Source organism: Strix uralensis, chromosome 2 (genome assembly GCF_047716275.1).
Source record: "Strix uralensis isolate ZFMK-TIS-50842 chromosome 2, bStrUra1, whole genome shotgun sequence".
Classification (NCBI taxonomy): Eukaryota; Metazoa; Chordata; class Aves; order Strigiformes; family Strigidae; genus Strix; species Strix uralensis.
The window spans coordinates 103321524-103546391 of record NC_133973.1 but is presented as its reverse complement, the minus strand read 5'-3'; the positions used below and the strand labels follow the sequence as shown (position 1 = coordinate 103546391).

At 42.8% G+C, this 224868-nt stretch overlaps 5 protein-coding genes across 14 annotated transcripts; 2 read left to right on the top strand and 3 right to left on the bottom strand.

Moving 5' to 3' along the window:
* Positions 1 to 2109: 2109 nt before the first annotated feature.
* Positions 2110 to 26522, bottom strand: WBP4 (WW domain binding protein 4). 3 transcript variants are annotated; one of them, XM_074859564.1, is made up of 10 exons: positions 26319 to 26522; positions 19984 to 20056; positions 18438 to 18500; positions 18216 to 18339; positions 17176 to 17397; positions 16226 to 16281; positions 13183 to 13249; positions 11058 to 11218; positions 9806 to 10035; positions 2110 to 7342 (listed from the first exon to the last, which is right to left on the bottom strand). In XM_074859564.1, coding segments are annotated over exons 1-10 (1206 nt in total). In that variant the 5' UTR covers positions 26321 to 26522; the 3' UTR covers positions 2110 to 7134. The 3 variants fall into 3 exon arrangements, with proteins under 3 accessions (XP_074715665.1, XP_074715666.1, XP_074715667.1); XM_074859565.1 differs by lacking the exon at positions 19984 to 20056 and having other exon boundaries at positions 26319 to 26453; XM_074859566.1 differs by lacking the exons at positions 18438 to 18500; positions 19984 to 20056 and having other exon boundaries at positions 26319 to 26451.
* ELF1 (E74 like ETS transcription factor 1) lies at positions 26450 to 123389 on the top strand. Of its 7 annotated transcripts, none has more exons than XM_074859556.1 (9): positions 26450 to 26562; positions 81786 to 82092; positions 91063 to 91237; positions 99478 to 99585; positions 100193 to 100357; positions 105231 to 105314; positions 108334 to 108526; positions 109606 to 110073; positions 121704 to 123389. In XM_074859556.1, exons 2-9 carry the CDS (start codon positions 82021 to 82023, stop codon positions 122317 to 122319), a joined length of 1881 nt encoding a protein of 626 aa, XP_074715657.1. In that variant the 5' UTR covers positions 26450 to 26562; positions 81786 to 82020; the 3' UTR covers positions 122320 to 123389. The 7 variants fall into 7 exon arrangements, with proteins under 7 accessions (XP_074715657.1, XP_074715662.1, XP_074715658.1 ...); XM_074859561.1 differs by lacking the exon at positions 26450 to 26562 and adding an exon at positions 40021 to 40062; XM_074859557.1 differs by lacking the exon at positions 26450 to 26562 and adding an exon at positions 49931 to 50136.
* Positions 123390 to 126302: 2913 nt separating this feature from the next.
* On the top strand, positions 126303 to 153217 carry SUGT1 (SGT1 homolog, MIS12 kinetochore complex assembly cochaperone). The gene is made up of 13 exons (XM_074859555.1): positions 126303 to 126457; positions 126569 to 126614; positions 130284 to 130374; positions 131077 to 131146; positions 131499 to 131569; positions 136418 to 136471; positions 138181 to 138197; positions 139249 to 139274; positions 139851 to 139947; positions 140959 to 141066; positions 150941 to 151031; positions 151859 to 152040; positions 152684 to 153217. Exons 1-13 carry the CDS (start codon positions 126432 to 126434, stop codon positions 152783 to 152785), a joined length of 981 nt encoding a protein of 326 aa, XP_074715656.1. The 5' UTR covers positions 126303 to 126431; the 3' UTR covers positions 152786 to 153217.
* Positions 153218 to 158922: 5705 nt separating this feature from the next.
* Positions 158923 to 174038, bottom strand: CNMD (chondromodulin). The gene is made up of 7 exons (XM_074859554.1): positions 173934 to 174038; positions 173474 to 173611; positions 170906 to 171046; positions 168160 to 168273; positions 165326 to 165479; positions 163196 to 163398; positions 158923 to 160809 (listed from the first exon to the last, which is right to left on the bottom strand). The coding sequence occupies exons 1-7, from the start codon at positions 174003 to 174005 to the stop codon at positions 160594 to 160596; spliced, it is 1038 nt and encodes a 345-aa protein (XP_074715655.1). The 5' UTR covers positions 174006 to 174038; the 3' UTR covers positions 158923 to 160593.
* A 24864-nt stretch (positions 174039 to 198902) lies between these two features.
* Positions 198903 to 203542, bottom strand: PCDH8 (protocadherin 8). Of its 2 annotated transcripts, none has more exons than XM_074860990.1 (3): positions 200749 to 203542; positions 200392 to 200602; positions 198903 to 199922 (listed from the first exon to the last, which is right to left on the bottom strand). In XM_074860990.1, the coding sequence occupies exons 1-3, from the start codon at positions 203158 to 203160 to the stop codon at positions 199549 to 199551; spliced, it is 2997 nt and encodes a 998-aa protein (XP_074717091.1). In that variant the 5' UTR covers positions 203161 to 203542; the 3' UTR covers positions 198903 to 199548. The 2 variants fall into 2 exon arrangements, with proteins under 2 accessions (XP_074717091.1, XP_074717092.1); XM_074860991.1 differs by having other exon boundaries at positions 200392 to 200599.
* Between the last annotated feature and the right edge of the window lie 21326 nt (positions 203543 to 224868).

Below are 224868 nucleotides of genomic sequence, written 5' to 3'. Positions count from 1 at the left end.
TCAATTACCATGCTCGCTTTCATGATGCAAACCAATTTATTTTATTAATTATATATATCTTGAACAACTGTAGAGACTTCTTAAAGTATGCATTTTAAATAATCAGATTCTACTTCTAGGATTAGTTAATGGCTATGAAGTTCTTTACTATGAAAAACTACTGAAACACTTTTAAAAAAAGAGCCCAATTTATTTTACTGGAAGAAAGATGGTCATGTTTTGATGGCAGGACCTTAGAGATATTTGCAATTAAGTTAATTAATTTTCTGTAGCCTTTCTTTGTTGTTGGTTTTGTGCAGAGTGAAAGGGGAAAGCAGAAAGCAGCTCCCCTCTACTACTAAATGTTGAATGTCCCCAATGTAGGCATTGAAATTTGGGAGCTAAATCCCTTCTCCCAGCCTGGTCCGGTGCATTCTGATGAATGACCTTTGTCTTATTAAGCTTGTCCTGCAGTCGCTCCTACCTGTATATGACAGTAAAGTATGGCTACGCTCAGGTATGACAGAGGATTTGATACAGAGCAGACCCACTTCTACAGGAGGTCATTGCCTGCAATGCTCTGCTTTACTAAAACCAGATATACTGGCTTCTCCTCTTTGAGAAAGCATTATTTGAAGCTGTTTTTGCCTAACTTACAAAATATTATTTGAAGCCATATTTTATTCTAAGTTCTTCCACCCCAGTCTTTCTCTGGGATGGAAGAGCTAAGAGACTGTGATGGGGTTTGGCTGTGGGCTGGCACGTGTCCTCAAGGAAGGGATGTGAGGTGTAACGATGCCACCTCTGAGGCATTTTCAGGATGGAATACTCTGAACTTGGGCTTTTCAGTTCCTACAAGCAGCCATGACTTTCTGCAGTGAAATCACTAGCAGGGAAAATTAAGATAAGCACAGGGAGGAGAAGGAAAGGGGAAGCGGCTCCTTGGAAGTCAGCAACTGGTTGTGGGAGAGCAGAGCAAGGGCAGGTTCATCTGATAGAAACAGCCTTCTCCTGCAGCTTTGCATTTTGTTGTCAAATAGTGTTACAACAACCAGAACAAAATTCCGCCGGCCCGCCTGGCTTCCCCTCGAGATCATCAACGTGCATAGCGGAGACCTCACGCGCGGGCGTGGTGTTGCAGCTGGTGCAAGGCACCGACTTTATCTCTCTCCAGCGCCTGCTGACTGCCACGAGATGCAGTTCCCAGCTCTCCCTTCATTTCCCTGCTGAGGTCTCAAGCCGCAGCGCCTCGCCCAGCAAAGAAGGAAGCCAGAGAAAAGCTGTGCCTGGAAGTAGCTTTTTTTCTGCCAGGGAAAAGATGGAGACTTGCCCTCTGCAGAACAGCCCTGGTACCTTACCTTGATTACCTTCATTTAATCATCAACAGAATGTCCAAGGGAATGCCTCAGAAATCCTGGAACTACAAATGGATTTATTCACTTGAAGTAGCAAGTTGCTTGTTCTAGTTTAGCTAAAAGGAAGAAATACCCAAACGCTGTTAGCAACAAAAGATATTTCATAGTCTCGCAGAACTGTTTGCCTGCATCATACCTTATTTTTTTCTAGCTGCTTAGTACAGCTGAATAATTTTTTCACTTTCTGTAAAAGAATTGCCAAAAGATCATGTTGACAGATTTTTTTCAGTAAAAGAAATGTTACAAAATAATTTATATGCATTCCCCACCTTTTAAAAGTGTGTATCTTTAAGGGCATTGCTCATCGTTCTTAGCACCAGCAAATATGAAGACTGCTGAATCACAATCTGTTAGCATCAGAAAGTTTATATATTCAGCTATATTTTGCAGGTTATTAAATAGTAACTACAGCAAACCTTACCTGAACTCTGTTAAGAGTTTTTAAATTAACAACTTTAACCCAGGTCATTTGTTACTCATAATTGATGCACAGAATAAACCAATTTCCAGTAACTGCTTAATGCGCTACTGGAAGGCACCCAGACGCTATGTCGGTGACCACAAAATAAAAGTACTTATTTTAAGAAGCACTTCCATATTTACATAGCTATTCTGGTTTATATTTATCCCAGGTCCCATTTTTAACAGGATATGCACCCACAAATCTCTCAGGTTATCCTAAAACCCTTGAATAGATGAACAACAGCACTACAGATTGTTCAAATGAAAGCTTTATTCAGTATTTTCATATAAACTCCACTTCAAGAGCTTGCAATATTTTGTGATTGCAACTGAGAAGCTGTTAAAGAGAAACCAGCTGTTTAACTCTGCAGACAATACTTATAAACTAAAACAAAGCTTTTCAATCAGCCCACTGTTCCTCGCTGTATCTGCAGTTAAGCAAGCCATTGAAATCCACTGTCTTCAGCCCATGGTGTGTATAATGCTGTCATCTGTTTTTTAATATAGGCTATTTCTACTTTTACAGGTAAAAATCAAACCCGTGTTTGCTGACACTCTCTGGGAATCCTCTTGGGCAAATTTAGCATTTTTCAGATTATTATTTGCAACACTTTTGGTTTGTACAGAAACTTTTATTCAAGCTATATCCCAAAACATTTCACAAAGCTAAATCTGTTAATCACACAAATGGTTTACATGATTTCTAAGTTAAATAATTTAGCAGGTAGAAGGTAAGAGGACTTAAGAGGTAGATACAAGAGACTGAAGAGATATGGCTGACAAAACAGAACCAAAGGATTGCCGCAGCAGACAGCAGAAGGTATACAGACAGCTTTTGTGCCAACAAGCGAAAGGATTTAAGGGCTTCAAACCCTGTAGGAGGAATGGAATGAAATCTGTCTCAGGAAAACGAATTATCAAGGAAATCAAAAGAGCCCATGTAGTCAGTCTTGAAATAGCTTGCCTGTTGTCTGAAAATAGATAAGGTTGTACTTCTTCAGGGCACGATGCAAACAGGCAGCAGAAGCGCTCAGCATAAGCTGGGATCTGGAGACACGGTGGCCTATATAAGACAACGTGAAGCTTTCTGAAGATCTCAGTAGAGCAGGGGATAAGGTGAAGGTGGATGCTAGAAACACGGCACAGCGGTGATAGGTAGATTTGCATATATAGGAATACTGGAATAAGACATTTTGACGAAGACAGCAATAATAATAAAAGTACTGTACTAGAAAGGGGAGGCACAACTCAAAAAGCAAATCAAGGAAACCAAGCAGCATGAAATAAGTTTTTTACTCCCTTTCTGAGATGCCAAAGTTTGCACTGAAATAACATCCTTTTCAGGGGGAAAAAAGAGAAATGTTTTTATACACGCACAGATTAGTGAATTTAACTCAGATCCATGCCATGACCAGCTGTCCCAGCTTCTAAATCTGAATATTGGTATCAGATGATGCTGCAGCACAGATCTTGTCTATGAGGGTCAAACAAAAAAAGCAAACTTTACCCTCGCTGGGAAGGCCTGGATTTCAATCTACAAATTCCTGGGTGAAGGGTTAAACTTTGGCTTAGCCTAAATAGGAGCAGGACTTATTCTATAACCTGGGTCAAATTGAGCACATCTCTGCACAGCTCCTGGCATAACAAATGCCCAACAAAATAATTTTCTTTTTTAGTATATGCAGTATGTTTGCTTCTAAAAGCATCACCAACTTCAGGCAGGCCCTACTGTAAAAACACACACACCAAAGATAAGCGTCCTGTACTGCAAAGCTGTCTTTCTAAACAGACAAGACAGGTGAAAGATGAGGCAAGGAAAGAAAAGTACAGAGCAGGGAACCGACTTGCTCAAAACCACACAAAAGAAATCATCATCAGAAATTGCAATGACTCCCCCTTTGTCTCCGACTCTCCTTCTCATATTGCTAATAATGTCTACAACGGCCTATAAAGCCAGGGGTATAGTCCTCCCTCAAGGAGCTTACAATAAAAGCAGGCAAGCAGATAAAAAACACACTGCATGATAGAAAATGGATTAGTCAGAAAACAACACTCTTCTGAAAACGCTGTTCTTCTGAAACAGAAAAGGAACATTCCTTTGTCAAAAGCCAGGGCAGCCCAAGGAAGGATTAGCAGATGAGGAGCGTAACTGTGGTAATACCTAGAGGATTCCTACGGCAAATTCCAAAGGCAGAAGATTTTGCAGGAAGATAGCACAGAAGGGAGAGAGATCTGTGCAGAACAGATGTCCTGGAAAAGCAGCGTCTGCCTTAAATCTCACACAAGACAGTGTTTTTGTATAGAAGAGGAAATATTTAGTTTAGATACACAATAAGGAAATTGAATGACAGCATGGTGCAAAATTAAACAGTGGCTTTGGATATATCAAATCTGATTCAACTGGCCCTTACTATAATTTACACTTAAGGACAAAGACTGGTCTCTCCTCAAACTCACTTTCAGAGTGGGGAGCGAAGAGCTGTATTTCTTTGTGAAATGCAGGCTTTAGAAGTCACATCAACAAAAGCAAGTGTATGGTATTTATACCAACTTTACTAGCAGTGAACAAAGAAAACATTTCATCTTTTGTCATAATGTTTTGGTTTGTCTATTTAACACAGTACTTGATGAAAAGCTTTGGTTCATATTACAACTAACAGCAGCTCCTCAGGGAAACAAGTTTTGAACACTTATTTTCAGAAGTTTTTAAACATCTGCTTGAGCAATTTAGTTACAGGTATCTTAAATCACTGCCTATGTCCACTTCAATGTGACAAAACATTTTTAAGGAAAGATGCTAATATTTTGGGAACCTCACTAAAAGAGGAAAGATATCATCCTCAGAGGATATGAAAAGTGGAGCCTACAAAAAACTATACTACTGTATAAAACTGTACTAATAAACAATAAAATCATTTTACAGAGATCATAAAGAAATTTTTATACTTTAGGCTTGGAGTAACAGAAGCAGGATGAGTACAGCAGTACAAAACAAATTTGTAAGAAGAAAAAATTGTGCTTGAAAAGCAAAGCATGATCAGCTGTTAACTCAGCAGTGGGCAATGGCACAGGAGTAGAAGGAGCTAGTTGTACCGGTCAATCACAGGGCACCCATGGCAGACAGCGTGATGCAGTCATGTGAAAGGCAAATGTGGTTTAGGGATGTATCAAGAGTTACTTCCAGTGCACTAAGGAACTACTAGTGGCACGTGCGTGGCCTTAATCTTCCTTCAACATAGTGTCTAGGCAAACTCAGGCTGGAATGGATGAAGAGAAGTGCTGTGGAGCACTGAAGGTCCTGTCACACGAGGACGCTCTATGCGATTCCCAAGAGAAAAGATACAATGGATTCAGGAGGAAGAAAAGCCACTGAGCTGAAGGGCAATACTTGCGTAAATTGGGAGGAAAATGTAAACTGATCACAAACACACAGAGGCTTCAAGTTAGAGCAGGCTCCTAGCTGCTGGAGTAGTGTTCCAATAAGAACAAAACTTGAAAAATCTGTTTTCTAAGAAACCTGACAACCTCTCCTTGGCAGAAAGGACATTCCTGTTCTAGCCTTGCCTGTGAGGTCTTTCATGTGGCGTGCGTTGTACATTCCTGCATCTATGACTGTGAGAGCATCCAGCATGTATCCTGCATCTCTAAATTACAATCCAGGGCTAGCTATGATGGGAAACTTTCAAATTTCTCAAAACAAACATCAGAAGAAATACAACAACCCTGATGAAGCCAAAGAAACACATGGGATTAAATGCAATACTTAATTCTCTTCTACACACAGAAAATATCATAGAATGGAAAAAAGGACTTCAGCTTCCTTTCTAATACATGATAAACCAAATTCCCTGTCTTGCACTCCTTTCTCCGCTGATCTGACAGATTAACAGTTGTTTTCTCAATGAAGTTCAAGCTCAGCGGTTACCAGCTCTATTTTGCTGTAGTTGGACTCTGACAACTGTCTTAACTGCACCCTCTGTTTCTGACTGAGACTCTCCTGAACAAAACACTGTGAGCTTTAGGAACAGAGACATATTTTTTAATGGATTCATGATTTGAACCTTTATGGTCCACTGTTTGATACCTAGAGAAGTAATGACCGTAGCTGTATTCTTACACAGCCAATGGATCTTGATGATGCTAAATGCAGACCAATCTCACCAAGTGAAGAAATTAAATCTACAATCCTTAAGAAAATGTCCAAGCCATCTTGGACAGTAGAGCCATCAGCTCTACTTATCCATCTCTTGTTTTTCTCTCCTATGGTTCTGAGAAGATGAAGCCTCAATACACTTAGCCCCACTCAGCTTAGCAAACACTACAACTATTCAATACACTCCTCTTATCAACAGCCAAAACCCATCAACCTCAAAAAGGGTGCTGTATGCTGTAGCAGGGTCAGATCTCTGGAGTAATTTTTCATGAAAATATCAGGCAATTGCTTTTTTTACAGGGAAAGAGACAAAAAGAAAACAAGACCAAAAAAAGGAAACTTGATGTGTAAAAAGAAGGAAAAATTCAAGTAGAGACAACAGTAAAGCAAAATACAACAGAAAGACACCATGGAAATATCTACTCCAACAGGGGTGGCTCTGGTCCTGTTATTAAAAGTTAAGATTCATCAGGTCTCAATCTTCTGCAGAGGTTTAATACATTTATCATGCATGTACACAAATAATTTTTCAGAATGTCATTCGGAATGAGTGGCACTGATGTGACTAACTCCTCTAAAAACAGCTTTCAAATGATCTGTTTGAAATGTTGGCAGTCTCACCACCTACTCTTTTGCAAGCGATTAGCCAAAGGTTAGTAAGCACAATATTTTTACTCATTAGTTGGGAAACTACTCCACATAAACAATCTTGGGGGATGATTTTACTCTCTAGTACATGCCATTGATCCAGTTCCTCTGTAAAAATAAAAGGTCTGCATCATTTTTGCCAGATTAAGGATTACTACATTCTCCCAAACTTAGAAAAGGAGTAAAAAACATTACGCAATGTATTTAAAACAGCATACACAGAGCAAACTGAACTTAGATGGCATGGTTAAAATAAAAAATAAATGTATTTACAATATTGCATAAGTAATATAACACAGACTTCCATTCCAAAATCAATCACATCAAAATAAAATAAAAAAATATTATAACTCACATATGTTTTAATACCTATAAATCCTTAATTTCTATCCAACATTTTCTTTATAAAAGCCTGTTTAAAATATTAAACTTTTGATTCACTCTAGCTTAAACAGAATCTAAAATGATTTTTAAGTATTACTGATCACTTAGTCTTTGTCTTAGGTTTCTAGATTTTCCATTTTCAAATTTCCTCTTTTTAAATGTTGGCACCCCTTCTGTCAGGTCTCCAAGGGAGGTGACTGTCTTCTCCTTAAATATCACTGTTGCATCTTCTGGAACCTCTAGCACTGGAGGTGGTAGATTGTCACTCTCTGTACTAGGAAGCTCGAGGTCCACTTTTTCACTGGGAGAAGGAGGAAAACATAAAAGGGTTAATCTACATGGAGAAAATCAACATGATGTACTGCAGACAGTAACATCCATATTTAATTGTCAAAGCAGCTTTGAGCTAAATGCAGTCTTCTAGCCAAGATCATCATCGTGACAGGGATCAAGAAAAAAAAAATCTTAGTTTCTTCTGTGTGTGCTGCCATGAAAAGTAAAAAACTAAGACCTCATTCTATACAGCGCTTATAGCATGGCCCAAGCACTCATCAGGTAAATAGTCCTGCAACAGACAACAGGGCTGCATGTGTGTAAATTTACGAATGTTGAAAGACAGTAGTCAGTGAGTAATTAGCAATGGTTCACTCCCAAAATGCTGTTGAGTTAGTTTTCCACAAGTGTCCATCCTTGAGGGTCTGCATGACAGAACAGAGAACAGGCTTACCAATTCAGCCAGTGACCCCAAACTGGGGGAAGCAGCTTTGGAGAACAGGACCACAGCTAATACTGATCTGAACAAATCAAAGACCACCTGAAAATGACCCAGCGGTTTTTAAGGGTTCAACAGCAAAACACTGTGTTCTACAAGAATAACCCGTGGCACAAACATACAGTGGAGAACAGCCGAACAGTGAGCAGAAAATTATGTAAATCACAAGTCCATCAGGAAGCACACCAGCCTAACACTGCTGCAAAGAGATACCCACTGTATTCCTGGCCAATCATACAAGAAATCTTTCAGTACTACTGAGTATCAGTCTGATGTCAGCTCATGTTTCAGGTCCTATGCTTCAAGGAAGATGTGGATCAGCTCAAGCACACAAAGAAGAGCCAGGAGAATGACTGCAAGTCAAGCAAGTCAAGAAAACGCGACTGTTGCAGTATCCCAAAAATGTAAACCTCCTGAAAGTAGCTGGCACTGTGCCCAGTCTCAATTTAAAGTAAATAATGAACAACTGCATTTGTCTCATTTACATCTGTGTATATCTCAAGCCTGTGTGTTAATGTACAGACTGATATATAAGGTTCAGTTGCTGGAAGCACTTTTTATTGGACAGTGCTTTCCAAAAACCTGAATTAATTTATCAGCTCTGGAGTCAAGGAGCGGTTAGCTGGTCCAATACAGGAGGTGTTACGTGAACATTATCATCTCCAAGGAAGTATATCAGTGCTTAATATGGTTCGAACAGTGTCAAAACTCTATCAGCTGAATAATTTATAACTAAAATGCTGGAGAATGGGGTGAGTATGAGGGAAAACACTGTTTTCATTCTCTGAAACTTAATTCATCTAGACTCATAGACAGCTGCGCAACAAGAAGCTGGCCAAAAAAGACAGCGTGCTCCACAAAAAAAAAAAAAAGAGCCATCTCAGGCATTATGCAGTAACACAAACCAAAACAAACCTCCTGATCAGATGCACGTCATGAAAACATCTGCAGTACATTGGTTGGACATGGGAGAGAGAGAGAGTTTCCAGATTTAAAACTGGCATAACTAGATTACACATGTTTTGTCTTTCATCTCCTTAGTTAAATCATTACAGAAAGTGTCTCCCACCACATTATAAGAGCCTCCAGGACTTACCCATAGTGACAGCAGAAAACGTTGTAGTGAATTTTGTTTTGGTTTTGCTTAACTTTGTTTCAACATGAGGGAAATTATGGAACAAGAAAAACAGTTGAACTAGAAATCTTTTACTGCAATACTGGGTGGAAGTACGACAAAAATTTTGAAGTGTCTTTTAGGTTGTGTCCTTCAAGTGAACAGTTAAAAGAGTTAGTACAACACCGCAAAGTGAGAAATAATTCACGGCTTGTGGAAGTAACTCAGACAAACATACCAGGCTTAGGTAGAAATTGCTCAGAGTCTAAAAAAGCATACTCATTATGTCAGCAACTATTGATCCCACAGGGAAGGAATTAAAAGCAATGCTAACCCAGTATGACCAAGTTAAGGTTGCTGATGGTCCTAGAAGATCAAGATAGATCTTGAACTCCAGGCAGAGTTAGACCAACTAATTACTCATCAGAAAGAAACAGAATTTAGCCTGGAAGCTGGAGGCACTGAGAAAGCTGCCTATGCCGTTACAAGGCTGGAAGCAGTTGAAAAAAACAGTCACAAGAGCTCCTGAGGCAGCTGAACCAGACTGTTGAAGGAGACAATGTTAAGGAACATAAGCTACCTTTAAATAGTTGATACTCAGCCTCTGACAGAAATTATGAATGACAATGATCCTCCAAATCACTTTACTTTGTACTCATGGTGAACGTCTACACTAAAACCAAAACACCACCACTATCAGCCATGGAGAGCTATTACTTAAAATAATCATGCAGAAAGAATTGTATTTGGGCTACATTTCCAATCACTGACATGCTAATTCTGCCAGAATTCAGAAGAAAAAGCTTCAGCTCTTGGAAACAAGTATTCTGGAAACAAGTATTCTGGAAATAACTATGGTAAAAAAAAAAGATCCTCACCATGGTTCTTCTTCTTCTTCTTCTTCTTCTTCTTTAATTGCTTTCCATTTTCCATAAGGGTTGGTCTTGTTAGGTGCGTCACTAGAGCTTTCCTGGGAAGCTGAGGTACTCTTCTCTTTATCAACAGTTTCTTCTGACTTAACTTCTCGCCATTTCCCATAAGGACTTAACTTTTTAGTTTTGGGAGATTTTTTCCCTTCCTCTGATTCTTCACCATTATCTCCTTTCCTCTAAAGAGGAAAAAACCCACCTTAAGCAAAAATGCCTAAATAAAAACACAATGTAGCTTTATTTTACATATTTTATTTACTATTATCTACTATTCATACTTTTCAACCAAGATTAACTTGAAACAATAAACCCATATTGTAATAAAATCTTTACATTTTTCTCCTTGAGCTTTCATCAGAGTTGAAAAAAAATCTTAAATGTTACAAAAAGTTAAAGGTGGAAAATCACATCTATCAAGGCTGAAGTTAGCAAGGAGTGAACAATATAAACGTACTTAAAAACAAAGCTTAGCATATCTTAAAAAAAAAAAGAGGCAAAAATTCACATACAGCTTTCTGTGTATGCAGATACACACGCTTCACAGCTAATACCTAGTAGTAGTTTATAATGATGTACGGTGATACAAAAATATGTATTTTAGAATACCTGTCTATGAATACATTTTATATTTAAACTGTCTCTGCCTCTTCTGAACTATCAGTTTCAGAAAAACCATCTGACCCAACCAGAGCCATAATCATACTCTTTATCTTAAGTTTTAAATCTGAAGATAGAAATATGTAATTGATACAGATTTTGTACTATGTGCTGCCAATGTTTTTTTCAAATTAATAAGGAAACTACAACCATGTAATTTTCAGTCAAAAGCATTCCCTGAAGGTATCTTGGCAATCGTGTTTACCAATGAAGGTCTGAAGTCATCCTCACGCTGAAATCCAAAGCATTTCAGAGAGATGACAGTGACCCTTCTCAGAGAACATCACATTTCCTGCAAAATTCAAGCTACTTCTGGTGGGCTGAAGGAAAGATGCTTCTTTCTCTTTTGGAACAGTGCCACTAATGGGCCAAATAATTGAATAAAGATTCATTTTACTATTCAAACAAGTGCAAACTTCTACTTTCAGTCACACGGTTTAACCTCATTACAATAAGTACAGCCTATCACAAGAGATAAAAGATAAATCATCTTATACTAGAAAATTAGTTCTGTATGCAAAATGAATCCGAAGAGAAAATTTACCTTGAAATTTGTTTCTGAACTCTGTGCTTCATTTTCACTGTCTTCCGAGTCTGATTCAGACGCTTTGGAATCTGTTTCAGCAAGCTCTTCAGAATGCTTGTCACGTTGACTCTTCTCATTTGAAGATGAAACAAAACCATCCGGTTTCTCCCATGTGGATACTGTCCAAGATATTTGAACAACCACATTATTTATGTTTCTAATTCTGATCTGTTATTGCTTTGACAACACCTTTCAGAAGCAGTGCTGCCTTATGCAAAAATACAGCAAATAATTTAACACAAGGCTTTTGCCTTTGTTCAGTATGTTTGTTTTCATAAACATAATCAGAAAGATAACATTTCACTTCCCAGCAGAGATACAGTCATGACAGCTGAGTTCACTGTTGATAAAGCTTGTTTTAATTAGTATTTAAGGAAAATATTATGCCTGGTGAACTGTGGTCCACAAGACTGTGGTGTCTCTCATCCTTACACACGACAGAGAAATTGCCCTCTAGAGGTACCTATTTGATTTGAATTGTCTACCGATTACAAAAACAGGGTAAAGTAAAGAACGATAACTGCGAGCCTCAGCTCTCTGGGCAGATAAACCCCTTCCCTGTGCTACTTGGCTCAGTAACATTAAGTCTGTAATTAAAGACCTGTCAAGCAAACAAGGAAATGCAAACATCAATCTGAAAAGACATGAAAGTACGTGCAGGAGATGAACTCATTTTCAATGAAAAGGTAGTATTCCAGCAAATATACTAAGAGGAAATATTTAAATAAAAGTTGATTCAATGGTCTTAAAACTGGGTTTAGTTACAATAAGGCAAAAGTACACCAACTTTCAATCTATAATTTTATAGAAGCTTTCAAATGTAATAAAACTACTCTTTCTCCAATTATTTTATCTATTTCCGAAGAAATTCCTAACTGAAAACAACACTTAACAGGTAAGCACCTAGATGTATCTTGAAGAAGTAAAGGTGTAAGAAACCGGCAATGAGTGACTTTGCATGAACAGAACAGTCTCTTAAGGTACTGCTGTCATCTAGCTTTACATGAGTAACTGGGAAAGTTCACTTTCCTAGGTGTCACATACAGCCAGTGGACTAAGGTGCAGCCTTCCAAAGCACGACTCCTCTAAGCCTAGAGATATCAGTCTCCTAAATTATGTGCCTGAGATGAGACACTACTACTGTTTCCATTGGTTAAAAATTTGTCTTGTCTTCACAGGATGGGATTAGCGTTAACAGAACTGACAAGCAATTTTCAAGCATTTCCAAGACACTTACAGCTATATAAAAGTAAGGGATCACTTTAAAATTTCACAAGCCAAAATTTTACCAAATACAATGATTACAAAGTGTCATGTGTCCATGAAGAACATTAAAAAACAACACAACCAAAGGCATAAAATGTATCTCAACTTAGAAGGCGGTATTTAAAAATAACAAGCACCTCCTTTCCCTTTCAAAAGAAATCACAAATCATTTGGGCAGGGGAGTGGCATGTTGAAAAACTGAAAGGTTTGGGTTTTTTTTCTATTCTTGGCATTGTTAGGAATGCCACTTCATACCCAAAAGCAGAAGGAAAATTCATAGCCAGCATAAAATCACTTGCTCTCCAGAGAGGCATCATTGACCTTAAAATGTTTCAAACAGATTTAGAAAACAGATGCCTGTTCTGAGGGAGTTACCACAAAGTTCCCCATGTAGGAAAAAAAACAGGGAAAAGAAGTAGGAGGTAAGATTCTGGACTCTCTTACCAATGCTATGTCAGTAAGAGGAAAAGTTTAGGAGATTCTTATTCAGTCCTACGTACCTGTCAAAACAAAATCCTGCCCCTTTCTGGTTTCCAAACTATAATTTCAATATACATGTAGAAAAGAAGAACCCATAGTTTAGAGTTGTAAGTTGAATGTCTAAAAAAAACCTATGAAGCACAAAGGTATACACACTGACAATACAGCTACAAAGCCAGCACTGACTTAAGCAACGTGTATTTCAACTAAGGTAGCAGCTTAAAAAATACAAACATTAGGAATGGCCTTAAAAATGCAGTTATTTGCAAAACAAAATGCTTCTTTGAAAACACACTCTTCTGAAACGGAGCTTAACTGGAAAACAACCTCTCCTTACCTCCTGTTTGTGTGTTATAGTAATAGGTATGACCATCTTCAGTGACACCTTCTACCCACTCTGCTGCCTAAGAAAAAGATACAGGAGCTAATTAAAAAAGTTTTAAGGATCAGGCAAAGCATCACTTAGAAGATTATTTAACCCTTGAGTATTTTTTGTTCATGATAATTTTACTGTTTTAAAGCTTGAACCCCTAAAGTTGTTAGAAAGTATTCCCTTTGACTCAAATGAGATTGAATTGCTTAACTCAAAATACTGCAAATGCACATACACAATTTTTTTCAAACAGTGGCTAATTAGTATGAGGCAGTACAGTAAATGTTGCCATACAGTTCAAATGGACCATTATTTTACATGTTATTTATTTTCCAAAGTATTCACCCCTGAGGTTCTGATCTCCTGTTTGTGTCATCATCTTTAGTAGAGATTGATAAAAAATTTCTCTGGAAGACTCAGGGCTACAGAAAACCAATACCAATAAATACTATCACAAATTAAACATAAACAAAAAAACCTTCTAAAATTTATCCCAAAATAGATCTTCACCAAAATCGAGAATCAAACTTTGCAGGAATGCATGCCAATGAATTTACTTCTTTAGTAAAGCACCAGTTTCAGCAAAGCACTGTTTTTCCCTACTGATTAATAAATTACATATGAAATGTGGCAAAAGGTGATGGTATGTCTTTGTGGATGTGTAATTAAAATAAAGATGTTCTGCAGAATCAGCCACAGCTAGATAATCACATGACTTTACATCTTCCTTAAGGACCTGATTTTCATCAACACACATACAACTACTTCACTGCTCCTTAAGTACTGCTCGCTCCCCTTTATTAGGCAGAACATCTATGCAGCTTCACCATACATTATTTTTGCATTAATAAATGTCTGTGTATACAGACACATACACAGAGATAGGCTGTTGCACACAGATACCTATACATTTGCTTAATACTCTATTAAAACTTTGCTGTTTTTTTAAAAAACACAACAAAATAATAAGTTAAAATTCTCACACCTGCTCCATAAACAGGAAAAATTGTACCAGTACATTCAGAGCAGGCAAAGGCAAGAAAGCCTTCAGTGAGCACGTTTCCTCAAGGTTTTGCTCTCAAAAGTTTCAGTGTATCAGTTTCAACAAAAGAAGCAAAAGAAAAATCTATTTTATATAAGTAGAAAGAGGACAAAAAACTAGACTTAACTACAGCCTATCCTTTTTGTTAGTTAGATCCTGAGCATTTTAGACCTGGTTCTCAAAGGTTTTGAGCAGGTATTTGACACTGGGCATACTGAGTATCCAACTACATAAATGCTAACAAGCATGATGTCAATCTAACTGAAGCTACAGGTAGTCTTCAACATGCCTTTTCATTACTCTGTCCTTTCCACCTCTTACAAAGTCTGAGCACCAAGCTGATGTGCTGTACAACAAGGAGGGCCTGTGAATCTCACTCGCACTACATATTGCAAGCATGCCCTTTAAATTCTGGGCAGTGAGTCCTTGTTAGAGATCTGAAATGTTCCCAATATCTTTAGCTCAGACTAAATAAGGGAGCAATCAAATGCCTGTTTTTAGCAATAGCAAAAATAACTCAAGACACGACAAAGTCACTGAGCAGGGTGAGGGAGGAATGGCAAAATACAGCCATGTGGCATTAGAGAGATATCCAAGGCTGAAGGTGTGTGTTTATGATATAGCTGAGATGAGCTAACTTCAAATTGTTGCCAAGAAGGGAGCTCCTTCTCTCCACCATCTGCTCTCCCCACACCAGCATCTCTCCAATTACCCAGAGAGCTGATGGCAAGGAAATAAGCCTACAAAGCACTATGAACTAGCTCACTGTCAGGGCAACTGTGCACCAAGGACCGTACAAGATTAGTCACAGGACCACCTCTTTCAGTGGAAGGCTGTAAGCCAGTAAGACTGGCTTATAAATATTGCAAAGCTATGCCTTGACTGAAAAGATAAAGTTGAAGTGCTAGTTAACAAGTTGTGCAAAACCACAGGATAAAGGAATAAGAAAGCCAGAGTAGCATGTGATGGGCACCTCTGACATGAAGTGTGCAGTCTCTTGGGAATGAACACTGGATGGAAAAAGCCTGTATTTTTGTGATAAAACACTGCCTTAACAAGAGATGGAATACAGGCAATACTTCATGTACACTTTGTGAATTGATTCAATTGCCTAAAAATACACACAATTATAACCATTTTTTCCTCTGACTGTAAGTAAACCAGTATCAAGCACAGACTACCTTCTGAGATGCGACAATACAGAGCTACAGAATGTCAAGCACTCTGAAAAGGCCAGGCTTTTTTGATCTCTAACATAAAATCCAACATTAGCAAACAAAAGAAAACTGACTTTCAATCATACTGTACATACGACACCTATCTTGAAAATGGGGAAATGTAACATCACATACGACACCTATCTTGAAAATGGGGAAATGTAACATCACAGTGTTGTAAAAATCCTATTTTTAATGTTGTGAAGCACAAAAACCTGGAGTGATAAGTAGCAGGGGAAAGCCCATTAATAAGAAATCTTTCTGTCTTTCGACTATTCTTCAAGTTTTCCTGTGCCTTAAATAAGGAAAACAAAGTAATATGCATCTGAAAATGCAATCTCAATGTTTCCTAAGATAATGGAGTCTTAACTATTTCAAATGTGTAAGATCTAATTTTTTAAATTATATTTCATTCACAAAAGGCTGAACAGAATTTATTCAGAATTTCCCAAAAGCTTTCAATTTTGGACTGAAGCAACAAAAAAGCATATTCTGTAAAAACACAACCACCACTATCACTTCTCTTCCCTTCATAAACAAATTAGCCAAAAAAGATTTGCATAGTAAAGTTTCAATTTTCATCAAATACATCGTAAAATATTCTATATATTCAAATTATGTTTTCCTAAGTTTACTAAGAGCAAATAATTTATCTTCTGCAATCAGAAGACTTGTAAATTGCTTAGCTTATTTCTGATAATAGTGTTTGCAAGGACAAAGAAAAGTATGAATAACAGTATTTGATTACCGTTTGTGAGTTTTGAGAGTTGCCTTTGAATCCTTTAGGTTTCTCCCACTGTGATTCTTAAAACACAAAAACATATTTCATTCATCATTCAGTCCTATTTATGTTTAATAATCTTTAGGAAAAAAACAGATCTAAAGGGTATGACACCGATGTGTGCACACAAACAAACAAGTAACATAGATACACCTCACTGGAATATAAATCACTCTTGATCAAACTATGGTATGAACAATAAACCAAAGCATCATAATTACAGTTGGCTTTACTGGGACTAATCACCTTCCGACTCCATTACTGTGGCTGATAGACAGATACTGGAATTTTGGTACAAAAAAGGTGGGTTTTTTTAAAAAAAATGGTAGTACAGGCCAGAAGAAACTAAACACACAAGGTTTTTACCTTTTGGAAGTTATCTTGTATGAGGAAACACTATGGTAAATACTAATGACAATCCTTAAATTTATAAGAAAGTCTGTAATACTCTCACTAATCATAAAAGAGGGTTGTTTTTATGCTCTAAAGTAGATTATAACACATAGCTCCTCAACAGAAGTCAGTCACTTAGCTAAATCCTGTAAATGTGGAAAGAAACAATCAGACAGCAATCCATAACTGCTCTCATTATCTTGGGCACAATCAATTTATTTCAAATTCCTGATAAGAAAGCTTCTTCAGGAAGAACACAGCTATCTTTTGTATACTTAACCTCTGAAAGGCTAAACATTTCCAGAAACTGTAGAATTACAGCACTCTGCCATTATTACCAAACAGCAAAACCAGAAGTTCTAGATGCCTAAGTCTTGAACGTTAAATATCAAAACTCCACCTAATTGTTCACATTTTAATAATCAGCTTACTACTGAGAGAGCAGAAGAGTAAAGAAATGCAGGTAGTATTTTCTCATTTACATCCAATAACTATATCTGCATTTGCTCCTCACTAGTTTTTACCTCCTGTTCTTGTGTTGTAGTAATATGTATAGCCTTCAGGAGAAAATCCTTGCACCCACTCCTTCGTTTCAATTTTTGGTGGCATTGAGGTGTCCTGAGGTGTCTTTTTTTTCTTTTCTTTCTTTTCCTTCTTTTCTTTCTTCTCTTTCTTTTCTTTCTTTGCTTTAGTTTCCACTGGGTTACTCTGTGTTTTACTTTGTGTCGAGCTGGGACCTACATCATCTTAAAGAAAATAATACTGCCTTTAAAAAAACAAAGAGTACCCATCTGAGCTTAAATATTAGTCACTCTTGAGCAACAGCAAACAGGAAATTTTGTTCTCATAAGTATTTTCACTCCTCACTCTTAGACTCATGGCAGGTAAACTAAAAAGATGATATTTAAAGAATCTTGCATCGTTGCAATACTATAGCATTATAAGAAAGTCCAAATATCAAAAGATGGGTAATAAAGACAAAAACCCATAAGGACCCACGAGCTCTCACTAAACAATGAAAAAGAAACTAAAAGTTATGAAAAACCTTCTACAGGAGTTTGAAACTACAAGCTCATTTTAAAGGACAGTATGTCTTCACACGGACAGAACAAAAGTACTTGCTGAACTGCAAGCTGAGTAGGAGATTCTCATTCTCCACTGTCGGACACCAGTGGGACTCCAACCTCTCCTACTCAACAGAAATTTTTGTCTCCAATCAGCAAAAGTGAAACATAAAATCAACTAAGGGAAGCTGCACTGCTGATTCAAAGCACCAACTACAGCCCATTTTTTGTTATCACACTGTTTAATCTTTCTACTCCAAATCAGATTGCTCCATGGACCAGAGAACACTGTAGCAAAAAACATTCTGTATCACAACTTCTACTCCTGGCAATTTGCAAACTCCTTACTTTTTTTTAAAAAAAGAAAAAAAGAATAAATGAGCAAACACAGTCCTAGAAGCCTCCTCTCATGTTCCTAAAACCTAATTTAAGAAAAAAACCATTCCTATTCAATATTCTTTCAATTCTGTCTTTAATCCTTTGGCAGCTATATGAACTACCTGGCTTAATTCCAAGCCTTTTCAAATCCTCTTGATATGCTTTCATTGCAGCCTCCTCCATTGCTGCAAATTCTTTTGACATGTTTTCTTCTTCTTTTGCTTTTTCCAAGCTTTTCTTCTTAATCTAAAACAAAACAAAAACCCCAAGAGAATAAATTAGACAAGTTTGATAATGAAAGAGATTAAAAATAAGCATTTGTGCAAATAAGATAGTTGAGTTACCTCACTAATTCTTTTTGCCACATTTTCTTTATGATTCTTTCCTCTTTCATGAAACTCAATGCTCTTAAAAGTGAGAAAAAAACAGTAAAAATAACATGTATCATACAATTTTAATTTAGTTAATTAAAATTTAGTTAAGACTAAACTTAGTTGAATAAGCCTAAATGTAACCTGTTCTGAAATTACTTAGAGCAAACACTGCAGCTATAAAATGGCTACAGGAATTCAGGAACACTGAGAAACACTCAACAGAGAAATTATGAAAAATCAGTAACACTCCAAAATGGTACCATAAAATTTCATAGTCTGTATTTGTAAGATTTATAATGTTTCAAATAATACTGTTCAGCACACATATTTGTGACAAGTAACAAGGAATCTGGGCTCTCTCTCCCTGCTATCCTTCCAAGTATCATCCCTTGATTTTTTTCCGCTATTTTCATGCAAACTTTTAAAAACCATATGGCTTATTTAAGAGTGCCAAGTATTAGCTACAGTCCTTAATTAGATTATGCTATGCTCCACAAATATCCCATGAACTTAAAACTAGTCTACAGGTCCACAAATCTGTTGAGAGAGAGAGGAAAAGGCAAGGTGGGAGAGTTGGGTAACTAATGACAACAGAACAGTCTGCAAGCCAAAAAGCTGCCAGAAAGACTGAAGCCAGCAGGAACTGGAAGGAGTTCAGAAACTCTACAGGTACAACGGTCGAAGTCCTCATGTGGTTCTCACAAAAACCATCTGAACTCATTTAGGTGTTCAGATGTTAGGTGCCTAAGACTGACCTAGTAACCCTAGAATTTCTTTGCACGAACCAATGTGCAGAGGATGCACTCTGGGGGATGATTAATCTCATTTAAAGACAGACTTTGTAAGTTACCCAAATCCCCCCCATTAACATGTATTTCTGTTCACTGACTACAAGAAACCTAAACCAATTAGCTCACACTTGTCATTCTGAACAGCAGGTATCTAACTGTAAACCAGATGAAGCTCAACTCCAGGAGTACCCCTGGCATTGAGTCAGGAATGCAAAACTTATTTCCAAGTAAGAAACCAGTGGGTCAAGTAGTCTGCAAAAGGCATCTGCAAGTCAGAAACACCTTTCTGTAACCCAGTAACGGTTCTGTGGGCTGTGTGAAATGAAAGAAACCTGCTTTAAATGCTAAGTGCTGGCTGTACCAGACCTACTGTATATAAACAGTACATATGCCAGGTTTTGCTTTCTACTTGCATATGAAGGCTAGGAACAGGCACGGACAAAGTTTCAAGACAGATCAAATGTTATGTTACAGAACTTGAAGAAAAAGCAGGGTCAGATATTTCAGTTCTTATCTGTACTGCCAAACAGAATGGCACAAACCACTCTGTATGTAGGTATCTGGCTCCCACATAATATATTTTAAATATCACAAGTATTACAAAGGCATTTTCAAAAAACAAATTTCATGCATCAATAGATTAGTATCAAAAGTAATGTTAAAAGCCTGTAATTCAAATTCCTAGTACTTCAAAATCATTGATATAGTATGGTAGACCATCGTACAGGTCTGTTGTCTGCTATCCAGCACTTGCAGTAATCGCAGAATTTTTTTGGCTGAGATTTCCAGTAATCGGCCCTGGGGAGAGAAAAAAAAAGATGTATAATCTGAAACAATAATCAAAGCCACAGGTTTTTATATATGTATAGTTTCAGAAACTAAATTTAGTCTTCTTTGGGTGATTGAGTGCTGAGTTTGCTTTTTTTTTTTTTTTTTTTTTTTAAACACAGTATGGGGAGCAAGAGTAGCTATATTGACTACTGTGTCCCATAAAGCACAGTTCAGTATTGGGATTATGCCCATCTGACCCCTGAAGACTGCACAATTTTTAAAATAGAAGTGATGCTGTAAGAACCAGAAATACAAGACAAAGCAAGCCAGAGAGAAACAAGCAGCTCTAGATACCCTAATTAAACACAGAACTGTCAGAAAAGTGCAACTTGCACTGTTTTTCATAAAAATGCATACAATAAATGTTTTAAGTGTAAAACTTTAGATTTGATGTTGAAGTCTGTTCTGGATACTGTACACAGTAAGCTTAGCAACACAAAGGTACAGTTCTGGACAACGTGAGCTACTGTGGGGAATCCTAGAACAGATTCTGACCCGTGGGGTCACAGACACAGCAGTAAATTGTTTGGATGTTTCAGTGTAAAAATGTCAGTATTTCTGAACCATGGAATTTAGGTAAGTTGCACATGTGGGAGGAAACTTGTGCAAAACTCTTCAGAGCTCAGTTGTTAGTACATAAAATTATTTAACAATAAAACAATCCCTCCAATGGCTGTTTCTTCATCAAAAACTGCTTTCTAATGACAGATGAGGCTTGTACAGAAATAATTCCATTTCTCATTGGCTTGCAGCAACAGATGCAATGCTTTGGTTCAACAGAACACATTCCAGAAACAGATTTCTAAGTTTTTAAGTTAAAATGAAAAAGAATGAGGGGCAAAACCGAAAACAATTCAAGATTACACTGAGAACATTAAAAAAGATCAGTCCAAAAAATGAATCTTTGCCTTCTGTCTGAAGATCAATGTACAGAGATCAAAGAAAATACTTCCTGACATTTTTATTCAATAAAAACAAAACTTCTTCCATGAACGATAGCACCCTCAAACCTTACGATACGTGTGAACAGGTCTTTAATAACAAACAGACCTGATCAACTCAACTCTTAAAATTTAAGCAGATATCAAAATATGCTCTCCTACAGTGCTTATTGTAAAAATACAATTTCTAAGAAGCTACGATTATTTAAAAGTGTAAGTATGAAGGATATGCTCTGCAAAAATGTATCAACCTCTAAGTAATACTGTATTAGCAACACACAGCTTTTCAAGCAATTTTCTGGAAAGCTAGGAAGAAGCAGCTGGGCTTCCCCTGATTTAAACAGAAATCCGCTCATCCCTAAATGGTGTACTTTAAAACTGGGTGATTACTTAGTCACACATTTAATTAAAAGGCTTTTGAGATTTATACATCAAAACATACTAGGGCCAAAGCATGGGAAATTGAACACTCCAGCTGGAAAACCAGTTGAGTGGGAGGGAGAAATTCAGAGCTTAGAATTACCTCAAGGCCCTTTTTCCTATTTGAGCTATAGCTCCTAAAGTGTCTCTAAATCCTTCATCATCATCTAAGATACATTTCCAGCTAAAAGCTGGGTTAACCTTCCTAAGGCAATGGGCCAATTCTGACAGAAAACACATAAATTGTAAAAGAGCCTCACTGCATGTTTCAGAAGTGCAAGAACATCTGCCTATTTCCAAGTTTCACCTAACAGGGATGGCTCTTTCTCTTCAACAAAATCAAGTGTAAGTGCTAAAATTAAGACTCTACAGCTGCACTCACCAAAAGTCAAGACTTGAGAGTGTGACAAGCTGTATTTTCACAGCTGTATTTTCCACCAATTTCCTTCCTAAATGCTACTGGACAACACATCTGTCACACACCACTGTAGCTACACATAAAGTAATCGTGCTGGAGAACCTGAGAGCACACCTGGGGCTGAAGTACAAATCTAGGTCTTGATGACAGAAGCCTTTTGTCTTCATCTCCCACTGGTTTTGATAAAGATTGGAGCTGGTGCTTTGTTGTTACATATAAAATAAATGTAAATGATACTCTGTGAAGAAGACCTGATATCCTGGGAACCTTAAATTCTGCATATGATGATTCATGAAGTTAATTGTGTAAATTGTGGTCCCAATTCTGTGACTTATGAGCACGAGGAGTGTTATATGCCGAGTAATTCTCTTAAAGATTTTCCACTTGAATTCATACCACTCAAAAAAAAAAGCAAGCTCAGCTGAAATATCCACTGAATAACTCTGCCACTGTAACAACGGTGGAGCCTGCAAAGCACCAACGGGGCTGCAATGAAATTAAACCAAAGACGAGTGTTTGGAAAGGAGCAGCAACTGAAGCAAGACCCCACTTCAGCGAGATGCTCCAAGCGATTCACAGGCTCCTGAAAGTTAATCCAGATTGATGACAATGTTTAAGCATGTGATTATTTTATTAATCTGCCAAATACAGGCTTGGAAGTAGATGCTGTTAAAAGTGGTACAGAGGTCTTTTTTACTTGAGTAATTGTGTACATATCAAGGGAAACATAGTTATTTTAAAAAGTCATTGCAATCAAAATGGCACAGCTTTTAAGACTCCTTATCGTCTGCCTGCACTTACATCCATAAAGTTAAGGTTGATTCTTGTTTTCAGCTTTACAGCTGAGCCAACCTGCTAAGGACCAGAAAGCTGATCAGCTACCCATCACCACCACAACTATCTTTCTTCCTTTCACTAAAACAAAAAGTCAGTCCAGAGTGCACCAAGTCTGGCTTGTCCGGGTTTGCAGGGTTGAGGTTCAGCACTGTACACATTTACACAGGTGTGGCTCCCAAATGGGAGCTTAGTGACACCGACCTGGAGAGGTGTGCAAGTTTTACCCTGAAGCTCTACCTCCTGGGAAGGGTTCTGACAAAGTCCGCTCGGAGCCTGATCTAGAGCTGGCTGAGCAAGTCAGCTTGGCAACCTGCTACAGGGAACAGAGCAGCGCCGATACAGATGGGTACCCGGCAACTTCTGGACAAACTGCTGTAAACTTTCAGCCAGAGTTGGAAATCCTGTACTAACTTGCAAGAAATTTGTGTCTCCTAAAGAACAGTGATCTTCTTTCAACTTTTACTGGTCAAACCACTCAGGGGCAGAATGTGCAACAGTTCAGAGGGCTAAAGGGGAAGGATGGAAAAAAGAGGGAGTGAACATCAAACTGCTTTCTTGAAATTTTAATGAAATGACAAGCTCTTTGCTGCAAATAGTTGTAGAGTGCAAATAGCATCAACGTTAAAGCCATTTTCAGATTTCTGAAATTCATTTAAAACTTCAGAGCGAGTGAGAAGATGGGGAAGAACAAGCAGCAACTCTGCATTAACAGCGCCTGCCACATTTGCCATTTCAAAAGATATGAAAACACTGAAATTCACAGAGAAAACAGCAAAACTCAGGTATTTTTACTGTGCACAATTCATTTCTTGAGGCATGAGAATCATGCAACCACATATTTGGGAGCACACAAAGGGGACAGGTTCTGTTGACAACGTTCAGAAAGCAACCCGCTAAGTAACTCCAGCAGTAGTGGGGTCCAGGTCCCAAACTGTCAACCTGCAAGCTGCTTCTTCTCACAACTTACAGTATTATTAACCTTTTAACAGGTGGTGCAATCAGCTTTCCTTATATAGGGAAGCTTAAGAAACCCTCATAAAGACGCTATCTTCAACTGAGACAGCTTTGCCAAACCTTACTCTGAGACTGGGCTTGAGGTTTTTGCTCCTACCACATACTGGCTGAAATTAAAAGGGGCAGGGGGGAAGAAACAACTGTTCCAGGTGGTTCTGAACACAATAAAAAATTTGGCTGTGCAAACAAAATTTGAAAGCATTTGCTTTGAATAGCTCTGTTCTAAAACATCAGACTTAAAATTTGGCAGGGATGCAGGGGGGTTTGTGTCATGGATATATCTGTCCAGATTATAAGCCTTTCAGGGCTAAAAAACGTCATACATATGCTCAGCGGTCTTCTTTGGTTTTAGTATCTACAACCTCTAAAGACTTGATCCAAAGTATCTTACAGCTTTCTGCAGGTTTGAGCACTGAACAGCCTGTGCATGCATCATCTTCTTGAATATGAGTCTGTGAAGCAGGCAATATACAGACTATACAGATTCAGGTTCTTGACTACACAAGGAAATTAGCTATCGTGGCTGCTCTATAACAGCCACTCAACAGGACATAGTATTCAGAAATAGTAATAAATTCTATTTGTGAATACTGTGTTCTTCTAAAGAAAAGTAATAGTTGTGTAATGAAAAGAAGTAGAGAGAATGAAAGAAAAAAATCATGTATATTTCACAATAGACCCTCCTCCACATGGGAAGCCATTCCAAAACCGCTAATTCTAATTCACATATCCCAGTATTGGTAAGACCTAAGCATGCAACACTAAAATTGGCAGGGAAGGAGGACAAAAATGAAAAGGTTTTCTTGTTCCATGAAGTAGGATCCAGTGCCATGGCCCTAACAACCCACACTCCCAAATAATTTACAGCAACTCCATTCATTCATAGTGCACTACCCTAAAACCTCTTCTTAGATACGTACCCTTATTTTTTTTTTTTAAATGGTATTTAAAAATAAGGACTCAAGAAAAGAGCGTCCCTGACACACCAAGTTCGTGGGCTCGTCCTACCTAACCTTAGCTTGTTGGCCTTCTAATATATCACAGAATATATATCTGTATCTGGGCTCCTACAGAGCAGTACTGGATGAGAGATTCATCCACATGAAACAGGGCAGATCCCTGATGGGTTTCATTCTTCTGGCCTTCAAGACTATTTTTGCCAATCTTTCTGTAAATTCTAATTTACAGCCAAGTGGCTGCTTCTTTTTGTTACTATATTAGCCCCCTCTGAACAACATACAAATCATAATATCCCGCAGGACCATCTGAGCAGAGAGTAGAGTCTGCAGAAGCTGCCCAGTCTGACCTGTATTGCTGCTGAAAATCATCTGCATGGATCTGCTTTGCCAGATCTCTCTTCTAAATTGTAGGTTACATAACTTGAAAGGTAAAGCTAAAAATACTTTTAACAATATACAAGAATGCACAAGAATATCAGGGCAGGCAGTCTTCTGCATGTATGGAGCTCCAACGGATCTCATGTCCCCTAACTCCAGTTGTCCAAAAAGTGAGATATCGAGTTGTCAAAGTTCTCCATGTCAACAGATGGAGACAGTCATCTCCAAAATGCCACTCTTTACATCCTAAATCTGAGAAGCAAATTGAACTCCATAGGTGCATGGTTTTTCCTTATATAGGGAAACTAAAGAGAACTGCCGAATCAGGCTTCAAAAGTTAAATATCTGAAGTCAGGGATATCTACTGAGAGCAGAGGTCTGCTGCTGTAGATGTAGAATAAGGATATGGGCTAAGTCAGGAAGAATATGATAAGAATTAGAAGAGAGGAAAAAAAACAGCAACATAAATTGGGTCAGAAAACTGTTCAGGTGTAATTTTAGCAATAACTAAAATTAAGAACACTGCTCTATGTAGTATCAGTGTGCAAAACAGGCTCATATAGCCTAACCATCAAATACTTCCCCAGAGAGAGACCGCTAAAGAAATTTTTGACCAGGTTAAAATGTTGTTTTCAGCAGGGAAGTTAGTATATCTTGAAAAGTAACAGAAACGAACAAATGCCATTCGTATGACATTCTCACTTAACAAAGACCGCAGCCTGCCCCCAAACGTGGTGAGATAATAACACAAATTTTCTAATCAAACACATAAAAGAGGCAGCGATGGCCAGCAAAACCAAGGCGCAGAGGCTTTCTTCCCCACGCTTCGCCCTGCGCCAGAGGCGGCCGCGGTTTGGGGGCGGGGGGGGCGGAGGAACAGGGCGTGAAATCCCCCGGCGGGCGGCGACGGTGCCCGGCGTGTCCGGGAGAGATAAGGGACCGAAAGCGCAGCACAAACAAACAACCGGGGGGGGGGGGGACGGGACACGGGACGGGGGGCACAGGAGCAGAGGGACCGCAGCGAGAGGAAAATAATTCGGTCAGCGAGGTGGGGGTCGCCGGCCGCAGCTGGGTCACACCCGCAGCCCGGCCGCCCCAAGGCCGCCCCAAGGCCTCCCCGCGGCCTGCGGGGCCGGGGCTGGGCCCGGCGCGGCCGCCGGCGCCCTCACCCCGCGCGACCGGCGCTGCCCGACCCCCGCCCTCAGGGCGGGCGGCTGAGCGCGGCCGGCGCTGCCCGCTCCCTCCCAGCCCTCGGCACTCACATTGCCGCTTCCCCGGCAGCGCCGCCGCTCCGCTCCGCTCGCCGCCAGCCGCGCCGCGCCGGTGGGGCGGGCCGGGGCAGAGGGAGGGAGCGCGGCGACGGGAGCCGGGAGGGCTCAATCCGCGCTCTCCTCCCCCGCCCTTCCCCACCTCCTGCCTTCGCCCGCTCCTCCTCCCCCGCCCCCGGGAGAGGCGAGCGCTCTGCGGGGAGCCGCTCCGAGAGGAAGCCGCCGCCGCCGCCGCTCGGTGAGTGTCTGCCGCCCGCCCGCCCGCCGCAGGTTGCGGCGAGCGCCGCGCTCGGGGGGATGGGGAGGCTCTGCCCCCTCCCCTGCGGGGGGGGGGGGGAGCCTCTGCGGGCCGCAGGTTCGAGCCCCGCCGCTGGCAGCACCCTGCGCGGGGTTGTTCCTGCCCCGCCGCGGCTGTGGGAGACGGGAGGTGCGGGGAGGGGGGGGGGGGCGGGGGCGCGACGGGGCCGGGGAGGCGGCGGCGGGCCCTGTGCGGGCGGCGGTGAGCGCCCTCGAGCCGCGGCCGGCGGCGCCCCGTCCCGCCGGACGCCCCTGCCAACTTTCTGAGCAGTTCGGGCAGCGCGTGTGTCGGGGGGGTTTGTGTGTGCTGCGTGCCGACTTCGCCGCCGCCGCCGCCTCCTCCTCCCGCCGCCGCCCTCCGTCTCTCCCTCCCCGCTAGCTGCCTCTCCCCGCCGTCGCGGGGCAGCGGCGGCTCCGCGCTGCCGGGGCGGGGGCGCGCGCGCGCACGCGGGACGGTTGGCAGCCGCGCGCCCCTGCGCGGGGAGGCCGCGGCGCGTGCGTGCGCGCCTGAGGCAGCGGGGGAGGGGGCCGCGACCAAGGGCCGGCGCGGGGCGGGGTGGGGGCGACCACACAGACACACACACACAGACACACACACACACAGACACACACAGAGACACGCGCGACACGTCGGCCCCGGACGGGCCGTGTTGTGCCCCCCCGGGGGTGTTCGTCCCTCCCGAGCCGTGAAACCGGGGCTACTCAGCTGCTTCCTGCACATACACACCCCCCGCCCCCATGCACCCCCACTCCACCGCTCTGCGACTTATTTCCCGACGGTGCCGCGAAAAAAAAATAATGTTAATTCACGGACCACAGCTGGTAACCTTTTTTGCTATAGTCACGCACAGGGGTGGAGGAGAAGCCTGCGGGGTGAGTCATGGATTTAAGAGGCCCTCTGGTTGTTTACGGCAAAAACGGGGTGGCTCATTCAACATGTGGGAAATAAGAGGAGTAAGAGTTGCTTAAATTCGTAATAAAAGGATAAGACAGAGGTACCCGTACCTACCATACATCCCCTGCCCCAGCCTTAAAAAAAGAGGAGGGGAAGCAATGTTGCTTTTTCCTGAAAGAGGACTTGTGGTCAGACTGTCATAGCTAACTGCAGTAGTTATGCATTTGTCAGCATTTCCATTATAAGTGTAGTTTTTCTGTAGTTTACAACTTGGTTATAAAAATATGCACTGGGTTGAAATTTGGTCGATGGCCTCCAGAACATCTTCTAAGCAAATTTTGAAATGATTCTGCTTAGATGCTAAGTGGAAATCCATGGAAAATACTGGCTTTTTATGTTTCTCTGAACTTTAAAACTTAGCTGCTTACGCACATGGACACTGTTCCAGCTGTTAGTCCATAAAAAGTTCCCCCCCCCCCCCCCTTAGTTTGTTAAGTTGGGGAAGAGTTTAAAGGCTTGGCCTCTGCAAGCATTTCTCTTTAAGCATTAATTAGTGCATCAGAGACTCTCAGAAGATTCTTGCAAGGTCCCTGCCACCTCGTGGTAGGGCACCCACCTACAGAAGTGACGTGGGGCACTGTGTGTCCCTACAGCCCAGACCCTTGAGTGCCAGGACAGTTTGAACGCCTCAGCGCTGCAGACAAGAAGCTGGTGTTAAAATGAAGGTGGAATATGTTAACTTTGCTCTGTGGGACTTTTTTTTTTTTTACCGTGGCTGTTCAATTGCTGCTTCTGAGACAGGGAACAAGCACAGTATTTAAAAGGTTTCGTTTGTATACCTCTGTATATACACGTATCTGGATCCTGTGAAACATGCCTGCCACCCAGTGGATGTAGCTGATCTCTATATACTCTATATTCTATACATTTACTACCTCTCCGCCCGCCCAGCCCTACCCCATCAGTAAGTTTGCAAAGCGATAGTGCTCAGGACTTGTAAAAATGCCAGGCTGATGCGGCCGCCCTGGGCCTGTGCGCAGTGATGGTGCCTGTCGTGACGTGATCCACCACCGTCCTTTCCCGCCAGCTCGGGTGACGAACCAGAGGTGCATCTGCCAAGGTATAGCACCTTCCTGGCTGGGCAGCAGTGAGGAGAGGAAACATGAATGAGTCAGACGATTATATGCAGAGGGAGAGGCAGTTTCGTGCCTGAGATGGCTGGAGAATTGGATTTTGCATAAAGGTTTTTGCACATGGGCTGTTGGGTTTCCTGGGTGCTGGGCCTGAGAGCCTGGGATCTGCTTTGTAGCTATGCTGAACTTGTCCATCTGGAAGAAAAGTCAGTGGCTGTTCACTCTCGGTATACAGATGTTTTGTAGGTCTAAGCATGTTCGACATAACAAGTCTTGAGTATTGGAATTGCTTGCTCAGGGTCCATAGCTTTTTGCTTTAATCTTTTCATATCTTAGTTTCTCATCTTTAAAAAAAGTGGGTAACAGTATCCTTTATCTTATGGATTACTTTAGTGATGAGAACCATAGAAGAACCTGGGAGAAAAGAAAGAATTCCCTCTGTGGTTTGAAAATGTACAGCAATGCTCTAAAGAACAAGGGCAGAAAGAGGAATTTGTGTGTTAATTATAGCAAAACTTCTATGGGGAAAAAAACTTGATCAGGTCAGTTGCAATTAGAGATTGACCTCCACTCATATAAGCACTAGAAGATGTTCTTAATTACCATAGGCCACTTAGTTCTAATAATTCCTAATTTTTGCCATGTTAATCACATTTTTAATATGTTTTTTTGTGTGTAATTTCCAAGGTTTTCTTTCCCTTTGGAAAAGAGCTGAAAAGCAGATAGGCAGCCTAGGGCAGCATACTCATGTCACCATCCTTCCTTTATCAGCTGGATTCCTAACGTAATGGCTGGGACTCTGCTGTTTGAGCTCACTGCTGAGGATAACCAGTGGTGGTAGGTTGTGGCTGTGGTCTGTGTTGCTGCGAAGACCTGTAGGATGGGGCAGGGAAAAGGCAAGGAGAAGCAGGGCTCCTGCTCATGTCCCAAGTACCTGGTGCCATTGTGGCCTCTGCCAGCCCTTACATGGAAAGCCTGGAGCCTCCTGCTGTTCCCTGGCTTGGAGCATGGTTATTTGAGCTGCAGTCCTGGTGCACCGGCACTGGGGGATAAGTTGCTCACTGCTGTGGGGATGGCCTATGTTGTCTGATCAGCGTGAGGAGTTGAGAAGAACGGCCTAGCAAATACCTACTGAAAATGCACAAAGTGCAGTTTGTCTTTGGATGTTTGACCAAATGCAGGTGGATTTTTCATGGGGGCAGCAAAAGGGACACCTCCAACATAGTGGGTCCAGCCCTCATGTCAGATTTCAAATCTGTCACCAAGAGCTGGAAGGGCACTATAGCCTTCAAAGTTTTCCAGAGATTTCTACTGATACTGAAAGACAGCATTTTCCCTGGTCTTGTTCTGAAAACAGCTGAAGTATTTTGGCTGAGTTCTTCTAATTGCAGTCTGCCTCTTTCTGCACCCCTTGCTCGGAGGCAACCTCTACAACACATGGAACAAAATTTAGTCTGAGGCAGACATTCAGTTTGGAAAATTTCAACCCAAACAGTCAAAGTCTGGCCAAGTTACAAGCAGCTGGAAGCAGCATCTTGCACTGAAAGTGTTCAGCAACTGCCTAATAGGCGGTGCTACAAGCTTCATCAATACTGTATATATGTACGTGGATATACAATGCTAAATTGTAGTATTAATTAATAGATTACCCAGTCAACTAACTGGCAGCCAGTTGATTCTGGTGGGGTTTTTTAATAGAAAATTGAACCTAAAACTCTTTGGTTAATTGTATGAACACTTTTCCTTACTCACATTATTCACTGTTGTTTTCCTGGCTGAAAGGTTGAAAACTTTTAAAATGGAGCCTCTGAAATAAATGACAAGCCAGGGCTTACTTGTTCTGAATCTTTCAGAATGACTTAACAATTGTTAAAGACCAATTTACAGTAGAACTAGAGCAAATTGCTTCCCAGCGTTTTGAATTGTAAAAAACCACATCTCCCAGATTCCTAAGATATTCATCAACTGTTCTATTGTAGTAGACTCACCCTATATTGTGTCCCTGATATATCTACTAACTCTGCAGTGAAGTGTGAGTTTAAAACAATTGTGCCATGGAGTCACTGTGGAATAAATACCACAAACATTGGCAAAGTTGCTTCATAAATCTTTCTTAGTTTAGAGAGGAACTTAGGCGTGCCTTTCTTCTATGGGAGTGCAGCTGTTTCTTGTGGGGTCCCCCAGGGGCTGGATCTTGGTGTAAGGCTGTTTAATATCATTATATTCATAGTTTTTGTGATGCTGTATCATCGTTACCAACAGATTACATGCAGGTTTGTGCGTGTGTGGAACAAGTTACTAGTATGGTGTACTCCAAATAATTTTTTTAAATGGTCAGCATCCAGCAGAAGGCATTTTTCATGCAGCCACATACAAAGGAACCAGGAATGCAGTTACACCAGCAGGATAGGAGATTGTCTTCGAACTGGTAATTTGAAAGAAGGCTTAAGAATTTGTGTGGAGAATCATCTCAAGAAGAGTTTTCATTGTAATGCTGTGACTGAAGTGTGGTCTTTGGCTGTATAGCAATATAAATATTGCACAGAAATAGGAAAGTACGTGGCATTAGTAAGATCACGGGAATTCCATGTCTGGTTTTGCTGCTCACACGTGAGGAAGGATGTGAAATATTAGTAAGAGCACAGTGACAGGGTTTGGAAACCAAGCTTTACAATGCATGGTGTACAGGCTGAGAGGGGAAATGATGCTTGTATATATCCTGCCTGTGTGTAAGGAAAATATATGATATTTACTTGACCCTGCTGAGACATCCAGTGTCTGGGAGATGAAGTTAGGCATATTGTACCTTGAAATAATAAGTAGCAACAAGGGCAATATGGCACTGTAATGGATTTGGTGTTGCTGGGAGTATTTTTAAAGTGAGATGAGGTTTCCTTCTCAAAGATGTGCTTTAGCTTGGTTCAGTGGAGGACATTTCCAGTGTGTGGAGGAGGGGGAAGGACTGTGCTCTGTTCACCTGCATTCTTCCCTAGATTGAGAAAACAAGATTATTTGCAGTGCTTTCCGTGTATTGTAGCACATGTTGCTACCTTGGACAAGATTATAATAAAATGTCACACTTCAGAACTTGGCTGGTTTTCTCTTGGGTCAGAAGGACCATTTTTTCTTGGTGCCTAATTTGGCTCCTGGGATTATTATTAATTATTGTGTACTTCCCTCCAGAGTATCAATGTCTGGTGGCAGCTGGAGACAGGATATTGGGTACTCAGCTTCCTCACTGCTCTCTGTCAGTACAGAGTCCCCTCATATTCCCAGGTTGGTGTACTGTCTTTCTTTGCTCAGGATACTGACAGCTGTATTCAGGGATGAAGAAATTTCCCCGGCCATTAGATAGGTAAGGACGTCACTCACTGTTCAGAAGTCGGCTGCTGAAGGCTCATGGTACCTGCAAGGCCACTCTCCCCTTAACCACCTCTCTGTCCTTTGGGCATGCCTCTCCTGCCACCAGATCTCCTGCTGCAAGCAGACACCAGAGACAGGGACATGGGCATGCGTGTGTATGGCTTGGCAGTGTAGCACCCCCGGCAGTCACTAAAACAACAGAAGTTATGGTGGTGAGACTGTTTTGTAACCTGAAACACATGACTGACTGCTTGAATCAAGTTGAAGAATTACCTGGAGAGCCCCTTTTCAGGCAGCTTCACAACAAAGCTGAAGGTTTAGTTTGGCCTAGGAATTGCACTTGAGCCTAGATGATGTTTTGTAATTACGTAGTTCATTCTTATTAATATAACAAACAGACACATTTTTTCCTCTGGCATCTGAACTAGGATACATACAGTTTAAATGTTAAAGTATGTCTTTCTGTAGAAAATTTTATTTTATTACACCTACTCTAGGGTACACGGTATGCAAAAGAATGCCAGGGTACTGATGTTCAGTATTTCACACAGTGGTTTTGATTTGGGCTTTTTCATTCATGCTTTAAAACATCCTATTGATGTTTTAAGGTAACTGTCATGGTTTAGGCCCAGCTGGCAACAAAGCACCAGGTGGCTGCTCAGTCACTCCTCCCCACAGTGGGATGGGGAGGAGAATCAGGTGAAAAATAAAAGTAAAACCTCATGGGTTGAGGTAAGGACGGTCTAATAGAACAACACAAGAAAAGAAGAAAAAAAACTGATAACAACAACCGGTTGGACTCGATGATCTTAAGGGTCTTTTCCAACCTAAATGATTCTATGATTCTATGAACAATACTAATAAAGTGAATATATAAAGTGAGCGATGCACAATGCCATTGCTCACCACCTGGCCCCTCTCTGAATCACCATCACCCCCCCTACCCCTGGCCAGCTCCCCCAGTTATATACTGATCATGACGTCACCATGGGGTCCAATATCCCCTTGGCTAGTTTGGGTCACCTGTCCTGGCTGTGCCCCCTTCCAGCTTTTTGTGAAAATTAACCCTATCCTAGTGGAACCCAGGACACCTATCAAAGTTTTAAGGTAATAAATCGTGTTTTCTATACAGGATGACATTACTGGAAGTTTTCCTGTTGAGAAACTTGAGGAGCCTAAGTTCTTGTAAATCAGTATCTCTAGACTTCTTGAAAACATGCATATAAGTATTTCTGCTTACTTGGAAATACTTAAGCACTAAATTACTCCTCTCAGACATGATTTCTAAAAACACCTTCCTTCAGCTACCTTATTGAGATGTGCATGTTCGAGAAAATAATGACAGTACAGCCTTCTAGGGTTTGGCTCATACGCCTATCACTGCGTTCATTGGAGTTGATGATAATGCACTATTGACTTCTAGGAGATACAGGATCCAACTCACTAATAAAGTACAAATCAGATTGGATGTTTTCAGTTTTTAAGAGCTCTAGTTAGATTATTTAATAAATTTCTTCTCAGAAAATGGTAAAATCAAAGAATCAACAATAAATTTTGAATCCTTTTTTAATGTTCTGGTAGTTGGATAAAACTTGAGCTGATATGGAGATGATAATGAATATCACCACATGATGTCTGTTTTGAAAGTGCAGTCATGGGCTGTAGCTTGCCACCTTGTGACATCTTACTGTGTTCATAATATTTAGTGAGTTTTACTCTCTTGCTGGCTGTGAAGTGAAACAGTGTTTTAGACTGAGATTAAAATGTACAGAATTGTTAAGTGACCTGTGTCCATCTCAGGGGCATACCAAATTTGAACATAATACTATAAAATAGCTGAGCTATATAATTGACTGTACGTCTAACAGCACAAGTTGTGTGTATGTGTGTGGGATAATTATGCACCCAGACAACCAAATTAACAAAGGCTAGAAATAGTAGTAGGACTGTGTTCTTTGCAAGGTTGGGTTTCCCCCTTCACCAGCGTCAGATGTAACTATAATCAGGGTAGTCAAGAATTAGGTGTTTTAATTGAATGTATTATTCTGTACCTGCCATGTGCGTGCAGACTTCCCATGTAGTGCCTAATCCAGCACATCTGTGGCCATTGAAGATGTAATTTTGCCAGCTCCCCAGAATTAGTTTAATTTCCTTCTTTTATTTATGTGTGTATACAGAAATATCTTTTTTCTTCTTAAAACCTATTATTTCAGGCAGTGTAATATTCTGGTCTTTTTTCCTCCATTAATACAATAGTGACATTAAGCAGTTACAGTGTCTGAAGTACTTGGTCATACAGGCATCAATGAAATTTAATGAGGTGTTTCAGCTTGCTTGACCTTGTTCTGCGACTCGTTTATGTGTCGTATATTCAGGTAGGAGACTGAGTACGCTCCCAAGTCCTGGCAGAAAGTCGTTCACACAGTATCTGCTGCTGCAGCTTCTGTTTCAACATCTGCTGCTACTTTGGAGAGGCACTGCCACTGTGTCATTTCCAGCAGCTCGCACATTAAGCATGTATCAGACGCTCTTTGGGGGGGCTACGCGAACTGGTGGTTGAGAAGTGGAACTGCTGGTGGGAAAGTTGTATGATTCTGCAACTTGCTGCAGACCTTCAGAGACCTTTTTCGGGGAAGAAGGAATTGAACAGCATCCTGGCATCTGTTCTCTGCTCTTTAATTGTGTTAAGAGGGGAAATTCAATGAGAAATTGCAAGGTCTGACATTGAACAAGGTCTGACATTGATCAAGAGAATTACAGCAGATACATTTTTCAGTTTTGAGGGACACTGAAAGAGCGTGCTTTCTCACAAATTTAAACTATTAAAGAGGTGAGGAGGTTATGCTACCCTGTGGCACAGGATTTGCTATTTTTTTAAGATAGATAACAGGGGAAGTGGTATTGTGGGTAAAAGGACAGCAAGACTAGTCAGAAAAAGGATGGTGCCAGTACTTCGCTTTCATATACAGCTGTAAGAACATTGATCCAACAAGTCGTGATAATAACATATTACCTAAGGAACAGTAAATCTCTAGGAAAAGAGTATAGTCCAATGCAGTTTCATAAACTTCAGTATCTTGGGGGAGATAACTGATTTAAACATCAAAAATGTGCAAACTGAGTGACTAAGTACAGATGACTGAATTAATTCATGCATTAAAATATGTTTCCCTTTGAGCATAAGGAAGACCATTCCTGTCTTCATGCAGCCATTTGTGCTGAGTGAAATGACCGTGAGAGACAGAGAGCTCCAACATCTTCTCAGCCTGGACCCTGGGCCTCTTCCCTCCCATTCTGCTTCCTGGGTTGCAGATGAACACAAGAGAAAAGAAGCTGCTACCAAGCTCCAGAAGAAAGTCCAGTGCTTGAATATTCCTAGCAGTAATTTCTCCAGACAGATACGCCTTCAGGCAGCTCTTGCAAAGTGCTTTTTCTTGCTCTCCCTGCACAGCCACACCTCGCACGTGCCAGACAGCACCATCTAATGAAATGGCTGACATTTAATTGATATGGATCCCAACTGCAGGCAGTGATCTTCTAAGTAAAATGTTGGCCTGTGGGACAGCTGTGCAGGAAAAGGCATTGGCTTTTTCACACCGTCACAAGTGATGGTTTGCATGGGCATCCTGAGGAGGAACAGGGCTGCAGCATGTGTAAGAAGTACAGGCTTCTTGGTCTGCATGCCTTGGCTGCCATGGCTACCTCTCTTCTCCATCAGTTACCCTCTGCCCAGCAGCTTCTCACTCATCTTCTGCCAGTATTTACTGCCCCCCCCCTCCCCCCCCCCCCACCTGCCAACTGAACACAGGAACCCTTCTGTTTCTGCCAAAATTATTTTGCTTAACTCAAGCAGGTTAAACAGCAGATTTATTTCAGTCAAAATGGACTGGGGAGCCTGGGTGGGAAAGCTGAGGCAGGTTCAGGTAACTGTACTGAGAAGCTGCTGGGAGGTGGGTTGAGCAAATTAGTGGTGTGTTAGTGGAGATAACGGAAATGAAGTGTGTCCATAGTAAAGTGTAAACCTTTCTCCAGCCTTGCGTTGGCAGACTTGTGTCAGCATTTTACTTTTACGTTTCCTTCTGGGAGAGGGGAATTATACACACGTGTAATTGTGTGCAGAGAATAGGTCCCCCAGCACCTGCTTACCTCCACTGAAGTAGTGATGAGCTTTTTCTTATGTATTGGGTATCTTTGTGCTCTATGCAGCTGTCTTTTTCACTGGATGCCTTTTCAAGAAAAACCTTCATCTTGAGCCATCCAAAACAAACGAGGGTTTTTTTTATGTTTTCCTAGTTGAACAAATTTTATGGGTTAACAGATCTAGTCTTTAGTGTTTGTAAAAATTTTACTAAGGCCTTTTCAAGTTCAGTTTCCAAATGTTAACACTGTGTAGTAAAACTTTCCAACCATTACAGGTGTAATATTTTAATGAATGAATGAATGAACTGGCTTCTGACCATAAATATACTGCAGCCAAGATGCTGAGAGCCAGTAATATACTTTTATTTTCTTGGCAAATGATCATTTGTGAAAATTTTCCAGGACACATCTATTGATGTTAAATAGTTTTCGTGTCTTTGTGATACTGGTATACTTTTATCATTGTTGTATCCTTTCGGGAGGGAGTGATTGCATCATTATGTAGCTCATCTGAGGTGAATTACTGCAAATGCATTACCTAAAGTCTGATCTAGCTACTTGCTTTGCCTCTGGATGTAATTTCTGGGGCAGTCTAAAGCAGAGGTCAGACAGCTGAATGGTCATAGCATGTTTTTAGGATATTGTTTGCCTAAGAGGTCTCCCTATGTTTTCTGTGAGAAAACCAATATATTAACTTCTGCAGATGTTGTGTCTTGTCTGTCTGAAATAAAAGCTGCATCAGAAATGGGGGTTTGTAGTCTCTGTTTTATCATTGCTGTGTGAGTAGCAGCTAGAAGGTCAAGTCATACATGAGGCTGTTATTGTACGAGCCCTCTCATTTTCTCTACTAGTTAAATGGAGTTGTTTTCCCAAATCCATGCACATTAGTGAAAGAAAACTACTAATTTCATATATTCCTGAAGAAAAAAGGTAGTTATAGAGAAAATCGCCTTTATTGTGGAGAATTAGTGCTAAATATTGTGTACTTCATACAATTTAAGACTCAGACTAGGTTCCAGGCCTTACATCTTTGCCTCAATACCTGTTGAGAATATTACTTATTTTTCTGAATTCTCTAATCCTCTAGGGCTCATGCATTCTCCCTTTTCTTGTTTCAGATTGATGTCAAGACATGTAGTGACATTAACTGTAGTTAGAGACTGCATGGTCCATTGGATCTTCTGGTTTATGACAGGGTAAACAACCATATCAACACCCCTTTTGTTTTTCTTTTTTTTTTTTTGGAGGTGGAGAAGGATCTGTTACATACATGTTCTGATTTAAGTTTCTATTCCTCATATTTTATTATCAGACTGAGCAGTAGTCTTATAGGTGTTTCAATAGGCACAGGTATTTGTGCAGGTGTGGTTTAAGGGAGAAAATGCGTAATTGTGGTTCTTTTGTAGAGCACTGTGTTCATGTTTGCAGAATGACTGCCTTTCATCAGAGGAAGCTATTCTAAATGGGAAGTATTAGGAAAACCACTGAATTTGGATACTGTATTAAAGAAATTGGAGGACTGATGTGAGAAGGTGGCTTTATGAACACTGTCACTGGTACTTTTTTTTTGTGTGCTCCCTCTTTTTTATCAGTCAGGTTTCTAAATCATGTCCTTCAATTTGTTAGTGAACTGAAGACAAGTAGAAATAAAAATCCTAAAGGTGTTTCTGGGGAAAATCCTTTCTTGGGATTACTTGTTTTATCTGCCAGAAAAATAAATTACTTACTAGTTCCAGATAAGTAGGGGAGGAGATGAGAATTGTATGTGGATTCTGACTGAAACATGGTTACAGCTTGGGTGGCTTAAAACCAGATATCTCCATGCTTTTGCTCTGTGGAGCCACGGCAGTCAAATTCTTCCATCTTTATTCCAAATTGTATCTTGAATGTTGATTCATATGCCTGATGAATAGGGAATAGAGCTGGGAATGGAAGAAAATAAGGTAAAACAAGTTAGAAAGGGAAGGAAATAGAAGAAGGTAGATCCAAAGTAGTTTTCTCCTTCTAACTGTGAGGATATGAGCCAGGAAAATGAGATGCAGAAGAAACTGTTAATAGTCCTGCTGATAAAATTGCAATTTAAACTACTATAGAATGACTAGGAGCTAGATCTGTACTTAGAGAAGAATGTTGAGTTCAATTCATTACATATAGTGAGAAATTTAAATTCCTCTCTCCCAACTTAGTGTGTGGACATTTTTTTACTGAAGGATTGTTTTGTGTCCTTTTTAAGAACAGTGTTAGCTTTACTAAATGTGAGGAAAATGGACTCAAATCTAAATGCTGCTAGCAATAATGTTGAAGAGCAATCATCTGTAATTACAGCTCAGATTTCTTTCCCCTCCTCTCCACAGTTTTGAGGAGATTAAGAGCATGAAGCGTGGACAGGCAGTTTTTTCACCTAATTAATGATCAGATTTTCTAAGTGAGCAGTAGCCATTAGTGAAGCACCAGAGCTTTCCCAGTTGGGTATGACCAAGAGCTCAAGTTCAAGATCTCCCAATTCCTTTTAGATGGTCTGGGCTTACTTTGCTGTGCTTTACAAACAGGAAGGAAGGTACAGAAAGCCCTGAGCAACTCTGTGGGGAGTCAGGTGCTGTTGTTAGCTTGGGATTGGTGCCAGTGATCAGGTCCAAGGGGACGTGATGGGGAAACTGAGGCAACAAGGCCCCATGAGGGATGTGGGGGAAAAGAGTATATGAATTAGTAGCTTGCCACCAGCTCCATTTTATCTTGCTAGTGGTGTTTGGGGTTTGTTTCAGATGTTTTCAAATCTTTACACCTTTGGTGTTTAATAAAAATGAAAAGAAATGGATGATGAGGAGACATCTTTTTGAGGCTTGTACAAGCACAGCTAGCAGAAGCGTATTTCTGCTCTGCTTAGAGAGATGGTGTGGATGAACAAGTGTTCAAAGTCAGGCTGGACAGGGCTCTGAGCAACCTGATCTAGTGCAAGATGTCCCTGCCCATGGTGGGGGTGGTACTTGATGATCTCTGAAGGTCCCTTCCAACCCCAACCCATTCTGTGATTCTATGATGTTGGAGGCTGTGTCAGAGAGGAGCTTTGTAACAAAACCGAATCTGAGTGTGCCAAAACGTACAGGGGGTGGAATATAGAAGCAAAAAATGTCCAACTGTGGTGTTTCAGATTAACTGAGAGATGTCAGTCTGATCTCATAATTCCTTTGCAATGTTTTTCTGAATAACCGGAAGCTGTATAGTGTATGTATAGCCATATACTATATTGTATATACAGCCATATAGCATATGTGTGTATATATCTCCTATATATATATGTATACTCTATATAAATAGTGCTTAGGGATATGGTGTAGTTGAGAACGGTCAGCGTTAGGTTAATGGTTGGACTAGATGATCTTCAAGGTCTTTTCCAACCTAGATGATTCTGTGATAATGATTTTAGGAAAAGTCTTGATACTTGGGAGTCAAAATGTTAACCAATTTATAATGGTGTATTTGCATCTACCTTAACTATGTTCTGTTTATTTCTCTGATTGCTTTGTAATAACATATTTAAATTATCTTGTTGTTCTTCAGTTACAGTCTTGTTTTGGCTTTATTCTTTCAAGTGTCTCTTGAACTGACATTTGACAGTATTTGCATAAAATTGAACCTTTACAGGTCCAAGTCAGGAGAGATAGGGAAGGATTTCATTGTCTATTTTGACCTTTTCCATAGGAATTTAGTCTAGGAATTTAGTAACTTGACTTCGGGGATGTTGTGACTTCATTTGATGTTGTATCCAAAAGTGGGACCCTCTTATTCTCTCCCTTCCTAGTCATGGATTAAACCTCACCTAACACAACTCTTCTCATCCAGAAATACTGGCATCCAAAGCCCATTAGGAGAGCTGACTCTGCAGCATTTTTTGACCATTTTGGATATAGGGGTAAGTGGAATGATCTCATGCTCCTAAATGTCATTCCCTTTTTTTAAGACTTGTGTGGTTATGCCAGTAATGATATTCTGCAAGGTGGAAGGCTGATGGGCAAAGGGATGAGAGCCTGGTTACAATTTTCTTCAGTTAAGTAGAACTAGGAAGGAGAAGGCCATATATCACCTTATATTACACCACCCCCCATTTTGAGGAATACAGAAGTGTGGAAGAAAACAATCCTTAAGTCAACACAACTACTCAATGATTATATGCTGTTTTCCTCATCTGTTTTATTTTGTCTGCGTAGATTAAAAGGTCTTTGATGTATTAACTTTGGCCTGCAGATCTTTAGCCTGCTCTTTTCTGCCTATAAACGTGAATTGTTCCCTGGGCATTATATGTAAAGAGTCAAGTTTCCTGTGGATTTGTATCCAAAGTGTGGTGCTCCCTCCTCCCTGTTTCCCTCCCTATATGGTATCCAGCTGCCATTTCACCTCAAAAATGCAAATGTGCATCGCCTGATGATCCTGGTAGTATCTTTCCTGTTTGCTGTCTGATGTTGCTAGTTGGTGTTTAATGGTACAAGTGAATTTTCCAATGTGCTGTATAATTTTGTTGCATAATTCCTGCACCTCCAGATCTGACTTTCTGACAGAATGGTGCACAGATGATATACTTGTGTAGCTTTGAAAATGTTCACTGGATAATGGCGTTTTCTTGAAAAGAATGAATAGAATTAGTATGTTTTCAGAAAGGAAGTAGAAGTAATGTACCTAACCCTGTTAGAATCACTTGGAACCACAACCTTCGGATAGGTTATTTGGGATCTTCTGGGGAAGCAGCAGCCTTCTGCATGCAGTTAAGAATTAGCAATAAAAGAATTAAAGGGAGCTTGTCTAGGATAGGGGAGTTAGTGTTCTTATAGAGCAGAGAGTAAGCTGCTTCTAGCTTGTGCAAAGCAGCAAGGGCTTATATCCTAAAACCAACAGGCCTGACGATGTGGGCAATTAATGAAAAAAAAAAAAGTAATTTTCTTTAGTCTTTCTCCTTCCTGAGTGACATCATTGACCACTGTCTTAAGAAAAGCTGTTTTAATTATTCTTATTCTGAATATTAAAATGAAATTAGTTTGATGTTACTTTTCAGTAGTGGTTGAAATAAAGTAAGACTTCTGTGACAGCAGTCACAAGTAATGTATTTTTGTCTGATATGCAAAGCTGGAAAACATTTCTAATGTGTCTTGCTAAAAGGGGGGAGCATTAAATGTAAAAGTTCAAGAAATAAAATTGGTTACAGAGAAACACTCTGAATTTAGGCTACCATCCTAGAATGTGCGCACTCTACCCTCAAATTATGTCTCGGTCCCTTGATGGTGGAGAGAGTTGAATTCGTTCCACTCTGGTGCGTGGGATGTTTTCCAGAGCACAGATATCTTTAAAGCCTCGGTACATGAAGAACCCTCAGTAAATGAAGGACTAAATGGGTTATAAGGTTAAACATATATACTAAAATGTTAAATTGGCAATATTAGACTAATATAATAAACATAAATGCCTATATATAGTACTTTGAAAGGAGCATTGTCTTAATGAGAAGTTACTTGAGGAGAATATTGAGCTCCCTCCATTAAATGAATGACCTCTGTTAGTGGAAAGCAGGAGAAAAATCTCATCTGTAAAACTGTGCCTGCCATAATGTCCTCATTCTCTTAGCCTCTGGTTACCAGTTTTGTTTTCAGGGCCCCCTAAACCCCAGAGTCAGGAAAGATGATTCCTGGGAGGCTTTTGGAAAACACATCATGGTAGCAGCAATTCTGTCTGGAACCGAGCCTCTATGCTTGCATGCAGTGGTATCTTCTAGGATATGTCTGACTGCTGTAGCTCATTTTTATGAGCAAGTGACAATAGTAGAAGTGACGGTTTGGTTTCTTGGAGTGATCCACAGGATTGTAATCTTACAGGATTTGCTAGTAGGACTGCTCACCTGGCTGAAGATCAGTATAAAGATGCAAGGCTGCTATTTGTGTAACTTGAAATGTAGCTGAGAGATCAAAATGTTGGCCTTACAGTGGCCAGTTCACCTTCCCTGCAGTCCAAGCTCCCTGACACCCCTCCTTTTTTTGTGTTCTGCAGTCTTTATTTTTTTTCTCTCTTCTCCGTGATTTATGTATTCACCAATTGGCTAATGTAGCATTATTTGGATAGGTAAGCCTGCTACTAAAACTATTGTTTCCTGAACAAGTGAGTAATGAGGTTGTGTTTCTAGCTAACTGTTCTTTAATAGCCAGTTCTCTATCTCAATGATTTGCAGTGGAAAATGCATTCATTCACATAAACTTACTTTTTTGCACAACTTATTTTTTTTCTCCCTCCTCTTCAAGTTGGCACTTTTATCTTTTTCCATTAATTAGAGCAGCTGGAAGAGCAGTAATAAACACACTTTCCTTTCCTTTGTGTTCACATCCTGAGCAGTGCAGAAATACCCTGTTGCATTCTCACAAGCATCTAAAGTATTTGTGGAACTCTAGCTCAACATTTTTCTAAAAATGATGGTTATCCGTATTTCCTTTAATTCCATAAATTTGGCCTGCATCCATACAGGGAGTCGGCACAAGTGTGCAAGGTAGCCAGTATGGCCTGCCTAGGGTGGCGGGATTGAAAGGACAGCAAAAGTTGTAATAGAAGTTCTTCATCTGACTGGAGCAGTGGAAACCCTTGCAGCAACCACCCTGACATGTGCATATGCTAGATGCTCTTTGTTATTGTCTGAAACAGAAATGTGAATAAATAATTCCATGGTACTTCTTCAAGATATCAACAATAATTTCCTGTAGCACAGCTGACTTTCTGGGACTGCGCAGTCTCCGCAACCTAACTCTCTAGCCTTTAAAAGAAAATTAATAGTTCAAAAAAAGCAGCTGCCGAAGTACAGCTTTGGGTCCAGAACTGTCTAACTAAGGGCGGTGCCTGGCTGTTCTCCCTCAGGAGAGGGTTTGATGGGGAACATTATGATCCCTCCCCCATCCTCTCACTCTGTACAAAGGCCAAACAATAATAGTAATACTAACATTGCCATGTTGTAACTTCTGTGCATATCTGTGTGCTTGTCTCTGGCTGTACCAAATACTTTGTCTGTGATTAATAGCATTCCTTGCATAGAAACTTCTACAAATCTCAGCTTCATTGTTGGTTTGATTTTTATACTGGTAAATATAGACATAAAAAAATCCAGTGTGAACACTGGGTATTTTTTTTTTCTTCTTCCCAGTATGTGTTTATTATTCATGAATGTGTTGCAACATCCAAAAATGTAATGAGTGACTCAGAATGAGAAGAGGAAAAATACAGTTATAGCTTTTTAATGAGGATTCCTCAGCCAACTACAGAGTGTCCTAGTTAAGAAACCGCTGTTTGGCTATATAAAACCCACCCAATCCTTGCTTTTATGTTCCTTCTGTGTGTATTTGCAACGTAGTTTCACTTGGTATATATTTCTATGCATTCATTTGCCCGATTTTTTTTTTTCTGTCTTATATCAGGGATTACAACATTTCGACATCAAAAACAAAGCAAAAACCACAGAACAACATGTTTACAAATGGTTCTGTTTTTTATGGGTTTTTTTGTGTGTGTGTAAGAAAGGAAAAGAGCAAAGGCTAAGTTTACCGCTACTGGTGTAGTAATATCTTTAATAGTTTCAGACTGAGTTTGTATTCTTAAAAATTATCCTTGCAAGGACTTCAGAGCAAGTATAACCATCCTGTTAAAGCAACACAGCTCTGAAGGAGTATAATAGTGGCATGATATCCAGTGCTGATCTACTTCAAGAATCAACACTTTTTTCTGGAAAGATTGCTTCTTATTCTTGGAAAATCTAACTTTTTCATAGGTATGTTTTTGAATTTTAGCAGTATTTATCAATTTCACTTCATGCCTAGTATCCCCTCACCTCTGTGTCTTTCTTGTACAATAGCAAGAAACCCATATTTGCTTAAAAGCTTATTTTGAGGGCAAATCCATAGAAATATATAGGTGACCTAATACTTGTCTTTCAAACCAGCTGTACACCCAGGTGATCATTTCCTTTAGAAAGCTAAGGATCTAGCATAACCTTACTGCAGTCAGGATTGTATAGCCTTGTATGATATTAAAATATATTTTTAAATAATTTTCAGGGCTGGTACACATACTGTATGAGAATTTGGGATAAAAACATTGTATTGCTATGCCCTTGCTGGTTCTCTTGGTAATTATTACCATACAAAAATGAGGTCATTTTGGCTTTGTTTGTTGCAGATATGCTGTAGTGAGGTGTTCTATACATAAAATAGCATTACCTTTACAGTGCATAACTATACTTGGGCATTAGTTAGAACTACACGACCTTCTGCCTTGTTTCAGAAACTATTTCTGTCTTTTCAACAGTAAGATTTTCTAGATTAAAAAAAAAAATCCATTTGTTGGTATAAAATACATGTGTCTGCCCATTTATTTCTCATTAGTTGCCTTATTTGTTGTAGGGCCCATGCTGGAACAGGGGTCTAGAGACACTATCTAAAGATATAAGGGATGTTGGCCTTTTTGGATCACTTTAGTGACTGAATGAAGAACTGGGAAGTAGCAATTATAAATGAGTTGCATTTCAGGATGGAGGAGCCATAACTGTCTGAATGTGGTTAGTGATAACGTTAGGTGAGGCACAGTGATTTCTCCTGTCTGTAACCTGAGAAAACCAGGTAACATTGCATGTTTTTTACAAATATTTGCAGATTATGGTTTGATTCTTTCTGTTTTGTGATTTTTGGGGTGTCTAAAGCTCACCAAGAGAAGTATGGGGCATAAATTTGCCCTTACTTTGGTTTCTTTGTGTGACTACCTCAGAGCTGTGGGTTTACAAGTGTGACTTCTGTCACACCTATTGGCAGGTGTATTTTTAGGATGTTAAATGACTTTCAGTGCACTTTCCGAAACAAATGGGCAAGTAGCGTGCAGAGGGAGGGTGGAACAGAGCTAGCTCAGGTCTGAGAGCTGTGGGTTAAGTAGCCCCTCTGTCCCTTCTCTCTGCCTGTAGCATCCCCCAAGTAACCCGAGCTTTTTTTTTTTTCACAGCTGTTGTGCAGTCATGTGAGTCTTAGAGTGAAAATTTACCTTACTGCTGGCCCAGTCTAGTAGTTCATTACCACCCACAGAGGGAGGTCCTATGTCCTTTTTTGGCAGATCACAGTCTTTCCAAGCTGATTCAAGAGCAGCCATTGCTCCCCACTCACCCCAGCCAGCTTTCTGCTACAGTAATGTGTTTAATGGGATCAGTGGAAGGTTTAACAGGTACCACATGGACCAGAACTGGTGCAAGAAGAGGATGGGGTTTGGTAGAGAAGCGTTAGAGAGAAGCTGGAGCCTGCAGCTGGAGCCCAAGAGTGGATCAGAGATTATCCTGTGTCGGAGCTGTATTTACTACCTGGATTTTTGCAATTCCTACCCTCCCCTTGCTTGTCAGTAGAAGGGAGGATATAACCACATTTTAAACCATTCTCAGAAATACTGAGCAGCATTACTTCTCATCAGAGGCAACCCCATAACAAAAGGAGGAAGGAAGGCACTTAAAAGAGCGAGGAAAAGTGACTATATAAGTAGATTTTCCTAGAGGCTTGTCATCTCTGGGATATGACCTAGGAATACCTTTAGAGGTGATCCAAGAAGAGCTTGTGCAAGGCTGTACAAGGTCAGGGGTTTGTAGCTGTGTGGGATGTTGCTGTGCTGCTGGCAAAGGCAGCCACCTTGCCAAATCGGCCTTCACTAGGAAATACTGGAGGAAAACTTGGAAGTGTAAAATGGATGAGGTTAAAGCTGCTCTGTTGTGAATCCATTTCATTTCAAACACCTCTCTCGCCCTTTCTACTACCAGGGCATAATTTCTGGAGGCTTGGGAGTTTCCTGACCGCAGACTTGCAAAAGACTCTTGTGTATTTTGAAAGAAGATGACATTCACTATCTGAAGGATTCCAATTAAACACAGGACTGTCAGGATACCTTCCCTACCAGCTTTTGAAAAGAATAGTGGCCTGTTCATATGCACTCTTATGTACTACCACCTTTCCTTTCCTTTCCTGCAATTCAGCTAAAGTTCAGAAGACCAGCACAGTGAAAAAGTAGACTGTTTTCTCTCAAATTCATTGTGCTCTATTTTCAGCCTATACTTAGCGTGCACTAAAACATCCCTGAATCATACCTTTAAATTGCAAATAAAGACCTGATTGCTGCGTGGGCTGCACTCCAGGTATCCAAAACCCTGGGTTCCACATCTCTCATTTGGGATGCTTTTTTACTGAAATCACTGGAAATGCAAGAGGTTTGTAGACAGCAAACAATCGCCTTAAAAATATCGGCAGTATATGGTCAGAATTTGTGATTAAGTTGTTAAATAGCACAGTGATGAGAATTTTTCTACACCTAATGTCCTATAGCAGAGACTTTCTTTGGAGACAGGAGCAAGTTACCTTATAATCTCCTGATGCAGTTTCTCCATGTGTAAATATTTAGGTCATTATACATCTGGCAGTGTTAGAAACCCACAATAGTTTCAGTCTGTGTTTTATGTGGCACCACAGCCAGAGGTGCCAGTCCACAAATCCAAAGTACTGGGACAGTAACACCATGATAGATATATATTATATTAAAACATTGTAGCAGTGCTACTGTTTCTTGGTGTTATATTCAAGGAGAAAGGAAGGTGCAGGAGCTTGGGTGCTAAGTCAAGACTTGGGTGAAGGCTGCTTCAAGTGTGGTCCTTCCATACCCATATGGTGCGATCTTGGATATCCATTGCTCAGGTGTTCTTCTTGGCCATGCTTGTGAATGGGATTATTAGGATTTCCTTCCTACAAGGATGCCTGAGATCAAATATGTTGCAAAGCTTGAGATATTGGGATCCTACAAAAACAAACACAAAATGGAATTTCCTTAAATCAGATTTTTATCCAGTCTCGAGCCAGAGTTTGATGAGGCCCCGAGCCTGTGCAGGTTGACAGTATGAGCCTGAGCTGAGATCAGGGTGGTGGGATCTCCTGTTGCAATAGTGGAGAAGAGTTACAGCATCTCAGACTGCTTTAGGAATGGCACCATGGGGTCCCATGTAAATGGGGGCTTCCTAGGCTTCTCATTTGGTGACTTTGTGTATAGTATAGCAAGAAAATAAAAAACAAAGAGTTTTTAAATCTAAAGTTTCTGTTCCCTTTCCTCATGAAAATAGTATTTTCTTTTCCCCACCCCCCATCCAAAACCGAAAGCTGAACAGAGTCACAAACCTGCCTTTTGGCCCATTTTCATGAGTCTAAAATGTATCTGTCTTTCAGTTGGGCCAGCATACCTCCAGAGCACATCTCTCTGGTCTGTCGTCGCATGGCTTCAGAGCCTCACACCACCCCTTGTGCAGGCAGGCTGCCATGGTCCCCTCCTGGGGAAGCATCCCGTCCCATCCAGTCCCGTCCCATCCCACTCTTGTGGACCTGTAGCTTTCAAAGCGAGTTGAGAAGGAGGGACAGCGATTTTCATGCCCCAAACTGGGGCATGAAAAGAGAAGCAGCTTCCTCGGGGTCATGCGTGAGGCAGCAGAAGCGGGAGCCGCATCCAGGTCTCTGTCACCCCAGCAAGTGTGTGGCCCGCTCCCACTTGGTGGCACTGCTCCCCTCGGGGTGTAATTCGGCACTCACGTCTCTGGGAGTTGGAACCAACGGCAATATGAAAATTGTATTATGCATTATTTATTTATTTATGCAGCCTTAACTTTTCCGCCGGTGGGTTCCACCATCAGCCGCGCTGTGTGGCTGCACAAATATTTGCACTGGGAAGCAGTGAGGGGAGTAGTTTGGTGTGAGGAATATGCAGCCAGGATGGAGTGGAGGGCTAAAGCTGTTTAAATTGGCTTAAGCCGTGATGTTGGTCAGTGTCTAGCTATGTCTTTTGGGCAAACGATGATCTAAGTTTCATAGAGGTAATCATCCCAGCAATGGGCAAGGTCACCTCTTTAAGCAGAAATTATAATTAGCAAGAAACCCGATACAGTTCCAGGGATGAACATCCACCTCCATTCTCTCTCGCTAAACATGTTTACATTTTACATACGCTTTTAAAAAAATACTGCTTTCAGATTTAGCTTAGAAACGGCAAAGTGTTTGCATAGCTTGTGCTCATACATCACTACAAAATGATTTTTCAATTTAGTTGATTGCCTGGATAAGACTGTGTTGGTTTTTCCCCTATAAAACATAACTGTTAGACTTTCTTTAATAATTAAAATGGCACTCTCCCTGTGCCAATGTTAAGTTTCCTTGTAACTGCTGTGCACCTGGGTCAGATTTCTCCCCTCAATGCCCCATGATTTCCAAAGGGTTTTGCAGCACAAGAAACAAATACTTCTAGATGTAATATTGGATTAGAATTAAGTTGTTGGAGGGAGGGAAAATACATCTGTTGCGAGAGGTGGAAACTATATAGTGACTAAAATAACATTGCGGTGTTTCCTCCACGTGGTCTTTTTTCAACCGAGAAATACAAATGAAGACATATTTTGATAAAGAGCTCTAGTGAAGCTACTTCAGTAGTGCCTTAATTGATACCTTTACTCAGTCATAAAAAACGTGTTGCTGCTGCTTTTTTTAGTTCTTCGCTAAAACAGGCTCCAAAATAACATAAGACAAATCTCATAAAATCTTACCTGGATAACTGCTCTTTAAACAATGAACTGAGAGCCAATTTTACCTTTGAGTGCCATGCAGGTATCACAGGGACTGAATTATTTGGAAGTAAACCCAAAATTTTCTTCTCAGTTATTAAACGGAACCAGTAGTTAGAGATATTAATGTCCATAAAACAATGAGTTTTGCTCAGTGAATCACATGTGAGACTTACTGTTTAATTATTACTGGGAGGGTTAATGGCAGCTGCACTTAATCATATTTGGAATTATTTCAATGTGTTTGCTAGAAATAGCTTCAGGTTTTTACTCACGTCTTCCCTGCTCACATCAAGGTCACCTCTGCTGCTTTCTTTCCTCCCCTGCCTCCCAGCTCCTTGTCCTGCAGTTACACCCGTTTGTTGTCTGCATGGGCTTGGCTCTCGGTGCCATGCCTTCCCTTAGGGCCAGCGTGCTGCTCTGGACTCTGTCCTTCTGGAACTTGGTGGAAAACAAATGCACGTGCCAGCCCGCACGCAGAGCGTGCGCTTACCCTTCCCACTAAACCAAGGTGAAAGTAGTTCTGTCCTCACTCTCTGCGCCATGTGTTTGAGATTAAATTTCTGTCAGGCCTTTTGGTGCGCCCGAGGAGTTCGTAGAGGCCGCCTGAAGCAGTTACGTTGCCTTCATCTGTGCGCTGGGTGGCTTTCAGCACGCTGTTTATTGGGCACAACAGTTCATTTAAAGAACATCAGGAGCATATTGGAAATTTACTGAGGATCCTTGAGAGCCCTGGCTCTGGAGTTAGATTTGTGTCGGTGCTTCATCGGATGCTGCACATTAACGTAATCTCCCTGAGCGATTTGGGCCCTTCTAAATTTCACTTTTTTCTGGGGTCAACCAGCGTAGCGCGAGCAAGATGGCGTTGGTAGAAAACACCAAATGTTCCACAGAAAGGTGTTTATTAGTCACGAAGAGGAGTGGGGTGGGAGGCTTCTAGGGGTGGGCTGCCTCAGCGGCGGGGCGAGGGGAGCGGGCGGGAGCTGCCGGTGTGAGCTGGGAGAGGCAGCCACGCTGGGGCACGCTCCGCACACGAGGGGAGGCCAAGCGGGGCGTGAAGGCGGGCGGGGCCCCTCTCCGGCCGCCCGTTGCCCCCCGCACCCCCGCCAGCACAGCCCGGGGACCGGAGCGGAGCGAGGCCGCCGCCACCTGCGGGCCGGGCCCGGCGGAGCGCTGGCCGCCGCCCGGGGCGTGTCGTGTCGTGTCGAGCCCAGCCGCGCCGCGTCGAGCCGCCCGGCCCCGCGGTGACTCACCGGCCGGGGCCCGGGCACCACTTCCCCCCCTCGACAGGAGCCATTTTAGCTGCACGAAGCTGCGGGGCGGCCGGGGCGGCGCCGCAGGCCCCGCGGCGAGGCGGTACGTGCTCCCCCGGGAGGGAAGGGCGGGAGGGCGGCCGGCGGGACGGGGGGGACGCGGCTTCCCAGGGCTGCTGGCCTCCGCGGCCTCGACGTGCTGCCCGCGCCTGGAGCAGCTCTCCTCAGCCGTCTGGGGAGGACTGAGGGGGAAAAAGGGAACTTCTGGTGAAGTGCAGCACCAGGGCGCGCTTGGGAAAGACGAAAAATAAATTGAGTCGCCAGTAAAAGTAATGTTTCGGGGCAGCAGCGCCATGAGCTGCTGGTAGCTGAGCATGTCGTGCTGGCCGAAGGGCACTGTGGCCACCGCTGTGCTTCTCTGAACTGCACACTTCATAAGTGTTACAGCTGACTCGTAATTTTGCTGCGTTTTATAATTTTGTCGCCTCTGAAGCGTGTGGAGTTGTCGGGCAGGCTGCTGATCTGACCCCTTCTGCCGCCGCTCCGCTGACTGTACGATAAACAAATTCTGTCTGTTCCGAAGCTACGTTTATCTGGACCTGGTTAGCATGTAGCAGAGCACGGTCCAAAGCAATTCGGGCAAAGTGTTAGTAATCAGTACTGAGGCTGTGAACACCTTTGCTCCGCCACCGCCGTTCAGCCGGTGTGGTCCCGAGCGACTGTAAAATGGCAGGTTTGTCGTTTCAAAGATGGATCGCTTTCTATGCCCGCAACCTTCAATTGCGGTTCTGTTTCTGCCGAAACAAACTCATTCAGCGGCAGCTGCCGTGGTGTCGTTTTAAAATAAGAGGGAGTTAAATTGTTTTGTGCAGAAAAAATGGGCAGGTACTCTCCTTTTCCTGGAAATGATTAAGAAACTATAGTAATGGGGATGATATACATGGCAGAGGGACAGACCAATTATAAAATGGGCTTAGTGGTAGTTGTAATGGGAGAAGAAAATCCTGGAGGTAATTGCGGTGTGTCAAATTGCTTTTTAAACTTTCAGTGGATGAAAACCACCTTGATTCTGCTAATTATGTACTTCTGAACTCTAGCACAGTATTTTGAAAAAGAATGAGTGTTTTCACCTTGTTCATAGTTGAACAGAAATGGAGGCTAATATCTTTAGAAGTTTTGTCTGAGTATATAACTTTGGACCCTATATTTCAGTCTTTCAGTTGAGAAATTTGAGTGTCTTCTTACTAACAATGAAATGACAGGGAGCTCATACTGTTGCGCATGGGGAAATACTTTCCGTTTACTGTATGGAGCCTATATCTGAGAAGTACAATGAAGTCTTGCTTAATACTGTGATCGGTTGCAGGGGAGGGAGAGAGGGAGGCAACCATTAAGTAAATGGTCATGTTTTGGGTGAGGCTGTCTCTTGTCTTCCGCCTTGCCAGTGTTCATCTGTATCTTCCTTCTGCATCTTAAGGTACAGTGTGTTTTTATCATCTTTTGGTTTTATCTTTTGCCTCTTTTCTTTCTAGAAGCAACAGTTTTGCAAGGGTTTGGGAGGTTCATTTGGTGCATTGTTTAATGTTGAAAAATCCACAGAGGGAATGATAAAACTACAGAGGAACCACTTGGAAAAAAATTGTTTTGAGTCAGTGATGGAAGTTTTATTACTGACAAATTCTTTAAGGTATTTGCATCTTCCTTTTTTTCATAATGAATTTTGTTTCTAGATCTTAGGGCTGAGGCAACAACTGTCTGCCATGCTTGAAACTGGCAGAGCATGAGTCTCCCTTTCCTTACCACTTTCCTCCCCTTCTTTCTGCTGTACTGGACCCTGTCGAGACATCCAGCCTTAAAAACTAGAGTTATCCTAAGTCGGCTCCCAAGCTGCAGCCGCTTATCTTGGGCAGAACACTTTTTGTGTGCTAAAGGGTAAGTAACTGCTGCTGCTTTCTCTCGAACCGGCCTTCGCAGAGGAGCAGTTCCTCTTTGAAGGCAGAGCTGCCATATTCAGGCTCCCTTGCTGCTGCGCAAGGACTACGCCAGGGTTACAGAAGCATCTGGGGTGCAGTGGTGGAGCGAGAAAAAGTGATTTGAAAGTCCTCCAAGCCTTACAGATGACAGCTTGGACAGATCTTCTAGAAGGCAGAGAAGTGGATTAGAAGGGACAGAGAAATGGTGTTAGTTTTTATTGATTTTTATAGCTGAAGCCTGTGTTTGTCTCCAAAAAGAAAAAAACTTTTCTTCCCCCCCCCACCCACCCAAGGCACAGATCTTTTGGTTTGGATTGAGTTTGTGGTTGTTGAGAGATGAGCCATGGGAGTGGTATCATTAAGATGCCAGTTAGCTTCAACTTTATTTCCAGATCCATGCTTTTACAGAAGTGCCTGTTTTCTAATGTGCTCTTTATTTCATCCATTGAATATTATAATTGCCAAGTTCCTGATCTTTGCACTCAAATGAGGAAAAAAAAAGTAGTAAACGTCCAGATTTGAAGAATGTTGTTGGCCTGGTATAGCCTGATGTTTCAGTATTGCTGCAAACTAATACTTCGGTGGTGTGCATTACTCTTTGGACACTTCTGTGTATTAAAAAAACCCAACAACACAAGGTGCATGAGTGTACCCTTTTCTCTCTTTTCAGCACAGCTGTATTCAAGGGAGGGGACTACAGTGGGACAGCGTTTGGTGAGCGGATATAAAAGACTGTAAGAAAAACGCAGGATTTCCCTCTGTATCAGTGGAGAAGCTTTGATCTCCAAAACAGCTTTCACTTCTTGCAAGCATTAGCAAAAGTTTCTCAGCTTTCACTGGCAGATTTTGTTGTTTTCAGTGACAGTTTTGGTAACTCCTTGCAGTTTTGCTGGGTGTGTGAGGAGCAGCAAGGACTTTCCCCCACTGGAGTGATTCAGCACAGGAGTGGCAGGAGGTGGAGTTCACATTTCCAGCCTTGGGTACAATCTGCTCCATAAGCGCTGAAACTTTGCTACCATACGCCAGTGATTTACTGTGCTTATCCTTTTAATGCCACTGATGTGCCTTAGAGATTATTTGCTTCCTTAAATCTTACTTAAATGTTGCTTTCTTAAATCTTACTTAAATGTTCCTTCACAGATAAACTAGTTGACAGAGACTATACATGCTGAAATTTGAAGTCTTTTGCTTATCAAAAGTCCGCAGCAGCCATGTGAAAGGCTGTAGACATTCTCACTCTTCTGACCTGACAGGGCTAATCTGTGTAGAGGTGAAAACGATTTATTCTTCTATATGGGCCTGTCCTGCAGAAAAGCTTCCAACTGTGTCAGCCTTTGTGCTAAAAGGATCCCGTTAGATAGGGACTAAAGTTTATGCATTCTTACCTTGATGCACTTTAGGCCTTAACTACCTACCAGCTATCTTTAGTGATGAATCTGATGGCTAGAGCTCATGTCCTTTATTTGTCCTTAAAGAGATCATTTATCTTGAGTCACATGTGACTTTTTACTAGGTTCAGGTTTGAATGTGAAAATGATAGCCATTCTGTTAGCCTGAAAAGAGCCTCCAGTTCTTAAACTTGCATGTAAAAGTTATTTCTTTCTGTATTGGAGGGAAAAATATTACCATTAAGATAATCTGCTAGGAATAGGAATACTAAATACATAGGTTGGAAACTGTGGGAAAGGGTTGTTTTTAGATGGATTGAATGTCACTGTCTGCTTCTATAATTAGACACTTTAGTCTATTTCTAGAACAGCCTATATTTAACTCATCGTCAACATTTCTGTGTGAATACACCAAATATATTTTTTATTTTGAGGGGAATGTTTTTCGCTTCTTGAATAGTTACTGCTAGTGTACTAACGGTCTCATCGCTTCATTTGCGAGCTCCTTCTGCGTTTGCCTCACCTTCTTGCGTGGTAGCGGTTTGACTTTTTCAGTGAGCCCAGTATGAATGTCATACCACATGAGGCTGGGTTTCAGAATTGGAAGAAAGGGGTGAGCTTGATTGGTTCAAATTGTTGTCTGCTGTTGAGATCAAAAAAAATGTAAATATATAGTGTTGCTGCATATACTGTTTTGTCATGCTGTATGTTCCTCTAGAGTTACTTGTGTTTTTCATGGGATCTTTTCACAGAGTTAATAAAGCTGACGGGTTAGGAGAAAGCTACCTTGCTTTTATGAGCTTTGTATTAAGTCACTTCTGCTGTTCTCCAGTTCCCAGCTATCTTGGTGTTTATTCAGTTTTATATTGCAGCTAGGGAAAGAAGCAGCAAAACGTGATTGTGAAACTACGGTTACAATTTGTGATACCCAAGGCTGACCGCTGACAGAAAATTAATGTTTAACTTGCTCTTCCAACCAGACTCAATTTCAAGTTAAAAGCGAGTTGAGAAGGATACTGTTCGTTTTCTCCTCTTTGTGCATGCTACATGTGCTGCCATAGATAATTTTGGAGCTAACAAGAATAGTTTCCCAAGGATGTGATGGCATGGTTTGTTTTTAGTGGAGGCTGTCTTTCCAACCAAAAGATGACCCTCTTAGGAAGAGCTTTCATGAAAACTGTATCTTGAAGGCACCAGGACTAGCATGTTGTCTGCCGAAGGCAGAATTTTGCCTGACATTGTCCTCGGAGGTGATGGTTATGTTAATTCCCATTCTCTTGGTATGTTTGCTGGTTTGCACTGTTATTTTTCCCCCCTTCTGGAGAGCCTCTGTAAACTCTTTACTCTCTGTAGCTATTTAAGCTTTGTCATGGTGCCTTAAGTTAAGCATTCAAACAAGGATATTAGCTATCAAGAAAATAATTATGAAGCTTAACATGCTGTGGAGTGCAAAGAGCATCAGACCCGCACAAATTGCAAGAATTTACCTCCCTGTCTCCCAGTCCCCCAACAAACCAGCTTGTTGAGAGCTCTGTGGGCCCAGCATGGGGTTCCAGGTGCCCTTGGTGGTGTGCTACCCAGAGGCTGCCGCCATCCTGTTTTTTTCAAAAAAACACCCAACTTTTGTTTATTTCAAAAAGAGAAAAGAAGGAACTGTAGAGAGGAAGTGTCTGCTTCGGGGCTTTTTTTCTTTACAAAGGTGGTTTAGGCATATGAATTAAAATGAAACTTTCTGTGTTGAGAAACAGTCTCAAGTTTGCTAGGGATGGCTTGCGGCATTTTTAAAATAGTAGCCCTCTTCTATTTAAAAAAAAAAAAGTATATTTCTTTTAGTATCAGCTAAAAGCAACAATGAAATAAGTTGCTTTTGAAGCAACTAAGTGAAATACAATTTTAGTTTGTCTGACGGGGCCATAATATAGAAAGCCATTAATTTAGACCATTTAAAAATCAGCTGTGGAGGGGTTTCCTGAGAAGAAAACCAAGAAGAAAGTCACTGTTGGTAGAATATTTTCCTAAATGTGCACTTCTGAAAGATGTCTGTCTAATTCTGAATGCTTGATGCAATACAACATTCCACTGTTTGTTTTTATAAAAAGTTAATTGTCTTTTAGTATGGTCCTTCAAATGAGCTGTATTAAATGTTGTTTCAGTGCTAATGGACTAGAAATAATTCTCAACAGTAAGAAATGTCAGAAAACCTTTGCCAAACTACAAGGTAAGAGCTCGGTCTTGCAAATGTTTTATTTAAAAGTAATAGGGATATTTGCAGAAAAGGTTTAATGCTTTTGAAGCCACATAGTTAGAAAGGGTACATTTTATGTCTAGATTATGATGTTTGCAATGTTTAAAGCTTCTCTTGTGGGTGCCCTGTGGTTCAGGTGGACTTAGGAAGCATTTTGTTAATTGGTACTGCCAGGTTTCATAAAAGAGCTGTGACAACATTTTATTGATATACTGTGATTTAAAATGTGTGCGTTTGAGGGGAGAGACCATAGCAGTTACTAGTTGCAAATATCTAGATGTGTAAAATAGCCACTGCCCTGAGAGAAGACCCAGAACCACTGATCCATACATGCTGCATGGATGGAGCATCTCTGGAAAAAAAATTTTAAAAAATCAATGGGGAGTTTTGTGGGTTCATTTTTACTGCCTTACATGAGGATCTCTAGATGGGGTGAAATCAAGAAAAAACTGTGTGGAGAAAGCAGCTTACTTTCTGACAGAGGCTGCCTTGGAAGAACCTGTTACGGTCTCTGTCGTGAACAAGCCTGGTATCTACTCACTAGATGGGAGAATGATGGTAGTGCCTCAGTGCTGTCTCTGTTGTCTCCACAGACTGTGTGCTTGCTGGGCTTAACGTGCACACTGAAAGTGCTTCAACCTCATCCCAGCTGCTCATTTTAACTCATAAGTGAAGGTTGAATGCATAACCACCCCGGTCGCTTGGCAGAACGTCCCATTAAACCCACACAGCAATGGTTTACGTGGATATGCCCTGAAGCACAGAAGGGAGGTTTGGACCAAGTAAGTTTTACTCGGATGATGAACTGTCCCGGAGGTGACGGGTTGTAAATCCTTAAATGGCTCCTTTAGCATCTGCCCAGGCCTTTAGCTTGCCCTTAGGTTTTTGACTCAACGGTAAGCTGCGTTAGTTGAGCTAAAGTTGCAGTTTAAACTCTAGACATACATTTTTGTGAGCATATGAGCTTGCATCAGTCTAATTTAACTTAAAAAGTACTCTTAGTGAAACAGTTAGAGGTGGGCATGATCGTTCCTAGATGTTTCCATGGCAGGAACACTCATCCAGCTACCTCAGTGCTGCTTGAGCTGCGCCACCCTCATTTTTCCTCACTTGACAGCATAGGTTTTTTTCTAGTGTTTTATTGCACTCCCTTCCCATCTGTGTCCAAACTGTTTGTGTGAGCAACCTCTTATCTGGTTCAGCCAAGATGAGCCAAGTTGGCAAGTCAGGTGTCCACGTCATGGGAAGTTGCTGGTTGCTGGGCTGGTTGACTGAACCAGGTTAGGGGTTGATTTTGAAGTGGCGGAGCTGTGGAGTTTCTAAGAGCTGGGGTTGAGAAATATGGGGAAGGATGAAGTAGCATGGTTGTCCTTGGAAGAGGACTGTTTTCCATGGCCAAAGCTTTAATGAAGTGATAATTAGGACAGTTAATTCTCTTCTAAACGTTATATCTAAACTCTTTTAAAAACTTGTTTTCCAAATGAGTTGTGACAACTCATTTGGAGTTGTCAGATGCTTCTGATCACGAGGAAGAGTGTGTTAACTAATATATTACGTTTTGCCCAAAATTAATTTGGAGGCGTAAGTCTAGGTAATATAAAATGGGAGGAAAAGGTGTTTGCTTGTTAGTTGGGGAACATGTGCAACTAAAAGCTTTTGGTGGAGGGAGAAACTTGGGCTTTTTTGTTCCTTTTCCTTCTGGGAGAAGGGGAAGGAAATGCAGGGATGAGAACCACACTGCTGCGTCTTTTTGAAAGAATGTTAACTTCTTGCTTTGTTTAAAAATACTCTAGTTATTCCTGTCTGTTAAATCAGGTTATTGAAATTAAATGATGACCTTTGCTCTGAGCCTGAAACAATACAGGAGGAAAGCAGGTGTTTGGGAAGATTAAACCTCTCAGCTAGAAAATGTTCAGATAGAGCTGAAGCTATAAGGATGCCATATTCTTGCTGAGAGTAAAAATGTAAGAACGAGGAAGAATTTAAAAAGTTGATTATGGTCAGTTGCCAAGAGCAATGCCGTGATAAATTATTAACTCATTGCACTGTACTGCCTTGTAGTGCAAACAGAATAGCTGGTTATTGTGCTCTGCTTGGTAAGTCAACACTGTAAAAAATTCCTTGGTTATCTGGAAAATGTCTTCTTTGGGGTGTTTATTAAAGGGACACTGTATGATTAAAAAATCATGTTCCCCTCTGTTGAAGCTGGTTAAAACAAATAGAAATTCGTGCAGGCAGTTTCTTTCTCGCTGTCTGGGGAGCCTGGTCAGTGGGTGTCGATCAGCTCGGTTTCACTTTTGCTCCTCTCTCTATGTGGTGCTTTGGTGAGGTGTGATTCCCTCCTACCTCCCCACAAAACTCACCGGTAAGCAAGGCAGTTAGGCTACTAGTTGCAGAGACATGAGACAAGTTGACTCATAGCTGTTCTGCAGGAAAAGCAGTTCTGTGGAGACCACTCCTCCCCTGTTAGCTGGAGGAAGAAATAAATGCTGGGGGCAGGCTGTTCAGAGCACGCGGGTGGCTGCCTTGCTGATGCCACGCAGCAGCAGCTTCAAGGAATAAATTTTCAGTTTTGTAAGAACTGAGACATCCTGATTTTTGTTTTGCTTTTATAAATATAAATACCACAAATTTACCTTTCCATTTTTGCTTAAAATATACAGAGCTTGAAAACTTAGATGATCTTAAGCTGCCTCAAAATCATTTATAAAAGAACATCCTCATCCTATGTTTGTGTTAGATTACATTTTTGGCTAATTTATTAGTGTATAATCAGTATAATAGAGATGATTATGCTTGTAAATATAACTTTTTTGGTGTTATGCTTAGAGCTCGTATAATAGTAAATCACCATGAAAATAAATACATATGAGAATTTTGAAATGTGTGCTGTAATAAAATCTGTAGTTCATTAGCAGGACACAGATGAACTTTCAGGGTTAAAAATAATATTCAGCTTGAGGGTAAACCATTTCTGGATCAGTGTCAGCATCTGCCACCCCGGTTTTCTTAGGAAAACATTGAATCCTGCCAGTACATGTTGCAAGATATGACCAACGTGACTTAAAAACTAAGAGGCAAATCTACAAAATGCTGTTGGCTACATAGTATTGTTGGAATCTGAGATGGAAAATACTTTTTTTTCAGTTCTCTTCTAAGTCCTTTTGCCAATCCAGCAAAATTTAGTAAGGTTCAGATCGTGCTGCAAGGCTTTTTTGTTCAGAAAGGCCTTTGAGCAACCATTACTTCGTATCTTTTTTTAATTTGTTGGCTGCTTGGGATTACTTGAGTATTTGTCAGGGGTGGGACTTGTGTTTTAAATGGATGGCAGAAATGCTGCAAAAGCGAGCTTCTGCTACAGGTTCTGTCACTGGCTTTCTGTTAGTGTCTGATGGGTCCTGGTTTAGGGCTTTCATTCCAAATTTCAATGTACGAAAGGGTCAAGTGCCCAGTGACGTGAAAGGACATAACCTTGTCTTTTGAAGCACTGGACAGCTGCGGTTCTGTGGGATAACCCAGATGGTCACAGAGTTCGGATGGGAGCAGGTGAAAGCTCAGGACAAAGCATGCTCTGTCGGAAGAACCTAGTTACTGAATAGGTTTCTAGTTAGAAATGAGATTTTGGAGCCTGGTCATTTTCAGAAAATTGCAGACCACTGACTTCAAGATGGGTATTCTACTAACAGTGCCAGTCACCAGGTGAAGGCATTTCTATTCTGAACTGTTCTGGGATGGGGATAGAGAGCATGGTAGGATGGAGAGCCTCTGTTCCGTAAAGGGTAGAATGTGCCAGAAACTCCATGAAATCCAATGAAGACTTTTTTACTGCTTTTAAGTTTATACAGAAAATGCTTCTAGACTATAGCATTAGATGATAGTGTTAAATCTGCTAGATATGTACTGGTTGATGTATTTCCCAACTTAATTTTATGAGTGATGTGTCTTCTGTTGCTTTAGTCGGCAGCCTTGCAGATACAGCTCAAAATTGGTTTTCCTCAGTTTTATACGACCAGTTGGCCATTGGTAGAGGGAGGTTATGAGGCCATCTTAATAATTTCTCATCCTACCTAGAAGTATAGTTTTTAGGCAGGCTGAGAAGAAGATGTTTTCTGACAGGTGACATTATGGGTTAATCTAAGATTGAGCAGAAGACTACTTAGAGAGGGGCTGAGTGTAGCGTATTTCTTCACATTAGATACCGTAGAAATTACAGCTGTGCTGGAGTTTCTGCTTTTCACTGAATTTTTGCTTTGACTAGCAGTTCGCTCTTTGCTTGCTTAAGCTATATTAATTCTTGTGCTTATCCTGTTGGTACTAAATGCTTCTCAGCATTTCAGTTTTGTGGTAGACTAACAGGTGTCACTCTAGGTATTAGTGTTAGAAAAGCCCCGTAGATATCTAACCTGTCCCCTTTTCTAGCACAGGGTGGTCCCATTAAGTAGACATGCTGGTGCCATATTTGGCAATGTGGTTTCTGCCACTGATTGTGGTTCATTTCTGAAGATTTCTGCTTGTTTGCTTCTTCATCTGTTAAGTCAAGTAACTTGGTTTCTTGGTGGTGTATAAGCCCATTTGAGGAAGACCTGACTCTAAAACCTCCAGAGCTGGCCTGTGTGTTGTCCTGGGCCATGCTGGATGAGAACATGCCATCAGCATTTTATACCCTGCTTTGGCGGCCTTCTGGGGCCACATTTCAATACGCTTGACCTGATTACTTTTTATCCATCTGTCTGGGTGGCTTTCTATGCGTGGGCTTAATTTACTGAATTTTTTTTCTTTTTTTCAGAAGGTGTCACGGAGTTTCTCCCCCTCGTGGGAGGCCATGGCCTGTGCAGGAGGACAGGCATGCTTGGTGACAAGTGCGTGGGGGGTAGACATGGCTGTGCAGGCAGGAAACCCTTGTCGCTGGGTCCTGGTATCTTCGGCTGTGCTTCCTGTCAGTTAAACCACGAGCAGGGGAGCAGATGCACCCGGAGATGACGACTCCGCTGTCTGCCCCGGACAGCCATTGTGTAACTGTCTTCTCAAGAGCATACTCGTGCCTGTATGCTTTTGACTTTGTTATCTGTCCAAGACCCTTGTTTAGATACCTGAGAGTAAAGAACAGAATTGAATTAGTTCAACAGAAAGCAGTACTTGAACTCTTGAAGCATGAACTGTAAAAGAGTAACCATGGGAGTTATCCTAATGCAGTGAGAACTCAGGTCCAGTGTTTCTTTTTCCAGTGCTACCAGTGTAGGAGTTTTTAAATACATATGAGGAATGAGCAGATGGGGCACAAAATCTTGTTACAAGTGCACAGAAAAAGCACATAAACCCTTCTATTCTAAAAAATGTAATATTTTTTAGGTAGGTCTCATGATTTCTGGAGATATGCATGTTACTATAACATAGTTAATTTATTGAAGCTAGAACTCTAATAATACCTTCCCTAGCATCAGATTTTAGAGAACTGAGTACTCTGCACATCAAAATTATGTTAGAACTGAAACTGTGTGGATTCATTTCAGCCTTTCTGCATGATTTGATGCTCTTTTCTTCCTCATGTGACAGTATAACTCCCAGAGTATTGTTTTTTTCCCTTAAACTATTTATTTGTTGACTACCCAGCATTGCTGTATGATAAAATGTTTCTGTACTACATGCTCTTTAAAATTGAGGCTCTGAGCCTGAGGGGGAGCACATCTTCTGGGTGGGAAAGAGCAGAAGGGTTGTAGGGGCAGTGAGATTGGATGGGTAAGGGGTTTGGGGGGGAGGGTGGTGTTTGTTGTTTTTTTTTCTCCTGACTTCTCTTGGGTTATGAAGCATGGGACATTACACTCTGTGTGGGAGGTGGGGAGGAGATGGTTCTGCACTCACCAGAAGAGCTGCTCTCATAGAGGTAGGTACTGCTCGTAGGAATGAGTGGTGCCTTGACCCCGACGGAGCAGCTCCTGGTCCCCCCAGGTTTCTGCAGGGCCAGGAACTGGCACCACAAGGGCAAAACTCTGGATTTTATCTCTGTGAAAGGCATCAGCTCTCGCATTTCTAATTTAGCTGCACTGGAAGCCTTTCACAGCACAGGATGCTTCTGCTGACCTTTTTTCCTTTCACTTTTGAGCACCGTTTTTATCAGCACTATCTTGTTTGAGAGAGGAAAGGTACAAATGGGGCACAACCTTCTGCAGGGAGCACAGTAAAATCTCCACAAACTCTGCTTGAAGTCTGTGGCATCTTGAAAAAAGGCATAGTATGGGTTTGTTTTTCCCACTCACCCACAATTCTGATATTTATTGTGTCTGTGATCACAACAAACCACTGGGACTTCATAGAAGTAGGTGAAATGTTCGACAACAGAAAAGAAGGAAAATAAAGTAGGCTGGAGGATAAATGAAGGGATGGATTAGAAAATATGTAAACCAACCTCTCCCTGCATTACCTTGTTTATGGTGCTAGTTGATCTTAGACTTTAACCTCAGCTTTCCCTGTTTTTTTGGTTTTGTGGTGGTTTTTTGTTTTTTGGGGTTTTTTTTTCTTTTTTCTCATGACTGTACAGGTTGAATGTCACGGTGGGAGAAGGAAAGAGTAGGGTTGAAGTGATAGAATACTTTTCATCTCTGGTTTCTATGATAATTTGCAAGTTTTCATAACAAAGGTGGTACCTGCTGAGGAGCTTCTTGCATGATGAGGCTGTTGTGCTACGAGAAAGGCTGGAGTGCTTGCTTCAGCCACACTGTATACTTGTTTTCCCAGAGACCTAAATGAAAATGGTCAGAGGGCTGGAACACCTCTCCTGTGAAGAAAGGCTCAGTGAGTTGGGGTTGTTCAGCCTGAAGAAGAGAAGGCTCTGGGGAGACCTTATTGCAGCTTTTCGATATATAGATGGAGCTTATAAGAAAGTAGAGAAAAATGTTTTACCAATGCCTGTAGTAACAGGAAAAGGGGCCATGGTTTTAAACTGAAAGAGGGTAGATTTAGATTGGACATTAGGAAGACATTTTTTATGATAGAGGTGGTGGGACACTAGTACAGGTTGCCCAGAGTTGTGGATGCCCCATCATTGGAAGTGTTCAAGGTCAGGTTGGACGGGACTTTGAGCAGCTTGATCTAGTGCGAGATGTCCCTGCTCGTAGTAGGGGGAGTTGGACTGGATGATCTTCAAAGGTCCCTTCCAACCCAAAGCATTGAGTGATTCTATGAATTGAGGCCTGGATCAACTCCTGATAATTTAGGTGAGTCAGATAAGTGACTCAAGGAAGAGCGTTTTGTCTCCAGGAGATGTAGCTCACCTTTCCTCCCATTAATTATAGGGAAAACTTAGAGCAACCAAAGTCCTTTCTTATGAAGGTGTTTGAGGTTCTTAGAATTAATCTGAATTTAGAGGATTTGGTTTTCAGGAAAAATCCTACTTCTGTGGGTGAAAGGGGGAAAAGCTGTCATAGGAGAAAATTGTTTCCTGACAGTAGAAGCTGTATGGGTCTAGGTGGAAGCTGTGTGCCTGCTCGACCCTTCTCCTGTCTATGACACTGTCAGGGTTTCTCTTTTGGGAGGCAGGGGTGGACTTGTACAATGGCCCCATTCAGACAGTGCCTGAGAGGGAGGGCAAGCGCGTGTGTGTGCGTGGGCGCATGTTTGCATGTGCGTGTTTGCCTGCGTGAATAAGGACGTGGGATATGGTGGTGCCTTTGCCTCTGAAGCCTGCGTAGCAAGAGTGGTCATCTCCTGAGCCAGTAAATTGCATATCAAAATCTTTATGAGACTGGGTGATGTAATACCTGTATTATTTGTTCTGCGGAGCTGAGGAGAGGTAGAAAGGAGTCTTGAGGTTTGTGAACAAGTCTCTGAGGCAAGGTTGCGCTGCTTTCTGTTGCAGGATGAGACTAAGTTGGGCACACAACTCAGCCCAAGGTAACTGGGCAATTTTGTGTTTTCCTCAGGCAATTTGGTTCCTGCCCAGCCCTGTTGCTTTGCTTCCCCCTGCAGCTGGGGAGTCAGGCTGGCTCACGGAGCCCTGTGGTAGGGGCTGCGGCTGGATGGCCCAGGGACATGCGCAGCAGCCACCTCTGATGCCTGATTTAGTTCTGCAAAAGACACAGGAACTTGAATGATGAAATGAGGAAGAGGTGAGGCTTGAATTTCTCTACACCTGCTTGGTAGGGGCTCTGAAACTTTCCAGAATACCCTGATTCTGTAGGTCTTCTCATGTAACACTCATAAATCCTGTGTGTAGTTCATTAGCAGTGAATTCCCATGTCTCCCAGGAGCAGGTGTGTGCTCATATGTGAGTGAGTTGAGTGAGTTAGTGTGAACATTTCCCCAGACATTACGAAATGAGAAGTACTGGCCTGTCCAGACGCTGCCTTCCCTGGAGGGACATTTGCAGACCCCACTCCTTTTCCTCATCACTCTTAAGAGAAATCTTTTTCCTTTTTTATATTAATCTTGTTGGTCTTTAACTCGTGTTTCATTACAGTTTGAAACCCGATGGTGGGAATTGTTAGTCTAGCAACAAGTCAGGAGATAATTTATATTCTCTTAATAGCTAATTTCACTAGTTTGAAATTCCCCAGACAAACAGTCTCCCTTCTTAATCCCACCCCATGTAAATACTTTAGAACATAAAATTTAAGCTACACTGATCTGTAAGAAGAAAAATGTACAAATGGCATGGGAATATTAGTTTGTGTCTTATCCTATATAGCTGCAAGTTAATGTATTTATTATTGTAATTGCGCTAAGCATCATGAAGCACACACATTTTCAGAATAATCTGTGTGAATACATTGCATTTTAGAGAGCATTAAAATTAGCAGTTTAAAAAGTATTGCCTAACTTTTAATTATGGCTTGAGTGAATATTCTTCTCCGCTATAACTAAGCAGTCTCTCTTGCCTTGCAGAGGTTTTAAAGGCATGATTTTAGATGCAGTATTCTCTGTTTAGTTCCTTACCTAAGGTTTTCTTCTGCAGGCATTTAAGTGATTCAGGTCTGTCACATGTTAAGTCCTGGATATATGTTCAGTACAGCAGAAATGCCTGTACTCTTCATGCTGTTAATGCTCTTTCTCCAATTAGTCAGCCTTCAGCACCTCATTGATTCAACCCAGCAGCAGCTTTTGGGGAAGGGTGATACTGAACAAGTAGGTGAAGGGCATTGTTTTAAAAAAGGCAGCTTGTCAGCTGAGGAGATGACCACTATTGCTATGCGGGCTTAAAAGGCAAAGGCACCACCATATTCCATGTCCTTGGACTTGGGGGTACTGCTGGATGAAAAACTGGACATGAGCCGACAGTGTGTGCTTGCAGCCCAGAAGGCCAACTGTATCTTGGGCTGTGTCAAGAGAATGGTTGAGGGAGGTGATTCTGCCCCTCTGCTCTCGTGAGACCCCATCTGGAGTGCTGTGTCCAGCTCTGGGGCCCTCGGCACGGGAAGGATGGACTTGTTGGAGGGGGTCCAGAGGAGGGCCACAAAATAATCAGAGAGATGGAACGCCTCGCTTGTGAAGAAAGGCTGAGAGAGTTGGGGTTGTTCAACCTGGAGAAGAGAAGGCTCCAGGGAGACCTTATTGCAGCCTTTCAGTACTTAAAAGGGTCTTATAAGAAAGATGGGGACAAACTTCTTAGCAGGGCCTGTTGCAGTAGGACAAGGGGTAATGGTTTTAAACTAAAAGAGGGTAGATTTAGACTAGATATAAGGAAGAAGCTTTTTATGATGAGGGTGGTGACACTGGAACAGGTTGCCCAGAGAGGTGGTAGATGCCCCATCCCTGGAAACATTCAAGGTCAGGTTGGATGGGGCTCTGAGCAACCTGATGTAGTTGAAGATGTCCCTGCTCACTGCAGGGGAGTTGGACTAGACCACCTTTAAAGGTCCCTTGCAACTCAAACTCTTCTATGATTCTATGGTTGTCTTGGAAAACTCACAAAGACTTTTTTAAGAAAGATGGGGACAAACTTCTTAGCAGGACCTGTTGCAGTAGGACAAGGGGCAACAGTTTTAAACTGAAAGAGGGTAGATTTAGATTGGACATAAGGAAGAAATTTTTTACGACACTGGAATAGGTTGCCCAGAGAGGCTGTAGATGCTCCATCATTGGAAGTGTTCAAGGCCAGTTTGGACAGGGCTTTGAGCCACCTGATCTAGTGAAAGATGTCCATGCCCATGGAGGGGGGTTGAACTAGATGACCTTTAAAGGTCTCTTCAACCCCAACCATTCTGTGATTCTCTGAAAACAGCACAACTGTTCAGTGAATGTCTGACTTGGCAAACACCTGCAAACTGGATGTAAATTATTACGTTTTGAAGAGCTGGCTGAAATGAGGCAAATGTATCCAAGAGGGAAATAAGAGAAACATAGAATTGTTTGCCTCTCAAAACAATTTTCTTAGAGTATATCAAGTGAGTTAATGCTGAAGATGCTTATAGGGAGAAGAAGGAAAGATGATGACAAAGACTGGGGGTGAAAAAACCCAAACCTGTGGTCTCTCTGCAGGGATAAAGGAGTTGTCTCAGGTTTAGAGGTTTAGAGACGAGACAATTCTGTTCTTTTTACCGGGTACAGTGGAGTTATATTCAGTGTGTCTACATTAGATGAGATTATTGGGATAACCTGCACATAGAGCTCTTTGTACTGTGAGCTCCACGCCCATAAGTAGTTGGCTGTCTAGTAACAAGGTGGTTTGTGTACCAAGCAAGTTACAGCAAGAGCCTAGGGTTCAGTGTTTTGTTTTGTTTTTTTTTCCCTTTGTTTTGTTTTTTGAAGTCCCTCTGGCTATGTAATACCTTTTCTAACCAAGGCCACGTCCCTCCCTCCTTGTCAGTGCATGTGTGCATTGGTGCTTTCTTAAAGTTGTTTCCAATCTCAAGTTCAGTTTTAAACTAATGTTTTGAGAGTATTCCTTGCGTTCAGAGCAAACTGGGTGGCGGGTGACTTTGCTACCTTTACTGCATGCTGCAGGAGAGCTTAGTAATTGTGTTGACTTGAGCATATCTGGAGTATTTTGTTGCTTCTTGCCTTCACTGTGATGAGCTGTGACCAGGAACTCGGGTATGAATTACCCATGCAGAAAGCACCTACCAGCTCAGAGCTGTGACTTGTTGTGCTGAGGGAAAATGTACAGTTACAGGCTTCTACCCCAAATGAGCCTTAGCCCTTCTGCCTGTGAGTTTAAAAGCTTAGCTCCCTCATTCTGTAATTTTCAATAAATTTAAATATTTTTTTTGTTAGGCCTATAGATGACACATGAGTTGCAGCTGCAGTGATCTGTAAAATACAATACACTAGAAATCAGGTGAAAGAGTTCACCTCAGAAAAGAGTAACAAATTCCATGCCTTGATTTGGGAAACTGTCTTGAAGGTGTGGAGTTTATTCTAGTGTCCCATTTAAGAGAACAAGTGTATATTGTGGCCTACATAAATTCTCCTTACATGAGCTTCTCCTTTACTGAGCTACAGTAAAGAGCCTGATTAAGCCAAAAATAAAGTTGCATGCATTCATGCTAAAAAAAATCAGAGAGTTACTTTAGCAAAGAGACACTGAAAAAAAAAAAAAAATCAGACTTGTCAGTCCTGGAGGTTACTGGGAGGGTGTTCATGAAGTCTGACTGACATCTGTGACTTCCCTGTCTGCAACTGTTCCTTACCAATCTGCCTGGCTGTAGGTATGGTTTGGTACTTTGCACCTCTTCTGTTATTACCTGGTTCTACAGACTTTTTTGAATTGAGTATTTCTGCTTGTGAAATATTAGGTGTTGTCACTCGCTCTTGGGTTGGACTTTTTTGTTGCTTTTTGGGCTTTTTTGGAATTTGTATGAAAGCTTAGTGCAAACATCAGCTTTGTAATTGTGATGAAGTAGGACAATTTTTCTGAGAGATTTGCTGACGGAGATGTGTCTCTTCTGTTACAACCTCATAAATAACTCCCGGGCTGTGTTAGTAATAGTATTGGACTCTCCAAGCCCTTAAAAACAAAAAATTCACAGTACTACTTGTCTTAGTTCGCTCCTCAAACTATTTCAGAAAGTATTTATAAGAAGTAATCTTGATGGTTGTGGCTGAACAAGTGACAAAATGGACCCTTGGCGATATATAAGGAAGGTGTGTGTTGGGGCACTGTATGGGCACTGTGCTGTGTCCGATTACAGACTGGAGAAAACAGGTCACCTCTTGCCTGGTGCGAAAAACCTCACTGATGAATTCCTGTGGTATAGCCATTGGAAATGTGTGACTGAGTACTTAATTTCTTACATTTGTAGGTAAAGTTAAATGAGGATCTTTGTGACAAATAGATTAAAAGTCTTCAGACACGGTTTGCAAAAATGTCTTTTAACTGATAAGCTTTATGAATAAGAAAGACTGAAAATGTGATGTTTCTATCTATATTTTACCCATGTGTCATTGTTAATCGCAGTGCTAACTTAAATATAAGCGCTCTTCCAAATCTGGAGCTAGAATCTCTCAAAGACCAAAACGCTTGTTTAACGCTGTGTTAACAAAGCAATTTATAGGCAAGTGTTAGTTGCAGTGCTTTGTGATATGGGCTGTACTGCTTCTCAACAAAAGCCCTCTTAGGCATTTATTTTTTGGTTTGCTTTTTTTTAATTTGGTCTGTGATTCTTGTCTGAAGGGGTAAAAAGTTCCTTGGGTAAAGATTTAGGTTAAAGCAGCATGCAAATAAAACTCTTCTTGTGTGTTTCATCTGTGCTGTCTGAGTTAGCTTGCTTGTATGAGTGTAATGGTGTGAGTATTACCTTATATTCTCAGCTTTAGCAAAAATGGACCATTTGTCCCAAGGAGGGAGCTGCCTCAACAATCCTGGGTGAGTTCTAACAATATACGTATTTTATTTGTTAAAACTCTGTTTAATTCCAAGGTGTATGATATGTGCATATAGGAAAGCTAAGGTACCTGCCATACAAGAACACACAAAATACCTTGTTTAGGCTTCTGAAGCGTCTCCATCACAGCTGATGTTCACAGGGACGGCCACGCATCTTGCATAAAGAGAGAAATTGCCGCTACTTTTTTTATCATCATTGTACAGTTTAACTCACTGCTGACTAGACTGGAGACCCTCAACTGTGGAAACAGGATTAGCAGCACACCCTTCAGAAAGGGAAGGTGAGCTAAAAGCCATCAGGGAGAAGGTGGAAGAGCCAAGCCCAGGGCAGTACTATGTCCTGACTGGGCAGAGGGCAGCCGGCTGCACTAGGAGAGCCACGGTCTGGAAACGCCATCTGCTCGCCCCGCGCCAGTCACATGCTGAAAACGCTCCTGCCCACCTCCCACTCTAGCATCAGGGTCTGAAGGGAGGCCAGGAATTAGTGTAATTAGATGATCTTGAACTCAGGATGAGCTTTTCGGGGTTTCTGAAACCTACTAAAACAAGCAGCAAGTGCTTCCAGGCTATGGTTCTCGTTGGAGGTGGAAGTCTCTCTGCTGCTGGGTCTTGAGTTTGTTCTTGCGGGTATCTCTGAGCCGCTGTTCTTGGCATAGCCTGTCTGTGTCCTCTGTAAAATGAAATCTCATGCCATCCTGTAGCTGTCAGGTAAGAAGGAGTAACGACTCCTCTGCTGCAGATGTTTTTTATGTGATGCATTCTGGAATAAAAGTTTTTCCTGCTGGTAGCAAGGGTTAAACTTTGAGGGCAACAGGTATAGGCAGACTTAGGTATGTGATATGTTCGACTGTTTTGCAAGGTGCTATAAATGTTGGCTCCGTGTAATCTGATACCAGGGTAGGACAGGCTAACTTAATGAAGGAAAATAGACAGCAATGTAAAAGAACTGGAAATTCAAGTCTAGCTGACTAATACCAGCCTGCTTCAGAGGCTTTTGACTGTTCATATTGCTGACAGCTGACAGCAAATGAGAGGCAAACAACAGAAACGTTGCCTAATCTGCTCTATATTCATACAGATTCTTTAAAGACACTGCAAAGGTAAGACCCTTCGTATTTCTCAACCTGGCAGAGTTGCTGAATGCAGCCTCGAACATACGCATCGTTGACAAGAGTAAAGCACCAAACTGAGGCTTAAAGCTTGTGTCTGTGTGTGTTTGGGAAAGGGGAGGCTTCAGCAAGTTCTGTGTGGATTAGTTTGTGCCTCTTTCTAGTTGGTGCACATCAATTAAATTCAGATTTCTGAAACTGCTCAAATACTCCAACATAGAAATTAAAATCACAGTATTTCTAGGGCTACAACAGAGTAATTTTGAACTTATTTTAATGTTTTCTTCTTTGACAGTCCAGTTGGAAAAGTTTAAAAATAAATTAATTGCAAAAGGAAGGCCACAGAATGCTAAAAATCTTTGTTGCAGAAGATGTAACAGGGATTTTTACTGTGCTGGATCCTGTAGCATCTTCTGCAGAACACCAAAAAAGTCCTGTGGGAGTTTAACTACCTGATCTAGAATTACCGACGCTTGGCTGGAAAAGGTTGCCTGGAATAAGAAACTTTTGACTTGAACCTGATCCCCGTTGGCCTTTTTTTTTCAGTTTCCCCCTTTAATGTATATATTTTGTGTGCATTTATATTCCAGTTCGAAACTAAGTCTTTGGCCAGCAGGTTTTTCTTTGGTAAATTTAATTTTTACCTGCAGGTGATTAAAAAATAGTGACTGTGTTAAAAATTTGTGGGCAAAGTAATTTTTAGGGAACAGTTGACAGTTTTATATCAATATTTGGTACAGACTGGCAACTGGTAATTTGTGAAGTTTGGCACCTAGCCAAAACAATTATATTTAGTTTCCCTTGATCTTTCTTCCTCCCACTGCCACCACTTCATTCTCTTGTGTGTATGTGTTAATCAAAAGAGCAAAACATCTCGGGTCAAGCAGTTCTTCCCCCCTTCCACCTTCTTTATAAGTTTCCTCATATCCTGTTTTAGCTGTCTTGGAGTTCAGCCCTTCATCTGTCTCCATACTGACACCCTTTCCCTTTGAAATCAGTGAGATTTGATTTATCTGCAGCTCTCTTGTTATAGTTGCTTATAGGATCGTGGTCTTAATGCTTCTTAAAAGGTGCTATTAAATACCAGAAACCGCTTGAGGGTGCCTTTTAAAACATTTATTCTCTGTCACTGGAATAATTCATTTGGTTTACAGAAATTTCTGAACCAGATTTGGGATTTTATTGATTTACGGTTTTCTCAGTGTCTTTTTTAGCTAGCTTTTCGAGATTTTGTGCGATACAAAGAAATAGGAAGACATCTTTGATACTAATGTTACTTATTAATGCTGGTAATTTGGTTGTCTTATGACAACACATAAAACCAGTCCCGCTCTGCAAATTTACTACTGGATAAAATAGCATATACTTTGTGTTGCAGGGGAGGAAGTAATGAGAGATCTTTTGTTTTCCTTTCTCACCATAATTAGAATCACTTACCACTTGATGAGCTAGACTATGCAGACACTTGTAGTGTCATATCAAATCTGTAGTCCATCTGTTCTGTTTTTGGAGTGTTTAATATAATACTATTTTTCTGATGGAGAAAATTCTGATGGAGCAAAATCCTGCCTGTAGAGATGTGTGGTTGTGATCTGCATTACTGGAGGTTTGTCTTGTGTTATGACAGGTCTTTGTTTAAAAAGAAATCTTTATGTAATGAGGCTGATTTGGTCTAATTACATGGAGCTGTTTTTAAAACATTTTATAATTTTCCTAAGCTTTTGACTTCTGTCATGTCTGCAGCAAGGAGTTTGAGCAAGTACATCTAGGCTGATGCATTTTTTAATTGTTTCCCTTTCGTCCTTTCAAAGCTGGTTGCTTCTTAATTGAATGTCTCCTTGTTCTCATTTTATCAACTGAGAAATACGAGCACCTGATTTTTTTCCTTCTCTTTATCAATAGTGATGAATTAACTACAAAGGCACAATCAAAGGACAGACCAAGCTAGTGCTTCCCAAGAGTTTCAGACCAGCAAAACACACTCCCCAGCCTCTGCATTTACTGGAGATTAGCATGCACGTGCATGCAGTAGCATTATGCAGTAGCAAGAAGAGAAACAGGTCTTTGCTATGAACGTTACTGTTTTAAGCTGGTCCTTGAATCCATATTATATTGCTAAACAAAGCCACGCTTTTGGAAAACTTGATGGTTATTAGGATAAGAGACCTTTAGATAGCCCATCACAGAGAAGTTCTTAGAAAGACTGGCAGTCATGCTGTCAGTCGCTTCCAAGCTTGGTGTGATGGTGTGCTTGTGGCCAGTGTTTTTCAGGTGGTGAAGGCCTGACTTGCACACATGCTTCTCCCCTTTTTGACAGTAACTACTCACAGATGTTATCTTTGTAAGACCAAGATGTTAGTGCTGCTCAGTTCCCCAGGCTGGCAGAGCGACTGCTGAGTTCTCACAGGCTTGACAGACTGTGCGAGCCCCCTATGCGTTGCCTTGAGGACACTCCTGTTTAGGGGGGGGGGTCCAGTTAATCTTGTTTGTTTGGTCTTCAGTGGGTAAGGGAAAGATCAAGCAAAATATTCTCCCATCGGTACTGAGGTGGTGATGAGCAGCAGTGGGTGGAGGTGACTGAACTGGAAGCAGAGAAAAAGCACTTCTGCATATCCCCCTGTTGTATAGGGATGTGGGATGTTGTGGTATTTTTGCTTTTTCGGTAGCCGAAACAGGTACACCAAAAGTAAAAAAATCAAGTCAGTGGAAGCACACACATTTCATATATTTATTTTGGTGTATATTTATGTGTGTGTGTGCACACATACACGCACAAAAATGGGGATAAAGTGTGTTTACGTAACTGCAACTGATATGTGTATGCATGCATCCGTGCAGGCACATAGAGTACGTGCTATGCAGTGAAGCAACGTTTGTGTGGCTTTTATCTAACTGTAGTTGAAGTAATGCTGCTTATCTGTGAGCTGAGGCCTTAGTAACCCAAATTCAGTCTGTAAAGTTCCAAAGCCCTACAGATAGCCAAAGCTGCTAGGTCACATAACCACTTCTGAAAATTTACCCTCACCTTCTCTTTTATGTGTATAATGTCCCAAAAACTGCAATTTGGGCAGCTGCAAAATGGTGTTTCAATCAGCTAAGCAGTTTTGATGGGGGGTGTGGGGTGTGTGTGACGCAGGCAGGGAGGGAAGGGGGGAGGAGGGGTCCAACCTCTGACACGATTTTGGGGAGAAAGGGAGGGCTGGCATTGTGATGTCCCACCTCCCTAACCTCTTCTCACATCCAACCTATGGAAATACAAGATTTGATTATTTTCTTCTCAGGGGAATGGGGGAGCTGGGGAGAGGATTTGGACCCTTGCTTCCCTCTGGAGTGCCCTTGCTCCCTTGCTTTAGGGCAAGTTACAGCTAACTCTTCCTGTTGAGTTGGCTCTACTTTGCAAGAGCAAACACTTTGCTGAGAGGTGACTAAAACCCAGTGTGGCCTTTCTTTTGCCTGGTCAGATTAGGGAGGCTTGCTCTTTATCTTAGCAGATGTTCAAATACCTTATTCAGAGCTCAAGAACTTCAGTAATAGAGTTGGGGAGAGCCTTCCTCGCCTCAGTATCTTTTAGCCTGCTGTTTAGGACTGGCCTTTTGGTGGTCTGATCTTTTGTTGCTGCAGCATAGATCAATTATTTACAGTGTTATGTGTCTACACACCTACACTGATTTGGAGCTACCTTTACACATCGAGCATGCTGGCAGGAGAGGATACAGAGGGAAAAAAGCCTCAACCACACCGTAATTTTCTTCAGATTTCCCAGCAGTGATCTGCTGGGTTTGTGTACAACAGCTGTGTTATATAAATGTGCTAAATAAACGAGACTTAAAAAGTATGAGGGAACATGGGAGAGAGGAAGAGGAAGATTTTCAGGGATGGGGGAGTCTGTAAATGGTGCTGGAGCCACTACTGTTAATAGTCTGGAAAGGAACCTTGCCTCATATTAAATATTCAGGCTAAAAGAGGTAGTTGCCAAAAAAAGGATGAAAATACGATTTTTTTTTTTGGTGACGGTAAAGAAGAGCTTGTTGTTTGCATTTGTACTTTCTGCTCTCTTTGGAGTAAAGGTGCTTTTATGTGAGATTTAGGGAAGGGGGAGTTCATTTCACTTCTTCTGACTGAATTGTGTGCCAACGCCTTTTTCTTTTTTGCTTGTTTATATTTTGCAGATAAACCATCTTGCTCTCAGTCCTCCTTGCTGTATATGTACTGAGAGCCTGAGGTGACATAGGCTGGTTTCCAGCCTAGCTGCAAAACAGGGATTTATTGATACTGATGATTTCTTTGTCCTTAACGAAAGCTCAGCAAAGGTCACTCTGTTGACTTTTATTACATCAGCTGCTTTTTGCACAGTTTCCCCTAGGCAGCGTGGATGCTTTCAGAAGATTTCAGACTGTTCCTTACATTGTTTCTTTCCTTCCTTGGTGATACCCTCTTACCATGTTGTTTTCCTATCTCCTTCAATTTGTGTGAGCAGTTGAAATACTGAGTCTTCAGATACTTCTTGTGCCAAGTAACAATACATGAACTTGTTGTTCTTGCTTGTCGTTTTGCTGTCTGCAGATGCCCCAGGTCTAAGGACATGTTTCAAAGCCCGTTCTGTGCGCTTTCTTAATATTACTGAATAGGAGTAATGAATCCATGAATAATGCCACAGTAGACTATATTGTTAGCATTTATTATGCTTAGTGGGGACCATACATAAAGATCATCATGGGTTTGATATTTTTGCATTACGAGGACTGTGGTATCATTCAGCTTTTCCCCCCTTTTTAAGAAAACCAGATTCTACGATGTATTACTTATAGAGTATTTTTAAAAGATGCAACTCTTCAGAGGGTGGACTGGCTCTGCCTTGATCTATCCTTAACCTCCACTGGTAGAAAGGAGTTAGCAACTTAAGTGAAATGGTGCAGTTACCATCCATGTGATTGTCTGATCTCACCCGGGATGGATTTCAGTCCTTCAGTCCAAAAGATGATGTCTTTATTCTTCCCTTTCCTCTCACTCCCCTCCTCCTCCCGCATCCAAGATGGCGTTGAGAAGGGGGTTCAGCTTTGCATTTCCATTAAGTCACAACTTTGACACTTCTAGGCTAGAGCTAATGCTGAAGACTGTCTTAGAAAATCAGTGGGAAATTTCAATCACAGAGTATCTTAGAAAATGTCTTGGTTTGAGCCCAGAGTGCAACTGAGCACCACCCAGCCATTCACTCACCCCTTCTCCCTCAGGAATGTGAAGGAGAAAATAAAACAGGCTTGGGAATTGAGATAAGGACAGTGAGAGATGATCATTATGGTCACAGGCAAAAGACAGACTCGTTAGGGGAAGAAAAAGAACATCAATTCAATTCAAACACTAACACCACCACCACTTAACAGACAGAGTAGGACAGTGAGAAGCATTACCACATCTTAAAAACATCTTCCCTCCACCCCTCCCTTCTTCTGGGCTCAGTTTTACTCCTGATTACTCAACTTCCTCCCCTCAAGTGGCACAGAGGGGCAAGGGAATGGGGTTACAGTCAGTCTGCCACTCCTTCCTCCTCAGGGGCAAGACTCCTCACACTCTTCTGCTCCAGCATGGGGTCCCTCTCACAGGAGACAGTCCTCCATGAACTTTCTCCGACATAAGTCCTTCCCACAGGCTGCAGCTCTTCCCAAGATGCTCCAACGTGGGTCCCTCCTGCGTGTTGCAGTTCTCCCAGCAGCAAACTACAACACTCTTCCCACAGAGTGGACTTCTTCCCACAGAGTCCCGGCCTTCTTTGGGCACAGCTGCCTGCTCCAGTGTGGGGTCCTCCACAGGCTGCAGGTGGGCATCTTCTCCTCCGTGGACCTCCATGGGGGGCAGGGGCACAGCCTGCCCTCTCACCATGGGCTGCAGGGGAGTCTCTGCTCCAGCACACCTTCCCCTGCTTCCTCCTCCTTTCTTCCACTGGCCTCCGTGTTTGCATAGGTGTCCTACTTATAACTCCTCTTCACAACTCCCACTCTTTCTTCCAGATTCCCCTTCTTAAGTGTGTTATCACAGAGGTGTGGCCACCATCACTAATTGGCTCAGACTTGGCCAGAGGCAGGTCCGACTTGGAGCTGGGGGAACTTCGAGAAGCTTCTCACAGGGCCACCGCTGTAGCCCAGTCCCCTGCTACCAAAAACCCTGTCACAGAAACCCAGCACAGAAAATCAACGGGAAATTTCAATCACAAGTCATTTGTCCCCATGCTAAATGAGTTGAGCTGTTTCAGCAGTAACTTGGGATTCAGATCTGCATTTGAATCTTAAAGCAGCTAAACTGGTCCTTAATTTTAAATGTACAGATGATCTTACTAATTTTAGAAAAAAGGCAGTGCAGGATGATTACAGTCATCTTTAGTAATCCTAAATGGGACTGGATCCAGTAGCTTGCTGCAGGCATCTTTCAGCTCAGCTGGGGTGTGCTCAGTACCAAGACTTGAGCCTTCCAAGTTTATAGTTGAGCTTCTTCAGCAAATTTTTGGTTTTCTACCTGGCACTTGGATGCCTGCTACACCTGCTCCAGTGTGGTGCAGCTGTGTTATTTCAGTGTTCTGCATTATCATGTGTCGTGGTTTAGGCCCAGAGGGCAACTGAGCACCACGCAGCCGTTCGCTCACTCCTTCCCACCCAGTGCTGGGAAGAAGAAAAATTAAACAAGAATGCTCAGGAATCCAGATGAAGACAGGGAAGGGTCTCTTGCCCATTTAAACGGTCACAGGAAAAAAAAAAGAGACTCCTTAGGGAAAGAAAAACGAAGAACATCACTTTAATTCAAATACTAACAAAACCAACACTTAACAGACAGAATGGGACAATGAGAAGCGTTACCATATCTTAGAACACCTCCCCCTACCCGGGCCCAGCTGATGTCTCTACCTCCTTTCCCAGTGTCACAGAGGCAGGGGATGCAGGGTGCAGTCAGTCCTGCTGCTTCTTCCTCCAAGGTAGTGGGGAGCACTCTTCTTCATTCTTCCCCCTGCTCCGTGTGGCATCCCTCTCACAGGAGACGGTCCTCCACAAACTCTCTCCACTGTGAGTCGTCCCCATGGGCTGCAGCTCTTCCCAAGCTGCGCCAGCGTGGGTAGCCCCCACGTGTTGCAGTCTTCCCAGTGCTGAACTACAACAGTGGGGGCTTCTTCCCTCAGAGTCCTGGTCTAGCACAGCTGCCTGCTCCAGCGTGGGGTCCTCCGTGGCTGCAGATGGGCAACTGCTCCACCGGTGACCTCCATGGGTGGCGGGGGGAGTGGCCCTGCCGTCTCACCACAGGATAGACAGTGTTCTCTGCTTAGGCACACCTTCCCCTTTTCCTCCTCCTCCCTTCCACTGACCTCCGTGTTTGTGTAAGTGTCCTTCTTGTAACTCCTCCTCACAAGTCCCCCCAGCTCTCAGGTTCCCCTTCTTAAATATTATCACAGACATGAAGCCATCATCGCTAATTAGCTGGGCCTTGGCCACAGGTGGGTCCGACTTGGATCTGGGGGAGCTTCGAGAAGCTTCTCACAGGGTCCACCGCTGTAGCGGTGTCCCCTGCTACCAAAAACCCCTGCTGCACACACAAACCCAGCACGCCACGCTTGAATGATAAGGCAGTATGGGCTATACCGGCTCATATTGTCAGGAGTTGAAGGAGAAATTGTGAATTATGGATTTGATACTTCCAAGTTGGAGCCTAGTTGCAGTATTGCAGCTTCACTGTTGGGACCAAAAATGTTGATTCTGGAGGTATTTTTTATGAGCTTTGTTGAACTGTCTAAACAGGACTAGGATTAAGTGCAGGGTATATATGGTGAAGAGTGGTGGGGAAAAAAGCTGTGATGTCTTAACTGGAAGGAGTCCTACAATGTATCTTCTGGGATACCAGAGTAGCAGTGTACTAGGGGTTAATTTGGTTGTATGTGCTTTTTGACAGAGTGAGGAGTTTGTTTCTGGATGTTGAAATTGGTAGAGGGGAATTTCCAGAAGGATTGAAATAATTTATTTTTACGTTCAGTTTCAAGGATCAAGCAAAATGAAGATGTTTATTTATGTTGCTGTGTCTTAATATTGCTTTTTATAGTATGTTTCTACAACAATTAGTAAAAATGAAAGCAAAACCTTACTTGTTCTGTAGTTCTGAAAATTTGATGTCAATTTTATGGTAATATGCACTGGGTTCCCTTTATCCTAGGACTATCTGTATGTAGTCAAGCTTATTGTGCCTGTGAATACAATTTATGCATTTATGCTGTTTGCAAATAACTTATTTTCTACTCACAGATGTACGTAGAATCAGGCAGGGAGATAAGTGGCATTATATAGCAAAAACAATAGTCATGTTTGTGTTAGCCTATAGACAGCAGGATCCTGTGATACTTGAAATAATGAAAGCACAGTTTATAAAAATAGATGTGGAGGAAGATATAACTGGTTTAGAATTGTGCTGGCTTCTGTAAAAAGCTGCTCTTGTTTTCTATATGCAGAGAAAGTGATACGGGTTAAACGAAAGTACTCTTGCATTATTTTGCCATGCTGTTACTGCCCAATAGATCATTTGCTATTACTGCGTACCACTAAAGAAGTAATGAAAAATTTGCTGTAAATAGTTTGAGTGCCTAACCTTTATAAGGTTAGATATAAAAGCTCACTAAAGCCTGTTCACCCACTTGTCTTTGACTTCGGTCGTAATGTTGTGGTTAGATGTTTCTTTTCTTGTAAGAAGAAGGTATCATTTTTTATATATAGAATCCTTGGTGGTTTTGGGGAAGGGGTATAGGGGGGAAGGAACAGTCTGCCATATAGTCTTACATCACTGCATCACTGTGGTGCAAAATTCATAAAACAGCTTTTGAATGTCTTCCTGCAACTCTATCAGATGGTTAGGAACTTCATGTTACCTTAAAGTGTGGCTATTCTGAGTAGTGTTTGTGTGGATCCCTTTGGCATCAAATGTGTTACGCTGCTGCAGTCTCTTAAATGAAATTAAATCATGATGATTAGTTTTTCATTGAGGGTTTTGTTGTTTTTTAAAAAAAAAAGTAGAAAGTAAAAGATTTCTTTATGTCTTTTAGTAGGTTTGGTGCCACAGTTTTTGGATCTTACACAGTGTGGTGGTTTGACCTTGGCTAAATGCCAGGTACCCACCAAGTCACTCTATCACTTCCCCCCCCCTTCCCCTTTTTTTCTCAACAGGGCAAAGAGGGGAAAGAAAATAAGACAGGAAAAAAAAAAACCAACACCCTTGTGGGTAAAACAAAAGCAGTTTTAATATAAGCAAAGTGAAGCAAAGGTCCGCACGCAGAAGCAAAAAAAAAAAAAGAAAACAGATTTATTCTCTACTTCCCATGAACAGGCGATGTCGGGCCTTCTCAGGAAGCAGAGCTCTGATACACGTAGTGGTTGCCTCGGAGGACCAAGGGTGACCCCACCCCCTTCCTCCTTTCTCCCAGCTTTATACTGGAGCAGATGTCATATGGTATGGAATATCCCTTTGGTCAGTTCGGGTCAGCTGTCCTGGTGGTGTCCCCTCCCAAGATCTTGCCCACCCCATCCCACTGGAGGGGGAAATGTCAGAAAGAGCCTTGGTGCTGTGTAAGCACTACTCAGCAGTAGCCACAACACCAGTGTGCTATCAACACCCTGCCAGCTCCCAACATAAAACACAGCACCATGAGGGCTGCTACAGGGGAAAACCAATTCCGGCTCAGCCAGACCCAGTACACACATTTAGTGTGCATCTTGGTATTGTAGTATAATTAATGACCTGGCACTAATGGAAGAATATGCGAGCTCCCAATGCATGCAGGGATTTACAGTGCCTGTACCTCCAGTTTTCTGTATAGTTCATGAGTTTACTAGGTAGCCTGCGTCTCCAACACTTCAGTTATCCTGATTTTACATTGACACTGTTAATTGTTACTGACCTTAGGAAGTTACTGGACCGTAAGAACTTGTACTCATTGTTCATACATGTGGCTTCAATTAGTGTAACGGAGATTATTATAAGCTCTAGCTTATTCTGGCTCTGTTCTTCCTGGACAATTAGCTCAACCCCAGTTTAAAATAAGTCTCCATTTGGAAGCTGAGGAGGTTCTCATATTTGCCTGGTGATTCTTTGGAATAAAGTTACTCTTCACTGATTAGAGGGAGTGACTTAAAATATTATTTCTTCTTACTGGAGAGTTAAAATTTATTTCTAGGCAGTAACCAAAATAGAAGTTGTATTTAAATAAATTTCCATATCTGACCTCTCTTCTGAAAGAGCTGGTATGTCCCTATTGACATAGATTGACCCACTTCAATCGCTGTCTGTAGGAAATACTAAACTATATGTTATATGGCTATGTACTTTATTTTCAGGCTGGCGTACAGGATGGTAGGAGTCTGGGATGGGACAAGTTGGTCTTAGTCCCACTGTGCTGTTGCGTGTGTATAACTTCTTAATGGCATTCTTGCCTTCTAAAAGGCAAGGCCAGGTAATTACATTTAGGAAAGTTACCCAGGATTATATGGTTGCATGTCATGCTTTCAGTGCCATAGCCTTGCTGAAGTACGGAGAAAGCCTTGTTGACTATTCAAATCATCCTGCAGAATGACAAGGGCTGAGGTTGACTAGTCACAGTTCCCAAAGCACATCCTTCTCTGTTCATGCACATAGCTCTCATTAATGCACATATTCTCTAGTTAGGGTTGTGGCTACTGTTAATGAGCCCTTTAACAGCTAATTAAAGCATGCTTTGGAAGTTGGGGAGGTTCTCTTGTTTGCATAATCTTGGGTTTCCTGATTTCTTAGAAGGGTAGGATCTAGTAACTTAAATGCTTGAATGCTCTGCCATCACTTCTTAGGAATTTGGGAATACCACAATCTATATCGGAAAACAGCTGTCACATTTCCTAGAGTGAGGGAGTATAAGCCTGTGACATGAACCTCCCTAATTAAATTGCTTGGCGCTAGGGAGAGGAAGATGCCCTTCATTTTTTTGAGTTTCAGCCTACTGTAAAAACAAGGCAAAGTTAATCCTCCTGTACAAAGGCAGACAGACTTTAATCCTCGCCTGTGATATTGAAGACGCCCAGGGGCTTTCCTGGGGGGTCTCAGTCTGGACAGGTACGTGTTAGACCTCTGCCCCTTATATTTCTGTCACAGCAGCCCTTAATCAAAGGCAGTTTAAAGAATTTTGATCAAAATGCTAGGCACCACACATTTTGCTTCCTTAAGAACATATGGATTTAAATTCCTAGGCACCAACATACTGCCTTAGGTTCCTAATTTTAGACACCTGTTTCTGTTATCCTTTTGAAATGGTATATTTTTTAATTAATGTATTGGTCATCTCGGTTGTATAAAAAGATAATGTTTTGCGCTCACTTTTTTCCCCAGAAGTAATACCACACACCTCTTCCTAAGCTCATGTTAAGTATGTTTACCTTTGCCACTGCTGAGTAAATGAAAACATGGGAGCTGTAGGCATGCATCCCTCCAGTGAAGCTGTTTACATTCCGTAGTTTGGGATTTTTTCTTTTCTTTGCTATTGTACTGTGCAGTTTTTTTGCCTGTTCTAATTTGCCATGACGTGGTCAGTGCTGTTTCCTTCCGGCTGCTTGCGGGCCTGTGGTAGAGATAAGGATACGTTTACAGTGCATTTTTAACAAGCTGAAGATCTGCTTCATGAAGGAACTCAGGGACTCTCAGGATTGTACAAAGAATTTATTTACTGTTTTCATCTGTCTGACACTGTGGGAATCAAGATCTAGAGCATTTTACTTGCAAAATAGCAACTTTTCTAAATCTGAATTGTGTGTGAAGAAGAAAGGTGATATACTTGAGGTATCCTGCAGCTGAGTAGGTCAGTCTGGGGTTTGTATTTTTACTTGACTATACCTTAAAAATGAGTTACTAGTGAATGTGAAAACTGCATCTATCAATCTAACGAAAAGATGGATTTCTTTTTGTTAACTTTTGTGACTTTTTCTTAGTCTCATGCTTTTAATATGAAACATGTTGAAACTGACTGTCTTACTTCCTGAAACAGTTTTATTTTTAAGGGAATGAAAATCTGCATGTATTAATCTGTAGAAGTAATGCCTCTGAAGGTACAAAAGGTATCTGACTTCCTTGGAGTTAGAGCAGTTCTAGTTCAGAGCAAGCCTTACTGTGACTGCTACTAATTCACATAGCTAAAGCAATCATTTCTTAATGATAACTTTTTTATTTTTTCCCTTCACAGTGATAAAGGCTATCGAGGTGGGAAGAACAACTCAGGAAAGGATCTCCCTTGGTTTATTTCTCTTTGAGGAGAGAACCTGGGAACACTGATGATCTAAGAAATACGAACATCGATACTTGAATCATTTTGTGATCCTGCCTTTGTGCCTAGCTGGACCTCGGTGACACTCTCCATTCTTTCACATTTGAGAACATTTTTCTTCATATGTGGAGCTGAGACCTGGGAATGCGTTATTATGGCAGCAGTTGTACAGCAGAATGAGCTTGTGTTTGAATTTGCCAGCAACGTCATGGAGGATGAGCAGCAGGTATGGGATGGTGTAAGAAACCATATTCATACAAGTTCATGCTAGGAATATTATGAAAACATGAGGAAAAAATGTGTAAAACACAAAAAAGCAAACATTGAGGTCAGTATTGTTGCAGCAGATCTTTGTGCTGTTTCAAAAACTTCCTGTTGCTTCCTGTAACTTGCATGGGCAGAACAGAAAATGGTTGAAATGTTATAACTTCTTCAGTATTGCAGAGACATCATCCTTCAAAAATTTTTGTCCTGTGTTGCTGACTTGTGCCAGTAGAATCCATCCACTTGTGATACAGAATTCCCCAAATTTGGGTGTTTGGCAGTGTGCTAGGATAAAATTCTGAATAAAAGTAATGGTCACACTACAGATGACTAGAAGGAGCAGTAGGTACCTGCTCGCTGCTTTTTACAGATTGATTTCTAAATTGTGTTACTGTATGCAGGCTATTCAGAAATAAGCTTTGAAGTAATTTAAGTTTCTTTCACACTGCAGGAAAAATATGTCTATTTTTGAGGAGGCTCTCAGGTGTTGATTATCTAAACCACATCCTGTGAGTCCTGAGGCTTCAGTGAAGAATTCCTTTTGTAAAAATCAGGCAGCTCCTCTATAGGTGGTGGTTAATAGTAGGGGTTTGCATTTATTAACAAGAAATTAGGTGTCTGGGGAATGTGGAGGGACAATCGTTAAAAGTCTGAGAAGTGCCACAACAAACTGTTCCTCTTTCTGTGAATGGGAAAAGCATTTATCCTTCTCTCTTTCAAAAATACTTTTGGCTTTATAGTCTTGTATCTGGGTTTTCTGCGTGGCCTAGTATCTGGCTGGGTCAGTGGCCTGTTTCTGCTGTCGAAGTCATGGGATCATTTCAATGAACTGAGGGTTGTCTGTCTAAAATGCTAACTCAGTTTTGGGTGGAACTAGTAATGTAACTTCCTTCCCTGTATTTTTCTAGAGCTGTGGCAGCCTGGGGATTTAGATACGGGAATTGCACAAACGTAGCTGAAAACAAGCCTTATTTATTACCTCTGTTTGTTGTTCGTTGCTAGCTTTACTTTACAAGCTGGAGAGGGGAGAATTGAGATGGGGAGGGCTATTTCAGTGTGGTTTCTGGAAGGGATAGTGCAAGCAAACGTAGTTTTGTTCAGTTTAGCTGTGCATTCTGCATCTTGGCAATTTCTTCAGCTGCTCACCTGAAAAACTTGAAAAATGCTAAAGAGCACCCAACAGGGCACTAAAACCTCCGTAAACAGAGCTTTCTCCATCTCCAGAACAAACTCAACCTTGGCATTTATCTCAAACCCCAATAGATCCTACTCCAGATGAAGTCTAAGGAAGTCTGAGGAAAGAAGGTGTCCTGTAGCATACTCTAAAAGTGATGACATCAAAGATACGAAAGGCCAAAGAGAGAGAGTGCATAGCAGAAGGTCCATCGCTGCAAACAGTCAGATGCAAGCTACTCTTAAATCACTGGGCTGACTTAGTTCAGATATCAAAGATGTAGGTAGGCAGCTAGCTGGCTGTAGAAAGGTAGATCTTAAATACTCTGCTGTAGAAAAGGAGTCCTGCATAGGGAAAGATCTGGGAAGCTGGAGCAAGATTTAGCTCAGACAAGGATTCTTACAACATAGGAGCTATTGCTGTTGCTAATCCTGAAGTTTTAAAATTCTAGACAGATCAATTGTGTTTGGGGATGGATAACACAAATTGTGTACTTTGCAAAAATTTTAGCTCTGGAAGTGCTCTCTGTTGGTCAAAAGCATTTTTTGAGCTTCATCAGTATATAAAATGACATATTTATACACAGGTGTCATTTAACTGATCTTTGGATAATTATTTTTGCAATGCCCCCAAAAGTTGGCATTGCAAGAACTTTGGTGTTTTTCTTCTTGTCAAAGCTTTGCCTGGAGCCCTGTTGTGCCAAGAGCTCTCAGGACATGGAACAGCTGTGGGGAGAGGTTCGGGGTCTATACTCAGTATTTCAGGGAAGTCATAATTCATGGCTATTTTCTTAATTTTTTTTTTAAACTCTTGAGTTAAACAACTGTAAATTATGAACAGTCCATTTGTGAATTTAAGCATCCAGCCAGTGGCAGATGCCAGTGGGAGGGACTTGGTCATGTGGACCCGCGTGAATGGGAAAAGCTCTCTCTTATCAGCTTTATCCTTTTCAGTTTAGAAAATAGGAAATTTTTTTTGTTTCTTGGAGGGTTCGTTTATTGCATCATGCATGTATGGTGAGGAAGAAATGGGGTGAAAATATGCTCGTAATTTTGAGAAGGGAACAAGTGGCTTACCCTAAGGCTACTGATAACCTGACTGGCTGCTGGCGTGTCAAAGGTCCTGGTTAAATAGATGGTTTGCCATTTTTTCCTTCTTCTTTTTTTTTGAGAGAGAGAGTGCACGCATAAAACTGGGCAGGAGCTCCTACAGTCTTTGGCTGAGACAGTGCTGCTGCCTAAAACTGCTTTTCTTCATGTCTTCAGCTTCTCCTCTCAATGTCTTTTCATTTAGCCTTTCGTTAACTTAATGTGTTATTTGATCAGGAAATTCTTGATTTAAAAAGCTCAATAAAAGCTGTCACAGAGGCTGGATCATACTAGGAAGTTTTAAACGGTGACAGGGACGTGCTGAATCATCGCAACCACTAAATTGCTAGCATCGTACCCAGCATGACTGCTCTGTGCCAACAGGCGCTCTCTCAGGTGGCTCTGACGTGTGTAGTAACCTGCGCCGGAAGACACCTTCTGCATCTCTGAGGGATGTTTCTCTCTTCCCATCTTCTGAGGAAGAGGGGTTGAAGCCCTTAGGTTGGGCCGTGACTTCTGCACCATCTTGTCATGCCTTGGGTTGCTCTTCCGTGTTCTCTGGTGTTGCCATGGGCTTTCTGAAACATGAAGTCACCTGGTCAAGGCCAAGGACTCCATTTTTCGTCTATTTCCAGCTCCAGCAGAAAGTTCCCCCCCTTATCCACTTGCAGTTTTATGAAGACTTAAATAATTGTGAGATCTGTAATGAGGTTGTCTCCCCAGGAAAACAAGCGGCATTTATCTGCTTCCAGCATCCCTCTGTGAAACTTGGTAATTTCTCAGATGCTGGCCGTGGGAATGCCTTTAAAGTCAAGAGGCTGCCTCTACTGTTGGCACAGGAACCTTCAGCAAGGGAAAATGAAAGCCCATTTTCTAGTCACCAAGGTCATTTTGACTAGTTTAATTTATGTTTTTTTTAAAAAATAAATGACCAACTGTACTGCAAGTCTGAATTCTGTTGTTCTGTTAAAAAACCAGGGTTTTTTCACTGAGGTTTCCTTCTCTTTATTTTTTTTTTTCCCTGTGTACCTTTTCCCTGCTCCTGTCTATTGCATGCCTTTCTTCCCACCGATCACTTGAACAAAATTTATTCCACACCAGTTAGAAGCTAGTCACCATATTCCTGGGACAAGTTTTCTTCCTTAGAGGACTTGTAGTATGAGAAGACAGTACGTCCAGAGCAGAAGATATCCACTTCCTTACCTTCCATTTCCAAAATCAGGATGGTGTTTTGATATTCTGTCAGCTGGTGACAGCTGATGAGAAAATTCTCAGAGACAACACCAAGCTGTGTGGTACGGTTGACACGTTGGAGGGAAGGGATGTGCCATCCAGAGAGACCTTGACAGACTGGAGAGCTGGGCCTGTGCAAACCTCATGAAGTTCAACAAGGCCAAGTGCAAGGTCCTGCACATGGATTAGGGCAATCCCAAGCACAAATACAGGCTGGGTGGAAAATGGATTGAGAGCAGCCCTGCGGAGAAGGGCTTGGAGGTGGTGGTGGATGGAGAACTGACTGTGAGCCAGCAATGCACGCTCGCAGCCCAGAAAGCCAAACGTATCCTGGGCTGCATCAAGAGAAGCATGACCAGCAGGTCGAGGGAGGTGATTCTCCTCCTCTGCTCTGCTCTCGTGAGACACCACCTGGAGTACTGTGTCCAGCTCTGGGGCCCCCAATATAAGAAGCTCATAGACCTGCTCGAACAGGTCCAGAGGAGGCCATGAAGACGATCAGAGAGCTGGAACACCTCCCCGATAAGGACAGGCTGAGGGAGTTGGGGTTGTTCATGCTGGAGAAGAGAAGGCTCCAGGGAGACCTCATAGAGGCCTTCCATTACTTACAGGGGGCCTACAGGAAAGATGGGGAGGGACTCTTATCAGGGAGTGTAGTGATGGGATGAGGGATAATGGTTTTAAACTGAAAGAGGGTAGATTTAGATTAGATATAAGGAAGAAATTTTTTACTGTGAGGTTGGTGAGACACTGGAACGGATTGTCCCGAGAAGCTGTGGCTGCCCCCTCCCTGGCAGTGTTCAAGGCCAGGTTGGACGGGGCTTTGAGCAACCTGGTCTAGTGGAAGGTGTCCCTGCCCATGGCAGGGGGGTTGGAACTAGATCATCTTTAAGGTCGCTTCCAACCCAAACCATTCTATGTTTCTATGTAAAAAAGAAACACCTTGCCAGCATGTCAAACGCTCAAGAAGAATTTGAGAGCAGGAAGGAAGATTGCTGCCTTTGTCCCCTGGCAGAGGGCAGGGTTCAGTTTTCAGGGGCTCATGGAGCATGACCAATGCTTTCAGGGACCTGCTCATGGGACCCTCCATGGACTTCAGCATTTGTCTGAAGCTTTGCACTCCTCTGAATTGTTAAAAGTTGGTCTACGGGACTGGCTTGTAGATAAACTACAGTGAGAAATTTGGTGTCTAAGACTTGGGAAGATTTCAACAGTAGCTCAGCTCCTTTATGTGTCCAGCAGACATGGGAGATGCATTGAAGCCAAGCCAAAGCTTTGGCAGAGCTGTGGTGTCATATTTTAACTATATTTTGCATGAGAAAGATGAAGCAGCAGAAGTAGGCAAAAGGAAAGACTACACAAATTGTTTTTCTGTGGATTTATGTATTGATTTCTTGAAAATCTTTGCTGACACTTTGGGACTGTTTTCTTAATTTTGGGATACTTTCTTCCTTTTTGTTAGTGCATGTAGAACTGCTTTTGTATAAGAAATAAATTATTTTGTAATCTTGCTTTTAGAGAGGTAATTTAATTTGTCTTAATTGAACCACTGCCTCCTAGTCCTTAATTTAATGTTTTCCCTGTGTATAATGCTCATTACATGCTAGCATCAAAGGGAGCAGTAGTAAACACGGGCTCTTCTGCCGTTCTAAATGTGTACAAGGTTATTCCTGTGTTTTACAGGAGAGCTGCAGGAAGCTTTAGCTTGGTTCTCAGTTGGGATTCAGGCACTTTCAATGAAATCAGGAACATTATAGAAGTACTGAGGTGAGATTTTACCTCTCAACAATCACATATACATCGGCATACATTAGTAGTAGCTTTTAAAACTGAATGAAATGCTTCTTAATGAAATCATAACCAATTGCAAATATTGTACAAAAAAGTGATACCAGTTTCCACAAAAATGCATTTCAAATCAGATTTGTTTCCCGTTGCATGAATGCTTTTCTCTCTGAAAGCATATATAATATTTATTCCAGCCTTTCCTTTTCACAGCCATGTCAGAAAAGAAAATCCATACGTTGTACCTTCGTAAGGTATGAGTTGGAAGCAGATGTAACAATGGTTTTAAAATAAAAGGACAGAAGAAGTTACGTTTACTCTGATTCTTCCACTTCAAAACAGTTATTAATCTAAAGAAAACCACATTTAAAGTGTCTTACCATGAGTGAATGCTTTTCTGTTTGTCTCTTGTCTTTCGGAAGTGTAGTCTGTCAGCAAGCTCCTCGGACGCTCCGGTGCCAAGTTCAAGGAACGATGTATTTCCCTGCCATGGGGGTTTTCTCTGTCTGTAGACAGACACAGTGACTGTGTTGGAGTATGTGTATGATGGTTGTTTCTAGACATGGTCAAAATACAGTTTAACCTTGCAGAGCAGATCACATCTGATCATACGGATCAGAGCAACTGCTGCTGATATGCATGACAGCAGTGCTGTTTAGTACCATGGGAAACGTTTCAGTCAGCGTCGAAGCGTGTTTCAGTAACACATGAATGCTTGGGCTTTTGTAATTAGGTTTCACAGCAGAGTGACAAATAGGGCCTAATATAAATACAGCTTTGAGAAACGGAGCTGAAAAGTGTGACAATTGGTTGGTTTTATTTGTGTTGCATTTATTATTCTGAAACAGTTTTTTATGACTTGTCCCCACTAAAGAATAATAGCAGTGCTGGAGGTGGTTTTGCCTCTCAGAGGCCAAGTCAGTGACATCAGCGTCAGTCATTAGAGAAGGACGGTGCTGAGCCAGAGTAATTTTTTTTATCCAGAAGAAGATAATGTCAGGCTTATCTTAAGCACAGGCAACTCAATATGTTGCTGCAGACACTGCAGCTATTGAGCTGGTGCAATGGTGGAAGCAGAGAGGAAAGAGTACCTTGCTTTGAAGACGTGGCGGAGAGGCAGCTGGCCATTCCGATGAGCGTGTAGGAGATGGACGCCTACATCAGAAATAGACACCCCGACGCCTCCACCTTTTTAAAGTCAGCAGAGAGGAATAGGCATTTTTAGGGCATGACTCATCCTATCATAGCACAGGAGCCTAAAACTAGGCAGGGAAATTGTGGGCTAGAAATACCAATTTCTCTGCTGGCTCTGAAGGAGACCTGGGGTTCCTAGCTCAAGTCCAAGTGCCTGCACCACAGCTGTTTGAAGTTAGGTGAGATGAACTTCATTCTTAGTGTCTGTGAACTAGAGCAGGATGTGAAGACTGAAGTCTTCTTACTTGCATCTTCCCTACCTAAAATCCATAGTTTTTACCGGCTCAGTAGAGTACTGAACAGGCGCTTACAAAGTATGTACTCTTCTTGCTTGCAGGTGACAGGAGCCTGAGTAGAGTGTTGTATGTATTCCTTTTTTAAATTTTTTTTAATGTAGTTACATGTATGGGTGTATAATATATGTAACTTACATCCCAGAAGTTATATAGTGTGGCAGATTACTTAAGGTACTTAAGAGGTACTTAAACTGTTTTTTGAGCATGGATTGTATCTCAGTAATGAGGCTGTAATAGACCATCCTCCTCCTAGTTTATGGAACATATTGTTGAAAATAAAACCTTTTTTTAATGCATACAGTATTTCATTTTTCTTCTCTCTTTACAGTGCTTTATCTTTTTTATTGATGTGGCTTCTATTTGATCAAAACTATTTGTTTATTCTTGCCTGGAAACGAATGGGATCAGGGATGTTGGGTTCAGTAAACAAACAGGATGCACAATGTGAACACGATTCTTTCTGAGGAACAGTGGGGATCTCTTGGCCATCAATGATTCCTGGTTTCTCAGCCCTGGCAGGATGCAACTTTGGATAGAGGTGGACACAAAGGTGTGGGGTAGAAGCTGTCCCATTTCTTGACTCGATATATGCCCATCATCTGGCAATGTGATTGAACAAGAGGGCTTTAACTGGTCTGCCCTTTGTTCATTTTAATTGATCTCCTACTATGTTATTCTGTTTTGAAGCTTATGTTTGGTAGAGTAGGTAGGTTATTTGTTAGGCTTCTGCTATTGTTTTTGCTGTTTTTTTTTTTTTGTTGTTGTTGAGCAGACTGTCCATGATAGAAGCCCATAGTTTTGTTTCTTAATACTTCCTTTTTTCCTGATTGCCCTTTATCACAGTTGTTGAGACATGTTTTACAAAACACAGAGCAATTTAAAGTGATAATTCCTGCCTTCTAAAACTTCTAATTGCACTTTCTACTTTCAGTACTTATGTTCCAGTCTCTTCCCTAGGAGAGGCTTACTCCCATAGCCGCTGTCTGTGTTGAGCCAATAGCTCTGATACTATTTTCCATTGGTGGCTGTGTGCATAGTGGCAAGACTGAGAGACATGAGCAGTCCCGAAGCAAGCTCATAATCGTGTGGTTGCTTTTTTTTCTTCTGTGGTTAAATAAAAAAACTGCTTGATCTGTGCATATCTGTGCTCTTCTGTGGAGGGTGAGACCAAATGTACATGTAAAATGGTTTTCTCAGAAACATGTTTTAGCAACTGTTTGGTTTGTTTTCTTGTTTTTAAGCTTGCCACATTCATAATGTGATTTATTTTTATGGTGAGAGAACCTTAGAGTTACACTAGACTTTCTTTGAGCCTGCTCTGCTATCATCAGCTATGACTTTCTTCCTGCAAATGACATTTTAAAAGACTTGCTTTGGAAAACACTGTGTCTGTAGTAAATGCTATTTTCTGAAAACCTCTTCCTGTTGAATGATTGCCTTTTCAGAGAGTGTACATCTTATTATTATTACCGGTCAGCTTGATTTTGGTTTTCCCAGCTGCCTCTTTTCTCTGTATCTGATGCAAAATAACTATCGAGACAGAAGGATGATGTCTGAAAGCAGACTTAGGAACGAAAGTGGGGGGAGGAGTATTGTCAAGTGACTAAAGCCTTAAGAATTAGGGACAGCACATATATCGAGCAGTCCCTGTTACACCCCTTGCTCCTGTAGCAAGTGTCCCCTAAAATAGTGGTCTTCAACTAGTGTCTTATAGGAAACTTGGTGCTCTGTGAGAGCTTTGTCCAGTCCTGAGAGCCACAGGACTCCTCCACCTCCAGCTTGATGGGAAGAGCAAAATACTAAGGTGCTTGCAGCAAATTGCTTGTCCAGTATTGTTGCCAGCAAAGTTTAGCATTTACTGTGCTGTGCCACTCCTTGTGCTGTCAGCTTTTATGCTGCAGAATAATGTCATGGGAGTTTGGTATGACCTACTGGAGTAAAGTCAATATATTAGATACTACAGTGATACTCAGCCTCTGGCCCATAGTGGGATACTGCTGCTATTTGGGTTTATGTGCTAAAAATCAGCTTGTTCTTTGGTACTCCCTTCTGGTGGTCTAATATTCAAGTGATGTATATAGGTCTCTTGAAGTATTAATCAGTGGTTAGATTGGATGTAGTTCAACTACTGTTATTTTAATTTTCTTTTTTCCACCCCTCAGCTTGGTGATCCATCTATTTTCCCTGCTGTCATCGTGGAGCATGTTCCTAGCGCAGACCTCCTACATAACTACTCTGGCTTATCCTGCGTTGATGAACCTAGTGACATGATCACTGAGAGCTCTCTGGATGTTGCAGAAGAGCAAATCATAGAAGATGATGATATCACCCTCACAGGTTGGCAATAAAACCATTTCTGTGCCATGTTTTTGCACCAAGATGGCAGTGGCTAATAGTGGAAAAAAGCTTAATGACAAAAACCAACAGAAACAAAATTATAGTAGTATTGAATGCTGTTAATTCTGTACAAGACAGAGAAAATGGCATTAATACTGTTAGCAGTTGTCTTGCAATCCCAGCTGCACAGCTGATAATGGTGAAGAGTTTCATCCATCAACAGAGATTAAGGCAGTCCTGCTCACCAACAAGATTTTTCTGTGCTCTTCATAGGATTTGTTTGCTCTTATTTAATGGTTGGTACGTACCTAAGTAAATGTACATACCAAAAAAGCAGGAATATGCAGCTTGAGTAGATGTACTGCTTTTAGCTTCCTGAGGATATACAATTAGTCATAAAATGTGCATGTTAGCGTGACTTACTGGTGTAAGTGTGCTCAGCATAGTATTCATTTTAAATCTCTAATAATGATTAATGCCTAAAATACAGATGTTCTGTGTAAATTCTGTTAGAAAAGGAAGGCCCAAAGAGAGGACAATTCTGAAGAGGGAAGCTCAAAGATATGTCACATTTTTTTAAGAACAACCCCTGACTGAATACAGGTATTTGAAGCATGTTTGCAGAACAAGTCTGAAAGGTGGGGTAGATACCTCACAGAGAGAGGATCTGTTTCTGTGTCTTCTTTCAGCCATAGGGCTCCACACTTGGACTGTCTCCAGGGCTGGAGACAGCTTGCTGGTTTCAATCATGCTTTTGACATTATTTCTGAAGGCATACTCTGATACAATCTTTTACCACCAAAAGCAAAACAAAAACTCAACAAAACTTGACATGAGGAACAGTTCACAGAGTAAACTGACATGAGCTGTTCTCAGTAAATGGTTTTATCTGATAAAAATGACTCCTTTTTTTTCTTAATAGTGAATTATCTGTGAACAGACTGTGACCGTACAAATAAGTTAGCTGATTATTCAAGAAGGTTTTACATACTTAAACATTATTTCAAGTTGAGACCCCTTGCCAGCTATTCACTTGCTGTTCATATTAATTATTCACACTGCAACTGGCATTTCCTCGGTGTGTTACTTAAGCACCACTTAATGCGGCTGTGTGGATTTTTCATAGCAGATCATTTTTATGAATCCATATTCACTAATACATTTTGTGTGAATTTTTCCTTGCATGAGTAATTGTGAAACTCCAGTTTTGTGAACGCTCTTGTTAACATTTTCTTGTTGCTGGTCACATGAGAAGGGTTTGCAAATTGCTGCCAGAGTCTGAAAATATGTAATCCTTGTAACCAATGGTGTCCAAGGGTTTCTGGGATACTTTGGAAGCAGACAAGTACAGTATTGTTCACATCATCCATTGTAGTTCAAGCAATCTGTTTTTCTTTAAAGGCAGAGTCCTTAGAAAACCAGAGCTGCCACTTTGCAGAGATTATTGTTGTGAAGGAGATGTTAACTAATTATCTGTTTCACACCCTCCATCCCACTGCTACTGTTCGTTCTGGGGGTTTCCTTGGAAAGGAAAATGGGTGAGCCCAGGCCAGGCAGGGACCAGCACCGCTGTGGGAAGCTCCTGCTGAGGATACAAGGCAGGCAGCACTGGCAGCCTGCACCTGCCTGCCTGAACTGCAAGGCTGCCGTGGAAGAGACCCGGTTCAGGCACAGCTTGCTGCAGGCGGGCTTGTGAAATGGGGCTAATCATAACTGAAATTTCCCACCTACTCTATTTTTCAGCTGCCTTTTTTTTCCTCCCTTCTTTGAAGTTCCCTTCTTGATTTTTTTCACGGGGCGTGTTTGGTCTCAACAGTGAAATGTGTTGTTTTGCTCTTTGAAGTTTGTACCAGTCTTTTCAGTCATTTCCATGTTATGCCTTTGAGAGAGGATCAGACATTATAAAGACCGAACTAATTCCACATTAAAAAATTGGTAAGACTGAAGTTCACAGTAAAACGAAACTGAAACCACCATCATTTGTGACTAAACATTACTGAGAAATGACTGCTTAATATGCAGCATTTGTTTTCTTTTAAGTGACCAGTTTTTCAGTACTGTTTTATGACTCTGTCATATGTTAACCTTCTCTTTTCTCCTAACCTAACAGAAATTAGCAGTAGGTCCCCTGAAACTGAAGCAATTAGTTTTTAGGGATCTATCTGCAAAATGATGGACACTGGTAGGTTTTTCCATCTAGAGAATGTTGCTTCAGCCCTTCAAAACTACAGCTATAGCACGTTGATGATTACTACATGCAGTATAAATTATAACCTGCAGAAAACTGTAAGAACACCGTCTGTTTCACATGAAACCCTGCTGAAAGATGGCTAACAGCTTTTTAGTTATGTTAATGCTCACACTGTAATTTTTTTGTAATGAATAGGCAGATCTGCCTTATCACCCACTTCTTTAAAAGCACTTTTCCCTGGGAAAACTGTGATGGCAATATATATGGTCAGTTTGTTGCCAATATTAGACTTTACATGATTAACTGTCATGTAGTAAAGGGTGATTAGCAAAATAAATTGGAGAAGTTTTATCTCTAAAGGGAATATTAAACTGTGGGGGTTTTTTCTCTGAGAAATACAGGGGATAATGTTTTGTGCAGAATAAATTCTAGGCAAACTTTTCACATGGTACAATTTGCTACACTTTCTGTAATGTGACTAATTATGGTTGTATGGTTATATAGGAGGGAGGAACAAATTGGATTATGTAACTTCCTGAAAAAAAAAATCATTATTGTTATTAATTTATTTTTTTTAATTTTGCTATGTCTGGCCAGTTTAATTTAGAAAAATAACAGTTAATCAAACTCTGCCATTTTGTGGTTCACCTGTTCTGGTGGTGTTTTCATGGGATCAGGGAAGTGGCTGCACTGAGACAGTCTGGGGGAATGAGAGTGGAGGGAGAGAAAATTTGTGCTTAGATGCCCTGTGCCCTGATCTGAATAGGGAGTGTGGAAGTGTACATTGTCACAGATCGGTAACAGTACTTAACCAGCAGCATTTCGAAGTTCGGTAGCATTTGGCTTGTGATTGATGAAGCTCTAGAGTTGTGGCACAAGCCAAGCTGGTCATGTAGGGGAGTGAAGGCAAAGAGTTTTTAGGTACTGTAGTCCTGCACAAACCCAGCTTTTTTGGTGATAATTTACGATGCCACGAAGAAAACCAAAGGAGTAGTTAGAATGGAAACTGAACTTCATAGTGTTAATCTGTGAAGATTTTGAGCTGAGGAGATGCCAGCTGTAAAAAAAACGGGTACAGTTTCAGTTACTTTGTAAAGAAATTATTCACTGCTGCACATAAGCATCTGGTTAAAAACAGCAGGGTTTTTTTCATGTAGCTCCCCAATGAGATAATTTTCTTTACAAATTTTAAAGCCTTATTTAAAAAAGAAAATGAAAGGTGATGTGTAGGTCTCCTGAAATATCTGTGTTCTTAAACTCAATTTTCCATGTCAGTTAACAGCTCAGAGTTGATACTAAAAAGCAATTGCTTAAATTTAACAGCCAGCTATTCTGCAAAAGGGGACTCTGCCCATGTTTAATGCATCTCTTCCTACTTTTAGCAAGCTTAGATTTCTTCTGACGTTACTTTGATGCTCTGCAGTCCCTGCTTTTGTCTATAGTAAAAGCAGAAGTGAATTTAAACAGCTGTGACTAGCACAGCCCTTACCTTGGCCTGGACAAGGACTCACGTTGTCTGCTCTCCAGAGCTGCCGGCCACCGGGGAAGCAACAGGAGTGGGACAGGATCATCGTAAGTGGTGTAAAGCTTTCAAAAAAGACACTAGGCAGGAGTAGGGAAAGCAAGACTTTGGACTGGGGCGGGGAGCTTCCAGCATGAGGCATAGTTTCTTTCTCTGCCAGGTGAGACGAGCAGAAAGCTGTGTTTGGGCAAGCCTTGTGCTAACGGTGAGCACTGATTCATCGTGAACCTGGATTCACAGTAACTAGGCTGTAATTAGTGTGCAGATACAGAGGTTTACATTTGTGGCTTGCTCAGATAAACACGAATTTGTAGGGAGAAAAATTAAGTTACTTTTGGATGTGGTTTTCCCTTCCCCCCCCCCCCCCCCTCTTTTTTCTTCCCCTTCCCCCCTTTTTTTCCTTTTTTCTCCCACCCTTTTTTTTCCTTTTGTCTCCCCCCTTTTTTCCTTTTTTCTCCTCCCTTTTTTCCCTTCTTTCTTCCCCTTCCTTCTTTTCCTTATTCCTGTTTTCCTTCTCTCTTTTTTCCTTTTTCCTTTTTTCCTTCCCTCTTTTTTTCCTCTATTCTTCTAAAACAAATTTCTACCTATTTAACATAACATTTGAAATCTGATGCTTCTGAGAAATCACCTCCACCACCACCATTCTTTCAGCTCTGACTTTGCCAAAGTGTAACATATAAGCTGTTTAATCCCCATTATTCTTAATTTTGTGACTGTATCATAACTACCAGTGATTGGAATATCTTTCTGCAACATTAAGAGAAAAACTAAAATAACAGACACCAGCTTGCCTTTGGTAGTTGAGTTTGTTATTGCCAAGCACTGTCTCAAGTTGGGTGATGTGAATTAGCATCTTGCTGCTAGTAGGACAGAGAGGTGTTGCTCCATCTCCTCTGTGCAGTGCCCCACACCTTGTTTGTGTTAGCTCTCAAGTTCTTGCGATTCAACTTGCTAACCCAGCAATACTCCAAAAACTTCTTTTCAGCCATTTTATAAAATTAAATTGTCTCACTGCATGATCAGAAAAGCATGAAGGCCTGACTTGTGGTAAGTGACAGAAATTTGGATCATGAACCAAGGGCAGAGATGGGAGGAAGAACCACAGCCCTTGTTTTTTCAGCAACAGGGAAATACTAATTTGGCTCAAACCACCTTATGAAGTCATCTTCTGTGAAGAGGCTTGAAGGGTGTTAGCAAGGGCATTAATGTGGATGGGTGTTAGCAAGGGTGTTAATGTGGTTAAGAAACTTATTTTTGCCATTCTGTGTCTGTGGATAGACAGATAGTTGGCGCTCCACGTGTTTTTTGTGAGCATCAAATTATATTAATTTCTGTGTTTATGTTATTTATATGACTACTACAAGTTCCTTTCATTAGTCTTGGATATGGATGGTTGACTTCTAGCCAGATGGTGTAACAGCGATGCAAAGCTGGAGACCTCTGCCTCGCCTGCCATTATTCAGAGTGAAGAATTAACTCTGCTCTGTCATCACAGTTCTTACCTGGGAAAGAGCTAACAGTGGCTGCTCCCTCCTCCCCACCCGCAGCACTGAGGAACAGGGGATACCTCTGCTGACTTTTAAATTGTATGTGGCAGCATAAACCAGCCCCACTCAGTGCCTTTGTCTGAGCTGGATTGTGGTGGGTGTCCTGGTTTAGCCAGGATAGGGTTAGGTTTCCCCAGTAGCAGGGGGGAGCTCTAGCCGGGTTATTCAGATACCATGCAGAGGTCACATCCTGGCGCCAAAGCGAGACAGTCGGTTAACAGTGGGTTATGCCATCGCTCTGTTCTCACTGCTGTATTGGTAGATATTTTGCTCTGTTCATTGTTATTACTGTTATTGTTATTGTTGTTGTTTGTTGTGTTGCTGTTGCACTGTTGTATTAAACCTGTCCTTATCTCAGCCCCGGGGCTTTGTATTTCACTCCCTTTGTGGGGAAGGGGCAGCGGCCACGTGGTCTCAGACCCCGGCAGGGACTAAACCACCACAGTGTGTTACCTTCCTGTCCATTCAGACAACATCAGAACTGGCGACAGCTGCTTTGGCAGTGCTCTGTGCCCATATTTAGCGTGACAGCCTTATTGTGGTCTTCATTATGCTGGTAGATGTTATGGAAAGTTCCCATCCAGATAAAGCTTAGAACCAGAAGCGATGAAGTCAGCACTGCCGGGCCAAGTGTGAGCGTGCCTGCAGACTGCATGGGCTGTGCTTGGTTCAGTCTCCTCTTCAGCTAGCCAGGCGTTCCCTAGGGATGCTGTTTGGCTCTTGGGGCTGAGACGCTCTGTGGCTGAGCTCCTGAGCCTGCAAGCTGCACGACTAAAGCACCTGTGGTTTGCTGCCTTGTCTTGTTCTATGGCTTTCCGAGCCAGGACCTCAGCCTCTTCCTCCTCACGCTGTCCTACTTTCTTAAGCCTGTTTGGAGATGTCAGCCAGAAGGTGCAGATCCTTAGCTTTCTGAGTGCCTCTGCAAGACAGGGGGTAGAGGGGGTCTTGTAGACAACAGGGTGAGTTGCTCTGTGGGTCAGGGGTTCCCAGTGCCTGTCTACTTTATTCTGTCTTAGCCTGAGCCTCTGATGCTTGGGGCATGGTAGGACTGAGATCAAGAAAAAATTCAGAAGGTAAGGAGGCTTCTCCTGAACTCCCATGTGCTGCCTGTAAATGACAGTGGAGGAGGTGGGGCTGATGCGTGAATGTCTGCATTCTTCTTTGCCCTCTCCTAATGATGCTGAAGCTGTAAATATTTGAGGTGAAACTGGGGTTTTTTTATTTGGTTGTTTTTTTAATTGTGTGATTGTTTGGCGCTAGTGCACTGGGTGCTTTGTTGTTACTGTGATATACTGATTTTTTTTTTCTTTTAAAAGTATAGAAATTCTGGCATAAGCCTCTTGCTTTTATGCGAAGAAAAAATGTTCCAGGGTCATTGCATTGTGTTTTACGATGCATTTTTGCTTTCTCTGTCAGTCAGTCTCCTATTTTTTTTTTTTTTTTTTGGTGACTGCCCCACCCAAATTCCTCAAAGCTAAACAGAGAGATAGGGCATGAAGCAGACTCATTACCAGACTGAGAAAGTAATGGAGGTTCATTGGTGTCCTAGGGAGAAGAATACTAATGCTGCCCTTTGTACCGCTTTGCTAGATGCAGGTGAATTCCCCAGTGTAGCTTCAAATTCATGTCAAAGGATAAGGAAGCCTGGCCTGTGCATTTCCATCCAAGAAAGAGTAATTTCTAAAAGAATGTGTTAAACAGTTCTAAAGGTTTACAGTACCAGGTGCTGGAGCTAACATCTAACTTACTCATCATGCTACAATTATTTTGAAAAAAATCTCTGGTAAGTTACTCCTCCAGTCAAACCAGTATTATCTTATTGGACAGCTGTTACTTTTGCAAAATGATATTTTACTGGATTTTTTTGGTGTGAAGCTTCAGATTACCTTAATTATAAATTAATGTCCAAGAGCTTTGGATTTGTCTAATGACCACCCTCATGAGATGGATGAGGGATTGTCTAGTAGTCAAAATTTTTGAAAAGTTTGTCAGCCCTCTGTATTGCTTTTTGTGTTTTATGTTTGCTTTCCAGTGGTTCCTAGAGCCTAATCCCCATGGATTTGAATGGTTTAGGATTCAGTTATACCTTTAGATCATATGCTCTCTAATAGAAGTTGTAGAATATTTTCTTGTCTGTCTTCCAGGCTAAATGACAGGATATTTTTGGTGAGCATCTCTTAATTATGGCTTTCACTTCCTTTGGACCACCATAAGAAGAAATCAGCAATATTGTTTTTTTAAATGATACTGTCTGGAATATTGTTTGTGGTAGTGATATTTCTTAGGGTTCATGGGTGTTATGTTTTACCGCATGTGCTTGATCAGCAAAGAGAGGGGTTAGAAAGATGAGGCAGAAACAAAGCGTTTGTGTTGGGTTTGGGTTTTTTTAATACATACAATCTGAAAAATGTAGTATATTAAGTAAATGAAATGATTGCAGTGTGCATTTTCTCCCCAGCTAACCTGTTACTACTCATTGTCCTGGGTTCAGCTAGGATAGGGTTAATTTTCACAAGAAGCTGGGAGGGGAGCACAGCCAGGTCTGACCCAAACTAGCCAAGGGGATATTCGACCCCATGGTGATGTTGTGCTCAGTATATAACTAGGGGAGCTGACCGGGGGAGGGGGGCGTGATCACAGTTCTGGGATAGGCTGTGTGGTACCAGGTAGTGAGCAATGGCATGGTGCATCACTGGCTTTACATATTCATTTAATTAGCATTGTTGTTATTGGTTTCTTCTCTTCTTGTGTTGTTGTATTAGACTGTCCTTATCTCAACCCACAAGGTTTTACCATCCTACTGCGGGGATGAGTGAGCGAGCGGCTGCCTGGCGCTTTGTGCCAGCTGGGCCTAAACCATGACGCTCATCTAATAGAGGACTCTGTTGACATTTGTTTTTCTAGAAATGAAATAAATATGTTAAGCTTTAAGTCCAGTTTTTAGCTTCTTAAGAGTTAATTTTTCTCTCTTTGCTTTTAGTTGAAGCATCTTGTCATAATGGAGATGAAACAATGGAAACAATCGAGGCTGCTGAAGCACTTCTCAATATGGACTCCCCTGGTCCCATGTTGGATGAAAAAAGGATAAGTAAGTTTTTTATGAAAGCAAATCCAATCTGTATTTGCCTTGTTTATTTGTGAACGAAGGAGGGATTCAGTGCAAGCATGGTTGCATGGAATTGGTAAGACTCTTTTGCTTCCAGGTAGCCTTTACATACATAGTTTGGATATTAGAAATCCAGTGTTGTATGCAATGAAGGATTTCATTGCCATGGCAGAGTAGAACAGGTAAGGAAAGAATTGAAAATTACAGAGGGAAGATGTGAATGACGTAGGGTGGTTTAGATTGCAGTGTTTTGTTTGGCTGATAGAGTATTAGTCTGTTTATGTTGCCAAGATAAAAGAATATACACTTAGATCTGCAGATTGCCTTAAATATGAATAAAAATGTGTGATCACCAAATAATTGTGCTTTTTGGGGGAGTGGGTTATAGCATTAAATTGTTCTATTTTAATAGTGCTTCTGCATGTGTAAAATGTTGGCGCATATATTCCATTATGAACTAGTCTTCTCTCCCATGAAGGCCTTAAGTGTCACAGTTTTATTTTCTTCTATGTTTAAATTTTTGCTGTAAAAAGATTTTAAAAGTCCTTGTGGCTGTGTGAAAATATTCCTGTTGTCCCTTTCCCTTAAGCAACTATGTTTGGTGCAACTGAAGATGATGATATAGTGGCTCCTATTACACACGTGTCGGTCACGCTTGATGGGATCCCTGAGGTGGTGGAAGTTCACCAAGCCCCAGACCCTTATGCTGAATCACCAGAGACTCCAGAATTTGAACAACCGAAGAAGAGAAAAGGTAAGATGCTACTGGGGAACAGCAGTGTGGAGTAGGAGAGCAGTGGGTGGCACGTTCGCCTTCCCTGTCAGTGTCTGGAACCATGCTGGGTGTCAGGTCAAAATAACTGCGTGGGCTCAGCTAGAAATACAGAGAAAGTGTTTTCTTACTGGATTGTGTGAGCACCGATACTGGTGCTTAGATGCTAATGGTGTTGGAGAGGTAGCAATGATGGCCTGTCCCACCGGAAACAGGAATCTCTGTGTTCCTATTTATAGTTTCTTCTTCAGAGCAGAATTGCAATACAAGCCATCAAGCTTTTGTTATTGTGAATCCTGAAGTAATTTTGTTAGCTCTTATTTAGCTTCACCTAAAGATGCTTGATCTGTTCAGAATATGGGATGAGAACGAGGAGGGTTTTTTAGCTTTTCTTAAATATGATGGTTTAATTTATTTTTTTTTTTTTTTAGACAGCTGCATGCTATAGTAAGCATTAGTCTCATTTGCAGTAGATAACATTTAAACAGTGTCCACTGAGTGATGTTCCGTTGGAGTTGGTGCTGTGCCAAAGAGTAGTGAAGTGGTGTTAATCAGGCCTTCTGCTCCTGTTTTCCCACCCTGCTTCAGCATGGACCCCATCAGAGGTCCTGAAACTGATGTCTACAGGGGAAGAGTCATGCAGTGCAGGCAGATGTAAGGTGCTGTTGCAACAAATTTAAAACAAACAAACAAACAAACAAGAGAGCTTGGTTTCTGGAACTAATCCTAGGGCTGAATCAGAACATTAGGACTTTGACAGGCTCCCCTATGAAATAAAAGCCTTACAGAACAGGACTCCTGCTACCCAGCATTACTCCTGCTGAATGAGAGTGTGTTTTTGCTGGTACTTTTGCTGCTACTTCCAAATGTTTGGAGTCATTATCTGTGAGAGAGAGCATGTTGGCCTGTGGGGATCTTGGGGAAGCCGCCTGAGCCCCGTGTGTGTCACAAGGTCTGGTTGGGACGGGTGTGGGTCAGGAAGTCTCTGATTCCTGAAAGAAAGCTGAACTGAAACCGCTGTGGAGGAGAGCTTTACCAGCAGCTGCCCTGAGAGTCCTGCTGGGGAAACTACCGTGCTGTGCACACTACTATGAGATAACCAACTGTAAGAGGATTTTAAGCTGGTTTTTTGGTTTTGTTCTTCTCTTCTTCTTTTTAATGTTGGCTCCTATGTGGGTCAAAACAAGGAGCTTCTGTCTGCCAGATATTTAACCTCTTTGGCGTGATGCTTTCATACCCTCTGTCATGTTGTGCTTCTGCTTACTCCCACTCCTTCCTCCTCCCTAGCTGTAGGTTAGAAAACCAGTTGCTTCACAGCAAATGTGTGTGTTTGGTTTTGACAGTTATATCAGATAGAAAAAAATACTAGAAAGGATGCATCAGCTTAGTGTTTCATTAGCTACTAGTTTTCAATGAAGTTGAGACTTCATGAGGTAGATGGTATGAATGAGTGATGTTGAAGTGTTACTTCAAAATGTCCAGGGATTTGTAAGGCATTGGTGTACAACAGTTGCTGCAAAATGTTAGTAATTTTGTAGTGCACTTCAGGACCATGTGCAGTGTGTGGGTGGAGTTCGTTTGGGTTTGTGTTTTGTTGGTTTGGGGTTTTTTTAAGAGTGCAATTTGTTTCCTTTCCTTTGGACAGTTCTGTGGCACAGCAAAGGACTGTAGTCATTTTTCCTATCCATACCACTCATGATTTTATAGACTTCTAGCATATATAACCCATCAGCTAGACTTACAGGGATGCATTTTGCAGAACATTGCCAGCTAACTGAGCAGAATGGCAATGCCAAGTAGAACTCCTCCAAGAAAATGTTCTCCAGAAGTAATGGGGTGATTTCACTTCCTTTCCTTGTGGGCCTTATTGCTGCAGCTGTATCCACCCATCTGCTCAACTCCAAACTCTTGTTCAGCATGATGTTTGTACTCATGAATGTCTTGAACACTGAGCTGCTGAACTACAGATCAGAAAGGTAGGAAAAACAAAAAGTATGTCAGAGGAAGAAACTTGGAAGTGTGCTATACTAATACCTTCCGTCCTGTTTTTGCTATGGGAGGTATCTGGCAGTAGCTGGTCACCTAAGTTATGTACACATTATATTTTAGTTATATAGTGTTTATTATGTTTTTACATACATTATATTTTTTTAAAATAAAACCCACTGAAAACAGTGCAAGAAAATGTATTGAACTTTTCCTGGTGTGGTATAAAATATTCGATCAGGATGAGCATCTTGTTGTCTAAATACCACATTAGTTTATAGTGTGAATTTCTAACCTGAAGTGGTTTTGCAACCATGGAAATAGGAAAGTGGAAATACCTATTATAAATTAAATTAGCTATATGAAATTATGGTAGCCCCACATACAGCTTAGCTCTTGCACATTCTTTATCCTTCCTCTTTGTAAAATTCTCTCCTAAAAAGGAATTTGGTGATGTACTCTGAAAGGTAACAAATTCATGCTCTGTTGAACCAAAGGAGGAAGCATGTTAATGCTTAACGTGCTTTCAGAAAATAATGTTATTTTAAACAAAGGAAACACATCTTGTGTGTCTCTGTTAACTGTGTTTTTGATGTTATCAGTCAGTGCCTGGAGATTATAGCTCACAGTGTAGTCTAAGACCATCATCTTTAGTATCTCTAGCCTAGATATAGACCAGTAACATCGATACCTTTCTGTAAACGAGTTTCACGTTCTTCACTGATTTCTGATTTTGTATGGGTTTCTGGTAGAGGATTGTCCAAATAGGGTGTCATGAAGTAGTCTAGTCTGAAGTAAGAGAGCCTAGAATTGCTGTAGCAGTAGTATTCGTATTTAGTAGCCTAGGTTATCCCTAATCAGAAGTGCATAAGTTATATGTGATCGGTACTTACATTTCCTGAAGTGGACCAGCAGTAGTTCAGTCATGACCTAATTAAGCCCTCATCCACTTAATTTTCTTTTAAGACCTGATCTCATTTGGACACAAGGTAATTGATTAATGACATTAAAAAGACACTCCCCCCTCTTTAATGGCATACATTTACACCTGTACAACAAAGTCTTCCCATGACACACCTCTAAGCATTTGGCCAGAATTACCATGAGGGACGACTTGTGCAGTAGGAGCTGATCTATACAGGAGTGACTTCATCTAGACATTTTAGGGAAAACAGACATTTCTGCAACCAATAATGGTGAGTGGAACAAAGCTGCTAAAAATGTACTCCACTAGTACTTTATCCTTTCATATGATACATATGAAAAAAACAATACTGGAGGATTTCCTCCCTCCCATCTTCATTCAAATCGAGGAAGACATTACTGGCTAAGGCAACGGCTGAACTTTATGTCCCATCCTCAGTCATGAATCTTTTCTGAATGGAAGCAAGAAAATTAGAGGACTCCAAGCATTTACTAGAGTTTCCTCATAGTAGCTCTTTCAACTTAGCTATTGCTCCTCCCCCACACCCTGTCAAAAAGAGAGAGAAAGAAAGAGGTGCAAAGGTAGACTTAGCAAGACTGCTAATGTTGAAAGGTGAGTGTTCAAGCCAGTGTTTCTTATGACTTCTTTATAGATATCTTGAAGTCTAGAACAAAGCAGACAGCACAGGCTGGCACTGAGCATTTTTTTTTTTCAGAGCTAATAAAAAATCCTCACTATTACTCTGGAGCAGAGGTGTTTCCTTACGAAAACAGCCCCTAAAACAAAGCCAAAAGCAGAATGTCATAGTGTACGGGATTGCACAGGCCTTTTGGTCTTGCCTCCTTAGAACCTAAACTATTTGGAAATGCAATAAATAGAGGAAAACAAAAATATTTTTCTTTAGATCTTTAATTATGACAATATGCTATACGGACTAGAAATATGTTTTTCTGAGTCCTGTGTCTGCTTGGTCTATTCTGGCTCTTAAAAGAGCAAAGGTAATATGTGAATAGTTTAGGTATTGTCAGTGTACTAAGGGGTCACTGGAAAACCTGATAAGAGAAATCTTTATTTCCTAAGAAAGTTCTAAAGTTTTCAGATTAATTACATTACCTGTAAAAGCTGCCATTGCAAGGAATGAGAACTAATAAAGGAATAGGTTCAAGGTTTCATATTGAAAAATACATCAGCATGACTTACAGTTTTTACTCCATTTATGTTTAGGTAGTTGGTTTCTCAGCATTTTCAGATGAATGCTCTTCATTCTTGTCATTGGTTGTAACTAACTTCTTCCTTTCAGTCTTTCTCACCAGATAGAGCCACCATGCTTATGCCTTTAAAAATGGGTGTTTTTTCAGAGCCTGTTACTGGTTCTTAAAGACTGTTGGTCTTAACAAACAAACAAGTGGCTTTCCTTTACCTGTAGCCATGCTGAGAAACGTGTAAAAGACAATAGGACTGAAAAATGTTTTCATCACATGACGGTGTAGTTTGCTGCTGTCGATGGAAACTTCCAATCTACTAAAAAGGCAGATAATCTCATTTTATCCCTAAATTCCATTTTGGTGATAAGTGAACAAGATAGTGTTCTGTATTTTATCTAGCTTTCCCTGCTTAAACTCTTGCCCCCAGTTAATAGCTTATTGTTCTCATCTTGTCTGTTTTAAGTGCTCTTAAGAAAGTACCTAAAAAGCCACAGAAATTTCCACGGTACATGGACTTTGGAAAAGTGAGCATAATCTTTACGAGAAGTACACTAAGAGCAGAGGGTGTCCAGTCCTGCTGTAGAAATTGAAAAAGTTCAGCATAGAACTGAGCTCCTAACTTACTAGAAATGGAATCCCCTCTGAATTGGGGAAACAAATCTCTTCCCTTTTTATGTCCTTGTTCTTTTTTATTTCCCTGTTTTTAAACTGTAGTTGACTTACTGGTGGTTTATTTCAGGGAAGAAGCCAAAACCATCTCGTCCTGAGTCCCCTACTACAACTCCAAACATATCTGTGAAGAAGAAAAACAAAGATGGAAAGGGTAAGTCAGAGTTGTTGCTGAAGTTTTTAAAAGTGCATGGTTTCTGAGCAACCTGTAAAACATTCACTAGTTCTCTTGTGATGTAAAACCAGGTCTTAAGCTGAGGGATGGGTAACATCTCATCTTCAGGCAAGTAAAAAGTTAGCGCACAAGATTTCTTGGTGAAATACCCACTTCTTAGGGAGAATAACGTATTTGCCACTTTAGTTGCAAGGGTTCTTGGAAACTTTTCAGCCCCCCGCAGAGGCTGCTGCATTTTGATTGAAGTCTTGGGGAGCACTTTGCATTGTATTAGTGTTTCTTGGGCTGTGGTTATTTTGACAGATGATCTTTGAAAACGTTTTCCATCTGTGTGTGTCTAATTCTGCATGAGGCGCTAATCAAGGCTGCCAGTTGGCAGCAGGAAGTACCAAGCCCTGAATTTTGAGGAAAGTTATAACACAGCTTGAAGACTTGGGCAGAAAACTTGGGGTTTTGATACTTCTTCCATTCCTCCTGTGTTTAAAAAGAAGAAAGAAAATAAATACCACATAACTGATACAATAAATCATTTCCTCCAGACCCAACTGTTCCATAGTGCCTGTCAGTTTTGTCAACAACTCAGTTGCTTTGCTGTTGGGTCCAGCACCCGCACCCGTGCCCAGGCTGGCGTTTGAATGGCAGCCTGATGCCTTGGCCCCCACCGAGTTCTGCTGTGCTCAGCAGGAGCTGGAAATGAGCCTCCCCTGTGTCACCCCAAGTGCCTGGACAAACGTCTAGGGACTGATGTGCTTGCCTGCATACAACATGTGCCAGGACAGAAGCCCCGCCAAACCTGGAAGGTCGTGGCAAAAGAATGTCAGACTCTTGGAATCAGAAAAATTGCTACACTGACAAATGTTTTTTTTTTCTTTCAAAGAGAGATTTTCTGCAATAACAGGGAAAAAAACCCTCTTGGCAAGCAATAAATAATTAACAGGTTAATGCCAGCAATTTTGAGTATGCATTGTTGCCTGTTTTTTAAATTGAAACTTGATTTTTAAGTAAAAATGAAAGAAAAGTATCAGAGGAACCTCCAAGGAGTGCTCAAATGAAATAATAGCAAATATTAAAGCAGCCAGTCACAGATTTAAAAGGCAGAAGAGTCTAATGTTTCTGTCGATGATAGCAAAGATACACCATATTTCACATTTGTCCATTGTTACAAAATTGCTAATTCAGAAGGAATTAAAAAGGAGCGTGTTGCGTGAAACCACTGCCTGTTAAGAAAAAAGCTACCAAAAAAGCATTTGTTTTGCATTTTGAGGAGCATAAAATTGAGGTAAAAGGGATATTAATATAACTGGCCATGTCAGGGAAGCATCTAGAAAATCATGGATCTGTCTCTCAGTATCCACAATGTTCCCCTAGGGGGAACATGTATGCTAAAATATCAAGCCCTGCATATGATTACTGGATGTGATGCATGGATAAAACTGAGTTTTCTACATATTTCTTCTGTTGTGACTCAGAGGAGGTTAAAAATTCTGCCTGTGAGTAAAGCAGAGGTGGTTTTCCCAGACAGTCCTCTTCACAGTGATTTTCAGTGGCTGAGGAGTGACAAATTTTCAAATTGTCTTGATGCAATTGAGCATTTGCAGTCTAGACTACAACAGAAGTACCCTGGATTAGATGGTAAGGGGCTGGGAATGCTTTCACTCCTGGCTGACACTGTGTCTTGCCTAAGCAGTCTTAACCTTTGCCTTTGGGGTATCTGAAGGCAGACAGGCTGACCAAGTTGGGAGACATTTGTTGCAAAGGCAGTGTTTTTCCTCTAGGGATGTTCAGTTTTCAAGTTTCCACCTGCTGAAGGAGCTGCTAACATTTTGTACTGCCAGTGCTGATGACTTTGCTAAATATTTGCAAAATATGGATTATAATACAGTAGTATGGGAGTTTTCATTTGTAAGACACCTCCTCTTGTTGAAAAATTTTCAGACTGGTGGTTATTAAAGTTGAAAAAACTGCTGGCTTAAATTGAAGCTAACAAAAGAGATTTTGTTACCTCCTGATGCACTGGGCATCATTTTTTTGTTAAACTTAAGAAATCTGTGCACGGTGTCCTCACTGTGTTTTTGCACAGCTACTTGTGAGAGGTGATACTTTCACACAAGAAGTTTTTTCTTCCTTTCTCAGACTAACAACATATCACTAAGAAGCTTATGTGCAGCTTCAAGTGTCCAAAAGAACATCAGACACCAAAAGCCTTAAAAAAAGAAGGAAAAAGGGTCTCATTAGTTACACTAGTTTAGACTCCTTAAATGTGCTTTTGGAAAAAAAGAATATGCAGATTTTGTAGTAGTTTTAAGTATTTGCAATCTGTGATTTTAATACGTTTCCAAACAGATGTGATGGATTTCCATATATAAGTGTTTGTGACTGCTTGTTTGTAAAATGAAATTTGAATGTTGTCAACCAGCAAGTGCAAGCACTCACTGGATTAAAAAAAAATCTTTTTCTGAACTTTATTCTTGAAGGTTTGCCTACCTCAGCATATGCCACTGATTGCCCCATATAAATCTAATTGTTAAAAGTAAGGATTTTGTTTGGCCTTTTAAAGGATTATAACACTCACCTCAATTCATCAAAGTATTTAAGCAAGGGCTTAATTTTCAGTATTTTCAGAGGATGAACCTGAACATGTTCCTATTTGAGGAAGCAATAGTGACTGCTTCTGTAACTGGATTAGGCAGGAGGGAACATGTGCACATAGGTGACTAGTGCTGTCTAATGTTGATGGTTGGAACGAGATGACTGTAGGTTGACTGGACCTGACTGTAGGTTACAGACAGTGGCTAGGTGTTTGGGCACCCAGATTATGATAACTAACAAGAATCCCTCCCCTTGCCCTCCATGACTATTTCCTAGTCTTGATACATTACAGTGTATTTGTAAAGATACCAGCTTTTTAATTTTTAGATTAATTACGTCGTTAATAAAATATGGTCAAGTAAATTTTTTTCTTTCTTTTTTTCTGTGTCCTGAAATACTTTTATTTTAGGAAATACAATTTATCTCTGGGAGTTCTTACTAGCACTGCTCCAGGACAAAGCTACATGTCCTAAATATATCAAATGGACTCAAAGAGAGAAGGGCATTTTCAAACTGGTAGATTCCAAGGCTGTGTCCAGGTTGTGGGGAAAACACAAAAACAAACCTGACATGAATTATGAAACAATGGGTAGAGCTCTCAGGTATGTGCATTTTTAATAATAGACTTGTTTTGTTGCCTTGGTGTTTGCATGATTAAATGCTTCATCTAATTTGTGTAACAACAGCAAACTATCAACTTAGGAAATGAAGAAGTTATTTCAACAAAATAAATAAGCTAACTAAAAGTAACCCTTACTAACCTCAACCCCAAATCAGTCACCTTCAGTCTCAGCTCAGACATTTTCAGTGCTGCTGCAAAAACTGCATCTTCACAGTCAGCCACTAACAAAGAAATTGAAGCATCCAGGTGGGGCAAGCCTCTTTTACATAAAATTTGAATTTCTTTTCTCCAAAAAATCCTAAATTGAGGTGAATTAGTGAAATTATTTATACTTGTTACAAATGATCCTGTTTCCAGTGGAAGATACAGTTTTAGAATTCAGGTCTGGTTGTGTTTCTCTGAACTTGCATGTACAGAGAGTTTTAAAACATCTTACCATGTGCCTCTGCCTGTCAGACTGGGATTTTTCTACTGTGCAAAATAAGCAGACATCCACAAAGCTTTAGTCTTGCCTGCTGATTGATAATTGTCCAACTAGGCAGCTGTGCATTTCTTTTCATTTCCCTTCACCCCTCACCTTGATGTGCATAATTTCAAATTGTCATATTAATTTGTAAATATAACAGAAGTACTCTCCTGTCCTATTGCCTTTGCTTTGTTGTAGCTAAAACGTTTGCCCGTGCTGACTGGTGAATAAGCTTGAATTCAGGTAACTGAAAGAACTGCATGAGTCAAGAGGAGTTTCATGCAACTTTTACAGTGTATGAGTCGATAGCAGAGCTACAAACTCACAGAGTTCTCTCTCTCTCTCCTCAGCGTTACCTGAGGTTGAAATTAAAAGGTGACAAGAAATACCAGTAAAAGAAAGTTGTTTGAGGAAAAAATACACTATTAAACTGGCCACTCCTTTATAATGAAGAAACTAGGCACTTAAAATATTGCTTACTTGTTACTGCTGGTCTTATTTTCTGCGTGTTTTGTAGCTTTTTTTTTTTTTGGGTTTTGGGGTTTTTTTGGCAAAAAACACTAGGTAACTTGATGTGTGTACACTTTAAACAGATACTATTACCAAAGAGGAATACTGGCTAAAGTAGAAGGTCAGCGTCTAGTATATCAATTTAAAGACATGCCAAAAGATCTCATCTATATAGATGACGAAGATGCGAGCCCTAGCACTGAATCATCAGATTCAACTCTGCTCTCAACTCCTGTGGCCAATAGAAACCAGTCGAGCAGATCTAGAGCATCTGCAAACGCGGGAACAAAGGGAGGATCAACCACAGTGCTAAAAACAGGAAACTCAAAGCCTGCTAAGCTGAAGGAGCAAGTAGAAGTTGAACAGCAGCAGACACCTGGCTTGACTTCAGAAGTTTTGAGGACAATGCAGTCTCCGCAGCCAGTATATCCCACTCAGCTTTTTCGGACAGTTCATGTAATGCAGCCATTGCAGTCCCTCACAGAAGGACATGCAGCTGTAACCAGTAATGTTCCGGATGAAACGTTAAATCCCTCGGTTCAAAATATAAGGTAAGAACATGCACAGAAAATAAATGTATGAATAATAATAAATTCATTGGATGATGGCTAGATAGACTAGATTCTTTGTTGAGCTTCAAAAAAAAATGCTCGTCTCCCAGTTTGGTTGAAGTGAAATGGTGTCTTTGTGGCTCATCCTAGGAACTGGGAGTTACTACAGCATACTGCATCATGTACATTCATAAATGCTTTGCCTTTGGTAGAGGGAAGCACATCTTTCCTGCGGTATTAGGCCTGATGGAAATCCTTTAGAGAGGAAAACTACACAACCTCTCTTAAAAATTGGTTCTGTCCTGCAGCAGAGGTGGTATTTTCATGGCTCTGCTTTTTCACTGACTGTTTGGTGTCTTTGCTTTTGAATTATAACTGGTGTGTCTGTATGATCCCTTCAAAAAGATTTTCCTTCTTGCTTAATTTTTCTTCAGAACTTTTTGTCATCTCTTTAATCTGTTGTATTGTCCCCAGTTACAGCAAGGGGAAGCTCTATGTTATCTATTCTAGCATTTTGCTGCTGTTACAAGAGTGTGTTCTTTTGATTTTAGAAAACAATTAACAGAATAATCTCATGGGAGCTGTGTATCTGCAGACTGTTTTGGGAGACAGTCATGCTTCCATGCTTAATTTGTAAATCAACTGGCTAACACTACACAGCATTTAAGCATCATGATTCCTTTGTACCTACCAGTTAGAGCAGCATCCTAATTGAAGAGGCTTTAAAAACAACCACTTAAGCCTCCTTTTACCCTAGCCTTAGACATCCCCTGATGGAGCTTGTTCATCTCCACTGGCTACAGAAGACCTAAACCAAATAAATATTCTTGTAATCTGGGCCCCTCACAGGAGTGTCAGAGTTGTACATGGTACTTCTGGACCTTAAAGCTTCAGGAAGGCTTCAGGATATAATTCAGGAGCTGCACATTCTTAATGAATTATGAACATCACTCTTTTTTGAGATTTGCTGTGTTAATATCACCATTACAACGGTTATCATTTCGTGCTGCAAAATGGCAATAATGCTATTTCCTGCTCCCTTCCTCTATTCTTTCCTTTGAAAATTACATCCAGAGCCACCAACAGATTTGGAGTGCTACTATCTGGGGTTAACTGCAATTTTGTCAGAGAGAAGTAATGACAATGAGACCAAATAATTTCATTTCCAAATAGTAAGTTTTGCTCTCTTATCTCTGCTACTAACAGGATACTATAAAAGCTAGTCAGTTATTCAAACTCCACTTATATAAAAGGAAAATCCAGAATAGCAATAACAGCTAGGTTTTTCAGAAGAACTGAATCTGTTTAGATCAGCCTCCAGTGACTGATATAATAGAATCAGTAAGAAACATTTAGGAGATAACCAAGTGGTTGAGGAAGCTGAAGATTTATATATGGAAAACCAAGAGTGCAGCTTCAATCAAAAAAAGTTATATTATCTCTTCTTTCCTTCAGGTAGAAAAACCCCAAACTTCAAAATTATCCCTGGACTGCCTAGTTTGAATCCTAGTTTTTTTAATTTCTTTAAAAATTATGTAATATTTTCATTCATGTTGCAATATGAAAAGTTCCCTTAAAAGAGAAATTCACTGTTTAGTAAAGGCTGCAAGGGAATAAATACATTAGGCCATAAAAGCAAAAATATTTTTCATAGTTACTGGTAAGCACTGTAAAAAACCTGGAAAAAGTTACCATTTTTAAGTAGACAATATCTGTTTTCATTTGTCTTTTAATTCTGAAATGCATGATTTGAAATCAGATTGCATTTTGCTTATTGTTCTAACCAGCTGGAATTAGTTCAAGATGCACGTAGGGGAGGGAAGGGTTATATTTGATCAGAAGTTTATGTGAAGGATAATTATGAAGAATTTGACAAAAAAAAAAAATCATTTTTTGGATCCATTTGAATCCATAATTTTGGAATTCATTTACAAAATTAATAAAAATCTGCATCAAGGTGATGTAAGTTTTTAAAGCTTAGGAATGAAGCTACTCTGTACAGTGCCATCTGTGATTTCAGGGTTGATGAAGGATTTAATTACTCGTAAAAATTGACTAGGGCAATATAGTGAAAGGAGACAAGTACAGACATAATTAAAGCTATACAGTACCATTTAAGTCAGTAGAATAATGCTATTAAACATTAATAAGAGGAAAGTTCAGCAATTTGCAGAGTTAAATAGCTCTAGGCTAGACCTACACTAGATTATATATCAAAAACAGTATCAATAGTATAGATGGTATAAAAAATGGTAACAACAAACAGAATTATGTCTAAGACCTAATAAGGCAGGCAGGCAGGCAGGCAAGAAGTCCAGCCTAACAGTTGGAAAGCTGAGTGACATTATGACATCCAGTTATTGCATTATGGTATTTCGCAATTGGACCTTAGGCAATAAGCTAAGGGGGGAAAAAAGCAGTAGAGATGATACATGTGTGAACTTCAAATGAAGTAAAAGCCTTAAAGCCGTAAGAGTTCTGTATTGCATTGGTTCTAATCCATTGTTTGTAACTTAAAACATTATTCCATTAAATCAAGATTACAGTGTGTCTCAGGAAGGGGGAAAAAGGATCCATGGATCTTTTCAGTGCAGTATGTAATTACTGCATGGTATAGAAGTATTGCTAATTAAGGAAGAATGCACTAAGGTGTCTGAGCAGTTAGAGTAAAAATAAAAACCCCAACCCAGATTTTTTTGGTGTGCTTTTAACCAGGATGGGCCAAGCTGCAAACCAAGGTGCTGATGAGTCCTGTACAGTAGTCACTGCCCATTCCAGGCTCTAAAAAATCAATTTATGACAGATACATTTCTGCTTATTTTCAAAATGCAAACTTGAAATAGCTTGGTGAGGTAGAATGGCACATGGAACATTTTTTTGAGGTATGTTTTAGGTCTTGTTTTACAATAAGGCTAAAACAAAGGAACTGGATTTTGGGTTGGTTTGTTCAAACAGCTATAAATCTCTAGCAGTTGAATGTGTTTGTGTACACTTTCTGAATTGCTGCAGTGGGGCTTCCATGAGGGTTGTAATGAATGGTCTACATGATTTGAAAATGTACAGCAGGTACGATTGCCGTTACAGAGTAAGAGCTGATAAACGTTCTGATGTATGCACACTCTCTGTAGGGTTGTGGTTGGAGTCTCTTTACAGTAGTTTTATAAGGAAGCATGAGGACAAATAGCAACATTGGTTGCCAGTTGGTGTTCAGAGTTTGGGGCACATAGATCAAGGTCGCTTGGGCAAAATGGCAACCAGGGTTTGGGAATGATCCTCAGAAGGTTTTCTGATGCATACTGGTTAGTGGTTGGGCTCCTCTTTGAAGTGTGAACATCTTGGACCCATATAATTTGTCTTACTCAATGTAGCTTCTAAAGTTTTATTTATATAAATGTTCTTCCCTCTTCTTCAGGGAAATAAACGGTCTTCCCTCTGCAGCAGTTTGCGTTTGTTGTGTTGTGAGAAGAAAAAAAAAATAGAAAATATTGAGGATTTTTGAGGTCATAACAATTGGCTTCTTAACACTTAACCATATCCTACAGAGGAGAAGTCCAAACATGCGTCTTCTCTGCTGAGGGACTTGGTAAAAGAATCATATTTGAAGAATGTTGTGAAGGGCTCGTGTCACCATCCTTCCCCTGTGCTAGGCAGCATTGCCTGGTAAAGGCTACTCCCAGAGCATCACTGGGAGCACATGGCAGCCGTTCCCCAGGGCCTCTTTGCATATCTCAAAGACATGGGCATGCCAGTGAAAATCAGGGGTTGGTTCTTCACAGAAGACAGGCAGTGGCTTCATTTATAGCTGCACAAAGCTCATGCAGTTTTGTGTACTTCAAGGGGAGGGTAGTGTCTTACTCTGAAGCAGAAAGGTCTTGGCTTTTGGATGGCTTTTGATGGGCTTTTTATACAAGTTTGGTGCTGCTGTGTGCAGGGGAGACAAGGAGAAGTGTTGCTCACCAGGGATAGATGCCTCTTCTTCAGTGCCAGTGCTTAAACAGAAAGGCCATGATGTGATGCTAACCCAAGCTTGGGAAAGAGGGCAGAAGCAGGTTCAGGTCATGCAAATTGGGTTTTGCTGACTGGGAAGACATCTAGTATCCCCAGTGGGAATATTCAGAATTGCAAACTGTCATGATTTAATGCCAGGTAGCAACTGAGCACCACACAGCCACTTGCTCACTCCTCCCTACTTCCAGTGGGATGGAGAGGAGAATCGTAAAAAAGTAAAAGTTGTGGGTTGAGATAAGAACAGTTTAATAACTAAAATAAAATATAATAACAATAATAAAAATATAATAATAAAATGTAATAATAATAGTAATGAAAAGAAATATAACAGAGAGAAAAATAAAACCCAAGAAAAGACAAGTGATGTACAGTGCAATTGCTCACCACCCCCTGACCGATACCTGAGTAGCGATCCGACCCTCCCGGCCAAGTCCCCCCAGTTTATATACTGAGCATGACGTTCTGCGTTATAGAATATCCCTTTGGCTAGTTCAGGTCAGCTGTGCTGGCCATGCTTCCTCCCAGCTTCTTATGCACCTGCTTACTGGCAGAGCATGGGTAACTGTGTGTTACCAACATTATTCTCATGCTAAATCCAAAACAGCACTGTACCAGCTACTAGGAGGAAAATTAACTCTATCCCAGCCGAAACCAGGACACAAACTCACTGCTGTTCTGCAGGTCTAACTGCTCTGGCTCAGTGGATGCAAGCACAGTTACTGCAGTCTACAGTCATGTATCTGGGAGCTGAATTTGGCACCACATGTTTCCAGTTATAAGACAAAACCAAAAATGCCTCTCTGGATGAGCATTTTATTTCTAGCTTTTTCCAGTGAGCCAGCTTTTTTAAGGAAGGAAAAAAAAAAAGGCTCTTTGAATTTAGTGCTTGTAAAATTGTTCTGTTTAAATCAGAATAACTGACATGGGTTAACCAGAATATCTGGTTTGTTGGAGTAATTGTGCTTTACTTTGGAATTCAGAGGCACTGAAGTAGGCCTGGGATTCAGCTCCATGTTCACTGGGTAGTAGTGAGTGTAAAGGCCATCCTTTCTGTTGCTCCATAAAGTGTACCTCTCCTGTAAGGCTAGGACTTACCTTGTCATGGGTAGTCTAGGACATCGTACAGGGCTTTAAGGTGCCTGTGTTTGGGCAATTGAATTGCCCCCTTAAATGACTAGGGCTGCAGAGAGAGAGATGCATTTTCGTTTACCTTTAATCTAGAGTAGTAGTGATTTAAGATGGAGTGTCTTCTGGATGGAGTGAAAAGAGGTTCTAATGTTACTAATGGTTCAAAGAAGATCATACCGTGAGTAATTTAAAATTATATGTGTCTGTGTGTTATTGACTGTATGGTACATAGCTGAATCTTATGGCCGACAGCTCTGTATACCAAGAAACTTGCAATTAGCTGACTGCTGACAGATCCTGTGCAATACTTTAGCAGACTTCAGCTTTTAAAGACAATGTTTCTATCAAAATTCAGTTTATTGTTTCTTTTCTGTATTTTCAAGTTGTCATTGTGATAGCTTGGACAGAGCATGTTAGAAGACCAGTATCCTGACACTGTTTTGTAGCTGGGGGAAAAGCTAATACAGACCACAGAGGACCAGTGGGATATGCTTTGTGTGTTCACTTCTGAACTGGACAACTGCTACATGATGAATCAGCCACAGCTATCATCTTGACCTTTTTGCAACCTTTGGGGTAGAAAACGTTGCAGTAATTCATCCTGAAGGTGACACAAGTGTGGACCACAGTGGCAAGATCCTCATTCAAGAGGAGAAGGAAGTAGCTGAAGGTGAATCGTGTTTTTTCTGGGCATGAGCATTCTGTGTAAGAACAGTGATGAAGCCAACAGTATGCCAGTGCAGTGGATTGTCCCAATAAGCAGAGGGAATTACCTTTGAAAGTCATGTTTACCCCAAGCAAACACATATGCTTTTTGCTGTTGCTTCACAGTCTGTTTCTGTGTCCAGGCTATGATGTATTGGTGGTCTGATTGCAGCCATGCTGATGCTGAAAACCAGACAGATTTGTCTAGCATGAGTTTATCAACTCTGAAAATGTGATTACAGCTGCTATTTCAGATGAAGTGTCTTCATCTTGTGCCATGTATAGACGTTAGCTTGTGTAAGTTGTGCAGTGAATATCACCATTATGTTCTGTAATTATACTTTGCACCCTATCTATACGGGTTTTGCTTGAGCTTGCATAACCACACAGACACAGGGAGGAAGTCTGGCACTGTCCTACTGAGATTTTGCATTGACCATCTGCTTTCAGTCCTTTTTCCCTGAATAAGAATGAGAGTCAGATCTGCACAATCTCAGCTAGTGTTGTAGCCCATCACTACTCCTCTGCTGTTCCTATAGGTGTGCTGAATAAAAACTGTTACAGTTGTCAGTCTCAGTAAAGAGCTCACTAGGGCTCCCTGGGACTTGTAGAGGAACATGAACAAATGAATATGATGCCAGCTGAGGACTTCTAGGTAATGAGAAACAACTCCTGGCTAATATTTTTAACTTTGATCAGCCAGCATTGGTGCATGTGCTTTGCCTCTGTCTGCAGTTAGACAATAGTCATCCGTCATTGCAACAAGTTGGGTCTTCGTTCTCGAAAGGAGGGCCTGTATTAGAAGCTCTCCAGCACACTGCCTAGCAGATACTGTTGGATCTGGCTAACCGCTGCTGTAGCCTTCCCAAAAGGAAGGGAAGCAGGTGACTGGTGCAAAGAGCTGATCTCTGTCAATCTCTAAGTGAAGGCTTGACTGCATTTCAGGTTTCACGATGGTGAGGAAAATGCCCTTTCCTGAGGGAGGTGTTGGTCAGAAATAGGCTGATGTGATCTCAGTGGGCTTCTACAAGAAACTCTCATTTAGCTTACAATAGGGTGTGTTTCCAAGATCACATTTACAATAGCAACAACTTCTATCACTGCAAAGACTTTGGTTATAACCAAACATTTTGATTTGATTTTCCTGCAGCTGAGAAGACCTTTTCTTAAGCCCATTTCTGATTTAATTTCTGCAGTAGGTAGGAAGAAGGCTGCTTACCACAGAAGGGACTTCAGAGTCATCTAGACAGATCAATTTTTTTTCTGCACAATGAGAAACTATCCACAGGAGCTCTCTTTACATGTCTTTGGCACTGTCAAAAGAGGTGGGGTTTCTGCAGGTCTCTGTTAGTAGCCAAGTTTCTGAGTTTTAATTCAGGTGAGTGTGCAGTTTTGAAAAATTCTGGAAAGAAGGCTGCAAGACTGCTTGGGTCTGTAAAAAGGACACCAGACTTGAGAGTTGAGTCCACTGTCTCTGTCCTCATGACATAAGAGATTATCTTGTCCAGGCAAAGAGCTAGACAAGAACAGAAGAGTTTTGCCCTCCCTTCAGAGGAGGCAGTGTTCAAACTAGGGGTGAAGGCATCAAGTGCCTTTCTACCTCTCATGGACATTTCCCCCTAGACTGCTGAGCAGCTCCTGTCTGCATGGCTTATGCTATAGAAGGGCCAGTGGCTACGAGGCAATATGCTGGGTGAAGTATTGACAAGATTGTTGATGATTGTGAGGATCATGTACACAAGCACAGCTGTGGAGCAGTTTGCAGTGACAGTAGAGCTCCTGAGTTGCATTTGGCTGATGCTTCCTATAGTCACTCAAAAGAGATTGCCTCTTGACTTGGGCATCTGAAGTGGTTCTGACAAACACATCTTACCCCTTCAACTCCCTTGCTCTTCCTAGCTTGACTGAATGAGTTGTTTGCAACCAGTTAGTTGAACAAATGGGGAAAGTCCCTGGAAATTCACCCGTTTATTTCAAGGCCATCGTTTCCCCTGTAGCTGCAGGTTGAACAATGTGTATGTTGGAGAGGGAATTCTCTTCCGTTACCTCTCTCTGTGTATTTCTTAATACTGCCTTATTTCATTTCCTTACTGTGCTGTGAAATACTTTCTTTACCTTGGCTTGTAGCTTTAGTATTTTCTTTTGGTATCTTCTCCCTTTCTCCATTTCATAAATTTTGTATAAATTACCATGAATAAACTTGTTTTTCCTGCCTGTCACTTATTGTTTGCTTTATCATTAGTCACCTCTTGATGAGCTAATATGATATTGCACAATTCTAGGGTGTTAACAGTACCAAAGAGGCTGAGAAATAGATGTTCATTTTCTGCCAAGGTAAAATGACTTAAGAATTTTTGTCATTCTTTTCTCAGTTGTAACCAGATTGTTTTATGGCAGCATTTCCTTTTCATCACTTCTGCTCAATGTTCTTGTTCTTTTTGTAACCTCAGCAGGAACTGTTAAAGTAATCATCCAATAGATTTGTTTCTTAGAGTAGGAAGGGTGTTAGAAAATTGATAGTGAAATTCAGAAGCATAGCAAAATACACAGTTCAAAGCACCTAAAATAATGTAGCCCAGTGTTAACAGATCACTTCTATAAGTAGTGTGTACTGTTGGTCTTTTTTTCAGCAGGCAAAATGATTAACAAAACCTGTATTTTTTTCAATGATATTCAAGGCAAATAGTTTGTGCAGATAGATTTTTTTTTTTTTTTTAGTTTGTAAACAGACACAAATGTTTGTAGTCTTACCAATTAAGGCAAATGTCTTGCTTAGTCACCATTAGCATAAATAACAAAGTGTATTTATGGTGCTGTGGGCTACTTAATCCTGTGCTTGTACAGACATCTGCATGCTTTCCCTGTAGCAAGTTTACACTCTGTGTGTGTGGATATATATGTGTATACACGTTTATATATGTGTGTATCATATATATGTATCTTGACTGATGAAGAAGCTAGAGCATCTGGAATAAACTATTAGTCACAGTATGATGTACAGGTATGAGACTTGCTTTCAGGAGAATTAAGTGGCTTAACATCAGGATGCTGATTACAGTGTGCTGAGACAAACGGTCTGGTTCCGTCCTCTCAGAACTGTTGCTCCTCTTGTTTTGCATAAGACCTCTGCTTTGATTAGATTCAGTTCACACTTTTTGAGGTTGTCCTTTACAGCCATTTAGCAGCTAGAAGGTTTGGTGGTTTTTTTTACTATTTTGTTTTAAAACAACACAGCTAAAGAATGATAAAGTAGCTTCAGAGTAATATTTGGATGGCATACCACCAGAACAGGCTAGCTAATGCTTTCAAAACTGCAACTACTGAGTTGATCTTAATCCTTCAGGCTCAAGTAAGTTTCTTCATGGATTAAGGAGCTGGCTTGGTATCTACTCTGATACTTTTAATACTTTTCTTATGGCAAGTGTCAGGTGTCTTCCCTTCTTAGCTGTTCCACTTGCATTGTTGGTCTCTGTAGACAGACTTTCCTGGGTTGAGCTGCATCTATGTGACATTGTGATTTTACTGCAAGTTTGTCTAACTGTAGGTAGTTTACTTTTTTTTTTTCCCACAAAAAGAAAAAAAGCTAGTGGATACCCTCATCCTGTTACTATTTCTGACACAGTCATTTGAGATTCTTCTATCAAGATCCCAGGGGAATTGCTGGGAAAAAGAAAAAAAGAGTACTGATAACCCTTAGCAGACTAGGTGTGAGCCTTGGTGCTGTCATTCTGAGCCTTGCAGTTTAAGCTCAGTTGTTGGTATTTGCTGTGCAGCACCAAGTTCTCCAGAAGTTGGAAAGAAGGAAGCGATCACTCTAGCTGGTGCTTCACCTCTAGCCAGCCGCTATTTGCATGAGCTTCTGCCTTGGGCTGTCTCCAGTTGTGTGAAACACGAGCTCAAGATTGGCTCTGGTATTAGTTGCATCAAATTTTGTGTCCTGGTTATTATGGCCTCTGTGATGAGACCTGCATGGGAGCCTCATGGGCAAGGATTTAGATTTGTTTTGCTATAGCAGCATTCCTGGGTACTGCAACCTTCTTTCTTGTGAGGAAGAGAAAGCTACAGATGCAGATTTTGTTCCTTGTATTACCAAGCCACCTAGGAGGTGGGGAAAAGATTGTCTGCAGCAGGGGCTGGCAGTTGCAGGATGCTCAGGGAGTACTGATACCAGCTGGGTTACTGGAGCTGCTCTTGCTGGAGCAATCTTTGGAGCTCGGCTAGAGGCATTTCCCAGAGGACTGAGCTGAGAGGGACCTGGGAAATCCTCTACAAATACTCCTTTACTTGTCTCTGCTGCTGCACTAAGAAGGGGGGAATGCAGCTCCCTGTGCAGTTGGACTACTGCCAGCAGCAGCATCTGCATCCATATTGCCCTATAGCTTCAGCATCACATAAGTCCTGCTTTGGTAAGCTTTTTGTTGTGGTGGTGATAGCCACAACATGATTTTAAATTGAAGTTTTGAATATGCTGAGTCTGATCTGACTGGTCATTGACTAAACACTGGCAAATAGGATTTCAGAGCTGTAAAAAATAGGTACTATGTGGGTAGAAGGACTATAGAAAGGAGGACATTCCACGTTAGGTGTATAGTAGGCAACCCTTACAGCATATCTGAGGACCAGTCTTCAGAAGGAGGAGCATGCAGTATTGTGCATGGAATTTGAAGTACAAATGTTGACAGTAAATTGCTTTCCATCTGAAGTGATTTCAGCAGGGGTAGAAATAAGCAAGGAGGAGGAGGAGACAGTTATTTTTGGTTTAGGTCAATGTCAAATATGTTCAAGAAAACACAAGGGAGAGCTTAAGACTAAAAAAGAGAAGCAGGAAGGTTGGAGAGAACTTTGCAGAAGGAAAGAAAAAGGTTGTCAGAGAGAGCATAGCATGGTGGGCTGGAGCAAGCTGTGGAAGGGTGTCAGAGCAGTACCCTTCCCTTCCTCTTCCCCTCCCCTGGAAAACATTTGCTTCACTGGGAGTATGTTGTGGTTTGGGTGTTTTGTTTGTTGTTTTGTTTTTATTTGCATGACTGGAGTGTATGCATTTCAGTCACATTTCTAAGTCACCATTGTCCATTGTAGTAGTTGCGTACTACAGCAAGATGGCTGTTAATCCTCTAAAGTTGCCCTCTCAGCTGTACCTGTATAGAAAGTAATGTGGTACCCAAGTCGGAACCTGCAACTGATGGAATCGTTCCTAATTTAAACTGATGTTTTGGGAGCAAATTCTGTTCACTTGCTTTACCAGAAGGAGCATGCAGGCCTGGCAGACAGAGAACTGGGTGTCCTGGGAGTCTGAGAAGGTCCTGACCAGACTCACTGTTACAGTGCAGACACTTTTGCTTATAGGTAAACATATATAGAGGTGTCACAAGAATTCAGGCCTGACTTACGAATTATTTAGGCTCATGACTTACAAATTACTTAGGGCACCTCATGAAATTGATGGCAGATCTGTAGTGGGTCATGCTTGTGATGTTGGTTGATGCTTGAGAGATCTTAGATGCTATTCCCAGGTTTTCTGTGAACTACTGAATGTCTCAAAGGCAGGCTGTTCAGTTTGGTGATGGTAGTATTGTTCATGCAGGGTACCTTTACTTCGGGAACCATGTTGCTGAATTCAGGGGTCAGGTCCAGTTCTTATTAGGAGAGCGACTGCTACCTCTTTTGGAACTGTTGGGTAAATGAAATGTTATGATGCCAAGTGATTTTTCGATAGTAAAATCTATAATTATTTTCCAGAATTCAGCGTGGAAGTGTTCTGACCCTATAATATTTTTCTAATCTTTTAACAGGACTTTACAGACTCCAACCCAAGTTCCAGTGGTTGTTTCTCCTGGAAATCAGCAGCTGCATACTGTAACACTCCAGACGGTGCCTCTTACTACAGTGATAGCCAGCACAGATCCAGCCTCAGCAACAACACCCCAAAAATTCATTTTACAAGCCATTCCTACTTCACAACCCATGACGGTTCTTAAAGAAAACGTCATGCTACAGTCTCAGAAGCCAGTCTCGCCTCCTTCCTCAATTGTGCTGAGCCCAGCGCAAGTTCAGCAGGTGCTCACCAGCAGTGTGCAGACAATTTGCAACGGAACAGTCAACATGGCTTCGTCTCCATCCTTCAGTGCCACTACCCCCGTGGTAACATTTTCGCCTAGCAGCTCACAGGTGGTAGCTCATCCATCGGGCACGGTGATCACCTCGGTTATTAAAGCACCAGAAACGAAACAGATGGGCGTACAAGGAGTGGTAAAAGAAGAAGACATTGACAAATTAGATGATACTGAGCAGTCGGAGCAGAGATTCCAGCAGCAACCGTTTGTGATGGTAGTGTCCAGTTCAAATGGCTTCCCATCTAATGTTCAAGTGAAGCAAGAAAATGAGCCATTGGAACCCAGTTCATATTAATACATTAAAAAAAAAAAAAAAAGACCCTGTGGATGATTATTTTTCATAAATGTGATGGGACCTTTTCAGTTATGTATATATGATTTGATTCTGAAGCAAGATTTTGCAAAGCTACTTAATTTCTGCAGTTAATTGTTAGAATTCATGCTTTAGAATGGATTTTGATTTTCTGTTAATTGCTAAATGTTATCATATAAATAAAATTATATATTACTCATGTTTCAAAATACAGGCATGAAGGAACATGCTTTTTATGCTATGAAGACTTTCTCCTGAGGTTGTTGGCCAAAGTTTCAAACTTCCTTCTTATTGTACATTTTCAGCCTGTTGCTGATTTACATTGCAGTAACATTACCATAACCTTTTCTGTTTAATCCGTACGTGTATCACTTAACTTCTGAAGCAACAGTTACTTTTAGTGGGACATTTTCATTCCATGTGTATGAATTTTTATGATCAAGTATCTGTTTCATAGTGATGAATTACACCAGTTTAGATTTTGATAACCAGGTATCCTCTTGCATTTTTTTGCAGCACAAGCTCTTGTGTGCGCAAAATTGAATATACACTCCTATTGAGAGTACACCAAACATTTATTCCAGTAATGGACAATGCCATGTCTATATTTTATATAAAAACATCAGATATATTTAATTACAGAAGCTAACAGCATCACTACAGGTGCAAAGGTTTCATGCCATTTTGCAACTATGAAGCTTAACAATCTTGCTTTCTACTTCAGATTATTTTGTAAGGGGGGAGGGAAACGAAATATACACAATTTATGCAGGTATTTGGAGATTAATACTGTTAAGTTCTTTTTTTGATTGTAAATAATGTACATTCAATGTCACAGGGAGGTTTTTTCAGCTAATTTGTTTCCATACAAATTTTTGATAGATGCAAATAAGATCATTATGTTTAGAGGTCTAATGTTATATGTATTCATACTACAGAGTGAATTTGTATTTAAAGACAAATTTTTAAATGATGGAGCCCTCTGAACCTTGGGTCCTTGTCTTTTGTATTTTTAATTGGTTTATTATGAAAATAAATCAAGTGGAAAAACATTTTTCTGTATTTACTCTGAAATGTTTTTATATTATTATGTTTTGATGATCATCATAAATAACCAAAACACTCTGAGAAGCAGTCAACGTGATTAATCAGTGTGGGTCTGTGGTGGGACATGAGCAATTCATGAATCACTCCTGAAGAGACTCGAACGCAACCAACATGCTGTGGGTATCTGTTGAAACAGCAGTACTGTATGTTTTTTAGCTCAAATGAAAGTTGAGCTAAATCCAAGAACTGGACTTAAATGTCAACTTTTCTGTCTGTCATGTCCCGCTCAGACAAGGGAGACAATTGACTCAGAGTCGTAAATCCCCAGCAGACTGGACAACAGTGAGACAAGTCTCAAAGTCCAAACATTTATTAACTTCACACAGTGTACTAACTGGATACATGATAATTGGTGAAGCGTATAACGAGTTATGGCATGTGATATAGTATGCTTTGTGTTACTTAATGGTAGTGAGGGAAAGGGGGAAAAGAAAAGGAGGGAGATAGAGAGAATAGAGAAACAGAGATCACTGGTCCAGGTTCCTGCATTGGTCCTGTCTGAGTTCATCAGGGATGCATCCGTCTTCTTCATGACTTGTTTTTAATTTCTGTATTTCACTCCTTGCCCCCCTCAATTTAGACACACTTTCCTTGGGTCCGTCCCCTAGGTTGACCCACATACCTACGTATCCCATGTATGGGGAGGGGTAAGGTGCTTCATGGGATGATTTAATTAGCATGATCTTATTAATCTTCATTAGCATATTCAGAGATGTCAAATTTAATATGCATTTCACGGAAAATGAAGCAAAGGTCATTCACCAGATCGATAGCCCTTGAAACTTTACAAGATGCACCAAAGCAGAACCGTCCTGTCTCCACAGGGCTCCCTCCTCCAGCCCATCCTGTGTCGTCCAGGCAGCCTTATCAGCTCCAAACCCCACAGTGTCCACCCTGTGACTGTAGTTTTGTTACTTGCGAGTGTTTGAGACATTCCTCAGCTCGGAGGGCCTCTGCTCCCCACCCATCCCTTATCTCTCTCAGGCTGTTTTTTTCTCGAAAGCCTATTTCTCTCAGTCCCTGATTTGGGGCAGTTACAAGCTGTCTCTCACACAGACAAAACAACCCAAAACTTTGAACGTAATTCTGGGGTGCCATTCATCACAAAGGTCTTTCTTTGTAGCTTGTGTAACACAACTGTTGGCCCAAACTACTAGGGCTTCAAAACCTTGCATATTGCAATGTCTCAACAGAAGGTGGATTATAAATAAATATGATGCCTGGTAAGATTAGTGGAATGTAAAATTAAAGGAAATAATTACTTTCTATGATTGAATCCATGTAGGAGTTTTATTGATTGGTCCGTAAGGTTAAATTTAAGGATAAGCATATCAGTACTAAAAAAACTAACGGGAGCAGAACTGTAGCAGAGATAGTTTGCTCTAGTTGAATAGAAGTAACGCCACAAACTATGGAACGAGCAGTTCTCTGCCACAGCTGCCCTGTTCAATCCACTGTTTCTCCCCTTGGACTCCCATGCAGCCTGCAAATCCAACGCGCCTCACCCCATTTTCAGGAAGGCCGGCCGTACCCACACTGAAGCGACTGATGCCAGCTGGTCTGGCAGCACTCCCCGCAGCTGGGGAGTGCTGGCCGTACTGCTAGGGATGCGGGTAAGCGTTGCAGAAGCCTCTCTGAGACGGTTCTTATCCTGAGAGCTATTCTGGATTGATGAAAGCACCGGAGAGGGAGGTTAGTTTTTTTTAATCAAGACTATAAAATAGGGGTTTTTTCCCGTAGTACAAGTATTTTGTAATACTAGGAAATCTGAAGCGATAACACTGGACTGACATAAATGTTTTTAAACATGGGGAAGTTGTTTTGCCTTTATTGGAAACATGAAAAAAAATCATGCTGTAAGGTTACAACTTTGACAACAAAAATTCTTGCTATAGATGCAACTATTACAAAGGGAAGAGGATTTGTCAGCTTAGTTTACACGCGTTGGAGAAGTGGCGAAAATCTCCAGCAGACAGTAACGTGTCTCCAACAGCACTCTGTTGTGTGACCAACAGTAAATGAAAATCACTCCCTTCCCAAGTCCCTTCTGCTCCAGTCTACCAGCCGAGTGCATATCCGTACTTCTAACCCTCCCTAGTACGACAAAGGAAGAGAGAATGTGGACTAAATCATAAGACTCGCATTTGGAGTTTGAGCAACTCCCCTCTCGCAAGCTGCCTTGGTGCCTGTGGCAGCAGCCGAACAAAACACACGATCTCGAATCCCAGCTGCTGCTGACTCAGAAAGAAAAAAATGAGGCCGCAGTTCTTTTCTGCACGCTTGTGAGGCTGTGGAGAAAAAGGCACTTTTTTTGTGAAGCGTTTCGCAGACGGGAATCCGCGGCGGCGGAGGAGGAGGAGGAGGAGGAGAGAGGCCTCATGCTGCCAGCGCTGCCTCAACGCGGGGCCCGGCCCGGCCCGCAGCTGCCATGCGGACGGGGTGCTCGCTGAGGCACAGCGACAGCGGCGGGTGCCGGCCCCCGCTAGGCTGGGGCGAGAGGAGGCGCCCGAGCTTCATAGGAGCCCGCTGCCTCCCGGGCGGGCCGCCCCTGCGCCCACCGCCACGAACGGCTCGGCCTTCACCCCCGCTCCCCTCAGGCTCGCACCCCAAATGGCGGCTTCGCCAGCTGCCTGCTCTTTCCCGCGTCTGTGCAGACGCCGCCTGAGGAGCGCTGCCCGCGACCCGGGACCAGCTTCAGCAGGGAAGGGGCCTCCATCCCCCTCAGCGCCGCCGGGGAGGAAGGGGCGGGCGGAAAGGACTGCGGGGCCGCTCTGCCAGGGCCGGTCCTCCCGCTCTCCGGCAGGGGGAGGAGGCGCGCTCGGCGCAGTAGCCACGGCCGCCCCGCCTCGCCCGGAGCGGCGCGGGAGGAGCTTGCGGCGGCGGTTCGCCCCTCCGCATCCCGTCAGGCCTTGCGCGGCTGCGGCCTTGGGGTTCACTTGCGCGGGTGCCTCAGCGGTTCCAGAAGTTTTCTGGGGGCGGCGGGCGGCATGGCGGCGGCAGCGGCTCCTCCGCGGTGAGCCCCCCTCTTCTCCGTCCCTGCCTCCCCTCCCCTCCCCGCGCCGCTTCCGCGCCCCTTCCGCCCGCCCCTGCCTCGCCCTCTTACGCCGTTGTGTTTCCTCGGCAGGTTCTCGGACGGGGACGTCGACCGGGACCCGAGGGCAGCGGCGCAGGTGAGGGCCGGGCCGGGCCGGGCCGGGCCAGGCCGGCGAGGGCTCGGGGGCGGCGGCGGCGGTGGCGGGCCTGGCCTTGCCCCTCCGGTATTTGGGGTGTGCCGGGCTGCCGAGCCGCCGGTGTTGGGGTGCTGGAGGGAGCCAGGGCTTGCAGCGTGCTGTGCCGCTCTCAGGGGCGAGGGGAGCAGCCGAAGCGTCGTGGGGTTGCCCTTCCTGCGAGCGGGGGACTTGCAGTTTCCCTTGGAAACCTCTCGTGTGAGGTCTGGCTGCAGGGAAGTTCAGCGCAGTTCTGTCAAAATACTTCTGCTACCTGTGTTGTAAAGAAGGAAGAAAAAAACCGAAACAACTGAACCAACTTTCTCTTCCGTGTAGGTAGAAGGTAGTTCAAATAACTAAATCAGTTGTGATTTGCAGTTAAAAAAGTGCCAAGCTTATTGGAGAAATGTATTCAATCTTTATTAGTTTTTATTCTGCCCTGATCTATTTTTTTCCTCTTTCTGTATTTTGTGGGGACCAAAAGCGATTTTCATTTCATCTCAACATAAAAAATAATTTTTCTACGGTGAGACCAATCATTCACTGGAACAACCGTGGTAGATGGACATGGTAGATCCTCATCACTGGAGGTTTTCAAGACATAACTGGACAGGGTGCTAGATAATCTCATCTGGGCTCCTTTTCCCATGAAAGATTGAAAGGGATGGTCTTTCAAAGTCCCTTCCAACCTGGTCTGTCTTAAGATTCTATGATTCTACCCATTATCATGTATTAATGTGCTTTCAAAGGTTATTTTTACTTAAAACAGAGGGTTGACAAGAAGGCAGAACTGGAGGGTGGAGAAGTATTTCTATTTAACATACTTGGAAGGGGAGAGGATGTAAATGGTTAGTTCTGCTTGAATAGAGTAGGTGGCAGAAGCATAAGATGATACTGAATTATCTTTCTGTAAAGAAAATGGTGAAGCTAAATGTTCAGTTCTTTGGGGTTTAGGCTGTAGTTTGTAGAAGTTTTTCAGAAGATAAATAACATCTTAAAAGCATTTTAGAATAACCCAATATATTTGGCATAGTGAAACTAATTTAAGATCTAAAAAATAAAGTTTCCCATTGTGGGGGAAAAAACCACCAACAAACCAACTAAAAAACCTTCAACACCAATAGGTCTTTGGAACTATTAAAGGATACTATCAGAATATGCATTTGGCTTTTTTTCTGTGTTTACATAGTTACTCTATTTTTCTAGTTTATGTTTCAGTTCTTTGTACAGTCACCACTTCAAAACAATACTTAACGCACTCTGTAGGCACTGTTTACTATCTGATACAGTAATACTGGTGTCGCTTGTGTCGCCTTTTTTAAAAGTACTGAATTGAGTAGGCAGATTGGCTTGATATCATCTCTGAACTAGTAAGTCTCATAGTTCAGTGTAGCATTTTGCTGACTTAGAAGCTGGGATCTACAGGTAGTATACCACGCGTTTGCATGACCTTAGGTGTGGTCTTTTAACTCATGTACTTAATATTTCTGATATGGGACACGATACTGTATAAATGGTGCTGTGTAATGCTTCCACACGTGACTAGACTTGTGTCCAGATGTCATGGTATTTCTGTGTTGTGTCCACAGGACTTTTGATTCCTTTAACTGCTGGAGAGCATGCTTTGGCTTTCTGCACTTGGATCTGATACAACTGAAAGATCATCATCCGTCCTTAAACACTGTCTGAATGATACAGCTGTGAACTCTTTTATGACTTTTTTGTCATTTTAAATTAAAAAAGTAGGTTACTATGTGAAGATCGAAAGCACCCTTAATTCGTACAAACTCTTATCATTAGCATGGAGGGACCTGAAAGTTCCCAGTGTATTTAGATATAGATTTGCAACTTGGTCACGTGGTAAGGGCCTTTAGAGCCAAAATATGTAGAAAACACATATTTGAGTGTGAGGACAAGGTCTAAGCTTGTTCTAAGTAACTGTTGTTGATGTCCATAATCTGGAATTCCTGGTGCTAGTTGAATATTACTTGGCTGTCTTCTCAAATAACTGTGTTAAAGGAGTAACTTACACTCTGTGTGTGGCTGAATGAGGTGTGATGACTTACTGATAAAAAGCCAACAAAGAGATGAGTTTCATACTGTTGAAAATGCTTGGGTTTGGTTTTCTTTGCTTTTCTGGGGTGAGGGCTAGTTCTGTAGGAGAATCCATTCATATGTTGTCTGCTGATTCTAATTGATGCTTCTGTCATTGGCGTAAATCACAGGAAATAATGTTTGGAGTGAGAGGTGATCTGTCACAGAAGTGACTCTGTGAAGTGCCTGTAATGGTCAGAGTCAGACCCCACTTGACTTTGAGGGTCAAAAGCTGTGCTTCACCTTTCAATATAATATGAACCACTTTTAATATGTGTGTTACCTCCTGTCCCTGCTGTGTGGAATACCTATAGCCATGAGTATTTCTGTAACAACTGCTTTTGAATGACTTTAAATTGTAGGAGGGCATCAGTACGATCAGATCAAGTTACAATTGTCTACTGCCTGCCACTTTCTTCAGAGACCCCCAAGGTTTTCAATTTATGTGCTGTACCTGTATATAGATTTGCATATCTTACACTGGTAAGAACTCATGCTGCTGCTAAAAGAAGCTGTTGTGGCCATTTAACTACTAGTTGGCGTAAACATTTTATGTGGTGTGAAATAAACAAGACACTGATCTGAATTAAAACTAAGGCAAGTCCTTGTGCTCTTCCTTTTTCTCTGGCTTGGTGGGACAAGAGTTTTGGCAACTGTGCCTTACTAATATTTATGCAGGTTTAAAGCCTGTATCTTCGCTATGTTCATGCTTCCTAGATTCTGAGTGGAAGTCAATTTAGCAAACAGTTACAGTACTGTAGTGGCTTTGGAAGACTTGCTGTCTTCTAGCAAAGAGAAGAACTTCTCTCACTAATAAGGAGAGAATTGGAGATGCTATTTCCAGGTGTGTGCATCAAGAGATTGTGATTTTATTCTGTTGTGCAAAAGTCAAACTTTTCTCATAGAGAGCAAACTATAATTATTTCAATCTGTATACTCAGTGATTGCCCTAACAAGGGACTACTTTATGCTTATTTGCATTGTGCAACAACATTTCCTGTGAGCCCTGTGCTCCATGAGTCCTTTGCTCTCCTGCTTTTGTGCTTAATGTAAATTGGAACAATCCCTTATGCTCAATAACAACGTGTAATGTGGTATTTCATCACGTGTTATAGTGCTTTGAGCATGTTATCCCCCACACAAGTGTTTTGACATACTGCATGTTGACTTCCAAATTCCTAATACTGCAGCGCTTCCTTAAATCCAGCAGACCTGTGTACAAATACGCTGAGAATCGTAGGAAGGTCTTTGTACTACAGAGGATCATCATGCATTAGGCTTCACGTTTAAGGCATTTGAAAGTCCTGTTTCCTTCTCAGTAAGAAACAGGCTCCTTGATTTTGATATAATTGGCACGTTCCTTGTACTTGAAGCTCTGATGTTTAAGCTTTGTGGATGAGAACTGAGCAACAGGTGAAAACAGTCATGCCAGTTGGGATATTTTCTTCTGAAATGTCTCTTAGTTGACAGAGTTTGGTACTGTGTTTCTATGGGGACTTCCAAGGTGCCATTTCATGGGGTTTTTATGTGTCTTTACAGGAACTGACAACAGCTTTGGAAAAGAATCCAGATGATGCTGAATATTATTGTCAACGAGCTTATGCTCATATTCTTCTACAGAAATATGCTGGTAACATCTTCAGACAACACTGAGAATTCTCTTACAAGTGTACTATAACACATTCTTTACAGAAAATGTCTTCAATCTGAAGCCAAATATAGTAATAAGAGAAAGTGTTATCTGTAACAGTGTGCTGCTTTTACTGTTAGTGCATAATCTTCTAGTTTTCTTTGTTTTGTTTCTGCAAAATTTCCAATGAATTGGGTACTCTGGAGTCCCAGCTTTCCATTTGATTTTAGCCTAGTATTATCTTGGCAGCTTCTTTTTTAAGTAGACTTCTTAGGCAGGTTTTAAGCTTTGTGTTGTAAGCATCTTCCATCCTTATGTTTTCTGTAGAGACTGAATCCTGTCATGGTGGGAATGTGATAATTGAATAGTGCCTGGGAGAAAGATTAACTGAGTAACTTAAGATTTCATCTGTTTTTTCTTTCCAGTAATAACAAACAAACAAACAGATTCACACTTCAGATCTAAGCAGAGGATTTGACTAAATGAAAGTCGTGGTACTTATGAGCTCTTATGTAGAACTCTGCAGCTGAATCAAGGGTTCATCCATAGCAGTTGCGGCTAGATTTAATTCAAACAGTGTGATCTGTGTACAAGCTAAGAAAGCTAGCATAGTACACCTTAAAAATTTTTCACTACTGAAAGACTCGCTGTTCGCTACTTTTAATAACACATTATTAATGTTCCTAAACTGACTTCCAACAGATGCCGTTGCAGATGCAAAGAAGTCCCTAGAACTCAACCCCAATAATGCCGTCGCACTTCTTAGAAAAGGGTATGTATCATACATTGTACTTTGTGAATATTGTGATAATCTATAGGGCAATACTAGTATTGGGATTATGGCTCTGTACAAGCTTTTTGCAACACCGTGAATGAAAAAATTTAATGCCATACTGCTTGTAACCCTTCTGTAACAAAGCTGTGGTTATAAGGAGCAATTTAGTTCGGGGTGATTATCTTGACACCCTAGCCATTTCAAAAACACACCTCTTAGGTGATCTAAATTCTTACATGTGTAATTTTAACCAGTATAGTGTGTGAACTAAGGATGTTGTGATCTTCAGAATGTGGGTTAGACTGAAAAGTGATTGCTGTTTCCTTGTGTTTTTCTTTGTTCACGCCAGGTTAGGTGAATATCATATCAAAAACTATGCATCTGCTTTAGAGTCTTTCAGAGAGGGACAGAGGTTGGACAGTAAGTATTAAAATTTCTTGTGTGCACACCACTCCTTTGCTAATGAGAAAAAACTTTCTATGTTAGTTGAAAGTGAAGACCGAGGATTTTTTTATTTTTTTAAAAGGCTAATGAATTAGGTGCCTGTCTTCAGATGTCAGGCTTTTGGGAAGGTTTCTGCAATCGCTGCATAAAAGTGCAAAACTGCTTAAATATGTGTGTCAAAGTTCTTAGCAAGTACTATATGGGGTTTTTTACTTTTTTTTTTTTTTCTTTATAAAATGGGGAGTGTTTTCCTGCTTCCTGGAGGTCTTACACATAAATGGTGGCAAAGGTGTGGCATTGAGTCATAGAAAAGTTTCTGAACAGAACTGGCTCCTTGTATATAGCTGGAATTTTTTACTTCCTGGTAAAGACTGGTCTTTAGAAAGAACGTGCAACTTGATGGGTATTGAAACTGACAAAATGGATATTTACCTCACAATACATATCACTTAATTACAGAAGCATATTTATTATATATCTTTTCTTCTTAAAGTGTTGGCCTCCTGGCTGGACTTGAGTGCTTTTTAGTTTGGGGAGAATTAGCACTTTTTAAAAACCCGACTTTACTCTAGAAGCGGGAAAGGAGTAGTTTAATGTCGAAGGCTTTAGTAGAAGACGTGGGGAAGCATACAACAAAGCAATTGCAAGATGGTTGTGACTCCTTTCTCTTCCCTTTTATCCCACATTTTAAATAAAACCCTTTCGTCTTTCCATTCCCTTTCTTCCCAACAGCAGAAGGAAATGGTAAGAAAAAAGCACCTTGAAAGGTTACACAGAGCAAAGTGCACTTATCTGATAAGAATTGTCATGGTCTCAGATCTTTCTAGTATGTTGTCCTGTCTGTAACAGTGGCTGGGACCTGAAGGTTTAGCAAAAATGTAATTACTTGGCCTCTCCCAAATAAGCCATCTGATCCTCTGATCCAAAATTGGAGTTTCATGGGAGTGTAAGCTAATTTGTGCTTGCCGCCAAGCAATCATGCTCCTTCCTACTCTTGTGCTTGCTTAGCCTCCTCTTTCAATGCCTTAAGTCTGCAGAAACCTACAATTTTTAAAGTATTTTCCCTGTGGGTTAACGTGTTGAAATGGCGCAATGAAAGGTCTGAGTGCTGACGCCAGCAGAAGTGAAGTGACAGAGCAGTGTTGGGGCAGTGGTAGTGGTGGTGGAAGGGGGATGTGGTGGAATTGTAGCAACTGCTAGTTTTCAGTTTAGCTGCTCTGGAATAGGAGTTAGAATATAAGAAATTTCCTGACGTTCTTTCAGTTTTGGTAGTTTGGATAACTGGGTAGTCTCCACTAGTTCGTACACTGGAAAGGCAGGTGTGTCTTTTCAGTCTGGCCAAGTTCTCTATCTTCCTGTGAAAGGAAGTGGTTCCTTCCAGTGACTTCTGCAGCATTCCTTAATTCATAGGTAAGTTTTCATACATCTCCAAGCTCATCACTCCTGAATTTAATTGAATGATTAATCTGTATTTTTTCATATTCTTGCCCAACCCCAAGCAACCACTATCAGTTTGAGGCTTTTCATGTACATGGATTTTGTCACCTTTCTAGTTTGTCAGTTAGAGTTGTTTAAAATACAGATTATAGCCAAAATCTCTGCAGGCCAGAGCATCACTTTTTTTCATTCTGTTTAACCTCACATCCTAGTTATGTTGTAGGGTACAACAGCACACAGAGCTGCAGATATCTTTTAGGTAAGTCAGTGAATACCAGGATCCTCTTAGCTAATTCAGAATCCCTGAAATACAGCATATTTTCCTGTGTTGAATTGCTTGACTTCTGCCTGTTTGAATTTAATTTGCCATTGTTTTGCTGCTTACTCAGTTTAAGTGTTTCTGAAGCTTGCCGGTCCTTCCTGATTACACTCTCATCTGAAGATAGCTTCCGCTGTGCTTCCCATATCTCATTACAAAATTTTGTGACCCGCTGTGAGATTAGGAGTCTCCTGGAGGCCTTTTTAAAAATACAGATTTTTTTGTTGTTGATTCTCTTCCATATTTTACCTAATTTGCAGAAAAGTTTATGTCAGTAACAGAATTTATCTTTGCACTTCTGTGGAATGTTTGATGGATCCCAGGTGAAAACAATTGTGAGAATAAACGTTTTGGCAAAACAATTAGCTTCCAGTTCAATACTGCGAATGCAAAATGAACAAAGTGCAGAGGGAGAATTTGCGACATACCGCTAAACAGGTGATAGAGAGAAGACTTAAGCTGTTACTGCCTCAGAGAGAATTGCTGTGGTGGGGAATTCTTTGCTGGCAAGGCTGGTTTCTTTGCCACGCAAGGGGGCAGAAGTACACTGGTACATGTTTCTGTTCCTTGCTGATGTCAGGGCTGGTTTAAATCTTAATCTGGAATGCTAACAACAATGAGCTTCCTACTTGTGCTCATTACTGGTAGGACTGACAAGCCCAGGGTACCACAGCAAGCTTCCCATTACCCACCTACAGGGATATCTAAATAGGACTTGACATGATGAATTGTTGAATGTACAATGTTTCTTTATTTTATAAAGTAACATTAGGAAGCAAGATTCCTTTCACTCAACCATGAGATTAGATGCATGTGGATTTTTGGAGTTCATTAATTTGCTTTAGATTGAAGAAGCAGTGTAATCTGTTACTCTTCAGTACATTATGTGGATTTAGGACAACTATACTCAAGTTTTCTTGTTGTTGTTTTTTTTTTTTTCTGTGACCACCTAATGAATTTAGTAAAGGTGGAATGTGTAAACGTTTTAAAGAAACGTTTTAGTAGGTACTTTTTCTTGTGTTCTGAGAGCTAGTAGATTTTCAATAAGTGAAGACCCAGTGAGGTTTTCTGAACTAGAAAGTTATTAATAGAAGTTGTTTGTAAGTTCTTTGGGAGGATAATGCAATTATAGAACACCAAAAAAAAATTCTTTTGCCTCAGATTATAAAATGTGTTGGGATGCAGGGAAAGAGGCAGTGATTGGCAAGGGGGATCTTCTAAGAAGATAAGGAAGATAACACTGGACCTTTCTTTTAAAATTTGTATTGCATAGCAATGTTGTCATAGACCATAGACCATGCTGCTGAAAGTCGAAGGCTGGATCAGTGGAGGCGACTCAGTTTCTCTTTGCTTAGGCTCCTGAACTTACTTCATTTAATTTCACTTTTGATTAATAAACTTTGATCCTGGCTGCAGAACTTGGAAGTCTTTTAGGGTGTAGGTGCTAACTTTTAAAGTTATAAATTAATTTAGGTTGCAGGGAAGCTCTGGAGCTCTTCTAATCTCATACCCTGGTCAAAAGCAGTATTAACTTTGAATTTGCCTGTGTTTACTTGGGTCCTTCTACTGTTCATTTCCAAGTATCTTCAAGACTGAGGATTCCACAGCCTCTTTGGGCAACCTGCTCCAGTGTTTGACCACTCTTTTAGTAAAGAGTTTTCCTTACCTAATCAGAACTTAGTTTGCTGCATCTTGGGTCCTTTGTCTCTCTTCCTTTCCCCACGTACTTCTGAGGACAGTCTGCAGTCAGTTGTCTGAATATCTTAAGTATACATTAGGTAATTGAACACAGCCCTTGGATCCCCAGCAGAACCCTCTGATAGTTAATTTTGGTTAATTCCATGTGAAAATAGGTATCTTCTTTCTAGGATATGCTGGTAGAAAAAACTACAGCAGTCAATGTCAGTGACTGATTGTGTTCTAATGTCAAGACAGCCATATTATTATTTGCATTTTTATCTAACAACAATGAGAGATTACATAAACGTAGCTTAAAATTTAGATAACTTTTAAGATGACTGGTGGGGATGGCAGAAGAAAAGGGAAGAGGAAGTGGTTTGAGGAGTGGGGTAGCAATTTTAAGACCTAAGGTGCACCTTAAAATTTATGTACATTTTATATTTGAAGGGGTTGGGTGCATATGTTGCATAACTGCAGTGGAGTGACATTTGGTGTTACATGCCTGTCTGCTGGGAACTCTTTTGTTGAGCTTCTTTGAGCCCTCTGCTAAACAGTTGGTTGCGTGAACTCCCTCAGTGTGAACTCTCTCTATTGTAAAAAGATAAAAAGTTCAGCTATTCTTAGTATTTGGTCACTTTTTTACTTTACTTTTGTTGCCACTTTTTTACTTTCCTGACTGTGAGATTTTTTCTGGGAATTTTGTTGAAATAAGATGATAACTCTGTTGTTACAGTGCTACCTTTTGAGCTATTTTCTGGTGAATTAATTTCTGAGGAGCTCACTTTCTAGAATATCAAGGTCTTACTAAACTTTTCTGTGATTTTGATTCATAGGGTGGAATTGGCACCTATGTATTTCTAACATCCCTGAAACTTCGTACGTGTTTGTAAAGTTTGTGTGAAACCACCAGAAGAAAATACTTGGTGTTTGTGAAAACTTGTGCAACTTTGGATTGTCCTCAGAACAGACTGTCTCTTCTGATATTTCTCTAGAGAGGAAGTGTGTGACTGTTTGAAAAAGTAATTTTAAGAATAATGGAAAAGTGTGTAAAGCTATATTTCTTGCTTTCCAAACAGTTATACAGGGGTTGAGCAGACTGAAAAGCAATAGTGTATTTGGGTCAGTTCAGACAAAATCTAGTGTCCTACAAATTAATTTGAAGTTAATTAAATATAACAGAGTTAAATAATAGAGTTGTATAAAAATACTTAAAGCGTAATTGGAACCACAGAGGTTGCAAGAAGGTAATAGGAAATGATACCTTTTTTAGTAAATTGATGTGAGTTTGAGATGGATTTCTTCCAGCTGGCAATTGTGAGGAATTGTTCTTTATGCAGTACATGTAGTGCTTGAAGAGTTTTAACGTTACTGTGTTTGATCTCTTCTAGATGTAGATGATACCTTTACTATTTGGATTAAAAGATGTGAAGAAACACTAAATGGTAAGAAAAAACACATTTACTTGATAAGGGATTTAATATGCCCTGTGCTTTGAAGCTGTGTCATGTTTTTCAAAGATTTACAGCTTAGGTCTTACTAAGAACAAAATATTTTTTTTAAAAGGAAAAAAGTTGCTTTTTCCTGTTTGTTTCTCTCAGAGTATATATCCTGAATGCTTCTATACTTCAGATTTAGAGGAACATTAAGTTTTTAATGTAATAATTAGCTGTGACAGGGGAGTACCTATTTAAAGTTCAGACCATCATAATTAATTTTGTTTTCATACACAACTGCTAACTAATTTTAACTGTAGAAGCATGTGTCAGCTTGCTTTCTAAAAACAATATCACAAGAAGTTTCCAAGTCTTGCAGAATATAAAGTCAGAAAGAGGTGGGAATTAGGGGATTTTACTCCTTGATTCCACCTGGAGAGTGCCTTAAGTGCTAATTGCTGCTCTGGCGTTTTTATCTGTGATAGTCAATGAGTATAGTTTCCTTTCATACCTTCCTACAGACTGAGATCCGCAAGGGTTAACTCATTCACGGTGCTTAAACTGCCTGTGGATTTTAATGAGCTAACAGAGTAACTGATACAGTTTTTTCCTCCACTTGTGACTTTCCCTCCTTGTTGTGGTTCATACTGGTGAATGGGGCAGTAGAACAAGTTCATGTCAGCCTGTTGACTAAAAACCAAATAGAGGAGAACTCTTTTGTGTTGTATAGGAATAACAAATTTCTGCTTCCTGATGCGTTTTCGCCAGGTTTATTTTTTTTGGAGAAAGAAGACTGTACATGCCAATCACCTAATTTCAAAGAGTTTTCTTGGGTGACAACTTTCTCTGCCCTCTCAAGGAGGGAGATTATAATACACATTTTTCTTTAATGTCACAATTACTTTTGCAGTGTTTTGTCTGGTTCAACTCAGTTGTCCTGTTTTATCCTCAATATTCATCCCTCTCTTTTCTTTTTTTGAACCATTTTCTTAATTCTCTGATATTCCAGCAAAAAAAAACCCCAACGAAGCAACAACTCTGATTTCTTCACGACAACTTAATACTCTTTTTAAATTAATCTTTATCTTTGTTTAGCAGTATGTTTTATAAAGAAACAAAGGGAAAATTCGTTTCTTTTCAAACCTATTTAATCAGAAATATTTTGGGAAAAAAATATTTAGAAGAGGAGATACTGACCTATAGCTTAGATCCAAATATTACAGTATATATAATGTGATATGAGTGAATTTGTCTGCTAAGTTTCCATCTCATTCCCCAACTGGGTTTGCCTAGCACAAGATACATATTTGATGAGAACTTTGTGCTATTCCTGTGGATGGGTGCTAGACCTATTACAGACTTGCGGGAAGTGATTTTTAAAATTTTTGTTTGCTATGATATTGCTTTCATTAAAAAAGGTCTGTATAGGTTTCTGATAAGCAAGGGAAACTAATGGAAAGTTTATTCCTTCTGTTAATCAGAACATGCTTTATATTACAGTTGTTCCTTTGCACAAGTTGCTGACTGAAGTCTAATCAAGAAGTAGAGTGTCATAAAAGCAAAATATTAGAGGTAGAACTGACATGTTTTTAACTTTTCTACTGTTGAGACGGGAATAAATGCAAAATGTCAGGAGTAACTGAAGAAAGCTAGAATAAGTATATGCCTTGTAAGTTCAATATGTCTTTTTCTGAAAGTGCAACTTTTTCTTTTTGCAGCATCACAGATAGAAGTGGTAAGGTGTTCTCCTTAATGTGTTTACTGTTTCTATTTCTTTGTTAACCTAGAGCGTGCTTTCAGGCTTCAGTGGCTTCTTACATCTTTCAGGCTTTAAAAATAATATTTTCTATTGCATGTGATTCTGAAGGATTTAACTCTTCTTCTAAATGTGTTATTTCAGACCAGGGTTTCAAAATTTGAACCCTGAAAACTCTTAGGAATGGCATACTAATCTGGCAATTACTGTGCACTCGTTGGAGTAAACTTTTCTGGCCTGCAGTCTGTGGGCTAATTTACAAAGTAACCAGCTGATGTTGTCAATACTAACTTGCTTGTGAATGCTAGGAAGTAATTTTTTTTTTCCAGTAGCTTGCAAGTGGTTTGTACAGACTTTTTTCTGCTGTAATTTGTTCAGCTTTCAGTTTCCTTTTTTCATGGGAAGTCTTCAGAAGAAATGTTGAAATTGACACAGACCCTCCCTCGCCTGCCCTTTTTTTTTCTTGAGACAAAAAAAATGGAAATCTGCATTGGATGTTCTGTTCCCTCTTTCATAGTTACTTCCATTTTTTACATTTTAAGAATAGGGTAGAGGAGGAAAGTGTACAGAAAACATGGTGGGTGTATGTAAAGACAAATCTTACAGTTAAAAGGTTTTTCTGTGTTAGAAGTTATACCTTGAGTTCTGGGATCTATTTCAGGTTTCCTTCATGACTTTTAGATTAGCAGCATAGCCACTGTATGTCTTTGAGGTATACTACTTATGCAAGAAGAAAATGAGTTAAAGCAGAGCATACTGCTATTTATAGAATGTCTGACCAACATATTTTAAGTTACAAACTAACATATTTAATGTAAATAAAACTTTTTAATTCTTAATCTGGCATAAATGGCTAGGGGAACAGTGAAGAGCTTCACCTGTAAGTTAATGCTCATACATAAATCAAGAAAAGGGGAGCAATCGGTATGAAAATGATTTATATCTTTGAAAAGTACTTCATGATATATTTTTCACTTACATTGATGTAACTTTTCTTTTCAATGGAATATGCTTCAACTGGAATATGCAGCAGCAACCTCTGCCACCAAAGATCAAGTAAGTTGACTTTAGCTTTACTGTGAGAATTAAAATAATTGGCATATAACTGTTCTTTGACTGTAGAAATTCTTTTGAGGTAACTTTAAAAACATGGCAGTCTAAATGGAGTGTTTCTCATTGTCATCACTTTTGTTCAGACTGAATTGTACCTTCAGGAGATTATGCCCCACTGGGAGAGTGGGGAATGGAGTAAGCATTCTGGCTTCTGTTTCTAATTGTTAAGCTGACCTTGATTCAAAGAGTTCCTCATTATGCCTAGTATAGGTAATTTTTCTGAGATACTTTTAAGATCCTGAATTAAAAAGTGCCCTTTAATTTATAGAAGGCAAACAATATTATGAATTGGTTAAAGTGACTGAATTTGTATATGCTTCTTGATTAAAAAGATTCTTTTGTTCTTTAACTACTTATCTTGTCAATTCTGCAACTGCTCTTTTAGAGAAAGGGGAAGAAATGTAATTTCGTATGTCTTTTCTCCCCCATTAAACTACACAATGTACTGTTCCAGCTTTTGATAATCTTTATACCTCTTTGCAGTGCAGTCAGTTTTTTCTCTCCTTTTTTTTTTTTTAGATATGACTGGTACCAAACAGACTCTCAAGTAATTGTGACTATAATGGTCAAGAATGCACAGAAGGATGATGTCAGTGTGCAGTTCTCGGACAAAGAGGTGATTTGTATTGGTTATTGGTATGCATCCCTAGGTTGCCCAAGATGTAGTAATTAAAACAGTGAACATTATCTGCTGCAGTAGCATGAAAAGAATGTACAGGTGGTCTTCTGTCTGAGCTTTTGTGCCCAATCAAGTGAACTGGGATCTATTACCACAGCAGAATCCATGGGATTTATACAAAAGCAGTATGTGGTGTGCCTGCTGCAAAGGGAACATCTGGTTTTCAGCTGCCTGTGTGTTTGGAGGGGTGGGGGAGGAAGTGATCTGGACTTAAAATGTTTGAGTATGCATGCATCTGGAGTGGGAATGGACAGAGACAAGGTGTTCTAAAAATAGGTATGAATGAGTAATATACCACTTTAGGACAATTATAGAAAATGAATGAATGCTGCTGGGTGCGTTTTTCTTGCTTTTGGCATTAATAAAATTGTTAATGGCAGCAAAGTATATATTTCAAGAAAGTGCAGTAATCTATTGTAATACCATATGTGGTACCAACGATGTTAATGTTTAATTTAGCTGTGAATATTGAACATGTAGGTTCTTTTTCTCAACTAAGTTGATACTTTGTAAACTACCACAAGTACTTGACTGTCTGCTTTAGGTTGTTAAAATTGTCTGAACACTTGCCATGTAGTTTGCATGTATTACAAGGGAAGTTGCAAACTGTTTTCATATTCTGTTATTAATGTGTTGATACTTCGTTTGCCATATAATTCTTTCCCCAAAGAATGCAAATCAAGCTGACAAGATAATAGGCTTTTTGAGTACTTGCTGGCTAAGAATTGAAATTTCCTGTTCATTTTCTAGTATACTTTAGAAACACCTTGGTCAATAATGCAGTAATGTTATGGCATCATCTGAAATTCTGATGCCTGATGCGTTAAGTGCCCTAGTGAAGGGTCATTAATTTAATCACTTAATCTTGGTGCCAAATGACAGTCCTTTACTTGGAAATGGAAAACGGATCTCAAAGATGACCAGAGACGTGTTTTCAACTGTTAACAGATGAATGCATCAGTGAGACTTCCATCAGGCGAAGACTACAACTTAAAGCTTGTTCTTCTTCATTCTGTAGTGCCAGAGCAAAGTACGTTTAAAGTGCTTTCAACAAAGGTAAGCTTCTTAAAGTGTAAATTATTTCGTTGACTGTTCCTGATGTTGAAAACGTTTCTGCTCTATTGTCTTGTCTCTCTGCAACAGTCGTAATATCTTGCTTTTCATATAGAAATGCTTTTTCTTCCTTCAAGGTGCCTTTCAGCCTGTGGGAGCCTTTCTAAACTTGTGCAAATATCAGAAATAGTAATATGATGGTACTTATTGAAGTGCAAATGACAGTTATATTGAGGATGCCTTTACTTGTTGCTGTAGAAAGAAGACTGTGGTCTTCACTCTTAAAATTCAGGTATTAGGAAAGTATGAACAACTTTCTACTAAAGGTATAGGAGCCAATATTGCCTTGTGAAGCATTGTTATCTTTGTGTGCCGAAGAAGTAAAAGTCAGACTTTGAAGATTTCAGTGTTGAAATAATTCTTTAACCTTCCATGACTTCTTGCTGGTAAAGTTTAGCAGTACGGTTAACTGTTCATGGCTCTTTAAGAGAGGGTATTCCACGCTGTTCCTGGAAATAGTACGTGCTTGGAGACACTTGAAAATCACATGGTGTGAGAGAGAATGCTTTTGTCTCGGCGTTTTGTTTCTTCTGCATTACAGGTAGAAAAATAATAAACTGTCTGTGGTCTGGCATAGCATATATTTTTGGTATAACGCACAGGCAGGCATAGGCTTTGTCCATGGAGCCAAGCCTGAATTTCTGAAGCAGGCGTGTGTTGTTGATTCTTTCCTTGTATTTCAGCACTGGTTCTGCAGAGCTTTTGGAAATTCCTTTGTGTTCTCATGTTCCATTTTACCTGTTCCCTTCTGAGGAAGGTACCTGTAATAGCTATTGCATCATTTCAGGGAAGAGGAACTTCAAGATGACATGAGAGGATTGCTATAGAAAGTTGGTCTCATTTTTCCACTCCTTGCAGTAAGGAGGCTGGGCAGGTTTATGTGGTGGAGTCACGTGAGCTCTTACGCTGTGGGAGATAAGCAGAGTGCTCAAAGTATGTAGAAAATCTGCTCATCCATTAGTATTTTTATACAAATTTGAGTGGAATGGGCACGGACCTTGTCAAGAGGAGTAACTGTGAGGTCCTGTTTCCTTTATGTTTCTATCTAGCTTGTGTTATACTTTTCATTTGTCTTGAAGTTTACTGTTAAGTCTTACGAAGCACCTGCACTCTACTGAGCACTGTTGAAATGAATGTGACTTTGTTTTTTATGCTACCATCTCTAGCCTGGGTTAATATCTGAAATAATCTCTAGTAGTCTAGAGCCTGGTTTAGACTGAGGTTTATGAAGAGGTGTGAAAACTTCAGTTATGTTCAGGCAGTGTCTCAATTGTAAATATTTTGCATTTATTTTCAAATGTTACTGTTCCTATATAATTGTGAGAGAATATTTTTGAGACAAAACGGGATAAGAGAGAACACAGGAGGTGTTCTAACGGCAGAGTCAGTGCTTCAACGTGTTCTTCCCTTTGTGGAAACAAATAGTATAAGCATATCTGTAAAGGCATAGTGAAGGAAAACGATTTAAAGGATGTCCCAAGCTAATTCTGGTTCTGACCAGCAGATGGAGTCTGGCTGAAAAAAAAAAAAAAATTAAAAGCAAGTCTACTTTAAGCATGCAAAGACTTCTTTAAAGGCTTAGAATATTTTACTTTGAAAAACACCAAGTGCTTTAAGGGAATGGTGCAGCCTTAGTGTTTGAATACTAGAAATTCAGAGTTCTTTTTAGAAGTTTCGTGTACGTACTTTGCTCTTACGAGCGGTATGGAAAATATGCAGTTATTACTTTGAATAAGCTGTCTTATTACTTAGAACTTTTCAAACCCTTTACAAGTTACTTTGTACCACTTACATGACGTCCTTTTGCAATAACTTGGAAAGAAAGAGATCGTCTCATCGTCTTCCCGATGATGTGAGCTTCTTACTATGCACTCATAAAGAAGTTGCATTTTCGTGGGATAGGAACAGATCTGTTCCTGTGGATTAATAGTTTCAGATAAGAATAACTGCATGTGTTCACACTGCTTTATTTTGTACTGCTGCTTTGAATGTGAGAGCCACATTGCTATTAGCATCATTCTTCACTGGGCAACGATGCATCTGGTCTTTCTTTTCCGATTATATGAGGAAATACATGAGGAAACAGAGCGGAATGTATGGGCAGGTTATGTAGTGGATAGTTCATGTTTCCCATGAACTTCATAAAACTAAAATGTAATGGCTAGAGGATGAAACAACAGAACTGGCAGATAGTAGAACAATCCTGCATGTTTTGGTAACTTAGAGAAGCTGGAGGAGGAGTTCTCAATACTCCTTGAAATTCAGCATCACTTGACAAATGCAAAAGAATAAAGGTAAAGATGCACATTCAGGAGGAAAAAATATCCTTAATTGTATTTGCAGAATTACAGATTCTAAAATAACTGCAAAGAGCAGACAGAACTTACAGACTCTGGGACTGGTTCTTTCAGGGAGCGTTAACTGGTGAAAAATGCAATTGATACCTTAAGAATTGTTTCTTTCCTAGCAATGAAATAGAAATTACACCTTTCAATAAATCCATGCTGTGTCTAGCTCTGAGATAGAAAGTCTGTAGAGAAGAGCAGAACTAGCAAATGGTACAGAGGTAGCATATATAGATGTCTGGAGGTGTCTAAATGGTTTCTGTATGAGCAAAAGAAAATTAACGCTTGTAATCTGCAGACTTCTGACTTCAAGCTGTGAGCTAGAAGAGATAAAACACTTGACACTGACTCAAGAACAGCATAATGTGTGGGTCAACTCCAGTTTTGAGATAAAATCTTCATGTCTCTCTGTGTTCTAGTATTGTATATTCTCTATTGTCAGTAGTCTTACAGGTGATACAGAGTGCCTTTAGTAGTGGCTGTATGTATTACTGCCATGCTTGGAGCTATTTTTTTTACTTAATTCAAAAGTTTATTTGCTATTTAATAGTTATCACTACTTGAAAATTCAGCTTTGAGTTGATTATGGTTCCTGTTCACATTTAGTCGTGAGTTATTTAGAATTACCCAGTGGTGTTCAGCATACAACTCTGTTCATCTGAGGTCTCAGCTTAATGGTCATGTGAGAAAATGCTGAACACAACCATATTGAGTCCTTCTCTTGAGTGAATTGCTATATATGCATAGTATTTTTATCTTGTACATGAACAGCATAGTTGGTAGATCATAACTAGACCAATTGATGTTGTTGGTTATACTCCTTGTCTGTCAAAGGTACATGTAGTAATCTGATTAAGCAAAAAGTAACAGCCCCAAAAAGCACTGCATGAATCTGAGGTTTGTGTCTTACAAATGGAAGCTGATCTGGTCTTTATATGTAGCATGATTTTGTACACAATAGGCAGGATTTTGTGTATTTTGGTGGTCATCCTCACTTGTGTTCAGGTGTCAGGTGAAACACTGCAAACTGCGCGTTGGGTTCAGCATTTAACAGGAGGAAGGCACCCTTTAGAGGTACTACTTGGTTTTTTACTTCTTTCCAGAAGAGGGAGCCAAAATGTAAAGGCTGGACCAAGTTTGCTCTTTGGAAGTTGCCTGTGTGCAGTTATCCTGTAGCTGTGTGCATCATGTCATTGTGCTCCCTTCATAAAAGGAAAAAGGCCTAAAACCTTAAAATGAGTGACTAAATATGTTCAATATGAAACCAGCAGGTTTGTGACTGTCCAGAAAATCTGGCAGGAAAGTAGAAATGCACAAACAGTGTAAGGTTTTCTAATGTTCTGAAACAGTTCTTTGTGCACAGTCAGCCTTGCTCTCTTTTCCCTCTTCTGTTCAGTCTATCAGTCAGTGTACTTGGAATTCCAAGGGAATATTCTGCCATGTTGTGTTGGAAACTTGTGTAATGTGAGCAGTTTCTCTAGGTCTTCTATTGTCGTCTAGGTTATGCTCAGGGTTTTCTTTTCTTTAGACCTGAAAGAGGAGAGTGAGGATGAGTATGTGCTTTTAGCACGTATGCTTATGAACTTGAAGCAAACAGGCTAGTGCTTCCTCTTTTTCTTCCCCTCTGTTCTTGCATCTACAAATAGTCTGGGGACAATTACTGTGAGTTTTCAGTTTTTAGTGGTTTGGGCTTTTTGCAAGCAATGACTTGTAGCAATTTAGGGACATTTGAAAAAGTGGTAAAAAGGGGTTTCTTTACCCCAGAACTGTCCTTTAATTAGAGATCAAAGTTGTGCTGCAAACAGGGAGGTGTTGGAAATCCTCAGCCTCTTTTACAGTTGATGTTTGTTACTTAATAGAGATACTCTCAGCAGTTTCATGCCAAGTGTGCATCAGTGGAATGTTTCTTTTCCTCAAACCAACATTTTTGCCTTGCAAACTCTGAAATACTCTGTGCAGCTTACTGGAAAAGCACACCAATGCCTGTTGCTAAATGTAAAGGAAAAGGCAAAGAGTGAAACTTTCACACACTCTTGGACTGTCATCAGAGTCTCTATTCAGAGGCAAAGGTACACAAATAGATAAACAGAGGAACATATTTATTTTAAGTGAAGTTGGTTCTTACCATTGCAGTCCAATCCTTAAAAGATGCTTTCTCATTTTGGATATTTTCATTAAATTGCTTGCAGGCACTTGAATACAGACTTCCCTGCTCTTATGTATCTGTTTTCTCTGTGAGGCTTTCATGCAGATTCATATCTCCCATATATATTCTTCAGTGTTTTGTGTAAATTATAAACTGATATTTAAGATATGAGTTGAATACTTTTCTGAAATTCCTTGTATCTCTTAGGCAGGGCTAGTTGGAGCAATTTCCTGGCTAGACCATAAAGAAACCTTCCCAATGATTGGCATGATATTTACTTGGCTCAAAATAAGTTTGATTTTTTTTTTTTTTCTTCTTTATGAACACAGATGGGTGTGGGGCAGATTTAAACTTGTTAATACTCTGAGAAGTATATTTTAAGCAACCACGTAAGTCAGTGCCCATGATTTATATAAATACATAAAGGAAAACTATGCATAAGGGTTTTTCTCTGTCTTGAGAGAAGATGGATTTAAGAACTATTGGAATAGCAATGGTTTAGACTGAAGATGCAGTGACAAAGAGCTTTAGGATACCTAAACAATCTGTATTGCCAGCTCCTTCTCTAAAATTCAAAATTCTAACAAGTGGTTGCTATGCAGTATCACTGAGGTGGAAATTTTGACCTTTTTGCGCTCAGTTCTCCATAGTAGTTGACAAAGAAACTGAAAGGTGCATGCTAAATCCCTTCTGTTGCAGTATATTTGCTACAGAATATTTTTCTTAATTATCATTTATTTGTGATAACACTGTAGAGTTATTTTCATCTCGGTATATTTTGTTTAAAGTTATGGACCAAAGATCTTGGAATTCAGGATATAAGCAATGTGTAAAAGGTCTTTGAATAACTAGGATACCAAAACTGTATGTGTGTATGATCTTAGAGGTAAGTTTGAATAGGTCATTTTTAGAAGATAGTGCTGTTTTGTCCTATCCTTAAATTTAGGTAACAATATATGAGATTATTGCAAAATGACAACTCTAAACACTTAAAATTAACAACTTGGACGAGGCAGTCAGTAGTTCAGTAAATAACAAAGTAGTTGATTGCAAACCCTGAATTTTCATTTTTGTGTGTTTGATACAGCAAAACATGAGAATTTAAAAGGGTATTTTTGGATGCATTTTGAAATTAATGGCTGAACTACTGCTTAAGCTTTGCCAGTTCTGATTTCCTTCATCCATCTGATCAGAGCTTCACACAAATTTGCCAGTGGTAAGTGAACTTTCCCTTAGCATGGAGTGTAAGATATAAAACACAGTAGAAATTAGAAAAAAAGTCTTGTAACTTGGCAGTGTACACCAGAATCTTTTTTTAGGGAGGAAAATAAAAATTCTTTCCCTTTTAATGTTTCTCAGTTAAACTGGCAATGTCTGTCCCAGAATATAAGTTCAAGTGAAATCCAGTTCATCAGAGGTTTGGGCTTTTTAACAGTAAGCTTTTACATAGAAAACTAGTGTTGGCTAACTAGCATTGTGTTTATCTGTAGCTAATGGGAGAAATAATTTCTTAAAACTAGATTAAATGCCGTTTTATGCCAGTCATCTTAAAGGGTTTTCGTGTTCTTATACTACCAATGAAATAGTTTAGAATAGCTTCTGAGAGTAACTCTGTGACATCTTTTGTGATAACTAGCACTTGGATTAAGCTGCAAACTAACTTGCCTAAATCTCTGATAGGTTTTAAAAAATGAATTTTATGACTATAAAATTCTCTGAGTAGAAACTTCTGTATCCTTTCACTGCGGATGGGGTTTCTTCTAAACAATGAATCCCCCATTCGACCCTTTTCTCGGAGGAGTAGATTTCTCTCAAGATAGTATTTCAAACAAGTAGTGCATGAATTAATCAAAATTCCATGTTTTTTCTCCTTTTTGCTTTGCTCATTTTGAGCCCCAAATACCAGGAACTTAAAAATTACAACAGAAAGTAGATTATTTCTGCATTGGAACTTTTCATACATCTGGAGTCCTGTGTCTAGTTTTGGGCTTCCTAATGCAAGAAAGGCACTAATGTAGTGGAGAAAGTCATAGTGGAGGGCTACCGAGATAGTTAGGTGGCTGCATGGCATGAGCTACAAGGAGAGGCTGAGGAATTAGGCTTGTCCTTAAGTGGCATGCAAAGCATTTAATTTGCAATGAAATTTTCCTGTCTTTTGTTCTAAAGTTGGCACAAGGCACACAGGCATATGTTTTATGAAATATAAATGTTAAATCAAAGTAGTTGGTGAAGCGTTGATGTATTCCTCTTGCCTGAGTACTGAATTTTTTTTTTTCAAAGGAGAGGAAAAAGCTAACAGTACTTGTGTTAGATATGACATAAATGTCCATACTGATATGTTACTTTTCTGTGTGATAGCTATCAGTATCTGCTTTAAAACATTCATTAAAATGCATTTATTGCCGTTTGTGCACATAATTGAGAATGTCAGAGTTGTTTCTCCTTAGATCAAATAAAGCTCTCAAGTTGAAGAAATATGTGCCTCCACAAGCAGAATTTTATAGCTTTATGTTTTTGGAAAATGTGGTTGTATAATGGTATGAAGCTAATGATTTCCCTGGTTTTGCTCCTGCCTGCCACTTTGCCTAATGAGTAACTTTAGTTGAAGTGGGTGGAGTAGATGGGGTAGAGGTTTAATCATGTCATAAATACATTCTGTCTCAGTTCTTCAGCTGTCTATACTTCTAGCTTCACAGAGTTGAAATGGTTTAGGTTTAAGAAATCTGCATCTTATACTGGGAATTAGTTTGTACCATTTCCTTTTCCTTTGGGATGTTTGTCATGTAGTACTGGCTTAGGGACAGTTTCAAAGAGGAAGATGTAAGAACTAGCAGATAAAAAAAGGAGATTACTGGAGCAGCAAAAGTAAAGGTTTTCTGTTTTTTCTTCTTTTTATGTATGGACAGAGGACTCTGATGAATAGCCAAAAGTCTTTATAAGGGTTCTTTGGGGAGGATTGTATTCTGAAAAAAAAAATAGTCCATATTTAGTAGCTCACATCAAGCATTGTATTGCATTAGAGGTCATTCCTGGTGTGGATGAAATAGTCTATATTTGAGATACTGACAGATATTGATAGAAACCCTGAAGTGTAAGGGTAAGAGGAGATAGCATAGGAAGAAACAAGCAGAAGAGGAACTGAAGAGGTATGGGGTTGAGTAGTCTCAGTATCAAGCATTTACTTTTTTTTTTTTTATATAGAACACATGGAGGGGACGCACTAATAAGCAGAGTATAAAATCTTAAAAGTTAATGCCTCCCTCAACTTAAGTGTGCAACTGAATTGATAATACAGTTTTCTCAGGTTTGGAAGAGATATATAAGAAAAGAAGCAGAGGAGAGACAAGTTGTTTAAATTAATACTCACATTTCACTTGTAACTAATTAGTGCCTTTGTAAGTGGTTAATTAACTTAAATGTTTGACTCATGAGATACAAATGCATTGGAAAAAAACCCCTGCTAGTTCTGACACTTACGGAACTACTTGTTAGTCTTATATGCAGATACACATATATTTTTGGCTTCCTTAATCTGATCGCAGAGCACTAGGTTTATGAGTGTAGGTGTTCAAAAATGAACTTTAAGGTTGTAGTTTCCAAGAGTCCGGTGGAGGAAGCTTTGCTGACTTTTGTTTTACTGAAGACTAATTATTGGCACAGTTTGGATGCTGCTTCTGCATAGTTTCAACAGAAATCTCTGTGTTACAGATTGTAATGTTAAACTCTGTAATACAGGCCCTCTTTAGGGACAGTAGGTTGAGCAACTAGAGTAAAACAATATTTTAATTTTATTTGATTATTTTTGGTCCTGTGACTTACACTATTTTAAAAACTGATACTCTGATGCTTAATTTGTGCCTTGTAAAGTTGCTTAAAAACATTGGAAGTCCAACAGACATGGGGAGTGGGAAGTCAAATACATGTGGGTGTTGGACTTAAACTTACTGAAACTCTTCCCTGCCTTGAAGGGCATCCCATGCCTCATGTCTTAGACTTCGTTGTTCTCAGTTAGTACAAGTTAGTGGTGGAAAATAAGTAGTTAAACTTGTCTAGGGAAATGGTAGCTTCCCCAGGGAAAAAAAGAAAAAGAAGCAATCATAATTGAATATTTTGATTCTTGAAATGCAGTATGATTGCGAACATGGAAGCTTTGAAACTTAAATGAGCTCGTTTCTTTATTTTATAAGGTATCTCGGTCTGTTACTTACCAGTGACTGATTTGAAGAATGGATTAAATAAAGTTCAATTTTCAGATCAACATGATGCTGTGCAAGGAGCTTGCTGTTAGGATCTCTAGGGTTAGCTTTCACAGTGGTGCCTTTGTTCTTGGGTCTGCAGGGATCCCCAGGTTATAGTGGCTTTAGGTAGAACTAAGAACTCGCTTCTGCTGAGCTGTTCACAAATAAGCAACTGATGATGTTTAGCAAGCCCTGATTTCAGTTAATTAATAGGATCATATGAACTTTGTGACATTTTTTAAGTGAATTTGTCGTTTGGAGTGACTAACAGACAGTCCTTGTTTTGCAGACACTGTTTTGCAACTTTGTAACCCTGTAACCAAAAGACAAGGTTAATTACATAGACGACCATATTGAAATGTTTCTAAAGGCATTATGTGTAGTTGTGAGTAGGGCATGACATACTTCACTTAATTTTGTTTCTCCTATGATAACTGCAACCATATCCATTTTTAACTGCCAGTTTTGTCAATGAATACTAGACAGTTTTCTCCATAGCAGTATTTGTTCATTGAACCAAACGAATAGAGCTGCTGAATTTCTCCAGTGGGGAGATCTGCGTAGTCCCAGGGTGTTTCTCTGGTTTGTGTACTACACAACAAATATGATAAAATTTTTTGGTGGATGAAAGGTAAACCTAGATAAAGTTGGATTTTGTAGTCCTTCAAAAGTGCTATTTAATTATTAGAGCTGACTGGCAAGAAAAGGATGCTTGAAAGATAATACCTTGGTGCCTGGCAGTGTAGAGACATTGAGACTGATTGTTATTTTTGGGTTGTCATAATTTACAAAAAGAATCAAGTGAATAGTAAGCAAAAGAAAGTTCAGTGATACTAAACAGAAGGGTAAAAGCCTGATACGAGGGCTATGCAGCCACATAAGAGCTTAGTTGACATGTGACTTGGAAGTCACATAACTTGTAAGGTAGGTAGATTTTGCTAAAACGTAGTAGGCTTCATATTAGCGACACTGTTTCTAAAAACAAATGTATTTATTTTCTTACTGCTACGGGATCCAACTACTTTGAAACTATTTGGCAGAACTGTTTGCCATCTGGAGTAATTTGTTGTTTGTCTTGTGTTTTGTAGGTTGAGATAAAAATGAAGAAGCCAGAAGCCGTAAGATGGGAGAAGCTGGAGGGCCAGGGAGATTCTCCTAAGTTAAAGCAATTTACACCAGGTTTGTTCTCTGAACTATTAAGTGTTAAATGGTTTATTTGTATTAAGTTACTTGCAGTTATTAATAATATTTTTTGTGTTAAATATTGTTAATCACAGCTTCATATTTACAATGAAAATCCTAATTGGCTTGTTTTTACTGGCAAGAATTGACAGAAAAAGTCTGCAGGGCATTATAAAACTTAAGTATTAAATTTAGTCATAACTTCCATTAGTCTGATGGATTGTTAAGGACATGCTTGTCATTAATTCCTCTGGGCTTAGCTGTTTGGCTCTGTTTTGGTCACTGTTTTGCAGTTCTAGGCATGGTCATGCCTCTATTGTTGCTTAAATTATTATTATTTACTTAAGTATTCCATCTCTCTTGGAAAGTAATACTTCTGCAGTTTTTCAAGACAGATTAACAATCTGCCTTTGAGAGAATTTGAATTTTCTGATTTATTGATTTGAGATATTTTTTGAAATTTAGCTCAGATTTTCCTATGGCTCTAGGCTGCTGATTCTTTTTGTTCTTACTGTCAGCCAGTATCTCCTGTCTTGTTTCGACTTAATTATCTGTGTTGCTGTTGTCCAGCATTTTTTTGTTGGATAGCTAAATTATGTAACTGTTTACTTAAAAGTAAACTTTTGCAGCTGCTGAATGTAGTCTGTAGCATTTCTTAGTTTATTTTTGTTACTGCAATGCTTAGTAAGGAGGAATCTATTTGCATTTTCAGATTCATGTTCCGTTGTTATCTCTGATTCATCAGATACATACGTGTCTTGAGTTCTCTGCTGCTTTAAAAGTCGTGAGAAAATGCTTAGTTAACTTAACACTTTTCTTTTCAGATACCCAGCACTTATATCCATCATCCTCTCACTATACAAGGAACTGGGACAAACTGGTAGTTGAAATCAAAGAAGAGGAGAAGAATGAGAAGTTAGAAGGAGATGCTGCTTTAAATAAACTCTTCCAGCAAATTTATTCAGATGGTACAGATGAAGTGAAACGTGCCATGAACAAATCATTTGTAAGTCTTCTTCATTCTTTTTCTCTGAAGAAATGTGTAACGTTTGCACACTGACACAATTTAGTAAACTTTGCATGAATTGGGAAGCCTCTAGCTACCAAAACCTTGATCCTGTAATGAATGACAGTGGTTCTGTTGGGGATACTGGTATAACAAATCTTGTTGAAAGCAACAATGTTGTATGCTACTGAATGTGACTCTTTAAGTCCAAGGTTGTGCTTTGTCACTGGTCTCTTTGTTTCAATCAGTGTTATCAAAGGAAATACAGGTTTTGGCTCATATAGAGCTTGCAGACTTGCCATGGGTGAAAGGATCAAATTCCTCTTAATTGTTTGTATCTAGTTCCTTTTATTTGTAGTCCTCATAGGCAAAAACGTGACTAACCCTTCAAAAGCTTCTTGTTAATGAAGTAACATCTCATTGTGTCCAGTACTGATAAAAGTACTTTGGGGCTGAAAATTACGGAAAGATGGCTTTGTCAAATTTTGCTCTATGTGTCCACAGAATTCCTGTGTAATTGCTACTACATGAAGCTCAAATTCTTCACGTTTCTTCAGAATTTGTTAATCTGCTGTAGGAAATGCAGCTTTTATATTACTAGAATTCCTCTAGCAAACTAAACAAGCTTTCTCTCATATTGCAGATGGAGTCTGGAGGCACAGTTCTGAGCACCAACTGGTCTGATGTTGGTAAAAGGAAGGTAGAAGTAAATCCTCCTGATGACATGGAATGGAAAAAGTTCTAATCAAGTTTTTAATCTTTTACCATCTGTGTGTTGCCATAGTCATGTACTGACCACTGTGTATGGACATAGCATTCTTGGATTCAAAGCACTGAATGTTCCGTTGGAAACAGGAATTGTCTTTACATTTTGCGTGCTTTAGAAATTCCTTCATCCACAGATGTTAAAGATATACTCAAGAGTGGAACCCTATTTTCATCATCTGTCTAATTTTTGGAAATTGAGTCAAATCGGTCTAAATTTTCTACCACCTTTATCAGCTCTGCCCTTTGGGGATAGGGTGATCTCTAATGGCTGGTCAGGATTATTGCCTTACACCCAGTATTTCTGTTCAGTAACTTATTAGATCTTGGCAACTTTGGTTAAAAACACTTTTCAACAACAGTGTTAAAATTGTTTGCTCTTTAACTCTGCTAAATAAAACTGTAAATATAACTTTTTCTATACGGAAGCGGCTTCATTTTGTTTGTAGTAATCTTGTTTTTTGGTGGAGGAATCAGTTAAATCATATAGGTAAGGATGTGAATACACTGCTTAAAAAAAAAAAAAAAAAGGCTGGCTTGTATAGGAGCAAAATGTGCATTCAGTGAAGAGGATAAGATTGCTATTCTTGATGCCAACACAAAATTTCCACTTTTGGAGTTCTTCCACCTGGGACATAGGTTGAACTGCAGTCGTATGTGATGGGAGGAAGAAAGTCAGTTGTGGCTGGAAATTTCTACAGAAAAGTTGGTCCTCTGTCTGCCTTCTGTATTCAGAAAGAAGGACCTATTGCAGTTGCCTGAAATCAAAGATAGCAAGCAGTTGCTTTAACTTCTGTTATTTCAGAATATTGGAAACTGTTTATATTTTAGAGGAGAGCCCATGCGTCCTTAATTGCTTCCATCAGTGCAACTTTTCCATCATGATTAAATTGTAAATAATGGTATTTAAAGAAAAAGAACTGAGGAAAGAAAGAAATACTGTCTATGCTTGAATACAAGTCTATAGATGCGCAAAAGCCACCTGGCTCTGGTGGCCCTGCTTGAGCAGGGGGTTGGACAAGGTGACCTTCAGAGGTCCCTTCCAACCTCAACTGTTCTGTGATTCTGTGAAGGAGATGAACTTACAAAGTTGTGGTAAATATGCCTAGTCCATGTGCCACCGTCTCTTGGGAATTCACAGATACCTAAATATTCTAAGATTCTAGAAAACACCATGAATTGCAAATATTGGCAGCTCCCTGAAGGCCACTTCATTCCTTGTTAACTATTGGGTGCTGCTTTAGGTTTGCTACTTTTCCTTGTATTCCTAATTTTGTAGGTGTTTCCAGATTGTTTGTTATTCTGCCTGTTGTTTTGGGTTTTTTTTTTTTGTATTTGATTATGTTATTTTACTACAGTGAGAACTGGATGAACTTGGTAAAATATAAAGGCTATTAGAACAGGTGTTTTAGTAGGACAAGTGAAGTCTGCAGTAATAAATGTATGTAAAAGATGATTAAGAACTAAGGAGGTAGAAGAAAGGATGTATTCTGTTCCCCCTGAGGACTAGTGTCGTGGTTTGAGCTCAGAGGGCAACTGAGTATGACACAGCCACTCACTCCACCCTTCCCCCCAGCACTGAGAAGGGGAAAATAAGCAAAGACACTGCTCACACTCCTCTTCCCCTCCAGTGCTGAGAAGGAGGGAAGCAAGAGACTCAGGAACTTGAGATAAGGACAAGGAGGGATCACTTCCTCCTTTAAGGTACAGGCAAAAAACAGGAAAAAAAGAACATAAAATTTAAGAGGCGCTAACAACAACAACAACACGTAACAGACAGAGTAGGACCGTGAGAAGCATTACCACATCCTGAGAACACCTTCCCCACACCCCTCCCTTCTTCCTGGGCTCAGCTTTGCTCCTGATATCTCTACCTCCCCCTCTCCAGCGGCGCAGGGGGCAGGGAATGGGGGGGTGCAGTCAGTCCTGCCACTTCTTCCACCTCGGGGTGGGGGGGGGAACTTCTGGCATTCCTCCACTATTCCAGCGCAGTCACCCTCTCCCAGGTCACCCCTGTGTGTTGAAATCCTCCCAGCACTGAACTACAACAGTGGGGGCTTCTTCCCACAGGGTCCGGGCCTTCTTAGGGTGCAGTCACTTGCTCCGGTGTGGGGCCCCCCCACAGGTCACAAATTGGTATCTGCTCCCCCATACACCTCGATGGGTGGCAGGGGGTGGTCCTGCTGTCTCACCACAGGATACAGGGGAGTTCTCTGCTCCAGCACACCTCTTCCCCTTCCTCCTCCATCCTTCCACCGACCTCGGTGTTCACACAGATGTTCTCCTCACAACTCCCACAACTCCTCCCAGGTTCCTCTTCTTAAATAAGTTATCACAGAGGCGCAGCTAATTGGCCCGGCCTTGGTGCAAAGGCGGGTCTGACTTGGAGCCAGGGGAGCTTCGAGAAGATTCTCACAGGGGCCACAACTGTAGCCCCCTCCCCTGCTACCAAAAAGACCCCCACCACTCACTCAAACCAGGACAACTAGGAATCTAGGTTTTGCAGTGATGGTGGGAATGTGCAGTGGTTTTTTTTCTCACTATTGTTACTATACCTGTGTAGTAGGTAGATACCAAGTTTTTAAAATCTCACAAATCTGAAAAAGCTTGGTTTTGGATGTATGCTGTAATTATGAACTTCAGATTGTCATACTGGGCAGCCGTAGACTATGACTACAGTCTTGACATAACTGCAGTTTCTTTATGTGCTCAGATCATAGTTATCCTGTGGTGCAAGCTGGGCAGTGATTTATTTTTGAATCACTTTTAGCTTCAGAATTGATTCATGCTTTCCAAAGCTCAAATTTGATGACCTTCAGAACAGAATATTATCCTGGTCTTTGAATACAGTGAAGGGAGATGGATTGAATTTAGGAAAGGTTTTGTGTGTGCCTTACCTCTTGAGTCTTTCTGAGCAATGTCTGCTTCTTGGAAGAGTTTCTTAAAGGATATACTTGTGGCATATTTCAGTGAAGACTTGTTAGCTTCAGTGGGGAATTTCTTGCCCTCAGAGAATTCTGAGTACCTAGTTGCTCAATATCTAGAGCATTTGCCATCCATATGGGATGCTAACATTGAAGTTGACTTGATTTGGAACCAGGACTTGAGCTCAATTCTCCTGGATAAATGCTTTGCTGCTTTTTATTTATGCTCTGAAAGGCATTTCTTCCTTTCTAATGTAGAAGAAAGACAAATGTCCGAGTGCTTCACTTTGTCACAAAATTGAGTTCTTGTCTTCCAGCCAGCCTGGCTTTATAAATGTCATTCAGAGCACTTAACACTGCTTAGCAAAGACTTGCTATGGGAAAAGCCTAGATAAAAATCTCTTAAATAGAAATGAAAAAGTAATTTGAGGATGTTTTCTGCCAATCAAGTTGTTCTTACTTACTGAAGAGAACACAGTAGGGGTTCCTCTGTTGACTTTCACTTACAGAAAGACCATGGGAATATTTCGTCAGATAAGGACAATACATTCTTGTATTAAGTGGGTACTGTTTCACTGCTTTGGGATTCAATTCACTTAGCTTAAGACAAAAAGTAAAATAAAATGCATTGCTACTTATGTACTCTTGAGGCATATGTAATGCAAATATAATGCTTTAGCTTCAGGCTAAAACTTGTAGCAATCAAGTGGTAGACCTCCCTGTCCATATCAATCCTGTAAGCTAAGTTTGCAGGTCTGAACGTAATTCCAGCATGTTTCTGAGCACAGACAGATAACGTGGGTGTGTTCCACCTTAGAATTTAGGTGAACCAATAGTGGCAGCTCTCGTTGCCTTACGGGGGTGGGGGGGGTGGAGGGTTGGGGTTTTACTGATGGGAGAGGGTTGGATTAAAGCAGTAAGCAAAATTTCCCTATAAAGTTGGGGGGAAGGCGGTTCATGAACTTTGTGAATGGTATATTTTTTTTTGTTCTTGACAAAACACGCGCACAGAATGGTTCCAGAAGCTCGAGATCAAGAGGAAGATATCAGGGAACTTGGAGGTTGAATAGAGGCTGTGAAGGGTACCAGTGACAGAGGGAATTTCCTTCGAGACTGGAGAGGGTGAGTGGAATTTGTTGCAGTGCTGGCAGTGAGTTGGCCAGAGGCAGAGAACCTGCAAGGACAGAGTGGATGATGTTTTAATTGTGTTAAAACTTCTCATGAGGTCATTTTTTTCCCAAGCCTTTTGGTCGTCTGTAGATAGTACTGTCTAGAAGACCCAGGCAGTTTCACCTCGGTGCTGTGATTTGTAGTCCTGTTGCAAATATGGAAACAGGACAGCAAGACGTAGCAGTAGCTTTCCCACTTAATACCACAGATGGGATTACTCTCTGCTACTGTTCTGGGGGTCATAGAAAATGCCTGTCTGTTGTAGCTTAAGGCTGCCTGTCTCATCTTTGGTATATGTGCAGTGTTTGTAAAAGATCAGTTGAGCCTCTCAGAGCAGAAGATGGTGGTGCTCCTGGTTCAGTCTAACTCTTGCCCTTCCTGAACAGAGATTCTGTCCCCCCGATGTGCCAATCAACAATCCGTTCTTTGCTAACTGTAGTTTTATGCTTCTCTACATCTGTTTGTTTTTTTTTTTTCCACTGCATGGAACAAGTGATTCAAGTGATTAGTCTGTTCTTCACTGAAACTTTCTTGGAATTTATTTGTGCTGCTGTAGTGTTACATGGGAGGCAGAAGACAGATTCGCCCGCTTCCATGCTTCCCAGCTGCTTCTTACTTCCTCAGTGCAGGTACAAGTGGAGGATGATTCTCATATCAAAAAGGACAAAGGGAGATACTTGGGTTCATTCCTTGTAAGTGCGGAGAAAGTGGGCTGTAGTTGCAGAAAAGAGATGGTGGCTGCCTTCCCATCACTGGCTTTCAGTCTTTTTAACCCTATGGCTTTGTTCCCTGTTTTCCTTCTCTTTTCCACCAGCCTGAATTTATCCCCTTTTTCTGCTCTAATCTGCCCTGCCATCCTAATTCTCCTAGTACACAATGACATAGGTAATTAAGTTTCAAGGATGGTAGAATTACAGTGCTCTGACTAACATCCACCCACCTGTGGTGGGAAACACTATTGGTGACAAGCTCATCCCTTTTTCTTTCCTCCTTCCATAAACTTTGGCCAAAGGAAGGTTTTGAACTGGTTTCTGCTAGTGCAGGGTCAGATTCAAGGAACATCCCCCCTCCCTACCCCCCCAAATGCAGACATATCATAATCACTTTAGTGTGCAAGGTATTATTTTTGTGGTGGCAGTGGAAAACTTGTCTTCAACATCGGTAGCAAATACTGTACAGTGGTGAACAGGATCACTGTGGATAGTTAGAACTGTAGTCAGAGCCACCACTGCAGGGAATTTTGCTACATCTTTTCATTGATTTTATTGTCACTCCTATGCCACCTCAGAACGTTCCCTTCAAAATTAGATGTTGCACTTAAAAGACTTTCCGACCTTGCCACAGCAAGAGATCTTTACTTTTTTTTTCTTTGAAGATGATACATAGGTAAATATGAATTTGCTTACTTGAAGCATGAGTTGGGGAAGGCATTTAGTTGCATATCTTTTGGAAATGGATGAATTGTGCCCTCTGCATTGTACTTAATGTTGTAGCTCCGGTAATCATGCTAGTCACAAACCATGTAAGTAGTGTATCTGCTTCTCTTATGATCACTGGGGCTTTCTTGGCATGGTGCATACAGAAGAGTTCTCAAAGTGCACATGCTGCATGTGACAGTTTAAAGCATCCATGAGTAGGATGCTATTTTGTATCTTACATGCTTTGTGACTGTCTATAGAAAACAACTGATAGGAGCCTGTGGGTTAGGAAGGGTTAGTATTGTTAAGAATGTGTAGATGTGGCGATCACCTGCAAGATAGTTTTTTCTGACTTCAGGAGACTGGTTTTGGTTTTGTTTTTTACTGGGGGGACAGGGATAAGCAGGTCACGGGTTGCCTCAATATAGCCTTAGATGCAAAAGACAGCAACAGTCTAGTTCATATGTACAGTCACATTTCCTTCTCTTTGCCTTCAGTGTTTCACTTGCTGATCCCCTTGTTTTTCTCTCCAGACAGTTCTTGAACATGTATGTAAAGGTACTGTTACACTTTCCATATTGAAAAAAAGCACATAAAGCAACTGCCGTTTTTTAATGTATTTGTTTAATCTGCAGTAAAAAAGGAAAACTGACTTTTCTAAGCATATGAATGATGTACTTATAAAACAACATAATGATCCAAGGTAATTTTAATTTTAAAAAGCGGAAACTCAAATTTAACAGGCCTTGAAATCCCACTTCAAGAAATTTTTAATTTAAATGTTTCAAAGCAAGTCTGTTCTTCAGATTAAGTGAAGGTGAAGCTTATATTAAAAAAAGCTACAATAGAACAAAATACTGAATTCTATTCTCATTTAACACTTTGCTTTTTAGATATGCAGTTTAGCATTCCACATGAGGTTGTCTTTATTTTCTTTAAGCCACGATTATGTCAAATTAATTCCTCTTTTCTGTGTGTCACGCAGTGTTAATAACATTACTAGGCTTGCAACATCTCAAGAGCTGTTTGGTCACAAAAATGAATGCTCCAGAAAGTGAACTTTAAGAAAAATTGGACCTTTCTGTTTATAAAGCCAATGTAGATGGCTCCATAAACTCAGTGGTAGGGTTGAAGACGTGTGGTATGGATGAAGGCAGTGTAATACCTCTATCTTTGTTTTTCAAGGCTAGAAATCCAAAGTCATTCCATCTTTGTGTTTCAGCTGAGTACCTTTCTAAGAGATTTAATATGTAATAGGATCAATTCCAATAACTGCAGAGTTTGCTGAAGCAAAAAGGGTGAGGTTAGAAACCTTTTTCAATTTTTTTTCCCCTCCTTACTGGTAAGCAGTTTCTCTTGCAGGGAACGAGGTTAGCTTCAGCGAAGCTAAAGGAGCTAGCATGAATGGCTGCTATCCATGTGAAATAAAGAGGGGTTGTAATCTTGTGTCAAAAGTGTCTAGTTCAAGGATTTATAAATACAGTGGCTGTTGTAGATTCTGAAGGGTCTTGAGACTCTTTGGTCTGCAACTGCATGTAAATACTTTTGCTGTAGTAGCTGGATAGCAGATACTTGTTAGACACTACAGTGGTATCATGGATACAAGATTCTTGATGCTGGGGCTTCTTTGATGTTGGGATGTGCGAAGGGTTTTGATTTTGTGGCCACGCACATTCCCTTCCGCAGCCCCTTTTCCTGCTGTTTGTTTCCGATTTAGCACAATGTGCGCTTTCCCGTGTCTCCTGGAGCAGCTTTGTGGGAAAGGTATGCTGTAATTGGTTTATAACCATTCATAATGACCTGGCAACTCGGTATGAATAGCAATGGGGAGTAACTTAACTTGTGATTTATTTAAGTAAGCTACATGGATGAAAGGTACTCCCAAGTGTACAAGTTGAGCTTGTTGCCTAATTGGATGTAAATTTTCACATGTAGCTTGGAAAGAAAGGGTTTTGTTATGAAAGGCTAAATTTGGATTTATGAGCAAGCTTTTGGACTGCTAAACCAGTTTGTGAGCAAAGTTTAATAGTGCCTTTTTTTGGGATGTCTTAGTTTTTGAATTCAGTAAGTCCTAGTATATCCTTGTCATTTGTAAAGCTAATGGAATATTAACTTAAGATTTTTATTTACAGTTAGAATATCTGACCTTGCTTTTGGTGAGGTAACACACACTTTTATTTTAAAAGCCAGGATCAGTACTGCTTTGGTTGTAGTCTTTTGCCAGTTTGTCGTCATTGCATTCCTGCTTATTTTGTCAAGGCTCTGATTGCTTTTTCTCACACAACACCCATGATACGAGCAACCCACCAGCTGCAGGGCATGATGATTCGGCAGGCAGTACGGCAGCCTTGGTAGTTGTAAGGCCATGGGTAGTAGCCCATGAGAGGCTCGCAAATTCTCTGGCACTGTGTGTAACTTCGTCTGCATTCAATGCAGCACACACCTAGGTGATCCAGCATGGGGTCAAAAGCCATCCCTTCACCTTCCAGTTGCTGAAATGTAAAATACTAAATGTCATCCTAGTGCTCTCATTCTCAGAGAATGTAGAATATACTGATGTTCCTGTTAACCCTACAAAGGGTAAAAACTGAAATCTTGGTCTTGTTGAAGTTAACAGAGCTCCCACTGACCGACCCATGCATCTTGCTTTTTTTTTTCTTTAGTTTTGCTCTGTTTGGTAGAGGTGTAGAATTGGTTCAGTCACCCGTGTGAAATGGAAAGAAACAACAGGGAGCTCTAACTTAATTATTTTTCTTCTACAGTCCTTGCAAAAGATCCAGCAGCAGTAAACTCCCAAGTTTTAAATATTGGATGGAAAAGATTTCAAGACAGTTATCAGGGTCTTTTATGTAGATGACAATGTCTGAAGTGTATGCTGTGTTTTTAATGTTTTAATTCTTGCATTTTAATGCTTTTTACAGTATTCCCAGGAAACTATTCAGTAAGCTATTACCCTGTAGTTTTCTGAATATTTCTGCCTCGTCTTTCAGTCTGCTTTTTTTTTTTCCCCCATCTGCCACACTTAGGTGCATTGTGGACAGTGAGAATTTTGCCTGTTCTGTATCTGACAGTAAGGAGTTACATGGAGCGAGGCATGCATAAAATATGTGAAAGCAGGCTCTTACTGCTGCATTCACCCTTCAAAATTCCTTCCCTCCTTTCTGGGAAGAAAGTAACCTGGATATTCTGCTTCTGGAAACTCATTTATTCTTTTCCCATTGGTGTTATTTCAAGAAAAGCAGCTGCAAAGAGCACATGCTGGAGTAGCACTTAGCTTTTTACCTGACCATTTTTCATTCAGAAAACTAGCAGCACACTGAAATGTGAGGCACAGAAAGGTGCCATCTCTTGTCTGGGCTTGTACAGGACATTAGTGACAGCTCAGTGTTGTTTGGGCCCCCAGCGACCCATTCCCAGCACTGAGAGCAGGGAGGGTGTTGTTTCCTTGGGCAGGATTCATCATCCTTGAATTCAGATGTGAACTTCTACACCTGAGCTCATCATCCAGACTCCACTCATAGTGGGTGAAGAGAAATAGCTCTAGGGAGGATTCACTTCATCCTGCAGGAAAGACCTATAGTATAATTAACGGTCCTTTTGAATCAAATGAATTGATCTCTGAAGAAAGCTTGGATATAGGCATCCAGGCAATAACCGTTAGTGAAGGTGAATCCTGCCCTGCAGGCTGAGGGAAGTCTGGCGGCCGTATGGGACCGGACATTCTCTGCTTGGCCCCAGGGCCCTGTGGCTGGAGGAACAGACCTGTGGCAGTTGTTCTGCCACTGCCCTCCAGAGACAGGGCAGCTCAGACTCTGTGGATGTGGTCACATTAGTAGCTGTGAGGAGAAGTTACATTCCAGTGCTGCTGCTGTTTTACTGACCTCATGAGAGAGTCGATTTAGATCCACTTTATTTGGAGTGATTAATTTAAGTTTAATTAAGGGATGTCAACTCGGCAGAATGCTGTCACAGTATAATGATCTCCTGCTGTTGCATAAATGTCAAGTCAAAGCTGGGACTTATTTCTAAAGCAGGAGGCATTTATCTTGTGACAGTGTTGTATTAAAATGACTTACTCCTGCTGCACCAAATGGTGGGTATAAATTGTCTGGCGCTGGTGCAGTAGACTGGAAGGTGCCTACTGTACAGTCAGTTTTCCTGCAGCGCGCCAAAGGTGTTGGGACACAGCGGGGCGGCTCCTGTGCTCTTTCTGTGGGCTGCTTCGTCTCAAAGAGTGAGAACAAGTTTTGCGATAGTTATCCTCCACCCACTGTTGCTGTCTCTAAACAGGTTCTCCTCCATGAATTGCGTGCTAGACTAGGGCTGTCTACTCTGATAGAGAAGAGGCTGAGAAAACAGATTTATTCGGCCTAACCCAGATCTCTCTGCAACCAGACACTACTACGGCTTTCCTCTGTAGTAGTCGCTTCTGATACTAATTTCTATTTGAGGGCAAAGTATGTTTCTAGCTACTGGACTCCTCCTTACATTATCAGTGATGGGGTTCAGCTGTCTGATCAAGACCAGCTTTGGCTTGTTTTCAGAAGGTGTTATCCCTGTCAGATCTCTCTAGTGCTGCTTCCGTATGGACCTGGAAACCCTGAAAAGCAACTTGGCATCAACTTGCCTTAATCTTGCCACCTCCAAGTACTTGAGCTTGTTTCAGACTGAAGTCTAATGAAAACTGGGATGAGGGAGGGAGAAGAGGACTGAGGGAAGACTGTTTTGAGCTTATTAAGTGTTTTACAAGTCTGTAATTTCAGTGAAAAGCTGAACAGGCAAAGATTGTGCAGCTAAAAAAAAGACAAACCCCACACCCACCATATTACCTGTCTACAACAGTCTCAGACTCTGAAAGATTACAGTGCAAATACTTACATTATATGGGTTGTCTGGATTAAGCGTTTGATCAGTTTCTTGTCCCATTGGCCTGGTTTCATTAGACTGGTCATCAAGCTCTTGAGTCAGCTGCGTAGTAGGCGACCTGGTGTTTACTTCTTCAGTAGCAGCTTCCAAGTCTTCCGTATCAAAGTTTGATTCTGATTGACGTTTGTTTCTCTTCATTTCTCTCCTTTGGTTATCTGAAGAATAATCATGAGAAGATAATCTTATCTTCAGCATGTCCTTGTATTTATCCACATATTATCTAAGATTTCAGTGATTTCTTTAAATATTAAAAAAAGGGGGAGGGCAGGGGGCAGAGGGAAAGATGAAACTGTGTGGTTGCAAACTTGATGAGCATCCCCATGGGAGTTGCTTGCCTTCCTGTGTTATATCTGCAGCTGATGCCAGTCCAAAGGGGTGTGAGATTGCCTTTTTTGCCCCTCCCTCTTCCTCCCCTTGAGGCAAAACAGGTGTGAGAAGATTTATTGAGGTTTTTTGACCCACCCTGTGGTCACTGATGTTAACTCAGCAACAGTTGCTAATGCTAGAAAGACAAGTCATACGCATCTTGCTTTTTTTTAAAGTGCTTTTGTGACAGACTGGTGCCCTGCTTCCAAGGGCAGCTGGTGAACCTGGTGGAAACAGCTTCTGAACAGCTTTGATACTCCTCTTTTGTTTCCCAATGGGATATGCAAGGACATGAAAAAAGTGGAAAATATTGGCAGTTTGGATCCACAGGTGCTCTAAAATGTGGTGGTTAGTTTTGTTTGTTTGTTTGGCTGAACATGAGCCAGCAGTGTGCCCAGGTGGCCAAGAAGGCCAATGACATCCTGGCTTGCATCAGAAATAGCGTGGCCAGCAGGGACAGGGAAGGGATCTTACCCCTGTACTCGGCACTGGTGAGGCTGCACCTCGATTACTGTGTTCAGTTTTGGGCCCCTCACTACAAAAAGGACATTGAATTACTTGAGTGTGTCCAGAGAAGGGCAACGAAGCTGGTGAAGGGTCTGGAGCACATGTCGTAAGAGGAGCGGCTGAGGGAACTGGGGTTGTTTAGTCTGGAGAAGAGGAGGCTGAGGGGAGACCTCATCACCCTCTACAGCTACCTGAAAGGAGGTTGCAGAGAGCTGGGGATGAGTCTCTTTAACCAAGTAATAAGTGATAGGACAAGAGGGAATGGCCTCAAGTTGTGCCAGGGAAGGTTTAGACTAGATATTAGGAAGCATTTCTTTATAGAATGGGTTGTTAGGCATTGGAATGGGCTGCCCAGGGCAGTGGTGGAGTCCCCATCCCTGGAGGTGTTTAAGAGTCGGGTTGACGTAACGCTGAGGGATATGGTGTAGTTGAGAACGGTCAGTGTTAGGTTAATGGTTGGACTAGACGATCTTCAAGGTCTTTTCCAACCTAGATGATTCTGTGATTCTGTTTGTTTTCCCCATCTCTGAGTGTTCTAATATTAATTGGACCAAGGAGGATTAAATCTTTTCAAGCCTTCTCCTCTCCTCCCAGGCCTGGAAGTCACTTGGAGAAGTTGCCATCTCCCTGGTGACTCCTGAACACCTTTGCTAAGCTTGGCTCTGGGTGATGGAAGTACTTGAGTCCTGGGACTGCCCCCAGGACCTCATAAACTTCATCCACCAGCTGCCTGGCTAAAGCATCTCGTCTGTCCACTCCACTGAAGTCCTCTGGAGAAGTGGGGTGCGAAACAGGACAGGCTGTGGTCCCAGGAGCTTGAGCTTGATATTCCCCAACTCTTGGCCAAGTATAGTGTTCCTGCTACCTGGTGTCATCTGCCTAAATGTTTTGGGGGCTAGTTTAAGCCGTTGTCTTGTACTTCTGTAGAAGGAGGCTGACCTCTCTGGGAATGTTTCACCTCAAAGTCACCCATGTGGGCTATGTAAATTGTCTGAGGAAATACAAGTATGGAAAATGTCTAGTAAGTGTGGATAAACTCCAAACCTGCAATCTCGGCACCAACCCATAAGGGCTTGGGAAGGCAGGCTGGGCAAGGGAGGAAAGGATCCTGATTTCCCAGATGTGCAAGTCTCCATGGCAAACCTGATTTGCGGAAGGCATTTAGATGAAGGAAGAGATAACATACTTTTCAAATAAAAGAAGTGTTACCTTTGGGATATGTTGGTCGCAGCCAGAAAATTGGAAGATCCCCGCAAAGCTCTAAAATTTTGGGGCTTAGGAAACTGTTATGCTTGATAGGCTCGTCTGCAGCCACCCAGATAAGAGAGTTTTCGTCAAATCTCACAGGCATGATTTCATCTTCCTGCAAATTGAAGACCATAAATCCTTTGCTGCTCATTGAACAGTCATGTGCCTGCTTGCTGTTAATTCTTGAGCATCAAACTGTATAATCATCCACTGCAGCTAATACCGAACATCCTTGTATTTCATGAATGTGAACGGATTGTACTGAGCCAAAGCCTGAGTGAAGGTTGCCACCACTGAAATGAATGGCAAAACTACTGTGAGCTTTGCTGGGGCTGAGATGTCACCTGTCTCTCTCGGAAGGCTTTTGCCCCATGTAAAGGACTAGGTGTCAGAGGTCTTTCAGCCCAAATCACCAGATTTTCGTGTGGCAGAAACTGTAAAGGTTTACCACCTTCAGCAAAGCAGCAATGAAATACACCAGCTAAAACCAGGACCATAATCTTTTATCGTGCCCCATTCTCATTTGATGTAGTGCCAAAATATAACTATATTTACAATGGGGGAGAAGGGGGGGAATCTTGCTCAGAAGTTTTAGAGAGGATTATAGCTTGAGAACTGCTCCAGCTTCCAGTTTTAACTCAACGTGATCAGTCTGATTAAAGGTCTCTTTTGGTAAAAGCAATTCAATTGACCAAAAGCTTGAAGTGTGAGTTAAAGGAGCCTGCCTTTTTGAAGTATACCCTGCAGGTTTTTGGTTCATATCTTCAAAGTAATGTAGGAAAATGCCAGTGATTGATTCTTTAAAGTTGTTAGTTCAAAGTATTATTTTACATAAAATGTGTAAGTATTTTATAGCAACAGTGAAATATTAAAAGAAAACCAACTTTTGAATCATGAAAACCAGTATGATTTCAAAGTTAAAATTCTAAATTGCTTCCATAAAAGTCATCAAAACTTGTTATATAACTGACTAGATCAATTTATTCTGTCTAGTTGTTGTTCCTTTAGTGTGTTTATTGATTTCTTTTGTAGGTCTCAAGTCATCTAAGTTCACTATCCAATCTGCCTAGTGAGAAGTGCTCTTTATTTATAGTCTCCCACTTAAAGTTTTATCAGCATCAGAAGTATCTGAATCTAGTTTTCAGAAAAAAAAAGTATCCTTTGTTTCTGTTTGAGTTGATCCTGACTTGTGATCAGGCAGAGTTTGGGTATCTATAAAAGCTTATTTTAATCAATCATTTTTATTAGGCAGTGTTGGTTGTGATACATGCTGTAAGAAAATGGCATATGCATACTTTCTCCTAAATACGTGTATATCAGAGAGAGGACTTGCCCTAGAAAAATAAATACTACTTTGCCATTCCCATCGTACATCTAACCTGTGAAGCTGAGCAACAGGGAACAGTTAATATCCCAGCGGTAGCATTAAGTTGGCTGCTTCTCGTGGCCTCAGTGCATACGATTTATTGCAGTGGTTGTGTAGGTAATGCATCTCTGGAGAAGATGCACAGAAAACAGGACAAGGAAATAGGTTTACTGTAGCCAGGTAGAAGATTAGAAATAACTTTTTGAGTATTTTAGGATAATATCTTCAGGACTGTGACTTCATTTTCACAAAAAGATGAAAAATTGAAACCTTGACTTTAGGCAATAGTGCTAAATGAAGAGAAGCAGCTCAGCCTGCCTTTAAAATAAGGCAAGGTGGGAAAGATGTAGGTCCCTGCCTGCAATTTGGGCAAGAATCTCTTCCCCATCATGGGGAAAACCCTACCAACTTCAGGGGCCTTTAGCATGGCTGGTGCCTTGCTGACTTGGATTTAGAGAGACCTTTTCCCCCTTCATTTTAAAGCAGATGTTCAGTAATCACAGCACCACTGCAGGAAGGTGCAGCCTTACTAGTGTCTCTCTCCCAGCTAATTGTATCTGCTTTTAATTTCTTGGGATTGGAGCAAACCCAGGGAAAGGGGTTGTGAATCTCCTGTGCTCTCCTGCCAGCATCCAGGCTCAGCCATACACAAGTTACTAGGGCCACTCCTGTGTGAGCGATGGTTTTAGGGTCTGAGCTCTGGGAAACCCAGGCTTTGCGCACATAAAGCGATAGGCTTTTTTCCAAATGTGAGGTAATGAGAGGTTCTGGCAGTATCTGGGTGAGAACTGGAGTTTTTGTGGTGGTGTGATGTGGATTCCACAAAATTTAGTTAACACAATGTCCTAAAATGAAGTCTGATGCTGTCTAAGAAGGCAAATTCTTAATTTTTTTAAACTATTATTTTTTTCTGACTTAGCTGAATTTTTGCAGTAATGTTTTCCACAATTTCCCTTTATTGACTGTTTCAGAGGACTTGACTGATGAAGTCCCTGCTTCTGCTCAAGATGTTGATAGAAATCTCCTGGGATCTACCACAACCCCTCTTTGCATTGACTAAAACAGCTGCTTCTTCCATGCTCTCCCTTACAGCCTTGTGCACAGCCTGATCTCAGTCAGATGCTCTTATCACTGAGGTCTCCTATGGAATTGGTAGAAATGGTTTCTGGCTTCCCCCACTTGCTAATCTGCAGCCTCTTATGATGCCGCTGGACACAGAGACACGTCTGACACCGATCTTGCTTTTCTTACCTTTCAGGGACCCCTCGCAATCAGTCAATGAACCCTCAACTACCCTACCCTTCCCGCAACAACTCTACCACTGTCCACAGTGGCTTTCAAATGTCATTTTTATTTGTATTTAAAAATCACTTTAAGATCCTCTCTATACAAAGATTTGTTTAAAAAAATTAAACAAATTACCCCTTACCAACTCTGACGAGAGGCTCGCTTTAGTCATAGCATCAACTTCAGGGACGTGAGCTTTTGGCTGAGCTTTGATGTAACACTTTTCTCCTTCAGCAAAACGGATTCCAGTTATACCCTGCAAAAGCAGAAGGAAGGGGGTTGTGCGCAGCCCTCCAGCTCCCCACCACCCCCAAGAAAGCACTCAAGCTCTGCTAAAATTGCCACCGAATTTTCAGTCTGAAGGTTAAATCGCATTTAAAACCAGATGCAATAAAACTCTCTTCCCTCATCATTTTAGCCTTATAGTTTTGGTCAAATGGGTCTAGAAGTTTTTGCTTGATTTCTGAAAGATGGGGGTGTTTTATATAAGTGCTTCCATGCCTGCTGTAGGCTACTTGAAGTAGCTCTGTTAAGGAATTAGTTGACACAATTTGAACTGTAATTTAGCACCTAACGTAGGCAGCCTCGAAACTGTGTTAGCTGGTGGTGCGGTACCCTTATGACACAGATTTACAAAAATACAGGGGCAGCTTGGTCCAATTTATAGACATAAGTAGCTGTGACAGCAAGGGGAAGCTCGTGATTGGGAATTTGGTGCAGAAATCTGCGTGTGGGACTTCCTTCATCTGGCCTACAAGGGTGAAATGCAGTTGCCTAAACTATGGATGTCTGGTTTTAAGCAAGAGAAAGGGTGTCCCAGCAGCTCCACAGGGCTACAGGTCTCCTGCAAGTCCTGGGTTGTACCTGCAAGCCCTGTGCCAGCACTTTAGGCACATATGGCACAGAAACCTTGTCTGTAGTTTCAGTGTTTCTGCTGTAGGTTTTTGGGTACCCATAAAAGACCTCTCATGTTACTGATTTAGATACCTCGTTGCAGATGGCAAAACTTTTTTTTTTTAATAGGGTTGCACAAGCTCCATTCAACCGCCTAAATACAATTATCTAGTGCTATTTGAGGTGTGCTGGTTTTCTGCCTAGCCTCTAGCTGCCAGGACAGGGGGGCATGGGTGTCATCACGACCCCTCTTACCTGCCTTGTACGGGCTTCATGGATGCCTTGGGCATCTCATGCAGCTTGAGATGGACAGCACAGAGGCACCTGAGTCTTGTCCTGTGTGCCTGCAAGTCCTGTACAGTTGGACAGACACCCATCAAAACAAAATTACTAAAGCAGTAAGAGAGGGGATGGCAGTGCAGGGATGGGTGCACAAGGGAATGAGACTCTGTGGTGCACCGAGCATGATAGGAGTATCCTAATATTGCCAAATCCAAGTCTTCACTGACCGTGCAATCATTCAAGCGGTGCCAGTCAATCCAAAGCTGCTGATGTAAATACTTGGCTGTTAGAAGCGCATCTCTTCAATTTCTCTCTCCTTTATGTGCATTCTTGGCTCAAAAACCAACTGGCAGCATCCCTTTGCTCTCGCTGAGCCTGTCCCTGGCGTGCTCTAATTACAAGTGGGCACCATCCCTGTGAGGTCCCTTTAGCTGCTTGGTGATGGGAGCTGATTTCTGACCTGGCTGTGACAGGCGATGGCTTACCAGCAGCACACACAGAGGCAATATGAATTCAGCATCTCTCTGGTGGGCTGATGCTTTTGTGCAGATGTGGGAAATGCAAAGGCAAATGCGAAGAGCTTGTTGTGGGTGCTCCTATTCAGCTAACTAATAGTGTTGCTATGGTGATGTTAACAAGAGTTTTGTAAAGGCTGAACCGCAGCTGTTGGGAAAGTTGGGGTCCTGGGTCTCCTGGTGTGGATTTGTTTGTACTTGCTAAGAAGCCAAGGAGCTGAATTTTCTTGCCTTTTTAGATTCAGCAAGGGGAAGGTGGCTGCTCCAGAAGCCCAGGGTAAGTCTTGTTAGCAGCAGCAGCATCTTTACTTTAGGTGCTGCTTTGACTTACAAAGGACTTAATGCTGAAGTGTTTCACACCTGACAACATTAATTGCAGGATCTGGACCCTGTAAATCTGCAACATCATGTGCCTTTAGTAGCTCAGAGGTGGTACAGCTCAGTGAACCGCTTCTATCTGAGCTGTAGAGCTCTGCTGAAATTCAGCATCTGTTAGTTCAGGCTCTGTGCTGAGCATCCACAGCCAAGCTGCTGGAGTACCCAAATGTGTTTTCTGTCATCCCAAGTGGCCCAGCACCGTGCGTTTGGTGCACAGATGCATAAGCTATGCTAAATGTCTCCATCCTCTCCCCTGGGGATGAACCCAGGCCAAGCCATGGAGAGCAGCTCCCATCCTTGATGTCAGGGCAGAGCAAGCTGCCTGGGTCCAGCGCTGTACAGTGGTCTCTCCTTGGTGTCTACTTGGTTTACTGTGTGGACCCTATGCTCCTAAAGCAGTGATGTTTTGGGGAGGGGGAAGTGGTTTTTCCAGTTCGAATCATATGAAATCCTGCAAGGGCTGTGTCACAGCCTGCCAGAACATTTTTCTAGCAAGACCCCAAGGGCATATGTTGTAGCTCTGTTCAATGGTTTGAAAATGCTAAGTGTTATGTGGAGCCAAACCTGATGCAACCTAATCCATACTGCTTCCCGGAGTGGGATCTGGCACGGCCTATCCCCAAAAGGCACTTAGACTTTGTTTTGGAGGAAACTGCCTGTCTCACAGTGAAAGCAAGCCAGGAGAGCAAGGATGTTTGTGTGGATAGTTGGGGGCTGGAACTGGAGACCGACTGGGCAGAGAAGTTGGGGCAGGGCAGGGTATCCTTAGAGTCCAGCGCTGGAGCATGTTACATGACAGACAAGGGTGGCAGTACTTACAATCTGAAAATCATGAACTTCAACAGCCTCTTCACTCCCACTTCCAGTTTTGAATGTTTCTAAGTTGTTTCCAGCATCTATTTCCATTGATCCGTCTTGTACTTTTCCATTAATGCTCATAGTATAGTGAACATTGTACACCTGGAATCGATAAAAGAGCAGTAGCACAGGTCAGTAATTGCTTATTGCCTTCCTCCTACACCAGGCGATGGGTCATTCTGACTGTCACATCCCTATTCAGGTCCTAACTTTTATTTCTGTAGGCATTTTGATAACCCTCCAACAACCAACACCACACTACTGCAAGGCAGATGGTGGAGCACGTTGCCCAGGTAAGTTGTGCAGTCTCCGTCCTTGGAAGTTTCCAAGGTCCAACTGGATAAAGCCCTGAGCAACCGGTTCTGCCCCCACAGCTGCTCTGAGCAGCAGGGACTAGAGACCTTCTGAGGTCCCTCCTCAAGGGAGTACTCTGTTTTACTTGAAAAACAGTGTGGGGTGAGTCCACATCCAGGCTGACTCCAGCTTAAAAACCTTCTTCTAGGTCATATTTTAGGAATCGCTTCTTATGCTGGCATGATTCCCAAAGGAGAGCAGGAGTGAACATCCTGCTTTGAAGGAGGCCAACCCCTATTTATCTCTTAGGATGTTCTGCTGAGGTGCAGGAAAACAGGTTTCTCTTGAATATGAACATGCTTCCCAGCTTGTAATGGATGTGAACTTTGTTTAAATTGGATGTGAAGTTGTATAGACTCGTATTTTCCTTGTCAGCGTATTTCTTCTTATCCTATTTTCAATGAGGAAAGCTGCAGTGTGGTTTGTATTTGCTGGGGGACCACAATCTGTAAAGGGGTTTTGCGATTCTCTCATGCAGCTCTGCTAAAAGTGCTGCACAAGCAGCTTACTTTTGGTCTTAAAAAAGCCTTACAGCATTTTAATGAAAAATTTACACTGACAGCTAGAGACAAATTTCTTCTTCTCTCACCTTCACTCAGGAAAGTCTAAGGTGCTAAAGATTTATGGTTCCTCAGTTATACAGATTCAGTCCCCTATTCTTCACTGTCTAGGACTCCTGCTGAACGTGGTCCATAAAACCAGACCAATGTACATGGTCTCTCCTCCTAGGGGCTGAGACACAGTTGAGACTTTGTTACCCCTGTCAGTAATGTCAGAATTTAAAGATTTAAAATAAAAATGCTAATTAAAAAAAGCCTTAAATTTTTTTATGAGTGATGCTAAATGTGATTTTTACAGTTGCTTCCTAAACATTTGCAAGTCAAGTGTAGCTTTCTGAGTTTGAAGGCAGCTTGCAAAAAATAACTCTAAGCTTTCCTAGTGTCTTTACCTGGAGATCAACTTGGAAGCTTAATGACAACTATGAATGTGACACATTTCACAAAGCAGAATTTAGATGACAGGAGCAATCAAAAAAAGGAAACTTTGTCCTGTGCTCCGCAGATGCACCCACCCCCTCAGAGCTGAATGCGCCTTACCCCTTCCCTGCCTACTTACCCGTTCAGGTCCCTCTCCCTTTTCAAAAGCCTACAGAAGCAGATGGCTCTTAAAGCGCATCCTGGAGGTCAGCAGCGTGCCCTGTCTTTTTGGTGTAAAACCTTGTACTTTCTGATGATCTGAATGATTCCTACGTGCACGGGTGTATCTCACCGGGGAACCTCTGCTCTAGCTGCTGGGATTCGCACAAAGGTCTCCTTGATGGTGGCTGGCGTGTGGCTGGAGGCGGTACAAAATTTCTTCCAAAGTAAATTCAAGGACACTAATTGCACTTGTGGAGCAAGCTGATTCACATGTGCACCATCATGTTTCAAATGTGTTTTAAACCAAAATCTTATGTATACAGAAAGAAAAGTTAATATATAAACATGTTCTAATGTGCTGAAGTTTGATTCTTAAACTGAGCAGTAGCTTCTCAGTTTTGGTCTTTGCATACAGGGTTTTTCATGTAGCCCAGAAAGTGTAAATAATAAAACTTATCATGACTTTAAAAATTGTTCCACAGCTGCTAACCATAAACACCTCTGTGTACACACAGTCATACGAACCACCAGAGTGAAATAATGGTGCCTGTTAATGGGTTAAATATAGCATTACATATTTGAGGGTCCAGGTAGAATCTGGACCAAGAATGCAGATGATGTGAAAAAGGCATTTACACATTTCAATGCTTTTTTTGTCCTGGGAGCTGGAGTTTGCCCAGGATCTGAATCCCCGGGGACTTGTTGGGGTTTGAGTTCGCTGAGGATTTGCAAGCAGAAATCAATGTAGCGTCTGTGCTTTCAAAGATATGTTTCGTGTTCATTAATAAATGTGCTTCCAGGAGGCTCCATCCAAACGGCCAGTAAAGATAATGATTATGAGTTAGTTTCTTAGGGGTTGTTTGGGGTTTTTTTTTGTGGATTTTTTTTTTGAAAGCATGCTAAAAAAATAAAGATCTGCTTAAAGACCTCTTTATCGATCTCGCAAGAAGAGTTTCCAGCCTGTGCCCTTCCTTACGTGCAGCCAGCTCGCCCCCCGCCCCCCCCGATGCGAGGATGCGCTCCAGGCTCGGCTCACCTGCCGCTCGGTGGCTTTCCAGAAGTAGAAGGCGCCGATGGCCCCGGCCAGCAGCAGGAGGGCTCCGGCGATCAGCACCGCTGCACCCGCCTTCAGCAGCCGCCCCGGCCCGGGGGGCGCCGCCGCCGCCGCGTACGCCTGCGGAGAGCGGGGTGCTGGTGCGGGACAGGGACCCCCCGGGCCGGGAGAGCCTCCGCCCCCCAGCACGGCGGGGACCCCCGTTCGGGCCCCCACCCGGCCCCGGTCCCGTCCTGACCCTCCGTTCCGCCGCGTCCCGGTCCTGACCCGGCCCGACCCGATCCGTTCGGTCCTGATCCGATCCGACCCGACCCAGCCTGATCCCACCCGACCCCTTTTGTTCCGATCCGACCCGTCCTAACCCGACCCATCCATCCCGGCCCGCCCCGGCCCGCTCGGTCCCGTCCCGTCCCGTCCCGCCCCGGCGCCCGGCAGCACTCACGGGGGGCAGGCACTGCTCCACATCGTCGGGCCCCGCTCGGGCGATCGGCACCTTCTCGGAGCCCTCTGCCATGGCTGCCGCGGGAGGGAGAGCTGCCCCGGGCTCCTCTACCGCCCCGCTCCCGGCCCCGGCCCCGTGCCCGGCCCCGGCCCCGACGGGGGGGCAGCACCGCCCCGGCCCGCCCCGGCCCCGGCCGGCGGGGAGGCGGCACCGGCCAGGCCCCGACGGGAGGGCAGGACCGCCCCCGGCCCGGGCACAATGAGCCCCTTGAGCTGCCCAGCAGCCGTCGGAGCTCCCCGAGGCTGTGACCCCCTGTAGCTGCCCCGTCCCCCCCATCCCATCCCGTCCCGTCCCGTCCCATCCATCCCATCCCATCCCGTCCGGTCCGATTCCGTTCCCGGGGCTTGTCTCCAGCTTTAGAGACGGGGAAGTCAGGGGCATATAGAGGGTACACACACACACATATCCCCCCCATGCTATTGCGGAGAGAAGAGGTGCCCCAGCAGACAGACGGTCGTCGTAAAAAGCAGCTTTTAAAATAGAACAGCATTTTAACTGCTTTTTTACACTTGCCACAGGAATTCACAGACGCTGGAGCTGACAAGCTGCTGTTCGGTGACTGCTCTGCAAAACACCTCAATGCGTGGCACACGCAAACAGCCCTGCCTCCAGCTGAGCCCCGTGTCGAGCCTGGGCGCAGCCTGGGAAGCGGAGCAGCGAGCCCAGGCCTGGCACAGGATCAGCGGAGGCAAAGTGCGGGGGGGAAGTAATTTCATCTTTTCATTTTAAAATGTCACGGATACCTTGCGTCCTGACCTCTAAAGTGGACGCATGCCTGGGATTTCTTCCATTTCCTTGTCACTCAGGATGCTGTTGGTTTTTTGAGCATCTAAAGTACAGTGGGATCATAGAGGAATTTGTGTTGGAAGGGATGTTCATCTGCATCTGTTTGTTCATTCTAATATTGTACATAAGAAGCTTTTAAGGGCTACAACTGGCTATGTGTGGCTGTCCGTGTGTCCATCAGCATCCGTGTTTCATGCACCACAGGGATGATCCATGCGTGTGTCTGTGTGCACTCTTTGATGCTGGAGAATGAACAGTCAGTGCTGGACCCCTTTGGGGCTGTGACATTATCAAACACAGAGCAGAGTATCATTTGTAAGGTTGGAAGCAGAGAAAAAAAATATCAACTGCACAAAACCCTGCTCTGCCCTGCCCTGCTTGCTCAGTGGCCCAGCTCCTGTTACCCAGACAGGCAATGACACTGGGGTGGGGGCTGTTAAAGTGGGGAGACCCTGCCACGTGGGGCCCCATCTCTCTCTGGAGGAGCACCTACAGTAACCAGCCCTGCCATAGCAATTTTTTTTTTTTCAAAGTATGCATCTCCGTTCATATTTCTCTTCCCCTCTCTTCTCCATTCTGCTTGTCTGGCAGGTCTATGTCTCCTTGCTCAGTTGTTGCACACTACTGACATGTCCCCCATCTTAAACCTTCTGGGGTCTTGACAGCAGAGGCCAGCTGATGACCCTGTCCCACGAGGCTCATCCCAGCTCTGTGTGCCCTCAAGAGGCAGGTTTGGCCTCTGCAGTTGATTTCCTGCACTTGCCTCTCCTCTGCGCCCCACTGCAAAAATCTGTCTTGTTTTTCATGTCTAAATCCCCTCACTGACATCACCAATAGCTTAAAAACCATCATCAAGCAACACAAAAGTGGAAAAAACTTGTCTGTTTGGCTGATTGCCTTGCATCCGCGTGCTTGCAGACCAAATCCCAGACACAAGATCCCTGTTTTCCTTCCCTTCAACCCAAATTCATCCTTCCCGTCGATTACTGTTGTTAACAATCAGACCTTTAACAAAAATTTAACAGGCATAGTTGCTGCCGAAAATAAACACAATCACAGCTCATTAAATCAAAAGCGAAGCCTACTGTGCAACTTCCTAAACTAGGGCATATTCTAGCCTGCTCTAGAATGATATACTGTTGTAGGTTGGGGCTAATAATAAGATTATGATCCTCTTCATTAGCAAGTATTTTGTTACACCAAAAATCTCGTGAATGGATATGTCTATCTTGGCAAAATGTGAGAATCCCAGCCTTTGATCTCAAACTTCCATTTAGCATCGCTGCTTTAAAAAGACAGATTTATTTTAAGGCCCCTGAGCTTGTCTCCCATGGGAAAACGTGCCAGGGAGGGAGTGCTTGCCCAGGAAGAGCTGCTGCTCGCTGGGGTTTGGCCTGTTTGAGCTGCTTCGCTGCGACTGAGGTGGGGGAGCTGCTGTCCCCCCATCCTGGTACTCATCAGAGTGCCCAATGACTCCTTCCCCGGGGTGCGAATGGAAGGACAGAGGGAGGCTGCGCTATTTTGGCTAGCAAAAGGGCAGCTGAGGGTCTTGAGGAGGAGTGTTAGCAAACACACTATCGGTGCAAGAAATAATAGGGGTAATTAATACATCTGTGCTGGATATTTGAGAAGGTATCTTCACTCCAGGTGCTGTGTGGTGAAGTGCAATATCACCCCTGGGAACAAAGAGGATGGGGTGGGAGGGCCCACCCCCACCCTTCTGATGGGGCAGCGGTGGCCCTGGCAGGTTTGGCTTGGGCAGACTCCTGCCATCCCAAACAGTGGTGCCAGCCATGAGTCGATCCGCAGGGATGGGTGCCCAGCTGCTGGTCCTTGGTGGGCTGGGGTGTGAGATGGGTCCTGCTCGTGAGGGGAGGTGTGGGTGGGAGAACTGGTCCTTTGGGAGGGAGCTGTTCTGCCCAAACCCTGGGAGAGAAGCTGTGCAGCACTTCCTCCTCAAGTCAAAGTGCAAATCCTCTGAGTAATCCTTCAAACATATTTTTCTCATGCAGGGAACAATCCCAGATATTTTTTTTGTTTCCAACTCAGAGCATCACTCCCTCTTCTTTTGTTCCATGGGCAGAGGAAGAGCAGCATGAAATTTCAAGCAGACAGAGGAGAAAAAAAATGTTCCTGTTATACGATTTGCAGCTTACCACCTCTAGTTAACCCCTATGCTCATGCTTTGCCTTTTATGTAGGCACATATCTGTTTTCCTCGGATGGTGTGGGGAGCACATATTCTGCTATTTGATTGATTAGGTGACAAGAGAGAAGACAGGATTTTTTTAGAGAGATGCAAATCCATACAAACAGCTCAGCATTCAGCAGCTCCAGACACTCGCTGCGGAGCGCAAAGATGAGTGCGACAGCCAGTGTTTGCAGGGCTTAGGACAAAAAAAACGTGACTTGCCTTTCACCAGCTGAATTCTTCATTTGCAATAAAGATGACGATGATACTAGTGTCTGAGCTCAGTCTCCTCTCTAAATAACATGTGTGTGCTCAGCTGGATTAAGCCAACTTCTGAGACTAGAAATCATAATAACAGTCTTTTACAGGACAGCCTTTCTGGTCGTCTAATACTATTATCCTCTGGGCTGAAAAGCATTCCAGAGTACTTGGCGTGCTACAATGAATGTGAGGTTGCTTAGCTGATAGTACTGGCTTGTCTCAAGGAAGCACATTTTCTCATTATTTTTCAGTTTAAAGAAAAAGTTTAGAAGGAGAAATGGAAATATTAAAAATGAGAAAGATTTGGTGATGCTGTGTGCCTTTCTGTAAGTCTCTCATGGTGTCTTATGAATTTCATCTTCATTTTCTAAGTGTTCCAAATAGTTATTTGAACTCTGTGATGGCCTGAACAGAAATTTGTGAGGGCTACTGAGACCAGGCACCTGATTCACTGCTCTGCTTTTCCATGGGTTTACACCACCACAGCACAGTGCTGATTTGACTCCAACTTACTTGATGTCTCTTCAAAATAATCAAAGTCCTTTGGGGAAAGAAGTCCCACGGAAAAAGAAAATCCTGGCTTTGGTATTGTGGTGGGTTGACCTTGGCTGGATGCCAGGTGCCCACCAAGCCACTCTATCACTCCCCTCCTCAGCTGGACAGGGGAGAGAAAATAAAATGAAAGGCTCATGGGTTGAGATAAGGACAGGGAGAGATCACTCACCAATTACCATCACTGGCAAAACAGACTCGACTTGGGAAAATTAGTTGCATTTATTGCCAATCAAATCAGAATAGGGTAATGAGAAATAAAATCAAATCTTAAAACCACCTTCCTCCCACACCTCCCTTCATCCTGGGCTTAACTGCTCCCGATTTCTCTACCTCCTCCCCTGCAGTAATGCAGGGGGATGGGGAATGGGGGTTGTGGTCAGTTCATCACACGTTTCTGCTGCTCCTTCCTCCTCAGGGGGAGGACTCCTCACACTCTTCTCCGGCTCCAGCATGGGGTCCCTCCCATGGGGGACAGTCCTCCATGAACTTCTCTAGCATGAGTCCTTCCCGCGGGCTGCAGCTCTTCACGAACTGCTCCAGCGTGGGTCCCTCGCACAGGGTTCAGTCCTTCAGGAACAGGCTGCTCCAGCGTGGGTCCCCCACAGGGTCACAAGTCCTGCCAGCAAACCTGCTCCAGCGTGGGGTCCTCTCTCCACGGGTCCACAGCTCCTGCCAGGAGCCTGCTCCAGCGTGGGCTTCCCACAGGCTCACAGCCTCCTTCGGGTGCATCCACCTGCTCCGGCATCGGCTCCTCCCCGGGCTGCAGGTGGAGATCTGCTCCCCCGTTAACCTCCGTGGGCTGCAGGGGCACAGCCTGCCTCACCATGGGCTGCACCAGGGGCTGCAGGGGAATCTCTGCTCTGGTGCCTGGAGCACCTCCTGCCCCTCCTTCTTCACTGACTTTGGTATCTGCAGAGCTGTTTCTCAGATATTCTCGCTCCTCTCTCTGGCTGCAGTTGCACAGGGGTTTTTTCCCCTTAAATAAGTTATCACAGAGGCTCTACCACTGTCACTGATGGGCTTGGCCTTGGCCAGTGGCAGGTCCATCTTGGAGCTCTATTGGACATATGGGAAACATCTAACAGCTTCTCATAGAAGCCACTCCTGCAGCTCCCCCCCCCCCCCCAAAACCTTGCCATGCAAACCCAATACAGATATTTAACCCATGACAGCCTGAGGATTTTGAGAAACTCTAAGGCTTCTTGCTGGCAGTGAGACCAAAGGATAAAAGACCGTGTATGTATGTCATCACCACAGCTCTTGTTTCTGCAGTGGTCCTGGATGTTGTGGTGCCCCTGGGATGCTTGCTTTTCCTCCTCTCCCCTCTGCCCCGTGCGTGGGGTGTGCTGACACAATCCTCCCTTCTTTGACCAGCAACACATGAAATTTCAAACACCAAAACCATTGTTTTTCCTGGTAGGCTGTGAAATTCTCCCTGGAAAGCCCTGCAACATCCCTTGCTCTGGTGCTACTCTCTGGAGAAGATGGGCATCCTCGTTTGCTCTGCTCGGGGTGTGTCCCCAGAAGCAGGATGGCAAGGCGCAGCTGAGCTGGCCCCACTTGAAAGGATGGCCCGAAATGTGCTCAGTGCAGGACCTCGCTCATCCTGCATCCTTCCTCCTCTCCTGCGGTCGGGTGAGGACATATGGCCCATTGCAGTTTGCTCTTCCTCACCCCAGGACAATAAAGGCTGATTTGTTTTTCCCCAGGGCTGAATCCCATGTATCCATATGTCTCCATCTTATTTTCTTAATTTAGCTAGTGGCTGTGCCTTCTGTTTTCCTCAAATTAAAGAAATAAAATAAAATAACTGGCTGTCATTACATGCTTTCATTCCTACCTTTAATGATGTGGTCTCTTTTGTAGCTGTTCTGTGTAAATTGCTCATAGGCTACTTTCTTTCTTAACCTCCAACCACAGCTTTGTGCTTTGGAGATAGTTATTATCTTAAACAACTTGGTAGCATCAATCTGTTTCTTTCCCAGAGGCTTCTTTACACTTTGATGAGAAATCTGCTAAGTTTCTTTTTGCTTTGTAGCAAAGGCCGAGCCTGGCTTTTTTTTTTTTTTTTTAACTCATCCAAAAGTACCCATGAATCAAGTATATTTCTCTTTTTCGATCTATGCACTGTTCTTCTAATAATTTCATGTTCTGACTTTAGAGAATATTTCCCAATGAGATTGTCCCGGAGGCGCCTGCAGCACCAGAATGTTTTTCACAAATCCAATCTCTTGAAACGTGTATTTTACTCACCCTTCTGACAACACTCTAAACATTTTTTTTTGCTTTCATTATCTTAGTGAGACATTTGCACGGGCTGATTCCAGCAAGTTTAATGCTTATTCACCTACGTTCTGTTCTTCCATTTAGCCTCTTACATGAGGCTTTTTTTGATCCAATCCATAATACTTCTTCTCCCAGATTCAGATCTCTACTTAAAAAAAAAATTCTTCCAAAAAAACCTCCCTCACATCAGATTTAAGAAACTAAACCTGGGAGAGTGCAAGAACCAACAAACAACCATGTCTTCAGCTAAATTTTAGTGCTGCATTGAGGTTTTTTTTGTCGCTTCACATCCCTTTTCTTGAGATTGCTGGCCCTCAGAAATGATCATGGAGACTATGACATGTCCATCGAGTTGGACCAGGGGATCTCTGTTCATCATTGAAGGTTGTGAGAGCTGCATTCCATCTGAGGACTTCTGCACTTAGGGTGGGACATAGTGGAGAAAATGGGTAAGTTCTCACTGGAAAATCCAGCAGACAGTGCCATGGCTCAACTGGACCCATGGACAGCTTGGATAAATACTTCCCTGAGAGATAAAAGATAGGGTAGAGAGATGCCAAGAGCAATTGTAAATTTCTGGACACTCCCTGTCCTCCCTCCATGTCTTTTCTTATATAATCAAGCTCTAGCAATAACAGCAATAATAATTTCTTCCTGACTGGGGCCAAATCTCCTTCCCAAAGATGTGATTTGATAAGCCGGGAGCAGCAGGGTCCTCATGTGTGTCTGGTGTGGACTGCTGAGGGGATCAAATGCTTGTGAAATAGCATGAAAAAAGCTGTGGACCTTTTACCTTGGACATCCTGGAAGAGTGGGGGATAAAGGGAGAAATGTCAGCCCATGAACCTGAAGGCGAGGTGAGGTGGGAGAAGGGATTGTGAGCTCCTGAGAAGAGCTGGCTGCCATGGGGCTCACAGCTGAGACTGCTCCCAGGACCCCCAGCACAACCCCATTTCTCAGGGCTTGCCCCACACTGCCACGAGCAGCCATTTCCACAGCATTCCCCAAAAGGGGAAACTCTCAAATAATTTAAGCTCCACATGTTATAGCCCGTCTGTTCTGGGCCATGCACAGCATGGGGGAGAGCTGAGGAGCCAGAAAACACCACCGCAGGAAACCAGACTAATTGGAGAGGAGGTGGCAGTGGCCTCTGTCCACCAGTTTTTCCTCCACAGGGTCCTGTGAGTGCAGGGGTGAAGCTCAGCCCTACTCCTGGACTGGGGGGACATCAGAGAGGACTGAGGATGGGCTTGGTCTTTCCCTGATCCTCTCTGGCAAGACTTTCTCCTTGCTGACAGACCTTCTGGTTACCGCCTCAGGCTTCTTGTCTGTCCTCACACAGTCTCACAGAGACAGAAAGGACTTATTTCCAGGCAGTTTTCGGGCTGTTTTGGGGGAAGAAGAAGAATTAGCTTGCAGAGAGCTAGATAAATGTTCTGCAGTATTACGCTAGGTAGAGAGAACCAACTCGCAGCTGCTCTGCCTTTCTCTTTGAAAGTTTCCACCATACATGGCCTTGGTGGTCCAGAGGAGATGCTCAAGGTAGCTGATTTCCTTGCCTCTGCCCACAGAAAGCCTTACTTGTGCCTGGCTGTGACCACACATGACTCTCTACTCCTGCAGGGGGTGGCTACAGCTGCCCCAAAGCATCTCATTGCCATAAGGGAAGTCCTCCCTTCCCAGCTGAGACCAGCAAATGGCTCTGTGGGAGCGATATCTTCGATGCAAGTTTGGCCTGATGAAAAGAGCTTTGTTTCCCCACTGCTTGCACTTGTTGGCGCTGAAGAAACCTGACCCCCAGCTGCGGCAATACTGGTTTTAAAGATGGAGGTGACTGGCATAGCCTTTACTCTGTGGTCAAGATGCAGCTGGGTGGTCCCCTGTGTGATGAATTAGTTAATGTGTGAAGAGGTCAGAGGAAGGCATAAAGCACTGAGCATTTCTCTTGCCTTCTGAGGATAATGCATTTTAAAGATCAACTTGGGTTTGCCTGTAATGTAATTTGTTTAATTATTTAAAGTCTGGTAGCAAATCTTCCTCAAGGGATGGAAAATCCTCAGCGAAAGGATCCTTATACCAGAACAGAGATCTCCATTGTATGCTGAAGGTCTGGGCTCACACCCAGACACCCGCACCGATCCCAGCATGTTGTACAGTGGAAACACCAAGTAAATATCCACTCTCCCAACTCCAGAAGATGCTTCATGCTGGCCTCTTTTCCACACCTACAAGTCACCAGTCACTAAAGGACACTTTGTAGAGCAGCTGGGGTTATAAGTGGTAGGTACGTGGTATGGACAAGGCTTTGTAAGACAATTCTCAACCTCAGCCCTTTCCCAGGCTGTGCTTAGTTGGATATGTCTGCATGTGCGAGGTGGGATAATGTTGAGATATCCAGAGAAGTACATCTGGGACTCTTGTTGATGCCCAAGGAAGAGTTTTCTGGTTCAGGAGTCTCATCTCCACATGGCTGCACAGTGGAGGACTGTATGAGGAGGGCAAAGAAGGTATGGGAGCAAATGGTCGTGTCACAGGACTGGATTGACCGGATCCCAGGTTCTCTTGCTCTGCCTGAAAACAGTTTCTTGTTCCACTTTACTAAGCCTGCTGTGACAAACAGCACGTGCAAGGCTGACCCCCCACACCACTGAAATCCCAAAGGATGGTGCCTCTCCTTTCTTCACTGCCTGCCCATGAAGTGCCAGCTTGGCAGCTCTGGTTCCTCTATGCCACCTCCGAGTCTGATCTGCAACTTCCCATTTTAAAATGGAAAAAGCTCTCAAATGTTCTCAACTTTGAGAGAAACCACCATGTTTCATGTGAGTAGACAGGTGTGTGTGTGTTGGGCAGGGTCAGATGGCTGAGGCAGGACTTGTCTTCAGCATCCCTATCATACCTAGAAGGTGTTAACACACCAAACAAGCTGTACCAGACAGCTTTCACCTCCTTCTGTTACACTGAGCAATGAGTACTAACAGAGGTGCCAGCAGCTGCAGCCATCCTGGCTGTGGGACAGTTTGGAAATGTTTTGGACTTGGTGTGAGAGACCACTAGGGGTTTCCTGTCCTTGGCATGGTTCATGTTGGTTTCTCCATGAGGAGCCTTCCTGGAGAAGGGATGGGCTGTGGGCTGTCTCACAGCTCAGAGATTTAAAGAGTAATGGGGACCTTGCTTCCCATGGCTGGGGGAACAAATCCCCATCTGGATGGGCACATGACACCCAGGTTTTCCCAGCACTGTTCGGTGCTGCAGATCCTGATGTACCTGGGTACCGAGCTGACACCACGTTGCCTGGTCTGTGCTGGTGTCTGCAGCACCTTTTTTTTTTTCGCTGCAGCACAAATTGCAGGGAGACTACTTAGATTTGCTCTGACATTGTAATGGAGGACCCCAGACACTGACGCTGTTTACACTGGCAAGGCCTGACTTCCTCGTGGTATTTGAGCTGGGTCACAGCAGATTTAAATTGTTGTGGATTTTTATTTTGTTTACCCATGAAACTGGACTCAACACTCAACTGGGGCATGGTGGCTGGTTTCCACGAGGTCCACCCTTCAGCCAGTTTTACAGCTGAGTTGGCAGAGGTGCAAGGAGGTCAAGAGCCCCAAGTGAAACACACTGAATGGGCGGCTCATTAAGGGCTGAACTCCAGACTCATGTTCCCAGCCTTCTGCTCTAATCACCAGGCGAGACGTGGGAGAGACTCACGGGGCTGATGCTGATGAAAGAAGAGTCAAGAGCTTTATTTTGCAGCTTTATTAGCAAAATGAAGTAAAGCCAACGTCCCCGGCTCTATTATTGAACCAGTAATCCCTGTGTGCTTACATCCAGAGCTTCCCAGCCGTTTAACTAGGAGGCTGAACACTAAAGTATGTTAGGTCAGAAATGGCTAAAGCAGAGGCAAAGCAGGAGGTAAGCCGTCTAATTGGAGAGGATGCAGCGGGAATCTCACCCCAGGGGTCTGTCCCTTGGGATTAACAGTTTGCTGACATCTGGGTTGTGTGGCACGGCTGCTTTGCCCTGGGTCCCACCAGGGCTAATGGCAGGGAGCCAACAAACAAACAAACAAAAAGTCCTCATACTTGTACAATAGGGAAGATGAAGATTTTTCTTCTGTCAGTGTGGAGGACTTTAGGAGAAAGAAACAAGCAGCTTCTACCCAGAGGTGCATGGTTGTGGTTTCTCTTGGCTTGCAGAATCACAGAAGGAAAAAAGTGGGGATGGGGAAATACAGTCTCTTCCCCTGATGCCGGGGGTTGTCCCTACAGAGATATCCCCCCACTGTCTTGTCCTATCCAGTTTTAAAGGCATGGGGTCTTATGTCAGCTACTCAGGATGGCTCCTTCATGGTGAACACACGAGCGCCTGTTGCACATCGCATCTTCTCCTGTTTTGGCAAAGTGGTCCCAGGTCCGCCTCTGCCCAGGCATGTGTCTGCATTTGTGGCATGACGGGGTCTCAGGGGAGGGCTCCTGCTGCTCTGCCTGTGTCCTTTCCCAGCTGCACGGAATACTGAGCCCTCAGCCACTACCAGAGACAGATAGATTAATTTTCCCTAAATAAGGTGCCTGAGCTGTTTAAGAGAAAGAGACAGCAGCCAGAAGTTGGAGGAATCACCATTTGGAGACATCTGTTTCTTTCTCCCTTCCTGTGAATGAGACACTGCTGGTTACTAGTTCAGATGCAGATCTCTGGGGACCACCAGATTGGTGAGTTGTCATGAATTTGCACTTGTCTCTCTCTCTAGTAGTCCATCAAGATGAAACCAAGTTACCAGCCCAGTTCCTGTCCCCCTGCTTCCTCTTCCCCCTGTGATCCCATTGGAGCCATTTACTGATGCAGATGAAAAACTGAACATGGAGAAGTAAAAAGAAAAAATCATCCAAATGTGCTAGAGCCAAGGGACTGAATTGGACACATAGGCTGAGGACACCCTGGGAGGGACACCATCCCAGGTCAGCGGCTCCACAGCAATACGCAAAGTCTCATACAGGTTCAGAGCCTGTTGTAAATTTAACTAAAGTACTCAGCCTGTTTTGAAATCCACCCACAGCCTTACTTTTTACAAACTCGGGAATAAAATGGCAAATTAATCCCTTTTTTAAAAGGATGAGTCGGTTCCTTGTCATTCTCCGCACAGCTCAGTATATGATAGTTCCTGCTGCATAAATACAGATTGTTTCTTTTCACAACTTCCCTTTCATCAGACTGCTAGGAAGGCCTGGAGGTTGTTAAAAAATGTGAAAGAAACATGCTTCCCAATTAAGGTCAATCTCTTTTATCAGAGTCTTTGCATATAAACCTCACTTTCAGAAGGATTTCTATAAACTCCATCCCCAGTCTGACAAACTGGGAGATGCCCAAATCTCTGAAGGAGCTGGAGAAGCGGCTGACTTCTTTCCCAGCTTGCAGTGCAAAGCAGGGATCTGATCTGTCATGATGACTGAGAACATGTCACAACAATCTGTTTGTGTTCTTCAGGAAAGAAAAACATCTTTCTCTCCCCGAGCTGTAAGTTAATTTGGAGATTTTGCAAGCTGACATGCAACCTGATTAAAATGACCTCAGGCCAACAATTCTTCTTAGGCAACTTGACAATTAAAGTCTAGACCTATCTGTAGCCCAGGGTTTTTTTGCTTCACATCCCTTTTAGGGAGGAAAGAGTTCTGTGTTTTTATTTTTAAATCTACATATTTGGAATTTTTCTTTTACACTTTGCTTCTACTGTAGCAGAATGTGCTAAGGGGATCTATATTTTTTCACATTTTGAGCAGATGAAACTCGTACACAGAAGACCCAGTTTCTTGCCTGCTGGAAAAATATACTGAATATCCGAGGAAATAATACATGAATAAACTCGAGGACTCTAAGAAATACCCAAGGCACTTTGTGGCCTACATAAAGTTGCCCTCCGAGGTAAAAATGTTGTGCCCTCAATTTTCCAAAATCAGTGGATATTTCTGTAATGACCATCATACTAATACTCAAATAACTTTTTGGCTTTTCGCAATTAGTTAAGCAGTGGGATCAGTTTATTAATCCCCTGAGTTTTTGTGATCACAGCAATTTGTCAAGCAGCAAGAAATGAAAAATAAATGGGTGCCTTCTGGCAGGATGTTTGTCAGACCGTGAGCAACCCCTGAATTTAATTCAGTGGTTTGGGGAGACTTGGCAATTTGTCCATGAATGTTTTAATGCTCATTTCTTCAAAAAATCACTATCACGGTCATTCAGCCGAAGTAAATCCGGGAGAGATTTCTCTTCTCCTTTGCTGATTTGGTTCAGCCTGGACCATTGGCTGGTTTCTAGCTTGTCAGCTGGCTAAACTGATTGACAACTTGTATTTTGCTAATGCTCTTCACAGCACAACGAAATCCCCTAAAGAGCTTTATTTATTAATTCAAATTATATACTTTTGAATTATGTACTAAACTGGAGTGACTTGCAGACTAACTTTTCAGCATCACTGAAATATCCTGTACAGCTATGGGTATTTGATATTGGTTCCAGGCCACCGAGCCAGGGTGGGAGATTTCCTGGATGCAACGGTGAGATAGTCGCAGGGGATGCCGTGGCTTTACACTGGGGACCCACAGTGGGTCCTTGAGTGACTGTCCCCAGTCTGGGTGGCTCATTGCCTTGTGTTTTCCTAGCTGGCCCAGGGGGTTTGAACGTGTGGGCTTTTCTCACCTGATTGTACGACCCTGCCTTGGCTTTACCCCTTGTAAGACTTCTCCTCTCTGACTGCTTTGAGAAGAATTTGCCTCCTGTCCCAATTCTTTCTGCAGACACCACTCCAGCTCAAAGGTGGAGATTTCCCCTGAGGAGGTGTAAGAGATGTCTCCTGAGAGCACAAGTTGAGGGAAAGTTGGATGGAGGCTGGCTCCCATCTCCTAACCAGGCTGCGCATCCCTTCCTGCTCTCCCCATGCCGCTGGGGAGCCCCTGGCCTGCCTCGCTATGCCCTGCTGTCCCGGCCTCTCACGGGGCCTCACGGACCAGTCCAGGTCCAGCGTGGGAGCTGATGGAGCCCACTCAGTGAGCATCCCTTTGGGGAGCAACGTGGCCTTCCATGAGTTTATGCCAAAGGGATAAGAACACCCTCCTTGCCCTGGCTTGTCCCCAGGACTCCGGCCACACAGGAGCCGTGCCATGAGCTTTCTAGCTTTTTAGAATTTAACAGCTGAACCTTGTTGCAGTGGGTGTAAAGTGACTGCCCATTTCATGGCTAGGCCTCCTATCCTGGGCACCAATGCCAGGCTGGAAACCCCATGAAAAGAAGGAGCTCATTAACCAGAGAGGTCCTAAATCTTACAAGACATCATGATCTTAGCATAACCCCCTCCTGCTCCGCTTTCGCAGCAGAGGATGCTGGAGTCTCCTGAACCTGCTGCTTTCACTTAGGACTGATGTTCCTCAAATCCGCGCCCCCATCCCCAGTTTCGGGGACGGCCGGACCCGCACCCCCATCTAGCGGCGGCCCTGGCCAGAGCCGGCAGCAGCAGCCGGGGGATGTGGGGGTCCTGCCGGGGTCTTTGGTCCCCCTCCCCCCTTCGTGAGCCACATCCATCCCCCTTCCCCAGCCGGGGCACACTGTAAGGTTGGTTTAAAAGAAAGCAAACTCCAACAGGAAGGAGCCCTTCAGAAAGACCCCCAGCCCGCGGTACACCAGGGGGCGGCGGATAGGGTCGGGGTAAATGCTATTGGGGACCAAATGCGCTTTGGATTAGTCGATGTGCTTTGATTAATTTGTGTATGAGCTCCTAATGACAGCACAGCCTGTCAGGGCACAGCTTCGCCGCAGAGCTGGCACCAGCTGCAGGCTCCGGCACAGCTACCGGCGGAGGCAGATGCCTTCACTATCTCATTTATCATCATTGCTTCCAGTCCAATTTTGTTCACGCCTTACGTTTTTGATTGTCTTGGATTAAACATTACCAGAGGAAATAATACTAATAGCCTTTCACAGCGAAAAAATCAACTTCTAAGGCATTTGTTATGGAAAGGATTATAATAAATTAAATGCTTAAACTAGCACTGTGCAAGCATTTTTGTCTTGGATCAAAATGTTTGCACTGGCTGTTTAAACATTTAATTTATTATAATGAGAAATACCATTGTAAAAATAAGCATGTTAATTAAACCTGAGTTTTGCAAATGTGAGTCATCCCATGTGGACACAGTATAATGAATATAGACAGGTAGAGTCTGCATGCCCTTTTTTTTCTCATTAAGAAAATTAACATTTACATCTTTAAACCCTGCAGCTATTAGTTATTTTTAATGAACTGTGTTGCCATTTCAAAGTTAAGCCCTTATATGATGCAATCAGATATTGCTAGGTCAGGGAAGAACTTTGCTAATTAAGTTGCAGAGAAGTTCTTTGCCACAGATAATTGATTAAAGTTGTTACATGAATAATCAGTTTATACATGTAAATAAATAAAAATAAATAACTACCTAGAAAACCTGGATCACATCAGGGTGGTAAAATGAAGAAGAACCCTGGCCATCATATAATCATAGAATGTTTTGGGTTGGAAGGGACCTTAAAGATCATCTAGCTCCAACCCCCCTGCCATGGACAGGGACACCTTCCACTAGACCAGGTTGCTCAAAGCCCCGTCCAACCTGGCCTTGAACACTGCCAGGGAGGGGGCAGCCACAACTTCTCTGGACAACCCGTTCCAGTGTCTCACTAATCTCACGGTAAAGAATTTCTTCCTTATAGCTAACCTAAATCAACCCTCTTTCACTTTAAAACCATTACTGCTTGTGTTATCAATACACTTCTGTATCTTTTCTGTAGGCCCCCTGTAAGTACTGGATGGAAGGCTGCTATAAGGTCTCCCTGGAGCCTTCTATTCTCTAGGCTAAACAATCCCAACTGTCTCAGCCTGTCTTCATAGGAGAGGTGCTCCAGTCCTCTGATCATCCTCGTGGCTCTCCCCTGGACCCGCTCGAGCAGGTCCATGTCCTTCTTATGTTGGAGGTCCCAGAACTGGATGCAGTACTCCAGGTGGGGTCTCACAAGAGAAGAGGAGAGGAGGACAATCACCTCCCTCGACCTGCTGGCCACACTTCTCTTGATGCAGCCCAGGATATGTTTGGCTTTCTGGGCAACGAACACACATTGCTGGCTCATAGTTTTCCATCCACCAGTACCCCAAAGTCCTTCTCCTCAGGGCTGCTCTCAATCCACTCATCACCCAGCCTGTGTTTGTCCTTGTGATTACCCCGACCCATGTGCAGGACCTTGCACTTGGCCTTGCTGACCTCATGAGGTTTGCACAGACCCACCTCTCCAGCCTGTCAAGGTCCCTCTGGATGGCACATCCCTTCCTTCCAGCATGTCAACTGCACCACACAGCTTGGTGTTGTCAGTAAACTTGCTGAGAGTGCACTCAATGCCACTGTCCATGTCACCAACAAAGATGTTAAACAGCACAAGTCCCAGTAGTGACCCCTGAGGAATGGCACTCGTTACTGGTCTCCACTTGGACATCAAGATGTTGACTGTAACTCTTTGAGTGCGACCATCCAGCCAATTCCTTATCCATCGGGGCCCAAAGGAGCCATGAATTTGGAAGCAACAGATGGAACCTCTTTCTTATCATCTGATAGGGGAGTGAGGGACTGTGGGGTGATTATAAAGGTGATTTGGACAGTGATGACTTGCTGCTGGCGTGGGTGAGAGAGGATGGAGGCAAGGTGCTCTTTCCTTTTCAAGCAAAGTAATTGGAACCAATTTTTCTACCTTCTCATACCACCTGGTCTTGTCCTGGATTCATTTTATATGCCAGGTTGTATGCTGACATGTAAACAAAAAGCACTTGGTGTGGTGGTTACTCCCAGCTCTCACAGATGTGTTGTGTGGCCTTGAACTTGTTCCTTTACCTCCTGGGCATTCATAAAATGCTCTGAGCTATGGCCCTGCAAATGGTAGAGGTAGTGTTACTCTCTTTTAATTAACATCCTGTCAAGCTGTGTGTTCAGAAGTATCTCAGAGCTCTGGTTATCCTGCATTACTCAAACAGGCAAAGGTCACAACAGGCTGCCAGCTCTGGCTGAATCCCTCTTCTGAGGTGGTCTAGCCCCCAAGGGAGGGAGGAGGAATGGTACAGCACTGAAATTAAACTTTGGGGAGGGAGGAGGCCTCAATGAATTATTTTTTATGAGCCACAGAAAAGAGCTGGGGATGGGATGCCCCCACTCAGGGGTCACACACCAAATGCACCGTTGTCCCACACGCAGATTCAGGCAGTAGCAAATTTGTAGGCAAAAGCAATTTTAAGATCTTGATCTGCGGAGGTACCTTTTCATGCTATTCTCTAGCTAGTTGTCCACTGAACTTGCTCTTACAGTTGCTATAGGATTTTTGGAAGGTCAAGATTCTTGAATTTCTTCCAAAGCCAGTGGACATGTTTTGAATGAAAAGAGAGGATGAATTAAGCTGAAGATCCTCTGTACATAATGAAATTGGTTATTTTACTGCAGATTGTCCTCCAAAACCACTGTGTCTTTGCAGCTTCTAGACAGCTTAGTCCCATGTCGTGTGGGTCCCTCATTTCTGTCCCCTCAAACTTCCTGCTTTTTCTGTCTTCCTCTCACTGTGAGTGGGAGAAGAGCTTTCCAGGTGAAGGGAGGAAACTGTTGCCCTTTCTTCTTCTCTTTGTGTCTCTCTGTCCCTCTGATGGGGTTTTAGAGTTGTCGATCATCATGGTCTCTGATGACCTCCTGCAAAACTCCCCTCTTCTTGCAGGAGTAAATCCAAGTTATCCCTGAGCCATTTTGCTTCAACTGTGAGGGGTATCTCTACACAGAGCATGAGCCTGTGGGGAAAGGGACGTCTTTTCTTCAGGGCTCTTTGGGCTGGTTGTTCTTCAGTGAGCTGTCCCATCCCGATAGCTGGGCTTATGGCGACCATCTGCAAAGCAGCCAACCCAGGCAGGGCCAGGGGTCATCACCCTGGCAGAAGTCTACAGCTAGCAGGCAGGTGTCTGAAAGGTCCCAGGAGCTGGGCTGTGAAGATGGGCAGTGGCTGTCTGGCAGAGAGCTGCAGGGACAAATGTCATTTCTTGCATCCAGCATTGGGCCATCCACCCTGAGATACTGGGAAGGTGTTAGTGCCCATCTATCTGTGGTTCCCGCTATCTGTCCACTTTAGATCTAGAAGAAAGCGCAGAGGTGGCTTTACCATGGTGCATGGTGGGAACTGGAAGCTCTTGCAGCTACCTGTGTGTTCATGCTGGGACAGAAATGCCCAAATCCCATGGCACTCCCATAACCCAGAGGACAAATGTGGCCATAAAACCTTATTGCTGACACCCAATACCTTCATTTAAGAAGCACGTGTAAACTGTGAATCAACTGTTTCATGGCTGAAGGCAACTGGAAAGTGGACATTGTGTTGGGATCTGAAGTAGTCACCTGGGAGGGGAGAATGGGCCTCCATCTCTGGCCTCCAGTACATTCACTCTGCATAGGTTAGGGCAGTGGAGCACAACTGGGCTTGCAACAGAGACCTGCCTTCAAATCTGAAGGATAAAGTTACCACAAAAACATCTGCATCCTTGAAGAGCATTTCACTATAGCACCACACAGGGTTGCTTCCCTACCTCACGTGCAGGGCTGGTAAGTCCCCCTTCCTCAAAAAGTACTGGCAGGGCACAGGAGCTGGCTGCCTTCTGCAGGAGGAGCTGATGGGCAAGTGGAGTTTGCCTGCTGCAGGCAAAAATGGGTGCTCATGCCTGTGACCCTGAGGATGCTAATGCCCACCTAAAAATAATTAATAATTACCAACTGAATGAACCCACTGGCTTCTCACATCCAGGCTAAGTCACTACTTTTCTCAACTTGGTGGTCATCTGATCCCTTTCCAGTTCAGCTCCCAGGATTTTAACCCTCTGCAGGCACCATGGCATGGGGGGAACCAAATGAAGCCAGTCCTGCTCCTGATCCCTGCAGCCCTCCCTGCCTCCGTCAGTGTCCCTGGCTCCCTGTGAATCAACATTAATCCAGTGTGAATGTTAATCCAATATGATTAATGCTGGATGGGCAGCGTGCCATAGGAGCCCTGAGAGTGGTGGTGATCCCACTGTCATGAGTATTGTGGCCAGGAGTGCGAAACTAGCTTTATGCGTCCATCAGGAAGGACGGGAAAGAGGAGGGATCCTTATCACTGCTTAAAGAGGGGGAAACCCAACTCCAGGGAGCTTCTTGAAAGTATCCTCTTAAAAATAGAAGGCTTGAAGGCCTTGGCATTTTTGGGGTTTGAACCCAGAGAAAAACTGAGCACCACACAGCTGCTTGCTCACTCCTCCCCCCTCAGGAATGGGAAGCAGAAAAAACCCAAAAGGCTCAGAAAATGAGACAAGGACAGAGAGGGATGACTCACGCATTATGGTCACAGGCAAAAGACAGACTCACTAGGGAAAGAAAAAGAACAATCAATTTAATTCAAACACCACCACTTAACAAACAGGGTAGGACAGTGAGAAGTATAACCACATCTTAAAAACACCTTCCCCCCACCCCTCCTTCCTGGGCTCAGCTTTGCTCCCGATTTCTCTACCTCCTCCTCCCTAGTTGCACAGGGTAGCAGGGGATGGGGGTTGCGGCCAGTCCTGCCGCTCCTTCCTCCTCAGCGGGGGGACTCATCACAATCTTCCCCTACTCCAACATGGGGTCCCTCTCACAGGAGACAGTCCTCCACAAACTTTCTCTGACATGAGTCCTTCCCATGGGCTGCAGCTCTTCCTAAACTGCTCCAGTGTGGGTCCCTCCTGCATGTTTCAGTTCTCCCATCACCGAACTACAACAGCGGGGAACTCCCACAGAGTTCGGGCCTTCTTTGGGTGCATCCACCTGCTTTGTCGTAGGGTCCTCCACAGGCTGCAGGTGGGCATCTGCTCCACCGTGGACCTCCATGTGCTGCAGGGGAACAGCCTGCCCTCTCACCATGGGCTGCAGGGGAGTCTCTGCTTCGGTGCACCTGCCCCCCTCCTCCTCCTTTCTTCCACTGACCTCGGTGTTTGCAGAGGTGTCCTCCTCAAAACCCGTCCCCACAACTCGCACCCCTGCTTCCAGGTTTCTCTTCTTAAATACATTATTACAGAGGTGCAGCCACCGTTGCTAACTGGCTCAGCCTTGTCCAGAGGTGGGTCCAGTTTGAAGCTGGGGGAGCTTTGAGAAGCTTCTCACAGGGGCCACGGCTGTAACCCTTTCCCCCACTATGAAAACCCCTGTCACTCACACACAAACCCAACACAGGCATATATGGTGGGAAGTAACATTTGTCCCCAGTTACTAGTTCACATTATTCAGCCTAAATTTGGACTTAGGTGACATTTGAAGAGTAAGGGGGCATTATTGCTAGTGATGCCAAGCCTCCAAATTATCCAAAATGCATTCTGTTCCTCCTTGGCCAACCTTGAAATCACCTAGAAGCCTCCAGAGGTTTTACATTACATACAGGCTGATGTACTTGTTGGCTGCTGCCCAAAAGCACAGTCCTGCCTTCTTTCCAGGCCCTGGGGGCCTCCTCCTTCTTTGCCCCCTCCCTGAGAGTGTCTGACATTTGCCTGATCCCTGATTGAGCTAAACATGCAGAAATCTAGCCGGTTTTGGTACTTTTGTATATCTGGCCACGGGCAGATGACTTTCCTGGGTGCTAGCGGCAAAGGAGTCATGGGAGAATGAAGCTGGAGATGAAGAGAAGGATGGACTATCCCCTTTGGTAACAGCGCACCCACCTGAATGTCTATATTCACAACATGTGTAAGGCAGATGCCTAATCTGCTGTAGTATACAATGGTGAGGTAGTCAACACAGTTATAGGAGACTAGAGTGATTTTGCTAAGCAAATGCAGGTGCCTACTGTAAGGTGAGCCAGAGAGACCTCTAGACTCCCCTGACCAGCCCTCGTTGTTTGACACAGGACTGTAAATGCCTACTGTTCACTGAGACCCCTACACATTGGCCACAAAAGGCACATCTGTTTGAATCTTCAGCTAAATCCCACCCTGGTGTCTCTCTGCCTTCAGGGCCTGGTCCAGGCAGCATTTTCTGAGCATCTCTTGCATGTGTTGAGATCACAGGATTAAGCCCCCATCCCAGAGTTCACAGCCATACCCACTTACAAGCATGAGTGCTGCCACCCCATTTTACTAGGAGTCCTGCATCTAGAGCATGCACTGCAGAAACCAGAATTAGACACTTCACAGTTGTGTTTGACACCATCACACATCATAAAACATCCTTAAATGCATTCAAGAGACACAGGAGAGAAGAGCAGGTCAGTGGGAATTTGATTTTATTTTTTTAGCTAAAGCACCATAGAAGACATCTCTGGGAGCTTGTTTCCTTCATGTGTGTGGTGGGTTGACCCTGGTCAGCAGTCAGACCCCCACCCAGCTGCTGACTCACTCACCCTCCTGAACAGGACAGGGGGAGAAAATCAGATGAAAAAGCTCATGGGTCAAGAGAGATACAGAGATCACTTGACAATTACCATCACAGGCAAAACAGACTTGACTTTGGGAAAATTAATTTAATTTATTAACAATCAAACCAGCTTTAGATGTCTGTCCAAGGTCTCCAGGGTGGCAATTGCAAGCCCACAGTCCCAGAACATCTCTGGGGCACTCAGGAGATGAGGCATTTCATGGTTGTGCTGCTGTAGCATTACTCCTGTGTGTCCTGGGCATTGCAGATACATCTTAATGGCTGTGCAGGTACACCTGGAAGATTCTGCGGGAATTACCCACTTCTGTGTTTGTGCTGTTTTAGTCCTCTCCCTGATTGCCAAAGAAGCTGGACACTGGCACCTGGTTGTGAGTCAGTTGGTCTCCAACATCCTGGCTTGATGCTACTAGATATCTTCATCTAATCTACTTTGGTTACAGCTCCCTCATTTTGCCACACTGTCAGTATGCTCAGATCAGATGGTCTCATGACAATTGCTAACAGCAAACTAGCCGGCAGTTTTTGAAAGCACATAGGGTGAGATTTGTTTCGCCAAATGTTGGATGTCCACGGTGCAAGCACCTACTGTCACTACAGGCTGCATGTAAGGAGGGATGGGGAACTTCTCGGTGCAATACATCAGACCTATTTTAGCTGGCTGGTTCAGAAGGAGATGATTTGTGCCCTAAAAGCGCCTATTTCTCTCCACTGACCATGAAGGGAGCTGAGGGTGCTTTGCTCCATCATAGATGACTACCAGAGACTTCTGCAGGAGCTCGGTGTTAGGGCTTTTGTGATCTCCAGCTGCTGTAGCCAGTTTGGGCCATGGAATTAATGCTGGTTTAGTGAAAGAGTGCTGCCTCCAGTCCTGTGTCGCTGTGCCCCCTCCTCATCTCTGCCTCCTGAACTGGGGAAAAGCAGGCAGGAGAGGGTAGCTCTCCTCAATGGAGAGATTGTGTGGCCACACAGTCTTGTCTGCTGCACATGACACAGGGCTGATGCCACACCACATTTGGCAAATAAATGGAATTTAATTGATAGGTCTGCATTAATTATGTTAGCAAAAATCTCAGTTATGTTAATCAAAAACTAAAAGAAAAAAACTGGGACATACATAGTGAAATAGCATTGATGGAGCAAATGTTTGATTCAAGGGGCCCTGCCCAGGTGCTAAGCATTGGGCTCACCTGTTCACTCATCTACACTTTAGATGATGTGTGCTCTTATTTGATGGAGTTTGGGGATTTTCCTCACCTAATTTCAGGCATCTAAAAGTTAAAGAAGACTGGGCTGCTTCCCCTTGCCCCTACAGGCAAAGGGGAGATCAGGAGCGTCAGTGATGCATCGAAGTTGTCCCCATTGCCTGTCTCCAAGCCAAGCTCTCAGAAAAGGTCTGTATCTTTCCACTGACCAGAGAGTCCCTGCAAACCGATGGGCTCAGATTTAAATGTTGAGTGGCTGAAGCACACATTTCACTGGCAGCACGTAGGACCCTGGAACAGACAGATCCCCAACCCCAGTGAGACTGTAGCTGCTTGCTGCTGAAAGCTGCTTTGGGAATGGGAACAGGTGACTTTATTTTCTATCCATTTCAAGACTGTCTCATTGAACTCCTGGTTAGGCAGCGAGGAGCATCAACCCACCCACAGAAGCATACAGGCTCTACTGCAGGCAACAGCGTGAATCCAGCACCTCACCCCGATGTCCTGAACCACCCTTTGGCTGAGGTTGCCTCCTGTCAGCCTCTCCCAGGAGAGCCTAGGGACCTGCTGTGGAGGTATTGCAGTATGTAACCCAGGCTTTTGAATTAGATGAGGAAGAACCAGCTTATCAGACTGCCCTGCTTTTTCGACGGAGAGCATTTCCCTCCCTGCGCTCAGAGTTATGACTAATTACTTCACATGCAGGCTTTGCTGCTCTGCATCACTGATGATTAGCCGGCAGGGAGGCTTCCAGCTTTCCTTCTCAGCACCCACCCTTCAGCCCCAACTTCAGCTCTAAATTTAACCAAGACGACCCTCTCAGTTCGTTAAATGCATCATGATTTTTACTACCACGTTTAGATGAATCGTCAGAAACGCTCACCTATTTTTTTGACCATAAAAGCTGTATCACAGACGTTGCTTCCTAGTTGAGTCTTGCATCAGCCTGATTTCAATTCCCTTCAAGTACAGCCTCTGAAGCTCTCTCCCACCACAAATCTTCACACAGCGACTTTTATGAAGCCCCTGTTAAAACTCAAACCATGTGTGCATAAAAATTTGGTCAGCCTCTGCCACTCTTGCTACAGGGGCTTGAGAAAGCTGGAAGTTGAGAGAGAAAGGGAATTTCTGTTGGCTAAGGGGCATGCAGGTGGGATACTGTTTTCTACTTAGATTTTGAGACACAAAATCTAACAGGGCCTTGTTTATGTCTAAGAAGGCTTTATATTTTCTTTGTGAGTCATCTTCTATATATATGTATGTCATGGTTTAACCCCAGCCAGCAATTAAGCCCCACACAGCCACTCGCTCACTCCCCCCGGTTGGGATGAGGAAGAGAACTGGAAAAGTGAGAAAACTTGTGGGTTGCGATAAAGACAGCTTAATAGGTAAAGCAAAAGCCACTCACTCAAGCAAAACAAAACAAGGAATGCATTCACCACCTCCCCTCAGCAGGCAGGTGTTCAGCCATCTCCAGGAAAGCAGGGCTCCATCACACATAACGGTTACTTGGAAAGACAAATGCCATCACTCTGAATGTCCCTCCCTCCTTCTTCTTCCCTGTCCTGGTTTAACCAGGATAGGGTTAAGTTTCCCCAGCAGTGGGGGGGGAGCTCTAGCCGGGTTATTCAGATACCATGTGGACGTCACATCCTGGCAGGTCACATTTTCCTGGCGCGGGAGCGCGGTGCACTCGTGGTTTTGTACATCGTGCTTCAAACTGCTGTATTTGGTAGCTATTTTGCTCTGTTCATTGCTATCACTATTACTGTTATTGTTTTTGTTGTTGTTGGTTGTGTTGCTATTGCACTGTTGTATTAAACCTTTCCTTATTTCAGTCTTGGGGCTTTGTATTTCACTCCCTTTGTGGGGGAGGGGCAGCGGCCACGTGGTCTCAGACCCCGGCAGGGGCTAAACCACCACATTCCCCCAGCTTTACATGCTGAGCATGACGCCATATGGTATGGAATTTCCCTTTGGTCAGTTGGGGTCAGCTGTCCCAGCTGTGTCCCCTCCTGACTTCTCTTGCACCCCCAGCCTGCTCACTGGTGGGGCGGTGTGAGAAGCAGAAAAGGCCATAACTCTGTGTAAGCACTGCTCAGCAGTAATGAAAACATCCCTGTGTTATCAACACTGTTTTCAGCACAAATCCAAAACATAGCCCCATATCAGTTACTATGAAGAAAATTAACTCTACCCCAGACAAAATCAGCACAATGTACCATCCCAATTAGACATATAATTGAAGAATTCATGATAAAAATCAAAAGCTTTGCCATGTAAAAAATTCTGAATTATTGATTTGTACAAAATGTAAAATGATATACTCCAAGTGAGGAGCAGTTCTGCCTTTTGGAAAAGTTCAATCTAATATTAAAACTCCAATAGAAGTGTTATCTCTGGTATAAGCATTTTTTTGAACACAGGAAGAAATGCTCAAGCTTCAGTTTGTTTCATTAAATGCTATTCTATATATGATTTCAGCAGAATGATTTGAGATCTGCTTTTAGCTTGAAACCTTGAGGGGAGGGAATTTCAAAGATCTGTTTGATTTTTTTTGAGGACTGTCATTTTTGGGAAGAGACAAAATATGTATCACAGACAATCTCAACATAATCAACATCTATTCTTTCTGTTTTATGCACAAATATAAGCCTCTCTTGATGTATAAATATATGTACACAAATGGAAGCTACTGTCCTTTAGTAAAGCTGCCTTAACAAGGGATAAACGTAGAAGCACATACCTGTGCAGCTTGGCTCAAACCAATGTCTCAGCCAGATCAGAAAGCAAAGTGCTTGAGTGGCTGCTGATGCAAAGATATTTGCACAGCAGGAACACTTCAGTTGATGGATGTAGCTTCATTTGCTTCACTAAAATTACACTGCTTCCCACCAGTGAAGGATCAGGCTGGAAGAGCTCAGACCAGGTAGTGAAAAGCAAAGGCCAGCTCGGTCACACAGCCCTCCCTCCCACCCTGTAACTCATCATTAAAATCTCTAGAGCTAAACCTTCAGTGAAGTAGTGCCGGAGATGAAGGACAGGAGAGGCTAAAAGTAGCATCGTTCATGCTCCTCCCCACTGCATTTCTCTGCACAAAATACTTCTGTTGACCTGTAAAGACCTCTATGCTCTGAAGCATGAAATCCATGAAGAGATCACTCTGACACATCACAAAACCTTTATTAGTGTTTATCAGTGACACAGATTACAGGAACCAAAGGCAATTAAATAACATTTAAGTTAACCACAGACTTAAGAAATACAAGTCACATTTGGCAAGGCAAACTTCTCAGTACACTGGGTTACTTATTATTACACCATGAAAGAGGAATTTCCCTTACAAGGTTCTACATATTCGGGATATTATTATTAATTATTATTGTGTCTTTCAGACAGTTCCTTTGGCAAGAATTCCCATTTTTTAAGCTTTTATTATATAAAAATATAACCAATTTTCATTATGTACAAACATTACATTACACAATGTACAGGTTAAAAACACTACAAAAAATGGCAGGCCATGAGTGAACTGAAAGCAAAAAAAAACCCCAATGTAGAAAACATGAAAAAAAAATTAAATACTGCACATTTCATAAAAATTACATTAACTACAAACAATTTTTTTGTTTGCAAATATCAAACAGTACTGACGTGATTGGAAATCTTTCCCAACAACTTCATTTTTAAGGCACATCTTGCATATTTACATGTACAACACCAGATCTCGTCAATAACTTAAAGGCTCTTGGGAGTGACCTAGTTGTGTGCGCTCAGGGACGTGTGTACTCGGGCAGGGAGTGTGTTGGGCTACACTTTCTCAGCTGTATCAGTCTGGGGGCCCAGGTATCTAGTTGAGGGGGATGGGTAGAGGGGCACCCCAATCTCCTGAAGGTCAGGGAGCCGTGCGGGGCGTGGTGGGGAGAGGAGCGTGATTGTCCGGTCAAAGTCCCTGTGCAGCACTTTCTCATAGACGCTCTGAAGCCCCACTGTTTTGGGCAGCTGGGCTTGATAAAAGTTGTCCCTGCGAAGGGGATCCCTGGGCAAGGACGTGCTCTTGCAGAAGGTGGAGAGGGGTGCTGAAGGGTGGGGAGAGGGGTGAGGGTTGGCTCGGCCACAGGAAGGGCTCCAGCAGCGGTCCGAGTGGCCCAGGATCTTGCACTCAGCCGTGCATGCCCACAGACCTAAAGATAGAGAGAGAGAGAGGAGGAGAAACCTGTTGTTACTGTAGGAATAAATCCACATCATTCATAATCCTCAGAGTTATCAGTCACGGGATGATTCAATGCACTGACAGTGGGAGTTGGGAGGCAATACTCTACGGCATGACGAAAAAGCACACTTGGGAAGGTTATGTCATTTTGCTAGGGACACTCCTCACAGTCCTAACTTTAAGGGAAGCTTTTTGGGGAGGAAAAAACCCCAATCCTATGCTACTTCCAGCATCTGCTAATTTGTGCTGGGCGCTCAGTGCGGAGACAAACCAGCACTAGCAGCCTGCAGACCGGCAGTTTGAGCTACACAGAGTCAGGTTTCCCCCTCCAGCTGCCCTGGCTAATCACTGTGCCCCAGGGATGGGTCCCTCTGTCCACCCTCCCATCCACCTGTCTGTCTGTCCGAGTGGCCAGTCAGGAGCAGGGGCTGAGCCCTTACCGTTCTGCATGTGCGTGATGAGATCTTTCTTCAGGGCATCTCCGCTGATATCCGAGTCACTGTCGTTAAAATCGCTGTCGCCCTTGCCACTGTCTTTGCCACTGAACTTCTCTGCCTCTCGGCCGGAGATGGTGTTGAACGAGTGTCCCTTCCAAATGGCCACGGGGGGAGCAGGCTCCTTGCCGTAGCTCGGAGCAGCCGCGAAACCCTGCTGGGGCGGGGGGTGGGGGGGATCAAAGGAGACGTGAGAGAGGGAAGTGGTGAAGGGTAAATCAACATCAGAACTATACCTTTGCAATTCACATCCTTCGAGACACCACCCCACCCTCTGCCCCCCTTCCCGCCGTGGGACTTTACCTCCCCGCTCGGTCCTCTCAGCCTCTTCTGACCCTCGTAAAGGCAAGCGCTGTCGCTGCCGCTCTCAGCGGTGGAGATCTCTTCAGTGGCTGGAGAAGGGTCGGGGCTGGTGAAAGAGGTTTTGCTGGGAAAGGTTCGTACCTCAAACACATTCCCCCTCTGGCTGCCCTCCTCCTGCCGGCCCTTCTCCAGGTGGGAGATGTCTATCTGCTCTTTCAAGGAAGTGTTGTTTTTGATCTCGTTCCCCTTCTTGCGCCTGTTGCAGGTGGTGGCAATGGTGATTATAGCCACCAGGAGGAGGGTGCAGCTGCCCGCCAGGACAATGATCACGATCAGAGGGATGTCCCACTGCAAAGCCTTTCCTTCCCAGGAGCTGGGCTTGGCTATCTCCTGGATACTGGAAGGAGCAGTGGCGGTCACCAGGAAGTTGACTGTGGCAGTTGTGGCCAGGGGGGGTCTGCCGTTGTCTGTTACAGTGAGGATGACCTTGAAGAGTTGTCCCAGCTCTTCAGAGAGGTCGCCCCTCAGGACAATATCCCCAGTACTTGGGTTGATGGTGAAAAGGTCCTGCTGGGGCTCTTCCAGGAAGGCAAAAGTGAGTTCGGCATTGGCCCCATCATCTGCGTCTCGAGCTTTGATCTGAGCCACCAGGGAGTCACGGGAGGTCTTGCTGGACACGCCAATTTCCACCGTCCCATTGGTGAGCACTGGGTGGATGATGACAGGAGGGTTGTCATTCTGGTCCACCATTCTCACTTTGACAAGGGTGCTGCTGGAGAGCTGTGGGGAGCCTCCATCTGTGGCCTGGATTCTCAGGTCCAGCTGCTTAAGGATCTCATAGTTGAACGTCCTGAGGGCATAGATGGCCCCGGTGGCGGGGTCCACCGAGACATAGGTGGAGATGGGGGCCCCCATGACCTGTGTCTCCAGGAGCCGGTAGGTGACCTTACCATTGTGACCAAGATCAGGGTCGCGGGCCACCACGGTGGTGATGTAGGCACCCGGGGGGTTGTTCTCTGCCACAGCCACCTCGTAGAGGGGCTTGGCGAAGAGTGGCGCGTTGTCATTCTCATCGCTCACCCGCACTGTGTACTGGCGGACAGTCTTGAAGGGCGGTGAGCCCAGGTCCTCGGCCACCACAGTGAGGTTGTACTCGGGGATGCGCTCGCGGTCCAGCGCCGCTGTGGTGACGATCATGTAGCTGTCCTCATAGGCACGCTGCAGGGCGAAGTGGTCATGGCCACGGAGGCTGCAGCGCACCTGCCCGTTGGCGCCCGAGTCACGGTCCGAAGCACTGACGAGGGCTACAAAGCTCTCGCTGGCTGCTGCCTCGCTGATGTAGGCCACGCCAGCAGCGCTGGCGGCACCACGGAGGGCGCTGATGCTGATGCGTGGTGCGTTGTCATTGACATCGGTGAGGCGCACGACGACAGTGCAGGTGGCAGCGCGTGGGCTGGCACCACGGTCCTGGGCGCGCACGTCCAGCTCGTAGGTGCGGGTACGCTCGTAGTCCACGGCGGCCTCCAGCGTGAGGCGGCCCGAGCGCGGGTCGAGGCGGAAGAGCCGCCGTGCCTCAGGGGGCACCTGGCTGCTGAAAGCATAGACCACCTCACCGTTGGGGCCCTCGTCGGGGTCGGCAGCGTCCAGGTCAAGCAGCAGGGACCCTGGCGGCGCATCCTCGGGCAGCTCCACCGTAACCGAGCCCTGGGCGAAGGCAGGGCTGTTGTCGTTGGCGTCGAGGACGCGGACGTGCACGGTGGCCGTGCCTGAGCGTGCCGGGCTGCCGCCGTCCTTGGCCACCAGCTCCAGCGTGTAGGAGGGCTGGCGCTCTCGGTCCAGCTCCTGGAGCAGCACCAGGTCGGCGCAACGTGCCCCATCTGCCCGCGTCTGCGCCTCCACGCCAAAATGGCTGTTGAGGGACACCTGGAAGCTCTGGATGGAGTTGGAGCCCACGTCCTCGTCCACGGCCACCTCCAGCGGGAGGCGGGTGCCAGGCGCGGCACTCTCCGACACCTCCAGTGCCATCTGGGCACGGGGGAAGCGAGGCGCGTTGTCGTTGATGTCGCGCACCTCCAGCTCCACGTGCACCAGGCGGTAGCGCTCCCGCCAGCAGCTCACCACGTCGAAGGCCAGGACGCACTGGGGGGCCTGCCCGCACAGCCGCTCCCGGTCCAGCCCCGCTTCGCCGATGCTCAGCTGCCCGTCCTCCTCCCGCACCCGCACCAGCGAGCTGTTGCTGAACTGGCGCATCAGGCGGAAGCTCATCTCTCCCGGCGCCTTCACCGGCATCTCGTCGGCCAGCGTACCGATCACCGTGCCCGGCGCGCCTTCCTCGTCGGTGCGGTACCTCACCGTCTTGCCGCGGGACAGGGCCAGCAGGCAGGCGACGGCCAGCAGCCGCAGGGGGCTCATGGCACTTGCGGGGGGCTCAGCCCGACGGCGCGGAGCGGGGTCTGTCCGGGGTGATGCGGAGCGACGCGCGGTCCCGAGGTGCGGCTCCGCGCACCACCCGCCGCCGCCTGCGCCCCCTCCGCGCCTCCGCGCGCCCTTTAATAGACGGCGGTATGCAAATGAGCGGGCGGCGGAGCCAATGGGAGGCGGCGGCGCGCGGGCGGCGGGCGGCCCCCCGGCGGTCCCCGAACCGGGGCGGCTCCGGCAGCCGGCGGGAGCGGGGGCGCGGGGCGCTCGCCTTTGTTGTCCTTAACTCTCCGGGGTTTGGGGTTTCTCCTTTTTTCCCCGGCTTTATTCCTTTTTCCCCCTTTCATTCTTTCTCTTTTTTGTTTTTCTTTCCTTTTTTTCCTCCCCCCTCCCGTCTTTTCTCTCTCTCCGGAGGCGCGGCCGCGGAGCGGGCGCGGGGAGCGCGGAGTAAAATGCGCGGCGGGGTTTGTTCATTGCGCCGCAGGTCGGGCAGGTGCCGTGGCGGCCGCGCCGTGTCGTGCCGTGGCATGTCGCGCCGTGCCGTGGCGTGCCGCGCGGGCGCGGGTGGGTGCGCGGGGCGGCGGCGGGCGCGGATTAGCGGGGGGCGGGGGGGGGTTGGCGGCATTCAGCTGCGGGTCCGGAGTGGTGTGTTACTCGCGTGAGAGCCTGTGATCAGCGCCGTAAGTCGCCTTTCAGGAGGTGTCCCCGCATGCTTTAGTATGCATGTCACCGCCCGGGTTTCTTAAGCCTGGGGCACTAGCAGACGAGGGAAAAAAAAAAAAAAAAAAAAGTTCCAAATAGGATTTAGCATAAGCTTGAGGAGATTTGGAAAGGTTTCAAAGATCAGGCTGTATCAAAGGCTTATGAAGCCCTCGTTAGCTGTAGAAATATAATAGCATGGCAGGCTATCCCATTCGAGGAACCAATGTCTGTATTATTTCACTATGACAGGCTAAAGGGAGAGAAAGTTGAACAGTTTCCACAGAGGAGTTGGACTAAGTTGAATATAATGAGCAAACGCCACATGTATCCATTATGTCCCTCTATTCATTCCCAATCACTGCCATAACTCTTTGACTAAACGATGATGAGCGCTGAATTACACACAATGCCCTGCTCATATTAAAATACATTTAAGACCTATCCCTCCTGGTGCCCTGTTACGCCTATTCACAGGATTTTCTTTTTGTCCTAATAGGGCCTCTCTGGGAAGCAACACCAGTCTCGTTCCAGAAGAACAAAATAACAGCATGAGGCTGAAACCTGGCACGAACCGGGGGGAACGAAACCATCTGCCCCGCAAGGCCCCAAGGCCCCGCGCAGAGCCCGGCGCAGGCCCCCGGCCCCGCGGTGCCTGGGCAGCCATGGGGAGGACACCCGATGGGGAGGGAAGCTGGGGGTCCTGAGGGGCACGAACTGAACTGCATGCTCTTCCTTCCCTCTTTTCCTTCTTCCTTTCCCTTCTTCCCTCTTTTCCTTCTTCCTTTCTCTTCTTCCCTTTTCTCCTTCCTTCCTTCCTTCCTTCCTTCCTTCCTTCCTTCCTTCCTTCCTTCCTTCCTTCCTTCCTTCCTTCCTTCCTTCCTTCCTTCCTTCCTTCCTTCCTTCCTCCCTCCCTCCCTCCCTCCCTCCCTCCCTTCCTTCCTTCCTTCCTTCCTTCCTTCCTTCCTTCCTTCCTTCCTTCCTTCCTTCCTTCCTTCCTTCCTTCCTTCCTTCCTTCCTTCCTTCCTTCCTTCCTTCCTCTTTCCTCTTGCTTTCTTCTCCCTCTTTCTGTTCATCTTTCGTCCTTCCTTGCCCTGCCTTCTTCTTCTTTGCTTCCTTACTTCCCTCCTTCCCTTTCCTCCTTCCCTCTTTCCATGTATCAGGGAACCCAAGAGATGCGTTTTAAAGGAAGACGGGGAACAAACAGAATGGGGGGTGTTGTTCCCCCCCCGACCGTCCTCCCCCCCCCCCCTCCCGGTTTCCTTTGGAAACCTCGGATAAAAGCGTTCCGCTCCGCTGCGCACACGAAGCGATGCAGCATCCCGGGGGGCTCCAATCCCCGGCTCCCTGCGGGGCCGCCCCCCTCCGCAGGGGTACCCCGGGGCTGCGCGGGGCGCTCCGCGGGGTTCTGCGCGGGCGCTGCGCGGGTCGTTGCGCGGGCCGCTGCGCGGGGCGGCACGCGAGCAGGGGACGGCGGGCTGCCCGCAGCGAGGCTTATGGAAATAGGATTTAAATCGCGCCTCGGCGCTGACTGCGGGGACGCGGGGGGGGGGGGGTGGTGGTGGTGGTGCACGCTCTGCCGCCAACAAAAGCTCCCCAAACGCCTGGTTTCCATACGAAAAGCCTCCGCGGACCTCTTTTCTCCTGCCCGCGGGAGCTCCGCGCACGGCTGTCTGGCGGGCGGACAGCGGCCGGGCCGGGCCGGGCCGGGCCGTGCTGGGCCGAGCCCGGGGCTGGGCGGGCGGGGGGCCGGGGCCGGGGCCGGGCTCCGCGCCTGGGAACGGGGCCGCCGGCCGGGAGCGGGCAGCGGGCAGCGGGGAGGCCCCTCGTGTGTAACAGGATTATCTTTGCCATTTCAAGTTCCATACAGCATGTAATTTATTTTTAATTAGGATTAGATCGAGAAGGGAAGGAGACCAGACCTCCCCCCCCCCTCCACAAAGGCATGGCTATTCCACGAGGAGCTCTTATTCTTTACAAAAAATCAATCAATCGATAAATCAGGACCTGCCTTCACCTCCCACGCACTTTGTAGGAGACAAGGGTGCAAAGGGCGGTAGTTTCAATGTGTGCTCAAGTATCTGCATCAGAAGAGGCCTGGAAATCCTACCCCTTTCCCATCCACCCAGTCCCCATCTCATGCACTTTCGATCCAAAGCCATTCTTAAGAGGGTCCCAGTGGGGTCTTGCTCCTCTTGCTTTTTTTTTAGAGGGCAAATGCACTTTCTGTCTTCCTGGGTTATTCTTTTTCCGCAGTTGTGACTTTGATTTAAAAAAAAAAAAAACGTGTCAGTTGCTCCGCTGGAGTGAAGCCTTCTCCCTGATAGTTTGGATAGAGTCCATTATAGAAATGTTCTGAAAGGCTAGTGAAGAATCCCGTTTTACAGCTCAAAAATAAACATACGGATCAGCTGCATTAAAAGCACTTCTTTGAAATATTGTGGTTAAACAGCCCAGATTGGTTGATTGCTCCATGCGGGGACATATGTTCTTGCAAACTGTGCGTATTGTTACTAATGGGGATTCTCACACCACAGCCTTTCCTTTGAATCTGAGGCACTGGTGGTTTCTCCGGAGCTGTTGCAAGGTTGTTTTAATAATTTACCAGCTCTCTTGCACTTAGTGTTGTTGCGGAGACTCAGAGCCTGCTAAGAAGGAGGTGTTTCGCAGTGTCCGGAGGTCTGATCTCTGCTGCCAAGCTCCTTCCCGTACCTCTTGGACACAGAAATCGAAGCTGCTCTGAGAGATGGCTGTCAGGCAAAGGAAAAAGCAAGACTCCTCCACCCACCCCTGTGAACCCGAATGCCTGCGTAATATGTTCCCCAGGAGTGAAAGCACTCCTAGATCACCAGCCTGATGCCAACAGCAACCAAGTCAGTGATGGCCAGCAAATCACTCCAGGTTCCTTTTTTTAGCTTTAAATTTATTTTTTCCCCTGATTCTGATCCAGCTCTTAGAAATAAACTTTGCAGGTGCTTTTCCCCTCTCCTCAGATAGTTATTGCCTTACACCGGGTGACAAAAACCCAGGATCTGCTCTGCTTCCCTTCATTCTTCCAGCTGAGCACAGGCAGTTACTGCTCTGGCCCTTTTCACCATCAGCTACAACACAGTAAGTTTGGGTATATCCCAAGGTGTCAGTGTTCCCAGTGCAACAGGGTAAGATTTTCCTCCTCTCAGCAGGTGCCTGGGATTGTCTCCAGTGATCTCTGCTGAGGAGATAAGCTAGAAGGTGTTATATTTTGGGGCTGCAAGAGAAGGTAAGACTCCCATAGACATCCAGCCCAGTACCTGAGGACCACACATACCTTGAGGGAGGATGTGAAGCTTAACACACGCACGGGTGGGGGAAGCAAGCCAGGCTTTAAGAAGAGGTTGCTGTGTGCTTCCCCTTTCCCAGGAGATCTTAGGGGCACCAAGCCTTGGCTATTGAAAGTCACCCTCTCTCTTTGGCCCCGGTTCGCCTCAACATATGCTGCATGGTGACTGCATGCCCTCAGGGTGGTGGGGTGGGATCCCCTCGTATCGCAAGCCTTAGGGTGGTATGACTTTGCTGAGCCTCACAGGAGAAGTCTAGCTATCCGGGCATGGTCTCTAGCTGGTCCTGCTCCTCCATATACCCAGACGGTCTGTTCAACTTCTCTCCATCCCTGAAGCTAAGATGCAACATGTCCCCCCACCCCTCATCTCTGAGCCTGCAGAGGGGTGGCATGACTTCCCTCCCTGGAAACCTGACTCTGCGCTCAGCCCTTGCCTCTTTCTTCTTGGGCATCCTGGTGGGCTCGGCTGCCTTGGAGTGATCTACAAAAACAAAGGAATTCCTTCTGCTTCATGGCCTAAACAATCCCCCCTGTTTAATCATTTCTGCTGCAACCAAGGAAGTGTGGGTTAACCTGTCAAGCTCCACAAGCCTGGGCTGACCAAAAACCCTGGAAAACAAAAGAGTGGAACGAAGCGGCAAAAGGTTTTGTTGCTCTATGACTGTTTCTGTTGGAGGGTAGCACGCGGCATTGTGCGTCTGTCTCTGGCCATGCAGGCTAGAGAAGACAGAGGCTGCAATCCTTCCCGTGAGCTGCAGGTTGGTACCAGGGTTATAAATCATCCCAACCATTTGTTTGTTATATTTGCTTCAAACGCTTCCCTGCCTGTATCTCCCTTCTGTGAAATGTGGGTTAGAAGAAAGAGTTTGTTTTGCAGAAGAAAGGAATTGCATGCCCATACCCCCCACCTGGCAAGCAGTTTTGATTCCACAGGGAATTTATTTTTTAATTGGATTAATTTCTAGCCTCTCCCGGAGTAGCAGCTGGGGTCTTTGATTCAAGAGGTTAAAACAAAGGGGCATGAAACAAAAGACCACTTCTTCGCATTCCCCTCACAGTGTGGGCCTCGTGCACGCTGCCTGGAGGTATCCCTGGAGCAGCGCATTCCTAAAGGTCCCCCCATGTGGCTCTCATCTGGGGTCTACTGCAGTTTTTTGGGGTGCTTCCTAGTCTGTCTTGCCTGCAAGATGGCTAGATGTTTTTCCCTCCTATCCCAAAACACAGCTTGTGGTCCCACATAACCTTACTCCTTTGTGTCCCTCCCCTCTTCTGCCCCCCCATTTCCAGCTCTCTTTACCCTCTACCTTTTCTGCCCCAGAAGAGAACAGATGAGGCTTTTCAGCTGTTAAATCACAAGGCAGGTGCACAGGTTCAGTTCTCAGCTCTCTCGTCTGGAGCAAGCTAATGAGGCTCAGCCCCACCAAGGTCTGGGGTATTTAGGTACTCAACTGACATTGAATGCCATGGGAGTTGGACATATTTTAGACTGGATGCGGGCTCGAGGTTCTCTCAGACTCAGCCCCTCATGTCTACAGAGCACTTCTGCACCTCACAGCGGTGTTGTGAAGGCAAATGCACCTCAGACTGCAGGTGTGTTGGACAGATTACAGCGCAAGTCCTGCTGTTTGCCCACCATGAGGATTATTAGATCAGAGATGCCCTTAGAAGGAACAACCTTTATTATGCAGGTGCTTTCTGGCTATTTTGCCTCAGTGCCTTTGGTTTTAGGGGGTGCAGGTAACAGAATAGTTATTCATACCAGGCTCTGATGTAGACCTTTAGAAGAAATATCTACTCTCTCCATAGTTTGGGGTCTGGTCAGATGGCTGGGATGTCGAGGAGGGGAGCTGCATGGCTTCTCTCCCTGGCTGTTATAAATTGGTGCTCCCGCTCTGTGGCTGCTGCTGTACACCTGGCTGGGATGTCTTTCATACCACTTTGAAGGTGTCTGGGCTGGTATACTTGGCTTTCCTCCAGCAGCTCCTTGTTTCCTCCCGGGCCTCGTTCACACTCTCCTCCTTGAAGGACTGTTTGGGATTTTAGACACTTACAAATGATGAATGGGTGGAAGAAATCCACCTGTCCGCTACCAGGAAGATGTACGGTCCTCTGTGAATACTTAGGTGTGGTGGTTGTGATAGGCTCCACTGATTTCTCTGACTATTTGGTGTGCAAGGTGTGCAAGGTCCCTTTCTGAATGTCCTTCTCTTGCCCCTGGCCACGCAGTGTTGGCCATGCAGTGTCACCCACTCAGTGCCACACTAAACAAGCATGGCCATGTCACTCCTTGGGCTCTACCTCCTTCCTACAGTTTCTGAAGTCCTTCCCAGTAAGATCATATCCTTGTATAAGCACAAGGATAGTTACATACATGCGAATATATTGTTACTATGCCAGTAAAAGTACCCTCCCCATTTCTGCTGTCTCTATATTTTCAGTCTTAGCCTGTGCATGTGATTTCTTGCCCCCCCGCCCCCAATACATCCATGGGGCAGGAGGGGACACAGGGAAGTGATCCTCATTGAGGTCCTGGAAACAAAGAAGTTGCGTTAGTGCGATGCCATGCTGCAGCTCATTAGTCCAGTGTCACAACGGGGTTAAATGAGCTTGTGCACAGCCCCACAGCTTTTGATTCCTGGGCTGGGGGGGCCTTTCTAGGTTTGTGCCCTGGTCTGCTCCTGGTTGTTTCCCAGAGGATTATGGTGAAGGGCAGCATAGGGGAAAAATGCAGTGGCAAGGCAGGGACTCAGCACAAGGCTTTCTCCATCTCGCTTCTCCTTCTCCCCCCTCTTCCCCCCCTCGTCCTCCATCTTAATCGCGCCTCAGCTTGCAAAGTCAGAGCCCCCCAGCTGTGAAGGACTAAGTCTCTTCTTCTCCCAACCTCCTGAGCGGCAGCAGGCTGTGAGCAAGAGTGTGCCTCGTGTCACTTCTGTTGAAGAGGCTGTGAGAGCAGGGGAAGAGCCCAGACGCAGGCGGCTGCTGCGCTTGGCCGCCTGCCAGGGCAGGAAGGCTATTCACTCTCCGGGAGCAGGCGAGCATCCTCTCAGCCGGCCGCCTCCAGTCCGCCCAGCCCAAGGTTTTATTTCGGCATGGTGAGGAGCCCCCCCGGGACTGAAGGTGGCGGGGGGAAGGGGACCAGTGGTGAGTCCGGTCAGGCCACTCTCCTTCATCCTGATTTTGAGATTATCACCTCCCTTTTCTGTCTGCAGGCAGGGCTCAGAGTGAAACCTGCCTCTCTGTCTCCACCTTTAACGTGCCGGGTTTCTTAAAAGGACCGATTTTAGCTTCGATGACTGCCAGCGTCTTGCTGCCTAACATGCAGCCAGCTCCGGGCGAGCAAGGCAGGGAAATGGCACACAACAGTAAAGAGGAGGATGGAGAGCAAACACAAGAAAACGTTACAAGAAATTTGGAAAGGTTTTAGATATTCAGAGTTGATGAAAAGTAAACTTTACAGAAGCTTGGGGACTAGTGGAAATCTGGTTCCTAAATCATTTAGATGTTCTCGAGTATTTCACCCAGGATTTTTGCTTTAAGGTTTTCTACTGCCACATTTTGCTGCATTTCACGAGTTTGGGGCGTTGCTCAGGTTTAGATCAGACTGCTTTATGAGGCCACAGAAAGACTTCCCCTTTCAGGTTTTTTTTTCCTGGAGCTGCCATTCGTTGCGCTCCTCAGGACTTTGACCTCCAGAGCTACAAAACGTTCCTGCACTCACCGCCTGTCTTTCAGGCACGGTGTTTGCTCATTCTCCACGTACGCTTCACTGAAGGGGTCTAGCTGAGGAGGCACAATGCTGGCTCTGGGTGATGTGACCTGGGACGGGAGTTGGTGGTAGAGTGGAGAGGAACAGAGCTGTTTCTCGGCGCTGAGGCATGCATCTCCACCATAGCCCAGAGCAGCATGTTTGCCTGTCTTTAGGAGATAGCCAGTCAGTCCCCAAATGTCACCTGTCCCTCCTGCACCTGTAAATATGCACCACAGCAGGACAAGGAGGTGATCTGGAAACCACTGCAGTCTCTACAGCTACATCTATAACACTGAATAAAATGCTCCATACTTGGGCCCTGCTTAGTTTACCTCTGCAGATGTAGCCTATGATGATATGGCCCTTTTCCAGTTTGGGGGGAATTACCTGTTTGCCTTTTCAAGTTTAGCCATCTGGTGCATTCACTTATTTAATTCACTTTAAAAAGAGGTGCACAATTTTACATGCCACCCAGTGTCTGTAGTTTTTGCATTTGGAAATACAGACAGCTCATATTTCACACGGGATCCCCAGGAAGAAAAATCATCTGGCCCCAAAGTCTGCAGAATTCTGTTCTGAAAAGTTAAATAAATTGCTGTTGCTTTTTAAGTGCTGTAATAAATGTGTGGAATGATCTCGCAAAAAAAGCTTGAGGCTTAGAGAATAGGTGCTAAAGGAATGCATTAAATTAGACCAAAAAAGAGGCATAAAATCTATGCTATCCCAAAAAATAACGGCTGACAGCTCAAGTGACTTTTTGGTTTGCTGCTGTGCTAAACATCAATTCGTGTTTCTGCCTAAAACAATTTGCATCTCTGCAGTGAGCAGATCTGAAGGCTTTGTTTTTGTGGGAGAGGTACGCAGTGGTGGCTGAGAAGTAGAAAATGATACGGTTGGGCACGGTTTGTAAGCGAAGGGTCGCACATGGGTGAAGCCTTGCAGAAGTTAAAACTGACAAGCAAGCATTTGGAGATGCTCCTGGAGCATCCTGAACACTTAGAACTGGAGAGGTTTGAGTTTGCCTCAGCAGCGTTATGTATGTATATGTGTTATATATTATAATGAATATGATAATGATATGAGATAATTTATCATATATGTATATTATATATGAGTGCCTCCTCAGTAGGCTGAAACGATGCCATGAGAGTCTAAAGAAATGTGAAATCTAATTACTGTAGCTGTGTAAGTGAAGTAATGAGGAGCTTGAGAGTGTGACTGATAAGCAATTAGATACTAGACTAATGAGCAAGCTGTCTAGAGTCCATCAAAAGAGTGAGGGAGGCTTGTGCAAGACACCCCTGGCATTGCAAAGAGGAAGATATACCGTATCCAAATGCAGCTTTCCAAGATACATAACATAACATGAACACATGATGCTCGCTAATGACTGGAGACTGTGTGCTCAGCTCAGGGATAAAGTCATTAACCAGTCAAAAAACGTGTGGCAGACTCACAGGAAGTAAGAACAGCAAAAAGTACAAAATACAAGGAACTGCAAGTATGTATAGGAGAGCTGCAGCTTGGATTGAAGGTGCTGGATTAGTGATTCCCCAGTAGTGTGTTTGCTATGCTATTTTACCCCAGATAAAGCAGCTGGGGTGAGAAATCGGTGTCAGTTTGGGTCGTGCGGGTTGTACGGGCAGAGCTGGGCTAGGAAGGGGCAGTGGAGAGCCGGGAAAGGGGAGCAGGGGCAGAGGTAGCGGGCATGCTGGTCAAAGGCAGTCAGGGCTCTGTGTCCTATAGGGAGTCCTGTAATAACAATACTTACTTTGTATAGAAGACTGTCTCCAGGAGTTTATTCTCCAGCAAGTATTAACTGTTTAAGCTGATATTTTCCATGCTGGGTGTCTGCTTCAGGTTGTTGGTTCTTTCTAAGAGAAAGTTTCAGCTGAAGCAGTTCAGCTATCTCCAGAAAGGAAGCTAGGGTAAATTTACCCTAGGCTTTTTTAATGGTTGTTTTGCCTGTGGGATAAATATCCAGTCTCTCCTCTTTTTCTTTTCTGGTTTGTTTGCTTGTATAGTTTTTGTTAAATCATGGAGTTTTCATGGTTTCATTTGAGGACTTGAAATTTTGCAAGAAGATACCCTACTAAAGCAGCAAATGACTTGTGCCATTTTTGTGAGCATTCAACCAAACTGGCCTATACATTTGAAACAGTGCAGCCTGCAGGTGTTAAGTAGAGTGGAGATTAAGCAGGTAAATCCCACACCCAGGTTCTACCTTAGCTGGGACTGGCTTTTGTTTTAAGTACAGGCTGGGCAGATCTAGAGGCCTGAAACCAGTCCGCATCTCTCTGTGGTCTCAGGCAGGTGGGGGAGGAAACTGCTGGGTTCGAATAAAGCAGGGATGAAGGTTTGGGGAGAGAAAAGTCAGAAGAGTCTGTTCTGATCACAGCACATTTTTTCCTGGTCTGCCACAAACTTGGATTGTTATTCTGGGTATTTATGAGACAGAGCCAACTATTCCTCTGCTATCAGGAAACAGCCATCAAAGCGCACTAGCAAAACATCCCTTACCCTCTTGATTTCAAGAAAGGTGGGCCATGATAGCCTAATACTGGTCTTGGGTCTGTGTTCCCTCAAATGGGGCATGGTCTGTGCGATGGACCTAAGACTTGCAAGCCTGGGGACGACTGCTGGAGAGCTGGTGGTGAAGTTATCCTTTTCCAGCATCTGTACCATAAAGTCTAGGGAGATACACATAGAGCATCATGGAGTTTGTAATGTCAGGCCCTCCAGAGTGAGGGGAAAGCAGGCCTTGAGTGTTTCAGCTTTGGTGTGCAAAATTAGTGGATATTAATCTACTAACCTGCATCTCTTTGTGTCTCAGCTCACCAGCTGTAATGTGGAGTTAATGATACACCTTCCTTCCACAGGTTCATTATGGAAATAAGATAATTAACATCTGTGAATCACTCTAATTTAAGAGTGGGGAAGGCCAAAGAAAAGTCTGTGAGAAAATTATTGCTTCCATCCTGAGCAGGACTTGAGTGATGTGAGGAAACTGCTGCGTGCAGCAAAGACCCAGAACATGCCACCAAAGGGAATGAGGGCTCTTGGGTCTGTGGAACAGAGCAGGAGAATGGTGGAGAAATAACACTTCACTGTGCAAATAAGGATTGTATCACAGCATGACTGGGGCTGCAAAGACCACCTTAGGCCCCATATTTCCTAGTTTAAGTGCCTGACTTTGCAGTCTTACTAACGTACTTCCAGTGCAGTTCTCTTGGGTGTCATAGCCATTGAAATATATAGGTCTGTGGAGGGAAAACCCTGTCCTTTATGCCCTGTAATCACACAAGTTGCCTGTGGTTTAGATCAGTGATTGCTCATTAAGCAACAAACTTCGGCTGCCCAGGTGGTGACTTCTTTTTTCACTGTCCTCCAGGTACGCAGTGACCTTCTTGGCTTCCTTTTCCCTGCAGCTGTAAACCATCTCCACTCTTCCCTTGTTGAGGAAGGAACCTGTGCATGGGCCCCCCTCGTTTTGCTGCCTTGGGAACACAGTATTTGAGAATAAATAGCACCAAAGCATTATAGGGGGACTGCAGATTTCTGAGGAGGAAAACAGGCTTCTAAGGTGGTCAGAGGCTGAAGACCCAGGTGAGCCTTGAGGCAAAGCTATGAGGAACTCATTCTGGGCAGCCAAAAATAATGCTCAGGCACAGTTTGGTTAAGGTGTGCCTTGTGAGTTTGAAGGTCTAGGTTACACTGCCATGCCATGGCCTCTCTGTGTGCTCTTGGGCAAGACACCTCCTTGTCTTACAGTTGAAATAATACTCCACAGAGGGCAGTGGGTTCAGCCTGTGGTTAGGTCCCTTAGAAATGCTGCAATGAAAAAAATCAAAGCTACTGATTTTATTTTTCTAAAACCCTTCCAGACGCCTAAAATCTCCATGAAGTCATTACTGATGGGAATTTCCTCCAGAATGACTCTTTTGGAGAAAATGTGGGCAGGGAAAGGGGGGTGTGGGGCGGAAGCTGAAGGTCTGCTCCCATTGGGGACATCAGGGCTGTCAGCAGCGTGGCAGACATGAGTGGCAGGGACGGAGGGAGGTAGGACTCTCTGTACAGGGAGAACATAGCAGGGAGATGGTGGGGTGGGATAACTTGGGGTGGGCATGCAAAGGTGGGAGAGGGAGGACCAGGTGAGGAGACTGGGTGGTGAAGGGAGTTGGTGGGATGATTTGAAAGGAGGGAAATGTGAGTAGACCCTGGAGGGAAGAAAGGGGGCTATGAGATGGCAAGTCTGGGGTGCAGGATTGGGGAGTGTTATGGGGTTTGAGGAAGCCTAGGGAGGTGAGGGCTTGCTCGGGGAGGTGATGGGAGAGATGTGGTGGGAATGCTGGTGTCCCAGAGGCTTTGGGGCCAGCAGCTGGAGTAGGGGAGGCTGGGAGCTGTGGTCTGGGAGTGGCTGGGGAATTGGAGCTCTAAGATGGTTTAAGGGTCTGGGGCAGCAGAGGTTGGGTAGGGCACTCTGTGGGAAGCTGAGGGATCTGGAGTGGGAAGGGCTGAGGGAGAGAGGCTTTGCTTTTGTGGGACAGCAAAGGCACTTGTAGGGCTGAGTTTCTGGAAGAGGAGGGATTTTAGGATGTCCATTAACAGGCAACATAGTGTCCTGGGGTGCAGGCAAGGGCATGAGCTGGAGAATGTTTCCGGAAAGCTATCTCATGCCTTCTTGCGATCATAAATATGGTAATCCTGAGCATGCCGGGAGCTTCATCTATGCATGCATCATGCAGCTGGCCTCTTGTGTTTGCTGTATCACCTGCACAAATCAATTACCATTAAGTGGGAAACAGACCCATCTGGATGTGTCCATGCCTTGAGCGAGTCACTGGGCAATCCTATTAATATAACAAATTCTCACCTTCTCTCTCTGCTCCTCCTGTCATGGCTTATCCCACTTTCTTTCCACCTCCGGTTGATGAGTGCACTCCTGTCTTTCCGGTCACTCCGCAATGTGTCTAGCTTGCTCTCAGAGAGTAATTCTGGAAAATAGATACCCTTACAAACAAATGTGTACCACAGTACAAAGCATTTAATGGAGAGCTCTCACACTGCACAATGTGTTGTTTAGGGGCATGGTGTCAGGACATGGGGAATGGTTGCAGGACGGCTCTCCAAAGCATTTAGAGCTGCACATAGGTAAGCTTAAACTGTGTTTGTTTGCTACCCTGTGTTAAAGCACAGTGTCCGACCTAATGATGTTGGTAATGTAAGCTGTCCTCCTAGCCTGTCCATTTCAATTTACAATATTTCACCTGAAATCCCTTTTTAATCATAAGCACATAGGAAATTACTTATTACAGAGGGCCATAGGTGTACATGGTGCTTTATGAACATATGAGGAGACAGATTGCTGCCCTGAAGAACTTACAATTGGATTTAGACAAATACAATAAGAAAGAAAAAAGCTATTGGGATTGAAACTTTGAGCAGACAAATAGATGCCTGTATACAATTGCATCAGTCGCAGTCCATGGAAAGATTATCCTTTTTTGATTCAAGTGTTCAGCTGTGTCACATCTACTGCTGAAGCTGACAGACTGTTAGTTCCTTAGGTGGAAAATGCTTATATTTTAATACTTGTTATGTCATGAATTATTAAACCAATTTAAAAGTAAAAATCAACTGAAAGGACAAACTTGTGTTTAAGGATGACCTGCAGCATCTAAAATGGAAACACTGACCAAACTAGTAGAAGCAAGGTCAGATTTTGTTTAGTTCAGATAATTTATGCCCAAGTTGTAATGCTGATGTAATTTATGTTGCATTTAGTGCTTTGTTTCCTATGAAATTTGACTGTGCAACAGAGTGATATGAGTAATATTTTAAGACAGGATTTTTATAGAAGAAGCTTATAGCTAATATACACAGAGCTTTTATTGGTCTTTCTTGTGAAAGGAAGAAAATGAGGAAGAAGGAATGAAGAAAGAGAAAAGGCAATAGCCATGTAGGATTGCATCCTTTATATCAGGGATAATGTTTTGCTCACTTTATTTTTTTGGTGTGTTTTTCCTGAAAAAAATAAGCAAATGTATTTTGGAAATTACAGACTGGCTAATGTAGCCGTAATATCCAGAGCAGTCCTGAGGTAGCCCTCCTGTCCTCTGTTCCATGCCTTTTCTTCAGGCTTTTTGTTTATCCATCAGCAAAGAAGTCCAGCTCTTGTGCTACAAATCAGCTGGAAAAGATCCTGCTCTTGTGCTGTGGAAAAAGTGGTGGCGAAGTATGCCCTGTACAGCAAGGGGAATGGTCCTTAAAGGCAGTACGTAGATTTATAAAGTATGACAGCAGAAATAAGATGTGTTGGTGATCTTTTATGGGCAGTCATTAAGAAAAGCCCTTATTATTCAAATCTGAAACAATGGTCATATAATGGGTTTCTCAGATTCAAGGTGAATCAAAGGAAAATTGTGTCCAGGAGGACAGAGATGCTCAGCCAGCACCGCTACGGTGTGGCCGCATGACATACCCAGCGGCAGGCATGGGGCTGTGAGTACAGCTGCCTGCAGACTCTGCCAAGGAGCCAGATGATGCTGGAAGAATATCTTTCACAGCTCTGGATCTGGCTATTCTTGGCTTGTTCTCTGGTTGTGGGAGCTGGAGCTCATTGCTGGGCAGATAAACAGAGAGACTAATAAAGAAGATGAGGAGTTGTTGATTGTCTGAGCAAATCGGAGATGAGCTGTTAAGCAGAGGAGTGTGGCAATCCCTATGAAAAATCACCTGGTGGTTGACACTTGATCCAGGATGAAAGTGCATGTGTAACTCTTGGAATAAAACTCTTCTCTCCCCCCCCAAGCAGTCCCTCGCCTCAAATGATTAAATCCTGTGCATAATTACAAAAGTGTAAAAAACTACCTCTTTCAAACACTGATTTTTTTTCTAATTCCCATAATTGGCAAGCATGTGTACATGGGGGAAAAAAAGGGGAGAAAGCTTTGATTTTTTTTTTTTTCAAGCTGAAAACGTGCAAGCCCTGTGTGGGTTAGGTCCTTTAGATATTTAAAAAGATTGAAACAACTTCAAAGGAGACGTTCTGTTCTATCAGGTTCAGTATATTTTAATATTAGCGAGTCTTTTTTTTAGAAGAAAAGAGATGGGTTCTCTTGAGGAAATAAAGCATTCTGAAAGATTTTATCCAGAATGGTTTTTCATTGTTTTTAAAGAGACAACACAGGATTTCAAGCATGCTGAAGCTGGTAAATGTCCTAATTTCTTCTTATCAGTGTTGGTTGCTCTGTGTTATCGGTTTGATAGTTGCTAGTTATGTAAATGAAAATTTTCTATCAACAGACTGCTGTTTTTTGGAAACAAGAAGGGAGAAGCATTTGGCAATAATGTTTTTATTTACCTGTTATGAATGCCAGCATGTTGTGGATGAACAGGGTGCAGAGTGCCAGCCATTGAGTTCAGAGACACAAGGGACTTCTCCTAAGGAGGATTTGCTGAATTCCCTGCATGTGGCCCAGAATATAATGTATTACCAGAAGGCAGAACTATTCTCTCTCCAATGCAGGTGTCTATTCGAGCTACCTCTCCTGACCAGCCTGGTGGACTAAGTGCATTTCTCATGAGAAGCATACTTTAAATACTAATTAGAAATGTGTGCGGGGCAAAATGGAAGGAGAAGATTTAACAGAAGGAGGATGAAAAATCTTTGGAGGAGGGTCACTGCAACAGCTTGAAGCAGTGGTGTGGGGAGTAAGAAGTTGTGAGATGCATACAGTGATGGGCTAGGCAAGGCGCTGCAGTGGTTCAGGGCAAAGGCAATGCAAGGTATGGGTCCCACAGCCCCACAACTTGTGGTCCTTGTGGGACTGCCCTTCCAGGTCCACTGGCAAGAACTGGTGCAAGTGGAAGGTCTTCTCCAAACACTGAGGGACATGGTACCAGTGGGGACATGGGACTCTGCAGAGCGGTATCCTGGGTGGCATCTGCTGTGGAGAATTTGGGCTGTGCTACAGATCATTTGGTCTGTTTTGGCAGGAGGGGGAAAGGCAGAGGCCATGTCTTCATCTCCTGTTGCCAGCCCCCGCTTTGGCAGCAAAGCCTCTGTGTGGGGTTGGTAGCCAGCTGGTTTAACATCTGGGCAAGGAGTCTGCAGGGAAGTGTCTGCCTCTAACCTCTTTTCTCTCTTTTCATTGTAATCCAGATAATGAAAGCAACGAGTGGCTGATCTGCCCCTTGTGAAGCCTGAGGAGATACAGCTGCCAGCTTCTGAATATTCTAGTTATTTTAGATTAACCTCCTGGCCCATGTGCCTTTTGGTGTCTCCAGACCAGAAAAGAGGCTGTGAGACTGTGCAATGCTTCAGCAAGGTTATTTTTTCCCTTCACCTGGTTCAGACTCCACATACTCTAGCTGGGATGCTTTAGTCTAGGAGAAAGCCTGGTGAAAGGCTCCGTGCCAGGTCCTCCCAACTTGCAGAGCCAGGGACCAGGAGCACGGGGCAGAGGGATGCTTCACAGAGCTTCCTCTGTTCCATCCATCATGGCTGGAAGGATGGGGAGGAGGTTCTGTGTTTGGTGAAGGTGCTCCTGAGTACAGCTGTCCAGGGAACATGGGATGGTGGAAGGGGTGACGGCTCTCCCGCTGGATGTCCTCCCTTGGACCATGGGAGGGCGACCTGCCTCAGGGCATTTGCCTACCAGGATCAACACAGCCAGAGGACAGACCATCCTGTCTTGTTAGATCATGTCATTACTAACAGTGGTTAAACATGTGTTTTCATGTATAACGTAGTATGTCTGTCCTCGGTTATCCAGACTCCTGCAGCTGAAATAAGGTCATGTCCCTGATGTCTATTAATCACTCTGCAGATTCCCTCTGTATTTGATGCCCCCTTGTCCTTCAGATCATTGGCAGGGGGATTTTATTTTTTACCGCTGGGGTGATTTTAGGCTAGTGTGGTCCTGAATGAAGTCTTGATGAGGCAAAGTAAAGAAGGAAAAAAATAGCAGTCTCCTAGCTTCTGCAATGCTCATGTGCGTCTTATGATCTCTGCATGAAAAGTCTTAATGGTGCACAGCAATTATCAGAGTACATATGCTCAATAAAACAGATGCTAGACATGTTTCCTTAAACAGATCTTTCGCTAATTCAGCTCAGTATTGGCTCTCTGCTTGTTCTGGGTGTCCGGTCTGTAACTCCCCTGCTAAAGAACTTGCTGGGGATGCTACAGCTTGGCCCAGAACTGTGACCAGGGACTGTAGCTTTTCTCACAAACAGCAAAAAAGGAAGGCCCCCCAAAAGTAGACTATGTCTAAGTGACTGCAGATAGCCTCAAGCGATAGTTTTCATTTAAAGGGTTTTGAACAGCTTCATTCACACACTGGATCAGTGCAGCAACTGACAGTTAACATTTCACACGGCAAAACTGTCTCTTTTTGATGCTTATTTCTTAGCAGAGACATACAGGTAGTGCCAAATTTGTGCCGTTCTTTCCTGGATATGAGGTTATCCCACAAAAAGGTGCATTGGCAATTCTGGTGTTGCAGACACTGAGTTAGCTGCACAAAAATTTATGGCTTATTCTGTTCTGGAAGTGATCTGATATATAAAATATGTAAAATGATTTAAAAAGTCAGATAAATAACAGTGTGTGTGCTCTCATTATTCATCCTCATGTTTAATTTAACAACATCCTTCATTTTTGTAATGAATGTGACATTGCTACAGAATTTCCAGCCCGGGGCACTGCAGTGCACCAAAACCAGAGGTAAGATGTGGAAGAAGTCTCAAATCCATGTGCTTTGCTGCCCGTCTTTCATTTGCCCAGCCAGAGCTCTCAAACATAGCTATGGGCTTGGCTTCTCAGAGGGATGTCCATGGTGTGGAGGGCTGCCAGACCTGTGAGCTAGGAATGTGTGACGGAGAACTGCACAGTGTCCAAAATCCTCCCAACACGCAGCCCTGAGGTGCCTACCTGGCCTTTTCAAGCATTACATTTTTCTTAAAGGGTGGAACAAGGCTTATTCTTTTGCTTCAAGAGACATCTGGAACATGATGAAGAGTCTGTCTCTTGCATGGTGGCCTCCTGGTTATGACAGTTACCCAAGCAGCTAAAGACCCAGGTTTTTTCTCTGCTCTGCTGGAGAGGGTTTGAATCTGCAGGTCACAAAAGACACAACTACCAGGTAACAGGCTTATGAGGTAGGGAGGGACGCTGTGCAGGAAAAAAAATGCTCTATACAGGACTCCAGGGAGAAGGGACAGAGAGGGAACGGGAAGGTAAGAGGCAAGATAATTGTGTGAACCTCTATAAAAGCCTCTTCAGGCTGTTTTATAGAAGAAGGGTACCCTCAGCATCTTGTTTTCCAGATCCTTTTTAAAAGTAAGAGGCCTCAGGGTGCATTTTGTGAGGACTTGAACTGCATCGTGTTACGTGTGCTCTGAGAATATGTCTTGGAGAGGGCTGCGCAGGCAACCTAGTTTTTCATACATTTTGTTTCTGCATCCTGAACAGTCTATAAGGCTGAGCTCCCTACCCAGAGCAGATCTAGGCTTGCCAGGAAACAGAGGTCTAATTTTTAGAATGTTTTCTAAGGTTTTCAGCTGGAAAGAGAATGCTTACTGAATTTAGGTATTTCTAGGGCTAAATAGATGTTGAAGGGGGGAGGCTTCAATTTCACTAAAGTCCCATTTTAGATACCCAAAACCCTAAGAAAACTACCACTACATTGATGAACTTCTCTGGTCCTTGTGTAAATACTGCCAGTACAAGCAGAGAGACTCATTAAACACAATTCTCTTGCAACATAATGTGAGCTATAACACCAGGCTTCTAAAAGTTTAAGCTATCTACAGCAGATTCTGTCAATCACTGTTCCCAGTATCTCTCTTTAAAAAATGCAGCTGAGGGTAAGCAAGCTTGTTGTATAAGTAGAAACAACCCAGAAGAATAAAACTCTGGACAGCTGAGGCCAGCACCTTGAAATCCTCTGTTGTCCGTTGCCTCACCAAGCTGGTACATGCCAGAGGATGAAGACACCAAGAGAGTAAACCAGCAAAGTGCTCGCAGTGGGAAGTGAGCTGCCCCAGCAACCAAATAGCAGTGTGGTGACCAGTACAGCTATTCCAGCTTCTTACCAGTATATAACTATTTTTTTCACCTTGAGAAGCAAGGCTGGAAATAGTTGTTTTCCGATGTGGCTGTATTCAGTTAATGTTTTCTATGGATCATACCCCTCTGTGAGCGTCATTATGAGCATCCCCTGCATTAATGGGTGGTCTTTGTAGCACCACATGAGAGACAGTCGGCTCAGAGTAGTACTGGATCATTAATTGGTTTGTGGTGTTTTTGTCTTGCTAAGATCAAAGACTGGTAAGCAAACAGTTAAGGAGATGCTACATTGGAATATCATTTACAATTCTGATGGTGAGAATTTTAGGGGTGACCCAAATACCTCAAGATTTTCTTTTTCAGTTACAATGAAAGAGTTTAGGAAATGGAGAGTGGTGTTTTGGGTCTGGGGTTTTTTTGGTCTCTTTTGGGCTATGAGAAAGTAATTTTGGGGCTGTTTGGAGAGAAGTGAACTCCTGTTTTCAAATGACCAGCTAAGAATTTAGTGTGCCTATTGACCATTGCCGGTAAGATAGAAAGAAAGATTTGCAGAGGAAGAGAACAAGATCTTAATAGTGGGTAATGGAGCTGGAAGTCCTGATAGCAGGCTGTTGAGATGCATTAACCCCATTTATTATAGGAAGATTCATCAGGAGAGAAGCCTAAATGGACAAACCTGGGAAAATGTATTAAAATAGATCATTGAAAAAATAACTTTTGACTTACTGTGTCCACAGACTTAGTGTTTCATGGAACAGAACAAAAAAATGATTTTCCAAAAAAGTGTGCTCAGAAAGCAGGGCTGTATGTGTGTATGTGTTATGATTCCAAATTTTTTTTTTCCCCAGCCTTTGAATTAATTAGCTACCATGTTGAATTCTAAGTGCAATAATTAAGCAAATTAATGCTTCAGTGAAGTTATTAATGAGGCAAAATATGCTAATATGCTTTCGATAAAGAGCTCCCTTTTTCTCTCTTACCAAGAAACTGGAAAAGCTCTTTTATTTCAGGCCAGACACCTTATCTGGAGTTCTTAGAGAGAGAGTTCTCAGTCATATGCTGGTGAGCGAATGTTTAAAGCAAGGGTTAATATCTGCATTTTAGACACATATAAAACCTTGCAGAAATGTTGAGGTGACAATGAAGTTATTAGCCTGGTTTCTAGCAGCGTCAATAATGAGGAAAGGAAGGTGTTCTGTGACCTGTGCTTCCATTATGGGAGAGGATAATGCCTATTAAGGGATTGCTATTTTTATGATGAAATTTAAAATATTCAATTCATATAAAGCAGTGAAGGCAATTATTACCATGACATAATCAAAAATACATTTCTCTGTTCAGTGTGCCTGGTGCCATTATGTTTTCAGATTGTAAAGAAATATTCTGCATTGAAACACGATGGTAATTATTTAGTGGCTTGGAAATATGTGCGTGTAACAATAATAATAACTGATGACTGATTTCTGTAAACTTTGCACAAGCATTTTGAGTTGGGCATGTAATCCATAAAGCCATTTAAAACATGCTGGAAAAATGACAATAAAAGACTTGAAATGCTAAGAGTATCCATCTATAAAGAAATCAGCTATGTGATAACTTAGAGATCCCTTGTACAGCTCCTGCTCTCTCTGGCTCTGCCTTCTTTTAATCCCTGAAAATCCAACGGACATTGCACTTTCCCGAACTGTCTTCTTGTTTATAAGCAGCTTCTATGACTTTTAGGTATTGCTTCTTTGTGAAGCTTTCAGCCTCTTCTCATTTGCTCCTTACCTATCGCTTGCTGCTTTTTATGCTTCTTGCTATTTGCATCAGTTTGGTCAGATTTTCAAATGCTGAATGGTTTCTAACTGGTTCAGAGAGGCCCCTGAGCCAAGCCAGACAGCTGTGTTCATTAGTTTCTTGCTTTTGTGATTCATCCTTTTTTTTAAAATAATTTTATTTTTATGTTCAGCAGTATACATGCCTTGGAGATTTTCATATCAATTCCATGAATAGATGTATTCTTTCTGCCTCTCAGGATTTCATTTCCTTCTTTTAAACCTTCAGGATATTTTCCTGCTCATTTGCTGACATGTCCTTTGTTTTTCAAATGTGGTGTTAGCAGGTCCCTTTTTAGTACTCATCTAACCCCTTGGACATATTTTAGTTATTCTGCAGTCAGTAGAAGTGATTATCTTCTGTTATATCTGGTAACATTATCTTCTGTTTTTTAACTCTGTGCCAAGAATAATTTCTCCTCTTTACATGCTTATTTCCTGGAAACGCTAATTTTAGAGCATTAAAGGGGTGAGAAATCATTTCTCTAGATTTTCTCCCTGCAGGCAGTTTGACTGGTTTACTGGACAGTAGTTGAGGTTTTCTGTTAAAAAAATTTTTTTAGGAGTTTGCTACTGCTTTGATCTGTAACTGCCGCATCTACTTCTTCCCTTTTTCTTGATCCAAGGCTGACAGTTCATCCATATATTTATATCCTTATGGGCTGGGATCTGTATCAGATGGTCTCTGCTGTTTGGATCTCAACACTCAACGTTTTTGCATCACTGGGGGTGCTGGATTCCTTTAATTGCAGCACCACTCACCCATGTCTTTAGCCTCATCTGCCTTTCTGGTGCATGCTGACTCAGGTAGTATGGATCTCCACTCTTCCTTCTTGACATTTCTGCAGTGCCCTCTTCTGCAGGTCCTCATCCAAGACAAAACTTCTTGCCTGTTTTTTGCTTTTGGATTGCTCTCATTCACTTTTTTGCATTTCTAGTATTCATCCCTGATGAGGAGTTAGCTCCAGTGCAGGATCTGTGTGTTTACATGTTAGGAGGCACACTGCTGTTTGGCTCCCAACAGTACAGAAAGAGGTCCCCATGT

Coding starts and splice junctions, on each gene's coding strand:
- WBP4 (XM_074859564.1), bottom strand. Junction 18,501..19,983: donor GGATAGCAGACAACAGACCT/GTACGATGGTCT, acceptor CTCACTTTTAAG/AGCATTGAGTTTCATGAAAG. Junction 11,219..13,182: donor CTATAACACACAAACAGGAG/GTAAGGAGAGGT, acceptor TATCTTGGACAG/TATCCACATGGGAGAAACCG.
- ELF1 (XM_074859556.1), top strand. CDS start 82,021: ATGGCAGCAGTTGTACAGCAGAATGAGCTTGTGTTTGAATTTGCCAGC. Junction 100,358..105,230: donor ACAACCGAAGAAGAGAAAAG/GTAAGATGCTAC, acceptor GGTTTATTTCAG/GGAAGAAGCCAAAACCATCT. Junction 108,527..109,605: donor ACAATGGGTAGAGCTCTCAG/GTATGTGCATTT, acceptor CACTTTAAACAG/ATACTATTACCAAAGAGGAA.
- SUGT1 (XM_074859555.1), top strand. CDS start 126,432: ATGGCGGCGGCAGCGGCTCCTCCGCG. Junction 131,147..131,498: donor GTCGCACTTCTTAGAAAAGG/GTATGTATCATA, acceptor TGTTCACGCCAG/GTTAGGTGAATATCATATCA. Junction 139,948..140,958: donor TGCAGTTCTCGGACAAAGAG/GTGATTTGTATT, acceptor AACTGTTAACAG/ATGAATGCATCAGTGAGACT.
- CNMD (XM_074859554.1), bottom strand. CDS start 174,005: ATGGCAGAGGGCTCCGAGAAGGTGCCGATCGCCCGAGCGGGGCCCGAC. Junction 165,480..168,159: donor CGAGCCTCTCGTCAGAGTTG/GTAAGGGGTAAT, acceptor TTCAATTTGCAG/GAAGATGAAATCATGCCTGT. Junction 160,810..163,195: donor ATCCAGACAACCCATATAAT/GTAAGTATTTGC, acceptor TTTACATTTCAG/CAACTGGAAGGTGAAGGGAT.
- PCDH8 (XM_074860990.1), bottom strand. CDS start 203,160: ATGAGCCCCCTGCGGCTGCTGGCCGTCGCCTGCCTGCTGGCCCTGTCC. Junction 200,603..200,748: donor TGAGAGGACCGAGCGGGGAG/GTAAAGTCCCAC, acceptor CCCCCGCCCCAG/CAGGGTTTCGCGGCTGCTCC. Junction 199,923..200,391: donor CATCACGCACATGCAGAACG/GTAAGGGCTCAG, acceptor CTCTATCTTTAG/GTCTGTGGGCATGCACGGCT.